At 38.1% G+C, this 268,555-nt stretch overlaps 1 protein-coding gene, 1 long non-coding RNA gene and 2 pseudogenes across 2 annotated transcripts; 2 read left to right on the forward strand and 2 right to left on the reverse strand.

Moving 5' to 3' along the window:
- Positions 1 to 53,653: 53,653 nt before the first annotated feature.
- SYNPO2 (synaptopodin 2) lies at positions 53,654 to 224,699 on the reverse strand. The gene is made up of 5 exons (XM_015077479.3): positions 224,427 to 224,699; positions 91,490 to 91,641; positions 87,239 to 88,050; positions 82,616 to 84,798; positions 53,654 to 57,259 (listed from the first exon to the last, which is right to left on the reverse strand). Exons 1-5 carry the CDS (start codon positions 224,529 to 224,531, stop codon positions 56,723 to 56,725), a joined length of 3,789 nt encoding a protein of 1,262 aa, XP_014932965.2. The 5' UTR covers positions 224,532 to 224,699; the 3' UTR covers positions 53,654 to 56,722.
- Positions 68,572 to 92,859, forward strand: LOC128314477 (uncharacterized). Its single transcript, XR_008296176.1, has 3 exons — positions 68,572 to 70,422; positions 71,206 to 71,287; positions 92,534 to 92,859. It is a non-coding gene; the product is annotated as an uncharacterized LOC128314477 (long non-coding RNA).
- On the reverse strand, positions 140,884 to 156,892 carry LOC113600447 (keratin, type II cytoskeletal 8-like; annotated as a pseudogene).
- A 12,740-nt stretch (positions 224,700 to 237,439) lies between the features above and the next one.
- Positions 237,440 to 238,210, forward strand: LOC106979568 (40S ribosomal protein S6-like; annotated as a pseudogene).
- Positions 238,211 to 268,555: the final 30,345 nt, after the last annotated feature.

Genomic DNA, 268,555 nt, shown 5'->3' on the forward strand with positions numbered 1-268,555 from the left:
AGATGGAAGTTTGTTTTTCCCCACATGTAAACTTAGTCCAGAGGTGATCATCTAGCATTAATGTGATTGACATAATCAACAAGGACTCAATCACCTTCTAATTTTTTGCTCCGTTTTCCCTAAAATGCAGGTCCTTTGGGCCTATGTGGCTGCTTCAGCTCTAGCCAGCATGTTCATTTCTGTTAGCAGAAAAAGGAAAAAGTAATGAGAAAGGCACACTATCTCTTCTTCGGAACATGTCCTGATGTTGCTCAGATCTGTTTTGCTTATATCCATCTATGCAGAACTTAGTCAAATAGCCATACAGAGAACTTCAAGAGAAGTTGGGAAATGTAGATTTTCTTCTGTGTGGCCATTTGCCTGGCTACAATTTAGAGGTTAACTTACTGACAAGGGAGATAAATGGTTATAATATCAACTCTCAAATTTTGACACTAGAACATGTCAACATTATTTTATCTATCTAGTGTCTCTTTTTCCTACCAAAAATACAAGGAACTCCCTAAGGGCTTGGGCATCAAGAATTGTGTCCAGTGTGTGGCAGGCACACAATATTCATTGAATGTATGAAAAAAATGAGTGGGCTGCAGATTAATTGTGGAATGCATTAAAGGTTTGGCATGATTTTGGAATTCCTTTCCTGTTATGTCAAACACTTGGGGAAAAAATAGAATTGTAATACATCAACAGTCACTTGAATATACGATGGTGGCCACGTACGAAAGAAATTGTTTTGTATGAGATTGAAATAGGTTATACATTTTGGTGACTGAGCATGGGATCGATGGTTCAAGGTAGTAGGTGGTAGATTTAAGCTGACCTATTGCAATTGCTTCTAAGCAAATGTTTGTATTGAAGATTTTAATTAGACACCAATGAGAAACCATTTTGCTGGAGCCAAATCAATTTAAATTCCCTCCTAAGATTCTCCAATTGCCCTTAAATTCCTGGCTTTGGCATTTATTGTAATATGCTATTAGTTAAGTCTCTTAAACTCTTAGCTTTCTTATCTGTAAAACGGGGATTACAGTTTCTACCACATTGTGTCATGAACATTTTAGATGTAACAACAATTTCAGAAACTTCTGATACTTAATAAAAGTTTAATGAATGTTAATTTTTGTCTTTTACTATTATTATTCCTGCAATATGAAAGGATTAGAATAATCAACTGCATTATTCAGTAAAAAAGAATATATTCAGAAAGCCCCAGTTTTCCTATTTGGTCACCTTAATATGCTTCCAATTTTCTGTTATGTGGTTCTACAGGTTGAACTGGTGTCCTCAGTAGATAATAATTGTTATGTTAATTTTGGCTTCCAAAATGAAAAATTTTAACAATTTTTAAAGTTTTAAAGAATATAATGACTTACTTACTTATTTTTGTTTATTTTCCAATTATACTTAACATTGTTTTGCCTTATTTTTAAAGCTCATTTATACATATCTTTGACAGCTTTCTGGTATCTGAGTTATTGTTTGTTCTCAAAAGAAGAAAGAACAAATCACTGGTATTGTAACTTTTAGGCAGTGTATACTATCCATGTGCCCTTTGACAAGGCTAAATTTTAAAAAAAAATTAAGGGTTATATTAAAGCATTTTAATATGGTCCATTCTGAAAGCCAATGCATTTAAATTTTAAATTGAGTCATAATGTCATCTGCACAGAGATCTGGCTCTAGATTAAACTTCCCTCAAATTTGTCATATTGTGATCTCCCTTTGTCCTCAGCTCCAACTTCTCCATTCCCAAGACCCGGGACTGTCCCCTTGCCACACACACACACACACACACACACACACACACCATATACTAAAAAATTATCTCTCCTAACCCCAGGATCTCCGTACTTACATTTGCCTTGCCCTACTAATTATTCTTGTCTTTGTTGCTTCTTTCTAACCCTAACGTAAGCAGAGTAGTCTTTAAGTTTCCCTCAAGGCCCTAAGTATTTTAGATTAATTGGAGCTAACAGTGACAGATGAGATCTTTTCTTGTAAGCAAAATAATGGGATCCTAATGGTAGAGTCTGGTGCCTTGGGAGACTAGTGAGGAAGAAGTTTTTGGCAGAACTTCTTAATGCCCCTGTCATCAAACTATTTCTTTTGCTTGGGCTTCCAGTTGTGTTTCCAACTCCTTCACCACTTGCTAAAAGAGAAAAAGAGATTAAATAAGGTGAGTTTCACTGCCAATATACCACCTAACAAAAATTCACACCATGAAGACCCATGAAAGGCAACCTTATTTAGCCAGTGCAGTAAACATGAGCCCTTTAGCCAAGTGGTAAACAAGGTCTACATTAATCTTCCTCTCACTGAACACTTGTTTTTTAGTTCTGTGTTTCTCCTTGTCCCATTTTCAGTCTATATTAGGTGACTGTGGGCAGTTAGAGATTAGGGCAGGATCCGGGGGTGCCCAGGATGTGGGAACTGTCTGCTAGATGGGCAGACAACATATCACCATTATTGAGGTTCTGGTTGGATGCACACATAACCCAAAAAGGGCAGCTGCCAGGCTAGTGTTTAAATGACAAATCCAATAGGATGATCAGTTATTTACCAGCCTTCAGGGCATCATATATGGTGCTAACCCTCAGAAGAAAGAAAGGATAACAAATGTATAAAAACTTACAGCTGGTAGGGCCGTCTATGGGCGCGTGTGTTTTGGTTTGTGCGAAAGGCTTATCCATTCTCGATGGCTAACTGGTTTGCCATATTTTCACAGTTTCTATTTTCCTACATCCAGGAAGTTCCAGCTTACAATCAATCTTATTACCTAACCACAGCAAGGGCAGAATAGTTGTAAGCAGTGCTGTGCTGATCACCCCACTGGCCAAGGTGAGACAGTACAAGACAAACAGATGAATTTGCAATTGGTCTCACTGTAGTATAGGCTTGAGGGTATTTACAGTATTTAAGCGGAACTATTACAGCCACCATTTAGTTAATATTTGCTAGGCATTGCTCCTGTTTTACAGATGAGGAAATGGACATTCTGAGAGATTAAGTAAAATCCCCCATGCAACATCATCTTTGTAAATTATAGAGATGGGATTAAAAATTTGTTCTTTCTGAGCCACAGGCTTCTGTATTTTCACTATACTGTGCAGAAATCTCTGTCTTCCTAAGATAGAGGAAGATATCTCTGTGTTGATATCCTCATAACAAAAATAAAGAAGCAGAGTTGAAAATTGTCAGATTAATTATTTCAATGTGCTCCTTATTGATTCCTTTTAGAATGTAGCATCCCAACACTAGGTTTATTTTGGCTGGGGTACTTTTTACTTGTAACATTTGTGGCTCTTTTCCAACCCATGTTTTTCTCATTTGCAAACTTGTACAGTTCCTCATGGTGTCTGTTCTCAGGGTGCTTTCCTTTCCTTCAGCTGTGCAAATACTAAAGTTATTAAAATGCTGAACATAAACAAATGGAAACATGTGCCATTTGCTGTGTAGACCTCTCCTTCCTTTCCTGGCCAGTAAACCACACACTCAAACACACTTACCACCTTCAGGGCCAAAAATAAGAATCAAATCCACCTCTATCAAAATAGTCCATTTATAGGCAAACCAGTGTTTTACCTGTCTTCCTCTGAAAATTTATTTCTTTTGCTTAAGCATTTCCTTCTAGGTTCTTAAATTAACACTTAAGGTAAACTGGGGTGAATAGGAGAGTTAAACAGAACTCGATGACCAGCTTGTCAAGGACAGCTAACGTAATAGGGCTGGGAACTTGGAAAGAAATAAAGTTTCATATACAGGAATATTAAGAAACAAGTTGCCAAAGCAAACCCGCAAATCATTTTTTTTCCTTTGCTTGCATAATCCCAGCATTTATCCAGAACTTTGTCACATTTCCTTTCATGATTCTAGCCAGCCTGTATTTTTCCTACAGTCTATGGAAGCATTTTCTTTGACAGTTCTCTCACCTGCAGGAAAATTTACCCCTGCTTTTATATACAAATTTAGCATGACCTAATGAAATAAAAGTTTATTAAAGAAAACATGAAGGTTTTTAAAGAATATAGAGTCAACAAATGTAGTGACAGAACCTGGATTTCACAGCCATGTATCACATGCTAGAGTTATCAGCAGCATTGACCATAAAATAAGGACAATCATAGCATCGATGTTATAAAGCTGTTACAAGGCATCGTGCTTATCACAATGCCTGGCTCATATTATGTGTGTAATAAGTGCTAACCATTATTATTATTATTATTATTATTTATTATTATTATTATTTATTATTTCTATTGTTAATATCATCATCATCATCATCAAAAGTTTTTAAAATTTTTTTCAATGTTTATTTTTGAGAGAGAGAGAGACAGAGTATGAGCAGGGGAAGGGCAAAGAGTGAGGGAGACACAGAATCTGAAGCAGGCTGTGAGTTGTCAGCACAGAGCCTGATGTGGAGCTTGAACAGTAAGATCATGACCTGAGCCCAAGTTGGTGCTTGACCGACTGAGCCAGCCAGGTGCCCCCTCAAAAGTTTAAAAGTAGCATAAACATGTGAAAGGATGACAAACAAAACATGGGAAGTCACCTTAAACAACAATAGCTTAATCCTCATTTGCCAATGAGATACAGAGAAGTTAAATCACATGCTGAAGTTTACACAGATAGAAAAAATGGAATGGTTCCTTAACTGAGAAAGATGGATATGACTTGAGCTGTGGTATTAATACACATAAGTAAAGCATGTGTGGATCAGAAGAGGAATTGCTCAGAAATAAAGTATCCAGAAATGAACAGAGAAGGTTCTGGTGAACTTGATAAATATATATTCCATGTGAGAGTGATTTATCAGTGTATCAGAACCTAATGTCATTAGTAAAACCTGAATTGTATAAATAACTCTCCATATTCTGAATCTGTTCACCATCCAAATGTCCAGTAATCTGCTGGTTTCCCATGTAGTTTGCCTAAATCCAAACCCACCTAGCACTTTTTCTCATTAAACTATGACACATTTTAGGAGTAAAAAATTCAGTGCCTAGTAAATATTTGTTGAATGAATAAGTGAATAAGAATATGAATAAGAAATAGTTAAAGAATTGGAAAAGAACCAGGAGAGCAAAGTTCAAAAGAGAATTTCCAGGCACTGTCAAGTTCTACAAAGAGATCATAGAGAATGACATATGAGAAAAGGTCATTGGATTTGGCAAGAAGTAGGTCTTTGGCAGAATAGAGACATCTTTTTAATGTGGTAGTCACAGAACCCAAATAGAAAGGATTTAAGGCAATAATGAGTGGTTAGAAAGTGTAAGCTGCAAATGGAAACTATTTATTTGAAAGGACTGATCATGAACTGAAAGGGAGAGAGAGATCAGTTGCTAAAAGCAAGTTGCACGTGGATACAATGCACATGCATGCATGCTTTGGAAGAAGAAACCTGAACATGTCTGGAGATAAAAGAGAAACAAACACTCGTTTTTAAAGTAATAAAAATTCTGATAATTTGAGATTTGGAGTTGTTCACATCATGGTAGAGGTAGGTCTCTGATGGTTGATTGTTGGGAGAGAGATACTGGTAGAAGGAAAGAAATATGTAACATACAAGGTTTAACAGGAAATGTGCAGGAGAGCCTGGGTGACTCAGTCATTAAGTGTCCAACTTTTGATCACAGCTCAGATCCTGATCTCAGGGTCGTGAGTCCATTGGGTTCCATGCTGGGCATGAAGCCTACTTAAAAAAAAAGAAAAGGAAATGTTCAGTGAGGTTTGGTATCAGAGCCAGGTGGTGCCATCAGGAGAGTTTCCAGCATGCCATCACCAGGGTAAATTTACAAAGGACCAGTTCTGAGCAGGTCCAGACATGCCAGCTTCCCAGTTTCATTAGTCTTAGCAAGGCTGTGTCCCATCAGTTTATGAAATTACGTTTAAGACAGTCATAAGTGACCTCCTAGCTGGCTGATCCTGACTGCCCTTCTCACCTTCACCTGTATTTCCAAATTGCAACCAGAACCCCAATTTTGGTGTCCTACAAACAGCATAACACTAACATATCCCAAACTGGACTCATCATCTTTCCTCTCAAATGAGCTCCTCATCCTGAATTCCCAATATAGACACACAGGGAATGACAACATCACTACCTACACTGCAGACCAAGCCAGGAATCATTATAGAATCCTCTTTTTTTCCTTTCCTGCTTAAAATCTAACCAAGCACTTAAATCACTTTTAGGTTGGGGAATGGAAGTCTACCTCAACCTCCATCCCTCTCACCTGAAGGAGGAAAGGAGATAATAACCTGAGTGTTGTCTCTCAAGACACAAATCTGGCCAGTTGGGTTTTGACTATAGTCATGGTGTGCTGATAGGTTATACAACCAGGCATTGTTTCATGTTTTGGTCTCTATTCCAAGCGCACAGCAACAGTTGTAAGGCAACTTCAGTCCTAGCTTCCTTGTTCTACTCTCTTTTTTTCATTTCATACGAAATGAAATCATTATATTAAATCATCATATTAAAGTTATGTTTGGGCTTGAGGTTGATGGGTTCTTAGGTCTCTACCCACATTCATTGTTTTGGAACCCAGAATTTTGCTCACAGTAGGTTGTTTCCTCTACCTGATGAGCTCTCTTACTTGGCAAGTTTCCACTGATTTTTCTACAGCCTCCACCTACAAATAGTTTCACCCCCTTGTAATCTTTTCTGGTGTCTCCAAGTGGAGTTAGTGCGTGTTCTTGGGTTACTTGCTCTTCTGGGTTTATATTGTGTTGTGTTTAGATGTGCAATATATCTATTATGTATTCAATTTCTTTGTTCTAACAAGACTCTAATGTTTTATTCCCTAGTAGATTAAGTCACTTTGTAATCCCAGTGCTTAAGATAGTGATGGTATATGGTAGTCAGGCTGCAAATATTGACTGGATAACATCATATAATGCGTGGCATGTAGCAGGAATGTAAGGAATATTAGTTTCTTTCACCACTCATAGCTTAACTGTCCATTCTCCATTCTTATCTCCTGATTCCATGATATGCAGTGATAGGTCAAGAAGTGACGTTGGTTAGGAGAACTTCAGCCCCTTTATTTCATATCATCGCTCTTGAAGCTGAAATAGTGTGCATGCCATGCAAACACGACCTCAGTACAACTCAAATAAGCACGTATATCTTCAGTCAAAAATGCGTCTTCATTATTACCTCTTTCTTAAAAGGCTTTTCTTCTTTTTTTTTATTGAAGTAATAGTTGACACACAATATTACATTAGTTCAGCACAGTTATTTGACAACTGTATACATTGTGATGTGTTCACCACAAGTGTACCACCACCTGTCACCATATAATACTATTATAACATGAAAAGCTTTGTTTCTTGATTCCAGAAAACCATATACTCCTGGTTGCCTCCTCTGTTCCTTCTTAGTTTCTTCATTCAACAGATATTTATTGAGCAACTGGCATGTATTAGGTACTATTCTAGGCACTGAGTAGTAAATAAAATTTTAAAAATTCCCATCTTCATGGAGTTTACATTCCAGTGGGAGAGATAGGCATAGGACAAGATAAACAAGTAAAATATACCATATGCTAGATGATAAGTACCAAGAAAAACAATAGAGAAGTCAGGCAGCATTGTTGGTGGGAGGGATTTTTTCAGAATGACCGAAAAAGTTCTCATTGAAAGGTGACATTCAAATAAAGATCCAAAGGAAAGGGAGAAGGAAGTCATATGCATATGTTTGGAGAAGAAAATTCCAGGCAGAAGGAGCCAGTAAAGGAGCAAGTAAAAGGTCCCAAAGTGTTAACATGCCTGGCATATTTGAGAAAAGTGAAGAGGCTAGGGTGAAAGGCAAAGAAAGGGAAAAAGAAGTCGGGAGATTGGTCAGCAGTAGAATGGTCTTCTATTTCCACATGTCTATCACTTAAGTGTCTTCCCAAAAGGTAGCTAGACCCTTTAAAAGTTAAAATCAAATTTAACTCCTTTGCTCAAAATGCTCTGATGGTTTTGTATCTTAGAGTAAAATCCAGTCCTAAGAATAGCCTAAAAATATCCTCCACATTCTTACCATCTGATAACTCTCCAACCACATCTTCTATTCTGTCTCTTGCTCTTACTGCTCTAGATCTCTATGCTTTTTTTTCTTTCTTTGCTTTGCTCAAACATTCCAGGTTGTTCATTCTGCCAAGAACACTTTCTTCCAGATATCTGTGTGGCTCTTGCCCAAACTGCTTCAGGTCTTTACTCAGTGCCACCTTCTTAGTAAAACATTCCTTGTCTACCCTGTTAAAAAAAAATATAACACTTCCCTCCAGAATTCTGCAACCTCCTTGATTGCAGATTAATTTTCTCCATAATACTAATCACTGTCTTCCATATTAATGTAAATGCCACGAAGGCACAAACTATTATGTTTTTTTCTTTGCTGGGCTTCTAGCACCAAGCATAGTATCTAACACATTTTGGCACTTAATCCACTTTAATAAATGGATAGATGAATGGATGAATGAATGCAGTAAACATACAATTTAAACAAAAAATCTGCTTGTTATGCAAATGTTGCTTCAGTCTCCTCTACTCTCTTCCCTCAAAATTCCCTCCTTAGTGAAATGCTGAAACAACCATAGAGGGTACAGTAGAAAGTGCATGTGGTTGGGGCTCACAAGTCATATTGAGGGCTTATTTAGGTCATACCTATGGTAGGCATTTACAAAATGAGTAAAATGTGGTTTTTGCTTTTAAGGATTTCATAGTCCAATTGAGGATAAAGTTGTATACAATGCAACTTGTATACAGAAGAAAAAAATTTAATGTAAATACTCACAACTTTCCCTTTGGATGGCAATACCCAAAGAATTTTTTGAGCATAAGGCAGCAGGGAGCAGGGGATTTGAAACTTGCTTGATTAAAAGAAAGAAGAGCAGTGCTTCAAGAAAATGTTTCTTCATCAGAAGGAAGGTCAAATTGGAAGTGAAGGAATTGGATAGTGACCGTAAGATAGATGGAGTGTGATCAAGCAGTAGTATGGGTTGAGGTTGTGGCAGTAAGGTGCATGGGAGGGGAATGAAAAGAAAGATTTTGGAATAGCTTTGGAATATCCTTTGGAGGAACCAAGTGGATAAAGAAAAGTTTTAGATATTTGTGGGTCAATCAAAGGAACTGTCCTTTCCTCTAGAATATTTCAGTTTTATGACCAATTTTTCTTTGTAAGAACACCCAGAGGACTTGGCTGCAAATGTACCTCTAAGAAGCTGAATCAATTCATCTAACATTGCTATTTGGTTTGGAAAATACCTTGTTTCAAAATGGTAATTTCAGTTTTGCCTAATCACTCTACAGGAACTCATTCTGACTACAAGTAGCAAAGAAGTTCAGAGGCTGTTCTTGGTTTTTATTAAACCATGCCATCAGTGTAGAGGAGAATATTTGTTAGAGGAACTATTGCATCTGTAAAAGTACAGTTGGAATCTATGAATCTCTACATGTATAGGAAACTCCTTTTTATCTCAGAAGCACTGCATTTGTACTTTCATTAGTTATTCTCTTGAATACTTTCCTCTTTTTTCCTCTTTTGTTACTTTCCTTCTTTTGAGGGGCTAAAATTTTATGTTAAGTCATTTTTACACCATAAAAATTGTAAAATTTCATTAATGTTAAATATCTTTCCCATCCCCCCCCATCTTTTTATGCAGGGGCTTATTAACTGATTGATGAACTGGGCCAAACAAGGGCTAGAAAGACTCTTTTCTACCTTCCCTGTTAACGGTTCTCCGACTGGGATTTCTATATCACATAAGTGGATGATTATTGGATCAATTGGTGGGTGAGGATATGTTATGAAAAAAATCTCCCCAATTCATTCTTATAATTTCCAAATTGAGCATTATTAAAGAGAATTGACTAGAACGCTGGGGCTCTGAGACTATTGGGGGAATAGTCAGAAGATTATAGGCAATTCTAAGTACAGGGTGAAGCATAGAGGGAAGCATTGTCATTATCGCCACCACTACCATTATCATTGTAAGAACTATCACTTCTATACTCTTTATGGTATATCAGAGACTGTTCTAGGTGTTTTGTATAAATTAACTCATTTAATCCTCACAACATCCTAGATAAGTGCTATTATTATCACCTCTTTTTTGCAGGTAAAGAAAGAAACATAGAAGACTAAATAACTTGCCCTAGCTCAGAACCTATGTTGCCAGGACTCAAACCCAGATTGTCTGGCTTCACTGTTTCTAATGGTAATGAGGCTCCAAACCATCACAATTAATATCTCCTCATTAAATTTAAAATCTTGAATATCTTTTACTCCTAGTGAGATGTTTGTTGCTTTATGTATACTTGGTGCTATAAAAAACTTGATGCTTTAGGAATAAAGCCATTGGGGGGGGGAGAGAGAGAGAGAGAGAGAGAGAGAGAGAGAGACAGAGAGAGAGACAGAGAGAGAGGGAGAGAGGGAGGGAGAGAGAGAGACCTGAATAGCCAATTTAGCTGATTCGGGGACAGATTCTGCTTCCTATGTGCAGAAAAGTTACAAAACCGTCATGAATTGGAAACCGTCATTTTGGAAACCTAGGAGCCAAACATAAATTCCATAGGTATTATCTTTCCACTCCTCGGAACAAAAATCCTTTACGTGCTCTATGCCAAACACCAGACACCTGGGTATACAAAGGTGAATAAAATACAATCTCTGTTCTTTTTTCAAATCAAGGTACAGATTACATTCTAGAAAGGAATAGAGATTAGTTATCTCATAATTACACTATGCTGGACTATAATAAGAGCCATCGTGAAGACAGTAGAGGCACCACTAAGTTTCAATCACAAAAAGGCCCTCCTCATAGAAGATGGGTTTCAAAAGCATGCTTTTTGCTTTGGGGTGATGCAGCCCTAACCACCTAATTTTCAGCCCCACTTCCCCCCTCCAGCCTTATTCATACTGCACAGTATCTGTGGGAACTCTGTCACTGTTGGAGTTTTTCCCACTAGTAGTTAGTCCACTCATCTAGAGGGGAGAAGGGAGCTCCAGGGGAATAGTTAAGGAAGCACAGCTAAGAATTCCTCCTAAGACTATAGAACACTCCCCTCTTTTCCAGCTGCTGTGCCGCCTCAGGGTTACAGGGCTGCCTTTAGGAGGCTCCTTTATGTGGATAACACCACTAAGTCTTTCCTTGCACATTTGAGCCATGAACAACATGGGTTTGAATTGCATGGCTCCACATATACGTGGATCTTTTTCTGATAAATACAGTACAGTACTATAAGTGCATTTTTTCTTATGGTTTTCTTAATAACATTTTCTTTAGTTCATCTTATTGTAAGACTACATTATATAACACTTATACGAAACATGTGTTAATCAACTATTTATGTTATCAGGAAGGCTTCTTGTCAACAATAACTTGTCAACAATTAACTAGTTAATTTTTTGAAGAGTAAAAACTATATGCAGATTCTTGACTATGGGAGACAGAGAGGGTTGATGCCCCTAAACCCACCTTGTTTGAGGGTCATTTGTACATTTCAATGGCCTATCCTGTAGTGAACTGCAGCAGCTGAAGTGTCTCTGTGTGAAGAAATTTAACTATTTCTGTTAGGCAACAGACTATGAGGAAATATTTCACTTCTTAATAATTTGTTCTTTACCAAGTTTTCTAATTACAGAAAAAAGATGATTTTTTTAGTAAATATGTATTTACTTAATGTATTTATGCATATGAGTGACTCTGTGTATTTAGAACACTTTTTCTTTCAATGGTCTATTTCCCCCAATTTTATTACTAATATAAAAGTTATGGAACACAACTTTAAAATGAATACCTATGAATATATTACCCAAGTTAAGAAATAGAATGCTTTGGAGTACCTGGGTGGGCTCAGTCAGTCTTGATTTTGACACAGGTCATGATCCCAAGTTTGTGGGATTGAGCCCCATGTTGGGCTCCATGTTGGGCATGGAGCCTGCTTGAAAATCTCTCTCTCTCTTTCTCTCTCTCTCTCTGACTCTCTCTCTGCTCCTCTGTTCATCTCCACGGCTCACACATGCACTGTCTCTGTCTCTCTCTAAATTAAAAAAAAAAAAAAATAGAATGCTATCAATGCTATTGATGCCCATATCTATCCCTTCTATCTTCTCCCTGCTTCCCTGCCCCTCCCCAAAAGCACTCATAGTAATAAATATTTTAAGTCATTTCCTAGGTCATCTTCATGCATTTGCCAGTGAGGATGTATGCATTGCTAAACTATGTAGTTTGCTTTGGGTTATTTTTGAACTTTATTAATAATTATCCATAGTCTTCTGCAGCTTTCTTTTTTCCCTGAAAAAAGTTGTTAAGATTCATTCATGTTATGGTATAGCTGCAGGTTACTGATTTTTCACTACTGTTTAGTATTCATTGTATGAATATACCACTTGTACAAACACTTGTACATGTCTCTTGGGAACACTTATGCAAGAGATTTTCTGGAGAATAAGCCAGGAGTTAAACTCATAGCTTGTAATGATTATGCAAATTTATCTTCTTACTAACAGCCCATAAGAGTTCTACTACATTTTGCATCCTCCACAGCACCTGGCGGGTTAGACTTTAACGTTGTCATCAAATAGGTGTAAAATGTGGTTTCATTTCTATTTCCCTGATTAGTAAAGTGATGTTGTGCTCATCCTAAGTTTATTGGATATTCATTCATATTTCTCTTTGAGCAATGTCTAGTCTTCTCTTTGTCTCTTTTTCTATTGAGTTCTTTTCCTTTTTCATCTTGATTTTTAGAAATTGTTAAATAGCCTGGCAACTAATCCTTCCTTAGCTACTTGTATAGCAATTACCTTTCTGCTTTGTTTCTTCAACTTTGTTTTGACATTTTTTTTTTATAGCTTTGGTTTAAACAAAACCAATGAATGCATCAATCTTTTACTTTATGGTTTATGCTTCTTCTGTCTTTTCTAAGCTGAAGTCATAAATCTATTTTCTTCTAAAATTTACAAACTTTTGCTTTTTCACATTTAAGACCTTATTCCATCTGAGACTAACTTTGTGTGGGGTATGAGGTAATGATCCAGTTTTATTTTATGCCCAAATGGATAACACTTGTCCTAGCTTCAATTGTAGAGTAGTGCATCTTTCCTAGCTGAACTAGAAATTCAACACTGTCACATATTACGTTTCTATATATGTTTAGGTCTGTTTCTATGACAACCATTATTTTTCATTAGTCTATTAACCTATTTCCATTTCAATATTGCAGTCTTTTAAATTTTATAACTTTATAATGAATCCGTATTTGGTAGGGCAAGTACCCTCTCCTTGTTCTTCTTTGAGAAGATTTTGGCTCATTGTGGGTCTTCCACGTACATTTTCCAATTATCTTGTTCATGTCGAGAACTATGAGAGCAGTGAGATTTTGCCATACTTGCAAGCCGACACATTATCTTACCACAGTTTCATACATAGTGGCAGAAGATACCAACTCCTGAGCCAGACATAAAGCACTTTACTTAAGGCACAGCAAGCAGCATGAGCTTCATGTTTGCATCAATTCTTCTTGTTTCCAGGTCCCACAGAGCAACATGGATGGGTTCAAATGGATGTACACATATGCACTGAGTTGCATTATAGGTGAGACGCCATGAGCTTAGGGAATTTGAATCTTTTAAAAACATGTTTATTTGCTCATTTTGAGAGAGAAAGGCAGAGAGAGAGAGAGAGAGAGAGAGATTGAAAGAGAGAGAGAGAGAATCCCAAGCAGGCTCCGCACTCAGGGGAGAGCCCAACTGGGTCTCAGTCTCATGACTGGGAGATCCTGACCTGAGCTGATATAAAGAGTTGGAAGCTTAACCATGGAGCCACCAAGGCACCCCTGAATCTTAAAAAAAAATTTTTTTAATGTTTATTTATTTTTGACAGAGAGAGAGACAGACAGACAGAGCATGGGGGGCGGGGGAGGAGCAGAGAGAGAGGGAGTTATAAAAACCAAAGCAGGCTCCAGGCTCCAAGCTGTCAGCACAGAGCCAGATGCAAGGCTTGAACTCACAGACCACGAGATCATGACCTGAGCCAAAGTCAGACACTTAACCGACTGAGCCACCCAGTATCCCCATAAATTGACAGTAAGTATGACTACTTTTTGGTCCAGAAGAAGACACCGTATATTCCAAGGCTTTTCACTCCACAAACATTCCTGATAAGTAAATCCAGAACAAAAGGTCGTCAGTGTCTCTTAGCTTTTAATTTTTAACACATTCTTTTATTTTTAAACTTCCTGCTGTATCTGCAGTATTTCCCCTTTTCATTCCTAATATTGTTGATTTTTTACTTTACCTCTTTTTCTTTGAATCAACTTTGCTAGAGGTTTGTTAATTTTATTAGTCTTTTCAAAGACCAGCATTTTGTTTCCCTTCTATTACATACTTGTTTCTATTTCTGTGCATTTCCATATTATTTTCCTCTTCCAACTTTCTTTGGGTTTATTTATTATTTAATTCCAGTATTTAAACATTTCTATTATACACTCTTCTCTTTAACTCTTGAGTTCCCAGAATTGTATTTAAAATGTTGCAAACAGAGAGAATTACTTTTAGTCCTTATTTTATTTTTAATTTCTGGGTTCTTATGATAAGCTATCAGCTACAACAAACAATTGCAAATTTCAAAGCGCTTATTGCAGTACAAGTTTATTTCTTGTTCATTGAAAGTCCGTCCTGAATATTTCCACATATGACACAGAGAGTAAGCTTCTTCCCTTTTTTAAATTGCCCACATTCTCAACGTGCAGCTCTATATGTTTTGGATACAGAAGAAGCAAGAGTGTAGAAGATTGCACAGAATATTCTGTGCTCAGGCCTGAAAACACATGCATCACTTCTGCTTACATTCCAGAGAACAGAACTAAGTCTTCTAAATATAAAAAGGTTTATAAAACTGTTTATAACTCTATGCCCAGGACTGATAGGAAAATCAGAATCCCCACCACAATTTCTAATGTAATTACATTATGGTCAGAAAATGTGTTCTGTTTGATACCAATTCTTTCCACTTATTGGGTGCAGACCTCTTTATATATCATTGAAATCCACCTTGTTAATTTTATTGTTCAAATTATTTGCATCCTTATTGGTTTTTATTATTTTTTATTACCTCCATTTTATCTTTTATTGCAATACATTTGGCATACAACAGCATGTAGCTTTAAGGTGTACATGTTGAGTTTTTACATTTATGTGTTACAATATGATTGCCCAACTGTAGTGATAGCATCTTCATCATGTCATGTAATTATCATTTCTTTTTTGTGTGGAAATAAGACCTAGTCTGTTAGCAAGTTTGGCAATTATAATATAGTATTGTTGTCTATATTCAGTACACAGATCTCTAGGACTTATTTATCTACTGACTGAAACTTTGTTGGTTTTCTTATCTACTCTAAGTATTAATAACTAAAAGATATGTGCTAGATATTTCCCACAATCTTGATGGGTCTGTCAATTTCTCTTTATAGTTCTTATTTATATTTTATTTATTTTGAGGCTATGATATTAAGTGACAAATTTATAAATGTGATATTCATTTGATTATATCCTGTTATTTTTATTTTTATAGTTTTCTTATCTATTGGTAGTATTTTTTTCCTTTAAAGAATATTTTGTCTGATATTAATTATGTCTATATTACTTTCTTTTGGTTAAATTTACCTGGTTGTCCTGAAACTCTGACTAGATATATTTTGGGCTTCCAATGTTTTCCTTGTGTCCTCAATTCTTTTAAAAGTATTTCCCATCTTCGTATTTCTATTGCTTTATTCTGTGTAATTTCTTATTTTGCCTAAGAATCTTCCATTTTATTAATTCTTTCCACTATTGTATCTACCAGCTGTTCAATCCCTGTAGTGAACATTTGTTTTTAATTATTGTACTTTTATTTCTAGATCTATTTTCCCAAATCCACCTAATATTTTGCTTATTAGTCAGGTTTTACCTCTCCCTCCTCCCTTTAAAACTTATTTAAACATATAAATTTATTTTCTAATATATTCTCTGTTTTTATATTTCCAGGATCCGAGTTCCTATTGTTTATAACTTCTGTGACATTGCTTGTAGTGGTTTTTTTTCTCATCTGTTCTGTGATTTTTCTTTTATTGTAAACTTTTCTTCATGATAAAACACAATCCTTTGGACTTTGCTAAGTCATTCCTCCAGTAAAGATCTGTGTTTCTTTCTGGCACATGTATGAGGACATTATAGCCCTGGATGTAGTTTAAATGGGTTCAGAAGTGAAAATTTTTAGCTTACCATTTTCCATATCCTGTAAACTGTAAATTTTAATCCTAAATCCATGGCTGCAACTTCCAGTGGCTACAAGTTCTCAGTAGAGATTTTGTCCATATTTAAATCTTTTAGACAGTTTTCTTTGCTGCTTCACAGTGAAAGTTGTTTATTCAATTATTTTTTTCTCTTGATTTTTTTTTGAGAGAGAGAGCATGAGCATATGCACATGCATGCAAATGGGTTAGGAGCAGAGAAAAAGAGGGAGAAATGGAGAGGGAGAGGGAGTGGGAGAGACAGAGAGAGAGAGAGAGAGAGGGAGAATTCCAAGCAAGCTCCTCACTGTGCACTCACAGTGCAGAGCCCGATGCAGGGCTAGGACTCACGAACCCAACTGTGAGATCATGACCCCGGATGCTGAACCAACTGAGTCACCCAGGTGCCCCTATTTAATTATTTCTAGTGAACTATTTTCCTGTGTACATGGCTTTTCCTGAGCATGGATGTTATGCTGGAGGATATCTAATGGAGCTCTCTGCTCTGGGAAAATGCAAAATTCTAGGCATCCTGGATATATAGGTTCTCCCAGGGTGCCCAACTACTTCTCACTTACTTCCCTAGACTCATACTCCTGATTAATTCCTGGCAACCTCTGTCATTTATTTATAAAGTGCTTTCAGTATTTTACCTAGCATTTTTTCAATGAATTAAGAAAATTCTAAATGAATGTCTTTGTTATTTTTTTAAGAAACATTTAAATAGAGCTGAAAATAGTACAGATATTTGTGGGAGAGATCATTTTCCCAATCTATTGCCAATGCTGGATGCCTCTGTGAATTGGCAGATCCCTTCATATGACTCCACCAGTGATCAGAATTGATGAATTCTTCTTTTTTTAAGTAGGCTCCACACCCAGCATGGAGCCCAATGTGGGGCTCAGACTCACGACCCTGAGATCAAGACTTGAGCTGAGATCAAGACTCGAATGCTTAACTGACTGAGGCACCCAGACGTCCCCAGAATTGGAGAATTCCGAATGGCACATAGATTGGAACTGCTGTTCATACGAGGCATGTGAGTACCCAGTGCTCACTTTCCCACTAACTTTGTTAACCTCTCTGGTGTAAAGCCACCCTTTGGGGCTTAATTTTTCTCATCTCTAAGTTGCATTGTTTTATCCAGGATGTCTTCTCAAACAGTATGGGCTACAGAGATTCTAGGAGATACTGAGCTCTTGGACACCCACCTACTGGCAGCAGGAGCTCCTTGCCAGTCCCCTTTAGTCTCTACCAGTCACATCTCTTTATCCCAGTCTGCCCCTCAAATACCATTTTCTGTGTGCACCCTGCTATGGAAAAGGTTAAGAAGTATGGTCTAGAAAATCTTCTAACAGTGTCTCTGTCTCTAAAATTCTTGATTCTAAAGCTAATTTTTAGAAGTGATTAACTATTAATGCACTTTTCTTTTCTGGGCACTTGCTCAGTGAATGAGCGTATTGTATCCAAGAGAGAAGGGAGGGTGGGTTTTACATAGAGTTACTTTGAACTGAAATCTTCAAAAGGAGTTGCATATCTTTTCGAATGAAGAAAATCCCAAGAATTTGGGGCTAAGTGACTTGTTCAGAGCCAGTAGTGCCATTCTAGGATAATAGTTCTGGTGATTTGAACAAGCAAAGGCCCTTGATGGATCCTTGGACACAAATCATATTTTTGTATAAGTAGTTTCATTGTGCTTCTTCACCTCCTCACTTGTTTTCCCATGAGGACAGTATTATAGAGACAGCTTACATGACTTCATATCCTTTCTTTTCTTTTCTTTTCTTTTCTTTTCTTTTCTTTTCTTTATATTAAGTAGTTTATGCCTTTGTTGTACTTTGTTTTTTCAATCACTCCGTTTCCCTGGTGTTTTGAACAGCTTGAAGTAACAGAGGCTGATTTAACTTCCCAAAGACTCATATGTATAAAACCTATGAAAAATAAGGATTGGTTTTATTAATACCTCAAAGCATGGGTCCCAACATGCTCTACTTCTGGTTGCTTCCAGCATGATTCTGAGTCATGCTGTAAGAAGAATGTTTAGCACTCAGCAACCCAGAGTTCAGTCTGGCCCAGAACTGAACTGCATTCAGTCTGGCATTGTTTACACTGAGATGTAACATGTTTTTAAAACAACAGATTCCTGTCTCCACTCCAAACCTAGCAAATCTGAACCTCCATGAGTGAGGGTCAGAGAATTCAGTTTTACAAAACTTTAGTTTTAGCTTTTGGCACTACTTCTCTGGAAACAGCTGAAAGAATAAATCACTTGGCTGAAAAATGGAGGAAAGTTTGAAAAGGACTTTGTATAAGATATATTTGTCCTTGAAGGATGTATCAAATATTTGCCTGATGAGGAAGACTGGGGCAAAATATTTTGGTCAGAAGGAATGGTATAGTCAAGAGTGAGACTCCATGACGTATCTTTGAGAACTGTGAATTGTCTAGTGCGACTAGAACAATGACCAATACAAGAGGTAAAAATAACAGGAGATGAGCCAAGAAAGTAAAGTATATTAGGACTAAACTGTGAAAAGTCTTGAATGATAAACAATTGAATTTTATTTTAGAGGCAATGAAAGTCATTGAAAGATTCATAAACATGAAAATAATGTAGCAAGATTTTAATTTTCTAATATAATCATGGCAGCAATATGGAGGATAAATTCAAGGGAAAAGAAGTTGGAGACCAATTACAGATTATTAGAGTAGCTCAGAAAAGTGATTATAAGGCAGTAGCCAAGGACATGGAGAAATGGGGCATAGATTTGGGATTATTCATTTACTCAGTAAATATTTGTTGACTATTTTATATGTGGTAGACCTTACGCTAGCTGCTAAAAAAAGAAAACAAACTATGTTCTGGGACAAATAAAAAATATGTAGTGTATGTGTGTGTGCACGTGTGCACGTTTATGTGTATGAATAGAAGAGCTATCTTTAAAGTAATGATATTTTCTTTGTGGAAGAAATATGAATATTTTTCCTTTTTTATTAGACATTATTGAATTTTCCAAGGTGCCTTCAATGAGACTATCACATTTTTAAATTTTATAATTTAAAAATGTATATATTGTTTTGCCTCCCAGAATAGTAGTGAGAAGATAGACGTGTAAGCAAACAACTATATAGCTATAAGGTGATTGTTATAATACAGAGATGTTGAAAAATTATTGAAAGCATGTGAGCACTAGCATCTAAGCATGCCTTCAAGAGGCAGAACCTTCATGAAGGAGGCAGCATTTCAAGTGAAGCTTGCAGGATTTGTGGGAGTCCCAGAGAAGAGATACTCCAGACAAGGGGAATGACATTGGAAGATTAATCTAAGTGAATAGGCAGGTGTTAGATTCTGAAGAGTCTTGTATTTTTTGTAAAAGTGTTCAGAATTTATCTCACACTCCATTATGAAAACACAAGCAGGAAAAAGACAAGCAAATGTGCATGCCATGAATGCCATTATGGCAACAGTACAAAAGTTAGGTTGAGTTAATGTGGACTGTGGGGTAAAATTAGAGGCAGGCAGGAAGATCAGTAAAGGAACACTTGTGATAGTTTAGGTGATATTTGACAGGCAGTAGTGATTGGATTGGTTGGGTAGTGTGTGTGTGTGTGTGTGTGCACACGTGTGCATGTGTGACACATGTGTTTGGTGGGTAGAGGGTCAAAGGAGCAGAAAGAATTTATGAGGTCTATCAAATTACCTTTTTTCTCTCAAATGAGGGGATAAGGGTATTATTAACCGTAATAGGATATATATGATTAAGAAACTGGTGGAAAATTAGAGTGAGGTTAGGTACATGTGGGATATCCAAATGGAAAATTTTAGCAGACAAATGTATATATGAATTTAGATAAGAGATAAAGAAGTAAAAAGTCAATAAGATTTGATGATTGCCCTATATGAAGTTGGAGGGGATGGTTGTGAGATACTCAAATACAAGATAAAGAATGTGGACAAGATTTAAAAGGAATGAAATACTGATTTTGAACTTGGACATGTTATAAATTATTGAGTGATTATTAAAATGTGAACTCTCATGATGCTCCAGACTGCCTGGGTTCAAATCCCAGCTCCAGCACTTGCTGAATGTATCCCCATGAATGAATTATTTACCCTCCATGTGGCTCAGGTTCCTCATCTGTATAATAGAATTAATATTAGTCTTAACTCATAGAGTTATTGCAAGAATTTAATGAGAGTTTGTAGAAGGCACTAGAAGTAGTATCTGGAGAATAAGTGTTAGTTGTTATTTGGAAAATGAAAGGATTTGGGTCTTAAGTGGTGAAAAATGCAGCTATGGAAACTCTTCTTGAATGAAGAAAACATTCTTTGTTGGGTAGTTGCCATAGAGAAGGATAATCTTTCTATCTGTATTTTGGTCCATGTATCAAAATGATGCAAAACAAATAGAGTTTTCAATAGAAATAATAATTGATATTCAGTTTGCAGTTCAGAAATAGAAGATGATAAGACAAAGAGCAAATTTGTAGTTGTTCCTCAAGACAGGACTCTGTTGTGTCCATCATGACCATGAGGCTCTCTAGCTCTTTTCCAGGCATGGTAGATTATTTTGGATCTCCGGGCAGGGTAGTTTGAAGACACACTTCTCATTTAATGTCCTTGATCACTGCTCCCTTTTTCTTATGATTAAGTATTGCAGATGCAGAAGATAGCCACCAAAGGGAAGTGGAAGCCTGGAATATGATGCTGTTTAGTCATATCCTCTCAATTGGTATGAATCCTATTGATTATATCTTTTTGTTTCTTAAGAAAAACTGCAATGAACAGGTTGCACACCTTTGTTTGTATGTTATTTGATTCATGTTTGTCTCCCTCACTAGACTGTAAATCCACAAAGGCAAGGGTTTTTGTTTTGTTTATATCTATTTATTTTGAGAGAGAGATGGAGAGCGAGCAGGGGAGGAGTAGAGACAGAGACAGAGAATCCCAAGCAGGCTCTACACTGCCAGTGCGGAGCCTGATGCAGGGTGCGAACTCACAAACTAATGAGATCATTATTACCTGAGCTGAAATCAGGAGCCAGCTGCTTAACCGAGGTGCCCCATGAAGGCCATGGTTTTATCTTTTTCTCCCTCAACAATGCATCCCATAGTGACTGGAACACAGATGTTCAATATTTTGTTGACTATATATAAAAAAAAAAACCTGCAAAAAAATGAGCAGTCAGGCTTTCAAGGTTTTATTAATCTTGTCTTCTTAGATGTGAGAGATAAATGGATTTTAAGAAAGGTAGGTGGGGGGTGCCTGGGTGGCTCAGTTGGTTGAGCGTCTGACTTCAGCTCAGGTCATGATCTCACGGCTTGATCTCAGTCTCATGATCTCACAGGTTTGAGGCCCATGTCTGGCTCTGTGCTAACAGCTCAGAGCCTGGAGCCTACTTCGGATTCTGTGTCCCCCTGTCTCTCTGCCCCTCCCCTGCTCACGCTTATGCCTCTCTCTCCCTCTCAAAAAAATAAACGTTAAAAAAATTAAAAAAAAAAGAGAGAAAGGTGGATACATTTTTAAGTTTTTTTCCCTGAAAGAATAAATGAGTCATATGATCTGATTTTTTTTTTTAATTTTTAAAAATGTTTTAATTTATTTTTGAGACAGACAGAAACAGAGCATGAGCAGGGGAGGGGCAGAGAGAGAGGGAGACACACAATCCGAAGCAGGCTCCAGGTTCCGAGCTGTCAGCACAGAGCCCAACTCGGGACTTGAACTCAAGGACTGCGAGATCATGACCTGAGCTGAAGTTGGGCATCCAACCGACTGAGCCACCCAGGCGCCCTTGGTCTGATTATTTAAATACCTACCTTTTGTAATGATACAGTTGCCAGCTTTTCAGACTCTTATTCTTAGAAGAACTAATATTTTTGGGTTTATATTGCATAAGAGTCATTGTTCTAAGTAATTTGCATATTTTAATTAATTTAATGTGTACAACAGCTCTGAGGGTAAGGTAGGTACTATTACGTATCATTTTATAGATTAAAAAATTGAGAAATAGATTAAGCAATTTGAACTAGTAAGCAGCAGTTTGACTCAAAAGTTTATGAGCTTAATCCTGATGGTCTAGTGTATATTAGTTACTTTAAAAGAATTGATGAAAAATCATGATAAAAGTATTTTTTAAGGGTTATAGATATAGTTTTAAGAAGTTTGAGGGGCACCTGGGTCGCTTACTAGGTTAAGTGTCTGACTCTTCATTTTGACTCAGGTCATGATCTCATGGTAGTGAGATCGAGCCCCGTGTTGGGCTGAGTGCTGGGCATGAAGCTGCTTAATATTCTCTCTCTCCTTCTCCCTCTGCCTCTCTCCTGCTTGTGCACTTGCTCCCACTCTCTCTGAAAAAAATTAAAAACAATTTTTTTAAATTTTTTTATTAAATAAGCCTAAAGTGTTTTTAAGAAAAATCTAAATTTTTATTTGATCTTATTTAAGGCCATTTTAAAAACCAATCTCTCAATGTTATTATTCACTGAGAGTAGTTTTGAAATAATTAATTGTGATTATATCACAGATTAGTACAGTTTATCCCTTTTGATCTTTTGTTTGTTTTTAAAATTCACAATACCCTCTGGAGGTTAATCACTTTGCTCTGCTATACATTGGGCATTAATAAAACAATAGTGTTTAGAATATTCTAGAGCCATCCTTTCCAAGTTGCTACTCCAGTTCAGTGAACTATGTTTCCTTCCTGGCATAGTGATTTTCTGGAACTTACTCTGAAAGCAAGAACAATAGATATGCCCTGAGTTTGTTACAAATTTGAGAACTAACTATGGGAGAAAACCTATAAATGAGATATATAGAAAGGCAAATAAATTAAGGGAATGGACGAGAGTAGAGAGCAAGGTGGTAGCAGTAGCTAAAAAACTAGGACAACTTCTTTCTTGCTAGTTTAATTTTCCTGAAGAAAAAGTCTAATCACTATGCTCTCGAGGCCAGAAGAACATGCCTTTTGGCTAGGAGCCATACTGTAGAAACATTTGCTGCTTTTCATCCTTGAGTTAAATTTTGTCTACAGTGAAGCAGACTGATAATGAAAGAAAAGCTGGTTAATGAAGTAACATAAAGTTGGTGTATTTATTTATTTTTTAACTAGGCCGAAATTATTCCTGGTGTATTGAGAATCACAATGGTCTTACAAGAAATAAAGTTTTGAGCCCTGAGTTTGGAGCTACATTCAGTCATATAGACAAGTGACAGGCATCGCAGCACATGGACATAAAAGGTGACAGTGGCTTTTTAAGTTGGTGCTGTAGTATCCATGCATATAATCACTCCATAAACTCCCTCATTTTGTATTGTGAATAGGACAATCCTCTTTTTCACATATACTTCTCCGAATGCAATCTATCTTATTCTGATGGCTATTTTTTGTATTTGCCATATCTCCCATACCAAAATTGTGGTTGTTACACGTGGGGAAAGTGAGGTATTATAACTGAGGGTAATGAGAAATGCACCATTCAATGTCCCGGTCCTCCTATAGGTAGTCTTATATATGTCTTCCTAAAAACCGAGGAAATTTCCATTTTCTTATATTTTGTTTAATTTTCTCTTTCTCCCCTATGTTATTACAGTATTTAACTCATGCTTCTGATATGGAATCTGCTATCTGATATGTATGTTTTGTATTTGTCTCTATTGCTTGCTAATAGCCATCATATTATATTCATCTTTATGTTGTTCTCTAACACCCAGCAACATTACTCCTTGTACATAGTAGACATTTAACAATTGTGAAATTAATTGATGAGATGTCTCTTTCTGTATATTTCCATATACTTTCTCCACTTCTATTTTTTTGCAATACATATTTTCTTATATTTTACTTCTCTAAGAAACAAAATTAGATTTTGTTATTTGAAGAATGTACTAAATCCTAGATAATTCTTTTCTTGATGATCAGTGTAGTAGTCAACTAACAGCAAGCTCCTGAGACATTTTTAGAACCATACCAGAGCAGGTATTCGTGAGTCCAGATATACTTTAGGAAGCAAAGTCATCATCAGTTGATTATCGCTTGCATGCAAGGTTTGTCCTGCTCTTGTTCTTGTAAGGTCCTGCAAGCCCTGTTCTTGACTGGCGTGTTGGTTAGCCTCTAGGCTGTGCTAGGCAACTGGGGTGGTTATTGATGGCGATGACGATAGCTATGGACATAGTAGGCGCTGTACTTTCCACATGAATTATTTCACTGAATCCTATGGTGTAGGCATAGAGAAGGTAAGTGATTCACCTAATATCACACATTAGCATATGAGAGAGCCTGGCATTCAAATGCCCACAGTTTGCCTCTAGCCCTTACGCTTAACCATGGCATATTCTGTTCCTGTCAAGTTTCCCTTTCTGGAAAAAAAGAATGAATTGAAATGATAAACGGAAATTGAATTTTCTCATGGAAATAAAATTAGTATAGGTGATTATTTTCTATGAATGTTTAATGATCCTTTACCTAATTTTTATTAGGTTAATGTATTTAACCTATTAATTAATGTGCACAGCAAGTACCAGTGTATGTAGGTGAATTAAACAGGGTGACTAAGTAATGAAACATTTTAAATTATAATAAGTGTATACTATTTCATTATACTGTTTAGAAGAGTTCTTATCTTCTTAATCTGTGCCTTGTTTTCTAAGAATCAGAAGAGGAAATAATTTTTATTAAAACTATGTAATTCAGAAAGGCTTCTTTGCGGGAATATTTATAAGCATTCTCAAGGAGGATTTTGTGAATACTTGGGTCACTTTATAGATCTTTGAAATTTTCCCTTTCTTTCAACAAAGCTTCTTACAGAAGATCAAATTCTTAATTATTATATGTCTTTCAAAATGAAGATCTTTCTATTCTTGACTCGTTACTTCATTATCACTCATAACGTTATCTTGGACACCTAGCTGAATTTTTAATTTTTTGATTCTTTACCACAATTTCACTATACAGTTGACCCTTGAACAATGCAGGACTTAGGGGCATCAACCCCCATGCTGTTGCAAATCTGTGCATAACTTTTGGCTCTCCCAAAGCTTAACTGTTAATAGTTTATTGTTGACCAGAGGCCTTACCAATAACATAGTCAATTACCACATATTTTGTATTTTATATATATATATGTATATATATATATTAAATGCTGTATTATTATAATAAAGATGGAAAAAAGAAAATGTTATTAAGAAAATCATAATGAAAAGAAAATACATTTACACCATTGTATTGTAAAAAATCTGCATATAAGTGGACCTGCACAGTCCAAACCTGTGTTGTTCAAGGGTAAGCTCTACAATATATTTTAACCCTGGAAGTTTTGACATTAATGGTGTTCAAACTGAAATATAACTCAGATTGATTCTGAATCCAGAAACATAAAGTTCCTGATCTTGCTTTGAAATCCTACATTTTGTTTTCTGATTGTATATAATACCAATATTCAAATGGGTAATTTTGTCCCTCAGGGGGCACTTGACAATGTCTTGAGATATTTAACTGTCAGGACTTGGGGTGTTACTGGCATTTAGTCAGTAGAGGTCAGAGATGTGGCCAATCATCCTCTAACCCACAGGACCCCTCCCTACTCCCCAGTTATCCCATCCAAAATGTCAACAGTCCTGAGGATGAAAAACCTAGCTTATAAAAACTCTTATTGGGAACATTGCTTTGCTCTGTATCGAAAAGGTAATAGGTCTAACTTATAAGAGAACTTATACATTCAAACAAAAGTTGTGCTTCAATCAAAGGGACGTAAAGTGAGATTGAGAACCAAGCTCTAGCTTGAGAATTTGTTTTGTTTTTTTTCTAGGAGAGGGGAGATTTTTCCATAATGAAAGCAGGAAAGAAGGAACCAATGGGTAAAGCTGCAGATAATTTTGAAGATGTGCAGATATAAATTTCCAGGTGTTTGTATCAAATGTGTTCTATTCACTCTGTGAGATAAGAGTTTAGGTCATCTGTTGGGAGAGAGGGAGGTAGCAGTGGAGACCTAGGAGGTTTAAGAATAATGGAAGTTGAGGGGCACCTGGGTGGCTCAGTTGGCTAAGCATCCAACTCTTGGTTTCAGCTCAGGTCATGATATCTTTGTTCACATGTTTGAGCCCTGCACTGGGCTCCATGCTGACATTGCAGAGCCTGGTTGGGATTCTGTCTCTCTCCCTCTCTTTCTGCCCCTCCCCTGCTCATGCTCAATCTCTCTCCATCTGTCTCTCCCCCTCTCTCTCTTTCTCTCTCTCACAATAAATAACTAAACTTTTAAAAATTAAGAAAAAAAGAATAATGGAACTGAAATAGCCACTGTAGAGAATGGGCAGTAGCTGTGTTTGAAGTTAAAGGAGCAGGTGCATCATGATTCAGAGAGCTCATAAAGTTTGCGCTAGAAATAGCAGGAGCTCATTTCTTGCCGAGTGAACAAAGTGCAGGGCAGAGTTCTAGCCATTGCAAGAGACTTGGGAAACCAGTGGAAACTAAGGAGAAGCCTAGTTTAAATGGCTGGACAAAAACAGTGGTGGTTAAGGGAAACAACTGTCACTTGATGGGGATGGAAGAGCCCAGGTTTATGGTGCAAGATTGATTCTTAGTCCCACCTGCAAATGGGAATGGAGGTCTTATTCATTCATGTTTCAAGCATTAGCTTCATACTTACTAGAATAAACCTAGCATGTTGTGGATGCTTAATAAATATTTGTTGAGTGAATAGTTGCTGCATATTGTACTAGGCACTGATGATATATACATCACTGAAGAAAGCAGTCTTTTCTTGTATAAACTGGTTTGATTTGTATTTTTTGGCATTTTGGGACTAAAACAGACATATATCATACAGGGACAAGCACAGTGTTCTCTAGGACACAGTGGAGGGCCATGTGACCCAGTCTTGAGAGTTCAGAGACATGTTCCCAGAGGGAATGAGATTTGTGTATAGCATGTCAAAGATGGGGCAGAATCATTTTATTTTTCTAAGGATGAGTCCATGTGGGTTGAAGTAAGCAGAACTGACACAGAAATTCACTCCTTTCCATAAATTCCTTTACCGTTCCCACCAGAGAAACATTGTTCAGGCCTGGAAAATCCAACAGAAGCTCCTAGTCCAGAGAGGCCTTATACACATTAATTGTGAATCAGTTCGCTATCTTACATACTTTACCAAGTAACATATGTATAAATATCAAAGTCAAATTGCACTAAGTTAGGATCAGCTGATTGAAGATGTGGTGAAAGTCCCAAATTTGGGGTGGAAGGCAAGGATTTTATGCTGGGTATCATCACTTGAGTACTGTTGCTAAGCACGGTAGGGGAGCTGTTGAATATTTCTACCTTGGTTTCCTTTTAGGCAGCATGAAATTTGTATTGTCTCTCATGTGACATTAGTCAGTACCAAAAAAGGATTCTTTGCTTGGAGCAAGGAGTTCTAAGAAAATTTATTTTCTTATTCAAAATGCATGTTCAGCTACATTTACAGAAAAACACATTTCTTTGTACCAATCTGTAATTTAGATATTAGGTTATAGAGCAGAAACAGCTGTATTTTTCTGATGAAATAAAATAAACTTTTGCTCCTTCAGGCTTATGTTTTAAATTGTTGGGCCTATTTCTTGCTACTGTGTCTTTTTTACATGAGATGTGGTGTACATGCTACCAATAACCTGATAGATATTAGAAATCTACTACTTTTGAGGGAAAAACTGAAAACATATTTATTTGTAAATTATTTTGTTTTTTAAGATACTTTAACATACTAATTTAATAATTTCTCATAATAATTATGTGAGTTAAGTATTATAATCTTACCTGCATTATACTTTAGGAAAGTAAGGAGGTTAAAGAGCTTGGCCTAAGACCCAGGAGTCACTGGGGTAGAGCCAAGTCATGTGGGCTTCCTTGCTTGCAGAGATCATTTCTGTTCTAGCCTCTTTCTTGTGGAAAACTACTTCTCCAACCTCATCTCCACGTGTGTTCTGACTGGGAGCTGCCTCATCTTGTGACCTCAGTCATCTGGGCTACACTAACTGACCTTGGAGTGGCCAGTTGACCTAAACTGGACTCATAATAACCCTACTGACCCAGCTCACAAATGCATGAAAGGAGCCTAGATAATTAGAATCTTTCCTCTCTTTCTTTCTTTCTTTCTTTCTTTCTTTCTTTCTTTCTTTCTTTCTTCTTTCTTTCTTTCTTTCACCTGGATGAGGAGAGGATGGAGGAAACTTAGGGAGGTGGTGTGGAGAGAGATTCCTCTTTTCTGTCTGGGAAGCTGTTCATATGGGAGCCGGAAGAAGCCACCGAAAGGTGCCATGGTAGGCTCATTGAGAGTGGTGGTCTAAGAGAAGGAAGCTGACATATAGATCGAGAGGCACCCAGAAGCACTCATATCCCTGATCCAGTTTCCCTTCATGACAACTGTGTTTTTAACCTGTTGCCTGTGTGGTTTCCTGAGCCAATAAATACCTCCCTTTCCTTTGACTAAGCTAGTTCTAGTTGGATTTTTGCAACTTCCAACAAGCGCCCTGACTCATGCAACTACAAAGAGGCAGAACCAGAATTCAAATGGATTCTCTTACTCCCACCTCAATTCTATTTCCACCAAATCACAATATCCATCATGCCTCTACTCTGCTGTTCTCAGGTCCTTCTGGAATTAACGTTCATTTATACTGACAATACTAGATACGTTGTGCCAGATGCAAGTTTCTGGCTTTATCTCTTGACTTTTATGATTTATGCTTTCCGAACATTCCAGAGTGATATTCCTGGTAAGCAAAGCTGACCAGCTAGGTGGACTCAGGATAAGCTAAGTTTTGGGCTAAAGTAAGTTGTGCAGATCTGCACATTTAGAACTGCCTGGAACTCTTTGCTACCTATTTTCCCCCCTTCCAATAATAAAAGGCAAAGAAGTGGAAACATTAAGGATTTTTTTTTTCAAATATAGATTGTGATGGTCTTCCAGAAGAACTAGTTTTAAAACTATAGGCAGAACATGTAACTATGGCTTTGCTTATTGTGTTCACTAGAATAAGATGGCCCATTCTTCCTGAATGACAGGAAGCTGTTCTTCACTCTTCTGAATTATACATATTACTATTGCATATTCCAATGTCCTTTAAAATCTTTTCTCTGATCCATTGCAATTGTTTTAAGGAAAATCTTAGTTATTTGAATGTCGTGGAGTCCTTGACCCATATTTTTATTCTCAAATAACATAAACATAGATGTACACTAAAAAAGTGTGTGCATTTACCTGTTGGTGGGAATGCAAACTGGTGCAGCTGCTCTGGAAAACAGTGTGGAGTTTCCTCAAAAAATTAAAAATAGAACTACCCTATGGCCCAGCAATAGCACTGCTAGGAATTTACCCAAGGGATACAGGAGTGCTGATGCATAGGGGCACATGTACCCCAAAGTTTGTAGCAGTGCTCTCAACAATAGCCAAATTATGGAAAGAGCCTAAATGTTCATCAACTGATGAATGGATAAAGAAGATGTGGTTTATATATACAATGGAATACTACTTGGCCATGAGAAAGAATGAAATCCTGCCATTTGCAGCAACGTGGATGGAACTGGAGGGTATTATGCTAAGTGAAATAAGTCAGTCAGAGAAAGATAGATACCATATGTTTTCACTCATATGTGGATCTTGAGAAACTAAACAGAAGACCATGGGGGAAAGGAAGGGGGAAAAAAGTTACAGAGACGGAGGGAGGCAAACCATAAGAGACTCTTAAATACAGAGAACAAACTGAGGGTTAATGACGGTGATGTGGGTGATGGGCATTGAGGAGGGCACTTGTTGGGATGAGCACTGGGTGTTGTATGCAAGGCAATCTGACAATAAATTATATTTAAAAATAATAAAATAAAATATTTTTAAAAGAAAAAAGTATGTGCATTTATATACATATAATGCATGCATTATATATAAGTAATATAAACTATATCTTTAATAATTATAATTTGGCATAGAAATATGACACTAAATTAAATTATTTTTTCAAGACTCATTATTCTTCATAATAACTCCTCGTGACTGGTAAGTTTTTTAACTCATTTCAACATAGAGGTGAAGAAATTCATTTAAGAGGGCCATATAATGCTCTCTGCAGTCACAAATTAATATATTCATTGGATATACCTTTATGACAAGAAAGTATCTCTGCTTAGTTGTTCTTAGCCATTTAGATATGGCCATTTTAATTGAACTGAATGGCACAACAGCAATGACAATGACAGCAAATACTGATTCAATATAAATATTCAATAAAGAACATTAAAGACAGAACCAACCTGAGATCCATAATTTAATTAAGAGAGTGACCAAGATTACAGTGAAGATTTTCAAAAGGTCAAGTCAAATTCTGCTTGTGTTCTCATTGACCTGCAATGCTGTGTGACAGGATTCACTGCCAAGTCAGTTTTAGCTCTCTCTTTTTTCCTTACCACACTCACAGCTTCTATTGCCATCAATAGAGGCAATAAAAGGCAATAGAAACAAAAGACAAAAACAATAAAAGGGAAGTAGACCTTTGCTTGGGTTTCCAAGTTACTCATCACCCTGGTTTATGGACTTTCTATGAATATGTATGTGATTTATTTTTCATTGCCAAATCACCTGATTTCTCAAGTCCTGGCTTAGGAAATGTGATGAGCAGGGAGGCATGCCATTGGCTCCCAGAAAACTGTGTTTGTTACAAGTGCCGTTTGTTGTATTTTTACTCTACAAAGCATAATGTGCCATGTAAGTATAAGGCTTGATTATTTATATCTGAGGTTAAAGAAGGAAAGAATTAGTCCCTCTATTTTTTTAATTCCCATTTTTCCCATAGCAGTTCTGCTTTGCTAAACTCTTACATTCCAAGATATGATTTGCCAGAACAATGATTGACATTTTGATGTCTGATGTACAAATAATCTCTCCAGAATAAAGGAAATGTTAATATTTGGGAGATCTGAAATAATGCATAGAGGTAAGCTTCTAGAATTTGGTGTAGAATTTATGTTTTTTCCCCAAAGACAGACAAAACACTGTGTGTGATACCTACTCTAAACTTGGTGGATGATTTTGAAGAATTTAAGAAATCACTTCTTTCTAAAGAATTTGTTAAAGATTCTGAGTAGTTGGAAAGTCAACAATAGAATTATTACTCTCAACTACTACATTACATGGGTCCACGTTTTTCTCACTTATAAAAACCAGGTTTGAGGCACCTGGGTGGCTCAGTCATTTAAGCATCCAACTTCAGCTCAGGTCATAATCTCGTGGTCAGTGGGTTTGAGCCCTGCGTCGGGCTCTGTGCTAACAGCTTGGAACCTGGAGCCTACTTAGGATTCTGTGTCTCCCTCTCTCTCTGCCCATCCCGTGTTCCTGCTCTGTCTCTGTCTCTCAAAAATAAATAAACATTAAAAAATACTTTAAAAAACAAGTTTAATTATGCATCAGATGCTGCATTAATTGCATGTATATATTTATATTATATATATGTAATTTTTATGCATGTATTTTCCTTGTTTAACCTTCACAGCAATATGCACAGATTAGGCACAGCTGCCCCCATTTTGCAAAGGAGAAGTCTGGGACTGTACAATTAAGTAGCTTTCCCTCACCTATAGTTAGTCAACAACCAGAACTGGAAGCCAGGTCTGTTGGAGTCTAAAATCTACATACTAAACCCCTATGTTATGCTCTTTCCTTTTTGAGGAGCTTATAAAAAATAATAAAACAAATTTAAAAATTTACATTCTACCTTATGGAAAGGAGACCTGCCTGCAGCCCTAATTCTTCCTCGTTAGTCTTCATCCTCGTGAGGGCATTCTTCCTGAACTAAAGCTACAAACTTGTTATATTTGGTGAGAGTTCTTTAATTAAACTAGCAGATTAGGACATAAATTCATAAGCATAACTGTTGAAAAAAAAGACACTGGCAGTTATTCCCACCTAAAGTGTCACAATTTGAAAACCTGTTTGTGTGGACAAAACTGAACCCTAACTCTGGAATTAACTATTGCAGTGCCTGTGTTGAAATAGCTCAAAAAGAACATTTCTAGAGCACATATTTGTAACTTAGTGGTAGAGATACTCTGATAAAGAGTGAATTACTTTTGCTTTATGGATCTTTCCTCTTTTTTTTTGAATTAGTAACCTATTTATGTTTACTCCTGGTAATCATAAATAAGAAATTGTCCTTGTCTCATATTTTTAGGACTTCTTAGTATTAGACCATTGTTTCTAGATAAAAAGAAGTTGAGTGTTTGAAACTTAAGTAACTTACTCAAGATTCCAACAGAGTTAGCCAAAAGAGAACAAGGAACTTCCTGGTTGTAAGTATTATACACTGTCAACTCAATCTGCCTTTTTGCCATTGTTCCTTCTTCAAACCCATGGGTTTTTCATGAAGGACAAGGAGGCTTGTCCTTGAGTATGATTGCCACTGCTGCTCTCTGAGATGACATCAACTCAAATTAGGGTTTATTTCTTATGGTTGCCATATAAACTTCATGGTTGTATTATGAGATGTCAGATCTACAAGTGAAGATTCCTTGTCACTTGCTAATTTCTTTGTACAAACTTTACCTTAAGAGTTGATTGCTCATGGAGAACAAAGGTTTTGAACTTCAGGCAGTCTTGAGTCAAGCTGTAAGTAGGCATTAAAGAATGAGATAGTATGACCCATTGCCCTTTTATTTTGAAACATAGTTTGCACTCACTAGGTATCTACCTGGTATGATGTAATATTTCAGGAAAGGCACTGTTAGCTCTGACTCACACAGGTATCACTGTTGTCTGGGCATGAGTGATTTCTATAATTCATTTCCCATGAAATAAGATTTCATTCATAGTGCTTTAAAGCTTAGAAATTAATTCTACATATGTATTGATCATCCTTAATTATCCAGTTTATTTTTCTCTATGTCTGATCCCAATCTTATACTATCATTTCGTGAATAGCAGTCATCTTTATCACAATTTTTGTCATGAGCTTTGATTACATAAAATTTGCCTTGTCGACTTCTACTTTAATGTCTTTCATGAGGCAAGCCAGAGATGACCCCAATTGGACTGGAACAGCAGGCCTGTCTGTTGGTGTCTCTTAGTACAGGAGACATTGCTAGACAGTTTCACTTTCCTTAAGTATCAACCTTTTGCTTCCTCTTTCACAGAACTACGCAGGCTCCCCATGGAACGACAAAATTCCTGGTTAAAAAAATTAACAATTTTAATAGTGTTTCTAAGATTCTTCTGATTGCTTCCTACCTTCTTTATGTAGTAACACTCACTGCACACCAGGATACATGTACCCTTTGATTCCTGTGTCCAGGTCCTATAGTATTTCTCAAAGCTGTTGCACCATCCACGAGTCATTCTTGGAATGTACTTCCGCCTCCTCCCCAACTTCTGCTCCTTTAAAAATGCTATAAAATGTCCTTCTGTAGATTTCTTATTTGACCATAACACTTATTGAACTTACTGTCTTCAGCAAGTAGAGAATAGAAATAAGAGAAGGGCCATGTGGCTGGTGTCAATGTGGTTAGTGTGGCCCTACTCACCACTTTCCATCAGTGATCAGAAAAAACACCCACATTCCCCCAACCACAAAGGCCAACTTACAGCTTCTGCAGCATTATATTTTTGCCTCCTTTCCTATTACAAGAAATTGTCCACACTCTAATTATTTAGAGTCAAGCCCTCCACTTGTGCACTGGATCCCATCCTGGCTGACAGCATGACTTCGTTCAGGTTGTCTGCTTTTTGTCATTAGAAAGACTTTCTGTAACAGTCTAAAACAGCAGCTCCTCCACATCATTACCTTCTGTCCCCTCACCCTGCTTTACTTTTCTTCAAGGCATTTATAATGACCTGAAATGATATTATATATTTATCTGTCTCCTTCCACTTAGAACGGAGACTGGCAAACTATGGTTTGAGGGCCAAATCAGCCTGCCATCTGTTTTAACAAATAAAATTTTAGTGGAACACAGCCATGGCCTCTTGTTTGTCTTTCTATGACAGCTTTCCTACATACGATGGCAGAGTTAAGTGGTCATGACAGAGACTGTAAGACCTGCAAGGCCTAAAATATTTATTATCTGGACCTTTATAGAAAATGTTGATCAACCTCTGTGATAGAATATAAACCCCAAAAGGAAACTATTTTGTTTCATACCCTGCCTTAATCCCGGTGCCTAGAAAAATACCTGGCACTTAACAGAGGCTCGATAAATATTTGTCGAAGAGGGAATGAATGGACGGATCCTCTATGGTACCATCTTATCCTTCACACTCTCTGATTCAATCTTCTGTTTTTATTATCCTTCTCCATTTTCCATAAACTCTGTCTTCTGATTTGTTTCTTCATATTCATCAAATTTCCATTTGGAATAAAAATCCTAAAACTAAATCAACAAATTTTAGAAATAAAGGTTTGCTTAGAGGGACTTTTTTTTTTGACAATAGTATTAAAAATGTGTCCATTGTTTCTTTGCTAGCATCCATATCATTGTGTCCATTTGGGAGCAGAAACTCTGTCATTAAGAAATAATATTTCTTTTTTAACAGCTATTCTTCACAAATAGTTACCTAGCATACTGCCGGATACTCTTGGTAATGTTTGCTAATAATGTTGGCATTTTTTTGCTAAAAATGTTGGCATTATTTACCACTATTTTACTCCATATTTTATGGAGTTTAATTTCTTTTTTTTTTTTTTTAATTTATTTTTCGAGAGACAGAGAGCAAGCTGGGGAGGGGCAGAGAGACAGGGAGACACAGAATCTGAAGCAGGCTCCAGGCTCCAAGTTGTTATCACAGAGCCTAATGCGGGGATCAAACTCATGAACTGTGATATCATGACCTGAGCTGAAGTCGGACGCTTAACTGACTGAGCCACCCAGGTGCCCCTATGGAGTTTAATTTCTGTAGAGTAATCCTTGTTTTATTTTGTTGACTAAGCACTTTACTTGTTATTAATGTGCATTATGTGTACTCTATCTTCAGTTTTTGCTCATGAGACTTTATCCAAAAAGTAAACACTCCTAACACATGCAGTTCTTTTGATTTCACAACTTATCCATGCCGGAGATACTTTCCATACTAACTTTGATTTCTTGCAGATGTGGAGGAAAACCAGTACTAAGCAAGTGAACTTGCTATGTCTATTCTTAAAACAAAACAAACAAAAAAAAAAAACAAACAAAAGTCTTTGCTGGATCTGATTACTCCTAGGTGACTAAAAATTCTGTGAACCTGTGGAGACTGGAATGTCCTGGCAGCAAAGAGGCTAGGTTATCTATTGGAATCTTGGGTTGTGTTTTTGAAACAGGAAGTTAAAATGCTAATGTGCCCAAAAATAATCCCAAGTGTAAGTTATTTCTCCCTTAGAGAGAAATTCATAATTGCATCACATCTGATAAAGGTAAAAATATGACTGTCAATATACAATTATTCATGTGTTATGAATGGATGCATCAAATCTAATCTATCAGAACTGTCCTGACATGATCACTTCTATGATTTGGTTTTAATACCCAAAAGACTTTCATGGTGCATCAGTCAAGGTGATTTGCTGCTGTCTTGTCATGAGTAGTGATGAGAATACTGATCCTTCTCTCTGTGTCAACCTCTGACCTCATTTATTTGAGTTCTGAGGTTTACTCCTGGCAGATTGTCAGTTCACATTCAACCTCACCATTAGCTCTAGCTTCTTAGTTATACTTTAATATATGTCTTATAAATTGTGATAATGACAGGGACGCCTGATGAAAGATATTTATTTCCAAATATCTAAATAAATTTCTGTTTATTTCAAAATGTAACATATGTAAATAAAATAATAAAAGTTTTATATTTAATGAGAATGGCATTGCTAAGTAACTTTGATGTATCCTAGCTTTCTAATTACCAAGCTGGTAAGGACAACTAAGATACTGGAAAATAAAAAGATTAGCCTATACCAATGCAATGGAAAGGTTTTTTTTAACTGTTGTTTTTCGTTTTGTTTTTGAGTTCCAATAGATTGTTTTTCTTCTTTTTCATAAATCTGTTATTGGGTACTCAAATTAACTGAATCTATAAAATCTACCAAGTTTATTAAGCATGCTCATCATTTTCTGATGAAGAGGAAGCTACATAGTATATGACAGTGTGATCAGGTTAAATCAGTTCCTAGGAATCAGGAGACCCAGTCCTGGAATAGTTTCTATTGTGTGATGTTAAACAGGTCACATAACTTCACTGGGATTTGGTTTCCTCATCAGGAATGGGAGAGGGTTGAATTAGGTGATCCTGTCTTCCCTTCCAGATTAGTAGTCTCACATTCTATTTTAGGGCCTCTGGGAAGGGCTTTGTGTTGTGGCAAAAAAATTCACAAGCTGGAATCTAGGGACATATTCCTTCTTCCATTTTTTATTTTTTATTTTCAATATTTCCTTCAAAATGAGGATAAAATTTAACTTATTTAACTTATTCATCTTTTGTTATTCCAAGGCACACCCAACCATGGGGTCAATGAGAAAATGTTCAAACATTTGTAAACAATCAACTTTCCTAATGCGAAGGCCAACTCAGCAGAATGTTAAACAGGGCAAGGCAATGAAAACAGTGTAAACCCTGGCTTGAACTCCTTTAAGAGGTCCAAAATTCAGTTTCTTTGTTAACTGTATCTTCTTTATCTCTGTTTCTTCCACAACCATCTTTTATTGCTTAAGGCAAAAAGAGTGGAGAAAGACAATGCAACTGATTCATTGAAATATAAACCTCAGCATAATGATTTAAACACTGTGACTCTATTAGGCTGATCACCAAGCAGGACAATCAGGCAACTTGACTCAATATCAAGTTGACTGCACAAACTGTGAAGGGCAACCTGATGTTTTGGGTGCCCAGGCTGAGCCTGTTGCTAAAAACAACTTACAATGTTGGTTGAAAAAGAATTTTGATTGTATTCACAAGCTGGAATACTCAGGCTGTGAATTAAATGAAGGTGGGAATGAATCCAGAGAGGTAAGCAAAGTACATCTTTTGAGTGTTTTTCCTGCCCTGGATGAACTTGAGGGTTAATTTTTGTATCTCTGAAGTTTTATGGGGATGGGAAAGGAAGCCCAGGGCTTGCCTAACATGGGAAGCTTAGTAAGAGACACACCCCTTCCATAAAACTGGGACAGCAAAGGGCTATACTCTAATTAGAAGGGTGAACCAGAATAAACCTGCATGTACCATGCACACTGCCCCTCCCTAGGTATTTCAGGAAAAACTATCTGTATTAAACCTTGATGATAAGCAGAATTTTTAAAAATCTGAGAATTTCTAACCATAAACTAACCCTCATATGTGTGTGAAGACAGAACTCCTACTACCAGTAGTGGACCTGAAAAATCTTTTTTTTTTTTTCAGTTTATTTATTTTGAGAGAGAGAGAGAGCACATATGAGCACGCATGCGTGCATATGAGCAGAGGAGTGGCAGAGAGAGAGGGAGAGGAACAATACCAAGCAGTCTCTGCGCTGGGGTTCGAAGTCACGAACTGTGAGATCATGACCTGAGCTGAAATCAAGAGTTGGACGCTTAATTGACTGAGCCACCCAGGTGCCCTGGGCCTGAAACCAAGTCCAGTGATCTTAGACTGGTGGTGCTAAGGCACTTGACAGAAACAAGTAGGAATCTCTTTCACACCTTAGAGTCCCCATTGATAAAGGCCCAAGGGACAGGAGCATCTCATTCAGAAAAGCAAAGCAAAACATGTAGATAGATGGATAGATAATTACATGTAAAGAATCAAGATACCAAGAGTGAGAGCCAACAGACAAGAGACAGAGAAGTCTGAAAATATTTTGGAATTAATAGACACATATGTTAAAAGAAGTATGAACTATAGATTTTAAGAAATAAAGAAGAAGAGTTTTTAAATTATAAGAAACAAGCACAATTAAAACAGAATCAAATCAACCAGAGCATACAGAAATAAGACATAATAGTGAAATGAAGAATTAAATGTATGAATTCAATTATGGGTTAGGCACAGTTCACAAGAGAATTAATACTCTAGAACTGAAGATATTATCAGTTCAATGAGGAAACAAGAAGGAAGGTAAAAAGGAGAGGATAAGAGAAGCTTAATGAGGATAAGAGAGGATAATGGAGGCTTAATCCAAAACAAATCTCATCAGCATCCCAGAAGGAGAAGACAGAATGGGGCAGCAGCAGTTTCCAAAAAGGTAATGGTTGAGAACTGATAAGAGATACCAGGAAAATTAAAGAAGCCCAAACAGGATATATAAAATGATATCTATACCTAAATGTATCATAATGAAATGGTAAGATTTTTTTAAAAGTCTTAAAAGCAGCTCTGGGGATGGGGGATATTGGGATGGGGGATGAGGCAGCAGAGAATCATAAATGGCAAATTGCAAATTGCAAAAAGTACAGAAACATCAAATGATGAGCATTTTGAGGCTTTTGAACATCCAGGGTAGAGTAATAATGTGAGTTATGGGAAAGGGGTGCGTAGGGAGGTTTAATAGGCTTCATACTTACCAAAGCTCTGCTGTGAACCATGAGGCCTTAGTTGTGCCACTTAATTCTCTGATGGTCCTATGATGTTGGTACAGGTATCCTCCTCTTACAGTAAGAAAAATGAAACTGAAAGACGTTAATTTTTCAAGATCATATAGCTAGTAAGTGGTGAAAGTGAGTTTCACACTCATGTCCACTGGCCTCCAGAGCTTGTGTGTAGGGGGTTTTGATTTTTGCTTTATGGTTAGAAGGAACAAGAGAAAGAAGAGAGCAAGTGAAAAATGAAATAAAGCCACAGTGCCATCTCATAGGCGTCCATGGCAGAGTTACTGGGAAGAAGACAATTCTGAAGTTACCGTGACCTAAATGAACTTTATTGATTGATTGATTGATTGATTGAGGGTGCACATAGGCAGGGGAGGGGCAGAGGGAGAGAGAGAATCTTAAGCAGGCTCCTTGGCCAGCATGGAGCCTAACTTGGGACTCGATCTAACCACCATGAGATCATGACCTGAGCTGAAATCAAGAGGTGGACGCCTAACTGACTGAGTCACCCACCTAACTGACTTTTATAAAGCACAGTGGATCCTTAGCACTGACAGATTTGGCATTCCAATTTTCTGACATTTGAAATTGGTTACAATGTCCATGACCTGTATTACTTTCTAAAGAGGACAGCCAATAGTAAAGTCTATGTTGCTCATTCATTTCTTAATTCAACAAATACACATTAAGCTCCTAATTGGGTCAAGGACTGTATGGGGTGCTGGGGATGCAACAGCCCCAACCCCTGTTTTCACAGAACTTATATTCTACTACAGGCCATGCAAAATAGGAAATTGTAATGAAATACATTGAGTGATAGGTAAAGTCAAGTTGAGATGTCAAAGAAAACATGTAGGTAGCAGACAGTTTTGTTGGGGGTGGGATGTGGGAAAGAATGATCACAAAAGTTTGAACTCTGAAGGACAATGGTGAAAATTAAATGCACTTGGCACAACTTTGAGTTGTAAACTGTAAGGTTGCTTTGAAGGGATAAGATGGGAAGAAAATGTAACCTATTACCCAGCATCTTTGTCTCAACATGGGTTACAGCTTGGTCCCCACTAGTGTTCAGGTCACATCTTGTGGAAGGAAAGCTGTCCTGTCTGGGGGCTATTTCTTGAGAGGGAGAGGTGCTCTTTAGTGCAGGGTTGATTCTAAAGGACTGGACCTTCCTCCCTTTTGCCACATAGAAACAAGTAGTAGACGAATTTCACCCAATGACAAAGCTTTGGTAGTAATGGGCTAGTGGGTGCTCTGAATGTGAGGTGGCATTGGTTAATGTTGGTGTTTATAACTTCCACCATCTTCTAAGGAGGGTGGGTACTGGTAATGGAAGACAAACACAATGAAGCTGGGCCCTGCTGGAAGGGGCACCACTGCTGGTAACCTAGAAGGAAAGTGGATTCTGGAGACAAGAAATGGAAAAATGTCTATGAGGAATTTTCAAGTGGTCAGCTGTAGAATATGTGCAGTTAACTCCCTTTCCCTTTTCTTCCCCTGAAATCTTGTTTAAGGTCCACAGTTTTCAGCAATACTTTTTGTGAAGTGGATTTATTGATTTTTTTTTTTTTTTGATGGAGAAGGATGTTGGGGAACTCAAAGAGAAGGACAAGGAAACAGATGAAATCTGGGTTACATTTACACATGTTCTCCTATTTTAAGCCCCCAGGGATACTTTTTCAACCCTAGAGGAGAGGGTGGGAAGATCGAATGCGCCTTGCGTAAAAACTAAAGAGGCTGTTTTCTCTAAAAACTCAGGATGACATTAGGATAGTACGGCTTAACCCAGATGCCAGCATAAGACACAAACAGGGGAGAGAATCTTCCTTCCCTCTTTGGCCAAAATCAAGGCATGAGCTGTGGAGCAAGCTTGCAGCAGTCTCTCTGAGCCCACAGTCTCTGCTCCTGACCAGCTGCACAAGCTCTGTCATAATAGTTATGCCAATAACTCGGGTATGTCAGGAGATACATCTTGGGCACGTAGACTTGCTATTGTGAACCTGGTTTTAAAGATAAGGAAACAGCTGGGGCGCCTGGGTGGCTCGGACGGTTAAGTGTCTCACTCTTGATTTTGGCCCAGATCATGATCTGACAGTTTGTGGGTTCTAGCCCCACCTCACACTGAGGAGCCTGCTTGAGACTGTCTCTCTGCCCCTCCCCTGCTCGTGCTCGTGTGCTCTCTCTCTCTCTCTCAAAATAAATAACCTTAAAAAAATAAATAAATGAAAAAGACAAGGAAATGGCGGGACAGAGACGTTAAGAAACTTGCTCAAGGTTACCAAGCAAGGAAGTGACAGAACTGGGATTTGAACCCAGGTCATGTGACTACAGAGTCATGTTCCTCACCACCATACTAGATTGTGATTAAGAGGCGGCTTCTGGAAACCAGGCACCTGGGCTGATCCCAGCCTCCACGACTGTATTCAATAGGCTGGAAATAAACTGGACAAAACAAGGCCTATATCTGCTTTGCTCATCACTGTACACTCAGCAGCTGTTAAATGGTAAGTATTCAGTAAATATTTGTAGAATGAGTAAAATCAGATCTATCATTGCATACACAGGATGTCCTCTCTGATCCATGCTAAAATTCTGTACTCTGTAGAAGTCATTAGGACGCACAAGCCAGAGCAGCAGTATTTTAAATTGTTTTGTTTTGAAAGATTAAAGAGAACTCTAATAGACTCAGGAATTAAAGGAACATGACATACCAACTTTACAGATGAGTAACCAGACCCAGAGTGTAAAGGACTCTCCCAAGTTCACACCATCAGTAGGGGCCAGGGTGGTGTTAGAATTGGCCAAACAAACACATTATCAGGGAGGGAGGGAGAGAGGGAGGGGAGGAAGTCAGGCTGTATTCAGCATGTCCAAAATGTAAAAACCACGAAATCTAAAAAAAAAAATAAGTGTAATTTCAGCATACCAGTACTTACTGGTATGTGTCATTTAAAAACATTAAAGTGTTTTATGAATTACAGAATGAAAGCAGTGGTGGCCCGATGGTTTGTCTGTGCTTCTCTGTGCTTGGGCCTGGAAATCTGAATCCTGCTCAAGCCAGACCAGGAATTGCACTCAGATCCGTCACACCCAACTACCAGTCTATATATTCCTCTTTCCCCCTATTGCCACATGGAGCTGTTGTGCCAGGGCCTGACTTGCTTCTGAAGGAAATGCTCAAGGAGGGGTGGGGTACAGAGAAGGAATGTGTGTGACGGATCCCAGCCCATTATTCCTTTCTCCATGCTCAGGGAAGCCACAAGTGACACAAGCAAGAATGGAGCTCGTTAGTCATGTTCCTTGCCTTTGTCACATGTCCTTCCTCTTTCTCTTCCCCTCACTTCCCAACCACAACAAACATACTTTACTCTGAAACCGCCGTCACGTCACAGGATCCCTATAAACCTGATAACGTGGAGTCAACCTGAGTGATACATTTTCTGTTAGGAGCTCAGAACCATGGTATTCTGCTGTTCTTGAAGTGTGTGTTATCTTTCTTTTCTTTCCTTGTTTTCTAATTCACTCCTCTCTTAGGGGTTGTGGGTGGTAGGAGAGGAGGGCAACTGTAGGAGACTCTGTCAGAGGCCGGCCACCCTCCTGCTTTACTCCAGGGGACTCTGAGGGGGAGGCATTGAGTAACTCCCACTCAACACTGGGTCAGGGCCAGCCCAGGAGGAAGCCTGTGGCACCTCCCACCAACCCTCTCCAAATCACTATTGACTTTTCTTTAAGCTTTGTTTACAAAAATTCCTGACTACAGATAATGGTCCAAGTCCTGGAACGAGGGATGGCTGCAGATTGGGTGGAGACTCAAATACATGCAACTTTAGGACCCCCTTTAAGAAAAAAAATGACCTGAAATTTAAAAAAAAAAAAAATTAGCATAGGACTTTAAAAGAAGGCTTTATAAATCAGGTCCCTTAAACTACATTAAACAAGCTACAACTATATTAGCTTCAGTGTAAATCTTGGGAGAGCTTTGGGACTGGAAGATTTTTATTTTATGACCATAAGTAAGTTATGAGGGCAAAGATTGTTTTATTTGACTTTTCCATGTCTCCAACATTTGGCCACAGCACTGCTCATGGTGGGTAATAGGTACTGGTCCATGAATTGTGTTTGTGTTCAAGAAACAATCAGATAGGCAGGCATTGTGCCAGAGTGATGGGATTCCCCTAACAAAAGTGCTGTGGAAATGGTCTGCTCTGAAAGCAGTGGGAACAGAAAGAAGGAAAAGGTCAGTTCTATTTGAGGCAGAGCCATAGTGATCACAAAAAGCTTCAGAGACAGGTCGATCTGTGAATTGAGACTAGAAAGATGAGGAAAGGTGTGGGGATGGTGTTGAAAGGCATTTCAAGCAGAGAGCAGTGTGATTCCAAGCGTGGAGGTTTGAAACCACATAAGGAGTTGAAGGAATTGTAAGTAGTTTGCTATGGATGGAGTATGAAGTGCAAGAAGAGGGGCTGTTAGCAAGAGGTAAGGCCGAAAGGCAGGGAAATAGGAAATACTAGAGGGGGTTCACAGGCACCTGGACTTGAGCCTGTGAACCAGAGGAGCCACAGATGGCTTCAAAGGCAAGACGACAATGTGCATTTTTGTACTATTATTCCGGCACTTGTATGAAGAACCGATTGAGGCTGCAGGCAGCAAGACTTTAGGACCCTACTGCAATCATCTAAGTAAAAGGTCATGAGGGCCTGATCAGATGCTGTGGCGATGCCACAGGATCAGGCAGGTAACAAGAGAGGCTATGAAGAGGAAATTCATAGAATTTGATGATAGATGTGTTGAATGAGGATTAGGGTGAGGAAGAAAACTAGGGCAATGCTTTCAGTCCTGCTTTAAGCAGTTGGATGGGTGGGAGGGTGGTGGCAACAGGGAGTGAGGAAAGGGAGCAGACTCTGAGTGGGGAGGGAGTGAAGTCTCTTCTGCAAGTGTTAAATCCAAGTGTTGGAATCACTCAAGTGGTGAAATCCAATAAGTAAATAGACTCAGGGATGGGGCCAAAGAGATCATTAAAGTCAGGTTTGGATATGGATTAGCTGTCACCACCGTATAAGTGGTAATGATTTAGGTGGTTGTCAATTGGATTACTGGGAGAGAACCTTCAGAGAGACAAAAGCAGGCAGCCCAGGGTTGGAGCACTGACATTCACAACAGGCAAAGGCCATTTCTGTATTTGCCCCCTTGGAAGTTTTGGAAAACTGCTACCTGTGTCAAATGGCACAAATGCTCCTGTGCCTTTTCCAAAGTATTCTACCAGCTTCTTCTCTTCTCTGGCTAAGAAATATTGAGCTGCTTCCTGGTTAAAAGCTTCCCTTTTCAAGTCTATACTCATATAATGGGTGCTCCAGCCCATATCCTAGTTTATTTTAATTGGTGCATTAACTGATCGGTTGATTTTTGTCTCCCTCTCTAGTCGGAGAGAGGTAGTCCCATGCTAACTCCAGTGTCTGACTCACTACAGATGGCCAGTAAGTAGTTTCTGAAGTGATAACTGTGGATGGAAGTGGGTGCTGCAGGTGATTGCCTCCAGGCAAGAGAGCTAGACGGAGAGCCACTTAATTCCCCTGGGAGAAGTCAGTGCTGTTCGCTACTTAGTCCTACTACATAATGTGATAGCAATAATGCCATCCATGATAAGAAAAGTTATTTGTGCTTCAGCAACAGAACCGTCATTTCTTAAAATCAGGGTTTAATAAATCCTGTCATGTACCAACAATTGCACTACTAGGTATATATCCAAGGGAGACAAGTGAGAGGCACATGCACCCCAATGTATACAGCAATATTATTGACAATAGCCAAAGTAAAGAAAGAGCCCAAATGTCCATCAGTGGATGAATGGATAAAGAAAATGTGGTGTATATATATATATATATATATATATATATATATACACAATGGAGTATTACTTGGCAATCAAAAAGAATGAAGTCTTGTCATTTGCCACTACGTGGATGGAACTGAAGGGTATTATACTAAGTGAAATTAGTCAGAGAAAGACAAATATCATACGACTTCACTCAAATGAGGAATTTAAGATACAAAATAGATGAACATAAGGGAAGGGAAGCAAAAAGAATATAAAAACAGGGAGGGGGACGAAACATAAGAGACTTAAATACAGAGAACAAACTGAGGGTTGCTGGAGTGGCTGTGGTGGAGAGATGGGATAAATGGGTAAGGAGCATTAAGGAGGACACTTGTTGGGATGAGCACTGAGTGTTATACATAGGGGATGAATCACTGGAATCTACTCCTGAAAACATTATTGTACTATATGCTAACTAACTTGGATGTAAATGAAAAGTAAATAAATTTTAAAAAATGCTACAAAATACATACCAAAATGTATAAATAAATAAATAAATAAATAAATAAACCAATCCTGTCAATCAATCCTGTCAATCAATCCTGTCATGTAATGTGTGGAGAGCTGTGTTTGCTTCCTGTTGGTTTTATTGAGAAATAAGTAGGATTTCCTGGCACTGGGTCATTAGGACTTTTTTGATGCAGAGAATAAAAGGCCAGACTCTGGAGTCAGACTGCCTGGATTTGAATCCTAATCTGCCACTTACAAATGCGAGATCTTGGGGAGGTAACTTGACCATTCTGTACCTTACTCTCCTTATCTATAAAACGGCAGTCACAGCAGTAACTTCCTTATAGAGTGATTGTGGAGATTATATAACTTAACATGTAAACAAAGTCTGGCACATGTTAAGCAATCCCAATCACTCTTGGCTATTATTATTGTCATCTGGTGGTTCTTTTACTTTAAGAACAGTTTTCCACAGTAAAGCTTCAAATGTCCATACTTACTATCAATTCAATATGTCTAAATATGGAACTTTTCATTTTCCCTCCTAAAATCTTCACTTTAGTTTTCTTCATCTCAGTAAAACATAATGCTATCGTGCAATGGTTCAAACCATAAAATTTAAAACATAAACTGTAATGCCTCCCTTTCTTTTACTGTCCACATTTGAGACATTTCCATCTGGTAAGCCTATCTCCCAAATAGAATTAAAATCTGTGTTTCTTCCAGATATCTCTAGTGACTCCACTTTAACTGCTGTTTACCTGGACTTCTGTGAGAGCTTGCTAGTTGGTCTTCCTGCTTTTATCCTTGCCTTTCCTCAATGTCCCCATTTTTAAATGTACTAGGTGTTAGACTAAAAGGTGGGCAAGTCATTGTCTCTAACATTGACTGTAAGTGAAGTATTATGGAAAGGCAGAGGAGGGAGTGACTGGCAATTTGGAGAATGAAATGCTTATTTGAGTGATATCTGAGCTGCTTCTTGAGGGACGAACAGGTTTATAGGATAGGAAAGAAGGGTATTTAGACAAAGTTAAGGGTATGCTCGAACAAATAAGGAAAGGAACAAGAATGGCATGGATTGTTGAGCAACTGGAGTAGTGGTGGGAGGTGGAGCTGGGAGGGTAGACCGATACCTGATAAGGCAAAGCTGGGACGTCAAGAAGAAGGAAGAGAATAGCACTTTGAAGACTTTATTTCAACATTAGAGACATAAGTTTTAGGAATATAATCAGGATAGTAGAAAGATGGAACTGGAGGCAGAGAGAGACATGGACTGATGATATTTTAATAATTCAGGTGACAGGTGATGAGGACCTAGACTTGGGGAGTAACACAAGAAGTAAAGTACTTCCACACTCCATTGGGTGACATTGGCCATTTTGTCCTAGCTAGGACAAAAGTTCCTTTCTATAAAATGAGCGTTTGGACTAGATAATCTCTATGGTCCCTTTCAGAATGATGATCCCTTATATGCCTTAGAATGTTTCTTTTGTTATAAATTTATCTATCCAGTTGCCCAAACATGGAGACACCATGTCGTCTACATCTTTTTTATCATGTGCATATAGATGAGTATATATAGAATGGACTGTAGAACAATTCAATTCAAATTCCAGATCCACCAATTTCTAGTGGTGGGACTCTGACAGTTATTGATGTGTCTATGTCTCAGTTTCTTCAACTGTAAAATAGGTAATGTAAAATAGATAACAACAGCACCAACTGCAAAAAGTTAGGAAGATTAAGTGAAACAATAGAGTTGAAGTATTTAGTATAGGGTTTGGTACATTGCAAGTGCCTATAAAGAGTGGCCGTCACCGCTGTCATTACCATCACCCTTGTCATCATCATCATCATCATTCTTACTACTATAGAATGCTTAACACCTAAGAAGTACATAGTACATTCCTGATGAGTGATTGGATAAATGCAGTAAATGAGAATAACAGTTCAGGTAAATTATATGAAATAAATCTCTACTTAAGTTTTTCCTTAATTATTTAACTAAGATTTGTAATAATTTCTATAAAGTGGATTAGCAAAACTAAGTCTCCCATGCAAATCTCCACCTTGCTATATTCAGGAAGTTTCATTTGGAGTGACATATATGATGAAGTCAGAATAGATGAGATTATGTGGCAGAATGGTCTGGTTTTTATGATACTCTTTCTGATATTTTTTCTGTTTTTGAAAATCAACAATAATTAAATTCTTACAAATTTCTGTTTGTCGTAATTTTTCACATATCATCCTGTTGGAAGGTTTTACATCATTCTTGCGCTTGAACTATTTGTGTGGATATAATAGGCTGGCAATTTCCAGATTACATAGCTGCTTTACTTAGAATGAGTTGCTATTGTAGTCAACTCTGGCTTTTTCTGCTTAGCTCTTTTAGAAGTACATGTTATTATACATCTTCCATTACTATGTTCTTCTTTGCTTTATGTTTCTTCCTTTTGGAAGGATTTCAGAATGGAGATAATGATATAGTGCCACATAAAACTATCCCGTCAATTGCCAATGACATCACCTCTGTCTGTAAGACAGGAAGGAAAAGGGGATGTTGACATGGGCCATGTCTGGAACAACATAACATTGGTCCATAAACATCAAGTGTCTTCAGATCTTAAAGTGAAATTGATAATACAGCAACATTAATGTTTGGAAATGGCATTGTACCAACGGTAGGATAATACTGCCATCATAAATCTAGTTTAAAAAGCTCTGGAATCTGTTCTTTGAAGAAAGAACACATCTTTGAAGGAAAAAAAAAACTGACACTATTTTGGCTTTTTAAATACTTCCTGTATTTCATTACACAGTCACTAGGTCCCCTTCCAATTTTAATAATCTGTGAGTGTGTGAACCAGACTGGTGCCGTATTGGACAAATCTGCCATGATGAGTACTTGATGACATGAAGCCTTCTTGAGCACAGTCCTCTCCTCTCCCCCCACCCAACACACACATATTCTTTTTGTTTAATCATACCCTTAACTACATCCTTGGAGCATAATGTCCTTGGTGTGCTCTGGAGATGTGACCATGACAAGCAACTATTCTCGAACATCTTCTTCCAGGGGGTCTACCAGCACATACTCCCCAGCCTTTAGGGGTATAAAAGCAGGTCCTATGGGAGGTGAGGTTGTTGAGATCTACTGGGATTAAGGACATCTACTAGTCTTGCAGCCACATAAGACAGACCTCTGTCCATAAGTCTCCTTCCTAAACCATTTCTTGTCAAGCTGGATTTGTTGGCCTTTTTCTGCAGTCCTATGGCTCTTTCAGCTTTGGAGGTTGTTTTGGAGGTCCTTTTCACTGAACAGTGAATTTTGAAAACCTCCCTAAGATATTCCGATTTTAGTTCTTAATCTCTTGAAAAGAATTTTTCGTTCCAAAACATTTTTGTCACATGTTTAATTTTAAATACTTTGAAATATAGATTATTTGGCAAAGCACAAAGTTTTCAATTATGCTACAGGAAAAGAAGATAATCATTTCAGTTTTCTGAGATGGCATCACTTCATCTGTCAAATGCAAATTAAATAAAAAAGACTATTATTCCTGTCAACAAGAAAATAACTGTTGGCAAAGATTGCGACTGCATCTGTGGCACATATTGATCGCTTGCAGGAAGGTTGGGTCTTCCTAGCACTCACTCAGCCATCACCACCTTCCCAGAAATTAGGGAAGTGGGCTTCTGGGAGTCACTCTTTTGACAAAGTTCCCCATTCTCTGCTCTGTTAGCAGAATTTGAAGGAGGCCAGTTGGTAGCCACGGTGTGTGCTTGGGATGGGGGTGGGAGGAGGAGGCATGGTGACAGAGAGAGGGGCAGGTGGTAATGGGGGAGGGAAGGGACACTTTGGGGTAAACTAGGGTTGACGATTTATTATACAGTGTTCTAGCAGGTGGACCGTGCCTGCCTTTTCACATGGGAAGACCAGACAGCTCTGTGTCCTACTTTCCTCTTGTCCTGCCCTCTCAAATCTATCTTCTTCAGTGCTGCCAGAATAAACTTCCTACCAAGAAGGCTAGGTCATGCCAAATCCTTGTTTAAAGTCCTTTAGTAGTGCCCCATTGTTACCCTAGAGCAGGAATCAGCAAACTGCAGCCAAAGGGCTAAATTTGGCCTAACACCTATTTTTGTAGAGACAGTGAATTACAAATAGTTTTTCCATTTTTAACTACTTGAAAAAATTTTTAAGAATATTTCATGACTTGTGAAAATTATATGAAATTCCAATTCCAATGTGCATAATTAACATTTTATTAAGGTATGCTCACTTATTTCATATTGGCCAGGCTGCTTTTGCAGAGTTGAGTTGAAAACATATGGTTCTCTAACCTAAAGTAGCTACTAACTGGCCTTTAAAAAAAAAAAAATTTTGAACCTTCCCTGTAGGATAAAACCCACTGCTTTCTGATTCTCACCTTAGCATCTGGGGATAACACAGAACTGCCTGGAGTATACCCCCTCTGTCTGGAGTACAATCTTGCTCTTGACTGTACTCACCTCTAGCAGTTACTTCTACTCAGCCTTAAGATATAACTGTGCCATAAATTCTTCCAGAAAGCTTTCTGTGAGGATCCTCCCACACGTAAGGTTGGATTATTTTTGCTATTCTCATGATACTCTGTATAATCCTATCAGTGTTCTGATCTCCTTACACTGGACCCTCCTTTAGAACTATCAGTTCCCTGGAAACATTTTATTCACTAATATCTCCCACATCAAACATTGGGTAGGGAACAATGATAAAAAATAAAGATAAATAATAAAGGATTGCGATTGATTGATGAATGAATCCATGTCCCCTTGACAGCAGTTTCTGGAGCTGCCAATAGAAGGGCTTTATGTGCCTCTGTCAAAAGTAGTACTTTCTCAAAAAATTACTAAGTGTCCACCGATTGGGATATACCAGTCTCCTTTCTAGGCCTTTATTCTTAAACTGCAAAGAGTCTAAAAGCCTTAGATTGCGGTGAGCCTATTTATATTAGCTTTCCACTTGGGGAGGGGTTTTGAGATTGCTATCACTTTAAATTCAATTCTAGGTATATTCATTGTGCCAAGACAGGAACACAAATGCCATTCAATGTTATTAAACTTACTGGCTGCTCACACTGATAAAATTTAATGTTTCCCTTTGTCAGAGAAATTAAAAATCAGAACAAGCATTGCCTGTTGATTTTAATTCTGATGTCTTCATGAAAGCTCCAATTTTATCAGTGATTACTTCAAATAACAATAACTGAGGGAAAGGGGGAATTTAATGCCTAAAGGGAGATTTCTGAAGGTGGATGCAATGCACATGTTTTATGGAAATATTTGTGCCATAAATATCAATGTCTTCATGGTAGTAAAAATATTTGTTTCATACTTAGGGCTAAAATTCCCACCCCACATATATATCCCTTCTTTTTTTTTTTTTTAAATATTGGAATGGACCAATTTTAATGTGCTTTGTTTTAAGAATACTTTATAGCAGGGTAACAGTGAAATAAAAATGTTACAAGTTATTTTGAAACTTCCTCAAGCAAAATATATATAGAATTTGTTCATACCTCTGGACATTTTTTACATGATAACATTTTAGACCTTAGACAGTAAATTTTTATTTCTTTCTTAATGTCTTCTTTTTTATGCAAGATGAGAAACCCAGATACTTTGCTTATGCAAACATATTGTGGAAGAACCAGTTGAGTCTCCATTAGAAATGATTTTCAGACACCACCACTGGAGAACAGTACAGGACATGAAATCTCTGCCGTCTTATTTGGTTATGTTCAAGTTCATGCTGGACATGGGGCTTGGCTTAGCTGAGCATTGAAGTTTGGCTGTTCTATCACAAAACCAGGGTTCTTTTTCCTCTTATCAGCCCTCTAGTAGTTATCAACTTCAAGAAATTACAGGCATTTTGTATTGTTAATAATAGAGCTGTAGTCACTGTAGATGGAAAGTGGAGAGAGATCGTCCGAAATCAAGGACAAAGAGACATTTAAGTGGCATAAAGGCCCAAATAATACCAAGTTATAGGAGAATATGCAATCCTCTCCCCTCTATTTATTTTAAAAATATTATTCTTCTCCGTGTTATGTACTAGTCTGACAGAAATCTGGGATATGAATAACATGTTCCTAGATCAACAGGAACAACTACCACGTCAATCTCTTGAAATGAAGTTAGTCCTGATAGTCAAAGATTAGCCTCAGGAGCTGCAAAGCTTCTGCTAACTTCCGTTTTGGTTTTCTATACTGCTTTGAAAACGGTTGCTCCATGGAAGAGGGAGTAGGGGCACTGCAGTGTACCTTCCCTAGTTTAGGATGGATTTTTACCTTCCAATACATGCTGTGGTGAAGAAATACCCCTGCAGAATTCACCTATAGCTCACTTGTCTAAATAACTATTTTTTTCTAGAAAAGATGGTGCTGAAGAAAAGGCTAGAGAGAATCCTATCTCTTCCTCTGAAAGTTCATAGTAATGTAGACAGAGTTCTTCAAGGGCAATTTGGGCTTAAATAAGATTTTGCCTCTGTCTACATTGTTGGAGAGGAAGACATTTTCTCTGCCTTTCCAAGTCCTTCTAGTTGCACTAAGAATCAAAATGATTCATGCCACATAGGCATGAAATTCCAAAGACAGGTAAAATGAAGTATTCTGTTATTCTGACCTTAAGAGAAGGGGTTCGGGGGTTGGGACTTTGAAAGGAAGGAATGAAATTCACAGGAAGATGAAAAAGAGTAAATATTTAGTCAATAAGTATTAACACATACTTAGGACATAGAGAAGAGTTTTAACAGATTTTATTAAATTCCTTCTTGTTTACCACCTCTAGTTCATATTATAATGTAGTTATCTGTGGTGATCAATCTCTTCCTGGAGCTGGTCCTCTGTCTAAATTCTTTTTAGGCAGTTGAAGGGGAAGTAAAGAGCTTTTCCTGAATCTGCTGGGGTTTTATGGCTTTTAACTCAAAATAATCTTCATGCCAAAGTGACCCATCATGGGGATGGCCTGCCCTTGGTCCTTACAACATACCCCATTATAATTTATATGGTAATTTAGGGCAAACCTCACACATATTCAAATCATCATGGTAATGCTGTCATGCTTTATAAAGCTTCTTCAAACTCTCAAGTAAGAAACATAAACTGAAATCCTTGAAGAGGTAAATGAAGCTTTTTCCTCTTGGGGAGAGATGGGTGTGGAGGAAAGTTCATGAAGACTGGTGACAGAAAAGCCAAAGAAAAATAAGTCACCATATAGCAAATCTTCACTATAACTTTAGAAATAAGAAAAATACCACAGCGAGATTCTTTGGAGGCATTTCCTCTTTAAGTGCCTTTTATGTAATTACTTGATTTTTATAGAGAGATTGCCAGATCCTTTTCAGAAATATAAACTGTCACATTTTATAAGGCTGTAAATAATGAAATGCCCCTTCGTGGAAAATACTGCCCGATTAAATTTCAGAAGTCACAAATCTTGTTTTCCAGAACTACTGAGGAAAGGGGAGTGGTTTGTACTAGTTTTGGTAGTAAGAGAGTGGGGAAACTGACTAGTTTTGAAGCAGCTCTCTTGTGTTCTTCTCTTTCTCCTTGCCTCAGGCTGTCTATTGGCTCTATGTGGAAATAACATTACCTACTTCTAAGTATGTTTTGAAATGTATAGTGAAATGTATAGTCTACAAAGCACTAGGAATTCCTCAGAAAAAAGGGGAGTTTTCTATGGCATTAGTATCTTAAGACAATATAGTGTTACTACTCTTAGGTCATTTTAATCTTTAAAACAGTCCTCATTTTTGAAGTATGTTACCTGTGCTGGCCCTTTAAATACACACACACACACACACACACACACACACACACACATATATAATCAGAATGTCAAAAACAGCCTTCTATTCAGAATTTACCAGAAAAAAAAAGAAATAAAAGAAATAAAGTATGAAAAAGCTGTGCTGTATGATACCAATTGACCAGAGAGCTCACATTCCAGCTGATTAGTTTTAATATTATATAGGAAGAACCATTTTTGGAATGACAAACATGATAGATTGTCTGAGTGAGTCCAGAGCAACTTTACAAATACAACCAACGTGTTATCAGGTCATATTACATTGGCTGTGCTTGTGCTTATGACTAATTTTTAATATAATATGTGGAAAGAATTAGTAAAGAATAATATTAATTTATGTTTGGATCCCAAACTTCTTAGTTTACATGTCAAGTCGATCATATCTTTAGGGAAGCTTTTTTCTAAAGTTTCTAAGTAACAGTTAAAATGTTGCCAATTGGCATGAAATTCTTTTGATGTGTCTGGAAGCTTATATTATGGAAACTAAAATTTAAAAATAGGTAGTAGATAAGATTAGTAATGTAATGTATGTAATATAATTATAATAATGTAATTAATAATATAATGTATATAATAATATATGTCAACGTTTGGATTTAGAGTATATCAAATCCAATTTCTTGGGGTGAAAACTAATTCAAATAATACTTTATAAGGAAAAATGAAAACACTCTTTAAGTTGATTTTCAAGTTATTTTTTATTACTAATACAATTTTGAATTTCAGTATGTAGCTTTCAAATACAGTCTTTTGGGATAAACACAGTTGGAAATATCAATCTAATTAGTAGAAGAACCTAGTCATTTTTAATAGAAAAGTGTGGACAGTGTAGATACTTCTACTTTGAATAGAAATCAAATGTGAAACTCTACTTTCTCTTAAAAAATGAATATTTCTACAGTTCCTCTCTAATTATAATAGCTAAGCCTATTTGATACAATATTTTATCCAAAGTTTCAATTCATTAGTACATATATATGCTTGAGCCCTAACAGGGTGGCCTCTTCCAATGTGAGTGATGGTGCCAGAACATAAAAGAGATATATTCAGAAATAAGTGGACTAGAATCCATGTGTTTTTAAAATTCAAGATACTAGACAAAATCTAAATCATTTTAATAGCAGACACTTCACACACATGCAGTGATGTGGTATTTAAACTCAAGATGGAGAAAAGGTGACAAATTAGTGTCCCTATGACTGACATACTGTAATATTTTAGGGCATGCTTTTTAATCCATGGTAAAACAGGAACTCTGTCTACCTATGTGATTGCTAGTAGTAGAAAACTGTCTTAACAAATGTGGTATACATTTATAAGCAAGAGCTCTTCTAAAAATGCTGTTTTTATCATATAGATTCAAGGTTTTCTTACTCATAGGAATCAGATCTCAGCGTGGCAGGTCTCCCGTCTCAAACATCAGCTTGAGTGCAAGCAATCTAACTACTTCTTTTTAAGTAACCTGGAGATAAATACCCACAATACGTTTTGTGATGATTTGACATTGGCACTTTTGCTTTGCAGAATTCTATCTGCAAAGTGTGACTTCTTGAAACATCAATTTCTAATAAAAATAGGAGATGTTCATTTCTTTGTGAGCGAAGACTGTACAACTTTCCTGCCATGTATTGCTTTTCTCTTGATGTCTACAATAAATTCAGATAGCTTCAAACAAATGATAATTTTGATCTAGCACATGAAAAGAGGGAAATGGCTGTTTTATTATAATAATATTTAAGTTTAAAATATCTGTTTTTTGTTTTGAGTCCAGTGGAAGTTTTAGTGAATAATATAATGTATATTAGTTTCTGGAGTTGGAGTATATTAAATCTTAGGAGTAATGGAAATCACTTCTAGCATTTATAAAAGAAAGCAACAATATAGGATCTGATCCTGTCAGGCAGTGTTTTCTGCTAAATGACCCTTAGATTAAGACAGTGACATCTAGAATGATTCAGCCAAAATAATTAAGTTTGAAGCAAATAAGACTTTAATGTGGGGGATTCCTGAGAATTTGCTGACTAATATACCAGGCATTATTTTGTAGGATGCCATAGAAAGTCTTAGGAGTCTATAATTATATTTTATAGTTTGAGAGAATTAACAGTATATAAATTTAAGAAAATTTAGCACTATAATGTTAGAAAGTATTTATCTTTTCTTTTTAACTAAACAAATTAGTACCTGGTTGGATCCATCAATAAAAGAACTTATAATTTCTTCAAACTTTTAATCTTCTATTTCCAAGATAAGGAATCACTTAATAGACTGGAAATTTTTTTCTTTTTTAAGTTTTATTCTGTGAAAGACACCATTATAATGATAAGTTCAAGAGCTAAAAGGTCAAACAAAGCAAAATAATCACATTTAAAAATCTAACAAAGTTTTGAATACTCAAAATGTTTTTTTTATTTTAAAATCCTCTCGATTCTTGTTTATGATGTCAAATGCTTTGAATTTCCTTGTACCGAATACTTTGTGGGTCTGGCAGTAAGGAGCAGGTGTTTGATTGTCTCATGGTCGTGCTAACAAGGCATGGGTCATGAAATTGACCAAGCAGCTGTTCAGCTTCCTTTGAACATCCTAATGATGGCCTTCTAAAGAAACACTACTTGTTGCATAGGCTCCTGCGGCATGTTTTCTTTAACTAAATAAATGGTCATGACCTACAGTTGCATAATAACAGACACATCCATCTACCACTTCCTTAAATCCATTAATAGTGTTTTTCTTCACATCAACCCTCACTCCATGTAACACGTAGCACAAAACCAGTCTCCCAACAATTCCTTTTGGACCTTTAATTATACATGTAGTGACACTGATGAGCTAACCCACTCCTAAATTAATCCTATATTTATATAATGAACATCAAAACTGAATAATGCACCAAAGGCCATTCTACCAATGAGAGAATCCCAGAATATCAGGTCTGTGAAAGATATAAGAGATTAAATAATCTGATCTTCCATCTGACAAATGAGGATACCTGAACCCAGAGTCTATTCTGGTCTTGGGCTGCTGGCTTTAAATAGATTAAAAATAAATTCTCTACTCAAGTCTTTCTATTCCCCATACATTACACAATTTTCCTCAAAAGTCCTTCTGAGTTGTATAGTTATCTTACTCTTAAATATTTCTTTCTTTCTGAGAACACCCATATTTCAAATCTAAAAAAAATCCAGTTTCATTGGATTTTTGAAAATGTTTCAGAGAACTTCTGAAAATGACATCAAGGAAATCCTTTTTAAAAATAATTATCATTCAATGGCATGCTCTCATTGAAAACTTCTCCAACATTATATTCCTTGCTATCTAATGACAATTAGTACATCATATTTCATTAATTCCTTCCTGGTCTAAGACACATAGGGGAATATACACAATTTCACTTTCATTGAGCAGTGTTTAGTTGCTTAGACTACCCCATATTAATGGAATAAATGGAATAAAGATTATGAATTAGATATACATGCCAGCACATCAAGGCAGAAAATTAACTTTTTCCTCTAAGAAATTCTCTATCATGAGCAGACTCACATGTGCAAGGAAGAGATCATTCACATGTGCATACACACACACACACACACACACACACACACACACATAAACTCAAAAAAATGACTTCTGAGAACAAGCCAAGACCAAAAGTGCATCTAAATCTACTGGAAAAGTGAAAAGTCCTACAAAGGAACATTTAAAAACTACTATTACAGATGACACATGATAGTTCTTCTAAGCTTCATGTTTAGCGTCTCCATCCCCTTGGGTGTGGGTTGTAGTTGTAATCAGCTATTGAAAGACAGTAATCTGACCTAGTTTCCATGGACATTATTTCAGAATCATTTCTGGAAGGCTGCCTATAATATGCATATGAGACCTGTGAACCATATTGGGAGTTGGTGGGCATATTATTATCAGGTAAGGATGCAACATTATACTCTTGCCTTGCGAATGAGCCCATACTGGCCTTCTGGGCTTGAGGAACACAGGACAGTCTCTTATTCCAATCATCTGAGGGCCCTGGGAGCACCTTCCTCCGAGCTGCTGAGACCACATTTGCCACAATGGATTCTTGGATGTTTCTGGGCTTAAAGGCATCATCCACTAGACCAAGAGGAGACTTCGCTGCTGCTTCCCAAGGAGTTAGTCTCTTGTTTGCTTTCTCTAGCCCATCAGTTGGTTTGCTAGAGTAGCTATAAGCAGGCTGGTATATCCAAGGAGATGTTGTGGAGATGGTGGGTGGGACTGGTCTTCCAGGAAGAGAAAGAGAGCGTCCAATCTCCTAGAAACAATGAAAATGTTAGTATATCTCATTCATTTTTGTTTGTACTGATTGACTATTATTCCAAAGTAATTTTCGCAACATCATTGAGCACTGTAAAAATCAAATCTCCAAAATGCTTAATCCTAAAGCCAAGACAGGCTGCTTCTGCCTGGTGTATTATTATCTCTGGTCTGGGACTTGGTCTTCACTTAGGACTTCATTGTTGCTCTCCATCTCTAAACTCATAGCTCCAATCACTACCATCTCTCTTAGGCACAACCACCACCACATGGACTCTGTTATTACTGGGAGCCACCCTTACTTATCTGCCCTCTACATATCCATATCAACACACACAGCCCACCCTTATTCAGGTCCTGTTTTCCTGGTACAAAATAAACAAAACATATTGACTACCCCAGAAACAGGCCATGAACTACTGGGCATTTTACTTTTCCCAAGTGACTTTCAATCTGTTATCTTACTTTGGTCCACCAAATACAGGAAAAACAAAAACAAAAACAAAATCCCAAGAGCTACTTAGTTGTATTTAACATTGCTGATCTAATGGAGTGGATGGTCTTTTTCTTTTCAAAATCTATTTATACAGTGCTGATCATTATGTGTATCTTTATTACCTATGCATGGGAGATTGCCCATATCTCAAAGAAACATTCTTGCCACTTATTTCATTTGCATTTTGCTTCCTTTTATGCATATTATTTCTTTGAGAGTTTGTGTCCCTGCAACATCCCCTTGTGTATGTTAAATATTTGGTTTGTCAGTATGAAGAAATATAATTTATAGGAAACTCTTGTATTCTCTCTTCTTTTGCCTCTTCTGTATTTCTAGGAACCCTGAAGACTAGTTATCTACTTGACTTCCTCACACATTTCCTTCTGCATGAAACCTCTTAGACAAACTTCTGGCAAAAAGTGGCAAATGTACACCTAGGGGAAATGAGTCAACGTTGAAAGTATTATATAACATTGTGTGTTTCTGGAACAAAAAGCACGGCCACGCTTAAAAATGCATCCAGATTTCATAAATGGTTTCAACAGCTTTTCTTTCTTAACCAGTTCTTAAATTTTAAGTGAACACCAACATCTGGATTTGACAAACTGTCTTAGATTCAAATGGTTTGCTTTTTTTTCCCCATTAGACACACAAAGAAGGTAGATGGTTCATTCTTAGCTTGCATATCAAGAATAAGGAGGTTAATATAATGAATCTGGCCTCTCTCTTTTTTACCATTAAAATTTCAGTAATAATGGTTGAATCCTAACAAAAACTTGTTTTCATTAATCTCTTTATCCTAATCTAGATCTAATAATAGTTCTCTGGAGTATATAATCAGGGAGGGGGAACAAAGCCATTTTTAGTCACCATCTTGGATTTGATTTTCATTTCAAATTATTTATGCATTGGTTTCATTCATTTAACAAAAATTTTGTTGAACACCTAATATTTTCCAGGCACATTCATCTATGAGTCTGGAAATACCAAGATGATTTAAATGGAATCCTTGCCCTCAGGAAACATACAACAAAGTACTGTTTTTAGCTTTGCCGTGGCAAGGTAGTCAATCATGGAAGGTCACTTTAGAGAAGAGACTCTTTACCTATCTTGACAGGATCAATAGGGAATTTTCTAAACTGTGAGAAGTATTACCATTCAATATGATAGAGAAATATTTAGCTCTGGTCTCTCATGGTATATGTCTATGTCTCCCTTTTGTCCTTACTAATAGAAGAAAGAGAACACATTGGTCTATAGAGTCTGTGAAGTTTTCAAATTCCAGTGATACCTGCTTTTTGTGATCTTTGATCAGATATAACACCTCATGGACCTGTTTTAGTCAAGTCTTTAAAACAATAGAGACTTGAAAGGATGTTAATTAAAGGATCTAAGACTCTATAGAAATATAGGAGGTGATCCTGAATATACATATAGGTGACTAACATCACTGGCTAATGAGTACAAAAGGAAATAATTATCAATATATGTGAAATAATTATGTACAAATGGACACATACATTTCAGTGATAGGACATCCAAAACACTGGATGAAAGTGAAAATTTTATTGTCCATTTTTTCTCTCACCTTCTTACCTTGAAGATCTTCAGAAGAATGGAAACTTAACAGAAATCAGTTCAAAAACATTGTTGAATGATATTCTAATAACAAAGAGATCAGAGATTTTGTTTTTCAGCTAAGGCATAAATGTTCATCAGTTGAACATGTGAGCAAAAAGTAGAACTCTGAGGTATGATACTGAAAGAGTTAAGTCAAGGCTTTCTGAGGAAAAATTTTAAGTAGCATTAAAATTAAAAAAAAAAAATCTCCTGTAGAAGACACATATGCCAATATAGTGAAGGTCCTGAAGGAAGAGTACAATTACCTCAATGAGAAAAATGACTACTGCTTTTCTACATATTCCTCAGACTACAAACATGCCTTCATAGTCCTTTAAGCCAACAATAGCACATAACTCACAAATTGTCACGGAGACACAGAGGTGGCATAAATAGTTCTTTAGGTACATTGTTGTTTCTCTTTGTGCCTAAAATATTGCAGTCCTCTAGTCCCTGCCTGCATGCAAACCCCTAATTTTAACATATTTCCCCAAAGCAATTTTCACATCTTGTTCCTTGGTACAATTTCCTCCTGCTCTCTGTCCCAAGGCTCATGCTGTTCTCTGCTTGCCTGGCTAAAGGAAGCCATATGATATACCCTGAGCCAGAAATGACCAAAGGGACCTGAAAATAACAGAGGTGTTTCTTCTATTCTGGAGTTTGAATGTCTGATGGTAGAATCCTAGCATAACATGGGTTAGATCCTTGGTTGTTGTTTCCACCATGGGTTGTATTATTATCTGAAGAACTTAAAATTTTTGATATGCAAGCACTTAACAGTACCTAATATGTTCCATGAGCATTATGTCTGCTGTATCACCAAACGGCTTCTTTGTTTTTGTCTCCTGCCACCCCCCCCCCCTTTTTTTTTTAATTAAAGACGTTTTTCCACTGTCACTAGGTGAAAATTTAGCAGGCACTGTGGCGTTCTGCTTTCTTTTAGGAATAGTCCTGTGGTCGCGTTAGGTTACCCAAACTAGTTTATTTCAAAATAGAATATTCCATCCCTTGCAGTAACAAACTCCAATCTCAATTTCGAGTTAAATCTCTTCCTGTTTCAGGAAGACCTCTTTCCTTCAGGGAAGGCTTTGTGGTTGGCTTCTCCATGCTTTTTTCCCTCTCCTCCCCCAGCTTACTAACTGGGACTTCTTGCTCCCTGGGCTTAGAGTACAAGGATGGAAAAGAGAAAAAGAGCAAAAGAGAAATTTTACTTGATTTGATAACATCATGACCTGGTTTTCCACTCTCAGAGCCAGGTAGGTCCAGATGAGGAAACTTTCATGGGATCTTTGAAGATTCCTATCAGTGGGGACATTTTGCTTGTAGTCCTCAATTCATGCCAACTCATCCCTATGTTAGCTGATAACTTATGACTCATTCTGCATCCCTTAGGAAGCTGACGCTACAAGGGTCCATTTGAAGAGGACCCAAGAAAACCCTATCCAGCTTTCCTTCACTCCTGGCCTGCTGTGCTCCATGGGGGAGCACACATCATTTGCCTTTGGAGGTATAGCAGCAGATTTCCTGGTTCTTTGCCAAAACAAATTTTCAGTTCATCCCTCACCTTCCAGATTTCTTGGGAGGGTGTCAGACCCCAATCCACTCTGTCCTCCTGTCTGTCCTCATGCAGGTATCTCATCTCAACCTCTGTAAGAAGCCACTATGAAATTCTTCTCTCAAAGGGGTGGAGACCCCTTCACCTCCACCTACTCCAAACATACACCCTGTGGTTTATGGCAGCCAGAATTCTTCCTCATGAAATCTTCTCTCCTTGCCATACTCTGATCCCTTATAATAACCTAGACCTGACTGGGTGGTTCCAGAACTGTGGGAGTGGCTTCCTGTCGTGTTCTTTGTAGAGTTTATAGTTTAGTCTCAAAGCAGACTTTAGAGTGCAGCATCTCTGTATATGAGGGCCTTGGGGGAACTTTTGCTTTAATATCCTATTATATCACATTATCATTTTCAATAGACCACAAAAGTCCTTCTCTCATTTTCTTTTAAAAATGAAATTTAGGCTAAAAATAGAATGAAAAAATTTTTCTAATTAATTCCAAGAAATTCAAATAGTCTTATGAGTTGAAACCTTATACCTCACTCAGACCTTGCTCTGGAGCAGGGGACTCACTTGTTTTCATGGCATCTTGCTCAATCCTTAGGCTTTAACTGTTGAGAACTTCCTCCTTACAGTGAAACAAATTTTGCCTCCCATAACTTTACCCCAGTGATCTTAAAAGCGTAAAATACAAATGCTTCTACTCCTATACAGTCTTTTCTTCACATATTTCCAGTTGCTTCCACCCTCTTTGGACCCCTTCACTATCCCGTAGCCATCTCTCATTTTCAAACTAAGGAGGAATAACATCTATGGTGGTCATTCTCTCAAGTGTTTTGCATCCTTCTTCCTCCTGTTAGGTAAGGTGAATTCAGATATAATATCTTTATCTTCTTAAGTAGATTTAGATACATAAACACAAACACCAAAGGCAAACCAATGAAGACATCATTCAAACTGACTGAGGGGCCCTGTCATCTGGCAGATGGCACTGTGGACATTGCATGTAGAACATTCAAACTGTGTTTATTTAGAGTAGTATGTCCTTTAAGTGTTCAACACATGAAAGAACATGCTAATCTTTAGCCAGCCCAATATAATGCATGCAGCAAAAACTGCAGATACCCACTGAATTCAAGAATCACCTGGTGTTATATATTCCCACCAAAGGCTAAACACAAAGGAGGCATTTTCCTACCTCTGCCTTTAATAGTAGCCAATATTAACAGCTCACACTCTGTGTCAATAGGTGGCTACTAACTGACTTACATGGAGTATTTCATATAATCCTCAAAACAATAGGAGCTATTATTATCCCTAGTTTCAGGGACAAGGACAAGGACAGTGAGACTTAAAGAAGGTAAGTAATTTCCCCAAGGGTAGAAAGCTAGTACATGTTGGAGTGGGGAAGTTGGACACACATAGTTTCATTCCAGAGATCTTAATCAAATGTTAGACTATACTTGCAATGAAATTGTTTTGAGAAAACTTTTTTTTTATAAAAATGCAAATCCAAGCAAGCTAAATGAAATGAAATCTTAGAAATTTTGGAAAGAATTGTTTAAATTGTGATTGGGTTTGGATGAATTAATGCTGCCATCTTCCATTTGTCACAAGAACAAGCAAGTGCCAGGGTACAGGGAATACATCACACTTAGACACATTCCCTTTATGTGAAAGTGAGACACACAAGGGGCTCTACACTCAAGTCACCTACAAAGCTCAGAGTTGCTGAGGGCCGTTCTTAGTGTAACATAACCAACTTCTCATGTCAATTAAATGTTGATTTATCCACATAAAGCAGTTAATGAAGCAGTTTAGTTAGCTTCCTTATCAAACTGTCTAGTGATCAATTTAGCTGGCAGGAAACATTTAACATTTAAAAGAGAAATATAGGGGTGTCTGGGTGGCTCAGTTGGTTAAGTGTCCAACTTCAGCTCAGGTCATGATCTCACAGTTCATGGGTTCAAGCCCTACACCAGGCTCTGTGCTGGAGCCTGCTTTGGATTCTGTGTGTCTCTCTCTCTGCCCCTTCCCCTCTCTGCTCCCACTCTGTCTCTCTCTCTCAAAAATAAATAAACATGGGGCGCCTGGGTGGCTCAGTTGGTTAAGTGTCCGACTTCAGCTCAGGTCACGATTTCGCGGTCCGTGAGTTCGAGCCCCGCGTCGGGCTCTGGGCTGATGGCTCAGAGCCTGGAGCCTGCTTCCGATTCTGTGTCTCCCTCTATCTCTGACCCTCCCCCGTTCATGCTCTGTCTCTCTCTGTCTCAAAAATAAATTAAAAAAATTAAAATAAATAAATAAACATGAAAATTTTTTTTAAATAAATAAAAAAGAAGTGTAGTCTGAGGTTTACTTAGGACAATGAAGTGAATTCCAAACCAATGCAACTGAATTATTTTGCCCTAGAAGCCAAAGAAGTTTAATATGATATATTTTGAAGTTCAAATTATTTCATACTATAAACCCTGAAAGCCAAAAAATTCTCTTGACTGAATTCCTGCTTAAATATTCATAGCGAAAGTGTCTCCAACTGACAAATGTTATTTCAACTCCTTCAACAACTTTCTTAAACACATGATCAGTAAATATTCATCACAAACATATCCTTTATCATAAGCAAATGCCAACAGAGGCAAACAGAAATAAATGACAGTTCATTTGCCTTTTAAATCATTCGTAAGAATTTCTCTACTTCAGATTCTGTGTCTCCCCTTTCTCACTGCCCCTCCCTGCTTGGTTAAGCGACCAACTAAAGCTCAGGTCATGATCTCACAGCTTGTGAGTTTGAGCCCTGCATCGGGCTCTGTGCTGACAGCTCAGAGCCTGGAGCCTGCTTTGGATTCTGTGTCTCCCTCTCTCTCTCCCTCCCCCCCCCCCCATCATTCTCTCTCTCTCTTTCTCTCCTTCTCTCTCAAAAATAAGAAAACATTAAAAAAAAATTTAATTACAATCATTCATAAGAATTTCTAAAAAGCTGAGGACTATGAAGAGGCACATGAATGGAAGAAAGCACCAGGAATTCTCCAGCTTCCCATTTGTGCACATCAAAATCTTGGAAGTCATTATTGACACTTCCCTCTTCTCTCACACTCCACACCTTATCTGTCAGTGCTGACTTTAAAATACATCCAGTCTGCAACCATTTCTCATGCCTCCACTGGCACCATCCTAGGCTGAAGCATCATAATCTTGCCTGGATTGTTGCTATGGTCTCCTAATTAGTTTCCCTGGTTCCAGCCAAAATTATCCTGTTAAAACCTAAGCCAGATTATGTCACTTAGTCCTCTGTTTAAAATTCTCTCGTGGCTTCTCATTTCAAAAAGGAAAATCAAAGTCCTCTCCTTGACCCACAAGACCCTGTAAAGTCTGCTGGCCCCACCCCTCCTCACGTCTCTGATTTCATCTCCTCCTGCTCTCTCCCTCTTGCTCTCTCCCTCTCACTTGGATCTAGCCACATGGGCCTCTGCTATTTTTTTTTTAACACACCAAACACACTCCTGGCTCAGGACCTTTACATTTGCTTGGTACACAGCCTGGAACATAGTACTTCAGACATCAGTATGACTTCTGTTTCATTTCCTTCAGGCCTTACTCAAATATCATAGGATCACTATTTGGCTATTGTCTGTCTGCCTGTCTGTCTCTCTCTCTCAAAATTCCCTATCCCCTTCCCTGTTTTATTTCTACCTTTTGACTTATGCTTATTTAACATAATAAATATTTTATTTAATCATTTTGTGTATGTGCTTCCTCCCACTAGAATTTAGCTCCATGTAAGAGTTATTGTTTTATTCTGTTTTATTCATTTAGACATCCCTAGACCTAAAACAGTGCCTGGCAAGTAGATGTTTAGTAAGTATTTGTTGAACGAATGAAGTTTCTGTATCAGACTGCTAAATCCAAGAAACTTGGTTAGTTTCACAAAAATTCTAGGTCATGCCCAAGATGTAGCCCTTTCACATCAGTTACATGTGGTGATGGACTCACACACATAGACTCATCCCCACCACCCTCACTACACACATACCAATATGCACACCAAGCCATGTTTGTCAAAACAAATAGGATTGATCAATATTTACAAACATTGATTTTTCTAAACAGGTAGAAGATTTTAACATGCAAGTAAAATGATTTGCATTTAGGTCAGTGCAAATGTGAGGGGTTTTAAGCTGTTCTGACTCCCCAGATGAGGAAAGTCATAGAATTTTATGCATGAATCCCAAAGAGAGTGTAAAATACATTTACAGGATTTAAAAGGTAAGACCTAAGAAGAAAAAGATAATGGACATTGGGATTAGTTAGAATTGTAGAAGAGAAAGCTGAAAGTTGATTTACCATTTATCATGAGACTGCAAGCAGGTGTAGAAAATGGCACTTTCTACTAACTAATCTCTCAGGGGCACGTCTAGCTTTCAGGAGTCTTGGATTAACTTTCCTGATAGGAAAGCAGGTTAACAGGAGAGATATTTTTCCATAAAGATGTAGAATTCCTATATCTAGAGATCTTTAAATGTAGGATAAATGCTCCTTTGAGATGATTTACATATAGTCAAGCTCGACATCAAGGGATAAGGAGAATATTAAGGTCATTTTTCTTTTACTCTCTTAATTAAATAGTCTCTAACTCATATTCCCTGAAACCTGCTTTTCTAAAGAGGATCTTAAATTTTCTTCACCAGTGGAGTTTTTGGAAATTCTGTTGTAGCACTCTCTTATCTAAAAAATGGAGGAGAGTGCCTGTATCTTTAGACAAAAATAGGCAGCATTATGTTTCTCATCAAGAATATTGCAGGGGTTGGGGCACTATTTAGCTTCTGACTTCGGCTCAGGTCATGGTTCATGAGTTCGAGCCCTGCATTGGGCTTGCTGCTGTTATCTCAGAGTCCACTTTGGATCCTCTGTCCCTCTCTCTCTCTCTGCCCCTCCCCTGCTTGCTTGCTTTCTCTCTCTCTCAAAAAATAAATAAAACATTAAAAAAAAAATAGAATAGTGCAGGGGCACCTGAGTGGCTCAGTTGGTTAAGCAGCTGACTCTTGATTTCGGCTCAGGTCATGATCTCACAGTTCTTGAGTTTGAGCCCCACATTGGGCTCTGCAGTAACAGCATGGAGCGTGCTTGGGATTCTCTCCCTGCCTCTCTCTCTCTGCCCCTCACCCCAATGGTATAGGCTTTCTCTCTCAAAATAAATAAACAAACATTAAAAAAAAAAGAATAGTGCAAAGAATCAGGACTAATAAGTCATATTATTGAATAGAAATACATTGCTTAGATAGTTCCATAAATAAAATAGACATCAAAAAAAGAGATACCGTCTTGTCTCTAGTGTTTCTCATCTTGGCTCTGCCACTATTTATCTTGATTAATTTCAGATTAACTTTTAGATTAAATCTGGGTTCTAAAACAATACACTTTTTAAAAGTTTATTTTGTGTTTGAAGGAAATTCCTTTGTGAGAATGGGTAAGGGCTATAAATGACAATGGAAGCAAGCATGATATATTGGAAAGAATGTGAATTTGGATGTCACAGTGACCTGGGAGTCCGGCCTTTGCCTCTTGTGACCTACGTAGGCTTCAACCTCTCCAGCCGTAGTACTTTCCTTGGTTGTAAAATGGTAATAATTCTGGCTACGGTCTCAAGATTATGGGTAGGGGAGAGATTTCGTTTAGAAATCAAATGCCACCTGGCACAACAAATGGTGATTATTCTTGTTATTGTGAGAAGAGCCTGTGAGGTCTTAAAAGGTGTCAGAGACCTGGCAGAACCTTTTGTTCAAGAGGCAACTGCATAGGCAGACTGCCGACCCAGGATAAAAATAGGAGGGAGCCTTGCCTTTGAAGTGGCATTAACACTACACGCCTCAGATACTGCTGTGCCAGCCACTGCTTCCCTCCCGCCAGAAGCCGGAACGCAGGCAGCAGAGCTGACCAGAAACACGCACTGACCTCACCCCTCTGCTAGCTCTGGGTGGGCCAAAATACAGACTTCTTGATCGTTCTTAACCCTCTGTCATAAAAAAATAAAAATAACCACATGCAACTTAAGGTCATGAAGACCGATGTTAAGGAGGAATTTGTACATACACTTCTGTGGTCCCTTCCATCTTAGAAGCCATGATCGCAATAACTGAAACGCATAGAGTTTCTACTATGTACTAATCACACTGCTAGGCAATTTTTTCTATTAACTCATTTAACCCTCTCAACAACCCTATAATTTCCATCTTGCAAATGAGGAAACTGAGGCATAAAAATTAGTTACCCTAGGTCACATAGCTGTTATGTGTCTGTATAGGGAAATTTAAAAATTAAAGTAATAGGTAATAAAATTTTATCAAAATAATTTTAAGTCATTAAATCTATTAGTGAAAAGAAATGAACTACACCACAATGTTTTACCCCCTTGCTCTCCTTTACCCTCAGAAAAGAAGCATGACATTCTAGAAATTATAGCCTATGAAAATAATCCTACTAATATAGACTGTATTCTATTTACAGAGCTGGAATTGACATTTTGATTTTTTGTATTTCTTGGGGAAAAGCCTTAAATATGTTTTTCATAAAAGTCTACTTTAATTGGCTTGAACGTAAAAATAAAATCTTTTAAACACATTTCAAAATATTTTCTGAACAGAGGCTTTCTCTTCACAGAAGATTTGAACAGTAAAAGTCTGAATAACATATTAAAAGTTCATATTTCATCAGTTTCTATAGAGAAAAAAAAGGGTTTTTTTCCACAACAAACAAAGGATGTTGATCCTGTACAAAATAGATGAATTGTTGACATTGTGGAAGGTTTTTGTAAAGAAAACAGTCAGTGTCTGGAATATAGTAAGCACTTAATAAAGGAGAGTCATTATTTTAGTATAAAATTAATACTTACACTGGAAAGCCTATTTAAAATGTGTTTAAGTGTCTGAATATAGCTTTAGCTGCACATAATACCTTAGATACTTTTCTTAAAACAAATCCAGGCCACTGTTGCCTCCCTCCCTCATTCACAAAAAGAAAAGTCACCATGAATGTGCATTTGCCTATAGGAAAAAAGTGTGGATAAGAGAGATGATTTTTAAATATATTTTATAGCTTATCTGCTTGCTATTTAATGCAGAGCTAATACTCCTTAAGCAAACTCATTTCTAAGTAGAATGGTTTTGACTTTCTCAGAGAAAAATTTTACCAATAAAGATTTTAGGAGTAAGAATTTTTAAGAAATGTATGCATACTTGACTGAGCCCTTTGCCTGACAACATTCTCCAGATTTCTTCCTGGCATGTGTTTAAGCTATCCTTCAATCACAACTCCTAATTGCATTAAAAAAACTGACAAACTAGAGCTGGTTAATGGTAATGACAAGGACACATCAACAAGTATGCAACATGTGACAACATTATTTCCCAAGGATGTGGAAAATACAGTAGGAGAAAAATGACTTACTTGATCTTTGTCTCTGTTTTTCTGTCCATTACGTTTCTAAGCTTATGCAATAGATCCTTTGATTCATTTCCTGGTCCCTGGGGAAAATGTTTAAACTACTGTTCTTGGGAAATTTAAGATTTACTGCCAAGTCATATTTATGTTTCCTTCATCAAAAACATGGCTCCAGAGTGATGTTTAAAATTAGGCATAAAAAAATACAACTCTTCATCCAGGAAATCACCAACAACTTATTTCCTTAAGCACAGAATAGGAAAAATTTTGCTTAATTGCCTTACCACATCTCTCTGGTCCAAGTGGTAAGTTTTATTTCATGAAATCTTTCTTGTCTGAGGGATTTACGCAGTAATTTCATGTATGTCAGTTTATTTTAAAGAGACAGGAATGTCATAAAGTGAGTGGGGTTTTCAGATGAATGATTGTTTTTCTGAAATAGATAAAAGGCCACAAAGAGGGAAAAAGAGATTAAAGTGGAGTATACAATGATGGTCAGGATGGTATACTTTTCAAATACAAATGAAGAATGTGGAGATATCTTTTACCAGACGTCTCCCAAGAACATTTCTTCAAAATAGGTCCTTATAAGTACACATTTGAGATTGAGAGAAGAGGCTCGTTCATAATATGTATGTCTGAAATTCTTAAACAACTCTCCATTAAAACAAACAAAAAAATAAAAAAAAAAACACTGGGTAAAGGATGTAAAAAGAAGTGTCTAGAGCTTATCTATTTGTAAAAAGATTCCTAAGTTACACCTGTCAAAAATTTCTGCTCAGATTTGTTTTGATCTAGTTCTTAAGTATTATGACACCCTTTCTGATCGTAGTGTTCAGACTTTTCAGCTCTATCCTTGTTCTTAACCTTGGCCTATTTTGGAAATGGTAATTTTAATGCAAGTAAGTTCCTTTTAAAATATGATTAGTAGACCAACAGTTGTTGACCATCAGGAGTCACACAAGGGTATGACCTAAGATGGAGCTTTTGTGTGTGTTTTAGCTAGGAGGAAAGTCATCTCCATATTCTTCACTTAAAGGGCCTAAAGGAGGCGGGGGCAGGAGGGACAATCTTCTACAATTTATTACTGTGGGTCAGTTATTTCCAGGTGAAATGCAACTTCAATGTTGCAACTAGTTGCTAAATGCAGTTCAGTCTAGATCAGTACTTTTTTTTTTTTTTTTTTTGCACAAAATGAAGCCTGCATGTGACTTCGACACACTGATATTTAAACATTTATGCACCATTCATAAGACAGGATTTTGACATTGACCATGGTTGACCGTGCTAGGTAGAATATCATAGAAATTTAAACAACAAAAGGACAACAAAACAGAGGTTGAATAGTGACAGCAAAGAAAATAAATACTAAATTGTTCTTCTTTATAAAAGACTGTTTTCTGTATGAATGTATGATACATTTGACATAATTTTATATAATGGAACATGAGCACTCTACCGACAAAGGATGGAGGTCTAGTGATGCAGGTGAAATGATAAGCAGAGGCTACTGAAGTTCTGCTCTACAGCATGTCAGCTGTTTCTCACCTTACCCCAGGGTACCTTGTGGCTGCTGGGGCCTACAGGCTGCTCTGGGTTTCACAATTCTCTCCCTCCTCCAGACATTATCTGTGTGTGTTTCAAGAATAGTCGTGGGTAATTATAATTACACTTCCCGGATGCTAGAACCGAAGCAAATCATTCTAGTCATGGCTTCAAGAAAAGAAAAAATATTCTCTTCTAAGCTCTGCTTTTTCTCATTAGAGAAATGATGTACTTAATTTTTTTTTATTGTTTATTATTTTTGAGAGAGAAAGAGAGAGAGAGAGACTGAGAGCAAGCAGGGAAGGGGCAGAGAGAGAGAGGGAGACACATAATCGGAAGCAGGCTCCAGGCTCTGAGGGCTCAGGACAGAGCCCAAGGTGGGGCTCAAACACACAGCGAGATCATGAGCTGAGCTGGAGTCAGCTGCCCAACCGACTGAGCCACCCAGGCACCCCTGATGTATTTAATTTTAAAATGTGTTTCCTGTGGCAAAGATCCTGGAATTAAAGAGGTAAGGAACAGAGAAATTTTATTTTGTCAGGTTTTAAACTGAATTTGGCTTTTAAAAAGTATTGAACTACATCAAAATACTCTCAGAACCTAAAAACCCAGATTAAAAAAAAATTTTTTTTAATGTTTATTTATTTTTGAGAGACGGAGAGAGACAGCATGAGCAGGGGAGGGGCAGAGAGGGAGGGAGACACAGAAACCAAAGCAGGCTCCAGGCTCTGAGTGGTCAGCACAGAGCCTGATGTGGGGCTCGAACTCACAAAGCTGAGCCAAAGTTGGATGCTTAACTGACTGAGCCACCCAGGCGCCCCCCGTATTTTTTAAAGAAGATATTTATATAGCAAATTATAAAAAGTCAGAGATGGAAGGGATTGGAGATCCTGCAATCTAGCTTCCATGAGACATAGGAGTTCTTTTTACACTACACCTGATAGGCATTGCAGTGGTAAAGGCACAGGCTATGAAAGATAAACTTGGAGTCAGCCAGTGGGTCTGCCATTTTAGGACTATTTGTGTGACTTTGGGCAATTTTCTTAACCTCTTTGAGCTCCAGTTTGTTTATCAATTAAAAAAAAAAAATAAGGGTAACTTTTCTCCAAATAAGGTTGTCATGAGAATGAAATTAAGTACATGTATTAAAGCTCTTAACATTTATGCGTCCAATATATATGTTAATTCCTTCTCCACCTCTTCCCCATCAAGATTTTGAAGTTTTAAGTTAAACTGAAACTTACTACCTTGTAACTTCTGTTCATTAGTCCTAACATTTCTTTTTCATCAACAGTGACGTTTACTCTCTCATCCACACCAGAGTTCCTCAAATATCCAGCTCTCCTATCTCTCATTGGTCTCTTCTCCTCTCACTGGTAAGTAGACATTTATCTCATATTACGGAACTTCCAGAAGTCACCATCCTTTTTGTGTTAGAAATAAATTCAGTGCGTCAAAGACCTGAAAAACAATACTGTTGTGGTAATCAAAGCTGCTACTCAGTGGGTCTACTTGTCCCTTTGTTCTGTACATTCTTCTAATATTTAAGCAGCTTCCGACTGATTTTGCATTTTGTCAATCTACCACACCATTTGACCATCTTAAAGTAAAGGCACAGCAAAAACATTGGGCTCTTTGTCCCTGTGATCCTTAAAGTACACAAATTTCTTTTTAGTTTTGAAAGTTTTAAATCATCTTTGTTTTCATTTTAAAAGGCTAATTGCTCTAAAGTTCTCTTTCAGCCTAGATCCCCAAATAAAAATGTTTTGATGACTGCCGGAGAGATTTAAGTTAGGTATTAGTAAGAACATTTTTGACTGGAGGTAACATACTCTATTGCCCTACAGCCAAGGGAAGTCCCACAATCCCTTTCGCCAGAGATAAGAAAAAACAGCCAAGGAACTTTGTACAGTCCCTTCTCTAGATGATAAAATTGTATCATTCTATTCCTAGAAATCTTTATTCTCAGCCTTGATGAGAAGCAGGGGGTCAGATAAAATCACATCTGAAGGCCTTCTTTATTCTTCTGTTTAAGAAAATAAATAAAAATGAATGTTTAGAGCAAATTATTCACAAGTTTTAGAATGGCTGCCTGGGAAGCACTTTCTGAGCAGGAAGAGAGTTTGCTGCCATCTCCTGGACCTCTGGTATCAAGTCCAGTCGGAAAGTTCAGCACTTCAATGCCTGCTCACTTCAGACAAGGCATCAAGAGCATTTGAAATCGGGTGCAGTTGACAAGTCTGGCTGTGTCTGACTGGATAAACTGGAAAATTATTTATGGGTTTCAAAGAATAAGGTTGACCTAAGTGTTTTGTGGGTTAGAAAAGTGTTTTTCAGAGCGTGGTTCACAATCATTAGCATCAGAATCACCTGGGATGTATGTTACAAGAACAAATTCCTGGACCCCACCCAGACCTACTAAATCAGAATTTCCAAGGTGGGAACAGGGTGGGGAAAAGGTCTTAATCTCCCCCGGGGAACAAGGGTTGGAAAACTGTGTGTTTGAACACTGTGAAGGCAATACTTGGCTAAAACCAAAGTGCTCTATATAAAGGAAATCTTATTGGTTGGTAAACTGAAACGTACAATTAAAATAAAGACTTCTAAGTGATATCATTTGCTTTGCTTTTTATTTCAATAATACCACCCACTGAGTTGTAACATTTCGCTGGATGTTTCATAATGTAGAATTCAAAATCTAGTTAGCTTTTTTGGGTTTATATGAAGAATAATAATTGGTGCCATCGGATGAGCATTAACAAGTGGTCCAGCGGGCAAGATCATCAATAAATTCTTGAGTGTGATATAAGAATAAAACAAGACCTAATTGTGGAAGAACTGGTATGACGCTTAGCATTTTACTTATATTAGGCCAGCCTATTCTTTGGTGATTTTTAGCTCTAGAGGAAGGCTTTGTGAACATTACTTTACCAATCTGAGGGCTATGCAATTCAAGAAAGAGATATTGTTTTTTACTTTTTAAGAAAAAAATGTAATTAAATGGCACAGAAGGGAAACAGAACTAAATCCATGGAAATGTATTTGAAACAAAAGCAATTTTGGCTTCAGATAAAATTTTCAGCATCTCACCTTGTTTTGATTTTTTTTTTTCTCTTCAAGATTAAGCCCTGACTTCTGCTTCTGACTCATAAAGAGTCTAGAAGTACACCAGAAAACCCACCAAAATTCCCTGGGTTTTAAAGGCAGCTGGAATTCTAGGTTCCTCCCTACATCAGTCACTCAGCTTCTGAGAATTGTTTTTCATCACTTGCTCTGTGAGCTGGGAGTTTGCTCTCTTCAGATAGAGGTTTCACTCTGTTTTTGGAAACTGCTCACGCTTCTCAGGCAAGGGGATCAATTACTCTAAAAAGGCCAGGTTACTGACCCTTTGTCCTGGGACAGTGTTGGGGAGGAGGGATAAGAACAGCTGTCTGCAGCGCCTTCAGAGGTCAGCCAGGTTCTGTCAGAGCCCCAACTGTTGCAGGGCTGAATTGGGGTAGCCTCGGCGATCGGGCTGCCAGCTGTTCCACTTTCTGTGTGATAGACCTATTTAAGCTTCAACTATCCTACCAGAACCTTACTCAGAATACCAGCTACCCAATTTTGAGAATATATTTAATTTACAAGCCTTTTGCCATAAGAATTCTCTTTATAGTGCTAAGTGTGCCCCCACTTGTTTTATTTAACATTGATACTTTGAATTGAACACAGTCCTTTACAGTGGAGTCTCAAAGCTGATGTTAAGGGTGCGTTGTTGTTGTTTTTTAAATATTGTACCAGTCTTTTTGAATCCTGGTCTCATTTTGTATATTTTTACAACAATGCTAGTACAACAGATGAAGATGAAGAAGAAAACAATTGTCCAACAGGCTGAATAGAGAGGAATATAGACATACAAAGCTTCAGTAAGAAAACAGAGAAGAAACGATTTCTCAGCAAAAGACTCTTGAGAATAGATTATTTGTGTCCATAGGAGATTTATACACAGTGCTTCTGCTTTTTCTATTTTAGTTGTGTTAGATCCCTTAAACTGGAATTCACACTAACAGAAGAAAACAAAAGAACTTGTTTAATCGTTGTGTGTGTGTGTGTTTTCTTCCTTGGAAGTTTTTGAAATAGTAGCTATTGTTTTGTTAAGTGGCCTTTGCAATAATATTAATAGCTAACATATGTTGAATGCTTTCAATGTGCCAGGCACCGTTCTATACACACAACACATTGATTCGTGTGGTCTTCACAATGTGTGAGGTGCACCTACTATTGTCCTCATTTCACAGCTAAGGACACTGAGGCTCAAAGAGGTGGAATCATCTGCCTAGAGTCTCCCAAGTGGCAAGAGGTGGGCCTGGGATGCAGCTCCCAGCAGTTTGGCCTGGGTCCACACTTACCCATTACAAGCTGTGCCTCTGTATGCTTGCTGTTTGTATGCACTGTCCCACGTAATCATAGGTGAATTTCATTTAAGGACTGGTTACCTTTTGCATCTCCTAAATCAAACCATGCCTTTTTAATTAAAAAACTGGGAGAAATGTTTTTCAGCATTGTTGTTATTAAAATTTGAGAGATTTCTCTTCATCGCTATTCTTTTTTCCCTTTATTTACCTGGTATAAATTTACACAGCCCTAGTAAAATATGACACTATTTGGCTGGAAGTGGGTGTTTGAGGAGTTTGGTCTATTGCATATCTGTTCAATGGCAACTAGAAAAATGTTAGACTTCCCCCTGCCAATTATTGCATTATAAGCAAATAAGATAGGCCAGCAGAAATAAAACTATAGCTTTTCCCCTCCCCTCGTACCTGCTTACAAGTGTCTATCATTTGGGGCTACCAAACTCTTAAGAAGTCTTTTTAATATTTCTTACTTTGATTTAGAAGATTTAAAGTAATTTTTGGGTTAGTTCTGAGACAGGTAAAGCTTATTGCTCTGATGGACAATTCGTTTTATCTGTGACCATTGTCTTGGGATCAAGAGAGGTAATGTAGCCTTGTGTTTAGAGAATGGCTCTGGTGCTTGATTGTCTGGTCTTCAGGCTTATCCCTACCTCCTTAGACAAGTTCCTTAAGTTTTCTTTACCCCAGTTTCTCATCTGCAAAGTGGAATGATCACAGTATCCACTTTATAGTCATTTTGTGATGACTAAAAAGTCACCATTTGTTAAGTGTTTAGAATGGCAGCCAGCGTATAAGAAGCCCTTGTAATTATCATCCTGTTAATGGCTCTATGATCTTAAATTAAGGCAGTGAAGCTCTACAAATATAATGAGGGGGGTTTTACAATAAAATCAGAAGTTCACATCTTCTCTCCTTGAGGTTGGTGACGGGAATGTTCAAACCCATGTTTGGAATCCATTACACTAGTTTCTCAGGAGATGTTTTCAAAATAACAATGAGATATAGGTGAAGAAAAAAAAGCTACTGGAAAAAACATAAGGTGTAACAATGTCCTTGCTGAGAAGTCTTTGACAGAAATACTGTTGAGAAATCCTCCATTGAGGACACTGTGGCAGGAAAGGTTTGCTGTCTCATGCATATCCAGGATAGACAAGCCAGAAGAGACTTAATGCAATTCTAACTTTCCAGTGATGATTATTTTTTAGATTATAGTTTGAAACACTGGAAGCTTGTGACCCTCTCATCATTATTCTGTTTAGAATTATTCTTGTTGATATGTCTCAGTTATTATTGCTTTAATAGCAAGCCAAGCTGGGTGCTGATTCACTATTTAATAAGGACGTTCCCTGAATTACACTTAGTCAAAATGGCATGAAGCCTAGGAGAGCACTTCCTTTTATGTAAAGACTTTGTGCTTTATTTTTTTAAGTGACATTCCTTCCAGTCTCAGCCCATAAATATCACCTATTCATCCTGAAATAAGAAAATGAAAGAATTTAGGTAACTAGTACAAAATCACCGTAAAATCCATCTTTTTAAACTATTAAACAGGTGCTTCTTTTTTCAGAGACTGTTCTTCACTTTCAACATACTATCATAGCATCTGATTTTATGAGCAATCTTGGTAAGGGGGTCCTTTCTAATGTCATTCAACATGGTCAAAGTCACCTATAAAGCCCCTACAGAGTAGCTCTTGCTAGTTTGGGGAGCACACAATTTACAGGTCTCAGGGAATGGTATTCTGGGGTCTAATGAGATGGTGGACACCATGTGGTACTGAAGGGAGGGTCCAGGCTTGGATCTCAGACAAATGTCTAGTTCCAACCCTATCCTACTACTTATAAGCTTCGTGATTGTTGGACAAGTTTTTTAGCCTCTCTGAGCTTCAGACACCTATACCTCATCTGTAAATTGGGAGTAATACCTTCCTTTCAGGGTCATTCTGAAGAGTGAATGAAATCACACTGTAATTGTTTGGGAGTGCAAGTTCACATTGACTCCAGAGTCCACTATGTAACACTGTGTGATCTTGGACAAGTTCTTTAGCTTCTTTATGCCTCTGAATCCCAACTCTAATTTATAAACTGGGAATAATGATAGTATTAATTTCATAAGGACTACTGATTAAGAGATAATCTTTGGTGATTGCTGGTGGGGGGCAACGGGGGACATGGTTGAAATGGTGAGGTGGTCAAAAGGTATAAACTTTCAGGTTTAAAATAAGTACGCCTTGAGAATATAATGTACAGCATGGTGACTACAGTTAATAATGCTATATTATATATTAGAAAGTTGCTAAGAGAGTAGATCTTAAAAATTCTCATCACAAGAAAAAAAATTTATAACCGTGTGGTGATGGCTGGTAACTAGACTTATTGTGGTGACCATTTCACAATAAATACAAATATTAAGTCATTATATTGTACAGCTGAAACTAATATAATGCTTTATGTCAATTATATGTCAATAAAAGAAAAGAGATAATCTATGAAAGTTATTTGGCACAATTCAGGGCCCAAAGTTTGTGCTCAGTTAATGTTAGCTATTGTCATAACTTACAGAAAGTATTTAACACAGCTCTTGGCACATAGTAGAAACTTAATGCATGAAGCCACCTCCTGTCTTTTCCTCAGGTCTCACAAGGTTGTCTAAATGACTGCTACAGCTTCCATCCCCATCCATATAATCCTGTTTTAGATCATAATACTTGACCCAGGGCCTTTGGGGGGTTTTGAAAACACATTTGTCCACCAAATAAAGATATCAAAGATTCTCTGACTTCTACAATGTCTTCTCAAGGGGCACCTGGGTGGCTCAGTTGGTTAAGCATCTGACTCTTGATTTTAGCTCAGGTCATGATCTCACAGTTTGTGAGTTCGAGCCCTACATCAGTCTCTGAGCTGTCAGTGCACAGCCTGCCTGAGATTCTCTCTCTCCCTCTCTCTCACTGCCCCTTCCCCCGGTCCCCCATGCGCACGTTTTCTCTCAAAATAAATAAACATTTAAAAATAAGTAAATAAAATAAAATAAAATGTCATAGCCAGCTGGATGATGGCAGGGTCTATACCCAATCCAATACTTTCCTTTTTGATATTTATTCCCAAGAAGAAAAATTGTCTCCGTTTATATTCCTAGATTATGCATTTCTTTTCAACTTTGAGCTAGTGTCAATCCTTTGCTTTTTGTTTTGTTTTTCCATGAACAAATCATTAATAGTTAATGAGGAGCTCAAGAAATAGAGGCTGTGAAAGCAAGATTCCTCCATGGCACATATGAATGTTATTATGCTTCTGACTATTATTACACTTATTGAGGAATGAAGATAGGCTGGAAAGTATGTCCTTATGACTATTTTTATTAGGGACCCTGAATGTATATTTCACCAGTCACAAAGCACACATAATTTAGATAAACATATCAAGGATGATGTAACAGGAATAAAAGAAATTCTATGTATCAATAACAAAAAATTATTTAAACTATAGGCCCTGTATAAGCCTAACTTTCTTTATACTTGAGATATACTTCATTAACCAGCAAATCTCATATAAAATCAAGAGTCTGAGAAATGTCTCACAGGATTTGATATTTTCAAATTAAAATTTTTTCATTCAATTGCCTCTGAGTAGGTAGCTCTGTGATTTCCAAGTGCCAAATGGTAATTTAGTGTAGACATACATATACCATAGAAACATAGTAATTTTTAAAAAGTTAAGAAATTGGCTGTACCTGATAACATCAAGGAAAGGATAGGTTTGATTTGGGGGCTCCTCCTGAAGGCTGGTTTTTATTGGCTTGTTACTCCATAGAATAGCCTAAAATTTTTGTTCTTTTTTTTCTTTCTTTCTTTTTTTTTTTTTTTTTTAACCATAGAGGAAGAAATGGAGGCTGGCCTCTTTTAGTGATTTTGCCTGGTGTTTGGGTCCTGTGGGAATTTGCTAGTTTGCTTTATGGCCTTTAGCCAACCCTGGTGGGAAGTCTAGAGAAGAATTCAATTCTGCTTTTTCCCAGAATACTTGTTGACGAATTCAGCAGCACTGAAGTGTTACATGAGTCTTTGTGTCCCCCAGAGTCCAGTGATAAGGGGACATGAGACCAGTGAGGGTCAGTGTGTCAGAGAATATAATGTTGGTTCTTAGAATTTACATATTTTTCTCATGAACTTTTAGCAATTTTTAAAACAAACTCAACAACTCTGATTTTAAGAGGGAATGAGCACACAACCCACTGCCTCCCTTTGGAAGCATTTTAAGCATTTAGCTTTTCAGAAAACAATCACTTCTTTTTGATAACCATGACTTCAAATACCCTTCCTGCCAGGCCGGCTGTGACTCATAAACAGCAGTGGGTTTCAGGAACTCACCCTTAGAATACGGGTGCTTGCGGCTTCTCAACTCTATGACTGGATAAAATGATACACCGCAAGGGCTTTTGTCTGAAAGATTAAATCCACACTCAGACAGTAACAGCCATGTGTCTTCTGTGCTCTTAAGAGGCCTCCCTGTGAAAGTGCCATGGAGTCCTAGTGTTTGATACACCTGTCAGCAACCAAACGACCTTCAAAGTTCTTTAACCTAGTGGCTGTAAATAGGACAATGGTCCCACATTTGCTAGGCCACACCCTTTAAATGTGGATCATTTGGTTTTGACATCTCAGATGTGACTCTTGCTGCCAGGCTAGAATTTAGGCTTTGTGATAACACTCAGCTGCCCATGAAGAAGCCCATTTCTTGAAAGGGGTCAGCACTACCTAAAAGAATTTTAACCCCAGCTTGCTTGAAAGAACTATTTGTGACTCGGATCAGTTTTCCTATAATTAAATGAATTGGTTCTTATGAAGATTAAATGAGATACATGTTATCATCAACAGTCATGCTAGATATATTTTGAAATACAAAGTTTTACATGCTCCAGAATGACTATCCAAATGTGACTCATGACACATATGCCTAAAAACTTATGCTTTCTACTATCAATGAATAGTCAAAATGTGGAAAACAGTGTGATTCTTCCTCTCTCACAACAGAATGTGTTTATTCTTGAAATATGAGAAATAAAATTGGAAATGTTTTAAGACTGAAGTGGCAATGCTCAGATCTCCAATCTTACCAGTTCTGTGACTCAGTCTACCCCCTATAAGACAGGAATCTGCCATATTTAGATTTACATACACCTTTCTTCCTGGAGTATCTAGTGCCATGCAGACTCATCGCACAACAGTCAGGAAGACAGGTTTGAGACATTATTAAGGGGAAACTCATGCTAAAAAATTGCATAAGGTCCTGCAGTAAGTCAGTGACTGTGACTACATTTTATTTTATATTCCGGTGCCTGTAAACCTCGCAGTGGGTTCTTTGGGATAAGGTACATAAGGCACCTAACATAACACAGGCACTCAGGAAATGATCATTGCTATCGTGGTGACGAAGAAAACTTGACTTCACAAGCACTCTGCTTGGAAGTTAAGCTAACAAAGGACAGAGGAAAAGGCAAGGTGCTAAAACCTAAACAAAACCTGCCTCCTCATACCTCACGACCAAGCGGTCAAACATCTGCTACCACAACAGAGCCAACAACACCCAGATCATACAAAGGGTTCCCAACGGGAGGGAAGCTGAGGTCATGAGTTCTAAGCCTCCCACCTGCCACACTGACATCATTCCCATAACTGCAACCTGAAAGGTGGTGCATACAGCTTATTGGGCATGCAAGTTCCCAGGAGGCTCTCTGATTGAGGACAAGTGGCAAAGGGAATCCCTCTTACTCCAGGGAGCTGGCTTGGTCCCTTTCCCTCCCACTGCCCCCATCTCATTGTGTGGTCACACTCTGCAGATACAGTCTGGGAGGATTCCCACCCCTCCTCCATAAGATGTAGGACCATCTGATTCAAGATGAGACCTATGTTTCCAATTCCCAGTCAAAGTTGTGGATGTTTGACTGCATGCCTGGCATGTTTCTGAGAAGCCTTTTGGGAACTCTATGACACTCCCAGTCATGCTAGTGGTGTGTTTAGTCATCAACTCCAAATAGTGGCTCTGCTAAGATTGCCACCTGTCCTACAGGAAATGGACTGAAAACACTTCTCATTCCTACATACCACAAACCCCTGGACAACTGGGAATACTTGTGGGTCATTACCATCCTAGGCCATATTTGAACTGGTGATCTCAAATTAACTACCTTGTGTTGCATTATCTTTCCTCTACTTCATGCCATTCTTTAAATGCTATGTCAAGAATGCAAAGTTATAAAAACGATCTTTCCTGCTTCACCTCAAGAAGCCTTTTTTGTTGTTGTTCTATTAGAAAAGAATGCAAAATGCACAGCATTTAACAGACTTCCTTTGCAGGGAACAAGTAATACTAAACAATAGTGTTATATAATGGATAGATTGCTTTTTCCTTTACCCTGTACTAATCTTCCTAATTGATTTCCCAAAAAGGCAAATGAGAGACCAAGCTACATCCTGTGGTTGAAACCTCTAGGTAAACTGCCCCCAAAGGCAATGGAAGATTTCCCAGGAAAAAAAAGCAGAAGAAACAGCCCCATTGCCCTGTTGCTGACTTAATTCTTTTTTGTGTGTTCTTAGAGTTTTACAATGGGCAGCTTGCAGTTTTACAACGTACAGAGAAATGAATATGCTCACAAAAAGAAATTCGGATGTTTTGGGAACAATAGAAGAGACATAGCAGAGAAGTGACTTAGGTCAGAATAGCTCATCAGGGAAGATTATTTTTTAAAACATGTACATTAAACAGATAAAGAAGAAAGTAATATTTTAATAGGATAGTGAAAAATATAGCAGATTGACAGTGACAGCAGTAAAAGAACAGGAATACAGATATTTTCAGAGGATTAAATTGGTACCATGTACCCTCAAACCAGGCAAGTTGTTTGTTATAAGAGGTCTCTAAACAGATCTCCTGTATTGAGTAGATGGTTTTCCTTGAAGCTGTCAAAAATGCTTTATGGTTCTCTACATTAATTCATGTTGAATATTTTCCATGGTTGGTCAGACTTGGACTTAAAATAGACATGAGAAAGGTCTTCAGGTTTACTGTCAGTAACATTATTAACTTCATAGCCAGCTGGATGACGGCATGGTCTGTGACCAATCCAATTTACAAGGTAACCTTGCCTGAATCCTCCTGGTCCATCAAATATAAATAACAAAGTGAAGGTGCGAGAATAGAATTGCAAGGAACAGTGGGAGAAGCAGTAGTCAGAAAGCAAAACAAACACAAGGAAAAACAATCTGTGAGGTCACTCAGAAATTAATCATTGTGTGTTCTCACCCTACGGCCTCCACACATAGGGGGTTCCTCGTGCTTCACAATCAGCCCCTGTAGTCAGTAACCTTTCATGCCTCAGTGATGTGCTTTCCCAAGGGAAAAATAAGAGTCATGTGTACCTTTATCTGCAGCCTGTTCACCCTTTTATACATTATTCTTTTATACTGTACCCTACCACTTGCCTCAGCTGAGGAAAACAAACTTACACTTTCATGGGCAATTGGAGATATATACATACTCAGTTTCTTAAGTAAACTGGGAAGAGAAGATAGAAATCCGTCTCTAAGGATAATTATCCCTCTTGCCCTATCTCATTTACCTTAAAGAAGTCTTCTGAAACGAGTTAATACAGGTAAAACATCTGGCAAAGAACCTAATACAAAATAAGTGCTCAGTAATTACTGACACCCTCTTTCTTACCCTTCTTACTAAACTATATACATTTCAACAACCCCCAGAAGTACCTTCTCTGCAATATCAAACAGGTGGCTGAGGTTGACAGACCAGAGCTGATCCCTGTCCTCAGTAAATTTCTTATCCCTTAACACTAGTAATAGAGATAAAGCACTACTTAAAAAGGAAATCTCAGCCAATACATGTTATATTTTCACTACACTTGAACCTTTTCACCACAGGAGCACAGCTGTTACACTACATAAAGGCTGTGTGCAAGGTTTGATAACACTGATCACTGTCTTTCTCGTGACTAAAGCATAAATCCTAAGTATCCTGCTTACTTAATATAATGGCACATGTCTATTTTGGGGTGCTCCCATATTTTTTAAGTGTGCAAAGAAGATAAATATGTTTTAAGTCAATCTGAGTTAGATTTTTGACTCATTAAAAATATTATGCTCCTTGGACCCAGATTGGGAAGTGACATCTGAAATTAAGTAAGTTGAGGACTTGCTAGGCATTCTCGGGGACTCAAGTAACACTGCAAACAATTTGTTTCAAGCAAAGTGGACACTCAGCTTCGGCTACAAGATCACTCTTCCGCAATAGATGGTTTCCACACCTGAACTGTGACACCACTTTTCTTGGCTGAGAACTTCGGCCTTGGTGCCACAAAATAAGATGTAGAGGCTGATTCTTGCTTTGGAGAGGTGGGAATGCCCACGGGCACTGGCGACGCACTGACGGGCGAGGTGGCCTCTGCAAAGAAGGGATGCTGAGAGCTATATGCTGGGACCGAGTACACAGATGAGGCCTGCGCATTAGTGGGCGAGCCAGCATTCACTGGCCGGGGGGGAAGAGCTTGCTTCATGGCTGGCATCGAATTGACCTTGATGGATGACTTTTGGAGGAGGCCATCCTTTGCATCTGGAGGTTGGAAAGTAAACAAGGATGCATTTAGCTGGTATGGTTGGTGCTTCATGACGTCCAAAGCATTGAGGGGTTTTTTGCCCTTTTTCTTGCTTGTCTTGGAGGCCTGTGGGGCTGATGACTGAGACTTGACAGCGGCCAGAGGGTAGGAGGGGGAGTGGATAGGATTGTAGGCCACAGGAGGAGGTGCTCGGACGTTGGAGGAGTACTTCCATCCGGCCGGTAGAGAGGGAGTGGGAGACTGGGCGCGAGCCGCATGGGCCTGCACAGTGTCTGAATCCACCACGTACTTCTCCATCCTCGACTGCCTTTTAGCAAAGAGCTGGGCTCCTTTCCCGCTCATTCCCGGAAGCTCATTGGATGGTCCCACTGCACCAGCATGAGCGGCGTTTACTGTCGGTGCGGGAGCCGTTGGCTTCGGTGTGTAGTTTGGACTGGCCACTGCTGCCTGTGGTCCTTTGAAGGGACCAGCCAGGGTCAGAGCACTCGTGGGCCGGGCAGGAGCGTAGGAAGGCTGGGCTATTTTGATGGAGGAGACAACGGTGCCCTGCGATGGGTTGGACGTGGGGAAGGCAGGAGGTTGGCTTGGAGCCATTCCTGGGGACCAGACCGGAGAAACTGGAGTTACTGGTTGGGAGGACGAGGACTTGACTGCAGGTTTCGGAGCGACAGGAGGCGGAGTCTTTTGTTTGGCAGAGGAGCTCTGCATGAAATTACACGCCTCTGCTCCTAAACTGAGGTAGTCTTCTTCGGGTCCGGAATCGCCTCCAGCTCCAGCTCCCTTTTTGCCTTCTGAATTTTGAAGAAGTGACAAGAGTTCAGGATTCGGGTTCACCTTGGGCTCTTTAAAAGTGAACATGGGTTTTGTCGTGCTCCTCCTTTTGGCCTCCTGCAATATTCCGGTTCTTTTTGCAGGCACAGCGATCCTTTCATCCCGGGAAGCTATCCGCTCAGATGAATCGTAAAAGGCTGGCTGGGACCACGGGGCAGGCTGGGGCCACGGAGGAGGCTGCGCTGGGCCAGCTGTGGGACTCAACACTGCTCTGGGGAAGCCCTCAGGTGGAGGTGTGACCGCAGAATAAGGTGGAGGCGCAGGGAAGTCCGCGATGGGACTCGTCATATTCCGGGTTGGGGAGAAGGGGGCTGCAGGCTGGCTCACAGACCCCGGGAAGGGTTTGGCTGTTCTGTTCATAGGGACCGTCCTCTGGGCCTCTGCCGTTTCGGACACCCCACTGAAGCCATTCTGTTGGGGCCCATGGCCAAGACCATGGCTCACCTCGATGTAGCTTCTGCTCACTGAGCTCTGCACTTTCACAGACTCTTCTTCCTTCCTCTGGTAAGAAGCCATGGTTCTCAGGCTGTCTGTCTGGGCAGCATCTGGCTCTCTGCCTGGCACTCCTCCCATCCTCTCCTCCTCTCTTTGGGCTGTGATTTGATCCATTCGTTCCCTCCTCTTGGCAAACATGAGGGCACCCTTGCCCGTGGTGTCTGGCAGCATCTCCATCTTGTCCCCTCTGTTCAGTTTCTTCTCGATGTCCACTAGTCCAGAATCCCAGTCAAAGTTCACAACTTGTGCACTGTCGTCAATGTCAGACAATAACTCTTCATCCACCTCTGATTCACTCGTGCCCAGAAATGCTACTTCACAGTTGTCTTCTTTGTCTCCTTCTTCCTCCTCGTCTGCCTCTCGCTCAAGCTCACCGGTGCCGTAGCTGACTAGGGTGTATTTCTTGGCCCGCCTACGACGCTTCTTAAACATCAACACCCCCTTGGAGTTGGGGTTGGGGGCGTCGGTTAGAAGGAGGGCAATGCTTTTGCATTTAGATTTTGCTTCTTTCACCTGCTTTTCTGATAGGCTTTCACTTCTCCTGAGCCCTAGGGAATGTACAAAAATTATAGTGAGTTGGTGAATTCCAAGAAGCCCTCAGAGCAACCCAGAAGTCAACTCTCCTGGGGAAAAGTGAATATGAAAAAAACATGCTTACAATTAGCCACTGAGTTCTGAAACAATCTAACTAATTTCTCTCTCTTATTTATTTCAAAATGTATACTTTTATGATGACATGCGATGATATATGTAACTACACAATGGTCTGTTTCACTTGCTCATATAAATACATCTTTACGTATACTGACTAGAATATACATAGCATGTGGATCTTTATACTTGGACAATAAACGCTGGCTACTAAATGTCAGTTAAGAGGATGTAATCCAAACTAAAAAGGAAATAATATAAGGACATAATATTTTCTGTAAAACAAGTTAAGACATACCTTGTACTTCCATATTTAAAAAATAAAATGTCAGTATAAAACTGGTTTCAAGCATTTTTAAAACAGGGGTGGGGAGGCAAGAAACTTTTATTTACCTAAGTGTTTTAATGTAATGAATTTAAATATTTAAGTTTTCTTCTTCTTCTTCTTCTTTTTTTTTTTTTAACTTTGACATCTCCCCCAGAGTCTTTGTATTCATGAAGGCTGGATTAATATAAGTTCAAAAAACAGAATGAATAATAATTGAAGGCATTGAGTCAATAATTGCTAATAATTCAGAACACTGGATCATTGTGAATACATCTAAGAAATTTAAGCTAAAAAGCTGTCTAGATAAATTTGTTTGAAAAATTATTGCTATTTTGGAAATCCAACACTACTTTAGTGGCAACAAGAATAAGTATAAATCTTGAGGAAATTTAAAAACTATGTGACTGGTGACCCTTAACTGCGGGGAAAAGCTGATGCGGGAATTAAATCATTTAAAATGAGAGTTTGATGGTTTTAAAGTAACAAACATTTATATACAAATTTTTAATTTTATCATTATGGTTACAAAAATAAATTGGTGGAAAATTAACTTATAGCATCAGTTAATTGTCATCATGTATATAATGATAAGGAGCATGATTCACAAGTAAGTTCTGAATTCTTTAAAATAGTTACATGGAAATTTCAGGAAAACATGTTGAATATTTTATGATTAAAAATTAGCTTTTTTTGTCACTGGAAAATATAAGGCTCAGTGATTCATTTTTTAAAAATAGAATAGAATCAGAGTGAACAGTTTTATGACAAAGTTACAGATATTCCCTGGCAATCAAATTTTATTTGGAGAAAGTAGTAGAAAGTGTGATCATTCCTAAATGTAATTCCTCTTTCTGAGTAGTGTTACACAACTTACTACTGAATTGACAGTCACAGTTGCACGGTTGTTGCTAAAACTTCACTGTCAACATGTAAAGTATGTGAATACTGCCTTAATACACTTGTCTGATAGGCTACAAATGTGAAGATGCATACAGATGCTTCAAGTACAAGGACGATTAACAGCACTTGCCAATAAAGCTACAAATGGTTATGCTAAAAATATGCTTTGAAAGGAATAACGATAGGTTAGGAGATTTCGTATGCTACTTTGAATAACTGAGTTCATTACCATTGTGTGTCACTCATACATTCAAGTGCCTTTGCCAGTCAGCCTTTACCTCCTCAAATGGAATTCCAAAATTTGTTTAAAAAAGAGAGGGAGAGAAAAGAAAATAACAAAAATCATAAAACCTAACTGCCATTCTTATCCTCATTCTCCTTCTGGTGATCACTCCCCTGGGTAAAACAAAACACTGTCAACAGCCTTGAATTTAAATATATTCTGTGTTTGGGGGCATTTAAATGCCTCCACATGGCCCTGGAGAATGACTTCTGTGTCTAGAAGGTAGATGAAATGCTGTGCAGTCGAATGAAGACCTACAAAACGGAGAGGCTCATGTAACTGCTCAGTACTCCACATGTCCTTGTCCATCAAACTCACTTCTGCAAGCATCATCAAGCTGCACAATGATTTTTTTCAAAATGAGGATCTGCTTTTAATATCAGTGGTGGAGCCTGCATTTTAAAGACATCTCTCAGAAGCAGACTCCACGGTTTTTGACATTTAAACTCAGAGTCCACAATGACTTCAAATACTCCCCTGTGACATTTTACTTGAAATATTACAACATTCTGAGACAAATCAAAGGGACACATTTAACAATATTATTTTCTTTAGCAGCTCCTGTGCCTTTGGGGATAAAAGAAACTGCATTAAATAGCATTTAAATCTACTACTAACTTCACACTTAGTGCCTCCATTTCAGAAATTGGTATTCTCCACAGTTTCACATTTGTTATTCTGTGCATTAATAATTTTTTCAAATCACAAGGAGACATGAGAAAAATCTTAAAAAAAAAAAAATCCATGCAAGGGAAGCAGCAGCAAAAAGCTTTAAGCTCCCAAGCCCCTTCCGATAGCCCAGCAGTGGCCCCAGAGAAGGACTTACGTGCGTGACGCGCTCTGTGCTTGTGAGGTCTGCTGTGATCCCTTTCCAAGCGTGGATCTTCTCCCTGCTCTGTGCCTTCTGATGAGACTGCAAAGGATACCAGAGAAGGAGGTGCTTCTGACTGCCCTCCTTCCACTGGAGAATCCACACACCCCTTTCCTGCCTGAAGCCTGCACCCTTCCGTCTTCTGCCTGTCCAAGCAGTCGAGTATCACTTCCACTCGGGGCAGCCCCTTGTCTCCTGCTTCATTTCCCTGGATCACTTTTAACTCTTTGCCACTGGAGATCTGGATTATCTTGCTGGACCTCAGAGAAGGCTCCCCTTTCTCATTCGTGGGGACCGAATTTATGTGGACAATCCTGTCGTGTTGTAAATAAGGATCTGGGTCAGGAGACTTAGATTTTTCAGCTCCCAGGAGAGCCACCACAGGGACATTTGTACCCTTGTGTCTCTCTTGTGAAAGGGACAGTTGTAACTCAACCACAGGGCCTGGCTGCCCAGCTTCTGCCTTCTCCCTTAAGATAACCTCCTCTGCTAAGCGTCCTCTTTGGGAGTCGGGCATGTAGGGAGCCACATGGTAGCTCAGGCCTGTTTCTTCTTTTATGTTCTCAGAAAAACCAGGACCACTCCCTTGGTCCTCAGTTAGAGGAACTCCACTCTTGATCGAGGCAACATAGAACTCTCTGTGCTGGTTCTTTGTGGCTGGTCGAATCTGCAGAGTGGTACTTTCCACACACCGCTCATGGGTGGGATGCTCAGGGTTTTTGTTTTCAGTTTCAGAAATGGAAGTCTCATTTACTCCACTGGATGGTCTGCACACAGAAAAATCAGTCCAGATGGTTAAACTGGAGTGTGTTACACCTGCCAAAGAACTTCCCAACACTTTTATGATACATGATACCGTCAAAATATTTCCTCCTAAATGTCAACTGCAACATATTTGAAAGCAGAAGTTGGCAACATGTTTATCTTATTACTTAAGGATCTTCCAAATAAACTTTTCTTTAAAGCAAAGCCAAAATGCTTACAAAAGATTATGGAACCTAAATCCATCCTAAATTCAGCTTTTATTTTTTAAAAGCACAGGTTATAGCTTCATGGATGTCCTTTATCTGTAACTATTTGTGTGTTTTCAAATAACCATGTTTGTTCTAATATGACAAAGCATTTCAATGTCTTACTGACTAAGTTTAGGTCTGAACACTATGTCACATAAACATATTCCGCAGCTTCAGAACAATATTAATATACACATAATTCAAGTAATCCTTTTAGAGGCTGTGCTTTCCTGAAAGGAATGAAATAGAAGCTGTTTTTCAAACTCCAGTGAGCATGTGTTTTGTAATAAGTGGACCCCAGCCCAGTACTCTTGTGTAAAGAGAAATCCTTTCCATGCTGCAATGAATCATTGAGTCATGGAGTATTTATAATCGGAGATGTCTCCCCTTCTCCTGTTTGAACCTGTGTCTTGGAGCATTTCCTTGTAGGATCTCTGAAATCAAACTGTTCTTTATCTCTCACCTAAGAAGTCCAGAGCTGCTCACCACAATCCTTTGATTCTGACCTTAACCATTCTCAGTTGGTTTTGCAAACCTAGGTTTGCAAGAAGCAATGCCAGTTTAAGAGTCAAATGACTTCTTGCTAAAACTCAAAATTCTAACGGCTTTTAGAACAGAAGCATCATTTACAGAATAGCTGTAGGTGATGCCTTCATGTCTCACATTTGTAAGTTCAAAAAAAAAAAAAAAAGCAAAAAACAGCAGTGTCTATCTCTGCCCCTTTTGTCTTCCTTCAAAATGCACCCTGATTAATGCCAAGTCATCACTTGAAGGGAGTGAACCCCTACTCAAGGGGCTACCCAAAAGAATATATCTTAGAATCTATCTGATAGAATTTCTAATGTTCAAAACAATTGCTCCTAACCTTGCTTTTGACTGCACTTAGTAAAACAAAACTGAACAAAACAATGAAAAACCAACAATCAAGTGAAATGAAGTTTTCTCTAAGGAAGTAATCTGTAAAGTTTCCCAGTAATTAAAAAAAAAAATTATGATACAGCATTTTAAAAACATGGTGATAGCAAATTAGATCTTTCTTATATAGGAAATGATGAATACACTCCATGCAACTAAATTTGATGGTACCACAAGGTCAGAGAGTTTTAATTTAGGAAGGCCTCAGATGGAAGTAGATTAAATCACTTTGAATTATGTTAGCGATCAATTAGGAAGCTGAGAAGAGAGTCATTTGAATTTATTCCAGGCTTATAGACTGTAATACAGGCCAATGGTTTAGATAAATGTTAATATTTACTGGTAGCAGAAGTAAAATGGATGTACAAGAGTAAAGATCATAAAAGCAACAGAGGTTAGAGATTTCATTTCCATTCAGCCTACATAGGTACAATGTTCAGCTATCCAGAATGGTTGTGGTGGTGGTGGTGACAATGATGGTGATGATTGCCTTTGGGCTGATTTTAATTTGAGATTCCATTCGAATCTCATCAATGATTTATTTTGTAAAAGTCAAAATTCTTAAGAGAAAATAATAATAATCATATTTCCAATTATTAAAAGTAGCAGAGAACTAGTTCATTTATTTCTGAAAGCAAATACGTACCAGAGGCTCGGCTCTAAATCACCAAGGATTTTCCCAGTGATAGCCACTGTAATCAAAACAAGAACTAGCAGGGAATGTCCCAGACCACAAATATGTTCCAAAGAAATTGGCCTCATTGACAGAGTAAGGACACTAAAAAGGGAATAAATTAGATAAAGGTTTTCCCCCTATTTGGGATATGATTAAACTTTTACAAAGATGGACGTCTTTGATACCTCACAGATTTATGCATGAGTATGGCTAACACTGTGTCCGCACTTGGCAAGCTTCCCATTAGTTTCCTTATAAAAGCAAATGGTAGCTTTATAATTAAGTAGGATCCTAAATATTGGGCTTGAACATTGGGCTTGATGGCTAAATATTTAGATGGGAGATTCCAAGAATAATGCTATATTTCTTTTATTTTCACAAGATTATGGCCTTGCTGAGTTCATGTGTATATAGAAATGGAATCAATAGTGAATGATTATCAGAGGGGTAATGCTGCATGTAGTGTTTCTGCAGAGTTAAGACAAAACCTGGAGAGCTTTAAATTCTATGTGAGATGTCCTCTGACATCTTCTTCCTGAAGGCTCTCTCCAAGAAGCCAGAACTTTCCTCTCCGGATTCATTACAATGTAATGGTCAGAGCCTCACTTGCAAAGTCAGTCTGAATTTGCACACAGTACTGTGATTTGCACACTGCAAAAACGCTCATGCTGTAGTTTTTTTTTTCTTTTTTTGTGATTGCCCTTGTTGTATTCTTTTTTTTTTTTTTTTTCTTTTAGTGTTTAAAGTTTACTAGTGCATTTTTAAGCCGTTAGGTGGGAAGGGTGATATTTGGAGAGACCAGAGTAACAGGTGATTTCCATTAATAGTCCCAAAACCTTTATTCTAACCATCTGCTTTTATCCATACCCAAATGCTTTTACTGGAGGTCCTGACAAGCAGAAATCTAGCTGCTTTTAGGGTTTTTGTTGTTCTTTTCCTTCTCCTAGGCATTCTCTTTCTATAAAAAATTATTGTACAATATAACAATTTAACACTTAAACACTTTTTAATGGAATTTATTGCTGCTATTTTTAAAATTTTAATTCCAGTATAATGAACATACAGTGTTATTATCAGTTTCAGGTGTACAATATAGTAATTCAACACTTCCATACATTATCCAGTGTTCATCATGACAAGTGCACTCCCTAATCCCTGTCCCCTTTCTCCTTCAACCTCCCACCCCCCTCCCGTCTGATGGTGTCCATCAGTTTGTTCTCTATAGTTAAGTTAAACATTTTTAATTCATCTGTGAATCTGGAATTATAATTTAGTGATCCTGACCCACCACAAAATCTTGACCCAGAAGTATTAAATTACGTTCAACATACTGAGCTTTCTAAACAGCTAGTCTAAAATACCTAAGATTTTCAACAAAGTTCATAAAACAAAGATTTTCAAGTTAATTCTCAATTAACCAGAAAATTAAGTTGATTAGAACTTCCATTTTTCAAACATGGTGGTTCTTCTGTTTAACTAAACTGACTTTCTACAGAGCAACCCCAATTTCCCCATAAATGACAAATTATATAGGTAGTAAAAGCTGTAGTCAGTCCTATCTAACTTCAAGAGAAAACATATATTCCAACAACTCTTTTGTACCTTTTGATGAGCATTTGGAGAGAGTCTGTTATGCTCTCCATGAGCTTGATGACCTGGGGGTAGGTAAGGTCTGCACAAGGGTTGCCATTGATAGAAACCACTTCATCCCCCTCACAGAGCCCAGACCCAGAGGCTTTGCTCTGGCTTCGGATCTGAAAAGGAAAGCAATAGTTAGAATCATATAACGTGTAAAAACACTGCCACCCTCTCTGAGAAACTTTTATTCGGGAGAGGTAAATAGATCTGCAGACTATAACATTAACTCTGGTTTTTAATCCACCTTTCGACCTATAAGACCACTTTACACACTTCTTACCCCTCTCACACACACAATGCACTATGTACCATCAAGTCAACATTTAATTCATAGCATTGTAAATAAATGGAAAAGGGAAGTAAATCTATGACAAAGGAACTGGAATAAAAAAAAGAACAGAGAAAAGTGAGGGCAGACGTATTAAAAGAATTGAGTTTACATTAAAAATAATTATGTCACATTGTGAAGTCTGACGCTAGTCAGAAAGTGACTTCTCACATTAAAAAAAAATTTTAAAACCTTTCCCATTGCTGACGTGGATGGAGCACTGACTTTAAGAAGGAGATACAGGGCAGGACAGTTTAAGGAGAGCACTGTACAGCTAAATGAACTAATGAAAGCCATCCCAGCATAATGGGGAACTTAGGCAGCCAGGATATTAAGAATAATGTCAAAGAGAAAAATCCTTTATTGAAATCAACTATGCAAGTCTTGATACTAAGCAAAGTTTAGCAAAGAGGAAAGAAAAAAAAGATTATATTGCAAATAATAAAAACATCCCTGCTATAAAGATTGCATCATGTTCTTGCACAGAATGACATGGAACAAAAATTGAAAAAAAAACCTAAAAGAGAACTTTCAGAACCTGGAAAGGAGAAATTCAGAGGACAAGAATAATGACTGAGAGCTCCCACCAGCTCCTTAGTGGAATAATTGGAGGTTTATATCCTGTAGAATTATGATAATGGTAAAATGTTATGCTGATTATTCTCCCTTTGCCTTTCCAGTTTCATTCTCCACCCTCTCCACTCTCCACCCTCCGGGCACTGGCCTCTAGAGACAGCACAGGCTGAGCTCCTCTGTGTGCCCCTGGTTGGATTTGGTCAACAGGAAGCCCCAGTTAAGACATCAAAGAGCAGAGGAATGAGAGGTCAGGTAGATGTTCTCCCTGCTGAACCTGCTGGGTCACAGTTTGGCAATGGCTCTGTTCCTCCATCTAGAGAGTCATAGCTCCTCTACGATGCCTTAACTCTTATGTTGCAATAACACATTCCATCTTCTTGTATCTTCAGGCCTAAAGGTAATAGTAGCTTCTGCTTTTTATCTCCCAGTGCTTCAGTATCATCTGTTGGTTCACTTAAACCTGCCTTTAGTCCCTGCATTATATTATTTTTAATTACTCCTTTGAGCATACCAGCTATTTCCTGCTGGGACCCTAAGTGATACTAATGTGTTTAGGTTTCGTTTTATAATGTGAGTTTAATAGTTTTCAATGAACCATGTAGCATGTCATACAATTTCAAACTTAAGAACACTTTCAGATACTACTGTAGATGTTTTCTACCAAGATGATCCCTTTTTATTAAAATCAAGATTCTAAGCCCAGACAGCTCAGTCTGGTAAGCAATGCTTCTTGAAGAATATTTTCATAGCCAGGTTCATTTTAGGCATGAAACATATATCAACTTACCTACAACAGTTGCCCACTGATTCTTGCTAAGGTTTTAATGATAATCAATATGTTGACTAACATAGGCTTAAGTTTATATCTCCTGGTCCATTTATTTAAAAAAAATGTTTAATGCTTAGTACTTTTGAGAGAGAAAGAGAGAGAGAGAGAGAGAGAGAGAGAAAATGAGAGTGGGGGAGGGGCAGAGAGAGAGGGAGACACAAAATCTGAAGCAGACTCCAGGCTCTGAGCTGTCAGCACAGACCAAAATCATGGACCGTGAGATGATACTCATGGGGACCAAACTCATGGGCTACAAGATCATGACCTGAGCTGAAATCAGATCCTTAACTAACTTAGCCACCCAGGTGCCCCTCTCCTGGTCCATTTAAATTTTAAGTGGTACTCTTGAAAGTAAAAGAATACCTTTAAGTTCCAAAACTATGACACTATTGAAGTTTGAACTGATTCAGTTAGTTTTGTTCTGGGATGATCTATCCACTGATCATTATAAATTATAATCTAAAGTGGCTTTCCCTTTTCTAACAAATCTATCTCATTCTTATTTTTTGGAAGAACACACTAGTTTATTGCAAAAAATTAAATGAATTCAATATTTCCAAGGCTATAAGGAAGCAACAAAAGAAATGAGAAAAAGAATATGCACCCAGTTTTGAAAAATATCTATTTAACTGCCAAATATATTTGTTTTGTTTTGTCTTGCATGAAATAATTAAAATAAAGAATCACAAGAGAGTTGTTTATAAGTCAGGGATAAAACAATACCCAATAATGAACACTTAAGTTACGGTTAGAGTTATTAGTTCACATTTCAATCATTTAAATTTATTTATTTATTTTTTTATAAAATAAGATTAGGTGGATAACAAGGCATTTTTTGAAGTATAAACCCATTCAGTCAATTGAGTCAGAAGTACTAGAACACAGAAAATTCAGCTTATGGAGGACCAAAGAGGTTTTATATTTATAAAACAGATGTATCATTGTACCCTTCAAGGCCCAATCTTATGTGTGAGGACAGGGGGTTTCCCTTTGTCAGTAATAAGTTGTGTGAGTTTTAAGCAATTCTATGGGTTTGCAGAGCAAGTTGAAAAATTGTCCTTGGAAGATAAATAAATCCCCAAGTTAAGAGAGCTGTCTATCATCCAAACATGTGTTGCTTGACAGGAAAAGTACAGTTCATCATTATGCCTGTCAAGTAGAGCTTTTAATGGTATCCAAATAAGCAAAAGCATTATGGTAGGAGTAGTTAGCATTCCTTCAGAGCATGCATTCTGAGGTCAACATTCATAATCAACTGCTGTGACTGTGTTTCACTGACCTTTTACATTTGTCTGAACAGCAAGAAATATTTTCCTCAAGGACCATGTTAAGTATGATGATACTTCCCTTGCCACAAAGGTTTCTCTGTAGGACTACTCTTTCTCCATTTTTAAATGGACTAGCAAAACAAAGATTGTGTGACAGTGTCTATTATGCCCAGACATATCCTTTGCAGTCAGCAACTTTACCAAAATGGTTCTGTTCATAGGTTCTATTCATATGATGGATAAACACTTATTAGTGTACAAAAGATCCTTACCTTACATTGTGTATAATTATATACTGTTAAAATGTATATAGTTGAGTATTATCATGTATGTGAGTAAAAATTCTAACTCCTGAAAATAGTCCTATTTGTGAAAATGAAATATGCTGTCAGTGATAAATTTGGATATACAGATCATTAGCATTGATGATGCTGAATCTCAGTGAATTTATCAACCAGTCTTCTTCTAAGGCCATTAGTCATAGATTCATAAAATACATGTCAAAGTGGGAGAGGATACCAACTCTGAAGGAAGACGGATTTCAATCATGTAGCTCCAATAATGACGATCTGACTGAACTTAGATAAGTTATATTACACTTTGAGCTTTAGTTTCCTAAACTGTAAAATAGAGCTAATAAATATTACTTCTTTAGATGGCTAAAAGGGATTAGAAATAATATGTATTAAGTTCCATGATGCATATACAACTCCTAGAGGTGCCCAAGAAAGGGCTAATGGATAAAAATGACTCGGCTTCCAGCACATACACACACTTGAAAGGAACGTGCCAAGTACGAAGAAAAGCTATAGAATGTTGGTAGTTTGCCAGATGTTTGAAAACATCTGGATTTATTTTCAGTTTTTATGCATATATTTGGCATTAACTCATCTTAATCTAAAGATAAAGGTTGTATCTGTCTTTTCCTCAGTAAGTACACATTTCATAGCTGAAAGGTGGAAGAAGACAAGCCTACTTACTGCTTGAAACAACAATACAGTTATTTAAATACTAGTGGCTTGTTTTCATTGAGCACTTACTATGCTAAGCCCTATGCATGCTCAACCACTTATCCCTACAAAACCTCAGTGAGAAGTATAAATATAATTCCATTTGTGTATGTTCAAACAGGTTCCCTCACTTTCATTTTACAGATAAGAAAACAGAAAATTAGGTACTTTGCCTAAAATCACAGAGTGAGAATCAGAAATTGAACCCAGGGAATCTGACTTCAGGGCATGTGTTTTTAACCACTATGCACGTTGCCTCTGTAGTCAATAGTCTGAATTCTCTACCATGAATCAGAGTAAAGGGAGGGAGTAGAAGTATAACAAGAATTAGTATAGGCAGTTAAGGAAAGTCATGGAGGAAATGGAAGAGATAAGGCAGAGGTAACAAAGATTTGCCCTGTCAGCCCATTAACTGGGAAAGACAGGTTTTGTTTCATTTGGTTTTCCTTCTTCTTCTTATATTGTAACATTTATATATAAGGTATTCTTTAATGACTGGAAAACAATCAATATTTTGACCCAGTATGTTAAAAATTCAAACTTGAGTATAATTATCTTTTGCAAACTGTGATTTGACACAACATACCTATATGAGCGTGTGATGTAATGCCTTTTTCTTGAGAACATTCCCTCAAAGACCTCTTTCCACATCTAATACACATACTGATAAGGAGTTTCTATCCTTAAAATACTGTAGTCCCTATAAGTGCCTCTCAATTTAATCAGACCACAGAACTAAGAGATGTTGGTAATGTAAATATTTACCAAATACTGTATTCTTTGCTTACTGCTTCTTGATCCATCCCAGGCAAGACTTATTTTATTACCACCAAGTGAAAATGGAAAGTTAGAGCTTCTCTGGGAAATTCAACAGTGTTATTTTCATTTCACAGAATAAATCTAAGAACAGTTTCAGGTATGCTAATTTGGTTTTAGGAAGAAATAATTCCCTGGAAAAATGCAAAAAGCTTCTTTTTCTGTTCTCTGTCTTCACCTTCATTTCCAAGTCTTCCAGAACTGACTAGAAAACAGGTATCAGATTTGAATTCTCAAAGAATCTTGTGGTTAAACCATTTTGTCTTGTGTACATGGCATGTCAGTTGTGTCAGCTTGTTGTCAGTGAAACTAAATCTTATCTCCTGGGCTGATTTTCATGTATAACTCATTGACAAGTCCTCTTGGAAGATGTCAGAGTACGTGATAGGAACCAAGACAATCTCTTCCTTAGATTCCACTACTACATCTATTAAATTTTATGAAAAGGAAAGAGGAAATTAGCCTAAATCTAAACTCTCCTATGTGGGCTATTCTCAATCCATAACATGAAGTCTTAGGGACCTTGAGATAGTCAGAAGTGGATGAGAGAGATGATCTCAGATAAGGAAAGTATTAGAAATTAAAACTTTTTGATGGCAATTGGAAAGTAGTCTATGATCTAACAGCTCTTTCTGAAGCTCCAGCCTTTCCTCAGTTTCCCAGGGCTTTAAAAAACTTTCCCTTATCTCTGAGATAAGACTTAATAAGCATTCCCTCACCCCAGCTGGCTCTCACACTGAAGCCCTAGGTGGATCTGTATTCTTCAACTGACCAGAGAAATGGTCAGAATGGTCACTGGGAGCCACAGCAAGAGCAATAATTAAGTTTTAGAAGTAAGGAAATAATCTTACTTGTACAGGGCTTGCTCTCAAGATTCCGAACTCCAAACTCAGTCTTTGATGGCGAGTTTCCTAGTACCAGAGATGAGTTCACAAGTTGTTGGGAACTCATGTTTACAGTGGTACAATATTTCTGGAAATCAATAGCAAATAGCAATATAGTTTCAGGATGACAAGGCAAAAGAAAACAAGGACCAGAATACAAGGAATAAAAGCAATAATAACCCAAGGAAAATCTTTCTTGTGGGAAGCAAACAACATCCTGGAACCTACTGCAAAAAATTCAAATAGTAAAGTGGAGAAAAAGACTTGAGAAAATACCTAGCATATGGTAAATAAGCAATATAACTAATAACTGGGTAAATCAAAAGTCAGTGGAGAAGACCGTGGCAGAGTCGGATGGATTGCTCAACTTGTGTCCCAAGCTCGTTTGAGTGTGCCTTGTATGTTACAGAGGCTGAGTAGATAAGAGCATTTCCCAGACTCTCCTTCAGCGAGTGCTCAGCGTGTGATATAGTCCTAACACAGCAAGTGTAGCTGCAAGAAACTTGTATTAGGGATTGAGTTAAACAGGGAGAGACATTAGATTGTGAGGTATCCATTTTGCTGGTGCAGATCTGGGAGATGATTTTACTCTGGATACAGCAGTTTTGCTGGCAGCTTCCATCAGATCATAATCCCAGATCACCACTAAGATGTGTAACCTTAGACCCAGTGCCAGGACCAATGGCTCCTGACTCTCTTGCTTCCATATTGTGGCAAATGTTGCCAATCCCTTGGGTAGCCAGTTCTGCAGTGTTGTTTGAAGTCATTCCTAGAGGCCCTGCCTAAAGCCTGACTTTCCAGATCTTTCAACAAGTCTGTAAGTACTTATTAAATTCATTTCTGACTAAAATAAATAGAGGTTTCTACTTTTTGCAAATAAACTCTGAACTGATACAGAATGATAGAATCAAGGGCAAACACAGAAAGAAGGGGAAGCTACTCAAATACAGGTAAGATGAAGAAACTATGGATGCAGAGACTTGTATTTCAAGACAGGAGAGACAATGAAGAAATGTACACTGGATAAATTGTATGAGGTCACCATCTGCTAAGAATAAAGGAGGAAGGGCAGAGAAGATTCAAACTTGAGGACAATGCACGAAGCTCAGAAAAACCATTATAGAGTACATACTAGGAAATCAATACAAGAGAAATAAGAACTCTGTGAAGAATTTGTAAGGAAAAAAGTGAGATGGTTATCAACATGCACAGTTATTTTAGACAAATGTTCTAAAAGGATAATAGTTGATTCCTGAAAGGAAATAAGGCTTTTCTCCATTAAAACATTGATAAGTGCATAAAGAATTGAAAAAGGGATTCAATTTACAAAATGTTTGTCTAAATAGTAAAAATAAATCTTAAACTGTATATTCAAATCAGGTCATGGGTGCAAATGCAAACAGACACTAGGATTTTTCAGTTATTCTATACTCAGCACCTCAACTCAAGCTCAATAGTCTGTTCTCATGTTGAGTTTTCATTTGAAGACTATGAACTTTACTGCTGTGGTCACTAATATATGTACGGATACTGAGCGAAAAGTTTTCCTTTTGGATAATTGTCTTTATCCTTAGGGACCAAGTCACCATAAAAGTAAAAAGCATTCCTGGTAGCAACCTTGGAAAGATTCCCGGAGTAAATAACTGTCTTTGACAGGAATGAGGGCCCTAATCCATGGGGCTGCATACTTAAGAATCTGCATACCAATGTGATTTCACAGGCAGAAACGATGCTGCAATAGAACTGCTCTTGAGCTGTTATTAAGCAGCCACCATTATGCTAAAAAACCAACAAGTACAAATATGGAATGGTATTCTCTGCTCTTCTTTCCTTCCTAAGAATGTAAACATCCTAGGTCTTTCAGAAAAACACTGATGGACCAGAGCCTATGTGGACATGTCCCTGTCTGCTTTTTTGCTGGATGAAATGTGATCGATTTAATAAAGACTTCTTACCTATAGGCACACTCTTTCTATATACATTGTATTAAAAAAAAAAAAGAATATTTTTTAAAAGGGGTGCCTGGATGGTTCAGTTGGTTGAGCGTCCAACTCTTGATATTGGCTCAGGTTGTGATCTCATGGTCGTGAAATCGAGCTGAGTTGGGCTCCACACTGAGCGTGGATCCTGCTTCAGATTCTCACTCTCCCCTCTCTCTCTGCCCCTCCACTGCTTGTGCGCACTCTCTCTCACTCTCTCAAAATAAATAAATAAAAATTTTAAAAAAGAATAGTTTTAAAATATTTTTTAAAGAACTCATTAAAAAGCACATGTAAAATCTAAAAGACTAGATAAATAAGTAATTAGTAGAATCCGAATTACTTAGAAAAGAGAACAGAACTAGAATTCACTATTTTTGTTTTTCAAATATCTGTTTATTTTTATTAACTGTACACATAACCATTGACAAAGTAATAATTTTTTAAATTTTTTTTAAATAGGCTCCATACCTTAGCATGGGGTTCAAGCTCACAACCCTGAGATCAAGAGTCACATGCTCTATTGACTGAGCCAGCCAGGTGGCCCTAACAAAATAATTATTATCCTACAATACTTCACCTAATAAGAATTTAGTTAGTCATCTAAAGAACCTATAAGTAAGCTCACCATCTTTTGAGGTCAAAATACAGTACTAAACAAAGCTCACTAAGACATCTATGCATCACTGTAAGTGTCAGGGGCTCTTTCTCATTCTATTTGCTCAATTTTATACAATTCTAATACCTTTTTTATTTGGTTTACAGAAAATTAGAAATGGAGAGACAAGCAAGCATCCTATATAAAGGAAGATGTTATAGTTAATACAATGCCAAAGCAAGAAGATAAAAGCCAAAATTTAAAAACACATGAAAATCTTAAAAAAAAAAAAAAGACTTGGAATACTGGATAATTTAATGAATGTGTAAAAAAACTCTCACATGCTCAATGGGACTTGATGCCTCTATTGCATTTGAGTAAAAGAAAGGACATTAATAATTATGATCTCAAGTCATTTAAAATGCTTAAATCATCTTTACTAGATTGATTAGATGCAGAAAGCATGTGACATCTTTTAGAGAGTAGTATCCTAAATAGCTAAACAAAAGTTTTGTATAACTGGATCTGAAGCATCAACACATTAGGTACTGGATTAGAGTTCATAATTTGAGGTCCTAAATACTTTTTTTGTATTGCTGTTTTTACTAAAATGGTTTAGCTTTAGACACTGAAAATATATCTGTCCTGTTTTCTCACAGCTCTATAGACATCTGAAGTTTTACTATATTTAACTAAACTAGATAAAGCAGTTTTTTCTTCCAGGTTGCTCTTACATAAAACTACGGATAAAGAAGGTAGACATAACTTGAAAAAATGTCCTCTACATGACAAGAGTACAGATTTTTAAGACATGTATTAAGTTCTATCATTTTGCTCTAGTAGCAAACTGGAGATAGCACCTTAATTAAGCAAATAAACCATGTGACAAGGCATTTAGGGTCTCAGGGAATCATTTTCCTTACAGGAGAACAAAGGCATCCCCTCCAGATAGTTAATGCTATGCCTTATTGAACTGCAATATACACATATGCATATATACACATACATATGCATAACATATGCATATGTATGTGTATATATAAGATACATGTAAGATGCATCATGGTGATTCCATTTTGGAAATCATATAAAGTTTTTGAGGAGGTTTTAAAGCATTTTTTTTTTTTTTTTTTTTTTTGAGAAACAGCAAGAGTGCAAGGGGGGGAGGGGGAGGGTCAGAGCTGGGAGGAAGGAGGGCCAGCACACAGCCCAACCCAGGGCTGGATCTCACATGAGATCATGATCTGAGCCAAAATAAAGAGTCTGAGGATTAACCGACTGAGCCACCCAGGTGCCCCCAGGAGGTTTTGATTAAAGAACTGTCAACAGTACAAATTTATAAATATTTTGCATAGTTTTATTCCAAGAAAGTTAAGTTAATTGCATTAAACATTTATTTTAGTAGGAAACGGGGGTAAAAGACAATGCCAACACTGTCTTTGCATAATTGGAATTCTTGCCACCTCCCCAGCCACAGGACATGCTGAGCCATTTGGCTGCACAAAGGAGCAAACTAGCTGAGGCAGAGGCCACGGGAAGTTAATCAAGGACTGTGCCCTTTCAAGGGTGGGGTTAAATGATCACCTCCAAAGCTTTAGTTAACTGGAATTTCATCTAGACCATCATCAGTATTTAAGTGTGTGTGACCTAGAGCAACAATTCTCAAACATCTTGGTCTTAGGACCCATTTACGATCTTGAAAATGACGCTGTACTTTAAAAATATTTTGTTCTTGGGGGTTCTATCTATTGATATTTACCATGTGAGATATAAAAAGTGAGACATTTAAATTTTTTGTTCATTAATTAACTGTAAAATATAATAACTGGTATGTTAACATGAACAATAGGTTTTTATGAAAAATAACCATGCTTTTTAAACTAAGATAATTTAGTATGAATAGTTTTCTATTTCTGTAAATCTCTTTAATGTTTGACCTTAATAGAAGACAGCTGGATTCTCATATGTGCTTCTGCATTAATTCTATTGTGTTACATTGTGTTGATTGAGGCATATGAAAATCTAGCCTCACACATTTATCTAGTTGGAAAAGGGAGGAGTATTTTAACAGCTTTTCAGATAGTTTTGGGTATTCTTCTTTGATACTACATCAGACTCAACAAGTGGTAGTTTCTAAAGTTGCAATGTGAAATTTAAAATCATAACAAGGAGGGGTACCTGGGTGGCTCAGTCAGCTCGGTCCAGGGCATGATCTCGCGGTTTGTGAGTCTGAGCCCCATGTGGGGCTCTGCACTGACAGCTCGGAGCCTGGAGCCTGCTTTGGATTCTGTGTCTCCCTCTCTCTCTGTCCCTCCCCACTCATACTCTGTCTCTTTCTCTCTCTCAAAAAATGAATAACATTAAAAAAAATCGTAACAATGAACTTTTCATACTTTGTTACATTAAAATCCACTGGTCTGTTTTGCATTTTGAATGGACCTTTTACCCATTCATGATTCTGTTACACCATGCATTGTTATTTGGTAAATACTGATTCACTGAGTTATGCAGATCTTCCAAATATTGACACATTTCATTATACAAATAAACAAAATCACACTCCTTAATATTGTCGATGATCTCACCAGAGAAGTCTTTAAGTATTGAGGAGCTATCAAATTCGCACTGGCAGATGAAACTTAATTTTCAAATATTGGCAGTGTTTTCCTTGAAGTGACAGGTTCATTTTGTTCATTTTTAAGAAACTGTCTGCTGAATATCCAGTATGATTAACCACAGTGTGTCTGTCAGTCATTCTTTAAAATAAAAATGGAATTCCATGGGGAAAAAATGGCTTATAGAGATTGCAATTGAAATAATTGTACAGTGTTTCCTCAAGACAAACACTGTCCTTCGGGATTCAGTCAAAGTGTTTTATGTATATTTTCATTTTGCCACACAGAATATTAAAAAGATGTGTGCCTGAGATTTAATAAAATGCAAACTTTTACTGCCTTATCAGGAACATCCTATATGAAACCAGAAACCTAGAGGTTTGCAGACCACACTCTGAGAACCACTGATCTAAAGAGACACACATATGTGATAAGCATCACTGGCATCCCGTGTATCTGAGTTGGAGAGGAGAAAATTCCATCAAAGGCAACACAAGGACAAACAGCCCAGGGAGGAAAAGGTTGACAGAAATCAGGAATGGAGGCCTTTTGAAAACCTTGCACACCTGAAACCAACTGCGATTTCAGACTGAAGGCAACTCTGGCGACCTGGGGGGAAATGAAGAAGCTCACTGTTCAGCCCAGTTCTGGAGATCCAAAGTCTACTGTCTTTGGAGATGAGAGACAAAGAAGAGGAGAAAATATTTTTTTTTATGTTTATTTATTTTTGAGAGACAGAGACAGAGCACAAGTTGGAGAGGGGTGGAGAGAGAGGGAGATACAAAATCTGAAGCAGGCTCCAGGCTGTCAGCACAGAGCCCAACACGGGGCTCAAACTCACAGATGGTGAGATCATGACCTGAGCTGAAGTCAGAGGCTTAACCGACTGAGCCACCCAGGCACCCCAGAAGAGGAGAAATTTTAAAGAAAGGGAAGGGAAGGGAAGGGAAGGGAAGGGAAGGGAAGGGAAGGGAAGGGAAAGGAAAGGAAAGGAAAGGAAAGGAAAGGAAAGGAAAGGAAAGGAAAGGAAAGGAAAGGAAAGGAAAGGAAAGGAAAAGGAAAAGAAAAAGGAAAGGAGAGGAGAGGAAAGGAAAGGAAAGGAAAGGAAAGGAAAGGAAAGGAAAGGAAAAGAAAGGAAAGAAAAAAGAAAAGAAAATCTTCACAGGGTTGGAATGTCAAACTTGCATTGGAAATAACCCCCATTCAGTTCCAAATTACTGACTAGTTGAAATTCATTGAGAGCTGTGACTGCAATATATTGTTTACAACCTAAAGTATATCTTGCACATAGTAAGCTGAATAAATGACAATATGAGAAAATTGAATTTAACTCTAAAGTCTGTCTCATTTCCCTCAGTATCAGGGCCAATAGTCACTCCCAAACCTACTGTGTACTTTGTAATTTATTCTCTCTTTACAGTCTCTTTTAGGTTTGAGATTACAACACAGGTATCATGGAATAAATGGGGAATTCCCAGTGTATCCGTGGAAATGAATTGGTCTATTGAACACCGCACATCAGGGATGACTGAGTTTTCCCCAGCAAAGGCAATGGTCACACCATGACTCAAGAAGCAACTCTACAGCTGCTCCTGCCAATCACTCCATTTCGCCATCATCCCTCTGGCCCCATAAGGGGCAAAGTCACAAGGCAATCAGTAAAACATAAAACTTTCCTAAGTATGGGCGTGGTTGCAATTTATGGAGGTAAGCACATGAGGTGAAGAAGCACCAGGCGCCAGAGCTGACGCAATACCGCAGATGCCTGCAGTTCCTATAAGCTCTGTCTGCCTGGGCAGGTCCACGTGAGTGGAGCGGGACAGTGGGAGTGGTTTCCAAATCCTGTACTTCAAGAAGGGAAATCAGGGTCATGCCAAGTGCCTTCTGTGTCCATGTAAGTGTTCTGTTGATGCATTTTCAAACCAGTCATGTTCCCTGCTGTGATTGACTAATACTTCTCCTATTTATTTCTGATTGAGGAAAGCCTACATGAATGTCGTCATCTTGCCAAAAAATCTTGGGCCAGAGCCAGCCAAGGAGAGACTTGCAGGGACAGATGAGAGCCCTCAGCTACTCTCTTTCCTCACCCAGCCAGAGGTCTTTCTTGAATTTCTGTAAGAAAATGGAGCAAGGCTCGAGGTTTGTTTTTGTTACCTCATTTGGTTAGTTAAGTAGGTAATTATATTACATATTTACTGATTGTCTTTATGTGACTGACAGTGTTCTGGGCTCTGAAGTACAATAATGAATTCTGCCCTCAAGACCTTTATATTCTGAGATAGATTAAGTTGGTAGATAAGTGTAACCCAACATGATAACTGCTATCCTTAAAGTCAACACAATATGCAGCGGGAGCACATAGCAGGGCCATATGGCAAGGATTCTTGGAGGAGGCAAGGTTTCCCAAAGGACAAATAATCGTTAGCCTCCTGAGGAGGAGGCAAGGGAGATCTGAGAGGCAAAGGCATAGAGTGTAGTACACAGTGAGTGCTCAGTGAGTGCTGTTATAGGAAATATCCTTTCACCACACAATACTCCAGTTAATACTATAGTATCTTGTTGAGTACTTCAAAACAAATGCCTGTTAGCTTGCCTACAAGATGGCTATAAAAATCCCATCTTTGCTATTCAAAGTGAGGTTCACAGACCACAGCACTGGAATTATCCCAGAACTTGTTAGAACCATAGAATCCCAGCCTCCAACCCAAATGGGTCAACTGCATTTAACAAGATCATCCATGTTTCATATATATATTAGGGTTTGTGAAATCCTGTCCTAAAGGCTCATCAACCAGTGATAGTGGTTTATAACCTTTGGAGAACATTGGATCTCTGGCAGGGCTTTCAAAATGCAGAAACCCAGTTTTTATTCCCTATCCTCCATGGAAACCCTTTCCCAGGAACCCCTCAAGTTGGTATTATTGTCTATAAAATGCTATAGGGAAATATGTAGGGGGCCAGCCATTTCTGTGTGTGTGTGTGTGTGTGTGTCTGTATGTGTGGATGTGACAAATAGGCATATCTGGACTGAGTGACTTTCTTTTGAGGGCCCTATCATTAACTCTATTGGGCTTCAAGTAATCATACTTCTCAAAAAGACTAGAAGATGAGTTTAAGATGATTGTTTTCAGATTTCGTTGCACATTATTCTATTTTAACTATACAATTTTTATCATTCTGAAAACAAAGATGTTCCAAAGCATCTGTCTGCTTTAGAAGTGGTAAACGTAATGTGAGCCAGAGTGCTGCTAAAGACTGCTTATGTGGAAGCACCATTACCTACATTTTATCCCTAAGGAGATCATGCAGGCAAATAACTAGTTCTTCAAAAATATCTTGTGTAGCCTCCAGCCATACAAAAAGCTCCAACTACCATTTGACAATACTTGTGCTAAATGTACAATGCAAATATAACAAAACATTCAAATTCTGATTTACCTTAACTATAATTTTTATTCTCTAGCTGGTCACAAAATCTAACATGCTAAAGACAATGGATTTCCATTTGTTCTTGATTTTCATTTGAAACTAAATATGATGAAATTTCAGTTTCCTTTCTATTATTACATAAGCCTAAAGCAAAGAAATAGAATTACCAAGTGCTTGTTTTATAGGAAAAATTGTTTCCACATTAATTAAATTAGTTGCGCATAACTAATATACATCTTCTGATATTTGGAGGAAATGGAATAGTCAAATAGCAGATAAATATATTAAATTAATTTAATGAATTAAAGTTCAGTATAGAAACATTTGGTATGACTCAAGCCAAACTATATAACAGCCTATATGAATTACAATTTAAAGGAAAAAATAAACCATACTAAATTTTTTGAGACATAAACTTTCCTAATTTATATATGTAAAAGAAGATTTATGAAATACTGAGTTTTCTCCTATTCCTATGAAACAATTTGGATTTCAAAGAAAATGTCAAATCTCTAATTGTTTTTCAAATGAATGGTTTGGTACTCATCATTTACAATAACACAACCTAATCGTCACTGATTAATCTCATTTATATTTGCTAAGACATGGTTTCTTTCATTCAGAGTTTGCTTTACAGAGAAAGAAAAAGCCTGTGAAAATGAAACCAATGTGTTTACAAGTTTCCACAGCTCATTTCACCTCACTTCTGAAGGCATTCATTCATCTACCAACTACTGAGTATCTCCAGAGGCAGGTACTGTTCTAGGCTTACCTTCCAGGCTAGCTCTGGAGACTACAAAGAACTTGGTAATTGGACCTCCATCTTAAAAAGCTGATTATATGACATGCCCTGATAACTACAGATAATTACCAAGACCCATAGTGAGACAGGCACCTTACCTTATGAGAACAGATGTAGTCCAAAACAAATAGGCATTAAGCACCTAGTATGTGCTTAGTTTCATTCGTTTGTCGCTCCCAATCGCCTTCCCGTTATCTCTCACTCTAATAGTGGTGTCTTACAAATTCTTCATAGACTACAATTATGGTTGATGGACTCAATTTGCTTGTCATTTTCAAGGGTGTAAACAATGTTTTTTTGTGCCTGGTTCTATATCATACAGATTCCTTTATTAACACATTTATATTTGACATGTGAAATATTCAAAGCAAAAGTATGAGATGATGTTGTTAGCATATAAATGTATCGACAAGATGTTCTGTCTGTTCCCCAAGATCAGTGTTAAAAAATCTGAAATCCATATTAAAATAGGAAAGAGTGTGACTGGAAGAAATACAGATTGACACCCCTGCATTAAGAAGTTTCTTCGAAATTTGAATTGTTGAACACAAATTTACTGGATAATTTATAGTCTAGTAAAAGACCTTCTGTTCCTAAGAGTGTTAGTTTTGCTTCCTTTTTGATGAATACTCTGACTCCATCTTGAACCACTTCATAGAAATCTCCTTTTGTCTTCATATATTGTAAAGTGTAAGAAAGGCAATGGCTAGGACACCAACTTTCACACCATCATGCTCAGGTTTCTCTTTGAGAATTTTGTTATTGTTTATTGCTGATGGTGTCAGGGTGAATGTGGCCTGGATGGCTTGTTGCTTCCCCTCACCCTCAGCTCATGGCTTCTTCTTGTTAAGGAAGCTGACATCTTTCTGGTGCCCCAAAGCCTCTGGCTAAAGCTTGGAGGACACCCTAGCTTCTCTCTGTGGACATTCCAAGCGCCAACATGTTTTCTTTTTACTATCAAGCCATTTATTCTCTTTGTAGAATACAATAATTAAAGTTGCTGAATACTCCAATTGGATATGTGTTCCTAGACTGGCTTGGTGTTAATGCTATTTCAAAACAATTGTTTAGTTGTTCTCCGCGATGCTATTTGCCCATATTGTTTTCCAAAGGTAGATATTTATTTGCCATTTTAAAACTTTCCTCAGTTATAAAGAAAGGTAATTTTTAACAGTTTCTACAAACAGGCAGGCCCGAGAATGCTGACTTCTCTGTAAGGAAAGGAGAAAGCCAAGAAGCAACACAATTCACTCCGTAGGATTCCCTAAAGACTCAGGAATTTGTGGGAACAGTTCCCCCTTGAAGTAAAGATGAGGGTAGGGATGAAAACAGGAATATTAAGAAGACATCAGAACCCCCCAATACCATTTCCTAATTCCCCTCAGCAAAGCAAATGTCCTTTATTAACCTTACCAGGTGCAGCTGAAGGTGGATGTCCCATATGGAAAATAAGGACTTAAGTGAAAGATTAACTACTGAATATCGAGATAGCACCCTGACCCTAAGCCCCCTTCTGTCTGGGCTCCCAGAACTCTGGCAGCTGAACTTATACCCCTTTGAAAGGAGATTGAAAGATTCTGATTAGCCAATCAGTAAAAATAGCAATATTAGGGTTTGACCAAGAAATGCCCCAGTTTGACCATCCTACAGTAAGGAAGGAAATCTATCTTCTAATCTAAAGGAAAGCTTCTATTGTAAAATACAGACCAAAAACAACCAAAAAGTAAACATAACACTATTCCGGAGAGGAAAATGCCAAAAAACATTATGACTAATATCTTCAGAGTGATATGAGAGTCATAAAACAGAAATAGGACAATATATAAAAGAATAAGACACTCAGTGATTAAAAATATGTCAGGAGAAATGAATAGCTCAACAGAGAATTTGGAAGATAATGTTGAGGAAATTTTTTAGAATCTCCTAGAACAAAACAGGTTTAAATATCAAAACAAACATGAGAATAGAAGGAAAAATTAAGAATGGGGGTGCCCGCGTGGCTCAGTCAGTTAAGAGTCTGACTTTGGCTCAGGTCATGATCTCATGGTTCATGAGTTCAAGCCCTGCATCAGTCTCTGTGCTGAAAGCTCAAAGCCTGGAGCCTTCTTCAGATTCTCTGTGTCTCCCTCTCTATGCCGTTCCCCTGCTATGCTCGCTCTCTCTCTCTCTCTCTCTCTCTCTCTCAAAAACAAAATAAAACATTAAAAAAATTGAGTATGGATAAAAATGGCCCAATATCTGAATAATAGAAATTTCAGGATAAGAAAAAAAAAATAAATCATCAAATAGATAATTCAAGAAAACTTTCAAAAATTGAAAGACAAGGCTTCTAAATTAAAAGAACCTATACACTATATTAGAATACACACGAACCAAAGCACATCATCATGAATTTCACAAAGTGATCTTGTAAGTTCCCAGGAGAAAAAGTTATATACAAGGGATCAAGAATCAGAATTGCTTTGGACTTCTCAATAGCAACACTAGAAGCTCAAGCACAGACTAAAACCTTCAGAATTCTGAGGTCTTTCCAGCCTGGAATGCTAGTCCTAGAGGAATTATCAATTATGTGTGAGTACAGAATAAAGATGCTACCAAATATTCTAGATCTCAGAAAATTTAGCTCTCGTCACCGTTTCTTAGGAAGCAACTGGAGGAAGAGTGCCATAAAAATGAGGAAGAGGGGTGCCTGGGTGGTTGAGTCGGTTAAGCGTCCGACCTTGGCTCAGGTCATGATCTTGCGGTCAGTGAGTCCGAGCCTCACGTCGGGCTCTGTGCTTATAGCTCAGAGCCTGGAGCCTGCTTTGGATTCTGTCTCCCTTTCTCTCTGCCCCTCCCCAGCTCACCCTCTTTTCTCTCTATCTCTCAAAAATGAATAAATGTTAAAAAAAATTTTTTAAATAAATAAATGAGGAAGAAAACCAGGAAAAAAAGAGATGGAAACATGGGATCTACGAAGTAGGAACCAGCTCAAGAGGAAAAAGGAATCAGCAGGATGACTACAAAGAAAGATTCCAGAAAACAGACATGCACCTGGCAAAGAGAGTTACCAGTCCCAATTAGAGCAAGTCAGAAGACTCTATCATCCAAATACAATGATATTGATAAAGTTTCTGATGTGATTTAAAACATTAGGAGAATTATTTAGACACATGGACAGAGTTTGGGGATAAATTAATGACAAAAACTTAGAACACTAAAAAGGAAAGACAGTTTGTTAATTCTAGGGAGAAAAAATTTTTGTGCAAGAAAGGAAAAACTACTCCTAGCATATTATAAAGCTTAACATCATAATGTTAGCCTAGCTTAACATCTAGCTAAGCATTGAATATTGATTCAAACAAAATATGATATAATTGTATTGGAAGTGTAGAATAGGGGCAGAGAGGAATTATGTGGGCTTGAGGCCACGAGTAGGGAGGGGTGGCACAGCTTTATCTTCATCTTCCATTTTGGTAAACCAATGGGTAATGTTGATGAAAGAAAAGAAAAGAAAAGAGAAGAAGAGAAGAGAAGAGAAGAGAAAAGAGAAAAGAAGAAAAGAGGAAAGAAAGAAAGAAAGAAAGAAAGAAAGAAAGAAAGAAAGAAAGAAAAAGATGTAGGTAGGAAGGAAGAGAGCGAGAGGAAAAAAAGAAAGAAAAGAAGGAAAGAAAGAAAGGAAGAAAGAGAAGGAAGGAAGAAGGAAGGGAGGAAAGAAGGAAGGTAAAGAAAAGGAAGGAAGGAAGGAAGAAAAAGAAGAAAGAAAGAAAAAAGGAAAGAAAGAGAGAAAGAAAGAAAGAAAGAAAGAAAGAAAGAAAGAAAGAAAGAAAGAGGGAAGGGAAAAACAGAAATAAGTGTGTAGTTTGGAAATAAGAAGGAAAATAGCATCACAAGTCTTCTAGAACTATTCAGATCTTAGGTGCATACAATTTTGATAAAGAATAAAAACTAAATTTAAAAAGCATCATGACTTTTTCCCCGAAGTTTTGTACTTTTAATAGTCTGGTTCCCAGGTATACTTGATTTGAGTAACCTGGGAATCTATCTTTGTATAAATAAAAGCTGTTTTGATTGACTCAAATTCTACTGTAGAATATTGAATAATCTGGGCTTTATGGGCATGAAAATTTAGCCTAATTCTTGTTTAATTCTTCAGTGAACACCAAGTATCTAGCTAAGGAAAATATTAAAGTGCTGTTTTCATTTTAGTATCTGTTCTTAATGTACACGTTAATATCAAAACATGAGTGTACATATAAATGTATATAAATGTATGTGTGTTATGTATAAAAGACTGTGTTCTCTATAAAATTTTGAGGTGAAAAGCAGTTTTCCTTTTTTTCTGGTCAATTGATCCATTCTTCCTTTAACTATATATTGAAATACCATAGGGCTAAGATGTGGCACAGCTTTAAGGGGCACCCATCACACTGGATACATGTTAGTGACACCCCTTGTGGGGCATAAAATCAAGGAGAAAACAAATGGTAGATATGGAATGGGAGTGATTTTTGATCTTCTGAGAGGAAAGTGTGAGGACAGAAAGAAAACCAGTGTGGAAGAAAAATTCTATAATGGAGACCTCAAATAAAATTACACTTCACTCATGAAACCTTAGACCTTACAGACTTGTCCCCAGTGAATGATTTAAGAGTTTTGGTGCTCAGAGACTTTCTAGACTTACGTATTAGCAGAAGAGAGAAAGAAAAGGAAGAAAAGGGAAAAAAAGGAAGGGAAGGAGCAAGGGAGGGAGGAAGGAGGGAGGAGAAAGAAGTCACAGACCCTCCGTGCAAATGATATAACTGAATACTAAAAAGTGGAATTAAATGTTTTAATTCATTTAACCTGCCTATCTCTGCTTCCTCTACCTCCTGTCTACCTCCCTTCCCCTTTCTCCTGGAATCCAGCCCTGGCAACTCAGATGGTGATGAGGTCATAGGCTCCAAAATATGGCCATGGTATGAAGGCAGCAGCACAAATTTTTAAACAGCATTTCAGCACCACACCACAGTGCCGAGAAGGGAACCTTGTGTAATGTGAACAACTATGAGCTCGTGCTATTTTATTAATCCAGGGTGGTGATCCCTGGGTGTTGCATTACCTGTGTGTGTGTGTGTGTGTGTGTGTGTGTGTGTGTGTGTGTGTGTGTCTGCAGTCTTCCTATTTTATATGGCAGTCATCAAGAAGTCTTTCTCTTCTTGAACATGGAAAGGACAGAATGCAGATGACTCAGTATTAACCCTAACTCTGCTCACCGATTAGCAAGGTTTTTGACCTTAAAAGCAAAGAAAGGTTCAAATGAGAATGACCTTTTCTGACATCCCCTTCTTCTATTCTAGACTCCACCTCTGCATGTGTCAGTGTCTTGCTCCTTATCACCTCATTAAGTCACCAAACATTGCTACCTGGAAGGAAAGATTGATGGAGTGATAACTGGCAACTCTCTTGTAACACTGCAGTCAGTGATTTCCATTTGCTTATTAAAAGAGTCTTGCTTTTTCCCAAATAGACCCACATCCTGAAATTCCTTTCTGTTTAACAAGCCATTCTCCAAAGCTCTTTAACTTTTCCTTTGCCAGATCCTCCAGAGGGAAAATAACTTCTTGGGCCAGAACATGGTAGTGTTTAACACCTCTACTTCAAAACCTTTTATAAATGTCAGGGAACAGTGCAAACCTTGAAGAGGGAAGTAGATTAGAAGAAAATTCTTCTCTGTGTTATTTCCCAGAATGTCCATCCTGTCTTGAAATCTGATTTTCCCTTCAGAGTCCAGAGTCCAGAGCACATGACTGCTCCTCCCTGAAGCTCTTCCCCTGATGGAAGACAGCTCTTCCCCTAGCCTCCAGACAGAAATACTTGCAGTCTATGAACTTGTTAAAAATGACTCTGAATTTCTCTTCTGGCATGTTGTAACTTATGTTTTAATTATTAGAAAACATGTTATCTGCACTCTTAAATTGTATCTTCATGAAAACAGGAACCTTGTTTTAATCTCCTTATCATTTGACATGGTCAATTAGTAATAACAAGAACCACTGCTAAACCATTTACTCTGCACACGTCTCTAATCCTCACAACAACCCTGAGGGAGGCAGGGAGTATTAAATCATTTTGCAGAAGAAGAAACAAAGTCTCTGAGATATGAAGTGGCTTGCCCAAGATTACACTCAGTTAAGTGGCCAGTATTTCAAGAACCTGTCATTTCAACCAGAATCTGTTCTCTTCACACCCTGCTATAACATAGAAAGAAAGAACTGGGGCACCTGTGTGGCTCACTCGGTTAAGCATCCAACTTCAACTCAGGTCATGATCTCACCATTCATTGGTTCAAGCCCCATGTCAAGCTCTGTGCTGACAGCTCAGAGCCTGGAGCCTGCTTCGGATTCTGTGTCTCCCTCTCTCTCTGCCCTTCCCCTGCTCGTTCTCTTTCTCTCTCTCTCTCTCTCTCAAAAATAAATAAACATTGAACAAATTTTAAGAAAGGAAAGAAGAAAGGAGGGAGAGATGAAAGAAAAAGTTTAAAATCTCAGGCTTTTCTCCGCCTATTAGAATAATACTTCACAGACTCCCAGAGCTGTAGAATTGTGAGAGATTGAAGAAATTAACACAACCCATCCTCTGCTTTTTATACAGAGAACAACTAAGACCAGAGAGGTTAAGACTCCTGTTCAAGGTTGCACAACATGTAACACAGCTGGGACTCATGCAGACCCCAAGGATCCTGACTCTCACCCCAAAGTTCCTTTCTCTGTAAATTTTGAGCCAGGCACTGAAACATCAAGACATTTAAAACAAGATAGCAACTAATAGACATATAACCTTGTTTGTTTGTTTGTTCAAAGTTTTGTTTACAAAGTCCTCTGGCCACTAAGAAGCAAGAATTACAATTTCTAAAAGTCTTCTTGCATAGTTTTCTCATTTCCCAAATATATAGGATAATATCTAAATAATATGAATCTCTTTTGTTGGTTCACCAAAAAAGGGAATATTTTGCCTTTAAAATGTGCTTTGCTACTTAGTAGTCATTACAATACAAATAGTGAATGCCTCATTGGTCAGCAACCTGCCAGATTCACAGTTTTGAATACAGAGGCAGCAAAGTTTAGAATATGACCAAGCCGGTGAGATGACTATGTATATTCAGGGCCAAGTTCAGGGCCTTGTAATTTTCCCCAATTAACTGATACATACTTTCAGAAAAAATGTGATTAGCAAGCATAGACAGTTACTAACCCAGTCCTAGATGACTCCCAGTGTAGAACTCTGGGTTTTCCTAGCTCCATGCCAATGCCCCACCCCCAACCTTCTCCAGAATCCTAACATAGTGTCCTCCAGGAAGCTTTCTTCTCTCTTCCTCAATTCCTCTCCCTATCCCCAGCAAATGCACTGTGGCAGGAATCAGGGACAACGAAGATCTTGGAAATAAGGGAAGGCGGGTATGTGAGAGTTACTCTAAGGTCAAGAGTAACAGATGAGAACAGGAATTTTCAAAGTAACTTTAGATAAATGGACTGAGCATAGACCAGAGCAGCCTAATGGGAGGTATTACTATATCAAAGGAAAGAATGTGTCTTTCTGAATGAGTTGTCCAGAAATAGAAATTAGAAAAGGATAGGAGACAAAGCAGTGCCCATAAAAATACTGCCCAGATGAGAAGGTATCCAGATCAAGGGCTTGATGTGCACAATAACAGGTGCTTTCCAATTGTGGAAGGGGGCCCAGGAGGCACCTACCACTGAATCTTCCAACTTACACACTGTGTTCTGATTCCACACTCACAAATTCCGGATTTACATAATAATGTGGTTTCTAAGGGAATATAGGCACTCTCCAGAAGATGCAAGTATTTAGTCTTCTTGTCATTATGTTATGCTTTTCCCCTCTCTCTAAAGGAAGAAATCAGATCTAGCTCACCCTCAGTCTTCTGTGTCTTCAGGTAGCATGACTTAGTATCCCCAGACTGAGTTACTGCTTGACCAATGACAAGATTGCTATTGAATGTGCATAACCGAGGGTCAGGTCCTGGACTATGTTAAATTTGTAAAAGACAGGCCACCCTTGAGAGACCCTTCCTCAGCCAGTCAATCAAACCTGCCCTACCTCATCATAGCTTCTTTCAAATTTCAGTCAAAATTAATTGACTTCTTCTCTTCCTCACTGACCTCTCTCTGAGGGCATAGCTTATGCCTTGTGTTATTTTTACCTTACAAAAGTGTACCTCTCTTGTTGAGAGGAGGTTGTTTGATTTTGTGTATTCATTCACTGATTTTTGAATGACAATATAGAAATGAATAAAGTCTATATACTCTATATGCTACATGTCCTCTATATACTCAGGTTAGTAGGGGTGACAGTCACAAAAACAAGTTATACATGTGGTAAAGGCAATAATAAAAGTATTCATAAAGAACAAGTGTATCACAAAAGAGGGAGAGATGGACCATGTTGGGAAGCCTCCCTAGTGGAGGTGATGTCTGAGTTAGATTTTGGAAAATAAATATAACTTCAACAAAACAAGAAAAGAAGAGTATTCAAAACAAAAGGGAAAACATGTGCAAAGGCAAAAAAAAATGTGAAATGACCTGGGAACCAAAACACAGCTCAGTAGTGCTAAAATGTGAAGCGCATGAAACAGAGTTGTGCAAGGTACAAGTCTGGGTAGGTGGAGAGAGGCTGAAAGTTTGTGTGTATGCCTCAGATGGGGTTTGGACTTTCCTTTGCAGGTGACCACCAAGGCTAACAAAGGTTTTTAATTACAAAAGAGACTGGACCAGATTTGTGTTTAGGGAGATGTTTTTAATACTACTGTGGACAAGAGAATAGAGAGAGGTAAGACAGAAATAAGTAGAATTAGATAGATAATGATGAGATAGATAGATAGATAGATAGATAGACAGATGATAGATAGATAGATAGATAATGAAAGAAGAAATTTGGAAACATCTAGACCAGCACTAGCTAGTAGAAATAGGGAACTACAAATGTAAGCCACGTGCATAATTTTAAATTTTCTGGTAACCATGTTAAAAACATGAAAAGAAACAAGAAAAATTAATTTAAATATATATGTATTTCAATATATCAAAAATACTTTCTTTCAACATGTAAGCAATATAAAAAGTCATTGAGATAATTTATATTATTTTTCCATTCTAAGTCCTTGAAATCTCTTGTGTATTGTGTACTTACAGTGTATCTCAATTCAAATTGGCTATGATGCAAGTGTTAAATAGCCACATATAGCTGGTGGCTACCATACTGGGCAGCAAAGGCTCAGACAATAAATGACGAGGCAGCGATTCATGCAGGAATGGGAAGGATGGGATATGTTTATAATGTACTTACAAGATGAATTTGACAGATTAGGAGCTGATTTATATCAATAATGAAATACTAGTTGAATATAGAGTCTTCTAGCTTGGAAAACTGTGGGATGACAGTTCCTCAGCCAAGCCAGGGAAGCAAGTTTAGGGAAAATAAGGTGGTGAATGTGTTTGGGACTTGCTGAATTTGAGGTGGGGCCATCATGACTGTGATGTGAACAGTTTACACTATGTAATGCTTCTACGTTTCAAGTTCTGTGTTTTTTGTGTACGAACACACATAATCCTCAAAACAACACTATGAGATTGGTATTACCACCAACATTACAAGTGAGAAAACTGAGGTACAGAAAGAATAATTTCTTTGACCCAGATTCTCAGTCATCAGTTACCAAACAGCAGTGCAAAGACTGAAACCCAGTCTGGCTTCAGGGTCAAAGGCTACAATAGCACATTGTACTGCCACTCACAAGCCGGGCCTATGGAATCATCCAAACCTGGGTTCACTTACTAACTGTGTGGCTTTCAGCAAGTTATTTAATGACTGAACTTTGGTTTTCTCATCTATGAAACAGGAATGATACGCCTACTCCATAGGGTTGTTGAGAGAAACGACTGACTGACATACATAATATATACAACATGTTCATCACAGCAATTGGTACACAACAAATTGTAAATAGTAGCTACTGCTATTATTACATATGTTGGGTCTGGAACTCAACGCAAAACTCCAAATTGGCATATACACTTCTCCTCAATACCTAACACACTAACTGGTCTGAGTTCTATCTTTTGAAGAAATGGTTTTGGCTCATTACAAAGACATATATTTAAAGAACTTCCTAGATGAGAGTTATAGGCTGGGATCATCCTGCATCAAAAGCTAAAACAATCATGGACATTTAGACCATGAGACAGCACAGCTGAGTGTTCATGGCACTTAGACACTGTGGAGAATTGCACTGGAAGTAAAATCTTGCTCTTCCCTTCAGAAAGGAGCCTAAAAGAACAGACTGAATACACCGTGAGAGCACATTTGTTTGTGTGCACTTTTATTAGTGATAAAAACATAGCAAATAAAAAATATTTATCAAACAGAGATCTATCGTTATTTGGTTAAAGTTCAAGAAAATTTAATCACAAGGTCTAGGTTTATCACATCTCCCAGTCAGATAATCTCATTCTTGTATGGGCAGTCATTTGGATATGAAAACAAAAGACAAATTAAATAAGATAAATAACCAAAAACCATAAACAGAGGACATCTTGCTCTGCAATCCCTGGCATTTTTAACTGTAGATTTCCAACATGTTAATGTTAATTACATTCCATTTCCTGCCAAGCTTATGGCCATGTGATCTAAGTTTGCACTGTAATTAGCTTTGCCTTTTATAAAACACTGCCTTTTTTCTAGATAAGGAGATGCTGGATGCAGAACCTTTTAAAGAGTCTTCCAGAAGACCTCAGCAGCCAGCTAATACTCAAACTCTTCCAATCTCCCAGTCCATATGTTGCATCAACAAGTGCTCCATTGATCCATCCAATCCAATTATCATCCCTTCCCTCAACACTGTAAATTCCATGTAGGTGGTACATCTCCTCTTTCAAGTCAGGGCTAAACTAATCACCCACTCAATGCTATGAATGCGGAGCTTAGTTGATGCTTCTCATCTCAGGTTCCATCAGGAGGCCTGCCTAGGGAACCTCTCCTTTGCAAGATGTTCAAGAGGGCCACATACCTGTCTTGCCCAACAGGCACAGCAGATGAGTAACAAGTGTGTTTATAGAGTTTGTGGTGCTCCAGCTGTTGTTGATGTCAGTGTTTTCTGCTAAAATTGGTGTATTTTTGGCTACCTGCCTCATCCCCTGGGAAGTTCACACATCACCAGCAGGGCCCAGTGGTCTGAGGAGGCCTCGCTCCAGAGAAAGATAGCTTCTCTGTAGGAATAAGACTACTTATTAGAATGTTGCCTGATATAGCGGCAGTGACTGAGCCAGAGGCCTCCTAGAAGAACCAAATGTTCAACAGGAATAACAAGGAACATTAATTAGCTCAGGGACAATCCACCCAACTGTAGATCAGCCAGTCAGACTTTAGCCCAAGTCTCTCCCAACGTGCTAAGACTAGGAAAAGCATTAAATCATTCTATGCTTCCATCACTGTAACTCCAGGGATTAAACTTGGTAAAAAAATTTTTTTAAGCTTTTACTTATTTTTGAGAGACAGAGACAGAACACAAGCAGGGAAGAACAGAGAGAGAGAGGGAGACACAGAATCCAAAGCAGGCTCCTGGCTCTGAGCTGTCAGCACAGAGACCAACACGGGGCTCAAACTCATGAACCGTGAGATCATGACCTGAGCAGAAGTCAGATGCTTAACCGACTGAGCCACCCAGGCGCCCCCAGGGATTAAACTTGTTAATGGGATAAATTCTCAACCTGTCTGAATATAAATGAACATACGCTTGAGACTCCTTTACAATTTGGAAAATTCAGAGTAATATTTCAAATGCAAAAAGTATATATTCTATATATTGAGAGGAAAAGTGTGGAGAGGGAGAAAAGACCCTCAGAGCAGCGTTCTCAAACAGACTTTTAGAAACATCTTAGTAAGTTGCAGGTTATGCAAGGGGAAACCTATGTCAAAAGAGTCTGTAGGCTCAGAGATTTGTGTGCTAAGAGAATTGTGCTTGTAGAGCAAGATGGAGGAGGGAGTTTGCTGGCTCATAGATGAGTATTCAGCAAGAGGATGGATCCAAGAGTTGAATGGTGAGTTGTTAGAGGACCTCAGAAATTCATGCAGTCATGTTAACAAGCTGTATCTGACAATTTGATCCAATGGAATAGGGTTTTTTTTTCTCTGAATTATAAACCAAACAAATGAAGGAGGTCTCATAAAATGAGGTAAATTTGTCTAAAGGAAAGTGTTTCCAAATAACATTTCTGTCCACTAAAATTGTGTTTATCATGGCCAATCCCACACATTCTATCAGGTTTGCTATTTCATTTTCACATTGTAAAAGAGTTTTTCCTTTAAACACACACACACGCGCGCGCACACACACACACACACACACACACACACACACACTATACATTTGGCTTCCTGCCTTTAGTCTCTTCCTTCTTTAATGAATTCTGCAAGTCAATGTCAAATGGGTTAAGAAATACTTCTCTCATGTTGCTTTCCTATTCAAGGACTAACAAAGGCTTCCCATTAACTCTCAGCTCTTCTCTGTTTTTAGTGGTCTTAAGAAGATGAAACTAGAGGCACCTGGGTGGCTCAGTCGGTTAAGCATCTGACCAGCCAAGGTCATGATCTCGCAGTTCATGGGTTCGAGGCCCGCGTTAGGCTCTGTGCTGACAGCTCAGAGCCTGAAGTCTGCTTCAGATTCTATGTCTTTCTTCCTCTCTCTCTGTCCCTTGCCTGCTCAAATTCTGTCTCTCTTTCTCTCAAAAACAAATAAACATTAAAAAAATTTTTTTAAACTTCTCTAGAAGAACACTCAAGTGGTGTTGATTATGAACAACAGTTCATGTAGTTCCCTTCTTTGATTTAAAAAAAAACATGAATAAGGTGTTCACACAAAAAAAGGAGTCATTGAATCAGCCAGAATTGGATGTTGGATATGGAATTTGAAGCCCCAAAACCAGTGATCTTACCTGCATGATTTCATGCGTACAAAGGAGTTGATTAGGTAAGGCATCTCAGCCTGGTCTGGACTGAATTGCGGGCAATGTTAGCTTGGTGCTCTTGCTAGAACACTGAATACATTTGAGAGTCACAGTTCCCCATCCCCACTGCCCTGCTTATTCTTAATGTGCCCATTGTTTGATTTTGGTCTGTCTCCTCCTCTGGCAGATAAGCTTTATGAGGTCCAGCATCATGTCTGTTTTGTTCACTGAAATGCCCCTAGCATCTGGCATAATACTTGGCACATAATAATGTTCTGTAAGTATGTGCTGAATAAATGGTTGAACAAGGGACTTACTTCTTCAAGATCAAGTGAAAATGTTATTTCCTAGGTGGAGTGCCTTCTCCTTTCTCAAGCAGCTAGTGGCTCTTGTCTCTGAGCGTCCATCACACTGCACATTCTGCTGTTACAGAGCAAGGAATCAGATATTTTCTGAGGGTCTATCATATTCACCATGGGAGCTATCACTTATATGTTTCTTATTGCATTCTTTCAACAATCCTAAGAGATAGGTATTACTTTCCAGATTACAGATGATGGAACAGGCTCAAAATATCCAAGTTACACAACCAATAATAGGTGCTAAAGCCCGTATGCAAAGCCAGCTCCATTAGCCTCTTTTGCAAAACCCCTTTTCATTAAATCACACTACTATAAGGTATGAAGCTTGATGCCATAATATATCTGTTTACAGGTTAGTCTCACCTCTGGATGCAGGGACCGTGTATATTCATCTTTGTGTTCCTAGCACTGGGCATGGAGCCCACCATGCCCATATTTTATAACTGAATTAAAGAGCACATGAATGAACTATGTGGGTCTGTCTACCAATGGACAGTAGACTTTGCAGCCTCAAAGCCTCAAGACTTGCTCTCAAGGACTGTTGGTATTGACCATGGACTCCCCGGAGAGCTTCTGCTAGGGTCTCTGCCTGAAAACAAATCAGGTATCCTCCAAGTCCCTGGCCCTTAACCAAGCCACCTGTTTCTTCTGTCTCTGCCACAAGATTCCCAGATACTGAGTGTGTTTCACCTACTTCTGCCTCATAGGGTATTTCCATCTTAGTGATCAATTCAATACCACAGAAGCATGACTACATGACACATCCCTTTATCACTTGGAACATAAACTATTTTTCTTTATTTGCAGCTGAAGTCACTGCTACCAGTGACTGCCAGTCAACAAGGTGAGCCCATGACTCTGACAAAATCTTTTGGGAAATCAAAAAATAGCATTGTCTCTGTCTTCTGATGCTTTTGGGTTTACAAGGGACATATGATCACACATGAAACAATTAGAGAATGATACAGACAAGTTTAGTCATATACCAATATGAGTCATAGTTTGAGGACTTGGCTCTCAGTCTTAAGTTTACCAAAGTCTTAGCTACTCTCAGTTGCACTCCAGAAATCTCTGCACATGCTGTTCACTCCCTTAGAAGCTGATAATCTCCTCAGTGGGTACAGGGTCTCACATGCATAATCATAACCCAGGGTCTGACACTTTCAAGTATATATTCAGAGGCTGACAGTGAGAGCACCAGGCTAACATAGCCCATGATTCAGCCCAGATCGGGCTGAGATGCTTTTCCTAATCAACTCCTTTGTGTGTGAACATGAAATTATACAGGATAAGAGCACTGGTTCCAGGTTTCACATGCATTTCCCAAGCCTAGTTCTGGCTAATTCAATGACTCCTTTTTTGTATGACTATCTTACTCTTTTTTTTTTTTTTAATCAAAGATGGAAACTAACTGCAAGGCATGCTGCTTGTCATCAACACCACTTGAGTGTTCTTGTAAAGAAGTTTTAATCAAAGTTGAGCCTTCTGACAAAGTTTGCAGACTTAACACCCAAGTGATTAAACTTTGGGAAAAAGAGATTTAAAAAAAAATACAAGAGAAAGGAGAGTGAGGCAGAAAGAGAGGAGGGGTGCATGTTGCCTACTGAGACTCCTTAGCCATTGACCTTTGCAGAGGAGCGTGAACAGCACTTGGACAGAGCCAAATGTGAAGTTCCTGTGGCTCTAACATCTGTGCTTACAGGGAAAGAGGCTGAAGGTCTGATCTGGAACTCTTCATTATAATGTAAATGAAATGCCTTTCTTCTCTCAAAATGAAAGCTGTGGCCATTTATTAATTTACAAATAGTTGTCCAAATTCTTACAGGATTTCTTCAGAATAACCCATAGAATAACTATCACTGGAGTTCTAAAGGAAATGTTGGATGTACTTTCTAAAATGTCAGTTCGAAATAAAACAGAACCCAAATGTCCCACTTTGTAATGTCCAAGCAAGTCCTATTTTTAGAATGAGGTGTCACTCAACCTGCTGTATAAGGCTGTGCTAGGAACTTCTGCTATTAGGGAAGTTCCCTGCCCTTCCTTGGAGCAGGACTGTTTCATTTCACATTTATATGCCTCTTGATTAACACCTTCTTTCCATTCCCAGGGGGGAAAAAGCTTCACTCTTAGTCTAGAAATTTTCTTAAACATATGAAAGCATACAATATAAAAACCTAAAAACAAAGCAAAACATAACAAATAAAATAAGAAGGCATACAGGCACGCATGTACATAAGTTAATGTTAAGAGATATTGACAGATAAATATAGTTTATGCAACATTTGCTCTAGTTGGTCAAATAAACAAGATTAAAATAACTTTGCTCATAAAATCAAGTGTGAAAATCGAGGCAGTGTGTCTATAATGGTGAAAGCATTCTGTTATATTTTGAACTCACATTCTCCCCTGTAGTAGCTGTGTGACCTTGGGAAAAACAATGATTATTTTAACTAATATTGACTGAGAAATTATTACATGTTAGGTACTGAGTTAGACTTACAATGACAATATGTACTTTTACATCATTGTGAAGAATATAGAAAAAGCATATAAAACACCTAGACATGAAGTGAGTGACTATAAAAATGGGTATTTTAAAAATAAAAATGGAACATAGTAATAGTACTGCTAGGATACTTAAACCACAATCTAATTCTTTTCTACTCTTAAGGGCATTAAGTATTAAGTAAAAAATACTGATGAAGCAGCAGTTCTCATGCATATTAGGTATTTTAATGAGTAAGAAAGTAAAATTAAAAATAACTAAAGCAGCATCATCTTTAAATCAAAGTGAAATCCTAAAGAATGAAAATTATTCAATCACTCCAATGTTGTGTGAGACATTCTATATTACAAGAGAAAATATATTTTATTAGCCCTAGACAAAAATTATTAGAGCTTAATTCTTGGTCTGTTCTACCTTTACTAACTTGTACTATGAACTTGATCCATGAATTAACTTTTTCCCATGTCCATTTGGATATCTATAATTAGCTCATTACAGATGTTTTTTATTTGTAATGTTACCTAGAACAATGATAAGGATAATGAGATATCTAAAGAAGACTTTGTCTTGATATAATTCAGCAAAAGTCTAGTTTTATTGAGACATACAACACATTTGTAATACACATGAATGGACAACAGCAATCCACTGGAATTTTCTGGCCCAGTCAGAGATGTTGATAGGGGAAGTTGTTGGAAGCTTTAGGGGGCAATATCAATAGCTTGCTGAGTAACATTCTGTTTCCTGGTTCCTCTGATCTAGCCAGGGCATTTATTTAATGGCTAGATGAGATGGAAAAAGGAAGAGCATGTTACAACATTAAGCCTGAAATAGAATGTCGAACAATGTAGAGGTAAAATTACTGGCCCAAATCCCTCTCAGCAAAGGACTATGTTCCCTGCCACCCAAGGTGATTTGGATTAGTTCTAAATCCAGCCCACTGACAGACTAGAGATAGTGGAAATGGCCCCATGTGCCTATTATCACTTCTCAAACCTGAGTTGGGCCAGTGATGTTCCCCATAGATACCTTTGGTACCACAAATACTAATTGAAATCAGAGTCAAGCTTTTGGGCTACTTTTAAAACCATGTGGAATCTAAGAAAGAAAAAAAAGGCCAAAAATTTTCAGCTCTTATCCATGGGAGTTTGGTCCAGATACTGATTTCCTACGGGTAATCTATGATAGTTGAATTCTGATTTTCAGTACCCTAGATGATCTGGCAGAATGTATGAAAACCTATAGGACACTCGGAATAGATATTCTAGTTTGAGTTGACATTTTTAAACATTTAGTCGAATTTACTTTACTATCTTTGGTTCATAAAAAAGTAAGCTGGCAGAAGAGAGCAAAATGGTATATATACTGTTATGGTTTCCACTGTGACTGTTGGAAAATAAATGAAAATACCTGTAAGTGTCAGTAAATGTAGCCTGTAGCACACAAATATTCTTCTGCCTATTGGCTTTAGAAAGAGGTATAGAGGTTTCAAATTGTGAAAAGGAAGGCCATTTATGCAGAGGGTGGAGGTTTTTAAGTGTGTATGTATTGGCAGGGGAGAAGAAAAAGATTTCTTTCATGGAGTCACAGAACTTCTACTTTTCTACTTTTAATTCAATAGAAGTTTAAGGAAAACCAAACATTGTCAGAGGCACAATGTCAAGCTAAGATTGCCGAACAGTTGGTCATCTTGGAGGAGCTGGCCTAACCCTGTTCCTCTTAACTTCAATAAAGGCTACAGCATTATGTAGCAAATGGAGGTATTAATGTGAAATATAGCTCAGCAAGTTGGCATGACCATAAAGGCAGCAAACTGTGGACAGCATGGCACACAGGGATAATGTAAGGTCACTGAACTGTGTTCTGCTCAGGGCTCAGCCCAGCCAGCAGATGTTAAATAAGACATTTCTGGATGCCTATTCGGCCTTCAGTAAATACTCGTTGATTAACTGATTGACTTACTGATTGACAAAATGGTCACTGGGAATGCCAAGTTGGACGACAGGGCTTTTGACATTAACTCTATTAATATGTCAGAGGCTCAGGCAAGTCTCAACATCTTCCTGCCTCAGGATCCCCATGTCTACAACACAGAGATAATCACTTGCCTACAGCAGTTACAGGAGAAAAGAGAAGAGTGAAAAAAGACGAGATTATTGTTGGAGTCTGAGGCACTCAATCAAGAGATGCCAGCACCAGCTTCTGCAAGGAATCAGAGCTTGACAGCTCAGCTGTCAGTCTCCTGAAAGGAGAGACAGAGGGCAAGCCCCATTCCAGGAGCATGAGGCACAGCCAGGTACATGGGGCAGGCTGGGCTGCAGGGTTGAAGGACTGGCAGAAGCCAAGGAACATTGAGCACATAAGCACTATCGTAGTAAAGAAACCTCAGGGACTCTCTAAAACCTTCCCCCTCACCCCTGCTGTATCCAAAGGCTCTCAAAACTGAGTGTGCATGAGAATCACCTGAGATGCTTGCTTCAATTACAGGATTGCCAAACCCTACTCCTAGAGACTCTGAACTAGCAGGGCTCTGTTGGAGCCCAGGAATTTACATTTTAGTGAGCATTCCAGGTACTCCTGCAGCAGGTGTCTAGGACCAGAACTGAGGAAGCACTAACCTAAGAGGGAATCCATCATCTTTGTACTTCAGGATGGCAATGACAAACACCAGTGATGACACAAAGGACCCCCTACCCAAACAGTTCTAATACTGGATTTTTCAGTGTCTAGGGCCAATGACTTTCAGAAACCATTGACTGAGAACTCATCGTGTGGAAAGCATTGAACTAAGGGGTGCAAAACATACAACGATAAGAACAGTCACATGCATAGGCTGACTCTGATAGATTCAAGTGCTTAGGCTAGGAGACCTACAGAAGAGAAGGAGTGGTTTTATAATTTTTTTTAACATTTATTTTTGAGGGAGAGAGAGAGACAGAGTGTGAGAAGGGGAGGGGCAGGGAGAGATGGAGACACAGAATCCAAAGCAGGCTCCAGGCTCTGAGCTATCAGCACAGAGCCAGATGCAGGGCTTGAATTCACAGACTGCGAGATTATGATCTGAGCCGAAGTCAGACTCTTAACCAACTGAGCCACTCAGGCTCCCCAAGAAGGAGTGGTTTTAAATGCTAGGGTCTGGGAAAGCACTTTGAACTGGTGACATCTGAGGTGAAGCTGGAAGGAAGGTAGGATGGCATCTGGTATGAAGCAGGGCACCTCACACAGGGGGGATGGTTTAAACAGGGCATGGAAGCCTCAGAATCCAGAGTAATGGCATGTGACTGGCCTGTGGAGCAGAGAAGCAGACAGAAAGAGCACACTAGAAGGATGGGTGTGGTCAGACCTAAAGAAGCTTTCAAGGATGGGATGAAATTTGACCTTCCATGTAAGACTTTGAGAAGAGTAACTGAAAAAAATATTTTAATTTTATAAATTTAATTGGCAAGATTTGTTTAACTTAAACCTTATTTTTAACGGCTAATATATTCATGAAGCACAGATTTTTAAAGAAACAAGATGGTATATTGGTGTAAATCTCTCCTCCCTTCCACCCTTGTCCCCAGCCATTTATTTTGGAAGCAGCTGATGTCATTGGTTTCTTTTGTACTGGGAGGACTGTTTGGGAAACTAGATAATGGCCAAATATTGATTGAGCAGGAACAAGGAAGAGAAAGAGATTAATGACAGAGACACCAGTTTGCTGGTTGTTTCAAAAGTCCCGGTGATGAAGGGTAGAAGTGGAGCACTGTCACTGTGAATAAAAGGGAGGCTCTGCAAAAATAATTCATAATTTACAAATGGCACAGAAGGAGTCAATGATGACTGCAATTTTGTCTTGAGACTTGAGGGATAGTAAGGCAGGAGAATTCGTTTGGGAGAGACAGGGGAGCTGTGCAGCAAAGTGAAATACAGGACATCAAAGTGGACACAGCAAATATTCCATTGGAAGGTGAGGTACATAGCTTGGAAGAGAAATGCATATGGGGAGGCAAGGGAAAGAAGTGGCAATGAAAGCTGCAGGAGTAGATGAGTTCAGTATAAAAGAGGACACAGAAAGGAGATAAAGGGGATCAGTACTGAAAAATTTCTACATGTAAGGGGAAAGAAGAAGAAGTGGGGCCAACAGAGACTGAGGAGAAATGGTCAGAGGGTGAGTATGTGTGTTCCTGAATCTAAGGGAAGAAAGAGTTCTAAAGACAGAAGTGAGGGAGAATTTCTTGTCAATGACACCACATTGGTGATAGGCATATGATGCAGTAAAGGGAAGAGCTGACAAGAAATCACCGGACCACCTGGTGATGAGCAGATTACTAATGAGCTTTAAAGGGTGGTTTGTGAAGAGTGGGAGCAGGGTGAAATAATGCAAGGGAGAGTATAAAGGGAGGCAAGGATGTGGAGGCCCTGTGTAGATCTTTCTTTTAAGAAATCTGCCACAGGGGTGCCTGGGTGGCGCAGTTGGTTAACCATCCGACTCTTGATCTCGGCCCAGGTCATGATCTCACAGTTGGTGAGTTTGAGCCCCCCATCAGGCTCTGTGCTGATGGTGCAGAGCCTGCTTGGGATTCTGTCTCTCCCTCTCTCTGTCCCTCCCTGCTTGTGCTCTCTCTCTCTCAAAATAAATAAATAAACTTAATAAAAGAAATTTTTAAAATCTGCCACAAATGGAGGGAAAAAGGATCGGAGCTGGGAAGGTAAACAGGTGGAGAGAAAACTTTTTCTTCAAGGGCGGGAGAAAAGAGTGGACTTAGGGAGATATTTGATGGAACAAGATCCTGGAAGAAAGTGAAGGAGAAAACCTGAAGTGAAGGGAGGAAAGCCAGAGACTTCATGCCTGATGACCTTGGCCATCTCAGCAAAGTAGCTGAGGTCACCTCCATGATCCAGGGAGAATGAGTTTGATTTTGGAGGTTTGCCAAAAAAAAAAAAAAAAAAAAATACAGAAAGGAATTTGATAGCATATGGATTTGAGATAAAACAAGGGATTTTTAAGAGACACTGAAGGTCCAGCTGAGGTTGGGTTAAAGAAGTTTCTCATATGAGTAACTTCTATTAGCTTCTAGATCATTCCTCCAATTTCCTGCCACAATCACCATCTCAAAACACCCTGTGCATCAAGTTAAGAGTTTGGCTTCTTCAGATAATTTGGGAAATACATTCAAAAACTATCACGTTCCCTCTATGGCCCATAAAGGGAGGCAGAGTAAGGAATGTAGAATGTCTTCCAGAGATTTCTGGGAGTCCGTTATCTGTCTCTGTAATTTAGTTAGCTTATACAGTGATATCTGGAAAGAGAACATAAATATCTCAGGCTGATCAAGTGCAATTTGTTAATTGACATCATGTGAGAACTACTAAAAGGTTAACTACAAACAATTTATTGGAGATGAGTGGAGTTATGATTCCTATGATTTGGGTCATTGTAGACATTTCCATACAGTCACTCCCATTGTTTCTCCAAGGACACAGAGTGCAGTGCCTCTCTTCTTCTCTTTCCTCCTAAACCTCCTCCCTTTATCTTCTCTTGCCCATCCTGGATTGGCTTCCAAAATACAGAATAAAGGCAGAGAGGCAGCTCTCCTGCTTAGGTTAAAAGAGGTAGTAATAGGGATATGTTAGTTGTGAAAAACTACGTGTCCCCAGGGAGAACATAAGGACCTGCAAATATATCCAGGATCTTGTTCCCAGGTCAATTATAGGGTGTATTATGGGGTGTATTTTAGTTTAGCTTTTTTATTTTTTTACTGTCCGGGACCTTTTTTTTTGAGAGTACTAGGTTTTATTTGTTTTATTTTTCATTTACAAAAATGTTCTTAAAGTTTTTATTTTAATTCCAGTCAGTTAACATAGTGTTTTGTTAGTTTCAGGTGTACAGTATAGTAATTCAACACTTTGTACATCACCCTGTGCTCATCACAAGTGTCCTCCTTGGTCCCCATCACCTATTTACCCATTCCCTCACCCTCACCACTCCGGTAACTATCAGTTTGTTCTTTATAATTAAGAGTGTGTTTTTTGATTTGCCTCTCTCTCTGTCTTATTTTTTTCCTTTTCTTGTTTATTTCTTAAATTCCACATATGAGTGAAACCATATGGTATTTGTCTTTCTCAGACTGACTTATTTCACTTAGCATTCTACTCTGTAGCTCCATCCACGTCATTGCAAATGGCAAGAGTTCATTTTTTTTTAATCGCTGAGTAATATTTCACTACACAGACACACACACACATACAAACACACACCACCTCTTCTTTATCCATTCATCAGTCAGGGGACACTTGGGCTGCTTCCATATCTTGGCTATTGTAAATACGGCTGCTATAAAGACAGGGGTGCATGTATCCCTTTGAATTAGTGTTCTTATATTCTTTGGGTGAATACCTAGTAGTGCAATTGCTGGATCTTAAGGTAGTTCTATTTTTAACTTTTTGAGGAACCTCCATACTATTTTCCACAGTGGCTGCACCAGTTTGCATTCCTACCAACAGGAGAGCACTCCATTTTAAATCTCTTTTTCATATGAACTGTGCCTGCCTCAAGCAATTGTTATATAAGAAAACAATGTAAGTACATTTAAAATTAGACATGTATTCCTTCATCCTTAAATTTGAGATGACTGCCAGAGACTGTTTTCTCATTGTTTATAGTTTATTCCCTGAATTACAGCAATGTGTATAGGAAAGTCACAATGCTTATTTCCTCCTTAGGCGACCTATTAGTTGGTCAAAAAATATGCTTCTAAGGCTATGCTGCCCTCAAGTGGCAGAGTAGGAGAATAATCAACTAGTTTTTTTCTGGAGGGAAATTCCAGTCTGACTTATTTGACATAAGCATTAACTCTAGACAAAAGGAATGAAGGAAGTGAGGGAGGATGGGAGGAAGGGAGGAAGGGAGATTGATTATTATGTGCCACGTCTGAAAGGCATGAAAGAAAAGGAAGGTTTTATGTCCCAATATTCCTCCAAAAGATATAGGAGTACAATAATTGCAATAGTCACAAGCTTGTTTTTGTTAAGTGTAGAGTAATTGGCTTCTTGCACGTGGCTTTGGGGATGCAGCTGTGGGATCTAAGTTGAATTGGTTCCTTTGGGCCTTTGGGGCCAATCCTCAGCTGCTCTAGGGCAACCCCCTCATCAGAACTCATGACATCATCTTCCACAACAAAGGACTTACAGTTGTTTAGAAACAACGCACTCAGGGAAAACTCTTCCTCTTGTGGCCAAGACCTCAAAAGGGAGGTGAGTAATTATTGTGATTACATTAATCACAAGGAAGGCTGTGGAGGATGGTATTGATGTGGATGACCTATAATGGTAGCTTTGAGGGGGCTTTGCTCTAATTGGCCACCATCAAGGCCCTCTGATGCATATGGTTAGCTTCCCAGGTTGTTGATGGAGAAAGGAGGAGACCACCCATCAAAGAGACCAGCAGACTCAGGGTTTGCTGGGTTGTTCTGGGCTTTATGAAGAAGATCCATTGCAGGGCTGTTAGGCTACTCAGCTAGAAAGCCCATCCTGGAACAGGTGGGCCAGCTAAAAATGCACACTGTGTTCTCCCTTGTGGTCTGTTACATTGTTTCTGGTACTTTGGGTGATTTCAGTTCCTTGTGAATCTCCTTCAAAAATAAAAGATTTGTAGCAAGGAAATCTGCAAGGAGATTGTAGCAAGGAGAACTGTAGCAGTTCTTGTACACTGCTCTTGGGCACAGAGATAAATTGGGATAGTCCAATGAGTAAACTGAATTCATTCTGTAGCAGTTATCCGTGAGAAAAGCCCTGGGAAGGACTCTGTGCTTAGTAAGTTGGGGTCTAGAATTAACTCTGCCACAAACTCATTGCATGACCATGAGCGAGTCGCTTAACCTTTCTGGGCTCTGTTTCTTCATCTGCAAACTGTGACATTGAGTTCAAATTAGTGGTTTACAGACTGGTGAGCAGAGAAGGTGTGCCTCATAGGCTATCACCAGGACACAGGGTCCATTCTTCCCTCCCTCTTTAAGCAACCAGGCCCACTTGGATTCATTTTATAAATCAGACTTTGAAAACCAATGGATTAGGGGCACCGGGGTAGCTCAGTCGGTTGAGCGTCCGACTTCAGCTCAGGTCATGATTTCACGGTTCGTGAGTTCAAGCCCCACGTCAGGCTCTGTTCTGACAGCTCAGAGCCTGGAGCCTGCTTCAGATTCTGTGTCTCGGTCTGTCTCTGTCCCTCCCCTGCTCATGCTCTGTCTCCATCTCAAAAATAAATAAATAAATAAATAAATAAGAAAACCAATGGATTAGATGGTCTATACATCTTTCCTTTCCAGCTACATTATACTGTGATTGGGAAAGATACTTGAAATGTGATGGCAACACTTATTGATGAAGTTCTTTTTATTTTTTACTGAATCTTTTAAAAATTATTGAAGTATAATTTACTTACAGTGCTACATTAGCTTCAAGTGTGCTATATAATGATTCAACAATTCTATACATTACTCAGTGCCCATCACAATTAAGTGTACTCATAATGCCTCTTATCTATTTCACCCATTCCTCCCCCACCTCGCCTCCTCCCTGCTTGTTCTCTGTATTTAAAAGTCTATTTTTTTGTTTGTCTTTCTGTTTGTTTTGTTTCTTAAATTCTGCATATGAGTGAAATCATATGGCATTTGTCCATTTCTAACAGGCTTATTTCACTTAACATTATATCCTTTAGTTCTACCCATGTTGTTGCAAATGGCAAGATTTTACTCTTTTTTATGGCTGATTAATATTCCATTGTATATATATATATATACCACATCTTCTTTATTTATCTATAGATATACACTTGGGTTGCTTCTATATCTTGGCCATTGTAAATAATTCTGCAATAAACATAGGGGTAAATAAATCTTTTCAAATTAGTGTTTTTGCTTTCTTTGGGTAAATACCCAGTAACCCAGTAGTGGAATTCCTGGATTAAATGGTAATCCTACTTTTAATTTTTTGAGGAACTTCCACACTGTTTTCCACAGTAGCTGCACCAGTTTGCATTCCCACCAACAGCTCACAAGGGTTCCTTTTTCTCTACATCCTCACCAACACTTGTTATTTCTGATGTCTTTTTTATTTTATTTTTTATTTTTTATTTTATTTTAGAGAGAGGGCATGTGAGTGGGAGAGAGGGGCAGAGGGAGAGAGAGAGAATCTTAAGCTCAGCATGGAGCCCAACGCAGGTATTGATCTCAGGAACCATGAACTGAAATCAAGTGTCAGACGCTTAACCAACTGAGCCACCTAGGTGCCCCAATCTTGTGTCTTTTTGTTAATATATTAAAAAAAAATTTTTTTAATGTTCATTTATTTTTGAGAGAGCGAGACAGTGTGAGCCGGGGAGGGGAGAAAGAGAGGGAGACACAGATCTAAAGCATGTTCCAGGCTCTGAGCTGTTAGCACAGAGCCCAACACAGAACTAAAACTCACAAACTGTGAGATCATGACCTGAGCGGAAGTTGGACACTTAACCAACTGAGCCACTCAGGTGCCCTGTCTTTTTTTTTTTTTTTTTTTTGTATCTTAAGTGAAATCACATATAGCTCTAAATCCAAACACTTTCCCATAAAATGAGTCCAATCTGATGCTGGGATGATTCACTTGTGTGTGTTGGAAGAGGACAGAAGAAGGAAGGAGTATGAACCACTGTGGTCCCACAGCCCCTTGGACGACACAGGCCAAGGAAGGAACTAGGTAGAACTTACCAAGCAAATACAAGATAGTTTGAGGAGTGTGGGTATGTGGTTATACCCTGCCAGAAAAGCCAGCCAGAAAATGGTCACAGCTGAGGAATGGTCTGGAAAAAAATAGGAGGGAGAAGAGGCAGAACATCTCTTATCACTGTGTGCCTCAAATATATAATTACAAGGTCTTGTACATTATAAAGAAAAATACTCTTTATAGAGTTGAAAATCAAGATTTCTAGAAAATAGAGGAAAATTTTCTACTACATTGTATCTGGGGATTTGTAGCATTATTAGTAGCAGCCATCATTAATAAAATTAATATGATTTATTTTCATCCAGAAAATTTTGCTCTTAAGTTAGCTTAAAAACAGGATATGATATAAAATGTGTACAACTTTATTTCTCAAACACAGAGTGCTTTTTCCTCTACAGTTTTTAAGTCAGGATGATATAAGTGTGGATGAGTGATAGCTGGGCTCTAGTCTCCTCTCTTGATAACAGGGGATACAGATTAAGCAACAGGTTGAGGGACTCAGAATCATGAAATATCTACGTTGTCATTCAAGTGTGCTGAGTGACTGCAGAAAAAAATGTCTTTCCTCTTGGTGGTTTCATATCTCTTGTATATTTATTAAGGGATTATAATTTATGAAAGTAATTGCCCAAACTGTAGTTCATAGTTATACGAATTTCTGAGGCCTGATTTGTATGCTCCTCCATTGATGCCTCTATTGATACCCCATTATTATGCTAAAAATGTAGTACAGATATAGTGAGAGAATATTCATCCGGTGAGGAAATATTTATTGAGCACCTAGCGGAGGCAAGGCATTTAAGTAAACAATATGGAAAATACAAAGATGGGCCAGGCACAGTCCTTGCCCACAAAGCACATACAGTCTAGTAAAAAGCATTGTGTGTGAACAACTACAAAATAATAATTTTGTAATTACAAAAGTAGTCACTAGTATATAGTGACTACTAGAAACACAGGCTAATAATATGTGCTTCTTATATAAAGCTGAGGGTAGGATTTTAGGTAATTTGCTTGGGAAAGGGCTTATGAAGTAAATTGCATTTGGTCTGGGTCTTGAAGAATACATAAAATTTTGTAGGTAGAGATGGGAAGAGGGAACGTGCCAGAATGGCATGAGCAAAGCTGTAACAGTAGGAAAGACTGGCCAACATTCAATGGACAGCTAGGTGGGCAGAGGGGTGCAGAGGGAGTGAGAGGGACAGGGGAGGAGTAGAAGGCAAGTCTGGACAGGAAAGTTGGGATCATGTTACAGAGGTAATTGTATTTTGTGCTGAGTGGGTAATAGGTGTTGTCCAGGCTGCAAGCATGGAAACAATATACACAATGATTTAAAAGGGAAAGTGACAATCCAAGAATGCCTCTAGAAAACTATCATGTTAGTCCAACTGTAAAATAATAAAGGTTTGAGCTAGACTGCTGGCATTGGAAATGGTGTGTGAGTGTATGTATGTGGGGGGTGGATATTGAAAAATGGAACTGGGGGTGCCTGGGTGGCTCAATCTGTTAGGCATCTGACTCTTGACTTTGGTCCAGGTCATAATCTCACTATTTGTGAGTTCAAGTCCCACATAAGGCTCTGCACTGGCAGCATAGAGCCTGCCTGGGATTCTCTCTCTCTGCCCCACCCCTGCTCTCTCTCTTTCTCTCTCTCTCCCTCTGTCTCAAAATAAATAAATAAACATTAAAGAAAAGAAAGAAAGGGGCGCCTGGGTGGCTCAGTCGGTTAAGCGGCTGACTTCGGCTCAGGTCATGATCTCGTGGTCCGTGAGTTCGAGCCCCGCGTCGGGCTCTGTGCTGACAGCTCAGAGCCTGGAGCCTATTTCAGATTCTGTGTCTCCCTCTCTCTCTGACCCTCCCCCACTCATGCTCTGTCTCTCTCTGTCTCAAAAATAAATAAAAGTTAAAAAAATTTTTTTTTAAAAAGAAAGAAAAACGGAATTTAATTCAAGGCCACTGCATACAGTAGAACAAATTGGACAAGAGGGAAAAGGTTAGAGTCCTACACATAAAAACGTTTTAGCCACTTTTCAACAGATGGGCCATATATATGTGTGTGTGATGTAAAAAATAATTAATGTGACATATGCAGGTATATTTGTAGCCAGAAATCCCTGGCATCTTTTTCCAAAGTACAGAACATTTTTTAAAACTGAAACAAAAAAGGGGTGCCTGGGTGGCTCAGTCAGTTAAGCGTCCAACTTCGGCTTAGATCATGATTTTGTGGTTAGTGAGTTCGAGCCCCACGTCAGGCTCTGTGCTGACAGCTCAGAGCCTGAAGCCTCTTTTGGAGTCTGTGTCTCCCTTTCTCTCTGCCCATCCTCTGCTTCTGCTCTCTCTCTCTCTCTCTCTCTCTTTCTTTCTCTCTCTCAGAAATAATAAATGAATAAACTTAAAAAATTGAAAGCAAAAACAGTAATAATCATTATCTGGAAGCAGGGAGATGTAATTGGGTACTGTTAATCATTACTATGTAAACGAGGTTGAGTATTTTTCCATTTCAGCAAATTACTAGAACAAGTGGAAAAACCCACTGGAGTACAGATATCCAGTCCATAAACAGAACAGGGTAATACAAATTACCCTGATTCCTTGTGACATGCAAACAGCTCGTCATGCTTTTCTTACAAAAAAAGAGAAATGAGTAACAGAACCAACTCTTTTGTGTTTTACTTACCTTTTTATTATGTTAGTGAAACTGTCTTATTTTAGATGTAACTAGATAGTTGAAGAAAATGACTATCTAAAATTCCAAAAATTAAACAAAATGGTAACAAGATGTAGTGTTTGAATCAATCACTGACTGCAGGTTGAGGGCTCACTATGAAGGTGACTTTGGGCTAAATTTGGGGGGGAGCCATGAGAAAGAAGAGACTCAGATCAACCATAGAGAGGCTTGAACCTGGTTAAACAAATCGGTTAAAAAACAAGAGGAAACTAAAAATCAATAAATTATAACATTGTAGGCCATTGACATTATCAAGGAATTCATTCAGAGAACTTAGAAAATTCCCAATGCTCAAATTCCAAAATGGTATATAATTCCCCCACAAAATGGTCACGCCACAACAATTTGATATCATCAAAACTATGTTGGACTATAATGGAGGCCAATTTGCTGGGTTCATTCTCTTGGCTAGTGACCCACTACCTCAAACCAGTTTTGCAAACTTCTATGGAAGTTATACCCTTGCAAAATTACAAATGGCAATGCCATGAACCTCATGGATTACTTGAAAGAAGTCAAAACTGGGATTTCTAATACTATACATTGTCAAGTGATTAGCAAAATGGCAGTTCAAAGGGGGGGGGGTGAAAAGAATGTAGAAATCCCTAGAACAGAGTTTATGCTTCACAGAAGAGGTGCAGTTGTATTGGGAATGAGTTGTGTTCAGGATTGGTAGAGATAAGAGAAGGGAGGAATGGAAAGGGGAGAAAGAAGGAGGAAGGAAGGCATCCCAGTGAGGAGTCAGGCCATGCCTGATTTCTTGCCTCTGAACTCTTCCCACCCCCAGGCTTAGCACCACCTCAACCTGAGAGTCAAACCTTTTCTTGGGCAGTTCTGGCAAAGAGCAGTGAGCCTATTATTAAATGGCAGGTGCCATAGCAGGCATTTTATTCAATCATCATACCAAATCTATAAAATATTTATTATTTTCCTCATTATTATATGTGAAGAAATTGAGGCTTACAAAAATTAAGGAACTTGCATACGATCATACAGTTAGTGGCAGGAGGATAAAATTCAAGTTCAAAGGCTTTTACTATGGTAGATTCCCTCTCAGGCTCCCAACACACATTCTTAGCCCTGTGGTTTTTGGGACACAGGACTGGTTCACTTGATTCTATTTGGTGCTGATTGGGTGACCTAGTTTTCACAAGCTTCTTTCTTATTATAGGGAACAAATTCTATAACTATATTTCTGCTTGTCTTACTCTTTATGATTTCATCCTGCCCTTGATAAATTGCATGATAACCTAGGTCTTCTAGGATGGGCGCTTTTTCTTGCTATTGTCATATTTCCTCCTCCTCCCAGGGACGAAAATCCTACTCTTGGATTTCACCAAGAATTCTTGGACCCTACTACCACCTGTCAGTAGATATTCTAGGTTCTGTCTGTCTGTATCTCTAGATTTCTCAGATGGCTGTCTTGGATCCCTTCATCTCTGTCTGTCATCCATAAGCTAGTCCATTCCCACTCTTGAAGTTTGGCTTTTTCTCAGGGGAACTGCTTGCCTGGATTGCCCCAAATTTTCTGTTCCCATACTTGTCCCAAATTCTTTTCTATTGGCTAGACTTGTTCCCTCTAGTACTAACTACATTTGGGGATCTGTCTCCCAAATTATTTATAATTCCATGTGTAGGTCCTTTGCCAGTTCCTTTAGCTGTGTAACTGGGCTGTGTGTGACCCATAATGTAAGCGTGGCAGAACAGTAGTGGGAAAAAGCAGAGTGTGTTCTGGAGAGGTGCAGAGCTGACCTAAAAAGAGTGGGAGGGTGTGTACGACAGGTGTTGAAAGTAAAGATGGATTAGTGGGGTAGCAATTAAAAAGTTTTAAATGACAGGATGAGATCTTGGATATAACCCAGTAGTGATGAGTAATTATTATTGGATCCTAAGCCCCCTAGAGAGATTAGCCAGTGTGGAGGATGGACTAGAGAGGACTAAAGACAGAGAAACAAGGAAACCATTAAAGTTGCATAAACAGGAAGTGATGAGAGCCTGGATTAGAGTTCATCTGTGATAACCCACAGGAAAGAGATAAGAGACACAATCTGAAGCAAAAACTACAGACTCAAGAACAGACCAGATTCATAGGAAAGCAGAAATCAAGAATGACTGCAAATTCATAATTATGGTGGAGTCATAGGTAGAAGCGAGGGAATCTAGGAAGGGGAATCAAACATTGGAAAATAAAAATAAAACCCAAGCTTTCTTTCCAAGGTGTTTCATTAATAATACTGATTATTTTTGAGAGCATTGCTAGCAAGTATTCAATCAGAAGGGTGTGTTAAAATCAGTTAAATTGTCGAAATGATGCTAGAAGGCAAGTGAGAGATCAGGGCTAAACACATCAATTTGGGAGTAGAAGCCATAAATATGGATGAGAAAACTGTAAGGGAATTAAAACCTAATTTGTCAAAAATCCCACAGTTTTACACAATATTCTTCTGGGTCTGGGCCTCTTCTAGGCTGGTGGCCAAGAACAGGCAAGGGAGTTACAGATGGACTGAATAAGTATAAATAAGAAAATCTGTTGTATAACTTGGCTATAAAAAAAAAATCCACCTCTCTACTTACACATGGTCTTTCTAGTGCTTGAGAAGTTTGATGATATTACTCCTGGATGAGCGTTTCTGATCTCTTCCCACTGAGAAAAGCTGCAGATACTACTCAAGGGATCATTCCCTTTGGGTGCTGAAATGTATTCTCCCACAAGAGGTGTCCAAATGCCTCTTTTCTTAGATCAAATGCAACAATTACCTGAATTTAACCCTCAGCTGTGTTTATTTCTTATTCTTAATTCTCCTTTCCAAATTTATATCATGTGACCACAATAAGCAAGCCATTGATTCATTAGTGTCTGCACCTGTAAAATGGGAACAGTAAGAACTGATTTCCTTTTTGGTGAAGAGAGAGGAATCTTAAGTCAATACAGAATTTACACTTTGAACAAGATGTTCTGAGGAACTGCGGATTGCTCATTTTGGCGTGCTACTTTTAGATTGTGTGCTCAGAGACTACTGACTGGGGTAGCCCATATAACTTTTATGTAACTTCAGGACCAAACTAGGCTTCTTTTAATTCTGATCCTAATTAAAATTAAAAAAAAAAATAACAGGAAGAAAGAAAGAAAAATGAGGATCTTTATGGGGGGAGGGGTTCTTTTGTGGGGAGGAAACTTTTTGGATATGAACTGACATTTGCCCAACAGTTTTCTGAGTTCAGCAAATAATTCAGCACACATGGATTAAATTTCCAATGAAAAATATGGAGCTTACAAAGTAAATGGAAAGTACTTGGCAGGACACATATTTACATCTGATGAAGGGAAATTTGGGGGGGGGGGTAGTGGGCCAAACATGATTAATGCATCTTCACTCATCACCATAACAGAAATTGCCAGTTATCACTGGCACTGTGATGTGGCTTTCTCTAAGAAATCAGCACCACCCTGAGAGGAATCTGACTTCTGTGTGAGCTCTGTGTGTGTGTGTGCGTGCTTGTGTACAAACTTAGTGCACAGTTATGCCTTACAAGTGAATCAATCATTGAATAAATGAAGACCTTTTATAATATAGAAACCACTTTATAAAATGCAGAGGAAAAATCTGATATTTGATGTGTGTGCTATGATTCTCTGCTTTAAGATATGAGTCTGAAGATAGGTCTCTTTTCTCATTGTGATGACATTTTTAGCACAGTAAGAAAATGAGACTCTTTAGTCACACAGCTAATAAATGAGAGAACAGAAATTCAAACCCGTGGCTGTTTCATTTGAAAGTTCAAGCTTTTTTCCACTACGTTTGCCACCTACAGTAAGAAAAATGGTGCAAGTGGAGACACAAAGCAGGAGGCTGTGGGGAACAGCCAGACTACAAAATATATCTTGCTGATTCTATATCTACATCATTACTAACATTCAAAGGAAAGGCACTACATTAGCAAGCACTCACCCAGTGACAAAAAATAAACTCAGCCTCACAGAGATTGTAGTGGCTTGCTGAAAGTCACAAGGCTAGTGGGAGAACACAAGACTTGTGACCTGGGAGAGCCAGAATTTGAACCGAGAGATATGTAACTTAAAATTTCAGGTAATAGGCAAAACATTTTCACCCTTGATACTCCTTTAAATCCAACAACAATCCTAGAAGAATGTTAGAAATTATAGAAATAAATTGGAGTCAACACATAAGAGTCAGATTTGCTAGGCCTCCTTATTTCAGACAAATAAGCTCTTGCATCTTGCAAGGAGGGGGAGGTAGAAAGAAAAATATATATAAAATATTGTATTTTCCCAAATGGGAAACATAAGGGTACAGATTTTGCTTGCAGGCTCAGATTTCTTTTTGTATATATGGTAAATAGTATTCTGTCTTCTTTCGTTCTTTTATGTTCTTATGAAGGTCTCCATCAGAAGAAGCTGGAATAACTCCTACATCAGAATTTCTGCCGAGATTAAACAGAATTTTACAAGTAAACCTGCCATGGTGTTCAGGACAATTTTCAGAGTGCTATGAAGCTCACCAGGGCTGCATTGTGAGGTCTACCCCTCAGAATAATTCAGTTTTGGGGACACCATTATTTCCCTTCTCATACTTTCTCAAAAAAGGGGAAATTCCATACCTCTCACAGATAGGACAATATACTTCTAGATGCCTCCTGTCCCTTCTTTCATGGGAAGGGAAGGCTAGCTAATTTGATTGGTGGAGAGCCTAAACACCATTGAACCATGATTTTTCCAAATACTATGGTTAGTGAATGGAAAAGTTTGTGATGGCCAATCCTTTCTCTTGCTGTCTTGTACTGGCTGTGCTCATGGGTGGTGGGGTCACTTATGCTTCAAGATCTAGGAAGCAACTAAATTTTCCCCAGGTAGGCCAAGCTGGGCTTCTGTTCTCCTTGCCAGCCTTCTTGGCTGTGAATGGGTGAGTCAGGTTGGCCCATCACCAAATGCCAAATAGCCTTAATAAATGTTCATTCCCTAAAAGGAAGTGCTAGTTTAGCCTCAGGTCCAAGTCAAATTGTCTAGCCCACCTTTACTGTGAGTAAAATTGGTAATTTGTAGTTAAAACCTCTAAAAGGAAGGTGGGATGTGTGAGTGTTATTCTAAGCCTAGAACATTTGGGACCTTTGAGATAGGCATTTTACTCCTCTGCTGTCTTAAAAACTTTGGCATAGCATAACCATCAGCAGGATCTGGCTCCCTATTCTTAAGAGTCATGGGTTTGTTCTGCTTTTTTCTTTGCTTCCTGCACAAAAGGCCATAACAAGTATCTGTTGATTGATTAAAGTTGCTAAACAGCATCTGGTGTTTAAATTAATCCTACTTGAGCCAAAACCGCTGGCCTAAGGCACAGAGCAAATCTCTGAAATCAGACATAGTCATCTTCACATCAGAGAACAAAATGTTGTATTTTAAGATGAAGGGGGAGGAGAAACAGGAAAAGGTACTGATGGGTCTCACTGGAACCAGAAAGTGCTCAGTCCAAAGCCCACTACGGTTTTCTGCCACCTCTCAGAGTGTTATGCTATCAGCGAGGCAGGCCCAAAGAGGTAAATGGTCATGGGACTCAAAACAAATGAAAAGATTCAGTGTACCCTGGAATTTATACTGACATTCCTCTGAGAAAAAAAGCGCAAGGAACCTTTGTGATTGATTGGTTCATTCACTCATTTATTGACAAGGAATTATAAAGCAACTACTCTTTTAGGTAAAACAGTTTTCTCTGCATATGCACATGCCTTCAAAAGGAAGGGAACCTGTAGGAAGATTGATGTGGTCATAGGTCAAATCATACTCTCCAAGTCAGCTTTACCAATACTAAAGCTCATTTATTTTAGGTCCACCCACCTAACTCTGGTCTATTTCTTTTTTTTTTTTTTTTCTTTTTTAATGTTTATTTATTTTTGAGAGAGAGAGAGACAGAGTGTGAGTGGGGGAGGGGCAGGGAGTGGGGGAGATACAGAATCTGAAGCAGGTCCAGCTGACAGCTGTCAGCACAGAGCCTGATGTGGGGCCTGAACCCACGAACCATGAGATCATGACCTGAGCAAAGTCCAACGCTTAACCAACTGAGCCACCCAGACGCCCCTCTGCTCTATTTCTTTTTTTCTTTTTTAAATGCTTATTTATTTTTGACAGAGAGAGAGAGAGAGAGAGTGCAAACGAGGTAGGGGCAGAGAGGAGGGAGATACAGAAAGTGAAGCAGGCTCCAGGCTCTGAGCTATAGTCACAGAGCCCAACACGGAACTTGAACTCACGAACCATGAGATCATGACCTGACCTGAAGTCGAAATCAGCTTAACTGACTGAACCACCCAGGTGCTCCCTTCTGGTCTATTTCTTAATTTGTTCAGAAATTAAAAGAAGAAGAGGATGATTACTTATTGCCCCTCAAAATTTCAAAACATGCTTACTGAATAAAAAACAATTTATGGAACTTTTTCTTAAAACATTTGCTAGTGTAGACAGGTTTCCACCAACCACATTCTTGGTAAGTATTGATGGACAGTAATTGGATGTTACACTCCCTGCCATGTTCATTCCTATGATGCAACTAGCTGAAGAACCATATTAGCCATAGCACGGAGGAGACCAAAAGAAGTTGTCCAAATATAAGGTCACTCTGCTTCCACATGGAGGTGACCACTGAAGACAGGTTGTGCTTGGCTAAGGTTCTCAAGAAGTTTAAGGTTTCCATTCAGGACTTATATATATGGAAAGATTATCAAAGTGCCTGCGGTAGGGTCCCCTCCCTAAGGAAAGAAAAAGAAGCCTCAAGGCAACCTAGCTATACACATACATGACAACATCCCTCATGACCTTGTAACATGAGACCACTTAATCAGACTGCATACTTGTGTGTTACCATATGTGGGAGACAAAGAAGTAAAAAATACATTGAAAACTACACCATGCACCATGTGGCATTCGGGGCTCAGATCTTTGGGTATGAACCCAACTGAGTGGTGCTGGTAGGAATGAAGTTGCTTCCTGGAAAGAAAAACCTCAGTGCCACGACTTTCTGGGCGAGAATCCTGCTACATTCCAAGTTGCACACCATGCAGAATGACTTCAATGACTTAACCCTAGAAAACTCTTGAAGCAAATATAACTAAATGCCTACCTTAATCATAACAAAATGAAAAACTTTATCCAAGCATTTAACTTTGAACAATCACTTCCTACGTGTTCCTTACGTGGCATTTGAGGACTTCAAGCAAAGCTCTTTCTGTATTCCTGTGTTTTCAAAACATATTCTTGGTAACCAAATAAACTAACCTACTAAAAAGGATTATTGACTCCTAGCCAGTTAAATGTCAGAATCATTCACCAAAAAAAAAAAAATACCCACCTTGGTTCTGGAGTGTTGGGTCTGTAGCTCTCTGCTTTGGCAATAACTGGATATAGCAGAACCAGTTTTCTATTACCAACCCTCCAGTTACAACGATAAAATAAAGTTATCTGCACTTGGAAGTATATTTATCTTTCTAATGTTTGCAAACACATTTGTGATTGGGGAGGAAAGGGGGTGGTTAGGGTAGATACATACATCTTGTCTAAGGGAGTATCAAAATTTTTAAAGGTATATAGTAAAAAGAGAGAGAGAAAGAGAGAGAGAGAGAGAGAGAGAGAGAAAGAGAGAGAGAGATTTGCAAAACCCAATCCTGTTTTTGTTAGTGAGTACTGAGGAGCACTACAAACAGAATTAGTCACTAGCAACTGTGTCATAGGTCCCGATCAGAAACAATCGGACTACTGGGACTCCTGATTGGCACAAATGGAAGCCCAATATTCAAAAGTTTCTCAATAAGGTGTGTCTATTCCTATTTTGCTCCCACTAAATTGTGAGCACCTTAAATCAGAAGCGCAGTTTATATCCATCTATAAGTTTGTGCCTGTTATGTGGTAGGCACTTGACAAGTTGTTAAGCAAATAAAAGCTGTTGATAATTTATAAGTCAGAGGTAAAATAGATTTCAGGTAAAGCTTTTGCTAGATGAGTAATGGATACAAATATCAAGCACATCTGCAGGAAGGGTGATGAATATAAGTTATTCATTTTTGTGTTTATTATTAAACAGAAGCCCTAGGGAACAGACATACATGGCACTTAATGTTGTTAATTAAAAGTAGATGAAACTATAATTGAAACTATGAAAGCACCCAATCTTTTCCTTATGTTAAGCACCTGATTTTTAAATGCAAATAATAAAATATTCCCACAAAGCAATTCTATTAAACTTCACTCCACATCCTAAAAAAAGCAAGGTTCTCATCTGTTCTGTTGCCATTTGTATTAATTTTTAATGTTTTAAAGAATAACAGGTATGGGGGCACCTGGTTGGCTCAGTAGGTGGAGAATGTGATGCTCAGGGTTGATCCTGGGATTGTGGATTCAAGCTCCAGGCTGAGTGTAGAGATTACTTAAAAATAAAAATCTTAAAAAAAATAAAGTATTAAAAAAATAAACTCTGTAATCAACTTCCAAATAAACAGCTATTTCTGTATATATTAATGATCTTATAGAAAGAACACTCAGGACTTAATAAAACCCCAGAAGACTTTAGAAAATCCTGACTCACAAGAACATAGTGCTTATTTGGTTTCAGGCCATTGGCTACTTCATTGTTGAAATTTTCCAAGTCAGATAGCGTTACACTTGGAATATGCCAGCGAGCATTAATAACAATGACCATAAATGAAAAGTTGGCCTTTCCCAGTCAGATGTAAGGCTAAGCTTTCCAAATCCAGGCAGCAGAGGGCAGTGAAAGCACTGTTAATTGATCATATAAACCTTCTATTACGATCTGGAGAGAAATACTGTATTACAACTTACAACTGCATTTTCCATTTTAAACACCACACATGTAAGTAGTTTGAAAAACAATACATCTTTAGCGTCAGATGCATTTTTGAAGCCATCTAGAACGTTTAGAAAGTGCAATGAGATATCTATCCAGCATTTCAGGGACTTACAGTTCACTTTAATATAACAGAAAAATGTTTTAGAGGATAAGACTACATTGTGACCTTGGTCTAAAATTTACCTGTGTGGTGCAGGAGATACTAAAACTGTGCTAACCTATCAGACAGAGTGCTGTGCTTATTTATATTAGCATAGAGCTTAAGAGCTTCAAGGGGCCCTTAAGGTCAACTGACAGTCATGGAAAGGTTACTAGAGTCTCTCAACTGGACAGCGGCTAAGGTATAATCAGAACAGAGGTCTTCTCGCGCCTCTCACTTTAAAGTTTGTGCCGTACAGGATTTCATAATACTTAAGAGTTAGATTCAGGACCTCTGATGTTTTTCTCAGAGTTCAGAGGTCTTAGGAATCCTCAGGTGAAAAATGCAGTAGTGTTCAAAATCACTCCAATCTTGTTTCTGCAAAAGTTCTCAAGAGGTGAGGACAAAATAAACCCAGTAATGTTACACATTTTAATCAATATATATTCCATGGTTTTCAAAAGTAAGACCCCGCCACTCCCTGACTCCAACGCCAGCTAAGAAGAAGACACTGTTCTTTTACCTCAGCAAATGCATGCATATCTGGTCCCATTCTTGGCATGCTCCAGCCCTATATCGTGGTTAGAAATCTTACTAAAGGGGACTGGACGTGGATGTGAAAGCTTTCTTAGCTGTGACCTTCTAAAGCCTGGGCTTCAGTCTGAAAGATCTGTCACTCACTTTCCTTACTGAGTTAGGTATGTCAACATCAGGTAAAATGGTTAAATGGCTAATGGTAAAATAATAATAACCTTTAGGGGAGAAGATCTCCGTGAAGCCACAACACTGCTACACCAGATCCCATGAAACATTTTGCCTCTGTACTTTGTTGATCTGTCTGGAACACATGATGTCTGATTGGCATTAGCAAGCTCCAGGGTTGCCAGTGACATTCTCCTGACCCTGCAGGAGTTCTTCCTTCTTTAAAGAACACACACTAAGCCTGGGGCCCAGGACCTCTTGCTTTCATTTTCACTAGTTGGCTTCTCAGCCTGCTTGCTCTGTTCTAAGTCTGTAGTCTTTCAGTGAGTCAAGGGCCAGGCTGAATTCCCAGAGCAAATTCCTCCAAAGCCAAACAAGGAAATGTTCAACGAGTCTTTGGAAACCAATAACCAAGAGCACTAGGTTATCTTATTTGGAAGTTAATATATTGGATGTTGCACATTTTTCACCAAAATTAGACATTTTATGGATTAGCTATGTATCTTCACTACATCACATTCTCTAACAAAGGTTAAAGGTGCATGAACAGATTTATGTTTCAAGTAGACACTACATTTTTTTTTTTTAGGGTATAAAAGTTTTCAAGCCAAGTCAACAGGAATACCACCTACTGGCCCAGTTTTTAACTACAGACTTTAGTTAAAATGCTGTGTATCCTATTAGTTTTTGAGGAGATGCCTGATACCTAAGGGAATTATCCAGAGGTGTGTGCCAAAATCATAGGGAAAACATGGAGCCTCTTTGTAGAGAAACTATCAAGTACTATTCTATATCTCTTTTACCCAGATGGCAAATAATTCTCTAAAAATGACCATGGATGGGGGCTTCTCCATTGTGCTTTCACTTGGGCTGGCCAGAAAAGCCACAGAGCCTCCCGCCAATAACCAAGTGGAGCTTTGTTTTCTTGTGTGCTGACATGTGTTACCATCCAGCAAGGATTAGGCTCTGGGCATGACCTGCTGGTTTGGAAACCTGAAGCCAGGATATTCAGAATCCCGCCTCTTAGGCATACCCCAAACAACAAAGGGAAGCTATTTGTTTGGAAAGTCCAGTCTCAAGGACTGTCAGAACTAAGAGGTCAACTGTAGAGTTATCGGGAAGCTCAATGAATACCTTATTTACACGACTCCTCTGTAAGGTTTTGTTCCCATGGGGAGAGACAGAGAGAGAGAGAGAGGGAGGGAGGGAGACAGAAAGGGAGGGAGGGAAGAAAAAGGAAGAAAGTAGGGAAAGAAAAGAAAACAAAACAGGCAGTATAAAGTGGGAGTTAAAACGGGCTCTAAGTTAAAACCCACTTACTAGCTGAGTTCAATCATCCAAGTCTCTGTCTTCTCAAATATTAATGATATGTAAGTTACAGAACTGCTATTAAGAATTCATTGAGGTAATCTCTATAAACTACTTAGTGCGGTGCCTGGAACATGTCAAGTATGCTCAGTGAAGGTTAACCATTATTACTGTTATTTTTAAGTAATTAAATAAGAAGGAGGGAAAAGATGTGCCTATCATGATGTACGATTCCTTAAACACTACCATTTTGTTAGCTAATCATTCAGAGCCTTGTGAGGAAAGACCAACAATCTGAGTACATCAGTGAATTCGGGTGCCATAAGAACCTCATCAATCTATTCAACCTACATGTATAGAATTTAGAACCTGGGACACAGTGGATCACCATTTGTTCAGGCTGCACCATGAACAAGGGAAACTGGTGGAGGGGACCTTTCACTTCACAAGGCCTGCACCCTGGCTATGGGTTGCATCACCCCAGAAAAAGAAATGGGAATTTTGTTTGTTGGTTTTAGTTTTGCATAAATGTTCCATATGAACTAGCAGCAGCCCTGGGACCCAATTCCAAATCCCACAGCTTTTATTTATTTATTTATTTATTTATTTATTTATTTATTTATTTTTGAGAGAGAGGGAGAGAGAAAGAGAGCATAAGTGGAGGAGGGGCAGAGAGAGAGAGAGAGAGAGGGAAAGAGAATCCAAAGCAGGCTTCATGCTCTCAGGGTGGAGCCCAATGTAGAACTCCATCTCAGGACCTTGGGATCATGACCTGAGCCAAAATCAAAAGCTGGGTGCTTAACCAGCTAAGCCACCCAGGTGCCCCCCATATCCCACAGGCTCTTTATGATTATGACCAAACCCTCCAGCCATACCCTGACTTCCATTCTCCAGATGAGACTGTAGAGAAGTTCCTTCCCTAGGATCTACCTGGGTAAGGAGGGAGCTATGTTCCAGAGTCCAGACTCTGGGAAAGAGGAACCAGTTCAAACAAGCCTCTCAAACCTTGGGACTCCACCCAGAAACTGAAAAGGATGGGACACTCTTCCTTTTCTTTCTCATTAGAGAGCTCATTCCTCAATTCTGCCCAAAAGGTATTGCTTGAGTACTGAAGTGTGGGAGCTAGAGGGAAAGATGATGGAAATAAACCACATTTTCTGCCTCCCCTTTCATTCTAGCAGCCCGAATGAACAGTGAAGAACTTCATAGCCAACTTTTGTCATTGAGTCCCTCTGTCTGAAATTCTATCCTCTGATTGACCTAGATTAATCCTGCTTGTCCTGTCAGACTTAAATATCCATGATGTGCAATCCCATCCAAGAATGAGGTAGGGCCTTTCTATTTCTTCTTTGCATCTTGGACATTCTTCCTGGAATGTAAATCCATGAGGACAGGACCTATGCCTGTTTTGTACACAGTTTTAATCTCAGCACCCACAGCGGTACCTGACACATAGCGGACGTTTGGCAAATATTGTTGAATGAGTATATAAATCATTCAGTACAGATAAAGGAAGGGAGAAAATATTATGCAGCCACACTGCCTTCTATATGGCAAATAGAAAGTGGATTCTAGAACATGAAAGGCCCCTTGCCTGAACACCAGGAAGGATTTAGGTATGAACAAGATGGGCCTGCACTTGAGTTTGGGGGTGCATGAAAAGGAAAGGCATACTCTGAACAACAGAGAGCAAGAATAGCCCAGAACTGGAGTGTGGGGGAGAAGCAGGAAAGATGACATGAGGAAGAGAATCAGGAGGCAGAAGAGAAGACTGGCAGACATGGGAGTGCTCTGTGAGGGAAGCAGACAATGAGAAAGCCCTGGTGATGGGTACCAGATAGACCTAAAGCAGGAATGTGCTCTGCGTCATTTGAAGTTTACTGCTGTGCTCTCCCATGACCCCAAAACTCTCAGTTCAAATTCTGAAACACAGAGTCAGTATAGTAACCTTGTTTTCATGATTGCTTTGTGTGGGAGGAGGAGAGACAGACCAGGGTGTGGGAGGGAACAGAAGAGAAAGAGTTGTGTCCCAACCTTGGGTCTGTGTCAGAACAGAAATAAAAGAACAGCTGCAAGAGACAGAGAATATCAGACAGCAGGAAATCAGAGCAAAGCTGACGGAGAATGTAACAAGAATCCTGGGGACATGCTTTGGACTTCAGAGAGACATGAAATGGGAGTTTTGTGCTGCTAATCTCAAAGGGCCAGGAGGTCCCAGCTAATACCTGGGACACATTATGCATTTTGCCATAAAGGTTATTGTTCTCATCTGTGATGCCTTTTGGATTATGAGTCCCTTGAAGGCAGGGATTTTCTTATTTGTAAGAACATCAGTATCTCTAGCACAGTGTCTAACAGAGAGTAGTTACTATTCATTGAATGAATAGATGAATGGCTATCATGGATCTTCTCCATTTTGAACTACCTACAATTAATGAAAAAATCTGATGGGAATGAAGGAGAAAGGAAGAGAGAGAGACAGAGAAAGAGAAAGATGGAGAAAGAATAAGAATTGTACCCTAATATATAAAATCTGAAGGTTTCCTCAGGCAATGTTTTCTCCCTTATCTCTGGTTTATCTCTCAATCTCTAAAACTTCCCTTGGCATCAGCTCCATGTTCTAGAATTAGGTTGAGTGGAGCCAAAGACTGGGGAATGGTCTTTACAGGTGATCCTCCTTTTATGCACAGCCCAACCACATCCCACTAGTCTACAATCCCAACTCAGTGAAAGCCATGGATTGCCTGGACAGGACTTGATTAGAAATAGTCACATTTCAAGGACAGGATGTATCCAGGACAGCTTTGGCCTCTAAACTACTGAGTTTTCCTACAGCTAGTATTTAAAGATGAATACAAGTTTTCCAGAACTATATGCAAAAAACTTAACGCAAGTTGTTAGTTCAGAAGATCAGGAGAGACAACCCTATGATGAAGGTCTGACAGACAATGGAATGAATCTTAACAACATTTAATACTAATTTTAACAAGCTAGTTGATCCTCATTTCCCTGTGTTTTTGATTAATCGACAGAAGGAATAAGTAAAATCTAATATTTTTTAAGAAGTTAAAGGTATAAAACTTAAAAAAAATTGTTGGCACCAGATCTAAATACATGAAAATCCCAAAGTCATTGTGTTTTTCTTATTGTTGAAGTTATATTAAATATTGACATAGCAGTTACTGATAACATAGATCAGTAAGTCAGGCAAAATGATTTCTGATTCTGGTGGCCTGTGTGAATATACCATTAAACTGAAATAATCCACCTCTGAAATTGTAGATAGGATTAAAGTTTAGTTCTTCCTAGATGAACTTAAGTAGGACATAAAGTACTGTCTGCATACTCACTGTAATGATCTAACAGGATAGGTATCTGCCCAGGACGCCTCGTACAAAGTATCTGACTTTGGACACAACAATGTACTCTCTCACTAAAAGTGTTATAGAAGTTCTCCTTTCTCCTTTCAAATGCAGTAATTGAGTTCATTCTTAGATATGTTTAAATCTCATCTACACCCATGTTTCAAAAATGTCCTCTCCTTCACTTCTCTCTTCATATGATGGGACAAAACACATCTCTATAAGACAAGCTCAGTGATGTGTGGTTGCAATATAGTTAGTTCTTACACAATGGCTGTACCCACAATTTCACTTGGTCCATGGTTTATTTGCCCTCAGATTCTGGACATCACAATGGTTTGCATTCCCCAAAGCCAGGATCATGGCTAGTGGGTGGTAGAAAGAAAAGTGCCTGTCGTTCTGCAAAGATATGACCTGCCAGCAAAGTGTGGATAAGCTCAAGAAACCATTTCCAAACATGGAAACAGGACTGAATCAGTTTGGGGCATATGGAAGCTTTTGCCAGTTCTTAATTTTGCCAATCTCCCTAGATGATATCTCAACCACTCAACAAAGGGTAAAAGGGAACAGAATAACTTCTATTGCCAACACTTTGCAGCTATTAGAAATTATCAGACTTTTTCTTAATAAGTCAAATAGATATTAGAAAAACTAGGGGTGTGAAGATTATCCCCAAACCCTTTACAATCATGGGAATATCATAGCAGAGTTAACATTTTTAGAAAGTAAGAACTGAATATTTTTATTACTTTCATTACATGATTAATGGAAGGAACATGTACCCATAACACAAAAGCACAAAGTTCCACAAATGCATCAGTAGTGCTTCTTTTATTTTATTTTTTATTTTATTTTATTTTTTTATCTTTTGGGGGAATTGGCAGAGCCATCTGAGACTTTATTTGGGAAAAGATACTTGAATTAGCTTTTAGTTGGGGGCATGGGCAAGAGGGGGTACCCAGGGCAGTAGACTCCCCCTAAGGGTGGGCTGAGGACTGGGGCTGAGCCTTAAGTGGGTCTCCTGTTCCTGACACTCCCCTGCACAGCTCCTTCCCCTAAGGCTCTATAGCAGCCAAAGGAGCTGGAACGGACCACAGTGGTTGTTCACTTGGACAGGACATCAGACCACTTGGATTTTCCCATCAAGGGCCTCAACCTTCTTCACAACCACAGCCTCAGAGGAGCTGACACGGCTGAAGGGACTGGAGCCCCTGCCAGAGCTGAAGCTGGACTGGAAGGAGCTCAGGCCATAGTTGAGGCCAGGGCTCATGAGGCTCCTGTAGGCCAAGCCCAGGCTACCTGAGTAGCTGCTGGTGATCTTAGTATGGATACTCAGGTTCTGCATCCCAGACTCTAGCTGGCTCTCCTTGTCCTCCAACAGCATGCAGTAGGTGGCGATTTCAATGTCCAGGGACAGCCTGACATTAATGAGCTCCTGGCACTCATGTAACTGCCGTGTATGTTCTTCTTGGTTTGCTCCACTTCAGCCAGCTTGGCATTGGCATCCTTAACAGCCTCCCTGCTCTTCTCAACACTAGCAATGGTAGCCTCCAGGGAAGCCCGCTAGCCTTTGTGGCCCTCGATCTCAGCCAGGAGTTGGCTGATATTCTGGTTCATCTCAGGAATCTCCCTCTTTATGCTACAGGGGTCATCGCCTGGCTTCCCAGCCAATGTCTACATCTCCTTGTACTTGATGTTGTCTCGGCCTCATGGTCTCGGCCTCAGCCTGCTTGCAGCTGGTGATGTCCTCATACTGGGCTTTGACCTCAGTGATGATGCTGTCCAGGTCCAGGGCACAGCTGTTGTGCATGGACAGGACCATGGATGTGTCAGAGTTCTGGAACTGCAGCTCACAGATCTTTTCACATAGATGCCTTAAGAAGCTAATCTCTTCCATCAGCCCTTCCAGGTGGGACTCCAGGTCTACCATGTTCATGTAAGTTTCATCTGCATCCTTCTTGATAAGGACAAATTCATTCTCCATGACTGCATGCTCTTTGATCTCCTCCACATATTTATTCTCAAAGTCCTCCACCAGCCCCACATGTTGCCAAGCTCCACCTCCAACTTCAGCTTCCTTGGCCCAGTGTGTCCAGCTGTTGCAGAAGGTTGTTGATGTAGCTCTCAAACATGGTGTCCATGTTGCTCCAAGTTGTTTTTTGCTGCTATAGAAGGCTCTACTTGGTCTCCAGAAATTTGTTCTGCTGTTCCACATGCCACAACTTGTCAGGGAAAGAGGCAAACTTGTTGCTGAGAGTTTTGATCTGCTCCCTCTCCTGGGTGTGCCCAGCCTGGATGTTGGGGTCCACATCCAGCTCTGGTTCACTGAGACAGCTGTAATGCCCCATATACCTCTGGCCCTGCCATAGTCCCTGACCACACTCATGTTGGTGCCTGGGCCACCCAGGAAGCTGCTGCTGGAAGAAAGTGGAGGAGCTGATGCAGGCACCAGGTGCGCTCATGTAGGAGTTGCTGCTCAAGGCCGAGGGGCTGGAGGTGGACACTGTGTAGGACTTCTGGGTCACCCTGATGGACATAGTGGAGGCTGGAGTGGAGGCTGGAGTGGAGGCAAGCAGGCTGAACCTGGCAGAGGTTCGAGAAGGAGCTGAGAAAATGCTTCTAGGTGGGTTATCAATGCTTCTTTATATATTGTCTGTCTTCTATCACTCCATGACCTGGGGTTTCAGAGACTTTGTCTTGTTTTGTTTTCCTATTATTTTTCTCACCAGTTTTCTCTATTTCCTTTGACAACTCTTCTTTCTTCTCTGTTCCTAACAGTAGGTTCTTTTAGAGCAAATCCTTGGTTTTTCTCTCCAAAAGCAATCCCTCAGTGGATTTCTCTGCTCTCAGGGAATTCATCTGTTACTTCTATGTGAATGCTTCAAAATCCACAACCATATTGACAACTGGTTATCAGCCATCTACTACCTGAAAGCCTGTTTCACCTTCAGAATAATAGAGCCAACAGTAAAATTACATCTTTTCTATAAACAAGTTAGGCTGAACATCCTAACTACTCATTCTGTCAGTGGAGGTAAGTCATCATAACATCCAAAGAGCCATATACTAGAAATTAACAAGGGCTAGAAATAAACCCTCCTTCCTGGTGATTCACTACATCACTTTTAGCACCAAGCCTTTTATAAGTTATGTAATTATCCTCTGTTGCTTTCCATTTGTATGCCAGTTATTTGACCAATACTCACTGAGCACTTACTCTGTGCCTGGTACTGCTGCAGGTGCAGACAGATAGCAAGGATCTTGAAAGACCTTACAGGGTCATATAAGCTTAGAGCACAGAAGCCAACAACGCACATACAATGACATAATTAAATTAAAGTGCTAATAAGATCAATATAGAAGGTAAAAGTAGGCTAATGTGACAGAGAAACTGGGGGTAAGATGGTGGAGGCCACATTAGATGGGGAATGCCTCTCTGAGGAGGTAATATTTGAGCTCATACCTGAATACTGAAGATACAGAGATACAAAGATCTAGGAATGTAGTCTCAACCCAAAGTATATTCGAGAGCTCTGAGATGTGGACAAGCTTGGCATATTTGAGGAAGATTAGAAGGAAATGAGTCAACAGAAGGCAAATATCAATCAGCTTGTGTGGATTCTGTAGGGTTTCTCAACGTTAGCACCATTGACATTTGGGGCCAGATAATTCTTTGCTGTGGGGAGTTCAGTGCAGTGTAGGATATTTGGCAGTATTCCTGGGCTCTACACACTGTGGGCCAGTAGTCTCTCCCTAGTGATAACCAAAAAAATGTCCCTGGAAATTACCAAATGGTAAGCAAAAAAGCCTCCAGTTGAGAACCATTGTTGTAGTCCAAAGTAATAAATTTTGATAAATATTCTAAGTGTAATAGAAAGCTATCAAAACATCCTAGGCAGAGAGTAATAGAATGAGTTCCACTGTAGGATATTCATGCTGGCTGTGGTGGAGAGAGACAAGAGTAGAGGCAGGGCAGAAATTAGAAGGCCACAACAGAAATTTGAGTCTGAGACGATGGACTAAGGTAGTAGCCAAGAGGATTCATCTAGGAATTAGGTGGAGGTATTGAGAAGAAGAAAAGAATCAAGCAAGATGCTTAGGTTCTTTGCCAGAGATATGAAGTAGTTGGAGCTAAGCCCTAAACCTGAGATAGCAATGCCATTTATTGATGCAGAAGACTTGGAAGTAGATTTGCCAATGTAAAGGTTGGAAATCAAGAGTTCCCTTTGCCATATTAAGTTTGAGATATCTCTTAGGTATCCAAGTGGAGACATCCAGTAGGCAGTTAGATGTATATGGGGTGTGGCACTCTGAGGAGAGGTCAGGCTTGAAAATTTAAGTCTAGAGATGGAATTAGAAGATGAGAGATTAGATGGGATCACCTACTATATTAGCTTCCTGTGGATGCTGTAACAAATGACTATAAACTGGCGGCTTAATAAAACAGAAATGTATTCTCTCACAGTCTGGAGGCCAGAGGTCCAAAATTAAGGTGTCTATAGGAGCTGCACTCTCTCTGGAGACTCTAGGTGAGAAAATTTTTTGCTCTTTTAGCTTCTGGTGGCTGTCACCAAACCTTGACTTGTGGCCTTGTGTGACCATATCACTCCAAGCTCTACCTCTTTTGTCACACTGCTTCCTCCTCTTCCGTCTCAATTCTCCCCTGTGTGTCTCTTATGAGGACACTTACCATTAGATTTATGATCTACCTGAATAATCTAGGATGATCTCTTTGTCTAAAGTTTCTTAACTTAATTACATCTGCAAAGACCCCTTCTCCTAAGTAAGGTAACATTCACTAACATTCACAAGTTCTGAGGATTAGGGTGTGGACACATCTCTTCACGGACTACCATTCAGCCCACTACACCCAGAGAGAGAGTGTAGAGAGAGAAGACAAAAGGTTCCTCTAAAGTGGATAGAGCCTTAGAGACTCCAACATACAGAAGTTGGTAAAGGAGGAGGAACTAGGAAAAAATGGCTGGGCAGCATGGCAGTCACAGACAACTAGAGAGGGCCTGTGGGTCATGTTTCTTCTGTATCTCCCATGTTTCTTTGTACCAGATTTGTCCCAGTATAAGTTTAAAAGATGATCCTTGAATTGAAATAATTACTTATAGTGATATTCTGAAAAAGCCCATTGCCCATGCCATTAAACTGCTTTGAGATTATCAGAAAAACTCACGGACTTCCCCCTTTGCAAGTGGGAAGACAGAGAGAGAGAAAGAGAAAGAACCTTTTTCATTTTGTGCCAGGTTTTTATTATAACAGTAATCATCACTTTTCTTTTAATTCTTCATTCCTAAGCCCACAAAGTGCTAGCATTTGAAACCTATTTAGGAAATTTTTGGAACTTGCAGCAAACTTCCAAAGTTAAATTTAGGATCCAAACCTCCATGATTGGTCTGTGAAGTGAAAAGGAAGGATAGTGATGATTTAAGGGAACTGATTTCCTCTAATGCCTTGATGTGGGGATGGGATAGACATCTCAGTGATGTAATTAATTCCTCACTCCTAGGGAAAATATACTGCTTGCCTTGTCATAAAAATAATAGATTCTGTGTTACCAGTAACTCTGTAGTCAATACATCTCAGCTTTACTTACTGATGAACAAACATACCCTAAAATCCTTTGAATAGAAATACATAGGGTCAAAATGTCATCTATCTTATAATGTCAAAATTGGATCTTAAATCAAAGTAAAATTGAATGTATGACCTCAGAATTCAGAATGGTCCTACCCCTCACCCCCAAGTATGGCTCCCTTGGTGGCTGGCAGAGCACTCTAGGACTTAACCCTCAAAAATTCCAGGGGGAGCAATGTGAGGGAAAATTTCAACTTTTCTTCTAACAAAGTCATCTTGCTTCTACGAGGGAAATGATGACTGAAGTAGTCTGTCTGAGATGGTTGAAGACTATCAGATGAAGTGTGAGGAATTTTCTATAGTTTCCCTCTAGCCATGCAACTGTGGACAAGTTGCAAGGTAGAGCTATTTGGGATCCTGATTTCCTTCATGGGAGATGGATTCGGAAATTGCAGTCTTAAACTTGTGACCCCCTCTCCTACATTTTCCATCCTCTCTCCTAGCTGCCACAAGGTCCTAAGAGGTAAACAAAATTACTTAAGGCTCCCAAGCAAGTACAAAAGTTATTAAATAATGGACCAATTAACTTGGTGTACAAAGTTGAAAAAAAACATATTTTATATTTAAAATCAGAGTATTTAAAGTACAATGATATATCTCAAATCTTTGAGATTAAATTTTACTTGTATTTTCCTCATGTTAACTAACACACGTCCCTATACCCACCCCCAATATAACATACGACATATATCCAAACCAATAATCTGATTTGAGTAAGTACTTGGATGGGTAATGTGCATTTAATGGAAACATAACCACATACTTTTTTTAGAAAAAAAATAAAATAATTCCTACTATTTAAGAATGCTAAAAGTAAATTTTAAAATGCCTTGAAAAAATGAAAGTTAAAGTAGAAAGAATGTCAAGGAGTTGCTGAGGCTAAGAAATGATGCACGGCTTGCCAAAAGTCAAGAGTTCAACAAGCAGCTCTTTGATGTGACTAGAGAATTAGCTTTTTCTGCACTGTGTTCACTACATAAGTGGAAGGGTATTTTTGCAAGAAAAGTGGCAGCAGGCTTTTTCCCATCAGGCTCTGACGGGAGTGAGCAGCCCTGGGTTCCAGTTCAGGCTCTGTGACCTTGTTTTGTGATTGAAACTAGTTTTTGCCCATTTCTGAAGGTCCTTTCTGTCCATCTGCAAAATAGGAGTAATAATGAACACACTGACTCATTCACAAGTTTGTTGTGAGAAAAACATATTAGTGGATATGGAAGGGTTTGAGAAGGCTTAAAGATGCGTGCCATTTGTGTAGTATATGGAATCTGTATTGAGACCTTCTGACACTACCCAGGCCTTATAAGCAACTAGGATAATCACTATTCTTTCCATTAGACCTCCTTGAATAATAGAGTAGCTACCATGTATTTAGTGTGTCACATACATGAACAAAGCATTTAACACTGATCTTTGATATAGGGTTATTACTTTCATCTTTATAGATGGGCAATAAATTCCAGAGGGATTAAATGGCTTTCCAAATCACAATTCTGATAATAGAGAAATTGGGCTTTGACTCCAAATCTGATTCCTAAGCACATACTCTTATACACTAGGTCATACAGACCCAAAGCCAGAGAGATGTGAAACCTGGCCCCTGACTTCATGGGTGAGTATGTTGATGGACCCTAGCCTACTTCCTACTTCTCTTCACCAATTCTCAAGAGCCTTTCAAATGAGAAGCATCCAGCAGGTCCCTGCATGGAAGATCACAGTGAACTTCCCTTGGGAAGGACCCTCTGTGTTTATGGGGATTGGCTTTTCCAAATAAAGACCACAGTTTAAAGATCCATTACATGGGTGAAATTTGCCAGGACACCTTTGGGATCTAATACGTGAGTGAGTCCATAAGCTTCTTATCACCTGTCACCTTCCTACATCTATTCTCCGTGTACCCCCAAAAAAAAGCGGGGGGGGGGCGGAATTAGAGCTAAGATCACCCAAGCTCTACATTTTATTTTACTCTGAGTTACACTTCCCTCCACCTCTCCCACCAAGCTTCCTTCCTGTGGTGTTCTGAATATGAGTGCTCAGGGGGCATTACTGATTGGCTGGCTGAGTAAGAACTGATTGACCCAATAAGAAATACGTTTGAGTATGATGAAATAAAAACAATCACTCTTTGGGGCGCCTGGGTGGCTCAGTCAGTTAAGCGTCTGACTCCAGCTCTGGTTCATTATCTCCAGCTTGTGGTTTCGAGTCCCACGTAGGGCTCAGTGCTGACAGCTCAGAGCCTGGAGCCTGCTTCAGATTCTGTGTCTCCCCCTCTCTCTGCCCCTCCCCTGCTTGTGCTCTGTCTCTCTCTCTCAAAAAATAAACATTGAAAAAAAATCTTAACAAAAACAATTACTCTTCTCATTTCAGTTTGTATCTACTTCTTATTTGGATTCCATCTTAATTTGTGTTAGCCATGTTTAAACCTTTGAAATCATCTTTGATGTTTTCCCTTACGTTTAACCATTCAGACCATTCCTACTGATATTTTCTTAGTAATATTTCTAGATTTATGCCTTCCTTTTTATCTAAAACATATCTAATTGAATTCCAGGCCCTCATTTTGAAAAAGACACAAATTTCCAAGTAAGGCCAGGCTTCCCTTTTGTTATCCCTTATATCTGTCTTGTACATGGTTGCCAGACTAATATTCCCCAAATACTTTTTTTTTCATTTTCCCATTCTTGCTCTTGACCTCTTTAGCCAACTCTGCTTTATGTATGAAATTAAGTCAAAATTCTTTGCCTGATAGTCACGTCCTTATAACATCTGGATATAAGCAACCTTTCTAAACACATCTCCTATCTCTACTTGAACCTGTTGCTTTGGGCAGACTGTCTTTCTACTGCTCCCCTGTAAATAATGCTTTGTGCATTTTGATCTCTAAACAGTGGCTCAACAGTGGCTTTCTCTCCCTTAAAATCCCTTCTGTTCTCTGTTTCTCTCTTCCAAATCTTCCACTGAAGACCCAATTCAATTCTTGCCTTCCTGAAAAGCCTCCCCTGGTTATCTCAGTCCACGGTAAAATATGGGGAAACACACCCTCTCAATACCAGCCATAACTGCCTCAGGGTCCATGCACCATCTAAGCACACACACACTATGTGGGATGCTTTGTATTATGGAATTGAAGTATTTAGCATTTCATATGTAAATATTTAAACTTCCCATTATGCTACACCTTCTCTGAGGACAGAAGCAGTTTGGGATGGTGGAAAAGAACATGAAGACTAGAGCCAGACTGTTTGGGTTCAAGTCATCACTTACTACCTGGCTGATCTTAGGCAATGTATTTTCTTACATCTCAGTTTCTGTAGAGGCCATTCTAGGCAACCAACCTGAGCCGTAGAAACCTGAGTAGGTAAAAGGGCCCACCTGACTGAATACAAACAGGCCCATCAGGTGACCCACCTCAGAATATCCATTAGCCCTCGCTGACAAATGGGTTACTCACACCCAGGCACAGGTTCCAAAAAAGGAAAATTCTGTCCATTCCCATGCTTCCTCACCCACCTCCCCGCCTTAACTACAGCCCCCCACCACTGCCTCCTGGCAGATGGTCTCCCCTCTGCTGTCCTGACTGCTACTCCCTCGCAGTGTATTCAATAAACTTCTCCTTTGTTCTGCCTTGGGTGAATTCTTTTACCGCTCTCACTGCTGGCCTCTACCTGATCCAATCACACCACAGTTTCCTCATCTGTAAAACTGAGAACAATATTATACTTTCCTCATAGACTTCTTGTGAGGATTAAATGAGTTAATGAATGTAAGGTGCTTTAACAGTGCTGGGTGTATAGTAAGTACTTTGTACATGTTACCTATTATTCTTCCTTACATATTTCCCAGTGTATAGATATAGATACATATAGAGATGCATATAGACACATTTATATGCACATATGAATATCGATATACACATATGTCTATATTCATATCTATGTATCTATATATGGAAGGACACTTGATCAGTTAAACAGTTAATCTGGGGAGTGTGGAAATTCCATCTATTTTAGGAATATATATATGCTCCCCTCCAGCTCAGTTTTATGTCTAGGACTGCTGTAGCTGCTCATTCTTCTCTTCCTGATTGCATGCAAGTGTTCTTCTGGGACAGAGAGATGGGCTGCACACTTATTTATTTTCAGTCAAGACTTGCACTAGCAAAAGGACGCCTGGGTGGCTCAGTGGGTTAGACATCTGACTCTTGGTTTCGACTCAGGTCATGATCTCACAGTCATGATCTCAGGGTCGTGAGATCAAGCTGTGTATCAGGCTCTATGATGAGCACCGAGTGTAAAAGTGCTTGGGATTCTCTCTCTCCCTCTCCGCCCCTCCCCCACTCATGGTTTCTCTCAAAATAAATAAAAATAAACATTAAAAAAATAAGAATTTCATTGGCATTGAAATGCCCATTTTCATTGAATACACTTTTGCATTTGAGACATACATATTCTTTAGACAGCAATCATGAATCTATATAAAAGGGTGCTCTTGTATTATAATTTGTGTTCAAATTATATGTTCAGTTTGGAAAAAGGATCTAGGACTCTCCCCATGAATAATCTTCCTCAATTTAAAAAAAAAATAAGAGAAAACAACTGGGGAAAAGTCCCCACTGTTGGATAATGAAGACATTTAAGGCACATGTGTAGGCAAAATTCCAGTTTTTAAAATATCTTTTTTTTGTTTTAAAGATATGTACAGGTCACAAGATATGATTACATGAAAATCAATATATTTAAATATTTTTAAAACCTGAAATAAAAGTGTGATTTTATAATACAGCAAGTAAAGCCTGTATGAAAAGAACATATGTAATTGGTAACACTGAAGAGAAGGGAGGTGAAGGATCTGAGGAAAGAGCAGCAGTCACTGTGTAGACAGACAAGGGCTATGTGTCAGGAGGAACAAGGCCCTAGCAGGAATCCTGGCCTTCTGGAAGGTATGAGGGGGATAGGAGGCCAGTGACAGGGGCTCTGCCCTACCTCTTCACACTCTGATCTATTCCTCACCTAGCCCAGAGGGGTCGAGCTTTGTTAGAGGAAAATTACTAGAGAGGACCAAGTATCCCTGGTTCTCAACGGAGCTCACCAGTACTCAAGCTCATGCTTATGACGTTCACGTTAGTGATCCTTGGCAGTTGATATTAATTCCTAGGAATCTATAATAAGCATGGCGGTTTTGCAAATTATGAAAGTAAAATAACATATTCTATACAGTACGAAGTGTTGAAAGCCTCATGATGTGTACAATTTCAAGCAATTTTTTCCCTTTTTTTTTTTCAAGCAATTTTTAATTTTCAAAAGGAATGGCTACAGTTGGAGAAAGGCTGGGTCCCAAGGAGTGTCTCCTTTTCCTGCCTGAAGTGGATACCTCTACCACTTATTTCTGAGAACCCTGTGCCTTTAATCACCAATTAATACCTTCAAATAGTCGGTGAATATTTAATGAGCACCTCTCTTGTGCCAAGAATGATGAAGCCTATGAAGAGAGAAGTGCAAGGTATTATAGAATCTTAAAAGCAATGGTGTGCCCATTAAAAACTTCAAAATAGAACCAGTGCAAAAAAACTTATTTCATGTTTTTGTAAACTCTCAACACAGTTCGGATAATCAACCAAACATTTTAGCTGAAAATGAATAATGTGTTCAAACTCATATGTGAGGGTTAAAAAAGCATCGTCTTCCTATCCCTTACTATAGTGAAGTTCCAAGGTCACTTCTGGTAGTTATGCTAATGGAACCAAGACCTTTTTTTCTTTTTTCCCATTAGAATCTTCCCAGGGGGAAGCCAAGGACTTATTAAAGGAAAGGAAAGAATGTGGGCATTGCAGGAGTCTGAGTGAGAATTCTGACTTTACTATTTTCAAACCATGTAGCGTTGGGAAAATTACTCAACTCTCTATGAGTTTCAGTTTTCTCTTTTATAGAATTGGGATAAAAATAATTCCTTCTAGAGTTGGTATACAATTAGAAGTAAAGTTTTATAAAGCATTTGGCACAATGCCTGACAAAGTACTTAATAAATAGTATGTTTTAGTATCATTGCCGGAAAATACCAAATTCTCAATTTTTGATGACCTGTACATATATTAATGAAGAATATGCTAAATTGTTCTATCTGGAAAGATGAATTAAATACCTACCATCCAATGTGATCAATTAAAATACCAATAAGAACAACTGAATGGTAAAACTTAATATTCATATTTAGCTTGCTATTACATTATTTCTGGCATTTTAACCAATCTGCAGTCTTATTGGAGTGGAATCCAAGAATCATGTATAAAATCAATGTGTTAATTCAGAATACATAATTACAAATAACTTGGATTCAGACAGAACATCCTTTTTTCTCAAAACAAAAAAAGAGACCCTTTTCTCATAAATTAAAAAATTTTGTTTCATTGGGGCGCCTACATGGCTCTGTTGGTTAAGCATCCGACTCTTGATTTTGGTTCAGGTTATGGTCTCACGGTTCGTGGGATGGAACCCTGCATCAGGCTCTGCGCTGACAGCAGGGAAAATGTGTGGGATTCTCTCTTTCTCTTTCTCTCTCTCTCTGCCCCACCTTCACCCTCCCTCTCAAAACAAATAAATAAACATTAAAAAAATTAGTTTTGGATATTTCAGAAGGAAAAAACTAAAGACAAAAAAGACAGCAATTTCACTGAATTTCAATATCAGGAGAAGGAATAATCCATATATGGTAAATGAAGTCTTAATGAATTTTATCTCTTTCCATTTAGGATGCTTACTTACTAGTGAAGGGGGATTTCCAGTCCCCACTTGTACTTTTTCCATGGCAGGGAGGTGGGGACTTACTGACTCGTTCACCCTTCCTCAATCACTCTTCAAGCAGGGGGATGAGTCGCCTCCCTGATTGTTGAGACTGGGAGGAGGTACTGAGGAAGCTTAGATCAAGCCATCCCCTGCTGGCTCTGCATCCCCCAAGAATCTTACTCAACTGGTCCTTGTGATAAGTTTGAAAGAATGGGCTCTCTCCAGCTTTGCCTGAGATTGGGTGAGGAAATTTAATTCTGGGGTCAAATATTAAAGAAGCTCATTATGGCTACACATTTAGCCACATCCCCAAATTCACCTTGGTTTTTTTTATTTTTTTTTTGATTTTAAGTTTATTTATTTTCAGAGAGACAGAGACAGCATGAGTGGGGTAGAAGCAGAGAAAGAGGAAGATAGAGAATCCCACTGCCAGCGGGGAGCCCGGTGTGGGGCTCAAACTCCTGAAACCGTGAGATCATGACCTGAGCCAAAACCAAAAGTCCAATATTTAACCAAATGAACCACTCAGGGGCCCCAACTTCAGTTTTTTGGGTTTTTTTTATTTTATATTTAAATCTTCATCTGTTTCCTATGTTTTGTTTCTCAGTTGTTTCCAATCTCAAGAATAGATGTAATTTGCATTTTGTGATGAAAAAACCCAAGTCCAGAGAAGTAGCATATGTAGCCCAAGGTTATGCAGCTAGTAAAGAGCTGACTTAGAATTTCAGCCTTGGCCTGCTTTACAACACAATGAGGTTTCTTTTCAGGACACAATGCTGCCTTCCTTCTGTTAAACAGTAAAGATAACTACTACAGCAATAATGAAAGTCCTGGTCCTATTGTGAAGCTATAAATTTTCATTGTTGGGTCCCAACAAACTTGCTGTTTCTTCATGTACTGCTGCTGTCGGTAACAGAAAGTGTCTGCTCTGAACTTCCATCAGTACACACTGTGTCTGCATGAGCCAAGCACACACAGAATAAGACAGGACAGAATTATCCAGGCTGTAATGTCTATCAATTCCTCCCGCCATCTGCTTCCTCCCAACTAGTCTCACTGTTCAGGACAAGTGCTTTTTCTTGAGTTATGTATATAATATAAGAAAGATTTGAACATCTTCATACTTGGTTAAAACTTTCTCCTTGGATAGAAGTAGACCAGAAGACTTAATAGTCCCCTGGTTACATTATTTTCACAACATTCAAGTATCTTCCTCTGTTTCCACAGCCCGAGTAGTTTATGGCTCTGACTTTCTGGGACACACCTTTGTATTACCTATATTTAACTACGTTAACTATATGTTTTTTTATTTTCTGTATTCTTGATGCTCGGACATCTGGGGTTTTACCAACTAGCAGAGACTGCCTTTCCCAGGTTAGCTAATTCCTAGAGATAGTAAACAACTTGCCTTGCCTTTGAGCACACCTTTGATATGCCAACCAATCCTGGGTCCATAACCCCCTTGCACCTCTATCTGGCACTCCTTTGCTCTAATCATCTCAAGGCCAAGTATTAGACAATAGGGACCAGCCCCCTTCCTGTACCACCACAGCCCTCAGCACTCAGATGATTCCAACTATCCAACCTTACTTAAACCTCTCACCCTGCCTTGCCCATCCTTAGCTGGAAAACCACACTGAAGGCTTTTGCCCATGCTCTCCCCTTTCTCCTTCTGCCTCCTGACCAACCCTGGTTCTTCCCCTGTGGTCCTTCATGGCTTGGCATGTCTCCTCGTCTTGGGAACTGTGAGTAACAAACTACCTTTTTAAAGGTGATTGTCTCCTGATTTGTTGGCTTCACCATACCTGAATAACAAAATCCTTGGGTACCTTTTAAAACAATCTTGTACCCTTGCAAATAGCAATATACCACAGGTATTTTAATATATTTGCCTTTCTTGTGGCAAGTTACTCTGAAAACTATAGTATTACAAATCAATGAAATGATCATTTTCTAGACTTCTTTAGAAAAATAAGACTATTGAGATGAGGATATGGTGGTTGTTTGCTTCTGTGATTTCTTTTAATGGAATGTTATGCTTTCCAAAATTGATTAAATGCATTTATTTGATAGTGGTTTAGAGTGAAAGAAATCTCAAGCCACCTGGTTGCCTCACAGCTTCAAACAGAATTTTTCAATAAGCCTCATGAAGACAGTAATTATTTTCATTATAAAATATTTTGAAAATGGAATGAAGCCAGAATCAAACTAAACTAAATATAAGTTTGATGTATATTCCGAAAGAAAAATACAGGATAATGAGGATTAACTCAATAATGCATTTAAAAGTAGCTAGCTAGGGGTACCTGGGTGGCTCAGTCGATTAGGTGTCTGACTCTTGATTTTGGCTCAGGTCATGATCTCATGGTTTGTGGGTTCAAGCCCCATCTTGGGCTTTGCACTGACTGTGTGGAGCCTGCTTAGGATTCTCTCTCTCTCTCTCTCTCTCTCTCTCTTTCTCTTTCTCTCAGAAATAAATGCACAGTAAAAAATAAAATAAAAGTAGCTAGCTAGATGACCAACATGTAATAGAATTTTTAATAATTGTTTTTCCTACCAATGTGCCTGTAACAGCACTCAACTGGATTTGTGTTGCATTTTTTTAGAGGGGTGTGGCATAAGGGGGGGAGAGGCACAGAGGGAGAGAATCTTACGCAGGCAGCAGGCTCCATGCTCAGTGCAGAGCCTGATGGGGGGCTCGATCCGAAAACCCTGGAAGCATGACCTGAGGCAAAATCAAGAGTCAGACACTCAATAGGCTGAGCTACCCACGTGCCTCTATGTTGCATTTTAGAGGAAGAAACATTATGGAAAACTTACAGCAGTCTTTCAGGGTTAAGGCAATATTTCTTAACCTTTTTTCATAATCACTTCCTAAAGAATTTTTTTTTCCTATTTTGCCTCATCCCATGAAATGCTAATACTACAGATATACTATACCCTTGTGTAGGTACTGCAGCACTTTGGAAGCCCGCAAACCATGATAATAGCCAAGATATTTTTTGCCCCCCAAGAACTAATTTTCACCCCTGTGAGTGATATCACCCCATTGATAACCAGTGAGTTACCAATCGTTCTTAACCCTGGCTGCACATTAGTACTATCGTGAAGGCTTTTAAATTTTTTTTTTTCAACGTTTATTTATTTTTTTGGGACAGAGAGAGACAGAGCATGAACGGGGGAGGGGCAGAGAGAGAGGGAGACACAGAATCGGAAACAGGCTCCAGGCTCTGAGCCATCAGCCCAGAGCCTGACGCAGGGCTGGAACTCATGGACCGCGAGATCGTGACCTGGCTGAAGTCGGACGCTTAACCGACTGCGCCACCCAGGCGCCCCAATCGTGAAGGCTTTTAATTACCAAGCCCCCACTTAGCGATTTTTATGCAATTTGTCTGAGAGGGGACCCAGGCTTTGTTGTTTTAAAACTCTGGGGCGGGGCGGGGCGGGGGGGGGGGGGGGCGGGGGTTGGTGGATAAATAAAGATCCTTCAACTACTAACCAGAGAGGACTATTCTAAGTGCTTACCCAATGCTTTAAGTTGTGCCAAGCTAAGCAAATAACATGATATGGCCTGTTTATAATTTACCTTGATTATAAATTTACATACATCAATTCCTTCACACTGTAATGAAAACTTATATATTTGTACAGATTCCCACGTATAGTCTGGAGATGGACATAGTGGAGAAAATGCTTCTGGAATAAAAAGAGAAAGTGGGCAGTGATCATGATTCCAGGAACATGGCATTTGAAGGAGAAAATCCCCCCTTTTCATTTCGGGGTCAGCACAGGGATGTTACCTGGGCCTAAGAGCACTGGCAGGAGAGCACTCAGTTTGCCATCCAACCCAGGAGGGCCTGTTTTGGTAGAACAGTGTTTTCTAAGTGTGGATCTTAGAATTTATTAGAAATTGCAGTTATCGGACCTCACCCCTGGGGCGTGGAGACAGTGATCTGTGGTATTAACAAGCCTACCATGTGATTGCAAAGCACTCTGGGAGTCTGAGAATCACTGTGGTAAAACCTGCCTTTGAGCACTTCATGTCCCAACCACTTCCTTTCTTACCTAAGAAAATTTACCTTTCATTCCTACTGCTAATTTTTATCCTGTACTTGATTAATTTGTTCTTAATTCCTATGAACAAGGATCGTAACAACCTGGATCATATTAGTGCAATCAATTAACTTTAAAAGCTCCATCTTTAATAAAGCACAGTTGGTTATATTAAACCAGACAAAGCTCTAAACCAACCACTTTGTAGCTCTCTTTATATAATTTCTGTGGGGGGTGGGGGGTGAGGGTAGAGTGGGGAATGAGGGTTTTTTTTCTTTTGCTTATAGAGTTAACTAGCCAAAGAAGTTTCCTTTTGGACCATTATAGACATGTAAAATTCTTTATCTTTTGCTGGAAATACCAAATATTAATCAGATCCCCCAAAGCTAGGGTGACATTAAATGAAAAGCAGTTTAGACTATGGTGATAATGGCATCCTGTCTCTTGGTATTATTTAAATCATGCCAATTCCTAACCTACCCTGTCCTCCTAAAATTGTATACATATGTGTATATATATATATATATATATATATATATATATATATACACATACACACACACAATGCTATGGTAGCACTTCCTACTAAAACTTAAAACATATCCTGCAGGCTAGAATTAAACTGTTCCATTCCCTTAAGTTGCTTTCATTGTTGTTTTAATTATCCATAGAGTTTGAAATTGCCTTTTAACACAGGAATAGATCCTAAAGCAGAAGTGTGATGATTATTTCTTTAGGGCTGTGACTTATTTTTTTATAATGTTTATTTTTCGGGGGGTGGGAAGGGCAGAGAGAGAGGAGGAGAGAGAATCTAAGCAGGCTTTGCACTGACAGCAAAGAGCCCGAAGGGGGGCCTGAACTCACCAACCATGAAATCATGACCTGAGCCGAAGCCAGACACTTAACCAAATGAGCCACCCAGGCACCTCTGGGAATTATTAATATTATACTGATTCCAACCTTATAGGGACAGAGAGAGCTGAAGACAACAGAGGATGAAGAGCAGAGTGTGAGACAATAAACTCATTTCAGGTGGCTTTAATCAAGCTTAGGAGGACTGGAACTGAAGGCCATCCTCCTCCTCTACATTTCAAGAGGAAATGTTGCTTTAATAAGGCTCAGGTTGTTGACATGAATATGCTTAGGAAATAATATCATATGGGAATCCAGGCATTAAAACAAAGTGCTGTATCAGATTTGCTATGTAGCTTAAAAGAGAAAGCTGCAACACATTACATGTCTCACTGCCCATAAAAGGTAATATAACTCTGCTTGTGACCTTATTGTTCAAATATACATTGTGCCTGATGTAAACCATTTTCCCCATCTGGCTATAAAAGAGATAATACAGAGATGGTGGAGAAGTTTATCACTAGAGACTCTGAAGTTCATAGAATTAAGTCAATCTGCTTAAAGATAAATTAAATGGACTTGAAGCCTAAAAGTGTATTTTTTTTTAAAGATTTGAAACACCAGGTTTTAAACAGTAAAAAAAAATTCATCTTTATAGAACACAGAGATTAAGAAGGGTATTTGATCAAACTTCTAGCTACACGAGAGCAAGACAATCAATTCAGTAAAATATTGGTCAGCTCAAAGTACTTGACCCAAAAGTCCTAGCCTAAATGTATTTCTTTTAATCATAATGCTTTTAATAGAAAAATAAAAGCCTTTTATTGAATTTATTCTTGAAATACTCATAGAATTCTTTCTGCCCTTTATATAAAAGATTTAGAAAAGACAACATACTAAATTATTTTATAATGGATTTACAACATTAGAGTGAAATTATAAGGAGACTAAACACACTTTAGTGTAACTTTCTAGGATTTTACAATCTCCAACAATATTAATGAAGACATAAAATGTATTAGAGCAATTTTAATGAAGTTTGAAAAACATGAAAGGAGTAACCAATTACTACTTTAGTTTTATAATTAGAATGCAATGGAGAGCAAGCAACGGTATTCAGGACTCATACAGGAAGGCAGAGCCTAACCCAGGATCTGAAGGCCAGACTGTAACATCCTCTGATACCTCTTCTCTTCTTTTTTTGGTGGCAATTTTCTAAAACTGGGTCACAGAAAGAACGAGAAAGTCAGTGACCTCTCCTGATCATGTCAGCTGTTTTCAAAAGAGCACTGGAGTTTACCAAATAGCACGTCTTGCTTGAGCCCTCATTTGGCAAGAAAGTGCTGTTTCTGCCTGATGTCTTACCTTTCTTTCTAAACCATCAATGTCAGGTCCTACATGGAAAATAAAACCCATATACACCACAGAAGAACACATGCTTTTAAGTTTATGGCATCTGGAGCTACTTACAGCATTTTATGTAGAGAAGTTTCTGGATGGAAGTTGTTTTGTGTGCCTGTCCTTCCCATTTCTTTTCTTTCAGTCTACCTCTGATTATCTTGGTAGATGACATGATCTCAACCTACCTTTATCTAGAATGCCCTACAGTGAACACATCTTGCTTTTTCCAGGTACTTTCCTATTCGTGTTTTTCAAGAAAGTGTTATTTGGTCAAACAGCTGTTTTCAAACCAGCTGTAAGAGAAACTTTTGAGGGATAAATTATTGACTATTTTGCTTCCATATATATAGCACCCTAATTTTGAAGTCAGTATATTATAGAACTTTAGAAGATAGCTATATAGGACAATTTTGGGCCTATCAGCTTGCTTTTTATTTTTTATTTTTTGTTTTTTTTAATGTTTACTTTTGAGAGAGAGAGAGAGAGCATGTGCAAGAGGGGGAGGGGCAGAAAGAGGGGGACAGAGGACATGAAGCAGACTGTGCTGACAACAGCAAGACTGATGTGGGGCTCAAACTCACAAACCACGAGATCATGACCTGAGCTGAAGTCGGACATTCAATCGACTGAGCCACCCAGGTGCCTCTCATCTTGCTTTTTAAAACCTGTGTAGTAACGACCCTGCAATGTCATGTCTTAGTTTCTAGTATCTTTAGCTTAATAGATAAGAATAACACATCTTACTTTCTTGTCCCAAGTAATGTATGTTTCAGTGTATCCTGCCTTGCAAGATAAACTAAAGATATTCAAAAAGTCATTGCAGTATCTTGAACTACTAGAGAGTAGTTCAAATCTGGTTCCAATGTTATTAATTCAAGTCTTTTTTTTTTCCTTTTAAGTATGCAGTCTTAGCTTTTAGAATTTCTTTTCTTTCTTCCTTAACTCATCTTGTTTTGGGGACAATTACAAAGAGTTTTAGTCATGGGCGATTTATTTCTATCAATATTCTCCTATAGTAACACGACAGTGATCTTTGGAACCTAGACTGGTATATAGTAAAACATCTTTTATCAGAATTCTCTATGCTCTTTGAATAATTTTAAAATAATTTTAAAATAATTTAAAAAATCCTACTGCAAAGAGCAATGGATAAGAAATAAGGAATTAAAGAGACAACCTGACTCTAAAATATAGTCAGAATAGGGGCACCTGGGTGGCTCAGTCAGTTAAGCATCCGACTCTTGGTTTTAGCTCAGCCCATGATCTCATGGTTCATAAGTTCAACCCACGTGTTGGGCTCTGTGCTGACAGCACAGAATGTGCTTGGGATTCTCTCTTTCCCTCTCTTTCTGCCACCTCCCCTGCTTGCTTGCACATGTGTGCTCTCTCTCCCTCTCAAAATAAATAAATAAACTTAAAAAAATTTTTTTAATATAGTCAGGATATACTACTATAGGAACTTGGGTAGGTGAAAATAATAATGGCTCACATTTCTTAAATCCTTACTATGTGCTGGGCACAGCATTATATATTCCTTATCATTAAATAAACAGCAAGTCCAAGGGACAGGTACCATAATTGTGCCTGTTGTTTGTTTTATGAAGAAACTGAAGTTTAGAAAGGCAAGCAACTAATTCAAAGTTATACACTCTTAAGTGGTAAGGCAGGATACAAACACAGTTCCTCCTGACTTCGTGCTTAACCACCACACCATCCTCTCCCCTATCTATATAACCCTAAATTCCCTCTCAATGATGTATACTTTTAGTGTTGACTCAAACTCCACCCATAATTTATTTTTAAGGCATCATAGATAATTGTTAGAACTACATAAAAGCCTTTGAAGGACTAAATAAGCCAATTATTTCCTTGCCCAAGGACATAAGTTGTCAAAATATCTCCTAAACAACAAAAATATAATAAGCATGGTGGGTAAAACTTGCCCAATTGTATTATTATCCTTGTAACTGTTTCTGTCATTGGTTGGTAAAACATGGCCCTAGCCATCACCATCACCATTAAATAGAACTTGACTTCAGTTTGCATCAGCATGAAAGTTAGTGATTAGCCCAACTTACTTTCAGCTAAGGAATGTTGCTGTTTGACTCAAGTTGGTATGTGTCCTTGTTCCTTTATTTACTACCAAGAGTCATTGTTTTGTTTTCACTGCAGATAGTCCAAAAAAGAATGGAGGAGTTAGCTAAGAACCTGGGAGTGGGTAACTGTCTTGATTTGTCCAGGACTGACGAGTTTCCCAGGAAGCAGGACTTTCAGTTTTAAAATCGGGACAGTCTTAGGAAAACTGCCATGTATCGGTACCAGGAATGGACTTCTAATTTCATTAATTCTTCTGTTACAATACCTATCTCTCCTAGTCCGTTACAATGCACTAAACATGCACTTGATTTGACACTGAAAAGCTATCCTAGATCAGACCTACACGGCCGAAGTAAAGCTAACGTCTGAGGGAAAAAATTAAATACTTCCTTGCCAAAGTAGAAATTCTAAATTTGAAGTGTGGTGTCAGCTTCAAAATTAAACTTTAAGGGGCACCTGGCTGGCTCAGTCAGTAGAGCAGGCGACTCTTGATCTCAGGGTTGTACATTTGAGCCCCACGTTAGGTGTAGACATTGTTTAAAAATGTTTTAAAAAAATTAAATTTCAGTATATAAAAAGTGTAATAAGACCTGTGCTAAATATTCTCACTATCAGAAATTTGGTTGTTCACACATATTCATACTTCCAGATATTTGTAGCACTGAAAGCAACATGACTATCAAGTAATGTTTTGCTAACACTCATGCCTCAATATGAACATTTCTCCCCAAACTTCCTCCAGTGATGTTGACTTAGCTCAAGACATTTCTAGAACTTCTTTTAGAATTGCCTTTAGAGTCAGATTTATTTAATTTATAGCTCATCCTCAGTTTTTATGAGCATGGCATTAGGAACGTGGATTATTCTCCTTATTCGCCATATACAGGTCCATATAACTTGATTTTTCCCCTAAATTTAAACTCCTGCATTAGAGGGCAATGTTTGCAACCTCTGATGTTTGTCAAAATTTAAACTCCTGCATTAGAGGGCAATGTTTGCAACCTCTGATGTTTGCAACCTCTGATGCATTAGGAACGTGGATTATTCTCCTTATTTGCCATATACAGGTCCATATAACTTGATTTTTCCCCTAAATTTAAACTCCTGCATTAGAGGGCAATGTTTGCAACCTCTGATGTTTGTCAAAAGAACATGACACAAGTTCGGAAGACTGTTCCAAGAAGGTGTGACAGCATTGCTCTGATCAGTGGCAGCATGTTGGCCTGAGAAGACAACTCCCAATTTTAAAGAGAGCAATTCTGAAGTTATAAGCTCTCTATGGTTGTTCCCTTCCCCCCACATCACTTATGTTAACTTCTTTTTTTTTTTAATTTTTTTTTTTAACGTTTATTTATTTTTGAGACAGAGAGAGACAGAGTATGAACGGGGGAGGGTCAGAGAGAGAGGGAGACACAGAATCTGAAACAGGCTCCAGGCTCTGAGCTGTCAGCACAGAGCCTGACGCGGGGCCCGAACTCACAGACCATGAGATCATGACCTGAGCCGAAGTCAGACGCTTAACCGACCGAGCCACCCAGGCGCCCAGTTTACTTCAAGTCATACTCTTTAACTGTCAGCTAAAAAGCCTATAGCTTTGGTGTTCATCTTAAGCTCAGCCCTCAATGTTGTCATGCTATATCTCAATCCAGTTAGGTTTCCTTTCAAACTGGAAAGGTATCTATCCCAACACTGAACCCCTTGCTTGTAGCTTGTGATGTCTCCTTCTCTATAAACTACTCTTCCCTTCAGGGCTGCTATATTTACCTCTAAGATATCAGCTAGTTAACTTGTAATCGCTTCATGGGAGAGTCAGGGGACAAGGTTGGTTGTGTGAAGTCTCTTCAGGTAAACTTGTCAAACACATTATCCTCTAAAAGAAGGCTTTTCAACAACAGTATTACTGACATTTTAGATTGGATAAGCATCTGTCATGAGGGGCTGTCCTGCTTATTGTAGCATGTTTAGCAGGATCCCTAGCATCTATCTACTAGACGCCAGTTGTGACAACCAAAAACATCTCCAGACATTGTCAAATATCCCCACAGGGCAAAATCTCTCCTAGTAACCACCAGCTAACACAGGAAACATAAAGATGTATTGCTGTCTTTAGAGAATTTTACGTAATGTACACTACACTGACCTAGACTAAATTTTACTTAGTTTGGAGGAAAAAGACCCTCACGTTTAAACCAAATGAAAATATACTCAATTAACTCAAATTTACTCAATTAACTGATATAACCAAATCTATATTCAGAAAAAGTAGTGTTTTCCTGGTTAAACACTAACCACATGTACCAGGCAGAAAGATGTCCACTCATTTTTTCATTCCACTAAAATTTACTGAGCATCTATCATGTGAGAAATACCACATTGGGCCCTGGGCTTACAGTGGTGAACAAGACAGACAGGACCCCTGCTCTCAAGAAACCTACAAGGAGCAAGTTTGGGAGATGTAAACAATACAGTGAAATATGAACTGTACTGCAACGGGCAATAGAGTAGTGTATTAACTATGTTTTTATTTTCTATATTTCATAATGTTTTGACATCTTGGAGGGGGTGAGGATTACTGGTTGGAGAAAGACTGTTCCTCCTAGTGGTGGCTAATTCCTAACAGGATAAACAGCAGGCCTGAGAGCACTCCTTTCATATACAAACTGACCAATCCTAAGTCCTTACCCTCAACCACCTCCTTTATCTAACCCTCACCCTCCAAACCAAGATTTCTCCTGCCCTAAATCAACATGAGTCCAGGTATCAGACAACTAGGACAACTCCTATGCCCCAAAGCCCACAAGAATTATTCAAACTAACCAGTTCTAAGCTATTTGGCCTGCTTTGCCTTTCCCACAGAAAACACAAAAAAGGCTGTGACCTATGCCTTCTCCTCATTCTTTTTTCTTCCTGACTGACACTGGTGCTTCCCCATGTGGCTGTGCATGGCATGGTATGCCCCTTCCTCTCTGGAAATGTAAGTAATAAAAATCTTTCAATGGCATTAGCCTCTCTATGATGCCATTTAGTCACTTCTAAAAATTAAAACCCCACAGGTACAATCATTGAGACGGCACATAGCAAGAATACTTTACTCTAGTAAAAGAGACCAGAAAAGCTTCCCGGAGGAAGGATTACACTTAGGTGAATACATGGGGATACATTTCACACAGGGAGAAAAGAATACATAAATGGCCAGGTGTGACAAGTAGAGGTAGGAGAATGGAAGGGCAGAGCCATCCAGAGGTTCATCTTGAAGGCAACTAGAAATCAGTAAATGTTTAAATTAGGTGAGTAACAGGATTTGATCTGTTTTATTAGGAAGATCCTTTTGGCTGCATTGTGGAAGACAGCTCTTAGTGGGAAAGAACTAGACAGAGACTGGTTAGTAGGTTTTTAAAGCAATATAGGAATATACTGTGTCCTGAATAAAACTGGTGACTGGGAATGAACAGAAGTAAATGAAGATGAAGAACTGAACAGAGCTGATGAAAGAAGGAGCAAGGAAAAAGCCAAGATTTCTGGTTTAAGAAACTGATTAGATGTGTCTAGTGGTGCCTCTTACTGAGGTAAAGAACTCGGGAGGAGAATCAGATCTAGAGGGAGGTTGAACTTGAAATGTCTGTCAGACATGAAAGTAGATGTCCAGCATTCATTTAGATATAAAGGTCTGGAGCGAGAAGAGAGATGATGCTCTAGAGACAGAACATTTAAAAATCACGTCTAAATGATTGAAAAGTCATCTCCAAGAAATAGAAATGACAGCCAGGAATGACGTTGGAAGAGTAAGCTGAATGACATGAGAAGTGTTCAGTCAGAAGCCAAACATCCACATTAATCAATAGGAAAAGAGGAGCTCTCTGGGGAGGCTGAATTGGAGTGATGGGGAGACAGGAGGCAAACTTTTATTTGGAATTCTTACTTTTCCATCTCCTCCAGCCTGACGCCATTATCACTACCTTATTCATCTGAAAAACTATTCTGTCAGGATTTTTTGTTGAAAATTCACGTCCAAGCAATGCCTCTTTTGTGGTGCTTTCTTTAACAGGTAGGCAAAGGGGTCTCTTCTCAGTTACAGTATGGGTCTTGGCATATGCGTGTCCCCCCCCCGCCCAGGGCAGAGACCATTCTCACCATCGTACCCCCTGTCCAACAATGAGCACATAGTAGGCATTCAATTTATATTTGTTGAATAAAAGAAGAAAAGTAAGTTCTCATGCTTGATGCCTAGGATAGTCCTTATGTAATCACTTGAAGCCAATTTACTCTTTTTTTTAAGTTTATTTATTTTGAGAGAGAGAGAGAGAAAGCACAAGTGGGGGGAGGGTCAGAGAGAGAGGGAGAGTGAGAATCCCAAGCAGGCTCCACAGCGTCAGCATGGAACCTGACGCAAGGCACAAACCCACAAGTGGCAAGATAGTGACCTGAGCCGAAATGGGACATTTAACCACTGAGCCACCCAAGTGCCCCCCTCTTATTTTGGAAATAATTGTAAGAAATTTTCTAACCCACAGGTGATTAAAAACAGAGGGAAGATGGAACTAGAGGCACATGTACTCACACACACTGACAGAGCACTTAAAAGTGACAAGACAGCTTAAAAGTGAAAGAAAACAACCTTAAAAGCTTTGTATGTGGCAGTCTAGTGTCCTCCAGTGTAAGTGCCAATGTGTTCACAAATTTTAACACACTGCAGTTCAGAAAGTGATGTTCGTGGGGTGCCTGGGTGGCTCAGTCGGTTAGGGAGTCCAGCTTCGACTCTGGTCATGATCTCACGGCTCCTGAGTTCAAGCCCCGCATCAGGGTCTGTGCTGACAGCTCAGAGCCTGGAACCTGCTTTGGATTCTGTGTCTCCCTCTCTCTCTGCCCCTCCCCTGCTCACACTCTGTCTCTATCTCTCAAAAATAAATCAATGTTGAAAAAAAAAAAAAAAAGAAAGTGATGTTCTTGTGAGAACATCGAGTCTTCAAGTCTCGAAATTATGACAGGTAAAACTCTGAGTAAGTCAAGAGAGTGTGCATTTTTGACAGACTTATAGTACAATGGCAATTAGTTTTAGTGTTTAGCATTTAAAGCAAAGGCTATATAAATATGAGAAAGATTCACAATATAAAGTGATCACGCCTCGTAGCTGGGCCTCCAGCTATCTAGAATATGCACATTATGTGGAACAGCTCATTCTGTAACAACAGGCATGCCACACAAACACGTCGCTGCCATATGTGGACATGCCTTACTCAGAATTACAGAATGGAATCACTTGCCTTTCTCATTTATAAACTCATGAAGACAGTGTTTATTACAAAAGCGTATTAAGCATAACACAACATTTCCAAGTGGCTGCCCCCATTGTTATAGGCATCTTCTGTGTCAGGAGGTTCAAGAATTTAAGATTTCAGCAATGTGAGTTCCCTCCCTGTCTTTCATGGAAGAATACAGACGTGTATTCTGTTGCCTTTTGCAGAGAGTTAGCTTCTCTGCCACCAACTCGGGACTGTGTTCTTGGACATGAAAATAAAATTCACTCAAGAAATATTCCTAAATAGGGCACAATGGTTAAACTGGCAATGCTATAAATATTACAGGACCAGAGTATATTTTTGTCTTTATTTCTCTATGCCAGACACTGTTAAACCAACTGTTAATACACAAACTTTTTTGTTGTTGTTGTTGTCAAGGAGAGCATGCACCTTCTTTAGGGCTATTTTAAATTCTGTGCCCCATTTCATATAAATATTTACCCAAAGGAAGGTGTCTGACAGTGAAAATCTATACACTGTCATAACCCTTTTACACAGAGCAGTATTTTTACTGTATAGATCTTACCAGAGGTATTAAAAGCTCCCCTATGAAAATCCCATTATGAAGAGAGAGAAAGAACAAAGGAAAATTATCATTATTCAACAGTTGAAGTTTATAAAAACAAGATGTCTTTGTCAAGAGGTTCAACCAGTTTGCCCTGTGTTTGAAATCTGCTAAACTAAAAAAATCTCAGCATAAAAATAAAAAGTAACAATGGATTATTTTTCAAAGCATCTGAAAATAATATATATATATTAATTTTATATTATATATATAAGTTTATATATATATGTATATACATAATCTTCACATTAAAAAAAAAAGTTCAACATATTTTAAGACAACCTCTGAAACAGAGGTTAAATTTTGTATTAGCATTGCTAAGTTGAAATATTTGACAAGTATAAAAAAACAGAACAGTGAGGCTATCAGTTAAAAACACTTTTTTAAGTGTTATTCTAACTTGTATAAAAACAGCTTTTCTAGAGACTTTTTAGAATTATTCAAGGAACTGAAATAATTTCCTAGTGGCTTTTGCCTACAATAACTAAATATATCCTAAAAGCAATAATATAGTAATAACCAATATGGATTGACATTTATTACATGAGAAGCACTCCATATAGCACTTTACATGGAATTTGAAATTTGATCCTTACAAAAATCCTATAAAAACATTATTATATTCTCTATCATTCAGGGAAAAAAAACTGAGGCTGAGCATTCAAGGTATAGCTGCCAAGTGAGGGCACAGGGATTCAAACTCATGTAGCCCAAAAATACCCTCGAGATCCAGTAGTGAGCCAACCCACTCCTCCTGCAATTTGTGGTCTACCAACTGAGGTGGATTTCAAACAGTCTAACAGTACACACATAGGTGCTTTGAAAGAAAGGTAGAGGATACCACTAGAGAATAAAACATAGGATCTGAAAATGGGCTGTTAGGGAAGAATGGAGAGTTAAGGACCCTCAGGGTGAGAGCTAATGATCAGTAGAAGGTAGCCAGGCAAAGAAATGGAGAGTATGCCAAGCAGCAAAGAGGGCATATGCAAAGGCCCTGAAGCAGAAGAGTTTATTTCAGTAGTGGAACTAAAAGAAAATGAGTATTCCTGGAATATACTGAACAACCGAAGAGAATGGAGAAATATGGGCTTGGACAAGTAGACACAGTCTCACAGACCTGTGAGGGATTTTGTATCATCTTAGGTCCAATAAAAAGCAATTGAAGACTGTTTTTATGAGTAAAGAGGGGCATGATCCTATTTGCATTTTAAATTTCTCTGGCTGCTATTGGACCATGGACTGGAGGATGGGAAGAGACCAGTTTGGAGGTCACTGCAGGAGTCTCAAATGGCTGGGATGATGCGTGGACTAGCAGTGGTAGTGAAGTTGGAAGAGAGAAAATGTGCCTGCGGCATACCGTGCAAGTAGGTTAAAGGGCCTGGTGGTGAACTGGATGAAGAGGGAGGCATTACATACCTCATCAGAGGCTTTCCTTAAATCAGTGCTCAACTCCTTCCCACTTCTGTGTCTGATGGGCAACAGTCCTTTTCAGAGTTAATATCAGTGTAAATATTTCATGATACTCAAGTGTTTCAAGTTGTATATCCTGGGATGTTGTCACTCTGCTGGAGAACATGTACATTTAGAAGAGAACTGAGAATTCTCTCATGACAAATAGAATCTGACCAAGCATCTTGATGTAATACTTTCACTTTTATAAGACAAAATAAAAAGAATTATCTTCAAAAACAAAATAGTATATATATTGTATTATAGATATTATTAAGCACTTACTTACTAAAATACGAACAATTCATAATGTTTTACAAATTAAATAGCATGCCTCCAACACAAAAAATCAGTAATTAAACCCAATATTAATGGTTAGAGTTTTGAGAAATCATGTTCCAAAACATATTTTCTGCACACATTCTAGCTGCAGATCATTTATTTTAGGTAATCAGTTTTGGAACTGGCTTCTTCTATAGACTGCTGTTAAAGTTATTCTTCACAAGGTGTAGCCTTATTTTCCTCAATATCTTTCTGCTCACACATATGAGCAAAAAAACACTTTCCAATGGCCACACTGGAAGTCTTTATGTCAGTATATGGAACTGCGTGTCTGAGTTTGGAGTTGATTAGCCAGGATTCATACAAAGAAGAGAGGCCAAAAAAGTGAGGGTGTTTTAAACATTTCAACAACAATAACAGATGAGAGAATGGGGCACCTTGAGCTTGGAGAAGAAAGACTAAGGATGACTACCTTAACTACTTTAACACATATTAGAAAGCCTGCATTGTAGAATTGAATTTACTTTTTGTGGCCACTAGGGGCAAAATAGGGTCCAATGGATGAAGGGCAAGGGGAAGCAAATTTTTGCTCAATGTAAGGAAAGCCTTTCCCAACACAACCGTTCAAAAATCAAACAGGTTATGGTGACTCACTGTCATAAATGGGACCCCTAGAGACTAAATGACCATTTTACATTAATGTTTTGTAAAGTCTGATCAATCAGAAAGGCATTTGGCTAAAGATTCTAAAGTCTCCTATTTCTTTTTTTTTTTTTTTTTAACGTTTATTTATTTTTGAGACAGAGGGAGACAGAGCATGAACAGGGGAGACACAGAATCTGAAACAGGCTCCAGGCTCTGAGCTGTCAGCACAGAGCCTGATGCAGGGCTCGAACTCACGGGCCATGAGATCATGACCTGAGCCGAATTCGGACGCCTAACCAACCAAGCCACCCAGGCGCCCCTAAAGTCTCCTATTTCTAAGATTCACCATGTAATGGTTGTCTCCAGCATCCATTCTTCTTAAAGATAATTCTAACAGTCATAAATTCCCATTTGGTGACTTATGTAGTTCACTGGTATCACATTGCAAGTATGGGGAGGGGTTTGAAACTAGGCTAAGTAATGAGTGCATTCCATTTCTCTGGCCATGGTGATTGGGTTAGGGGTGACCATGTGACTTAATCCAGTCGGATTTCTTAGGAATGCAATTAATTAAAAAAATTAACTTAGGCATTTTTTTTTTTAAAGGCACGCTGGGACAGACATGCTTTACTCCCACCACAGGAAATAGAGATAGGGAAGCCTGTAATAACTGGTAGACAGCTTAGGGCCACACAGGAATGAGGTGAACAAAGAAACCAAGCAAAGAACTGAAGACAGAAAGACCTGGACCTGTCATGTCATGGACACCAGCAGTTCAAGCCATGCCTAAAGCCAGTTCTTCCAGTGGACTTTCAATCACATGAGCCGGTGAAGTCTCTTCCTGGTTTAAACAGGAAGTGTGCTTTCTACACATGCAAACAGAAGATTCCTAACTCTGATTGTTATCTAAGTATGTGTAAAGTAACCTATTCTCAGAAATAAAGTGAAAAAGAAACCAGCTACATTTTGCATTCAGAGATCCACTTAGCAACCAAGAAATTTCTCTAATACTGATCCCTGAATCATAAAAATCTCCATTTGTGTCAAAAACTGGTCTCAGTACCATTAGTATCTCTTTCAGAATAAACCATGTTAACCAACATTTCAACTAAAAATTTCCTAAGCAGTTGTACATAAAACTTTTCATTCCACATGTATAAACTTAAATTTTCTTCCCCCACACATGGCTACTGTCAATTAAAAAAAAGAAAGCAGTTACAACTAATTTATAAATCCTACAGTGTTAATGACTTTGTGAGTTTACTATACTAAATGCTTAAATAATGTCTTAATTTGCTTAAAGTTTTGGTCACTTCTCAACAGCAAAGTTATAATAACCATAAACTATTTTGAATGCTGTGTCTCAGTATTTCATATTTTGATTCTATAGGATGGTTTTTGAGCCACATCAGCAGATTATCCTCAACTAGGTTCAAATTTTACCAACCTTTACTTATCTATGTCTGTATGTAAATTTCAAAATAAAGTGAAAAATATAGATTTATACTACAACCAAATATTAGCATCAATCTTGCCTGCTGGCTTATGTCCCATTACTGTGTTGAGACATTGATATTCTTTTTTTCAGTCCTCAGAGAGACCCCAGATCAGTAGTCTCCGGCCAGGAGCAGCTTGTCTGTTTACCCAAAATGCAATAGGAATATTTTCATTTCCTCTGTGTGGCACTGCAACAAAAATTCTAGGATATGCTACCCTAAGTAACACTATTAAAGGCTCTACCATGTTCCTCTTTTATTGACTCTCATAGATTATAGTTTCAGTAACCTATGATAAACATTGTCTTGCCAGAACATTACTAAAGGAAAGTAAGACTCTCCTTTTAGTTGAACTCAAAGAATTCAAGAAAATTCAAACCTTATTTTCTTTTTCAGTGCTGAGATAAAGTTTTTTCACTTGTTTTTTTCCCTTAAAAATTACTTTTATGTCCCTTTACTCAGTTTTCCTCTTAGAAAAATGGATTTTAGCAAGTTCTGGTTTAAAAATAAAGTTGTGGATTTTCAGGGTGGAACATGTTATGGTACATTTCTTCATATTATTGCTGTTCACAGACAAGATTCCTATAGCCAGACACAGAGAAATGTGAAATGTTGCAGACCACCCAAAGGGGTTCTTGGAAAATTTGTAAGAAACACTCTAGAAAGATGGGTTCTTGTTCCGGTATGATAATGCCTATGAACTGTCAAGCACGTCTCTCTCATTTTTATTAACAATAGTTATTTAATATTTCTGGTTAAAAAAAAAAGAAGTTCTTACCTTTCAACTTAATGTTCACAGAGAAAACATCATTTTGTGGCGAATACTAACCTTAAATAGTTTCAACGCCCAGTTCCCATGAAGGTTTCTTATTTAACCAGGATAAAATAATTAATTATGTATAGTGCATGCAATCTAGGTATTGTTAGCTACAGTAAGCAAGAATCATTCAAGGGAATTTAAAATTTACAATTAGCAGGAGATACATTACTTGAAAATGCTCACTTTCACAGGATAAAATATTTTATTTTTTTAATAATAACCCATCACATACAAACAAGTATATTTACAAGCTCAAAACTCTTGCCTCTACATTTTTGACAGCAAGGATGGGAAGCTTTTCAGAGCACTTTTCCTAAACCGGAATCTTCTTTTAATCCCACTCTAAATGCTGCCTTATCCCCTGTGTGGTCAGTGCTGCCCCAATCTCAGGATACAGGTATGTCAAAGAAAACACTCTCATCTATTTTCAAACATTCTGAGATCTTCGAAGTGAAAACTCATAAATAGTTGGAAGCAAGTCTGCCTGGAAACCATTTTGGTCAGAAAAAAGATAGCCCGCTGAGGGAAAAGATTACAAGGTTGTGGATAACCATGAAATCAAATGATTTATAGCACCTGGCACACTGCTTATGCTTCACCGTGCTAGATTCACACCCTCCAAAATGGGTAACAGAAACGGCGTATTTTTCAAACATGTAGACATTTTTAGCAGTGTTTAATTAAAGGTGGGTAAAAAGCCCTGTCACTGAATAAATTCAAATTAATGACTGACATAGTAAGGGGTTTTCACCCCCAAAAATAAATATTTGCTGATTTTTAAAATTATGTGTAAAAATGGCCCAAATTAGGCATTCCATAAAAGCCTAAGACATGCATTGGCAATCCCAACCAGAGATTCAGTGAGCCACAGGAATGGAAAGAGATTCACTGTATGAAGGTGCATAGTAATAAACTGGGTACAAAGTTGGTTCCAGAGAATCTGTGATCCCACTGACTTGCTTACATAACTTTCTATGCCTCACTTATCACAGGCTATTTCTGGTCTATGCAGCAGAGCTAGATCCTTGTAGATTAGGTCACAGAGAAAAGGTGTGATACGGATTCGTTTCATATAGAATTTTTTTTCCCTTCCAGGGGGAGTCAAACTTCTTGGGAGTATAGCATAGATGTATAGAATTTTTCCCAATGGAGCGTACCAATTTGTAAATGTTCAATAAATATTAAAAATAAGAAAAGCTTGGGGCGCCTGGGTGGTGCAGTCGGTTAGGCGTCCGACTTCAGCCAGGTCACGATCTCGCGGTCCGTGAGTTCGAGCCCCGCGTCGGGCTCTGGGCTGATGGCTCAGAGCCTGGAGCCTGTTTCAGATTCTGTGTCTCCCTCTCTCTCTGCCCCTCCCCCGTTCATGCTCTGTCTTTCTCTGTCCCAAAAAATAAATAAACATTGAAAAAAAAATTTTTTTTTAAAATAAGAAAAGCTTAATGACCCTGGATACAGGGGTATTAAATGTGCTCACAAACTGAAATGTCATCCATGAAATAGCTTAATATCATGGTTAGAGCTCAAGTAGTAGTCAGAAGACCTATATTCCCATCCCAGCTCTGCCACTTATGGCTCTGTGAATGCGGACAAGCCAACTGTTTGATGGTCAATTTTCCTTATCTAAGAGTTTCTAATTTCTCAAGTTTATTCTGAGAACACAATAATGTTTTTTCTAAATTGGAAGGCCCTGTAATGTGTTAGATCTACCCTTTTGAAAATCTGCATAAGATGTGATAGTATTTTCATATCTTAGTTAATACAACAAAATAGCACTCATTTTAGCCCTTAATTTAACTCAGTAAATATTCATTTGAGTCATCATCATGGGTAAAAAATTTACAAGTCAGATACTTTTCTGCCCTCGAGGTAGTCATAATCTAATGAAGATGATAAACCCAAATACAACCACTCATTTCGTGGCAAATGTTTATTAAATTCTTATTAGATGACAGGTGCTATTCTAGGTCCTTTGCTACCTATATGAAAAGGTCTTATATCATGACTTCAAGGAGCTTGTGTTCTAATGAAAAAGAGTTATTTGTTTGTTTGTTTGTTTGTTTGTTTGTTTTTAAAGCTGCAAACCCTGCTCATACAATACATAATAAATGTGCATACAGAAGTATGCACAATATAGTTTAAGAGTAGGGATGGGAAGGAAGCAATGTAAGTTCTAAAGTAAGATAACCAGAACAACAGATGCAAAAGCCCAGGACCGAATTTATTTTAAAATTCTAGCTACATGATCTTTTCCAAGTTACAAGTTTTATTACTTTCTGGATGTGTAAAATTGGAAAAAAAATAATACTATCTTCCTCGCAGGACATTTGTGTGGATTAAATGAGGCAATACAGATAAAGCTTTAGCCTTGCATTTAATAAATGCTTAATAAATGTTCATTGTTAGCGCTTATGTGCCCCTGCCTGAGTACCCAATACAATGTTATACACTTAACACATTCTCTATAAATTCTTAGTTACAATCTTATAGGGTGATTATGAATGCTAATCTAAAGGATCATCATCATAAACATTGAGTCCAACAATATAATATTAAAGATGTAATTTTTGTATACTAAATGAATACTATCCCCTTATTTTCTCAGTTCTTTGCCTTTTTCTTCTAAGTGCAGAATGCAGAAAATAAATAAGTCAGAAAGAAAATATATTCATCATGACAAATAAGTTGATGGGGGGTTCTAATTAATGGAATTTGACTTAATCCACATCAATCTAGCTACAAGATACAATAATCACTATCTATATGTATTTTACAAAGTGCACGTGTACCTTTTGGAGCTTTCCATCGTAGTTAACCTAGTGAAAGATGGTTCAATTGTGTAGGGTCTTGGGAGATCATAGAAGGACTCTATTTGTATAAACAATAACAAAAACGAGGATTAGAAGAAATAATTTGGCTGAGGTGAGGGGTGGGATTCAACTGAAGAAGAAATGAAGTATAAATTATTTTATTAAAAATTAAAAGCTTTCATAGCTTGAGAAAATTTAACAATTTATATATTTTTCTGCATAATTAGCTAAAACAAGATTGAAACCTCTTGATTTTTTAAAACTTTGAGAGGTTATCTGATTCTCTTAAAGGACATTCTGAATCCTTTATGTTGATATAATTTAGAGATATAAACAACTCAGATGCTTATGCAAACCTGAAAACATTCATTTAAAGTTTTTAAAAGTCCAAAGAATTGGCCAGTTCCTTATATTTATTGCAAATAAGAAACAGCCACTCAGCTAGCTTTATTTTTGTTTCTGCTCTCCCTTCCTCTTCTTTCCTTTTCTCCTTTGTCTGTCTCCCCCATCCTTTCCTCCTCCCCTTTCTCTCTTTCTTTCCATTCTGCCTCCTTTCCCTCTTTCCTTTTTCTTTCTTACCTCTTCTTTTTCTCAGTATGGCCACAGACCAGGAGATTTCCTAAGTTCTGACAAAGAAACAGTGAATAAAACAGATATGGTTCCTCCCTCACAGCACTTACAATCTTCCATTGGAAAACTGTTCATTAATAAGTATATTTATTACAACATTAAGTGCTATAACCAGGCAAGTACAGTATAGGACAAGAACACGTTGCTATGGAATGTGGCTTTGTTCACGAACAAGAGACAATTCATTACCCAGGGTTTTTGAAGTTGCTTTTCATCTTACTATGTATTAATATATAAGTATACGAATATAAAAATACAACATAGTCAAACCCTGCCTCACAGTATCCCAGGGTAACTAGGTTTAAGCATTTTGGTTTACTCTAATAAATGGGCTAATCCCCTTCACCAGACATTTAGGAACAAATAAAGGAGGTTTTTCTTAAAGCACTTTTTGTAATGATCTGAGACTTTTTGAATAATGTCTAATCTTTCTAAAGAAATGTCACTTTAAACATTTGGATGATGTTGGAACTAGCCTGGATTTCCAAGTCTCAAAGTATCAGTTATGACCTAATAAGACCTATGCCATCTGTTTTTTTTTCTTGCTTGGAGAAGCTTTTTAAAGTTTACTATAGAAGGACATATTTCAAATGTATTTCTTCCCACACAAATTTATATGCAGGTTGGCAAGCTTTCTCAAAGATCAACACTTCTGACTTCATCATAAGGGGTTTTTTTTCCTACAGTGTAATCACATAAGACTGTCTTCCAAATGCTTTTTATAAGTTTTGATCCTGAGCAATTAGCTAATAAACCCGTACATGGGCTGATCAGTTCTGCACAAACAAACCTCTTGCCATAAAATATCAACACTTCTTAAAGGGTAACACATCAAGCATTATGGTCAGTTCTAATTTACTGCGCCTACTTGCCTTCTTGGAGGATGGCGGTACGCCAGGCAGGAATATCTAAGCTTGTTTGAAAGCTCACTCTGGTTGCCTAGCAAACCTCCTGTCATGGGAGCAAGGCAGCCTGGCCTCTGCAGATCTGGAGCACCCTGCAGACACCCTCCTCCTCCCAGGATGTAGTGCAAGAAGCATTCACAAATGCTTTTTTAAAAAGGGAACACTTGATTCATTTCTGTCATCAATCTATGGGCATACTGAATACAGAACATTATACAGGTGAAAATGGGGGAGAAGCTTAATCGTTCCAGACCAACATAGTCTCCTGACCAATTTCTATGCAATACCAGTACAACATACACAAGCAGAATGCTTTCTTCCCAAGATTGATAGCACAGCTAAAGTATCCAAAAATTCAAATTACACCCATAAAATATATACATAAAACCAATAACAACTACTTGAAACCAGAAGCAGCAACAGCCTTCACAAACTTTGCAGTCATCTATAGAACATTAAACATCCATCATTTCCCAATGTTCTGTGACAACTGTAACTCAATCATTTTTAGGAAAGAAAACAAACTCTAGAATAGCCTCATTAAAGCAACCCTGAGACAGCATGGTCACCAGGACATATGATAAAGCAAGTACAAGTTTCTACAAGGGGCGTAATACAATACCACATTAAAGCCACACTACTATGGTAGACAATTAAAACGACATTTTTTGAAAATTCTCCTTTTCCGGCCCAGCAGAGAGGGCCAATGTTTTTAAACTGAAGAGACACACTTTGCTTTCCCTTTCCCTATCTTCCTCTCCATTTCTCTCTGTCTCACCCTCTCTTTCATTCTCCCTCTCCCTATATCTCTCTCTCTCCCCCAGTGCAATTTCAAAAAAGCTCTGGGAAGCAGCATGGTAATGTTGAGAATCAGGGTGCTTGAGTCTACACTTGGCTCAGACACTACCCAGTTGTATAACTAAGTACAATTCACAATTCACTTTACTTTTGTGGGCTTCATTTTCCTCACATGTAAAAGGACAACACTGGTCAAGGTACTCTTCAGGGTCCTTTCTGGTTCCAACATTTTATGTCTTGTTAATAATATAAAACAAAGAGAATCTTGTAGTCATCACAAGTTAGGAAAATGGGAGTAAATATCTAAACAATGTCAAATTTCATATTTTTTGCAAATGCCCATGGCAGGAGATTCATCTTGCTCCTCTGACCAGCACCTGCTGGGCACATCAGGCAAACTAGTGAGACAGGACCAAGAGGAGTTCATCCACATATGAGACCACAGGTCTTTGTTTTTGCTGAAGTGAAAGGACAAGGAGAAGACTCCAGAGGGAGCAAACGTGATGGAGGACAGCTGGTGTATCCATAAGTATACCTCAATCTAGGGACAGGGATCGTCTACGCGGGGGCCGAAAGAGGGTGTGCCAATGCTACTGCAGCATCTGCTTGCTTACCCAGGATGCCATGAGGTGGAGAGCATCCTCACTCGTTCTGGAAACATGAGCCCCTGAACCCATGGGGCTCTGCCAGACTTAGGAGAGCTGAGAGACAGAACCCCAGCTCCTCTACAGTGAAAAGCATATTTGACAATAATAGCAATAATTTACATTTATTACACCTTACACCTTACAGCACTTTACAGTCTTTGTTTTTTTACACCTTTTACTATTGTGACTCTAACTGCCTGTAATTTTCTTTTTGCTTTGACTGCTAGAGACTTTGGGGACTGAGCTGCAGCCTGGCTCTCAGGGTTGCCGTACATCGTTGTACAGGTTTGCCAGCACCATTTAATCAAGGAAGAAAGAAATATTCCTTTAATCACTCTTATTATTCTTTCCTGCTACCTCCAACTGATCATCAAAACCTTTCCACTGCATTACTTAAACATATCTTAACAACGTCCCATTCTCCTCAGCCGACCACGGCAGCCACAGTTCACGTCTTCTCCATACTCCACGGTTGCCAAGAGCTTTCCAGCACCTCCAGACGTGAATTGAAAAGCAAAAGATTTTTTTCTTCTCCATGAGAACCCAAGAATTATGTGAGTAAATTTCACTCTTGCTAATAGCCCCTATCACACACTCACAGGACAGAACCCAAGATCCATATAACAGCTTACAAAGGCTTTCCTGATCTGGCCCCTGCCTACCTCTCCAGTCTACCTCCCATAATCCCCAGCTCTGTTTTCCATCCACACAGATGGAAACACAGCGTGCCATGCTATGCCTCCTTGCCACTGAAAATACTGTCCTATCTGTTCCGGTTGCATTTTTCCTCATCTGCCTGGTAAAAAATCTGTTAGCTTCTCCCCTACTGGACTGGACTGTGTACGTTTTGGAGGCAGGACCTGTGCCTATTTTATCTTTGTTTTTCCCAGGACCCAGCAAAAAGCTTGGCAGTTCTTAGACATTTAATTTTGGGTGGGGCTTGCAGACAAAGAGAGAATCTTAGGCAGGCTAGAGCTCAGCACAGAGCCTGCTGTGGGGCTCAGTCCCACATCCTGGGATCATGACCTGAGCCTAAATCAAGAATTGGATGCTCAACTGATTGAGCCACCCAGGCACGCCAGCACTTCTTAGACATTTAAAAAACGTATTGGAATTCTATAACATCAAAGTTGGGAAATCGTCACATGAGCTTTCGGGGCACCAGTTCCCTATCAAGCTACTTGGGCAGAGAATTATAATCACACATCCCACCCTTATTTCTACTCTCTTAAAGTCCATGTTACTACTAACGATCAACTCAGAATTTTCATGGCTTTGTTCCATCCCAAATGGTAGCACCAAAAAGGCAATGCTAAATTAAAAGATTTTATATTTCTCATTAGTCATGCCACAAGACCCTCTTCTGCCAATTCTCTATCAGAAAGAATGGGCAAAGATTTCCTGCAGACCTGGATAGTCCTGGAGTAAGGGTGTACTTGTACCAGAAGGGATTGACTTTGATATATGGCTCTAATTTTGCACGATCTGTTGGTCCTTAATGCACCAGGGAATGCTAAACACCCACACAAAGCCACGGGGTACTATCTCTCACATGTGTATCTTTGATTTACTGACAGATGTGTAAAATCTATCTAGTATCTAGACAGCTCCTGTCAACTACAGGTGTACTGAAACACAAACAACATAGAAGTGCAAATTATTCCAGCTGAGATCAGCATTAATTGAAACTTAGTATAACAATCCCCTTAAGACTTTCTGGAAAAATTTGTTGCCACATGGACTCAGTTTTGTTGTTGTTTTAGTACACCATGTTGAGATATCTGTCCTTTCCTCATGCAAGGATTTGTCCACAGGGAGAGGTTCAGGAAGCTAAGGAGAAGCAACTGAATAATGGAAGAGCACAAAGGTTATAGTGATATTAACAGCCAGAATCCTCTCCAGTAGGCTGAAATCTGAAGACTTCCTCAGCTGCACTCAACAGTTACCATCTGCATCCTGGAAGGGATGACATAAGTCAGTATTTGTACTTAGAGATAGGAAGCAACCTCCAAGGTCAATATTTGGGTTCTGAGACTACACTACATGTGAAATTTAGCTAACACATCTCTGAAGCAGCCACCATACTATATGTATGACAGAGAAAACTTTTTTCCCCAAAATATATACAAGGAACCTGGATATCACAGTTCCTTTATTTTATCTATCTACCTATCTAGATAGATAGATATAGTTATAGATATAGTTACAGATATAGTTGTAGATATAATATATATTGTTATATATATAATATTATATATATTGTTATATATAATATAGATATAGATATAATTATAGATATAGATATAGATACAATATTATATATAATGTTATATATATATATAATATATATATTCTATATCTCCAGGGAATTTCTTGTTTTATTTAAAAGACTTACTCTGTGCTATTATTAGCACAGGTATATAATTAAAGATATATGCATAGATGAGGCCAGCCAATCCAAATATGGCTAAACTACACTATGTGGATGATACTTCTAGTTAAACAAACACACAAACACACACACACACACACACACACACACACACACACACACCTTATTTCTTCCTGACAGGCTGAGCTTATTAGTTGTCCGAGATCCCTAAATATACTGTGATTCTTACAGGACATTTTTCCTTGGAATTTTAAAATGTAAGACAACATTATGTCTCTCTGTCCCATTATAATAGTAGTCTTATATTCATAACTGAAGGAAATTTTAAAATGACAGGAGTTAATGTACAAGAAAAAGTCTGTTAACCTTCTCTGGTTTCATAAATAAATATGGCATGTGTTTCTTTGTATGAATATGTAGGTCCCCACAGAATATATAGTTTAAAAAATATGTACGTTCCATGAATATGTACATCAAAAAGAATTAAGAGCAAAGCCTGCTGACCATCCTGTCAGTCAGGTTTGGAGTTTCTATAGGGAATTCTTTAGAGGATAAAATAAGGAGCACCACAAATACAGCATGTTTTTACTTCCAGAAGGATCATTTATAGGTCTTGGAGCAGAAAGCCAATCTTTTTTCTCTAAAACAGAAAGATTTCTTGAGGGAATGAAACAGCTTTGTCTATGAGACAGAGGTATGTCTACTTCAGGCAGTATCTCTAATTAGGATCCAATTATTAGAACTGGTGCCTTTGACAGTAAACAAATCTTCACATGGTTAACTGGAACTACTCAGTAGCTAAAACATTACAGTGAAGTACAAAGACACACTTCCCATGTGAGTTTGCCTTTGATCTTCACTCCTTCCTCATTTATTTAACCATTCTATAAGTATATGGTAGACTCCAAGGATGCAAGATGAATAGGATATACTCCCCACCCTCAAGGTGCTCCCAGGGTACTGAAGGAAAAAGTCAAAGAAACAGATAACTGTGAAACAATGTGTTAAGTGACAAAGATACACAGAGTATTATGAAGACACACGGATGAGGTCATTAATTCAGGGTCAATACAGGCTACATTAGGGAGGTGACAGAAGTTAGCCAGGTGGAGGAGAGAACTGCATATTGAGGGAGAAGCAAGAATGAAGACAGGATGGCAAAAAAGTGTATTATAAATAAATAAATAAATAAATAAATAAATAAATAAATAAAATCATATGAAAAATAAGTAGAAGCAATTGGTATTTCTGGAGTTCAAAGCTCAAATAGTTAAAAAAAAAAAGATAAGGCTGGAGATTTAGAACATCATTAACAAAGGATCTATCTTCCCAAATTGAAGAGCTTCGGCTTTAGCCTGGAAGGGAAGGGTTTTAATCAAAGAAGTGACATGGGCCATATGTGTTTTAGATACATTAGCCTGGCAGTTGTGTGGAGGGCAGATTTTTTTTTAAGTTTATTTATTTATTTGGGGGGGGACAGGGGCAGAGAGAGAGGGAGAGACACAGAGAATCCCAAACAGGCTCCAGACTGTCAGCACAGAGCCTCACGTGGGGCTTGATCTCACGACCATGAGATCATGACCTGAGCTGAAATCAAGAGTCACACACTTAACAAACTGAGCCACACAGGCGACCCTGTAGAGGACAGGTTTGAAGGTAAGATGTGTGCTAGAAACACAGATGTGGGCATCATAAACATAACGATGATAGTAGAACCTCTGAAATGACATAATCTGCAAGGGAGAGTGCCCAGAGTGAGAAGTCAGGGGGCTAACTGTGAAGCCCTAGAAAAACCCAACATTTAAAGGCTAGGTAAGAAACTAGGTGGATGTGAATAACAATCTTCCCTGGCCAGAAGAGCTTATTCTTGATCAGGCCATTTTGCCCACATTCTGCCTGGTTATTTCATGATTAGACTGGTGTCCAGAAAAGAAATGGTTTCATATGTGTACTGTGAAAATGTTCATTTGATTGAAGATTTATTGCACCTGCAACAAAATTGTTTCAGTATGCAATCTAAATAAAGTCGGAATATGAAATACATATTTATTATATCATACTAATACTACAAGGAGGTTTTTTGATGCTTAAATTACTTCTCAGTTTTGAGAGAGAATGCCTAAGGAAGTGATTGCTTTTCTTTTGTCCATGGTGGATTATTTTATTCTTACAGTCCATGGTCCAAGACAGAGCAAATACCTGGTGGTGTGCCCACTGTAGGTGCCAAGTATTGCTGTATCTACTTTAATATGTGTGAAGCTGGATTACTTAGATAAAAGTTGTTTTTCATGATGTGGGTGATCTCACCCACTCCACTGACTTCAACCACCAGCTGTACACAGATGAATTCCAAGTCCTTCCCTTTCTCCTGAGCTCTGGATCCTTATGCACAAATATTGACAAGGCACTGTGGATGGCTTCCAGGAACCTCACATTTCAAATGCATGAAAGCAAACTCGTTATCTTTCTCGTATACCTGTTCGTTCTCCTACAGTTACGGTCTCCAAGAATGATGCTAAAATTTGCTCAATTACCTAAGTCATCTCAGATTCCTTTCTCCTTCACTACATTCTACATCCCTCCAACCACATTATCTTACAAAATTAATGATTTTGATCAGTGATATCCATCTCCTCTTTTCTACTCCTCATCTCCTGTCCCCTATTACTAGGACAATAATCTTATACTGCTCACCCAGCCTTCAGTCTCTCACCCAACCTGTCCTCTCTCCATGGGTCAATCATATTATTCTTTAAATGCATAAAATATTTCTAATGGGATTCCCATTGCCTTTAGGGGCCACGAGTCCCTCCATGATGTGCCTTCTGCCTAATTCCCCAGCTATATGCTTTGTCAGCTGAACTTCACCCTCAGCCTGTGCCACAGAGTTAGTTACACACCAAAGCCCTGGTTGTAGCCAGCTCTTGCAGTCAGAGGCTCTTTACAGGCCATGCTGGTTTAATGCCTCAAGCCTGTTTCTAGAATACTTTCTGTAATCCTTCTCCGTCCTCATAGACATCTTGTATTTCAAGCTGAAGCTTGTGTATTCCATCTTCTAATGTTCTGATCATCTCTCTATCTCCCTTCCTGCCTCCACTGTTCTCTATACCCCCTTCTACAATAACACTAGCAAATCTTAGTACACTTATTGCATCCCATATGTGACTCCCACTACTGTAGTGCAAGCTTTTTCAAGAAATGAACCTTATAATACTCATCTTTGTGTTCCTGGGACCTAGTTTGATTCATGGTGACCCCGTAATTGATGTTTATTGACATCAAAACACATCAAAACAGCTTTAAAATTGATATTTAAATGAGTGCATTTTTCTTTTCTAATTGAATCGCTTTGGTATACAAAAATATACAAACTATGAGGGGGAAATGGCTAAGTATGGTGATTGCGAAGAGATTTTTGGCTCAAAGTCCAACCTTAATCAATTGCAAATGGCTGGTAGAGTACAAGCTTGAGGAACACAGAGGGTCCAATCAAGGCACTGAAGAATGAGTACAATGATTAGTACTTTCTGTCATGGTTGTGCCTTATATTTGCTCTTCTTCACTTAATGCAAGTGTCCAATAAGCAAGCCTTTTTGAATAAGTATTCAGGAAATATTTTTAAAGATCTCACTTTGTGCACAAGGGTAAGGGAGTGTCTGCATTCTAAGAGTACACAGCACATTGGAAGCACTGTGCTAAAACTGGCTAATTGATACTAATGTTTGATACTGCTATATTAAGTGTATATTTAATTTTATAATAGCCTTAATTTTAGCCAATGAAGTCTGATTGGTACAATTATTTTTTAAAATGTAATTTGATGGCCAAGGAAATCTAAAATAGTCATTGAATTACCTCTAAAATACTTGAGTAAGAATTAAGTTATCGTTATCTAATATAACTGTATGTGTCATGCCTTTTGTCAAATACAAAAACTAGGTATTGAGTTAAAAAGGCAAAAGAAAATGTTATTCCAATGTTTAGATTAAGTCATTTTAAAAATAGGAACAACTTATTTTATCTATAAAGTAGATTTAAGAATATACAATCTTAAAAATTTCCTTTTAAAAATTACTCTCTTGTTCCACATAGTCTTACGAGGGTCTATTTCATTATAATTTTATCTGAACTCTATATGCTGTAGTGCAGCTCTACAAATGAGTCATAGGATAACTATTCCCAGTTTGTAGCCAATTCTCCAGAGAAGCAAAGGAAAAAAGAAACAACTGCCTTTTAAGGAAATCAAACCTGTTTCTAGAGATAAACCTCTTTCTGTTTCTGTTTGAACATAGTCTCAACAACTGAAAACGAGAATACTACAAAATACATGACCTATCGGATGAGCCACCAGCCAAATACATCTGTAGGTTTGTTTAATGCTTTTCCTATACCATACTCTATTACATAAACACATTACATAAATATATGCACCTGGCTATAATGTAAAATGGTAAAATAAAAGGATGGCTTTGTTTCTGTAAACATTAAAACATCTGATTGCAGTTTGGAATTATTTATTTTGGCTACTTTGTTAAAGAAGTTTGTTTTTTTTTTTAAGTGAAAAAAGAGAACCTGCAGTTTCTAGGAAATTTATAAAGGAATCGGTTTTGCAAAGAGTTTGCATAGAAAGCTAAATGGGAAAGATTATTAAAAGAAGGGTCATGTAGCAGGCACCATTCAACTAACCTCTTCTTTGACTCAACAATTTGATGGGAAAACTGTCACTTCAGTTTGAACTTCTCTGTAACTCTTCTCATTCTCTGAATTTGAAATGAGAGAATATAAAATTTTAGTACATGGTGGCTGGATATTTACCTATGTTTCCAAAATTTTGTAATCATTTTCTTCTCCTTACACTGTATCAAAATGTTTCCAACACTAATCTTTTTTGTCAGTGTCTTAGAATGATCTAGAAAGTGACTCCTGACATAAGGAAATTCTTCTTTTAAAAGCACAAGTAATTAACGTTTATTCAGTAACACAAAATCATTCTTACAGATTGAAATATTTTATTAGTGTTGCTGCCTAGAAGTCATATATAATATGAGACACTCATATACATATATGCACACATATCTATGTAGCATAAAAATAGGTTTTGTTTTTGACTAAATTCTTTCTTTTTACTCTCAGCTGAGCAACAAAACTATACCTGAAAAGAAATCAAAAATTAAAACACTTGATTCCCATCTGCTAAGTCAAAACATCCTGATACCATTATTCAGTCAGGGAATTGCAATGATAGAATTCTCTGAATCTAAGGGGGTTTTTTGTTTGTTTTTTAATTTTTTTAAATGTTTATTTATTTTTGAGAGACTGAAGGAGAGAGACAGAGGGAGAGAGAGAGAGAGAGAGGGAGAGAGAGAGAGAGAGAATGAGCAGGGTAGGGGAGGAGAGAGAGGGAGACACAGAATCTGAAGCAGGTTCCAGGCTCTGAGCTGTCAGCACACAACCCAACACAGGGCTTGAAGTCATGAGCTGTGAGATCATGACCTGAGCTGAAGGTGAATGCTTAACCAACTGAGCCACTCAGGCACCCCTTTTTTGTTTGTTTTTAACCAAATTACTTTCAACCTCCAAGATGACTGAAACAAAAAATTTTTAAGCAACCAAAATGCTCTGTAATCTAAAGAACAGCATTATCTAAGAGAAATAAAAAGTTTATTTAAAAAACATATCTGGTAAAACATCTTGGGGGAAAAAAGTTCTAAAATAATAGTTTAAAAACTAAGATCTTATAGAAAATATAAATGCATATTTCTTAGAGCATGGCATACATAAAAGATTTCTTTAACAAGACCCAAAAACATTAAGTGTAAGAGAAAAATATTTATGTTTATGTTTGATTATATTAAAATTTCTCTTCATCAACAGAAACCTTAAATAACATGAAAAGACAGGTTGTAAAATTGGAGGTCATTCACTGTGCATACAACTGACAAGGTTTCATATAAAGGAAATGTAAAGTACTTATACCAGTCAATATGAAGAACACAAATAACCTAATAAAAAATATCCTAAAGATACTAACAGGCAATTCACAGAAGAGAAAACACATATAGCCAGTAAACGTATGAAGAGATATTCAACTTGCATGATGGTCAAAGAAATACAAATGAACACCATAACAAGATACCATTTTACAACCAGAAGAATGACAAAATTAAAAACTCTGAACATAGCAAGTGTTGGAAAAAATGTATAGCCACAAGATGTCTTATACATTACTGATAAAATTGTAAACTCATGCATTGTTTGAAAAAGAATTTGGCATTTTCTAAACCTGATCTTTCACAAATATGACCCAGCAATTCCACTCCTGGATATACAACTAAAAAAAAAAAAAAAAATCCTGGCCCATGTGCAACAGAGATACGTTCTATTAGTACTATTCACAATAGCAAAAACCTGAAGCAACCCACATGCCCATTGACAAAACAAAATGGTGAGTAAATTATGGCTTATTAACACAATGGAATTCTGCAAAACCAATGAACCAGAATTGCAGCCATACACATATATCCTACTGACAATACCTTAAGTGAGAAAAAAAAAAGTCTCCAAAGACTACATAAAACATACCTTTTTTTAAAGTTAAAAACAATAAAAATTAAAATACCTACTTCTTAAGTATGCATAAATATTCCATAAAAACAAAGGTAAGTAATGATGAATACATATTTCAAGATGATGACCATCTCAGGTGGGGAGAGGTAGAGTGATTTATGGAGGGGGGCATAATGTTAGATGTAGGCCATTTTTTTAGTTTTTGTTTCGAGAGTTGGGGTCATCTGTGCTTATGATATAATTAAAAATAACTTAAGAAATATGCTATGAACTGAGGAGTATAATTATTCCAATTCTGGGCTCATGTTGTCCGAAGTATAAAAAAAGTTTAATTGAAATGAATGAATGAATGAATGAATGAATAAATAAATTAATTAATTCCACAGTCCACGACTCAAATGCTTTAGCAAGCTTTCAGATAATGATCTTATTCGTTTTTCTTTTCTTTTATAGGACTTTTTAACATTTAATATTTCTCCTTATATAAAAAACACTTCCAACCATCAAAATGAAATATATAAAATACCAACACATTTAGCACTAAGTTCAATGGATTTAATCCTTCCCAACTCCTCTGATTTTGCTGTAAGAGTAACTGCTTTTTCTTACTTACACTCTTTTTCTGTCTTTCTCTTTCCAGAAAAAACACTGTCCTGGACCATCTTCTCCTTCAAATAGATGTAATCTTTACTCCTCCTGTCTTCTCACCAGTCATATCTTATTTGCTCTCCTTCCTTCACTGCTAATTTTAAACACAGCTGTCTATGCACATGCTCTCCATGTGCTCTCCTCTGGTTCCCATCCACTTCCCAGCCACCTTCAACATGACTTCAGTCTCTATCATTACAGAGAGAAACAATCACCAACAACCTCCCAGGTATGTATGGTATGGTCTTACAGTCTTCTTCCTTTGTAACTGATAACCCATTCTTTGAAATATTCTCCTTTCTTAACTTATCAGAAATGCTTGTGTTCTAGCTCTCCAGTGACCTCCTTTAACTTCTTTCATTGTCTCCTCTTTCTCTGTCCATACTTTATATATTGGTCTTTTCACATTTCCATCCTTTGTTCTCTGCTTGTTGCTTCATCCATTTCAACTAGTAACCCTACATTTCCTCTAGCACTGGCCACTCTCCTGAGCCCAAATTGACTCTCTTAGCTCTTTGTTATATAGTTTCTTCTGGGTGTCCCACAGATAACTCAACTTCAATTTATTCAAATTAAATTGATTTTCTTTTCCTCATAAGTGCTCCTCATAAATGTTTCCTCATAACTTTTCCTCCTACACATTTCAATAAATGCCACATCCATCCTCCAAATTATTGCCCACTATTCCTGCCATCCACATCCTGTATCTTTCTAATTTGTCTGCTTCTTCTTTTCCAGCCCAGTGCTATAGTCTAGTCTAGTTTCATTATCTGTCACTGGAGTATTATAAACTCTGCCTAGCTGTTCTCTATCCTCCAAGCTCCACCCTTCAAGCCATCTCCATGCTGCCATTAGGTCATCTTTCTGAGCACACAGGAGATCTTGTGATGCCCCTGTTTAAAAATCTTTAATATGAAGTTGAGAGGAAGACTTTGTAGCAAATAAGATGATGAGTTGAAAGGAAGAAGACAGTGACTTTTAATCTCTTGTTCTTCTCAACTTCTCAGACAATAAATTTAAGAGATTCTAAATTTAGTCTCTTTTAACTCTTTCCATGGTGGTGAGCTGGGAAGATTTTCATTACAGTCTTTCTCATGAAGAGTTTCCTATTGACTGTGACAACTAGACTTCATGCACACTATGGAGAATGAGTGTAGATTTTTTTGAATGTTATCACAGGAACATGCCAACAAGCCTTTATGCATGTACAAAGAAAACAAAACAATAAAGGAAAGAAGGCTCAGGTAGCAAAGAGGAACATTCTGAATCCGATCTGATTGCATTCTGTATTATATATAATTCACAAAGATTTATCGAATACTCATAAAAGAGATCACCATAACACCAGAAATGAACAATGTCTCAGTTCTGGTTTCTGCAGCTGCTTATCATTCACCAAACATGCCTTATTGTTACCAGCTCTTGTGTCCTTGTTCAATGGACTCCAGGCTCCCTAGGCCTGGAATGGCTTTGTCCAATTGAGGGTCTAGTTTGAATAGTGATTCCACTGTAGTGCTCCATGATGCTACCATACAGAATTGGGTTATTCATGATTTTTATTTTATATTATACATATTTATCCTTAAAGCCTAGGTATCTTGTATAATAATTATAAATCTGCCTCTTCCATGGATGTTTAAGTTTCTAAAAACCAAGGACAATGTCTTATTCACCTCAAATCTAGCATAGTTGTGGTATAATCAGAAATATAGTTAGTCTTTGTCCTTGACACCTGGCATGAAGCTCCTAAACACTTGGAATTTCCTGAGTGATAGGAATGTTTTTAGTTACTCACAAGGAGCCTTTGTGAGCACACCTGAGTTTATTTAATGAAGTGACTTAGGGTGGGATACCTAGATAGCCTCAGGATGGGGTGGTCACCAGAAAAGACCAAGTGATTTGAGGATTGGAAATTTCAACCCCACCCACCGACCCCTGGGAAGGAAAAGGGGAGCACTGCAGATTAAGCTCTATAAAAACTCATGCACAATAAGATTTGATGAACTTCCAGGTTGGTGATCCATCCACTTGCCGGGAGGGTGGTATACCCCAGTTCCATGGCTACAGAGAAGCTTCTGCACTCAGGACCCTTGCTGACCTCACGCTGTGTACCTCTTCATCTGACTGTTCATCTGTACCCTTTATAATGTCTTTTATAATAAATTGATAAGTGTAAGTAAATGTTTCTGAGTTCTGTGAGCCCTCTGCAAATTAACCCAAACCAAGGAGGGGGGCTTGAGAGCCTCTAATTTGTAGCCATTTGGTCAAAAGCATAGAAAACAATCTGGACTTGTGATTGCCTGAAGAGGTGGCAGTCTCGTAGGACGGAGCCCTCAGCCCGTAGGGTCTGATGCTATTCCAGGTAGACAGTTCAAAACTGAGTCAAATTTGTAGGATACTCAGTGTCTGCTGAGATATGGAGAAATGCTTCATGGTATTGGAAAAACGTATTGAAATAGTACTTTTCATAAAGCAAATGGTGAATATGCTTGTCGGATTAAAATGAATAGCAGAAGCAGAAGCTAAAAATTACATGGAATCCATAAATCTGGGAAGTAGGTTGATTTTACCCTTAAATAGCAACCCTAATGATAGTGGACACAATTTGGAAAATCACATGAAAAAAATTCTTAGTATGAAGTTGAAACTATAAACATAAACGATAACCATGCACTTAGCTCAACACTTTCTTTATTAATGATGCCTGGGACTATTTTATAACTGCTGAATCTCAGTGTTAATTAGTGAGCTTAGCCAACTAAATAAATCCCCGGTACAGCTAAAGCTTTGAGGTATATGTGTTCCATTACAAGGAGTTATAGGGAAAGAACAATTGACATTCCTAGAAGTCTTTATCTGAACAGCTGTCATAGGAAAGGATTACATTTATTCTATATTTCACTGATGGCGACTTTGAACCAATGAGCAAGAATTATAAGGAAAAAGAGTTCATCTGAATACAAAGAAAATTTTTCTTTGAGTAATGGTGACCAACAATAAATTATTTAGATTTCATTGGGTCCCATTACCAGAACTATTTTTTTTTTAATGTTTTTTATTTAGTTTTGAGACAGAGAGAGACAGAGCATGAGCAGGGGAGGGGCAGAGACAGAGGGAGACACAGAATCTGAAGCAGGATCCAGGCTCTGGGCTGCCAGCACAGAGCCCGATGGGGGGCTCAAACTCACAGACTGTGAGATCATGACCTGAGCTGAAGTTGGACGCTTAACCAACTGAGCCACCCAGGCGCCCCTACCAGAACTATTTTTTAAAAGGCTGGTTGTTTATCTACCAGGGATGTTGTAAAAAGAAGTCCTCTATATACAGACCAGTTGCATCAAATGAGAGGTCTCTTTCAACTCTAAATTTTTATAATCCCATTAATACTTTCCTTATTTTTCAGTTGTTGCATTCTGCAATCAATCTTATTTCACATGTAGACTTAATCCTGGCAATTGGTGTAACCTGTTAATTCATGCCTGTGCCTCAAGGGAAATTTCTCTTTATGAAATAAGCCTGTGTTCTTATTGTATACACATCTATTATAAAGGGAGAAAAAAGATCTCTGGCTAAAAATGAGACTTGTAAATAAAATGATTTTCAGTACATGTCTCATCTCAACTCCTAGAATTAATGATCTACAGAGCCTCTAAACGTTAGTATTTCTTAACTCTTCCCACAATGGTGAAATGGCAAGACCTTCATTATGCCCTCTCACGCAAAAAGTATTCCTTTGACTCTTGACACAGACATATCCTGCAAACTATAGAGACAGAGTGTAGAGTTTTTAATGTTATTTTAGGAGCATGCCAAGAAACTTTTATGCATGCACGAAGAAAATAAAACAATGAAAGAAAGAACAAAGGATTAGGCAAAAGAACATATTGATATTTCCACTCCAGCTGCTTGAAAGGTGACTAGATTCAATAGAAAAACAAATGCTGAAGGGGGAAAAACAAAGATTGAATTAATCTCAGACATACATCTGGAGTTTATAAGAGAGAAGCAGAGAAGTCTATGTGACTGATCCATATTAATGGATACCCAAGAAAGTTCATGGAGGTATAACACATGCAATTTCCAATTATCCATGATATTGGAACCAAGGATAGCATAAAATGATAGCAATCTCAATAATTCAAAGAAATTTGCTTCAAAATTCCACCTATGTTTCCATCAGACTTTCCTAAATGATAATATTTTCTTATCTCTATCCATATGACAGTAACGGTGGTACCCAGTGATGAAAGAACTAAGAGACAGATGATGAATAGAAAAATCCAGAATAGATTTCTTGGGTGTTTATTGAGGGTCTTCTACGTGTAAGAAACCATGAGAAAAAAGAAACGTAAAATATACTCCCTGTCTTTTAAGTGACTTAGCATTTTGGGGGAAGAAACTACACACTTGTGAAAAATCAAATAAATTAACAGGATATGATCAAATACCAAATGCAGACACACTGACAATATGAGGTATTGACAGTTTTAGAAAATAAAGTACTCAGATTTTGTTTGGAAGGATTCACTAAAATGACTGGGCTGACTTTAAAAGATTATTAGGGGGGAAATGGCTGCATAGAACAAGAAAGAAAGATTTGTTCTGGTGCTGTGCTCTTTAATTTATCTTAAACTATCCTATAGGGGTCCCCCCACCCCTACAACCCATCCACCCACACACTAAGCTTTTAAACAATGTAACTCCTTTTATGAAATGTTTACAGGTAGTCAGTTGAAGTCCTCTAAAGTCACTTAATCCCTAAAAGCACTCTTCTCTTTTTTTGGACATCCATGCACAAGTTTCCCCTTCTTATCAATTAACTGAGACTGGCAAGTCTTAAAAACACCATATTTCCCATAAACACATGCACATACACCAAATTAAAGTCATTTCTAAGCATTTGTGCTCATGAAGATTGATTTTGAATGCTGTGAAACTGGAAATCCCCAGTGCAAGGCTCCTCTTTTAGATATGAGTGTAGGCAAGGTCAAAAGCAAATTAAGGGACAGAAGGCAACACAGAAAAGGAAAGGTTGAGTGATATCGTCTGCATTCTACACTGACATCCTTTTTCATAATGCCATCCTATCCAAAGGAGGAATGGGTTCAAAGGAAGCCTTTGCAGTTACAATGTCAGGGTTTCTCCCTGCACCCGGAGCAACCTTTACAGCTAAATCAAGAGTGAGAAACGGCAACCTGCGTTGCTGCAAAGACAGAATCTAAAGGCAGCAACACAGAACTGGTGAACCTTCAGTACTTTAGCTAGATTAATGATTTGGGGGTCACTGCAGAACACAGACTCTGAAAATGGAAAAAAAACCGGGGTGGGGCATCATCTTCAGTTCATCTGTTTTCAACACATGGGTGAGACCCAGAACTCGCTGTGAGTGATCAGTAAATGCCATCGTGCAATTGCTGTCTCATTTCATTTGGAGTTATTTTAGTTTACAGATAGCTTTCGGTATGTGGATACCAACTTGTGGGAGGAGTCAGAGATATGGACCCAGGCAGATATAAGTATAATCACAATGCCCCCGGGGACGCCAATAACTGGAAGTTTGCAACCTCCTCCATGCTCAGGTAGAGTTAATTCACATGCTTGAGCTCCCACCTTCCCGCGGATAGGCGTAGCCCCCCATCCATCCCTGGACGCCCCTATCCACCACTCTTTGCAGAGGCCCCCAAGACAAAGCTGCCTCTCTGTCAGAAGAGTTGTGTCTCCCGTGTACAAAGCTGTACAGCTGCAAAGCCCTCAAGGGGTTACACTGCAGTGTCTTCCGCCCTTGTCACCCCTCCTTCTGCCCTAGCCTCACTGCCCATGAGAAGGAATGGCGGGAACACCCCCCTCCACAGTGCTGTGTCACACACTGTCACCTGGACTCCGGTAGAGCTAAGGCCCCGAGTTTCACAGAAAATAGTTCCTATTGCTGCCACCTAATCTCTTCCTGCAACTGCCAGATGTTGTCCCTGGGCAAGACCAGGAAACAGGCATCTCCATTTCCGACAGGCTCTGCTCCTCTCCCACACACCCAAACATGTCCACTCCTACAGGCCTGCAGGTCAAGCCCCGCACGGATATGTTTTTAGCTTGGGCTACCTCAGGACCAGCTCCGCTACCGCCACAGAAATAAACCAAGTGTCAACATAAATAAATAAACTAACTAACTAACTAACTAACGGCCATGTAAATGGACTAGATGGTCCACATGTATATAAGTTCCCATCCTTTCCATGTTTCCATGAAAGGAGATTTGTCTTTCATATAAATTATGTTTCCCTCAGAGTGAATTTACAATCGCTAGTACTTTTGAGAGTACATATAAGCCGTGCACTCATATCTCAGTGCAAAGTCATTCCTGGAGACACAGGTTCCAGGCTAGGCTGCTGTTGTGCCTAGTTCTCTGTTGTGCCAGAGAACTGAACAGTGGACTAGAGGGGGGTCATTCCTCCATGCTTTATATTACACAGGCCTGATCTTTTACAAAATAAATTTTCCTTTTCTAAGAACAAAAAAAGACCTTTAAACTATATTAACACAAAAATACATAAACTATATTAAAAATTAAACAAATTAAATAGAGGTTTTGCAATATGTTGTTTAATTAGAGACAGAGGACGAACAGGGGAGAGGGAGAGAGGGGGAATCTCAAGCAGACTCCACGTCCAGCACAGAGCTCAATGCAAGGCTCGAACCCACAACCCCTGCCGGGGTCATGACCTGAGCTGACATCCAGAGTCAGATGCTCAGTGGACTGAGCCACCCAGGTGTTCCTTTAGAATAGGATTTTTGAAATCTGATTTATCTGATTATCCTCTCTTGATAACTCCATGGAAAGCTGCAAACCCTAATACCCTAGGCATTAACACTTTTTTTTTTTAATGTATAACTACTTTATCTCCATACATTCTTTCGAAATATATTCCGGTTTACTTTTTTTGTTTTTTGTTTTTAGTTTTCTAATATCCAAGGTTAATCATGAGAAATATTATTTCTTTTTCATTCTCGTTCGTCATAGATGAATTTATTTTTGTCCTTCTGGAAGCCTAAGAAAGTCTTTTCCAGTTCTTGATCATTTCCTCCCATCCATTTTCTGTTCTCTTCTTTTGGGGCTTCTATTAGGTATTGCATCTTCTGGATGGTTTTTTGTATACTTTTTTGTCTTTTTATCTGCATTCTGGAAGATTATCTCAACTTCGCTTTCCATATTTTTATTGCATCTTCTGGATAGTTTTTGTATACTTTTTTGTCTTTTTATCTGCATTCTGGAAGATTATCTCAACTTTGCTTTCCATATTTTCTATTCTTTCATGTTATTTGTAGTTAATTGATCAATGTAAATCATCCTTTTTCTTTTATGGTTATAAATCTTATTGAATCTTGTTGACTACACTAGGCATTTTCTTTCTTTCTTTTTTTTTTCTTAATGTTTCTATTCCCAAAATTGTCTGTTTCCTCTAGGGTCATGTTTACCATTTACATATTTAGGTCTTTCCCTTCCATCTTGCTGACTCTCTTCACATGCTTGGTAATCCTTGGGTAGCCTCCCATTTGTACAATTTTTAACTAGAAGCTTTGTGTGTTTGAGGAACAGCACAGTGTCAGGCTTCAGACCACAAGCCATTTCTTCTGTGCCTGAATGAGAAAGTCTTCATTCTGGGGCACTATTATCCACACGAAATGCCTTCATGTTCCTCACACATTTTTTTTTAATGTTTTTATTTATTTTTGAGACAGAGAGAGACAGAGCATGAGCAGGGGAGTGGCAGAGAGAGAGGGAGACACAGAATCCGAAGCAGGCTCCAGGCTCTGAGCCGTCAGCTCAGAGCCCGACGCAGGCTCGAACTCACGGACTATGAGATCATGACCTGAGCCGAAGTTGGACGTTCAACCGACTGAGCCACCCAGGCACCCCCTCACACATTTTTTTTTTAATGTCTTTAGAGAAAAGATACCTTGGGCTTTGCCTGGAAGAATACTGCATTACTGAGTGCCCTTCAATGAGAATGGTGGATAAGGGTGGTGGTTACTGGTATAATTCCAATAAATTCTCTGGTTTCTCACCCCCTCTTTCTTTCTTTTCTTTTTTTGGTCTTTTAAATAGCCTTATTGAGATATCATAAATATAGGCATTAATACCTTGTGTCCATTACTTTTAAGACCCTCATCATCTTTTTTGAAAATTTTTATCCTTTATCCTGAAACTATCCAGAAATTTAATATAACTGAAACAAGTGGGATATTTTTTTCTATCAAAAATTTTTCTTTCAAGACATGTTTTAAGTTTCAAATCAGTACCAGTATTTTTAAAAGATTAGATATGAAAATGAAAATATGTTACATAGATTATTTGACCTTTATGTTTACTTATTTTATCAGCTAAAAAACATTACACTCAGTATAATAATTATACCCAGTATATAATTATATACCCAGTATATAATTATACCCAGTATAATAATGAGTAGCATATGCATAATAAGAAAATTTCTCTTTATGTATAATAGTTGCCCTCAAATTTATTCAGGTAGTCTTCATTTTCACTAAAACTAAAATATAGCATACCTTCAGACTTACAATTCTAAGTTTAGGGATCCATTTCATATGAATGATCAGAAGAGCGCACAAATATATTTTATAGATATAAGCACTAATTTTAACAGCGAAAAGTTAGACATTACCTCCATGTTCAATAGGGAATGCATTACATAAACTAGGGTGAGTCCATATAATGTAGCCATTAAAAATTATGATGTAGGGGGTGCCTGAGTGGCTCAATCAGTTAAGTGTCCCACTTTGGCTGAGGTCATGATCTTGCGGTCTGTGAGTTCGAGCCCCGCATCGGGCTCTGTGCTGACAGCTCAGAGCCTGGAGCCTGCTTTGGATTCTGTGTCTCCTCTCTTTCTGCCCCTCCTCCACTTGTGCTCTGTCTCTCTTTGTCTCTCAAAAAGACAAATGTTTTCAAAGTTTTTCAAAATTATGATATAAACCAATATTCATTGACACAGCATGGTATTCATCTTGTATTGTTTAATAAGGAAGTACATTTAGTACCATTCATTTCACATAGAATTGAATGTAAGTGTGATTTAAGGTAGTAGTTCATGAACTGGGAGAGGGGTCTAAAAAATTGTTCACTGAAATGTTAATAATGTGTCATTTGGGGTTTGTAATATTTTTACTTTATTTTTATGCTTTTCTGTAAATGTTTGAATCCTTTTTCTTTTACAATAACAATGTGTCATCTTTTATAATCCAAAAATAAAAGCCGGCTTGAATTCTAGCTATTTTCCTTTTATATAAAAAACATAAACCATGAGCAATCCACTTGTAGGATGGAGACATGATTTGATTCAAAATCCTGCACTTTGAGGTGGGGAACTAAACTAATCAAGTCCAACTATGCTAAAAACTTTCTCCTTTTTCTTTCTGACACATTTTTCCCAAATGAGAGAGGTTTAAATTTTTTTTTAATGTTTTATTTATTTTTGACAGAGAGAGAGAGAGAGAGAGAGAGAGAGAGAGAGAGCATGAGCGGGGGAGGGGCAGAGATAGAGGGAGACACAGAATCCGAAGCAGGCTCCAGGCTCTGAGCTGTCAGCCCAGAGCCTGACACGGGGCTCGAACTCGTGAACCACGAGATGGTGACCTGAGCTGAAGTCGGACGCTCAACCAACTGAGCCACCCAGGCGCCCCCCAAATGAGAGAGGTTTAAGGAATAGATGAGGAATATCAAATACATTCCCTCTTCCCCATCTAATTAAAATACTTCATAGAAGTTAAGAGCTAGGTCAGAATGAGTGGTTTTACTTGAGATGGTTCACATCCACCATCTCTTTGCGGTTTCTAGTAAGGTAAAGAGAACAAAACTTAAAGTTATAAATCATGTCAGATCCACAGTCTGAGTAAAGAAGTTACATTTCTAAAAACATCAATTGTGTTTAAATCAACAAATTCTTAATGATATTTTTAAAAATATATTGGTTATATTAGCATATGCTAAGGAACTCTCATTATTTAGAAAAATATAAAGAAAAAGAAAGAATCAAATATTTCCCCAAAATAAGCATAAGAAATGCAGAGTTCATTGGTAATTCACTGAAATACAATTTTAAGCATAAAAAAAATCTAGTGAAAGAACACATTAAATTGATATAATTTTGAAAGTGTTTGTTTTATCTTGTTTTTTTTTTTTTGTTTTGTTTTGTTTTTTACAAAATGTCTGGTAAATTATAATTTGGAGAAAGGCAAATCAAATTCCCATAAAATGCTGTATAAAGAATTGCCCTTTCTGGGTCCCTGGGTGGTTCAGTTGGTTGAGCATCCAACTCTTGGTTTCAGCTCAGGTCATAAATTCCAAGTTCATGAGTTCGAGCCCCACATCAGGCTCTGCACTGACAGTGCAGAGCCTGCTTGGGATTTCTTCTTTCTCCCTCTCTCTTTGCCCCTCCCCGGCTTTGTCTCTCTTTCTCTCTCTCTCTCTCTCTCTCAAAAAAAATAATAAATAAACATTAAAAAAAGAACTGCCCTTTCCAAAAACAATACTGCTTTATTTTTCAAATTAACGGAAAAAATATGACCATTCATGCGCAGTTTCTTTCACCTATTATCTTCTTGATTTAAAATAGATTCTAGCTGAAATGAACCTTAAAATCATCTATTCTAAATGTTTCATTTTATAAATAGAGAAATTGAGAGCCAGATAGTTTTCGTGACATCATACTTAAAGGTCACAGAGTAAAGTCAAGTTAGACCCATGCCTAGAATTCAGGCCTCCTGATTTCCTGTTCAGTTCAGTCTTTTCACTGCACCCTTTGGACTGGTATCTTGTTACTACATAATATCAAATAAAAATATGAACACACACATATAAAATATATATATTATTACTCTAATTACCCTTTAAATAAATTGCTCATTTAAAAAAGCATCAGACAAAGCTTCAGCAAAACCAGGCTCTTCAGTGGTTGCCATTCTCACACTAAAGAATAACAAATGTGCATCCAGTCATTCACTTATTTACACAACAACCTTTCAATGATTATATAAGCCTGACTTAAGTACCTAGTTACACATCTATGTAACATATCTGTATATCATCTACCTTGAAGAGCGCTATTTTAGAAGATGCCAATGACTATGGTCTTGCTTTCAAAGAGTAAGGTGCCAATATAAATGTGGAAAAATGAAAATATTTTAACTAGAAATACTAATGAAAATGTCTCCATCAGAACAGTAATATTTGCTTGTTTGAGGGCAAAATAGGAAGGTTTATCATGCCCTGACGTCACCCTCTGCCACCTTGGCTCCAGGACACCGGGACCTAAGAGTTCCAGTTTAGTAGTATTGTGAAAACCTAAAGCAAGGAGGTCCTTGTTTCATGCTGTGCTACAGACCCCTGTCCCTGCCATCCCTGTACCCTTCTCCCTGCTCTCTACCCTTTTCTTCAATCCTGAAGCATAAGTGTCTTCAGGCTCCCACTTGCCTTTGATGCAGACTGTGAACTTCAACTCCTGTTTTCATCCTTAAAGATTCTGATGAAGTTTATAAACTTCCTCAAATAACATGTATTTATTTTTGCCTGAATGTAATTTTATCACTTGGTAAATTAAAAACAGGAGTCAGTATTAACTGATCAATTAAAAAGTAATAGTCTTTATTACATACCTACCATGTCCCTGGGAGAAATAAATAGAACATCCTACTTCAGAAAAGATCATGGGCAAAGTTACAGAGGACTGGGGAAAGAATAAGCATGTTGTGTTGGGAGAAAATGAGAACAGCCTCACAGGAGGAAGAAAGCTGCTCAGACCAGAAACAGTGAAAGGAGGTAAAGGGTCTTAAAAAACTTAAAAAAGAGTTTCTATGACTATTGCAAGCACACTCCTGGAAAATGCTTACGAAGACAAAATAATTCTCCATACTACTTCATCTTATGCCTGAATCAAAAAATCCAGTATGTTGTTACCTTTCCATGACTTATGCATAACTTCCTGTTTATTCTCAATCTCTCTCTCTCTCTGTCTCTCTCTGTCTCTCTCTGTCTCTGTCTCTCTCTCTCTCTCACACACACACACACACACAGTATATCCTGTGTATTCTGCAGATAAAGCAACATCAGATTTGATGTTTTAATTTGCTTAGGAAGCTACGTGAGAAATGAGAAGCATAAAAAGAACTAGACTGAAAAATAGGAATTAAGATAATGGGCGCAGTTAGGACTGAGAAGAAGGAATTTTCCTTCTCAAATAAGAAAGAGGAGCACAGAGTCAGGGTCGTGAAGGTGATAAAGAACAGGAAGGAATAAACATCATAATGAGATCTTTAATTGAATTTGTGTCTACTCTCAGCCCTGAAGGAACCTTGGTAACTCACTCAACATGAAGCCACAGGGTCATCTAGGCACAGAGGAAGCATCCGGTGAAGTGCTTCCTTTCCAGATCGCAGCAGCTCTGCCTCAGGATGAAATCGTTCTGATCCACATTTTTCCATCTGGCGGGCAGGCAGCCAGAAGATTGGAGACCCAAAAATGGATCACTGCTTTTGGACTCCCTGCAGCAGCCAATAAATGTAATATAATATTTACACAATTCAATCTAATATCAGTCATGCTAAGCACCATCTGATGGGAAATGTTATATTTTTCACAAAAGAAATACAAATAAAGGGGACTTCTAAGGTAGTATCTGATTCCCAAGGCCTGAGCCTTTCACAAATTTTGTTTTTCATTTCAGCTTGAGCTTGACTGATGAAAATAACTCACCACTGTTTGGAAAGCTAAAAACACCAAGAGCTTAATGTATTATCATTTACTTAGAAAAAACAGCCTTATATAGTAATAACTTCTTCTAATTTAGAAGACAAGAGTGCGGGGGTGAGTGGGGGAGGGAATGAAATGCTCATTAGCCTTTGCCAAAGGCCTTGGCACAGAATTTTCCTAACTATTCAGAGATCAGTGTCCTATATTTACTTACCAGGGACAATTTATTTTCTTTTATATTTTCAAAGCACTTGAAATGATTCCTTTTCTTTGTGATGATTTCCATATGCTGTTTCCAAGGAAAGGGGCATGGCTTACTCAGTCAGTATAAGGCCACATTCTGAAACCATTAAATGCCATCTCACAGGGAGGGATCCCAAGGACTGCAGGGGCCCTTCCAATGACATTGAGATCCAGATCTCAAAAGGCATTGCATGGAAGACAGCAGCTATTCCTTCAACTTCACAAAAGTTGTTTAAATAAAAATTTAAAAACCACAAAGGTGATACTTGTAATTTTTTAAAACCATTGAATGTTCCCTCTCTGTGAAATAATTTATATTTACTTTTCTATCACTGAAAATAATCCTTAGAGATAGGTCCTAACACTATCCCCATTTTACAAAGAAGGAAACCAAGGCACAGAGTCTAGTATGATTGAACCAGTCAGAGTCTAGAGCTCAGCATAACTTCATGCAATTCTTTATATTGTCGGGTATTTTCCTTTTAAAAAATCTGTACTATTTTTAAGTGAGACAATCATTTAATTTTATTTGGCCTTATAAAATGTACAACTTCAGGACCCATTGCCTTAAACTGGTTAAACTGCAGAACAAATAAATCTTGGTTAGTAACTGATACTGCAAACATTTTGTGAAATGTTGCATTTTATCAAAAAAGAAAATTGGCACTCAGTGAAAGAAACATCACATATCATTCTATGTGCCTTTTGTGCTCTTCCATTTGTATACTGGGAGTACAAAGAATTGGTTGAGTGCTTTATTAATTTATGAAGAAAAAATAAACTTGTATGGAAGACAGTTACTTCTTCCTCTAATTAGAATAATGATGATGATAACAGACTCCTTTACTGCATGATTACTATGTGCCAGGTGATATCTGAATACACAATACTTACAAAGCATGGTAAGATACATTATTGGGGTGCCTGGGTGGCTCAGTCCGTTGGGTGTCTGACTTTGGCTCAGGTCATGATCTCATGGTTTGTGAGTTTGAGCCCTGTGTTGAGCTCTCTCCTGTCAGTGCAGAGCCCGCTTTGGATCCTCTACCTCCCTCCCCTGTTCACATGCAGGCACTCATGTACCCTCTCTCTCTCTCTCTCAGAAATGAATATTAAAAAAAAAAGATATTATTAACCAGTTCTTTGGATCTCAAATTCATCCTGTCAAATTGGTGACACTTTTTATCTACAAAAACAGCAATTCCATTACATAGCACCCCATTTTACAGATGAAGAAACTAAGTCTCAGAAAAAAATGTGCTTAAAGATACATAGAAATGGTAGCCAGTATTAAAATGCTTCTGTCCCTTGGACTTCGGCTCAGGTCATGATCTTGCAGTTCCTGAGTTCGAGTGTCACATCAGGCTCACTGCTGTCAGCGTGCAGAGCCTGCCCTGGATCCTCTGTCTCCCTCTTTTTCCGCCCCACCCCCGCTCACGTTCTATCTCAAAAATAAAAATAAACATTTAAAAAAAATTAAAAAATAGGGACGCCTGGGTGGCTCGGTCAGTTAAGTCTCAGACTTAGGCTCAAGTCATGACCTCATGGTTCCTGGATTCTAGACCCACTTTGGGCTCTGTGTTGACAGCTCTGAGTCTGGAGCTTGCTTCGGATTCTCTGTGTGTGTGTGTGTCTCTCTCTGCCCCTACCCCCCTTTCTCTCTCTCTCTCTGTCTCTCTCTCTCTCTCAAAAATAAACATTAAAAGAAAAATTTTTTAAGAATAAAATTAAAAAAATAAAAACAAATGAAAACAAATGCTTTCGTCCTTTCAATGGGTCAGTTCTCAAACAATATCTAAATAAAATGACCTCTTTTTTGAAGAAGAAAGGAAATTAAGACACATTAGAAAATATAATAAAACTTTTCTTTACCCTGACATCAAGGTCAAAATAAACAGGATCTATGTATCAAATTCTCCTTGACACTCCTTAAATTCTTCTCCTCACACTGGGAGAATCAATTTCAGAGGCAGAGAAAGATTACTTTAATATAATTTTTAACCAAACTTCTACATAAGAGGCAATGGCAATTATTCATTTAAATAAAGTGTTCCAGACACTGGTCAGTAGGCTGCTGCATTATGAAAAGCTGAAATGGATGAGGAGGAAACAGGAAGAGGACAGTTCCAAGTTGTTCTAGTAGGATACTATGTTAATCATTTCACCATGGGAAAATAACCACATGGTCAGGGTTCCCGGGAGAGAGAGTTTTTCATTTTTATCACTGGACTTCTTATAGCAATTTCTCATGGAAATATGTGCCAGCTACATTGGCATTTTGGGATTCCTTGATCTTGCCAAGCATGTTTCTGTCCCAGGGTCCTTTTGTACTTGTAGGGTACTGCACCTGGAAGGCTTCCCCCACATATCTGCCAAGCCAACTGGAATGCCTGTGGACATTTATTTTCATCTAAGAAATGAGAAGGAAATGAGTGCTAACTAATGTTTAATTTACCTTATTGTAAAGGCTGAAATAGGTACCCTGGTCTAGTCTGGTCCAAGCAGTTATGAATTTCATACAGTACCTGAGGTGACCTCACTGAACTGAGGACCTCCCAACACAGCAGCAAGGAAATGTGCTTCCTCACATGTTCATTTTCTCTAGCATAGTATAATATATCATGTTTTACAGTGCTTGATTAAGTGAATCCCCGTGTTACTATCCAGTTTCCACACTCACAAAATGAGAAAATTTTTAAAATATTCTTGAAAGGAAGCTATTAACAAAGATAACACTTCTATTTCAAGCATGAGAGAACAAGAGTATTGAAGAGTTAACCCTTCTTTATAATCCTACTCTTCATCAGCCATATTGTGAGATTAAAAACCATCACTGCCTATTCATATGACAGGTAGGTAAAATATGCCAAATTACCAAGAAGACTATTTGGAATATGGATTTATATTCACTGTTGTTGGAGAGGAGCTTTACCTCACTGTCCTCAATTATGGCAGCCAGTGTTAGTGTCAAGTAGTCAACTAAGAAGATATTTAATAACTAAGCATCCATAACATAAAAACATTCTAGACTTATTTTTTCAACAATGGTTGAAGTCAGACAATATTCAATTTAAAGCTTTACAGAATTTAAATCAAATGATAATATTTAGAAAGTTCTTCATGGACGCAATTAAAAATGGCTAAACAGTACAACTGGCAACAAACTGAGATGTATTGTTAGCAAATATTGTTGAAGATGCAAAAAAAAAACCCCAAGAAATTGGTACAAATAATATTAGAACAAACTACATGTTGAAGGTTTATTGTTAAGTTAAATAAAAGAACATGTTTCTGGTGTTTCCCAGCCTATGGTATTTTCTGGATTCTATTTCAATACTTTCACAGATGAAGAACTATTCTTTTGGAGAACCAACAAGGAAGAAAATGGAGAGAAGCTTTCAGAAATTAATGAATTATTTAATTTTTAAAGAATCAATGTCTTATGGAAAAAAATGTACATAAAACCACTGAGAAAGTAGCAGTTTTAACAGTCTTTAATAAAGAAAAGATTCTAGAGTAAGGTTATGGAGGTGCCGCCCATAAAATTCATTCAGTGCATAATTTGAAGGCAAGCTTGTACAGCAAAATAAACTGAAGACAGAGTGCAAAAGTGCTACAGATGTCATCAATATGATTAATTTTATAAAAACTCACATGTAAAATATACTGGAATCCTTAAAACATGTTGCAGTGATACAGGGAGTGACTAGGAAAGTTTTGTGTCATAGAAATTTGTATCACTGAGGTTCAAGTGGTAACCTTGCAAATTTTTGTAAGAGTTGTAGAAGCTAAAGATGTCCCAGAGTTTTATTCATCATATAAATGAATACTCCAAATTTGTTGATCTTTTCTGGAATAATAAGTGGCTCTTAGTTGTCGGTTACCTGGCCTGTATTTTAGAATAATAAATACAGTATGTCCGGCTTACAATTAATTGCTTTGAAAGCAACTTTCCAAAAAAAAGAAATAGAAGAAACAGAGAGGAGAAGATTTTGAACAACTGTTATAAAGTTTCTATCACTATGTGATTTTTCTAGTTGAAAATTATTTAAGTGTGTTTGTTACTCTTTAAAATTTCATATCTGCACACTTAACTAGGAAAAAAAAAGAATTTCTAACAGGCTTTCAATCTTTCAAATAAAAAATATCAGTGAGATTGTAACACTAAAATATTAAAATGTAGCCTATTCTCATTAGTTTGTGAGAACAAGTCATGGTTAGTAGGGAAGATGGAGATCTACTCATCATATTACAACAAAAACATATGCATTATCAGTTGGGAATGAAAACTAATTTTCAGTTAGTGTTTAATTTCTTTAATATGGATCTACCTATGTTAAAAGGTTATCTTTTTCAGTCATGACAGTCTTTAGATTCAAGTGTTGAAATAAACTAAAATTTTACTAGACCTCTGAATTACACCGCATGGGGTCACACTACAATTTTCAGAATCATAGAGTCTGTCAATCACATTGTTCTCACCAAACAAAACAACAACAACAACAACAACAACATTCTGCTTCTCATTCTGTAAGAGTAAGATTTTTTGTGTTGTCAAAGTAAAATAAAATCAGTTTTTAAAATATTGCTGATTTCATCTTTATTTTGTTCTTTAAATTTTTTTGATATATTGGAAACTATACCTAAAATATTAGCACAGCATTACATATGTATGTCAATAACATCTCATTTATACATTCCATATATATATATACACATCATTTATATGTACGTGATATATAAATGGGATATGCTGAAAATTCTTTTACTTAAAGAGGCACAATCAAAACATTTTGAACACCTCTGGTCTAATGGAAGAAACAGACATGTGAGCAAAAATTACAGCCACAGGCAGCGAAGGGTATGGAAGCATGAGGTGAAAGGTATGTGTCACAAAGGCAACACAGCAGAGCAAGTGCTTACTTACAACCAGGAAATTGAGTCAAATCTCTTAGAGAACTGACTCTGAACAGAGTTGTCCAGAATGAGTAAAATGTCTCCAAGGTATTAGGGTGGTTGCCAGAGGAAGGGGTGGACAAGCCCTCCAGCCAAGGACACAGCAGGGATGAATCTTGGTAGCAAGAAAGGCAGAGCATTCTGACAGAACTGTCATATTTTCAAATAGCTAAGTGCACATTTAGGGGAGTTCCAGGTGATGGGGCTGGACAGTATGGTAGGGACCAGATCATGGAGGGTTATGGGTGCTACAGTGGAGCCATGAGCCAGTGAACAAGCCATAGTGCAGGGAGCATCCAACTGGCCTCGGTCCTGGATCTGCCATTTACCAGCTATGTGATCTTAAATTACTTAGTTAACTTCTCTAAGTCTCAGCTTCCTCATCTGTGTGTGGGGGGGGGGGGCTGGGGGGGTGGGAAGGGGAGACAGTAACGCTATTGTGAATGGTAGAAGTCATAAAGTGCTTACTTGTCTGTACATAATAAGATTTTTTTAAATGTTATGGTTCTTTTGATGACTATGATGGGGAGACTTTGAAGTAATTCAAGCAGTGATATAACAGGTGATTTAGAAAAATCTCTCTGGCAGCTCTCTGTAGCACAAATCTGAGGAATGTGAAACCTAGAGCAGGGAGACAGTTAAAAGGCTTATAGTTAGCTAGAGGACAAAGAATAAGGGCCTGGGCTGAAGTAGTAAGCATAGACACACAAAGCAGGAAACAGAATAAGAGCCATGGAGGACAGTACCGCCTAAATCCATTGTGTTTATACCCCTTTGTGAAAATGATTAAAGTAAACTACACTATACCCACAAAAGTTGTGTGTGTGGAATACAAATCCTGGAGTCAAAGTCTCCAGGTGTGGATCCCAGGTTTACCCTAACTACATACGTGATCTGGGGAAGTCACTTAACCTCGTGCTTCTGTAATGGGGATCTCAAACAGGGATAACCTCATAGAATTATCTCATCATGTTTAAAACGTGATTAAAGAAGTGACTGTCATCCAGTAGACATTATATATGAATGAGTTTCTTAAATAAAAATTATCTCCAGAAAATATTGTTAAAGGTAGTAAGATGTTTGGGGAAAATGATACACATTGACTGTTGTTATAAATTTCTTAGGGAAAAAATAATCTGTATCCTAAAATGGTGAAATTCAAGCCAGGTAAATTTTGATAAAGGGAATGAGAGGGATGCCTGGGTGGCTCAGTCGGTTAAGCATCTGACCCTTGATTTCAGCTCAGATCATGATCTCACAGTTCAGTAGATTGAGCCCCATGTCGGCCTCTGCAGTTTGGAGACTGCTTGGGATTCTGTCTCCCTGTCTCTCTCCCTGCCTCTCCTGCTCATACTGAAGCTCTCTATATCAAAATAAATAAAATTTTTAAAAAAAATTTAAAGGAATGAAAGAAGAGCAGTAAAAGAAGAAATGTTGCCTAGACAGAATTAGACAGAATATAAACCTATATTTATTTTCAGGAAAACTCACCCACCCCATTGTTTTATCAATCCAGTACCCACACTACTTTCAAATAAAAGTGGAAAAGCTAGTCATGGATGAGCAGATTCTAAACATCCAAGACCAAGGTTAGGAAAACTATTTGTTACATAATTAACTCACAGGATCTTTCACGCAATGTTTCAAATGGCAAACCTACGATATTTTTTAGTATATTTATCTGAAACACACTGGATTTAAAAGCCAGTTAAGTTCAGGGAGCCTGGGTGGCTCAGTTGGTTAAGTGTCCAACTTCTGCTCAGGTCACGATCTTACAGTTTGTGAGTTCGAGCCCCACGTCTGGCTCTGTGCTGACAGCTCAGAGCCTGTAACCTGCTTCAAATTCTGTGTCTGGCACTCTGGCTCTCTTTTTCAAAATTAAATTAAAAAATTAAAAAAAAAATAAAACCCAGTTAAGGAAAACTACATCCAGACTGTCATAACACCAAACTATACCCACTATCACCAAAGATCTGCTACATATCCATGGATTTCACAAGACACTGAAGACAATTTGTTGAGAACCTAGCCAACTATACTTTTTCATAATGACAAAGAATGGTAAATAATTAAAAAAATAAAATGCCTAAGGTAATTCAATACTATAAATATGTTCTCATTGAGGTGGTCAAACAATGAAATATACAACAAACATCAAATATACTTTGTTTCTCATATAAGGCTTTTAACTTCATGAAGCTATTTATTCTTAAGGACTCTTTTCTTTTTTTTTTTTTTAAATCTTTATTTATTTTTGAGAGAGAGCCAGAGAACGAGTAGGGCACAGGCAGAGAGAGAGGAAGACACAGAATCCGAGGCAGGCTCCAGGCTCTGCACTGCCAACACAGAGCCCGACGTGGGGCTCGAACTCATGAACCTCGAGATCATGCCCTGAGCCTAAATCAGACGCTTAACCGACCAAACCACCCAGGAGCCCTTCTTAAGGATTCTTTAATGAGGCTAATGCGGGAGTTCGCCATTTCCTTTTCTTTCTTTTTTTTTTAAGTTTATTCATTTTAAGAGACAGAGAGAGAGAGAGAGAGAGAGAGAGAGAGCGCGCAAGCAGGGGAGGGGCAAAGAGAAGGAGAGAAAGAAAATCCCAAACAAGCTCTGCCAGTGCAGAGCTTGAACTCACAAACCTTGAGATCATGACCTGAGCCAAAATCAAGAGTCCAACTCTTAACCAACTAACAGAACCACCCAGGCATCCCCCCATTTCCTTTTACAAAAATCTCATGGCATTCATCATTAATCTGTTAGAATAGATACAATAAAATTTTTGGAATCCATGTATTTTTTAGGTTTATTTATAATTAAACTGGTTTGCTTTCCAGTCTTGTCTCTCAATGCACATGATCTTGGAGATACACTTCCCATAATCCTTCTCCCTGAGCCTATTAAAAGAAAAATTGTTATAAATGTTTTTAAGAGTTAAGTCTTAGATGGTGACATACTATTTCATACAAACTCCAAATCAGGGGCGCCTGAGTGGTTCAATCGTTTAAGCGTCCGATTTCAGCTCAGGTCATGATCTCGCAGTTCGTGGGTTCGAGCCCCAAGTCGGGCTCTGTGTTGACAGCTTGGAGCCTGGGGCCTGCTTCAGATTCTGTGTCTCCCTCTCTCTCTGCTCCTCCCCTGCTCACGGTCTGTCTCTCTCTGTCTCTCAATAATAAGTAAACATTAAAAAAATTAAAAAAAAAACTCCAAGTCAAAGTTATGGCAGTTTTCAGCATTACTAAATGATAGCCCATTCGCTTTATCCAAAGTGATACAGAGAGAGGCATGATGCCCCTGCCATAGGGAAAGAATTACATTTGACTTTGAACTGCTTTATATAATCTTTTTGCAAATAATTTATTTTTTCAGAATCAGTTTTTTCATCCAAAAACTGAGGATAATAAAACTTTGTCTATTCACGTGGCATCAAATGAGATAACACATGTTAACGCACTTGGACGATTGTAAGATATACATGTGTGAAGTATTTTTAGCTAAATGTATAAATTAGCTTCTACTCTTGAACACTTTTTAACTGATAGAAGTAGTTTAAATTATTTTGGAAGCTCATATTTTAAAACCATTGTCATGAGAAACATACAAATATTATTTAGATAGGTATAATATGTATGTCACAATGACATTACATACTGACTTTTGGACTTGCAAAAACTTTCATTAAGAACAACAATCACCTTGATTAATATCCAATAAAAGTTCAGAGTATTTACTTTCAATTTTGGGGGGTAGGGCAGGGGGTTGAGAGAGAGAGAGAGAGGGAGAATCTTACTAAGCAGGCTCCATGCTCAGCACAGAGCCCAACGCAGGGCTCAATCCCACGACTCTGGGTTCACGACCTGAACCAAAACCAAGAGTTGGACACTCAACCCACTAGTTACACAGGCACCCCAGAGTACTTACTTTTAAATTGAGAATTCTGGACTCCGACAGTAATGTTCGAGAAACACTTTTTTAGACTAACTGAAAGTAGGCACCTTCCTTCTATGGGTGATGAAGATGGTAAATTTTCAAGCTAACATACATGAAATGCATGTAATTGATAATATGAACCTACGGAACTGATGTCTTTGAGGAGTGTCAACCCATTCAGTTATAAACAGGAAACTTTCATGTCTTCCAGTAACTGCTTTCAACTATGATAAAACCAAATCCCTCCCTTAATAATACTTTGGTCAGAAATCCCATGCATTTCTGTTGGCTTTTGGTTATTAAAACAGTCTAGCTGAATTACAGCTTCAATCTAATGTCTGTCTCTAGGCTCTCTCCTTAAGCACCATGGCCGGTTTGTGGCTCCAGGGCTTGGTGTGGGCAGAAGGGTGTTGGCTGTTCTTTTTCTGCCTCTCTAGAACTCCTCCCAAGTTGAAGGCAGGAAGATTGCAGAAAGGGGGGGATGGTAGATATATTTATTCATAACTGAATGAGGTGGCATTTCTCCCTGGTTGTTGCACTTCTCTCTGGTTAATATTGAGTGGCCATCTCTGTCCACTCTGTGGCCAGCGTCCAGATGCTAGGGCACTTGTGTAGTTTCTTCAAAGAGCCATGGAGAGCTTTGCCACAGTTCCCTAACTTGGGAAATAGGGCTCCTGCTAGGCTCCCTTCCAAGCCCTCTAACAGTCCCTCAGGATGCCAGCTTGCACCTGCCAATCCCTAGCTAAGAGCTTGGCCCATCTGGGTAGGGTACTGGCATGGCAGTTCAAATCCCATCACTTCTGTGACAGTCTTTCACACCTGGGAAATGCAAGAATCCTTGCCTTACCAAACAGTTAAGCTCCTATTTGTTCTCTCTCATTCTCCCTCTCTGTCTCTATCTCTGTCTTTCTTTTTCTCTCCTTCTTCTTATATCTTTATCCAGTTTTATTCTCCCCACCCACCACTCCCTACTTCTTATCCCACCGTTCACATAGCACTAGGAAAGCCTGCAATTCTATTGACAAAGAAGATGTCCTGCTAGGGAATAGCTTGCCAGGTTCCCCTCTTGCAGGCACCTCCAGTCTTTACAATGATCATTTTTAAGCTTCCCAGCACTTCCTTGTCTCCCTGCAATTCATAGATCTTGGCTTCAGAAAGGGAAAATCTTCCCACTACTAATGATGACTTAATCACCATGCTAAAGACCCAGACAATTCTTGAGTCTCTCTGGTCCTTCTCTTGTATCAGCTGGGAAAGGGGCAGTGGGAAAGTGCCGGAAGAATGTCTCATGCCACCCTTCAGTAAGCTCTGTGGTGACTGACATATCTGGCCTCAACTTTCTACAGCAGCGGTTCTGAATCTTGACCACACATTAGAATTGTCTTTAGCGTGTTTATAAATCTTGATACCTGGGGCTCCCTTGGCCAATTAAATCGGATTTGAAGACCACACTGTTTTTTGTTTTTCTATAAACTTCCTTTGGGGCACCATCTTAGCCTACTTTCATTCTCTCAGGTACCTGTTTCTATCAGTTCAGGAGAAGTCAGATTTGCAATCAAATCCCACCATTTTTTACAGCTTCACCTTTGGCAAGTAACATAGCCTTTCTGTGCCTGAAATCCTTCATCTCTAAAATGAAGATATTTTTCATACTATTTCTTGGGTTTTGGGGGTCATTTGAAAATACCTGCAAAGAAAATATTACAAAGAACATTTCCCTGAAAAGAGCTTGATAAATGTTGGTTACATATATGCCGTGTCCTGATAATGGTAAAGTTCATGCATAGTCATTATTTTAGCTCATTGTCTTTCAACAGTGTTCTGTCTTAAAACCCACAATTCCAAAACAAAGATTTAAATAACATATGCTTAATAGATTTACCTAGCATGCATTGACTACTGTAAACATACCTGCTATTAGAATTTCTAGAAAGCTCTCAAAAACTTAACAAAATGAAGTGATAAAGATGTTACCAGCTTTCCATATGTAGTAAAGAGCATTTATCCTCAAATACACATATTCAAACACATTAAAATATTTCTTTTTCCCTTTAGAAGTAGCTATGCTTCTGGAATTATTTTATTTGAAACATTTTAGAGACCTCACTGATGGTACTAATGGGTAAGATGATGTTACTTGATTGTGCCTTACCTAAATACCACATCTTTATTTAAAGTTTTACAGAGAGGACATACAGAATCATTAAATCCACTTCTGCCCATAAAATAGATGACTGTAATCTGTCATCTCAATTTTAATAAAAGCTACTTGAAACTTTGAATTGAAATTCAATAAGAGAATTATAAGTACCATAGTGTCTATACGTTTTAAAGAAAGCTTAAAGTGCTAAACATTCTAACATATAAAGGATACAGTGTGCACATTTCTTTCTTTATTATATTTAAAATGTGAGTTATTTCTGAATTGCTCATAAGATTTGTTTGTAAAACAAAAATTTCTCCCCACTTCTTTATACGAAGATTTCCCAAATTGTCAAGAGCATACCCAGAGACATAGCCACGTAAGTACATATTCCAAAAAAGAGTTTTGTCAAGTAAAAGTGCTAACGTAGTTTTTCTAAGAATGTTTGCACACATACAATGGAGTTTTATGTTATAAATAGGTCTCAATAAATTTACTTCTATGAATGATATTCTCAAAGTATACCTTACAGAATATTGTCCTATGATTCTGTATTAGAGATATTTGTTTTCTATAACATCTATTTAGAACATAAGTTAAAAGATATATAAACATTTAAAAACCAGATAACTGTTACTGATTATTTGGGCCTTGTAAAAATTCAATTTATTCTTTTTTTATGTTTATTTATTTATTTTGAGAGAGAAAGAGAGAGAGAGCATGAGTGGGGAAGGAGCAGAGAGAATGGGAGAGAAAGAATCCCAAGCAGGCTCCGTGCTATCAGTGCAGAGCTTGACAAGGGACTTGATCTCACAAACCAGATCATGACCTGAGCCAAAATCAAGAGTCAGACACTCAACTAACTGAGCCACCCAGGAGCCCCCAAAGTTCAATTTATTCTTGAAACAAATCCAAATTTTATGGCTTTGAGCTTCAATGTTATAAAAATTTGATTATTAATATTTCTGTTAGTGATCTTTAAAAGTTGGAGTTTGCCTACAGTTCAGTCAGCCAGTCAAATACTAAAAATGTTTGAACATCTCTCAAAAGTGACTATCACTAGAAGGATATTTATAATTTATATATTTATATATATATTTATAAATTTATCATTTATAGGGAATTATAATCTACTTAACTTCTACTCATTGTTAATAACATTAGATTAGCTTTTTTTTCATTATTTCAGCTTGTTAGATTTTCATTTTATACAGAATTATAAAAAATCTGAACACTAGATATTTTAAAACAAGCCAAAAATTTGTTATCTATAGAACTGCTTTGTAGTGTCCCCATTTTAAGGGAGCATGATTCAAGCACTGTCTGGAATTTCCTTTTCTTTGTTAATGTATATTTTCTTCAATTCCAAATTCATCCTTTGCATGTTCTTCAAAACTGTGAGCATTGTGTATGTTAGCAGCCATCCCTACCCAGCCTTTCTACCCCATTCCTCTCCATCCTCCTTCTTGTAGGTAACTCGGGAGAGGAGGAAGTCCATGCCATATTCATTTCACCTTGAGCCCAGGGACCATTCCTGGAACTGAGTGGACTTGATGTTTTAAATGAAAAACAGTAATCCCAGTGAGGTCATAGACTTGATAACATACAAAGTGACAAGCACTTTGCTCCAAGAGTTTTCTAGAACAAATAATGCTAGCATAAGAAATTAAATGTGAGTTTGAGTTAAGTGGAAAAAATAGACCAACAAAAGTAGGCATTGCCATAGTAACTTAGAAATTTTTCTTCTTTTGAAGGCTTTCTAGTCACTTTTTACATATGGGGAAAAGTAGACTGTAGTCTGTAGTGTATCTCTCTCTCTCCATCTCTCTCTCTCACATACACACACACACACACACACACACACACACACACAAGAATTAAGGCAAGCATCCAGACGACTTCATAATACTTTTAAATCAACAATTAACTATACTATCACAAACTAGAAAACTAAAGCAAACATTCAAATGCTTTAATAATGGTCTTTTTAAAACCACAAATATATTGCCAGGGTATTTTAGGAAAGTTGACTTGGGGGGAAGAGAAGGATCGAATTTTTTTACACTCAGACATGTAATATCCTCTCTGAATCCTGTCAATAGAGACATCATCGGCAGAGAAATGCTCCCAAAGCACTGTTCACTAGCAATTCTTCAAAAACAAAATCAGTTCTTAAAAAAAAAAATCACCACACAATAGTTCCACTTTGAATTTTTTTAATGCTTATTTATTTTTGAGAGGGAATGAGACAGAGTGTGAGCAGTAGAGGGACAGAAAGAGAGAGGGAGACACAGAATCCGAAGCAGGCTCTAGGCTCTGAGGTGTCAGCACAGAGCCCGATGCGGGGCTCTAACAGAGGAACCATGGGATCATGACATGAGCTGAAGTCAGACACTTAAGCGCCTGAGCCACTCAGGTAACCTCCCTTTTTAATAATTTTTTTAATGTTTATTTATTTTTGAGAAAGACAGAGTGTGAGCAGGGGAGGGGCAGAGAGAGAGGGACAATAGGTCCACTTTGAAACAAGCACATCGCAGACTCAGGAGAAGCCCAATACCCAACCCATTCTTAAGGTCTGGCCACAGAAGAACTACTGGAATAACAGCATCTAGCCACCTTTGTCCCTACATTTTAACTGGGAGGCAAGTGATTCTAAAGTTGCATACTATTAGGACAGTAAAACTAGAGCAATATTAGAACCTCACTGATGGTAGAGTACAATTTCCTCTTTACTTCTCTCTTTTTGTACAGCACTCAAAATTTTTGCCTCTTTCTCCCCCCAACCCCCAACACCTCACAACAGATGAGTCAGGAAGGGTGAGAGATTTGTCACAGGCCCGCTACAAGTTAGATCAGAGCTGGAATTAGAACCCAAATCTCAGTAACTGGAGCCAGCCAACTGCTATTCTAGACTCAGAACAACTCCAGTTCAGTGTCATGAATTCTGCATACTCCAAATTTGTCATTACTGTTTTGTCTGATGCTTCCTGCCATGGACTCCTAAAGCAACACAACGAAACCTCCTTTCCGGATTCTTCGATCACTGCTAGTCTAAAGCAGAGGAAAGTTACTTAAACTCTCTGGGCTCTTATCTAAACTCCGCAGGTTGAACTGGAAGTCTCTGAGAAACTTCCCAGTTCTAAAAATTCTGCTTTTCACCCTCTGTCTTATGCTTCATTCTTGATGTTTGAAATTTTCACTAGGTGGCAGGATTCCACCATCACATTACAAAAGGATTTTTCGATGGAAGCCTGGGAGCAGAAAATTTCAAAGAAGCTCCTTTCCTCAGAGTGAACATAAAAAAAAAAAAAGCAAAAAAAAAAAGCCAAAGCCAAGAGAAAGAATAACTACAAAGGCCAGTAGTCCACATATTTCATAAAGTTCTAGATCCATTTTTAATATAATTATAAAGAGGAAATTAATCAAACATGTTTTTCATACAATACTACAATTTGGTATCCAAATCAGGTAAAAGTCTGCATTAATTTCATGCATTTTAAAGTTTATTTTATCTGAATCCCAATGTAAACTATATCGGATCCCTTCCAGCAAACTGGTAGCAAGAAACAATCAATATGATGGAAACAAAAACATCTAAAACATTTAAAATCATTTTTACATGCATTTCAAAGTTTCCTATAAGTTACTTGCAATATATTTCTAATGGCTTTGAATTTTATTTTGAGCGCTTAACTAGGTGAGTACACATGATGGTAGATTTTTGCATTTATTTGTAAAACCCTTAAGAGAATATTCTTTCAAATAGATTTTATGACATTTCATCATATATTTAAAATTATTGCCCCAAATCGGCCTTTTAAGAAATGCTGTATTGTAAATGTCACTACCAACGCTTTGTAAGAGTCCCCCAAAGCCAAGCTAATTGGTTATGCTGAGCTGAGCATTTCTCTTCTGCCAGAACCAAGTAAAGTAACATGAAACAATAACGCAACTGCATATTCTATATTGCCTAGAAGAAACTTCCCAAGTGTCTTGCCGGTTGTCAGAGAAGCTGATTAACTAGACTTTTCTTCAGCTGATAAATATGGCACTCTTGTGGGTTTTTTTTTTTTCTTTCAATTACTGGTTAATTGTATATATGCTACATGTTACTCGAAAGTTTTTTCGAAACACGAACAAACCCGCATCCTGGGAAAAGTTAGCATCAGCGCCAAAATCAGACCAATACATAACCTTCTGAATCAGCACTTGAAAAAACCATCAACAAGTTGCCTTCATTCCCTCCCAGCACAGAGCGGTGATAACATCTCTTCGGAGGTCCTACCTTAGCAACTTGTAAGGGCTGCTTCTGCTCCTTGCCACCTTGCAATCTGAACCCCCAGGGCGCCCCTCCGGTCATGGAAATGCAGATAAAATCCCCCGTGCCCATTTTCTCCTTTTAGTTGGGTAGCATGAAGAGCCTGAAAAGACAGACGAGGCTTCCGTGGGGTTGAGATGTGTGCTTAGCCCCAGGCGCCTCCAAGGAGGCAGGTCTGGGGAGGGCAGAGGCAGAGCTCCTGCTGCGGCCGCCGTCCCGGCCGCCGCTGCCGCGAACTAGCGCAGCTAATATAATAGGATCATTCACAAGGAGGCAGAAGCGCTCCCTGGCATCGAGGACACCGCCCACTTTTGCGTCACGCTGCTTTGTTCAGCCCACTTCAAGCAAGGGAAGGAGACTCGCTCACCGCAGAAGGTCCTCTTTTGGGGCGGGTTTGGGGCGGTGGAGCAAGAGTTCCCTAGCACTCACATTTAATGCCAGCACTTAAAGAATGATTGAAAAACTTTCATTAAATAATCATATAAATAGTAGAGAACACGTGAAGGTTTTAATCTCCAGGCCACGAGTGTCATCTCCCAATATGAGCTCTGAGAACTCAACTACTAGACAATTCCATTCTCTCAAATAAATGTTTTAAGAAGAACCACATTGACGTTTGAAACAGACAAAAGGGAGTGAAAGTGGGTGAAATTATTATTTTTCTAAGTTTTTACTGTCTACGGCCTGCAGAACTAATCCCATAAGAGGAAATAAAAGAAAGCAAAACATTAGAGTTTTTCCCTCAAAACCTCCTACTCTGAAAAGTGCTTTTTTTGAACTATCAGATGGGTATATACATTTTAGAGCCAGAGGATGTGGTTGGGGGGTGGGGGAGGAGAGGGAGAAGGAGGAGAAGAAAAGGTGAGGGGAAGGATTTCACCCTGGAAATTATATTCTTTTAACAGCGCTCTTGAATGGTTTGGATTGCTTTAAATTTAAATAAGCGTTTCATTTTCTTCCCTGTTCAGCAGGAAGGAAACTTCTTAAACCAAAATAGCCAACTACATACAATGTCACCTACAAGTTTCTTATTTTTATAATCCCTCATCACTTCTCCTGAGTCTGGGTGGTCCAAAATAAAAGTTGATTTCAATGTTTTAAAATCTGAATATAATCTACCAAAAATCGTACAATGGAACATTTTTATTTTCCCATAATGTTTTTATTTTCCATGACATTCATCCCTGTAGGGAACAGTAATTTGTGTTACATGTGGTACCAAACAAAATCGACTTCCAGACGCTCTGCCTGTTTCAGTACTAGGAAGCACTGTGCAGTGAACATCCATACAGCCTTGTTCCCCAGAAGCCAAACGTGTCAAGTGATTTTGTTTGTGCTTTCTCACTGGGGTAAGGAAGACAACATAACCAGAGACTGTTGGCTCTCAAAGAGACCCTTTGAAGGGCATGAGGACCAGACAGGCATCTCAAGTTTGATTCTCTTCAGAGAGGTGAATTGGCTTCCCCAAAGTCTTTCTTTGAAAAAATATAATTTTATAAGTGACATCCTAAAGTATGACTTCTGAGAAGAAAAGAAAAAGAACTTTTTACATGTTCTTTTTCCACCTTCTCGTGTCCCTCCTGTTCCTCAACCCAGTTCAGTCTAGCTTCTATCCCCACAAGAGGGAAAACTCTCAGCAAGGTCACTTACTACCTCCTTGCTTTTGTGAGCACTTGAGATTATTAACCATGTCCCCCTTAGATTGTCTTCTCTCTTGGGCTTCGATTCGAGGACACAACACGCTCTTTCCTCTTGCATCTCTAGCCACTCTTCTCTGGCCTTGGGTAGTCCTCAGCCTCTACTAATTCATTAAATGTGTGTGTTCTCTTCCAGGGCTATGTCCCCGTCTACTTTTCTCACTTTACATCCTTTCTATGGCTTCTTTCATTCACCCCATAGAATTTAACCTTCCCCCTCAATCTCAGATACAATTCCTCAACTCCAGGCCAATATATGCAACTGCTCATTAAACCTGTTTCTATGTGAACCTATCACAGAAACCTAAAACTCTGTATACTCAAAATCAAGTTCCTTTTTTTTCCTCCAAATTCTGCTTTTCCTCCTGTGTTTCCCATCTCAGGATAATCGGCAAACTTATTACCTTTCTCTTATGTCTGGTTCCCCTCAACCCTGACTTAAATGTAAATGTGATGCTGGAGGCTGGAACGGGGGTAGCCATATTGTGACCATGAGGTAAAGCTGAAGAAAACTGCAAAGACTTCAGTGCTGATAAAATTAATGCCAATAGTTGTGCACCTCCAGTTTCCTTACTGTGCAAGAAAAATGACCCTATTTGTTTAACCTGCTGTAGGTCCAGTTCATCCCTACTTGCAGCAGGTACACTCCTATCTGCTAACTGGAGGAATAGCTTCTCCATCCAACCAACCAGTTCCTCCAGACAACCGGGGGCTCAAATATTGCTTTAATGTGAAGATTTAATCTGGGTCAGGACCTTGACATAGAGTATTTTATTTATCTTCAAAGTAACCATGCTAGGTAGCTATCAGTGTCTCCCTTTTACTGGTAGTTAACTCTGTCTTAGATTCTACATGGTAGAGATTTGAACCTTTGCCTGCCTGAATTTAAAATGCCTCTTCTTATCATTGCCATCCTATCTCCACGATTTGTGTATTCCCTAATGCACATCTCCTATATCCAACTGCTCATTAAGACCTATGGATCCAACTTATAAGTAGAATGTAAATCCGCCCCTTCCCTCCATTCCCACTACTGTGGTTATTTCCATCTCTGGCCCTGGTTTCAGGAATCTCCTAACTAATCTGTCCCAGCTTTGTTTCACCCTCAATTCATTTTTGACTTTACAGCAAGGGTGAAATTTCTAAAATGCAACATTTATCTTGTTTTATCCCTCTGTTTAAAGTCTTCAAGGGCTGGGGCACCTGGGTGGCTCAGTCCCTTAAGCTTCTGACTTTGGCTCAGATTATGATCTCGTGGTTTGTGAGTTCGAGCCCCACATCAGGCTCTGTGCTGACAGCTCAGAGCCTGGAGCCTGCTCTGGATTCTGTGTCTCCCTCTCTTTCTGCCTCTCCCCTGTTTTCTCTCTCCCTCTCCTTCTCTCTCTCTCTCTCAAAAATAAACATGAAAAAAAAGTTTAAAAAAATAATAATAAAGTCTTCAAGGACTTTCAGAATAGCCCAAACTCCTTTGCATAGAGAACACATTCTGCCCCCCATTGCTCACTTCTTCTCCCACCTCATCTCTCACCTTGAATTTTATGACTCAGACACACAGAACTATTTTTCCTTTCTATAACCTGCTTTTTTGGTTCCATCTGCTAAGTCATTCTTCTAAGCTATCTAGTCCACCCTACACATAGATCACCTGATAAGTCCTACTCATCCTTCTGGCCTCAGATTATAGGTCACATTCTCCAGGAAGCCTTTCCTAACCCTCCTCCCCCACAGGTATTCCTTCCATGTGCTGCCATCACTCTGCACTTTCCCTCTCATTCGAATGGTCTCTTAAATTGTCTGAACCCAACACTAGGTTATTAACCCTGTGAGATTAGCAGATGTCCCCAATTTATTGGAAATTGTATCCCCAGGTCTAATACAATTCTTGATGCCAAACTGGTGCTCATTATGAGTAGAATGAAAGACTAGATATGATTTCCCAGAATAAAGGTGTAGAAGAGAGAGTCAAAGAGTTCTCATTTCTTTTCTTTTTTTCTTACTTCATTTGACTTGGAAAAAAATCTGGAAGAGAGAAAATTCTTGAATTCTACCACTTAGAGACCATATGGAATATTTCGTGCCTGTCTCCCTAACATCTTGCCTGTCCCCCATTGGGCAGTAACTACTAGATTCAGTAAAATTGATCCTCCCACTCCAGCAGCACAGATAAGCTGGTTGATCTAAGACAATCAGAGTAATCTTTTCTCTGTAACACAGAGCTTAGTTCAGGAATGGGTACAAAACCTAGGCTTGAGTCAAGGACATTCCCCCAGCTCTAGTGATTAATTTGTATACGGTCCAACCACAGGGAAGCTTAAGAGCCTTCCAGAAAGCTGTCAGGGGCAATATCATTACCCCCCATAAATATTGATAACATCCAATGGGAGAAGTCAATGTGAAGGTGAAACTACCACAAGATATATTGGGAGAGAGAATCTTCCTTGGTTCTTCAGTGCTCCTGAAGGTCTTTCTGGATGTGTCAGAATTCAAGGTCCTAATGCTTCTTTTCCTGAGCTATTTCTCAGGGTTATGTTTGTAGCAGGATGTGGTATTATCTCAAGGTGGGTCAAAGAGCAAGCTGATTGCAAACAAAAAGTAAAATAAAAGCAATGGATTCAACAGGCTTAGTGTACCTTAGCTGATATGGAAATCCTTTGTGTGTGTGTAGCATGCATCTGGGTCATTTCCTATAAATGGAATTTGAGGCAATATAAGCTTGTAAATATGGTGATGTTCATGCTGCTTGTTATATCTTGAGTAAGAAAGCTCTTTGTCTCTGACTGAAGAATCTCATTTCTTCTTCCAGCATCCATGAAACACTAACAAGCTAACTGAGTCGCCTGCAAGGAGGATGAAATCAAGTCCCAGACCCAACAAAGTAAACAAGACGTTAGTGGAGAAATGGAAGTAGAGCCCTGGTCAAACAGCACACAGCCTGCTCTTTATTTTATTTGGGATATAAGAATCAAGGCGAGTGTAAAAACTCTTTTTCTTAAGGGAAAAAAAAGTGACAAGTGCTTTTGAAAATGATCTTCTTTGATGGTAGCTACACTTATGGTGAGCATAGCATAACATAGATTTTTCAAATCACTTTGTTGTACACCTGAAACTAATGTAACATGTGTCAATTATACTTCAACTAAAAAATTACCTTCTTAGACTAACTCTACTTCAATGCCATTTAAAGAATTTAACAGTATATCATCTGTTGTTTTATACTACCATCCACTAATTCTTTCACTTTATTATTCATTCAGCAAATAATACCTATATTATCCTTCCCAATGTTGACAACACAGTAAGATTATTGAGCCTAACATGAATTGCGAAGCCACATTATAAAACAAAAATCTTGCATTAGGAATGACTTATTCTACAATAATTTCACATTGGCTACCTATGCTGGCTCATGCCTCTTTGTTATTTTTCTAATTCAATATTTTACTCAAAAATATGTGGAGATGGGAGTGGGTAGTGTACCCCACACCACCGGCAAGCAATTCTCAGTACACCAGCAAAATATCTAAGAATTCAACTCAATTTGACACTATCTACCTGGAGATAGCATCAGATTCCATAGGTAAGGGCTCAGTCCCACATGACATGCTCCCCCCAACACACACACTTCAGACACCAGTCACAAGTCCAGATTATCACCTTTGCTTCTGATCAACCAGCTATATATCAGAGGTTCCAAAGATCCCCTCCTTGGATTTGATTAATTAATTAATGATTATTGATTATTAAACAATATAATAAAGGATACAGATGTCCATCCAGATGGAAGAGATAGGTAGGGCAAGGTATACGAGAAGGGATGAAGAATTCCCATGCCCTCTCCAGACACACCACTCTCCCAACACCTCCATGTGTTCACCAATACAGAAGCTCTCCAAGCCCAGTACTTATGGAATTTTATACAGACTTCATCATGTAGGCATGATGGATCATTAGCTCTATTTTCAGCTCTTTTCCTTTCTCAAGAAAATGGGTGACAGGGCTGAAAATTCAAGTTTCTAAGCATGGCTTGATCTTTCCAATGACCAGCTCTCATCCAGAAGTCCACACAGAATCACCTCATAAGAACAAAAGACACTCTCACCACCCCAGAAATTACAAGGATTTCAGGAATGCTGTATCAGGAACAAAGGTCAAAGACCAATATAAAAACAAGAGGCACTCCTAGTGTTCTTATCACTTAGAAAATTATAAGGGTTTGGGGTGCTTCGATGGCTCAGGTGGTTAAGCATCCAACTCTTGATTTCGGCTCAGGTCATGATCTAATGAACTAAGAGACTGAGCCCCACATTGGACTCTGGTCTCTACACTGATGGCATGGAACCTGCTTGGAATTCTCTCTCACACTCTTTCTCTGCCCTACCCCCCCACCCTCCTCCCTCTCTCTCTGAAAGAACTTATTAAACATTTGTTTTTAAAGGGACTTTAAAAAAACAAAACAGAAACCTAGCAGGTATCTTACAACATTAGCTAATATATTTATGTGAGTTAAATCTGAATAAATCACCAAATGAAACCACGCAGATTAAAGTCCCTATGGGATACATACACATTAAAAGTTTTAGTTTCAAAAGCATGTTTTATAAACGTGCAATGTGTGTGCATGCGTGTGTGTGTACATTTTAGGACAATGAAGATGGGGTTAAATAAATATATTAGAAAAAAATAGTTTCAGACATCTGTTTTCTTCAAAAGACTGGAGGGCATTCAGTTCAAAAAATGAACTGAAAATGTGACTCATGATGTCTACTGACTATATCGTTTTGCTACTTTGCTAGTAAATAATGCATGTTTTGTATTTAGGATAGTATTATCTGAAACATAAGAAAGAGTAAAGATAATTTTTAAGTAAAATGTATAGTCAATGAGCTATTAAAGATAAAATTTAAATGATAGCATCTATATTTTTAAACAAACAATCATTTTTTCCATGGGTTATAATCAATATTTGGAACTGTTACTAAATTTTAACCTCCAAAATCAGGATTAAAATTTGGAGCTTTGAAACAATGTATTTTGTTATTGTTGTTTTGTTTTAATTTTTCCTTCTGCAAAAAGGGACTGAGAGCAATTAGGCATGAAATTGCATATGTGGGAAGAAATTCATATCCCAGACAAAGACAACAAGATCTTTTCAAATGATCATTCTTAACATTTGGATGAAACATGATAGTTGGAATTAATTACAGATAACAGAATTTTATCCTAAGTGTTAAAAAATACATACACAGATAATCAACATGATGACAAATATTTGCGAACTCCTATTAAGCAGTTATGAAACTTTCCGACTATTGGAGAATCACTAATCCATTATCTGCTGACCCCACTAGGGCCTGCTGTGACTCGAGTATTTGTGCTGTTTCCTGGAATGCACGTGCATGAAATGCCATCTGAGCAGGTGGTGATGCTGCTTTGCCGCATTCCAGTACAAGCGAGAAGGGGCAGTGTGAAAGAAGACACCCTCCAACAGTCCAACAGCATTTTCCCTGCTCATCTACATGCCCTCTCTTGCTTGGAGACTGAATGTGGTTTCAGGAGAAACTACCACTGCTGCTGGCGGTGACTCAAAGTCCCAACACTGAGGCTTGCAGAGCTAAGGAGATACACCGGCAACTCCTACCTTTACGTGGAGCCCAGAGACACTGCCTTACCCAACCTCGCAGCATGAGGTAGTATATTCATTTGCTAGGCGGATGCTAAGTACTACAAAGTACTTTACAAAGTACTACAGACAAGGTGGCTTGAAAAGAAATGCATTGTCTCACAATTCTGAAGATGAGAAGTCTGAGATAAAGGTGTCCACAGAGTCTTTTGAAGTCTGTTTCCTTGGCTTTTAGATGGCTGTCTTCTCCAAATGCCTTCACATCATCTTCTCTCTGTACCTGTACATTCTAACCCCCTCTTTTTTATATAGAATCAGTTATATTGGATTAAGGCCTGCTCTAGTGACCTCATCTTAACTTAATTGCCTTTAAAGACCTTATGTCTAAATACAGTCACATTCTGAGATATTGGAGAGTAGAACTTCAACATATGAATTTGGGGGATAAATTTCAGCCCATAACAGGGAGGCAGAGCCTACAGAGAGTATGTAACTAAGTACCAGTTAGTTTCCTTTTCGATATACAAAAGGTGTGTGACAGAATAATTTTTGAGATTTTGATAATTGTGTTCTTCAGATTTCCCCCTTCCTCTTCTAAGAAAGTAGTCAGACCCTTACAACTTCCTTAACTCAGGGACTTTTGCTGAGGGAGAATAGAAGGTAACACCAGTGATTCCCTGTTTTGTAAGGCCTAACCTCCATGAAATGACTTTCCAAGAGATCCCAAGAGCGGAGAAAAGCAAAGAAAGTTCCCTTGAGAAAAGCAAGGCAGGGCTTTAGTCCTAGCTAGGATTGTCTAACTGTCTGTGGGTCTCTCCAGTAATGCTGATCACCATGCTGCTGCCAGGGAACTAACGGCAAGAGGGCAACAGCTATGGGGTCTCTGGAGGGAGGCCAGACACCAAGAGGAGGGCTCCCAACCTTTGCCAATGTTCTTCAGCCACATACATGTCAAGAAGCTGCAATTAGGTACCTGACTGCTGGCCAAGACCATGGACAGTCCAGTGACCAGTGAAGGAAAATGATTGATGACCAGTTGCTCTGCTAAATCCCAACAACTTTGCAAACCCCGGGAAGGGCGTGGCCAATTCAGTGAGATGGGGACCAGAGTTGGAGTAAATTTATTAAAACGATAAAATAATAGTCTTGAGCTAATTTAAAAGATACACATTTTTAAGCTTATAGTTCATTCATTCAAATGATTTTTTGTGAGCATCCCAGACAACATTCCTGCTCTCACGGAGCCCACATTTTACCAGAGAAGCCAGATAATAAGTACGTAAACAAAATAGCTTCAGAGAGAAATAGAGGCTAAAAAGAGAACGGGATGATTCGGCAGAGAGTAAGGGGAGTAATACACACAGGAGATCAGAAAAACCTCCCAGAGCTGAGACACAAATAAGGATTTGATTGGAAGAGAGGCAGGAAGGGCAGAATATGCTTTTTGTACAAAAAAGAGATGAAGGTTAGTGTAGCTGAACTGTAGTAGATGTGTGCCTATTACTGGAGAATGTAATATAAAGTTAGTGAACCTCAAGCTCATGACCCCTCCCTTCTGGGATCCCTTCCAAGTCTCTGGAAGGAACACCAGCAATGTGTTTACATGTTCATATGCCGCTGTAAAATTTGCCAAGGTAAAATACTTCAACCAAATTCGGTTAAGATGGTTGTCTTTTTCGCTCCAACTTCCCCTGCAAGTAATGGTGGAGGAGCCATGAGCCTTTCTGGAATCCAGCTAAAGGGAAGACGAGGTGGGGATTTGTTGAGCTTGGGTTTCATGAAATATGTTCATGTGCTTCACAACCACATTCATGTGAAGTTATTGCCAGCTGCCCAGCATAGGAATGAATAGCTTCCAGGCATAGTCCCACCATGTGCTGTGTCCATTCGCCTGGTGTGACAACATTAAAGGGCAGGGCCAGAGGTCCTATCATAGCATCAGCCCATACTAGGGTGCTGACACTATGTATTTGTGTAGTAGAGGAAAACAGGTTGAAATGTACAGCGCCACAAACTAGTCTGTGGAAGACTCTTCCCATAGCTAAATATAAGAATTGCCAGGGAAGAATTCATTTCTTATTGATGCCTACTCAAATGCAAAGGTCCCCCCTTCCAGAAATATGCCAGATAATGCAGCACACACATTATAAATGCACCATACATTCTCCACAGCTATTATAAAAAACAGAATTTATTAGAACTCTTATGTTTATGGGCACAAACTTGTAGCCATATTACAGTGATTAGTTCTGTATGAGAAGTCCCATGTTGTGTGCAACCCAATTACCAATAATAAAAACTGCTATCAGTTAACTATGCTACATGTTAATAGAAAAAAATGGTATCATGAAATTTTTGTCATACAGAGAGGAGATCAAAGAACATTCAAGGAAGAAAAGTAGGGGAAAAAGAGGTGTGTCATAGTTAATAAAAATATTATTTATGAGAGGGAGAGAGCCAAGGCATAACAGACTCTTAAAAAACTAAGAACGAACTGAGGGTTGATTGGGGGGGGTGAGGGGGGGGAGGGTGGGTGATGGGTATTGTGGAAGGCACATTTTGGGATGAGCACTGGGTGTTGTATGGAAACCAATTTGACAATAAATTTCATATTAAATATATATATGTTATTTATCCAAATTTTGATACGTTTGTGGGAGTTAGCTAATTTGTGTGGGGCTTTTTTAAATAGATAAACACTTTTTTGATTTTCATAACTTAGTTGTCCCTCTTCTGATCTTTTCATTTTTCATCAATCTTTCCATCTCCTCTTTTACTTCAAAGCTTCACAAAATGAATTAAAATATCTGCTTTGCCCTTAGGCTTCTGGAAACTAATAATATTAAAAATGGATACGCTTACATTTATAATGTCAAAATGCCTAGAAGTTTCAATAGTAGTATTAATAATGCCTAATAAATAAATAATACTGAGGGGGTTCCTAAGTGAAACTTTATATTGAAGACAAATTTTAAATATGGGTCGTAGTTTAAGTTAGGAATCACTTTTAACCTATTAAGCAAAAATAGATTCAAATTGCTGCATTTTCTTGTATCAAAGTAAGGCTTTCCAGACTAAACCATACTCTGCTATCAACCTGTCACAAGCTTGGTATCTACCCTGGCTTTTAAATCCTGCCTTAATTTATTTATTCACGTAAAAAATATTTATTATTTATTTAAGTCACTGTTCTAGGCATGAGGGACATGGAAATTAACAAGTCAGACAAGGCCCTTGCCCTCTAGAAGCTCATATTGCAGTAGGTAGGGCAGACAATAAAGACAACCTATATTCTGTCAGATGGGGACAAGTGCTATGAAGAACAATAAAGTTGTGGGCATGGGGTTGGCTACTTCAGCAGAAAGCTTTTTGTCATGAGGAGGCGATGAAGAGTCAGGGGCTTGATGTGACTTTAAACCCCAGCTTTGCTGCTATTTACTGCCCAGCCTTGTATGCATCATTTTCTCTCCTGAACCTTGGTATTCTCTTTCAAAGTCATTCTAGCAATAAGTGAAATATTTTTAAACATCTATTTTTTAAACATATAGTAACTGCTCCCTAAACCTTTCCTTTAACATCTTCCTTGGCTACCTAAGGTGGATCTTTCTGGTTGGGAACACAGACGCCTTAGCTGACAGGTTTTGGAAGGAAATAGCTTTCCATTGCAGGTCAGTGCAATAGGCTTCCCACAAAAGTGAGGAATTTCCTAGAAAATTGATAATTACTTACAAGGCAGCTAGCAATAACTGAGGAAAGAGAAAGTAAAATGGCCACTACTGTGTTTGAGGACCATATGTTCAGTTGACCGGAATTCATGACTTTTCATATCTCTTTGGAATTAGATAGGCCTGGGTTTGTGTCCTGGCTCTGCCCCCACCACACTCCACCCTCACTAGCTGGTTACTGTGGCTCCTCGGCCTCCATTTCCTCATGTGTAGAAAAAATTACATGCACTGTAAGAAATGATGAGGCAAATTGATGCTTAGCACTGTACTGGAATATAGGAGGCACTCGGTATTTTGGTTGTTATTATAATTAGTAGTGATTCATTAATTTTTTGATTAAGGACATTTTCCCAATTCATTATCTTTCAGGTTTCTCAGAAGAACATGAAGTAGTAGAAATATTGTTATACTCTTCGGCAGAACTGTGAAATGAGCTCCTGAGAGAGAACCTGGTTTCATCCATGACTGGGATTTCATTTCGGTTCTCCTAATTCTCTAGCATCTCAAATAGTATATATTTGCTGATGGGGCGACTATACTATCTTCCACTGTGCATCACATCCAGATTTAATGAAATTGCTAAACCAGATAGGGACTTGGGGGATTCTTTTTCTGCTCTGCAAGCAAGGGAACCCTGTGGACTTCCAGCATGGTCAATGAACCAATTTCTATGGGCCCAAGATTTTGAGTTTTTGGAAAGCAATAGTGGCTCCTCAGTAAATACACATGGAATGAAATTGCATAGAAATACATTGAATGCAATGGAAACACAGTAAATGCAGTCTTAAGCTAACATATTAAACCTGGTTTGGACTTTAATTCCAGGTTTCAACTTTCGTAAACCAACACATAGAGTGACAAAGAACAATACTTTTTCCATCATGAAAATATTCTGTTTGAAATCTTGAAGTGGTTACAAACATTAAGCCCCACCAAGTATGTGTCATTTTCTAAATTCTCTGGAGAGAGGGAAAACTGGCAGTCAGATCAAATAAATTGCCTAAGGTCACACTGAAATCAGTGAGAGAGCAAACCAAACTCCAGAGCCCTCTTCTCACATCAGTGGTACACAGAGAGAAATTATATGGAAGTTACTTAGGCCATTGCCCTGACAACACATTCTGGGTATTTTCCTGAATTTTGTTTTCCAGAGCTTTGCTAGATCTGGCCTTAAATATATCTAAGGATAGCAATTCCTTCCATTTTCCTTCTTTTCAATCTGTGTAATTATGCCAGCATCTAAGATCCCTGACTTCCAGGAGCAGTTTGTCATTTGAAATAAAATTTCCAGGTCTCTTATCATATCTCTAGTTCTACTCTTCCTATCTTTTTCTTCCTTTTTAGTGCTGATACTAGTAATGGTTAGGATTACTGGGAATAGGACCCTCATATATGAGAAATTCCTTCTCTGCAACAATTTTAAATGCTTTTGAAAAGTCTTTCCATTTTTAATTAAAAAGCAGTTTTTAAAATAACTTTTTGGGGTACCTGGGTGCCTCAGTAGAGCATCCAACTCTTGATCTCATGGTCGTGAGTTTAAGCCCCAAGTTAGGTGTGAAGCCTACTTTAAAAAAATAAAAGAGAAAAAGAAAAGAAAATCTTAAAAATTTTTAAATGTTTATTCTTTAGAGAGAGAGACAGAGAGACAGAGTGTGAGCAGGAGAGGGCAGAGAGATGGAAACCCAGAATCTGAAGCAGGCTCCACGTTCTGAGCTGTCATCACAGAGCCCGATGCCGGGTTTGAACTCATGAGCTATGAGATCATGACCTGAACAGAAGCGTAACAGACTGAGCCACCCAGGCACCCCAAAAATAAAAACTTTAAAGTCATGTTTGAGAAAGTCACCTGTCAAGCATTTATAGAATTTCAAAAAAATGTAAGGAAAGTTTTTTTGAGCTCTTTTTCGTGGCACCTCGGAGGCAGTAGGCTGCTTCAGGATGAAGCAGAATATCTCTTTCCCAGCTACTGGCTGCCCAAAACTCATTGAAGTGGACAAGGAACACAAACTTCATATCTTTCATGAGAAGTGAACGGCCATGGCTGCTGATGCTCTAGGTGAAGACTGGAAGGGTTTTGTGGGCTGAATCTGTGGTGGCAATGACAAACAAGGCTTCCCCATGAAGCAGGGGGTTGTGACCCATGGCCCTGTCTGACTACTGCTGAGTAAGAGGCATTGCTGCTACAGACCAAGGAGGACTGGGAGGGGATGGGGGGCATTTGGGAAAGAAAGCATGAATGTCTTTGGGGTTGCATTGTGGATGCCAATCTCACTGTGCTCAACTTGGTTGTTGTAAAAAGAAAAAAAAGGGGGGAGAAGGATATCCCTGGGTTTACTGATACTACTATGCCTTGTCTCATGGGGCCCAAAAGAGCTAGCAGAATTCATAACCTTTTCAGTCTTTCTAAAGATGATATTCACCAGTATGTTGTGAAAGTCCCTAAACAAAGAAGGTAGGAAACCTAGAACCAAAGCACCCAAGATTCAACATCTTGTTACTCCACGTGTCCTCCAGCATAAATGTTGGTGTATTCCTCTAAAGAAACAGCATACTAAGAAAAATAAGGATGAGGTTGCAGAATATGCCAAACTTTTGGCCAAGAGAATGAAGGAGGCCAAAGATAAATGCCTGGAACAGATTGCCAAGAGACAGAGGCTGTCTTCTCTGAGAGCTTCTACCTCTAAGTCTGAGTCCAATAAAAAAAAATGAGATTTTTTTAAAGAGTAACAAATAAATAAGATCAGACATCAAAAATGAAATTAAGAAAGGAAAAAAATTTTGAAAGGCATGCATAAACATGCATGAACATTTGCATAGATTGATGGTTTAAAAATGTTATGTTATCATTACAGGAAAATTTAATGCACACATGAGATACCTCAAACACATTCTTTCTGAGGTATCTCATTTATTAATGCTTTTTAAAAATCCAAGAATTACCCAAATTTAGATAATCAATTTAAAAAGCTATAAAATCTAGAGCAAGTGCACTGTACTTTTGGAGGAATAAAGTATTTTTAGCAAGTACAGGCAATGAAAAATATAAATGTGAAGCCATTGCACAGAAATTTCAAGTAAGATTATGTCTCTTACTCCAAAATGTTTCATTAAGTAGTTTTTTAAAGTCAGAGGGAGCATTGGAGTGGATTAGGTCACTGCAACTTTTATTCCTATGAAGTGCACATTCAAAGTTAAACATGACAGAGCCTGACTTGCAGGGAAATTTTCAGTCCAAAATTAAGACAATGATCATTAGAACTGATTTCACTTCATTCTTTCCAAATCCATCTTATACTGCTTTAACAAGAAATGAAATCCAGATGTTGGAATGATGCCAGACACTTTGTTTTAAGCCCTGTAAAGCAGAGGCATGCTTTCTAGTTAGTATAACCATCGATTTCAAAAACAAACTCTTTAGTTTCTTTATAAAATTGCTTTAGCTAAGGAAACTCTGGGATGTAAATCATTAAGGGTTACCAATAGCACTCAGGAGATGAGTAAATAAATGATAGATACTACCCAGGTACAACCCAAAATCATAAATAACACTGTCTCAGAGTTTTAAGTAACTTTTGCTCAAACAAAGACTGATAAGATTTATAGTATGGCAAATGTGCTTTTTTCTCACAGAATTAGTGGAATGATAAATACACAAATGTTAATATTCAAGATGCAAAATGAATTTAGGATAACATCCAACTAATAATATTCATCACTAAAAATTAGTAGAAGAAATCATTAATAAGAATTACAAGATTTTTAAGTGGAACCATACAGGTAACAAATGTATATACAACAACACTAATATTTTGGTCCAAGGACAACTAATCTCAGCAACCTTGTAAATCTTAGTAAATAATTTCCTTTCTTTGGTTCTTGAGTCCATTTGTGAGCTACTATTATACTAATTACCTTTATTTCATTTTTCTGTGAAAGAAGGAAAGAAAAAGGTAGCTGTTTCAAAGACTATCTACTCTTGAAGGAAACTACATAGAAGACATTCTTATTAAGTAATACATTATCAAATATATCAAATATAAATTATTATATTGTTCAGAAGAATTTCAGAGAAAACGTGTGATAAGTGCATGCATCATATAAAAGATGCATGTGGAACTGTTCTGTTAATTGAAGAAGGAAGTAAATGACCACCTTTGATAAATACAGTTTTTAAAAATTCTGTAGAAATGACTGATTCATACTGAAGAATTTATTCACTTTGTCCTATTCTCCTTGTAACAAATAATATATTTATTTTTGATGAAACTGTTTTCCTTTGTTTGCAATGTTTATTTATTTATTTTGAGAGAGAGTGAAAGCACAAGTGGGGGAGGGGCAGAGAGAGAGGGAGAGAGAGAATCGTGAGCAGGTCCTGCATTATCAGCAAGGGCTTGAATTCACACACCATGAAATCATGACTTCAGCGGAAATTGAGTTGAATGCTTAACCGACTGAGCCACCCAGGCACTCCACAAATAATATATATATATATTTTGTAACATAGATAGTGAAAAGGGTGGTCTATGACCCTTTTAATAAAACAATGGGCACATCCAGGAATTGGGTCTCTACTCTTAAAATAAAACTTTGGCATTATTCTTTAACCAATCATGCCATTTGATTTAAACAACACATAATAATGTAGACAAATATGGTGACATCTTTCATTGCCTTTAGACATTTAGAAGAAAATTATTGAGTTCCATGTATATTTTTGGATAAATTTAAGAAAATTCAAAACTGCAGTCATTTGGCTACAATATATTAGACACTAGAGACACAAGCTCTTGGTTCCTACCTTCAAGGTATTCAAGTAAGCGTTGACAAACTGTGAAGTGAGGGCCTTAGCTCTCTGTGGTGACTACTCTGCAGTCTTAGTACAAAAGCAGCCACAGATAATCTGTAAGTGATAGTGTTCCTGTGTTGTAATAAAACTTTATTTCCAAAACAGGCAAGAGCTGTATTTGGCCTATGAGCTGAAGCTTGATGATCAGTAGTTAGAATAAAGGAAAAATAATATAACTAACTAGCAAAATAATAATATTAAAAGATATTTCCTTGGAATTGTGTTTCTAAATATTAGCAGAATATCTTTCAGCAGAACAAAATGGTCACAGAGGCTACCAGACAAGCCAAATTTTTTAAACATCCATTTAAAGACATCAGAAGTGCTGAACCAATCAGGATAAGGAGGTTCCAGAGAAGATGAGAAGCTGAGAATATGGACTTGCCAAGGGGGCACTACAGCTGGGAACCAGCAAATCAGCAGAACCTTTGTTGACCTCCTGGAGCTACCTCGGTGATCCTCAGCCAGGGGTAATTTTGCCTCCAGGGGACATCTGACAATGTCTGGGGACATTTTTGATTATTATGGTGTGGGGGAGGGGATGGTTTGCTTTGGGCATCTAGTGAGTAACAGCCAGGGATGCAGCTAAATACCCTAAAAAGCACAGAACCCCCATTCCCAATAAAAATTACGTGGCCCCAAATGCCAACAATACCTAACTTGAAAAACCCTGGGCTATGGGAACAAATTAAAGGCTTAGAATCTTACACACACATACCCCCCAAGTATATATAATGCTTAATCCTATATTGGGTAAGACATTTTCTAGAAATCGCTGTGTTATATTCTTACAGTCTCAGGTCTGGAATATTCCTGCCCTTATTAAATTCCACATCTTCATTCCTCTAGGTCCCAATCCCATTCATTCTCAGCAAAACACCTTATCACTTACCTTAATGATGAGGTTAAAATCATCCTACAAATGGCTCTACTTCCTTCCTTCCCACAATTTTTTTCTATAACTTCACTCATTTTTTTCCATCTTTAATATTCTTTCTTCTTTTTAGATTATTCTCCTATCTCCTTCCTTTTGCAGTTATTGAAAAAAGAGTCAACATGTACTTTGTCCACTTTATTATAATTTAATGTCAGTTTCAGTGACTCTACAAGTGCCTTCTTAGCCAAATCTCAATTGTGAAACCAATGGTCTTCCTTTAGCCACAGTACTTAGTGCTGCTAAAAGCCTCCTATGTCCTTCTCTACATTTACTAAGCTGATTCTCCTTCTATAATCTTTTTACCCCCTTCACCACCCCACCCACTAAATACGCCCCTCAAGGTTCTATGTTCAGTATACCAATTATCATACTGTGCTTCTTGGCTTCAAATCCACCCGTTCTTGGGTAGGATCTTGAGCTTGGGTTAGGACTCTCAAACTGCATTTTGGCTTTGCCTGCAGCTCCTTATTAAGTCTGCCTATAGGGGGCGCTAGAGGGAGAGTGCAAAGCCAGATAAGGGAAGCAGCTTGTTCCTATCAGATTGTTTCCTGTTCCTACAGCAATAAGTTCCAGTAGCAGCCATTAATTCCAGTCTGTACCTATTCAAACACTTGCAGAAACAGTCTTATGACTCCCATCAGAAACACCAGCACCAGGCAAACGGCAACCCCCCCTCAGAGGTCTGGGCCAGCCCCGCTTAGTCCCACCTTCAAACTTCCATGTTTTAGTAATTCCACCTTCTTCCCTTTGTTCCCCTAGACCTATCTGGTGGACAGGGACAGAGTTGCCTTCTTGCACTTGCTAACTCCATAATGCCCAGGTGTTCTTACTTGTCTTTTCAGTTACTTAATAGATCCACTAAATACAGAGAATTGGCATTATTATAGCCATCATCGTCTTGTTTATTCAACCGGAGAGTGATGTAACTGCATTTATCTTGAAACATTTTGAATGTATTTTTCCCCTAACTGACATGAGGGATATATAAAATTTTGGTGTTCATTGAAATTGATATTAATCATGGGAAAAGGTTTGGCCTCTTGAGGCTTAACTCACAGCCAAGTTCACCCTTTCATAGAGCCTCCAGATAAGACCTCCATTACTTGTTATTGGATGAGGGTGGTTATATTGTAGGCATAGTGTGGACCTCAAACTGGAAGTTTGAAAGTTTGAACGACAGAGGGTGGTTTTTTTTGTTTTTTGGTTTTTGGTTTTTGGGTTTTTTTGGTGACTATAAACCTTGATAGAACAAGCACCTTTGGGCTAAATTATGGACATCTGAAACACATGCCTCACTCGGGCTTATTTATTGTATAATTTCAAGACTGCAGGAATCATGACTATTCAAAGAAAGGTTGTAGATGTGGTAGCATCACAAGGGGTACATGCTCTATGTTGACTTGCAAAGCCACTGAGAAGGGAGTCAATACTGGAAGGCCCTGAACCAGGTATCCTAAAACTGATTTGGACATATACCTTCTGTTTTTGCATCTAAAAGCCTATGTAACTGGGAAAGCAAGACTTTATAGAGAAAGAAATCTTTGGGTCTAGGAAGAAATGCAAATCACAATATACAATAGGATATGTGTGACAGTAGAGGTTTGATATCTCAGAAGAGAATAAAAAAATTTGCTGGTGATGAAAGGAGTGGTTATGGGACACTGCCAAAAGAAAATCTGATATTTGAGCTGGGCTTTTGTAGACAGAAAGAGATGGGAAAGGAAGGGGGGAGAAAGAGAGTAGAAGGGAGGTAAAAGGTAAGGAGGTAGGCAAGGAGGAAAGCAGAAAGCAAGAGAAGGAAAGAGAGAGAGAGGAAGAATGAAGGATACTGCAGGCAGAGAGATCTTAACAAGAACACGGGGACACAAGTAGGCATGAACATTTAAGGACTAACTGACAGGTGCAGGTAGAGAATAAAAGCTGGACACTGAGGGGTGTCCCAAGTGCTAGAGGCTAGTTGGAAGAGTTGACTGGGATAAGATTAAAGTGCCCCTCGATTTTAGACTTTATCTTAAAGCAACGAAGAGCTAACAAATGTTTTTAAACAAATAAATAATACATTGAGGGTTTTTTTAATGTTTTTTATGTGTTTTATGTTTTTATGTGTTTTGTTTTGTTATGTTTTGGAAGCTGCTGTTTAATTTTTTTTTAATGTTTATTCATTTTTTGAGAGACAGAGCACGAGCAGGGGTTGGGGCAGAGAGAGAGGGAGACACAGAATCCTAAGCAGGCTTCAGGCTCACAAACCATGAGATCATGACCTGAGCCAAAGTCAGCTGCTTAACTGACTGAGCCACCCCAGTGTCCCAGATGCTGCTGTTTAGATGCATGTTTTAGAAAGTTACTCTGGGAATAGTATGGGAGGGAGAGTATGTTCTATACTGCTTCTGCTACTAATAGCAATGAATTGGATGTTGAAAAGTAGCTACTGACAGAGGAGAGGATTTAAACTATATCAGTGAGGGGTGCCTGGGTGGCTCACTTGGTTGAGCTTCCAACTCTTGATTTTGGCTCAGGGAATGATCCCAGAGGTGTGGGATCCATGCTAAGCATGGAGACTACTTAGGATCCTCTCTCTCTCTCTCTCTCTCCCTTAGCCCCCTCCACCCCCCAAATTAAATGTCTAATAATTGTCAAGCTTGAGCACACTGTCTCTCTAAAATTAAACAAACAAACAAACAAACAAACTACATCAATGACAACAGAAATGGAAAATACTTACCAGCTATTGCTTTGAGGGGTGATGTAGTGTGATGGCAGGCTCCGGGACAAGCAGCTTAAGTTGGATTCTTTAATTTCCAGTTGTTAATGGCATAAAGTTTTGCCAGTTATTTAACTTCTCTATAACTCAGTTTCTGTAAAAGAGTAATAAAAATAATATCTACCCATAAGGTTGTTAAGGGGATTAAACAAATTAACATATTTATTTTTTAATTTTTTTTTAATGTTTATTTTGAGAGAGCAGGGGGAGGGGCAGAGAGAGAGGAGAGAGAGAATCCCAAGCAGGCTCTGTGCTGTCAGCACAGATCCCAATGTGGGGCTTGATCTCACAAATGCTGAGATCATGACCTGAACCAAAATCAACAGGTGGAAGCTCAACCAAGTGAGCCACCCAGGTGTCCCAATGAGTTAATATGTTTAAAGCACTTAGAATATGCAGTACATGACACATAGCGATTGTCATGTAAACATTCAATTATTAATATTGTCTATTCAGAGGAGAAGTAAATCTCATACTTTTGGAATGGAGGAAAAAGAGAGCATTTAATTTGAAATGTAAAGTGTAGGAAAAATGCCAAAATGCAAGACTGTAAGAGTTAAGAGGGTACTCCCAGTGGAGGAAATATCAAGAGCAAAGACTCAGAAAGGATATATGTTCAGGTTCCAGCAAAACGTTCAGAGGGTCATGCTTCAACAGAAAAAAAGTTATTTTTAGGCTCTTCAAAGAGCCTAAAAGCAAGGAAGAACCAGCCTTGCCCCTAACACAACCGTTTCTCTATGTATTAGTAAAGGGCCATAAAAATTTATCATTCATCCGTGACACCTATGAGAACTAAAAGAAAAGTAAAACTGATGAAAATTAAATACATTAATATTTATTTTAATATTTTAATACTTTAAATATTTATGTATTCACCAAAAAGTGCTTTATTCAAAAATTGTTTTCAAATATAAGTCTTTCCAGGAAAAAATGAATATGTATCTATACATTAAAGGAAATTCAAAACTTTTTATATTGATTATCTGAACATTTAAAAATGACTTAAGTGCAATTATAAGAAAATAAAATTATAGATTAATATCCCCATGAGCATAGATGCAAAAGTCCTCTATAAGATACGAGCAAATCTAATACAGGACATATAAAAAGGATAATACATCAAGACCAAGTGGGGTTTATTTCAGAAATGCAAGACTGGTTTAACATTTAAAATTTAATCATTGCAACTCATTTCATTAATGGAATAAAGGGAAAGAATATACAGTTATCTCAATAGATGCAGAGAAAGTATGATCAAGAAAAAAATATATCAACTAACTACAGTTGACCTCTGTACAATGTAGCAGTTAGTGGAACTAACTTCTTGTGAATTAAAAAATCCTCATATAACTTTTGGTTCCCCATTAACTTAACTACTAATAGCCTACTATTGACCAGAAGCCTTCCCAATAACATATAGTTGATTAACACATATTTTGTATATTATATGCATTATATACTGTATTCTTTCAATAAAGTAATTTAGAGCAAAGAAATTTTTTTACCCTTTTTTTTTAAGTACATTTATTTATTTTGAGAGAGAAAGGGAGCATGAACTCAAGCAGGGAAGGGACAGAGAGAGAGAATCCCAAATTCACAGTACCTAGCCAGATTGAGGGGTTGTTTGAACTCACCAACTGTGAGATCATGATCTGAGCCTAAGTCAGACGCTCAACTGACTGAGACACCCAGGTGCCCTGAAAAGAAAACGTTATTAAGAAAATAATAAGGAAGCAGGGTGCCTGGGTGCTCAGTTGGTTGAACTCACAGTTGTGAGTTGGAGCCCCACATCAGGCTCCGTGCTGACAGCTTGGAGCCTGGAGCCTGCTTCAGATTCTGTACCTCCCCTCTCTCTGCCCTTCCCTTGCTCACGCTCTGTCTCTCTCTCTCAAAAATAAATAATAAAACATTAAAAATTTAAAAAAAAGAAAGTAACAAGGAAGAGAAAATACACTTATAGTACTGCACTTCATTTATAAAAGAAAAAAAATCTGTGTGTAAGTGGACCCATGCAGTTCATACCCATGTAAGTAAAAGGTCATCTGTAAGAAGGGAACTACCTTAATTTCATCAAGAGTATCTTTTCTAAAAATCAGCAACTGCATTTTACTTAGTAGTGAATTTTGAATATTTGCCTCTTGAGTTGGAATTAAAACAGGAGTGATCACTATTTACCATTTCCGTTCTACATTGTACTAGAGGAATTAGTGAATCAGTGCTATAAGGCAAGAAAAATAAAAGAAACAAAAGGTGGAAGAAAAAACAAAAATACTTCTTTTAGAAAAGAAAAAGTAAAGTTGTCATTATTTTCAGATAACATGATTATGTATGTAAAAAACCCAAATGAATGTATGAACTAATTGTTAGGATTAATAGGCACAGTTACTGGAAACAACCTCAATATCTTTTGCCTTCATTCAGAGTATATTTGCTTCAATAAATGTTTTCCCAAACAAAATTCATCAAATTATCTCTCTCTGTGATTCCTTTGAATGTTTTGCCAAATTTAAATTCTTTCAAATTTCACTCTATTTTGGCAGAGAGAATTACTTTCTCCAAATAAAAGTAAGAGCATAATCAAAAGATATTCAAGACAGCCCAAAGATCTATTATCTAATTTGAAAATCAAATCTTTTGCACCATTTGAGCTTTTATTTAATATGTTTAATTCTTCTTTTGTTTTAGTAAAAATAAATTGCAAAGTCATCTACTGGCAAGTACAGTTGACCATTGAACAATGTAGGGTTTAAGTGTCCCAACACCCCTGCACAGTAAAAAATCTGTACCTTTTGACTTCCTGCAAATTTAACTCCTAATATCCTACTGTTGACCAGAATCCTTAGTGATAACATAAATAGTTGATTAACACATACTTTGTATGCTGTATTAGGCACTTTACTTTTACAATAAAGTAAGCTAGAGAAAGGAAAATGTTATTAAGAAAATCATGAGGAAGAGAAAATACATTTAACAGTGCTGAACTGATTTATTGAAAAACACCTGCATATAAGTGGACCTATGCAGTTTAAACCCAATTTTTCAAGTATCAACTGTGTTCATTTTAGGAACTGCTGCTTGCTAACCATTTCAAAAGTTGAACTTCTGGGGATTTGATGTATTGAGTACTTTGTTTTCACATTTCCAAGTAATTTTAAACACTTACAAGTGAGTTCAATATTATTGTACTACACTTATACTGATTTACAAAGAACGTCATTAAAGGTTCAAACATTTCTAAACTTTGATTAATAACGAGTAGCAAAGAGAAAAAGCACCTACTTCTACACTGAATCTGAATTATTTTTTATTTCAACATCAAGCTTGTAAAAAATATACATTGAGGCATTTGGGTGGCTCAGTTGGTTAAGTGTCTGACTTCAGCTTCAGGTCATGATCTCACAATTTGTTAGTTTGAGCCCCACCTTGGACTCTGTGCTGACAGCACAGAGCCCAACTGGGATCCTCTGTCTCCCTCTCTCTCTGCCCCTCCCCACTCATTCTTTTTCTCTCTCTCTCAAATAAAATAACATATATATGTTATTTTATATATGTGTGTGTGTGTGCATGTGTGTGTGTGTGTGTGTGTAAAGTTCAGTTACTCTAAATGCACGTATGTACAAAATATTTATGAAATTTGATAACTATAGCTTCTATTTCAGTTATTAGATTATCATAGCCTTTTTAAGATGCATTTATGAATTTTGTAAGTACCACAACCAATACAAAATCACTTTTATTCAATGTATATTTCTTAATTTAGTGGAACATTATTTTTACCATGTTTTTACAAGTTTCTCCATCACAATTTAAATTCATTTTATTAATATATAAAACAAATAATTTTATCTCAATGTTGAACTTTTAAATTAAATTTATAATGGCTTTAACAATATTGTCAGATGTTTTGTCTTAACAAAATGAACTTTAAATTGTTTTACTTTCATTCCATGATTTGTATGGGCGGGGGGAACTGAACCATTTTAAACTGGTTGGTGTCCTATTTGTAACACCTGATATGTTATTATAAGACTTACATCATTTAATTATTCATGAAGTTATTCTGTTAAAGGAACCAATAAAGTAATAGCTAAAAATAGTAATACAAAATACAATAGTAATACAAAAAAAAGTATGGTCATAAGAAAATTTGGAATCTAAAATTAAATCATTCAATCCAAATGAAAGTCATGCTTCACAGAGTTACACTGTAAATACACCTTCTGCAACTGCACGTTAAATCATGACCTACAAGCATAATCATCTTAAAATAATATTAATTTTTGAAGTGGATTCTTTCAGTTTTCAGGTGGTCAGTCATTAGGGCCCTCTAGTTGGATAGGGAGTTTTAACACTTGCAAAAGCTTTCTTGAGAAACAGAAAGTTAGCACTTAGTTTATCATTAAATAGTCTTGGCTTTTAACTCATTACTGCCCATAGAGTTTATTGCAATTTTTTAAAAAAAAGTACTGATAACAAAATAAACAGAATTTTGAAGATTTATACCATAGGATACTGAGAAAACTTCAGGAGCAAGAGCATTCAATCATTTCAGTATTTTTACATTATGGTAACCAGCTTCTATTTCCTGCACGTATTTCATGGACACCTACTCTATAATTATCCACATTTCCTTAAGATCCTTCTGATTAGCAGCCTGGAAGTTTGTTACATCTTGAAACCTGTAGCATGGGTCATGGCATAACTGGCTAGAACACCAAATAGACTGTAGGGGCAACTGTGTTGAATGCTTCTTCCTCCACCCCCAAGACTAGAAGGATTTAACTGTTCCTAGCCACTTGAGTTCAAGTGCAAGCACGTATCATTTTATCGTGAAGACTCTGCACACTATCCTGAACAACAATTGTTATTTTGCATTTTAAAACGTTCTGAAATAGAAAGATAAGTTATCTCTGGTTGTTTTTGTATGTACTAAGGTGAGAATTCTTGTTCCTGCATACTAGTCTCACACTTCTAGATGAAACTATTGTAGAAATTGCAAGTACAAAATAAAGGCCCATCAAATTGATCCTCACTTATTTTAATATAATACTGAATACTACTTGCCTAAATCAGGAAAAAATAATTTAAACTGGATGGTACATTGAGGAATAGGCATAAATGGGGATTGCCTCAGGTAAACTGGGACATATGGAAACCATACAGCAGTCTAAATTCATGGCGGAAATAAATTTAATTCAAATTCCAAGGGTTTTGTTCAGGACCTACTAATCCCAATGACCTTTGCTACAAGCTGAAAAGAAAGACAATTAGGAATTAAGCTAGTTCCTTCCTCTTACCTCTAGAAAGGAAATATATTCAAGGGTTCACATTCAGAGTAGAATGGCATGACATTTTCTGGAAAATTAAGGAAGTGAGCCTTCTACATTGAAGAAAGTAACTGATGGTATTTGTTTTCAATGATAAAACTTGAGCTTTCAAGTAAAAATGGGAATTTGGAAAAGTTATATTCACTACTGTGAGTTTGACAGTTTCCCGATATTTAAAGGTTTTTCTGATGAGACTGATGTAATAGTAACAAATGTGATCATAAAATATGTCAATACTCCAAAGACTTGCATAACTCAGTGAATCATTGTTTTCTAAATGACAAATTTGTAAGTAATGTTACAAAATCATGCATGGCCATTCAAATCGCAAGACAGACCAATGGATTTTAATATAACAATTTGAATATTTTATTGATATAGTTTCCCATTACACATTATGACTAACCTTTAATACACAGCACCTTGCTAAATTTTGATTTAGTATCCAAAAAAAAAATAAAGAATATTCAGTGTTTTCTGAAAAGACTGTTACAACATAGCTTTCTTTTTCCAACTACATTTCTGTGTAAGGCTGAATTTTCTTCCTGTGCTTTAACCAAAATAGTTAATCATGACAGACCGAACACAGAAAAGTTTACAATAATCCAGCTATCTTCTCTTAAACCAGCCATTAAAGAGATTTGCAAAAATGTAAGACAATGCCATTTTTCTCACAAATTGTTCTATTTTATATTTTTTTCATTAAAATTTTATTTATATTGACAGGTAATGGCTTTATTATTGCTGGTTTTAAATGAATTAATAAATAAAGTTTGCCTTAAATAATACAACTGAATCCAATTGCATAACACTGGGGCTTTTGAGAAAACAGGTGAAAGATTATAGCAGTAATGATCAGGTCTTCACAAAAGACCTAGTCTGCCAATTAGACTCTGAGAAGTGCTAGGATCTTAATAGGAACTATTTTTAAAAGAATGAGAGGTCACAAGTAAAGGCATAGAAACAGAAAAGCACATGATATTCTCAGGTAATAATGAGTGATGAGCTCCATTTGCTAAAATATAAGGAAGACACCATTCTTTCCTGCTTCTTTTCTTACCTTCTGACCATTCTTTTTGTCTCTTTTTTGGCTTTTCTTCCTTCTCACTCCATAAATATTGATGCTTCCAATGACTTTGTCCTTGGATCTCTCTTCTCACTCTAACAGTGTCCCTCACCAATCACATCCATCCTCAAAACTGGAACTTCACTCCTTGGCTTCAAATCCTAGATACTCATTTTACCTTCCCTCCTGAGCTCCAGAACTATATGTTCTGAACCTCTTAAACACAACAAAACTCATGTGGAATAAAGGTCTTCCTGGAAAACAGTCTCTCCTACATCCCTTTTCTTGGCACGTTCCATTCAGGAGTCGCTCAGGTCAAAACAGCAGAATCCCCCTAGTCTCCACTCTCACCTTCCTCCCCCATATTCATTCAATTCCATCCCACTGTTGTGCCATTATTCTCATATATATATATATATATATTATTATTATACTATTGCACCATTTTCCCCCTTGTTTCTAGTAAGATATAATTGACATAACATTATATTAATTCAGGTGATCATAGTGATTTGATATTTGTATATATTATGAAATAACCACCACAATAAATCTACTTAACATTCAACACCACACATAATTACAGATATTTTTTAGTGATAAGAACTTTTAAGATCTACTCTCTTAGCAACTTTCAAATATACAATACAGTATTGTTAGCTACAGTCACCATGCTGTACATTACACTCCTGTGACTTATCTATTTTATAACTAGAAGTTTGTACTTTTTGGGGTGCCTGGGTTGCTCAGTTGTTTGAGTGTCCAGCTCTTGGTTTTAGCTCCGATCATGATCTTATGGTTCCTGAGTTTGAGAGCTGCGTCAGGCTCTGCTCTGACAGCGTAGAGCCTGTTTGGGATTCTCTCTTTCCTTCTCTGTCTGCCCTCCTTCCTGTTCGTGCTCTCTGTCTGTCTGTTTCTCAAAAGAAATAAACATTTAAAAAAAGAAGTTTGTAACTTTTGACTATTTTCTTAGTTCTTTCTGCCACTAGTCTTACAATCTTTAATTCCATCCTCCATATTGCTGCCAAAGCCAATAGTATGAAAGGAACACATAAAATATAATATTGTTGTTTCCCTAATTTGAAACCCTTTTGTGGCCCCCTCCAGGAATTCTTAGCATCTTAGTGGAACATAAAATGCCAACCCTTATCTGGCCATTGATTACTTTTCCATTCTTTATGCTTGGCCAGGACCCTCTTCAACCCATAACATATCCCTTGCTTCTGCCATATCAAAGAGCTTGAGGCCGTCCTCCAAATGTCTCCAGGTTGTTTTACTTTGCCATGTACTCGTTCCTGTACTTTCTCTTCCAGGAATGGCCTTCCCTGCTCCAACAACAAAGACTACCAATTTATGATTATTCTCATGATTTCCTTTAAGAATCATTTTCTTTACACTGAGCAAAAGAATATATTTAATCCTCTTTTAATTATAACATTTTTAAAGTGATTATGAAAATTTAAAATCTGTTTCTGAAATGATTCTTATTGATTTCCCCCTCTCCACAGCACAAAATTCTACCATATGAAGCACTTTACATAACCTCATGTCATTTTAAATAAGAAGCAAAGAAAATTTCATTATCTAGGGGAAAGAAGCCAAATAGGCTTTTTATTCTAACATTCCAACATATAAACTGGTAAACAAAGAGCTAAGATTTATAGACTACATGTGCAATATCTAAATATGTATCGTGTCCCTTGAAAACGTATTTCACAAATGATTTTGTATTGCTGGAGTTCCTTAAATATGCAAATTTAATGTTTAATAGATTTGACAGAAGATTTTCTTTTATATCACAGAAGATATTTTGTTTTGAGAGATTTTTATTCTCAAGCGGAGCTAAATTTCTAGTCTTTCATATTAACATAGCTATTCATTCACAGCTCACTTTAAAAAGGATTAAAATTCTTAAGCAGCAACATCATAGCTGTATTTGCCCATCGCCTGAATTCAAGTGATATCAGAGGTACAGATAAGCCTGCCAGAGACTCACTTCATCATTGGGCTCCAGTCCCCAAAAGCAGTGAGCCTTTGTAGCTTTCTGTGAAAAATATAAAAACTTGAAACTGTGTTTTATGAAGTCGATTCGAAAAAAATGAAACATGCTTAGTTTCATACAGTATCTTCAGTTAAATGGTTCACTTATATCTAACATTGGATATGAACTCCTAATAATTTGAACTTCCTGAAGGCATTTCTAGTTCTATCACACACACACACACACACACACACACACACACACACACACAACTAATAAGAATTCTGTTTTAAAAAAGATTGCTAATAGTGATACCAGCAAGGATGTTAGTGTCATATCCTTGTTGTCTTTTGTTTTCTTGGTCTTAAAGGCAGAATGCTGGCACAATGTTCTTAATAAGATGCCTGGAAACTCTATCAATTTAAAAATTGCCTAAACAGAGAGCTAGAAATGACTTGTTGAAGACTTAGAAAAACAAAATTCAACTGAATAAATGTTAAAGATCTTCCTGGCTTTATTCAGTGATTTGTGAGTCAGGCAGAATCCAATCTAGCAGATACAAACAGCTCCAAAGAGCTGAACATAATGAAAGACTTCTATAGGCAAAAAAAAAAAAAAAAAAAAAAAAAAAAAAAAAAAAAGAAAAAAAAAAAAAGAAAGAAAGAAAGAAAGAAAGAAGGAAGTTATAGTAGGGCAAAAGTGGATTGGCTTATTGCAAGGTTCCTTTCCTTTAGGAGATGGTGGGGGTCCATCAGGCAGACTACCTAACTAATGATGATCAGGCAACTTCTGACTGACTGGTTTAAGATTCCATTTTAGGGAAACCTAAAACTAAATTACATCTGTTTAGTGTCATGGAGCTTAGCATGAGCAACTCCATTTTGAGCCTATTGTCTTATCTTTAGTAAAACAAATTTGAATAGAAATATACAAATATATATAAATTACTGAGGAGATGCTGAATGTTCACAGCTCTTATACTTAATTATGTCAAGAAGACATTATCCCAGTTATAGAAATGACAGGTCACACATTTATTCACTGATACAGACTTCAGGGCCATCACATTCATTTTAAGAGTAGAAATAATCATCATAAAGGCAGGGGAAGCATCACTTATTTGTTATTCAGGTGATTTGCTGACATGAGATTTTTCATAGGTTTATAATGCTGGTGATGCTTTTCAGTGCCTTGTAAGTATCTTATGCATGAAAGCAGGGGAGTGTTGTTTTTTTTTTTAAAGGGTTTATAGAGGGAGGCAAGAAATAAGTAATGGAGTGAAGACAGTTAGGAATTAGAAAAGAATAAAAGATGTGAAAACTGACTAAGAAATTATCCAGCATTTGTGGAAAGAACATAGGATTCTAGAAGTTAGGGCCTTTAATGTTGAGAATGACAATAATCAAGATTTAATGAAGCAAAAGTTTAATGACAGAGTGATGAGATCTCTGACAAATTGGATTTTTCTCCATTTATTCTTCTGTTTAAAAGTTTCTGTTGCATTGAAGCTGCGTGGTCACTTTATTAGGGCACCACATTTTGAAACGATGGTAGGGAAGGTGGTACAAATGGTAATGGTAACCCAGCAGTCCCCCCTTATCCATGGAGGACACGTTCCAAGACCCCCAGGGGATTCCTGAAACTGCAGAGAGCACTGGACTCTATATAACTATGTTTTTTCCTATACATACCTGCCTGTGATAAAGTTTAGTTTATAAATTAAGCACAGGAAGAGATTAACAATAATACCTCATAATAAAACAGAGCAATTACGACAATATACAGTAATAAAATTTGTGTGAATGTACTCTCTCTCTCAAAATATCTTACTATACTGTACTCACCCTTCTTACGATATGAGATGATAAAATGCCTACGTGATGAGATAAAGTGAGGTGAATGATGCAGACAGTGTGATGTAGTGTTAGGCTGCTACTGACTTTCTGCCCATATGTCAGAAGGAGGATCATCTGCTTCGGGACTGTGGTTGGCTGTGGGTTACTGCAGATAATTGAAACCACGGAAAGTGAAACGTAGATAAGGGCAGTGGGCGGTGGGGGGGTGGGGTCCATTGTACTTTTAAATAGGACAGAAAGCTCTCAACCTCAGAAATAAAAAGGAGGAGGCTGTCCCATCTCTCTGTGAGAGTAGCTGCAGGACAATCCCAAGAAGATTTTGGTTTTCTACCTTCTGCTACTCCCTTAGAGACACTTTGTGCCTGCTTTATGTAAAGATGACATCTTAAAGCTGAAATTTGGAGGCAGAAGAATTGACTTTTATAATTAAAGCACCATGCTACAAAAGCGGATTTACACCTTCTTTTGGATGGCTTGGAAACTGTCTAAGCAAGCCACGGAAAGAAGGCATAGCGCCTAGAAAGACAGAAGCTGAGAGCCAAATTCCAGGAAATCAAGGACTGTGTACTGTGTTGGGTTAAAGTAAGCCATAAATGGAAGACTTTCCTATCCCTCCCTCCTCCGCCCCTCCCCTCTCTCTGACTTGTGTGTGGAGGTGGGGATGAGGAGCACGTGTCTGCATGCATACATACATCTTAATGTATATGTATTTTAGGAGCTGATTCCTTTTTTAAAAAGTTTGCTTCAAAGTATCCTCTTGACATGCAATTATACTTCAGTTTGCATAACTCTTAAAATAGCCTTTATAATGAAAGTATAGAAAATGTGGAGAGAGTTTGCAGTCATGGAAAAGACACTGGAGTGCAGGTCAAAAGATCTGGGTTCTAGTCCCAGCTTTTCAAAATCCATGTGACTGTTGGCTTGACTACCTGAACCTCAGGTTTCCCATCTGGGGAATGAAAGTATTGGACTAGAATCATTTCTAGGCTTCTTCCAGCTCTGTGAAATTGGTTAAGCAGAGAGGCACCTTTCGTGTAGCACGTCATTACCTGGTAGAGGCATCCCTGAAGTGTAAGAGCAGGAAGGAACAAAATCAACTTCCGAAATATTGAAATTGCCCCTTCACTTCAAATGAGTGGCTTGTTTTGTAACAGGAACAAAAGCATCAATTAATAGACACTTGTAGTATATTTTACAAGTGAACAGGGCTAAAAATAGTAAAGCCAAAGAACACATACCTCAGGTCACCAAAAGACAAATCCCAACAGGTATGCAAGGCTGCCCCTATTAAATCTTTCAAGTAAAATAGATAATCCATATAAAATTTACATAGCAAATAATGCAATTATAAAATAGTAATCTAGTGAGAAGCAAACACTTAATAGAACAGCATTTTGACAGATCTGCTTATGTCTATTTACTTAGCTTATCACTTACTGGCACTGTGTACATGGGCACATTAACTATGTGTTTATTCTGGAAAACTTGGAAAATATAGGAAAATGTCAAGGTATGGGAAAAAGCCTTAATGCGCAGAATTCTGGAAAATTTAGTTTTAGCTTTCTGACTTTTCAGCAAAGGAAAACAAACCAGAACTGGTGCATCTGTATTTGGCATGCTTATCACCTTTACCTAAAACATTCTAAACACAGGTGCTAAAGACATTTCCTTTAAGAGCACAAGCAGACAGAAATATTCACCATCATGTTTATTAATCAATATTATTTTGGGAGTTCCACTAAATGCAATAAAAAAATTTAAATGATTATTTATAACACCACTGGAATACAAAAAAAATGTAGGCTGTTGATACAGCGGTGCATCTAAAACCCCCTAAAATTACAGTTTTAAAGTAATAAAATAAAAACAAATAATTTGATAATTTGATCAGTTACTCATATAAATATATATTTTAAAATCTATAGTTTTTTCTTTACTGGCAATCAAGAGACATAGAAATGGAAAAAAGCAAACCACATAAAACAGATAACAATAAAGAATTAAGTTAAACAGAAAAATATAAAACCTATATGTTGAAAAAAACAAAACCCCAAAAATCTATCCTAACTTATTGAAGGGCCCAAAGACAAAGCAAATAACAGAGCATGTTTTGGGTTGGGAAATCTTATCACAAAAATATCAAGCCTCTGGGAAAAAATAATAAATTCAATGAAAGAATATTAACAGCTTTATAGAGGTATAATTGAAATACTGTAAACTGTACATATTTAAATATGAAATTTGAGATACAACACATGCACATACATCTACAAGATGTATCTTATCTTGGGATAATGAACATATCTATCACCCTTAGAAGTATAACTCTTGCCCCTTGGTAATCTCTCCCCCTCACTTCTCTCTCCTCCTTCCCCATTTCCAGCCACTTACAGATCTAGTTTCTGTTATGATAAACTAGTTTGCATTTCCCCAATATTTATTTAAATGAAATCTTATAATATATTATTCTCCTTTTGGTTTGGCTTCTTTCACTCAAGATAATTGTTTTGAGAGTTATCCATTATATGGATACACCACAATTTGTTAATCTACTCACCTGTTCATAGAAATCTGGGTTAATTTCAGTTTTGAGCTTTTACAAATAAAGCTGTTAGGAACATTTGTGTATGAGTATTTGTATGGACATGTTTTTGTTTTCAGAACGTAAAAGTCTCCAGAAGAAAACAGCAGAAAAATCTTTGTGATCTTGACTTTTAAGTTTTGAGTTTTTCATTTAGGTTTATGTTCTATGTTGAATTAATTCTTTTATATGGTGTGAGGTAGGAAGTAGGAATTAAAGTTCATTTTTTGTATGTGGATATCAAATTGTTCCAGCGCCACTTGTCAAAAAGCCAAAAAGAGTAACTGTCCTTCTTTATTTATACCTGTGTTGAAAATCAATTGACTATATATTTTTGTTGATTTATTTCTGAAATCTACCAATCTGTTTCCTTAATGTTTGTGTCTATTTTGATGCTAATACCATACTGATCTGATTATTGTAGCTTTGCAATAAGTCTTAAAGTCAGGTAGTATAAAACCCTCAACTTTGTTCTTCTTCAAAGTTTAACTCATGTAGGTCTTTGTATTTCCATGTTTATTTTTGAATAGCTAATGATTGTTTCAAAACAACTCTTGCTGGCATTGTGACTGAAGTTGTATGGAATCTATAAATCAATTAGGAAAGAGTTGACTTCTTAAAAATACTAAGCTTCCAATTCATCAATACAGTATATTTCATTTATTTAAATTATTAGAAAATTTCAAATCTTCTATATTTCTCTCAGCAATGTTTTGAACTTTTCTATGTATAGGGCCTACACATCTTTTGACAGACTTAACCCTAATGTTTCATATTTTGATTCTAATATAAATGGCATTGCTTCATTAAAATTTGTTAAAACTTTAATTTCTAATTGTGGCTACTATATATAGAAGTACCATTGATTTTCAAATATTGATAATATATTCTCCAACCTGGCAAAATTTGTGTATTAGTTCTAGCAGCTTTTTTTAATAGAATCCAATGAATTTTTATATAAACTATTACATTGTGTGCAAACAAGGGTTTTTATTTTATTTTTTTCCAGACAAGATGACTCTTTTTCCCCCTGCCATATTGCACTGTCTAGAACCTCTAGTATAGTGTTGAATAGAGGAGATAAGAGCAAACATTCTAGTATCATTTTTCATTTTTGGTGAAAGTAATTCAATTTTTCATCATTGAAAATTTTTTGAAAATGCCTATTATAAGGTTTAAGAAGTTCATTCTTTTTTTCCTAGTTCACTGAGAATCTTCATCAGTATGGATGCTGGATTTTGTCACATGCCTTTTTCTGTGTTTGCTGAGATAATCATATGGTTTTTTTCTTTTTAATCTCCTTATATGGTAAAGTACATTGCTTTTTGAATGCTAAACTAGTCTTGCATTCCTGGAAGAAACTCCACTTGGTCAAAATATATTTATTGTTTTTACATATTTTTTTCATTTGACATGCTAAAATTTTGTTAATCTTTGTACCTATATGGATGAGCAATATTAATTTGTATATTTTTCCCTTTTAATGACTTTATCTGGTATTGGTATTAGGTAATGGAGCATTACAGAATTATTTGGGAGTTATCATATCTTATTCAATTTTTTGAATAGTTTTTATAGAATTGGGTTTTTTTCTTCCTTAAATGTTTGGTAGAATTTAGTAATGAGGACATCTGAGCCTAGAATATATCTCTCAGAAAGTTTTAAATTACAATTTCAGCTTAATAGATGTAAGACTATTCAGGTTATCTGTTTCTTTTTCAGTGAACTTTGTTAATTAAACTATAAAATTCATTGGCATAAAGTTATTCATAATATTCTCTTATTATTTTTTAATATTGGTATAATTTATAGTGATGTTATGTCTCATTCCTGATACGGTAATTTGTGTTGTCTCTCTAGTCCTGTCTCTCTCCCAACTCCATCTCTCTCCTTCCTGATCTGTCTGGCTAGAAGATTGTCAATTTTACTGTCTTGAAGAGCCATCATTTGATTTTCACTGCTTTTATCTATTATCTTTCTGTTCTCTATTTGACGGGATTCCCAACTCTGATCTTTATTGTTTCCTTTTTACAGTTTACTTTAGGTCTCATTTGTTCTTCTTTTTCTAGTGCCTTATGATGTAAACTGGCATCATTAATGTAATGGTCTTTCTTCTTTTCTAATAAGCATTTTAGTGCTATAGATTTTTCCCCTAAATAATGCTTCTGCTACATCCCACAAAGTTTGACATGCCATACTTTCATTTACCTCAAAATCATTTTTAATTTCCCTTTTGATCTTACTGACCAGTGGGTACACAGAAATATAATATTTAGTTTCCAAATATCTGGGATTGTTCCAGATCATTGTAACTGATTTCTAATTTAATTCAATTACAGTCAGAGAATAAATTTTGTATGACCTAAATCCTTTTAAATTTATTGAGATTTATTTCATGACTTAGAATGATCTATCTTCATAAATTAACTCTAAATAAATCACAGACAAAACTGAAAAACCTAAAATTATAAAACGTCTACAAGAAAACATAGATGTCTTTGTGATTGAGTTAAAGATTTCTTAGATATAATGCCAAAAGCATGACTTATATAAAAGAAAAATTAGTAAATTGAATTTCATCAAAATTAAGAAATTCTCTTCAAAAGACACTATTAAAGAATGAAAAACTGGGGTGCCTGAGTTGCTCTGTTGGTTAAGTGTCCAACTCTCGATTTTGGCTCAAGTCATGATCTCACAGTTTTATGAGTCAATCCCTGCCCTGTGAGTGCCAAACCTGCTTGGAATTCTCTCTCTCTCTCCCATTCTCTCTACCCCTCCCCTGCTCATGCTCTCTCGGTCTCTAAATAAATAAATAAATAAACAAACAAACTTAAAAAAAAAAGGAATGAAAAACCAAGCCACAGTCTGAGTGAAAATATTTGCAAATAGCATGTCTAATAAAGGACTTGTGAAGAAATCCCAAAAATTCAATAGTAAGAAATAAAACAACCAAATGAAAATGAGCAAAATATTTGAACAGACACTTTACCAAGTATGATGTATAGATGGCAAATAAACACATGAAAATATGCTTGACAACCTTAGGCATTGGAGAAATGCAAATTAAAACTACCGTGAGATGCCACTAAACAACTATGAGAACTTCTAAAATCAAAAACACTGACCATACCAAGTTCTGGAGAGGATATGGAGCACCTATAATTCTCACTTACTGTTGGTGATAACATGAATGCCACACCACTTTGGAAAAGAGTCTGGCAATATCTTAAAAAATTAAACGTACATCAACCCAACTATTGTGACCCAACTATTCTACTCCTAGGTATTTCTCTGAAAGAAATGAAAGTATATGTCCATACAAGGATGTGTACATAAATGGTTATATCAGCTTCATTTGGAAAAGCCCCAAAGTGGATAATCCAATGTCCATCAGCCAATATAGATAAACAAACTGTGATACATCCATTCAATGGCAACCTACTTAACAATAAAGAGGAATGACCTACCAGTGCACATACACAAATAGATAAATCTCAACATAATTAAGTAAAGAAAGTCATCCCACCCACCCCCAAAATAGCATATACAATATGATTCTACCTGTATAAAATTCTAGAAAACACAAACAAATTTTTGACAGAAAGCAGATCAATGGTTTCTTGGGAGCTGAAGGGTAGAGAGAATAAGGAAGAAGTGATTACAAAGGAGTACAAGGAAGCTTTTAGGGGTGGTGGATTTGTTACTTTAATTATGATGATTTCACTGGCATGTACATATGTCAAAAACATCAAATCGAACACTTTAAGTATGTGCAGCTTGTTGTATGTCAGTTATATGTCAATGAAGATGTTAAAAAATAATATAGGAGCTATAACTAAAGTTCAATACTAGCAACATGAATTTAATATTTATTATTTCATAAATCATCCTTTAGGTTTTGTTTCAATTCCAGAGAATATATTAGTTTAATTAAAACTTTATTTTTTTTGAACAATGGCTTTTTTATATGAAAGCATTCATTAAAATTCGTTTTCTGGGGGCGACTAGGTGGCTCAGTTGGTAAAGCGTTCGACTTTGGCTCAGGTCATAATTTCACGGTTTGTGGGGTCAAGCCCTGTGTTGGGCTCTGTGCTGACAGCTTAGAGCCTGGAGCCTGCTTCAGATTCTCTGTTTCCTTCTTTCTCTGCCCCTCCCCTGCTTGTGATCTGTCTCTGCCTCTATCTCTGTCTCTCTCTCTCTCTCAAAAATAAATAAATGTTGAAAATTTTTTTTAAAAATTGGTTTTCTGATGTGAAATACAAGACATAAAATATTTTAAAATGTATATTTGCGTTTCACTAATATTTACATAATACGTCTAAAATTATAACCAGTTAAAAAATAAACTATTGAGTGAATTATTTCAACTTAGAACTGTTCTTTCATTTCCTTCCTACTTTTTTCTACGCTGCATTGAAGCCTAAACCTTTATTCAAGTTAAATTAAGATGTATGCATTTTATATCACCTTGAAACACTCTTCAAATAATGAAATTTTCAATTAACTAAATATTAATATTAATTAGCAATAAAAATTAAATATGAGTGCACTTTAAAAGCCAAGAATTCAAAAAAAGCAATGGAAGAATGCAAACTAAATCTAACTTGTTGCCTTCAGAAAACAACTTTTGCTTTTGCTTTATTGAAATGACATGGTCTTAGAACATCTTTTATACATCCACTCAGCTGGCTCTGTTTTGATGTACATAGGACTCTGGTGATGTACATAGGGCTGCATTCTTTATCTTCTATTCAATTCTTTCCTGAACTCCAAATCTATTAGTCATTTAAATGTGAAATAAGGGGCGCCTGGGTGGCTCAGTCGGTTAAGCGCCCAACTTCAGCTCAGGTCACGATCTCAAGGTCCGTGAGTTCGAGCCCCGCGTCGGGCTCTGGGCTGATGGCTCAGAGCCTGGAGCCTGCTTCTGATTCTGTCTCTCTCTCTCTCTCTCTCTCTCTCTCTCTCTCTCTCTTTCTCTCTCTCTGCCCCTCCCCTGTTCATAGTCTGTCTCTCTCTGTCTCAAAAATAAGTAAATGTTAAAAAAAATTTTTAAAAAAAGAATACAAAAATAAATAAATGTGAAATAAAACTAGATATTCCATGAACCTAAACTAAGTTTGTTAAATATTACAGTCAGAACTTCTTATCCAAGATGATTATTCTTACATTTGGTATTTCCAGACCAGACTTCTCTGACCTCAGGTTGAAATATTGCAATTCATACCTAATATTAATATTTGATGTCTCATATAAATCTCAAATATAACATGTCCTAACCTGAACCTTATTCCCCACCCTCATCCCTCCTCACATAGTCTTCTCCACCTGAGTAAAGTGTACTATTGTTCAAACCAGTTGCCTATAATCCTGAACAGTTAGATAGAAGGTCCAAAGAAAGATAGTAAGTAATTAATTATTATGTTCCTATATGTCTGTTAAAGGCAATGAACATAAATTTATATTCACATTTTATTAGTTCTTCAACAAAGATATTCGTTCAGCATCTTTAACCATTTAAAAACAATTCGACTTTTCCCAATTTCTGAGGCAATTCACAACCCCTATTCCATTTTCCTTTTAATAGTTAGAACAAAGTTTGAACGTGTAGTTGCACCAGATGAGAAAACTCTCAACTTTTAAACAAGTCTTGAAAACCTAACTCTAAAAAGAAGGCGTTTCCTTAGGAGGCAATAAAATACCACTTGTTAGTGAAGTAAACACATAGTTGTTGGTCCACAAACTGGTGGAGTACACAGAGGGCAAGGAGAGACTGAGCGGCCACTCCAGATAGCAGGGTGGCGGTTTTAATAAGTAAGGGAACTGGGGCACCTGGGTGGCTCAGTCAGTTAAGGATTAAGGGTCCCACTTCAGCTCAAGTCATGATCCTACGTTTCATGGGTTCTGCCCTGCGTAAGTTGGGCTCTGTGATGACAGCCTGGAGCCTACTTCAGATTCTGTGTCTCCCTCTCTTTCTGCCCCTCCCCTGCTCACACTCTGTCTCTCTCAAAAGTAAACATTAAAAGAAAAAAAGAAAAAGTAAGGGAACTTACTTAGGAGGCTTTTCTTCAGCTGCCGCTAGAGGAGTAGATTTCTGCACCTGCTGACAGAATCTTTAAAGTTTATATAGAGGCCTTAATGGGATTTGATCACATACACTGTCCAGATAGTTCAACAACAACCTTTCTAAAGGCTGTATCCTTGAAAATTGGTCCCATCTTCCCTTGTGGGCAGAACATACTTGCAAGGACAGGGGCTGGGAAGAGGAGCTTCTGATTGCCCGGATTCAGCTCTAGGGTTAACTGGCGGTCATGTCCTCTGGATGACCTTCTCCAACACAATTGTATATGTATCTATAAAAATCTTAGATGCCTGTGATTGTAATATAAAGTTACACTTTAAAATATAACCCATGCAGCGTCTGGGTGGCTCCAGTCTGTTTAGTGTCTAACTTCGGCTCAGGTCATGATCTCCAGGATTGTGAGTTCCAGCCCTGAATGGGGCTCTGTGCTGACAGCTCAGAGCCTGCAGCCTGTGTCAGATTCTGTGTCTCCCTCTGTCTCTCTGTCTCTGTCTCTCTCTCAAAAAAAAAATAAGTAAACATAAAAAAATTAAAAATAGCCCAAATTATTATGGGATAAGCCACCCGTTCACTAAACTCAGTCCCCATTCAGGGCGATGCAGCTGTTTCTGAAGGCTCCTCTGGGTGCTGAATTCCATACACTTCTGAATACAGTCCTCAGATTCGTCCATTCTGACTGGGTCTTGCCACCATGTTCAGTCACCTATGACTTCTCCACTCCTCAGATTGTAAAGAGAACCCTGCCTGGCCTTCTCACTTCTAAACAGTTGCTCTTGGCTTGTGTTCATGGAGATGGGGCTCCTGGGAGGCTGAAGGGTGCACCAGAGGAAACAGACTCCCACTCTCACTGCTGCCAACACAGAACCTTTATGAGGTCAGGATGAGCTCTCCAGACCTACTCCCAGTTCGATCAGTATACTTGGAGTCTTCTTTGTGTCTCTTGTATTTAGAAATCAACTCTTAGATCTAGGGGAAAGGAGAAAGTCCAAAAAGTCACCTTTAGTTCTTGGCTAGTGAACCGTGAACAATAGAAACATCAGCTCCTTTCAAAAGAAAACTCCACCCTTACCCATTAGGGTATGTTTTCAACATGAGACTCCATTAAAACAATAGAATTGCCAAACTGTCCACTCATTTGCTCCTCTGTGGTTAATTCACTCTAATCGACAGTTCTTTTGTGATTCTAGTCTATATGCTGTTCTGTATGTTGGTTTATGGTAGATTTACTCTGATAAGTAAAATTTAAATGTGTCTTATTTAATTTTTAAATACACTAATTTTGGGCACCTGAGTGGCTCAGTCGGTTAAGCATCAGGCGTTGGCTCAGATCATGATCTCACAGCTTGTGAGTTCGAGCCCCGCATTGGGCCCTGTGCTGACAGCTCAGAGCCTGGAACCTGCTTTGGCTTCTGTGTCTCCTTCTTTCTCTTTGCCCCTCACCCACCCACTCTCTGTCTCTCAAAAATAAATAAACATCAAAAAAAAATTTTTAAATATAATTGTAAGAATATGATTATTTGTTTAAGAGGTCCCCCTCCCCACACAAAACCAGTGGCTCAACCTTCATACAGTTATTTTTCTCTCATGTAACAGCTCAGAAGCAGACATGGGGCTCAAGGTGAGTTGGTGACTCTGGTTCATGAAGCTACCTAGGCACCACAGTTTCCTTCACATTCTTTCCACCAATCCCAGAGAACTGTCCTTATCCCAAGGGTTTATTTGGCTTGACCACTACCATCTACATTACAGCCTGCAGGAAAGTGAGAGAAAATTCATCAGGCTGAAAATTTTAAGGATGAAACAAAGAAGTTGCATATAATTTCCACTCTGGTCAGTGAGTCCCAGAGCTACAACCAGCTGTAAGGAAGGCTGGAGCCGCAGTCTCCTGGCTGCGCAGCCCCACATCAGCTAAAACTCAGAAGAAGGATGGATACTCCAGAAATATTAGCAGTTTCTGCCTCAATGTGATATTCCAAAATCTAAATTTCTGGTAACTTAAATTTCTAACACTATATAATGCAATTCTATATTGTTATTTACAATGACAATATAGAATTGCAGAATAACAATACAGAATTGCATTATACTTCTAGATAATCAAGTAAGAGGATTTGAGGAAGGAATCAAAAGAAAATAATTTCTTGTTAATAAGCATATATCGAAGCAGTGACTTCAAATAGCTAGTACCATTGCTACTTCTTCTGACCATTATTCAGTGAGTTATCTGGTCCTTTTTATTTCTCAGTTCAATCCTGATAGCAAAAAGGGAAATATTTGTTACAGAATAGCACATCATAAGCTTTCAAATCGGTAGACAGGGCACTTTGAGTGCCTATTTCTCTCTCTCTCTCTCTCTCTCTCTCTCTCTTTCTTTCTTTCTTTCAAGTAGGCCCCATTCCCAATGTGGCCTTGAACTTGGGACCCTGAGATCAAGAGTTGCACACTCTACCAACTGAGCCAGCCAGGTGCCCCTGTGGTAGAGTCCCCTCCCTAAAGAAATAGACCTCACGTTAAGGGAAGGCAACCTGACTAGTGTGACTTCCCTCATTAGCCTGTAACATCAGAGTGTATGCCTATACATTATCCATATTTGGAAAGCAAAGAAGTAGAAAATGTATAAAAGACTACGCCACCTGGTGTTCGGGGCTCAGTTTTTTGGGTACAAACCAACTGAGCGCATACCGGCACAAATAAAGTTGCTTCCTGGAAAGAAAAGCATCAGTGTCATAACTCTCTGCGTGAGAAACCTGCTACACCCCAAGCTTTCAATATTAGAAAGGTGAGAGTACCTTTCTTGTAAGCATTCTGTTAAACAAAAGTTGGGTTTCATCCATGTCTTAAGTGTCTGCTCTCCTTCTTTGATCAAGAAAATCAGTGCAGTGAAAATACTGAGACATATATCATTGACTTCATCAATTGGAAAATCTTTGAAGTCAGAAATGTGGTCCGAGTAAGGGGTGAGCTATGAATATAGAACTATGGCTGTGCAGCAGGCACGACTCAATTTTCCACCAGCTTTTAAAGCAGCTTATAAAACTACATTTACTATTCCTCCTCAAATCTTAGCCACCATCAAGAAAACCTGTGAGAAACCAAATGATTAAAGGATAAATTTCTGAGGCCTAAAATCTCACTGAGACTTTGTAAAAGAAATGTTTTCTGAACACCATATTCTTTATAAAGAGATGCTGCTTCCCATATTAGCAAATACACACATGCGCGCGCGCGCGCGCGCGCGCACACACACACACACACACACACACACACACACACAGAGGCAAGTAAGTCAGATCATGTCATTCTTCACTTTAAATTTTTTTTAATGTTTATTTATTTTTGAGAGAGAGAGATACAGAGCACAAGTGGGGGAGGGAGAGAGAGAGAGGGAGACACAGACTCTAAAACAGGCTCCAGGCTCTGAGCTGTCAGCATGGAGCCCTACATGGGGCTTGAACTCATGAGCCATGAGATCATGACCTGAGCTGAAGTCAGAGGCTTATCTGACTGAGCCACCCAGGTGCTCCCTCATTCCTCACTTTAAAACCTGAAATGACTCCTTTTTAAATCAGAGAAAAAACAAAACTCTTTATTTTTTTAAGTTTATTTTTACTTATTTTTGAGAGAGGGGTAGAGAGAGAGAGAGAGAGAGAGAGAGAGAGAGAGCGCGCTGGGGGGGAAGGGCAGAGAGAAGGAGAAAGAGAATCCTAAGTAGGTTCCACACTGTTAGCACAAAGCCCTATATGGGGTTCAAACTCATAGACCATGAGATCATGACCTGAGCCAAAATCAAGAGTCAGATGCCTAACCGAGTCACCTGGGCACCCTCAAAACTCTTTAAAATGGACTAAAGGACCCTACACCATTCACTTCCCTTTTTAACCTTTTGTCTCTCCTCTCCTACAACTTTCCCCTCATTTCCTCCACCCCAGCTTTGCTGGATTCCTGTTCCTGGAACATGCCAGGCACCCTCCTTTCTGACTTAGGGACTTTTGGGGGCTCTTCTGCCTGAAATACTCTGCCCCCAGGTGATCTGCGTGGCTAACTCTATTACCTCCTTTAAGGTCTTGTCCAAATCTCACCTCTGTCAGGTGTGTCAATCCAGGTATCCCAAAAAGCAGATGCCAACATGGAATTAGACACACAACAGAGTGACTGGGGAAACCACCTATGAAGAGTAGAAGAGAGGGAACAAGAGCAGGAGAAAAAGGGAAAAAGGCTGCTGGTACTATGCAGATCCAACACCTGTGAAAAGAGGAGAAGGAGGTAGGAGGTCTGGGTAGGATGAGCCTCATATTGCAGTGCGGTTCTGAGAAAACCTCAGCCAGGACAATGGAAACCCCACAGGAAAGATTCCTTTTTTTTTTTAAGTTTATTTATTTATTTTGAGAGAGACAGAGACAGAGAGTAAGCAGGGGAGAGGAAGAGAAAGAGGGAGACAGAGAATCCAAAGCAGGGTCTGCGCTGTCAATGTGCAGAGCCTGAGGTGGGGCTCGAACTCATGAATCATGAGATCATGACCTGAGCCAATATCAAGAGTCGACCACTTAATCGACTGAGCCACTCAGGCACCCCGGAGGAAAGATTTCTTACCAGAGGGGTCCCATGCTGGGAAAAAGTAGTCTGACTTCAGTAGGCTTACTATGCTCAGTCATTGGCTTGAACTGCTGAGAAGAATATTTGCTTTGGGATGAATGGTGTTGTGAAAGGCATAACAGCTGAAGGATGTCATCCATTTACATGCCTGGGAGTAGGTAATCTTGGAGGGAGCTCTGAGTGGCATGCCTTCAGGCACCACAGACCCCTACCCTAAGTACTCTATGAAATACTACAATCATTAATTATCCCACATAAAACAACCCATCACCCACTTGGCATTCCCAATCCCCCTCACCCTGCTCTACTTTTACTTTGTTCCATAACACTTTGTTTCATATCATTAAATGTTCATGATAACAATGAGAAGAATGTAATATCCCAAATTTACGAGTACACCAAGGTTAGTAAGCTCAGAATGTGCATTCATTACAGGATTCCCCAGGGTTTCATCCTTAGACTTTATCTCCTTAATTCCATTGTCACAGATATGCTGTTAATAATGATAATTATTTTGATGGTGCCATAACAACATTATTGAGCATGTATTATGTGCCAAACACTGTACCAAGTACTTTACCTGCATTATTTCCTTTAATTACTACAAAAAATTTTGTGATTAGTATTATAATTACTCCCATTTTTATTGATGAGAATACTGAAGTTTAGGGAGGGAACACATAGCAGTAACCGGCAGAAACAGAAGTCATGACTTGGTCTGACTGCAGAGCCTTATCTCTTGTCTGCCAGATTGATTTCTGGGGAAAAAAATCATTGAATCATTCCTTTGCTTAAAATTTTTCATTGCCTCTCCAGAGCCTTTGAGGGCCCTCAAGAGCTAGCCTAGCCCACCTACCTGCTCTCATAGAGATGAGACTATCTATCTATCTATCTATCTATCTATCTATCTATCTATCTATCTCATTCCTCTCCTCACTCCTTTAGAACCCCACCTTTGAGCTGTACTAGACCATCTCACCTCTGAATGCCCCAGATTCCTTGTCTTCTCTCTTTCATTCCTGCTATT

This window comes from Acinonyx jubatus, chromosome B1 (assembly GCF_027475565.1).
Source record: "Acinonyx jubatus isolate Ajub_Pintada_27869175 chromosome B1, VMU_Ajub_asm_v1.0, whole genome shotgun sequence".
Taxonomy (NCBI): Eukaryota; Metazoa; Chordata; class Mammalia; order Carnivora; family Felidae; genus Acinonyx; species Acinonyx jubatus.

Coding starts and splice junctions, on each gene's coding strand:
- SYNPO2 (XM_015077479.3), bottom strand. CDS start 224,531: ATGGGCACGGGGGATTTTATCTGCATTTCCATGACCGGAGGGGCGCCC. Junction 91,642..224,426: donor AGCCCTTACAAGTTGCTAAG/GTAGGACCTCCG, acceptor TTTCCTTTTCAG/ATCCGAAGCCAGAGCAAAGC. Junction 88,051..91,489: donor CTCCAAATGCTCATCAAAAG/GTACAAAAGAGT, acceptor TTCTGTGTGCAG/ACCATCCAGTGGAGTAAATG.